The 288358-nt window shown below is 40.0% G+C and overlaps 1 protein-coding gene across 2 annotated transcripts; it reads left to right on the top strand.

The window, feature by feature from the left end:
* The first annotated feature begins 53139 nt into the window (after positions 1-53139).
* Positions 53140-207915, top strand: mta3 (metastasis associated 1 family, member 3). Of its 2 annotated transcripts, XM_060831404.1 has the most exons (14): positions 53140-53405; positions 55234-55301; positions 61849-61942; positions 95014-95140; positions 116351-116414; positions 136743-136860; positions 156595-156697; positions 172607-172706; positions 193618-193806; positions 195817-195891; positions 197330-197388; positions 203408-203535; positions 206537-206688; positions 207605-207915. In XM_060831404.1, exons 1-14 carry the CDS (start codon positions 53378-53380, stop codon positions 207848-207850), a joined length of 1551 nt encoding a protein of 516 aa, XP_060687387.1. In that variant the 5' UTR covers positions 53140-53377; the 3' UTR covers positions 207851-207915. The 2 variants fall into 2 exon arrangements, with proteins under 2 accessions (XP_060687387.1, XP_060687388.1); XM_060831405.1 differs by lacking the exon at positions 53140-53405 and having other exon boundaries at positions 55249-55333.
* The last annotated feature ends 80443 nt before the right edge of the window (positions 207916-288358 follow it).

Raw genomic sequence — 288358 nt, 5'->3', positions numbered from 1 at the left:
GATCAGAGCTGAAAATGTGTTGCTGGTTAAAGCGCAGCAGGTTAGGCAGCATCCAAGGAATAGGAAATTCGACGTTTCGGGCATAAGCCCGCACACCACTTGGAATTTGTCTTTAGCTCTCAATATTATCCCCAGTCCTACATTTCAGTCCTGACCACCATCAGGTTGCATAGTGTTCCCCCCTCACCCCCGCCAACTTTGAGGCCAAGTGATGGTCAATAGCTACCCCCTTTCTGCAGTCTCTATGTCCTTGAGTGCAATACTCATTCCCCCAATTATGTGTCCAATTCTCCCCATTCACAACTATTGTATTCTTTGCATCCTAGCTTGCTGCATCCAATCCCCAGAATTGAATTCCTCTACTTGCCTAGCACAGCAGTGACTCCTGGTGACAGCCTTTGACTTTCATTGAGCTGATGCCCATGACTAACAATCACCCATCCCCCTGAGTGACTTTGATGGATAGCCTCAACTGATGGTTGACCAGAGCCCTATCTGACCTCTGTGCAGCTCCCTGACTGACGATTTGAAACGTATTGCCTGACAACTGTCCTGGGATCAGCATTACGATGAAAGATGGATGCATTCCAAAGTGCAACATTGAAATGCTGTTAATGGACCGGAGATGTGCTACAATGATGCAATGAGGTGACATATGTCAGATGCCAATGTCTGTGTCCTTGAGATGTTGTTGCTCATTGACCAAGGTGGAAGTCCAGAGGAGCAAATGACCAACTGAGTTCCCAGTAACTGTACTGACTTTCATGTCAGCAACTATTGTTGTCTGGTTTCTATACAGTGAGTTGTAGACAGGCTTCAATGAGGAAAGTTTAGAGAATGATGAAATGTTAATCCATGCAAATAGGCCTCTCACTGCTGACTAGCCAGAATCTTATCTAACTCTGCAACTTTTGGAAAGTGAGGCCTTTTGCTCTGAATGTGGAGAAGCAACTCGCTGGCCATCTCATGTAGTTTCCTTACCATGGTCTATATCATTTTAGGAACTGGGAAGATTCCAACCCACATTTTCTTCAAAATTTTGCACTAAGAACTGAAAATGAGCAAAAGTGGATAGTACTTTTAAAAGAAGGGAATATTTTGGGAGTTTGCAACTTGGAAAAGCAAGTCAAACTAAACGATGCACGAGTCAATGTTACTTTTGGAGGCATATAAGACAAGTTGGCACTGCATTTTGTCTGTTTCAGGAGAGCTCAGGATCGTAACAGCCCTATGGCTGGTCAAGCTGCATCTTAACACAGATCCTGTGAGGGAAATGCAAAAAGGAGAAACCGCCGAAAGTGAGGAGCATCAAAATCTCTCCCTCTTACCCTTTTTCTGCTCTCTCTTCCCAGTTATCAGATGAAAGGGCAAGAAAACTAGATATGTTTAGATATGCTGAAATAAACAATTCTAAATCACAAAGTGAAAAGAAAGAATCCAGTACAATCAACCAACCAGTGAACTAAAGATTGTTCATCGCTGTTCAGATAACATTGTAGCATCATTGAAGAATTGAAAAGATTGTGAAACCAACTGATTCAGTTTCGTTATTTGGGTTGGTGATTCACATCTGCATTTCCCTGAAAGTTTTGTTCTCCATTTGAAATACTTGTGCCTTGTTTGTTTCCATTTCCATAGTATCCTTATAGTGTGGAAACAGGCCATTTGGTCCAATGGTCCACACTAATCCTTCAATGAGCATTCAGCCAGACCCATCACCCTATCATATCCCTGTAACCCTGCATTTCCCAAACCTAACCTACACATCCATGAACACTATAGGTAATGTAGCATAGCCAATCCCCCCAGCTTGCAGATCTTTGGACTGTAGGAGGAAACCAAAGCACCGGCAGAAACCCACACAGATACAGGGAGAATGCACAAATTCCACACAGGCAGTTTCCCAAGGACGGAATCGAACCCAGTTCCTTGGCGCTGTGTGGCCCATTGTGTCTCTGTTTGTGTTTGTGTGATTGTGAACTTAAGAGGTAATGTTTAAGTTGTATAATCATAACAAATCATTTTTAGAAATTTTTTCTCATTGTTAAGAAAATCAATTTGGTTCCAATAAATAGTTATTTTCTCATGAGCAAAAAAGACTGAGAATCCGACAGTCAAGAAAATTAGATAGTTTAGTGAAACTTTCATATTTGAGCCAAATCCGGGAACAGTGGGGCTCAATATCAGCACACTCTCCTAATCGAGTCATGACACAAGTAACAAGCAGGTCACACAAGTGCCAAGCAATGACCATCTCCAACAAGACAGTGGACCATCACCTTTTGATATTCAATGGCATCATCATCATTGAATTCCCCACTTTCTGAGAGTTAATATTGACCAGAAACTGAACTGGACTGGCTACAACAGCAGATCATAGGCTATAAAGGAAGTGACTTAGCTGTGACTCCACAAATCCTGGCCACAGGGCAGAGGTCAGATATGTGAAGGAATGTTCATCACTTGCCTGGATGAGTACAATTCTAATGACAATCAAGAAACTTTAAGAAACCAGGACAAAGCAACCTGCTTGATTAGTATCAAATATGTAAATAATTGCTCCCTCCATTAGTGATGCACAACAGCAATGTTGTGAACCATCTACAAAAGGCATTGCAGAAATTCACTAAGGCTCCTAAGACAGTACGTTTCAAATGCACAACCACTACTGTCTGAAAGGTCAAAGACAGCAGATGAATAGGAACACACCACCTGCAAGTTTCACTCCAAGACGCTCACCGTCATGACTTGGAAATATGTCAATGTTATTTCAGTATCATTGGATCAAATTCCTGGAATGCTCTCCCGAATGAGATTGTGTAACTACCTGCAGCAAATGGTCTGCAGAAGTTTAAGAAGGCAACTCACCTCCACCTTCTCAAGGGCAGCTAGTGGTGGGTTACAAATGCTGGCCCAACCAGTGAAGCCATTGTTCCATGTATAAATTTTTAAAAATTGTTGTGTAGACAATTATAAAAGGGTAGGACAAAAATGTTGATAATAAAAAGATTCTGAATTTGTCATGGAGTTCTTGAGTAGGCCTTTGATCTATTGTTCAATTGCACAACATTTTGAGCATGTCAACAGCATGGTCAAAGAAACCTTTGATACATGATTAAATGCACAGAGTGCACTATACGATATGATTCTAGTTAGGGGATATGTAACATTTGCATCACACAAGTGCCTGACAATGACCATCTCAAACCTAGTCCCTCTCCTGTTGAGAATCTCTCTTGAAACTCAATGATATGACCATCACTGGATCATGCACCATCAACATTCTTAAATTACTATTGACCATGACCTGAACTGGACCTGCCATTGTAGCTATTGGAGCAGGGCAGAGGCTAAAATTTTGCATCTGGTTACCCACTTCCTGTCTCCCGCCTCTGTTACCTCTATATCACCTATAAGGCACAAATCAGGAGTGTAATGAAATACCACCATCAAAGATTAAGCAGCCCATTTCATTGGTATCTATCCACCACCTTCAAAATTCCCTCCTTTCACATTGATACAGCATTGATACTGTGTGCCATCTACAATATTCATTGCAGCACATCACCCAGGCTCCTTCAACAGTACTTTTCAAATCTGTAACCTCTACCACCCAGAAGGAAAAATGCACCAGGTTCATGGGAACACTACCAACCCTTCAAGCCACACAACATCCTAACTTGGAATGAAATGACTATTCCTTCATTGCCGCTGGAAAATTCCTGGAACTCTCTCCCTCATAGCATTGTGGTTATACCTACACCCAAAGACCTGCTCTGGTTTAACAAGGCTGCTCACCGCCACCTTCAAGGGCAATGAGAGATGCATAGTAAATGATGTAATGATTACATCCATGACCACATTATATATTAACAAAACATTTCCCCCGTTTTCAAACACTACACCCTGCCAGATAGTGAGTCTGTGCTAGGAAAATGGCTGCTCTTTACAAATTGCCCACAGTCCAAATTTAGAGCTACTGATTCCTGAACAGTCATAGTGAGTTATACAGCACAGAAACAAATCCTTCGGTCCAACTCGACCAGACATCCCAATCTGACCTTGTCAGCATTTGGCCCATGTCCCTCTTTTCCCATCCCCAAATGCCTTTTAAATGTTGTAATTGTACCCAATTCTACCACTTCCTCGAGCAGCTTGTTCCATACAAGTGTGAAAAGGTTATCCTCTTCGAGGAGAAAGTGAGGACTGCAGATGCTGGAGATCAGACTGAAAATGTGTTGCTGGAAAAGCGCAGCAGGTCAGGCAGCATCCAAAGATCAGGAGAATCGACGTTTCGGGCATGAGCCCTTCTTCAGGAATGAGAAGAAGGGCTCATGCCCGAAACGTCGATTCTCCTGCTCTTTGGATGCTGCCTGAACTGCTGCGCTTTTCCAGCAACACATTTTCAGCTCTGAAAAGGTTATCCCTCAGGTTCTTTTAAAGTCTTTTCCCACTCACCTGAAACCTATGTCCTCGACTTATGGACTCCCCTACTGTGGGAAAAAGACCTTGGCTATTCACTCTATCTATGCCACCTCATGATTTTATCGACCTCTATAAGGTCACTCTTCAGTGTCTGATGCTGCGGGGAAAATACCCCTAGCCTATTCAGCCTCTCCCTATAGCTCAAAACCTCCAGTGCTGGCATCATCCTTGTAAATCTTTAATGCACCCTTTCAGGTCTAACAACATTCATCCTCTGGAATGACGACCAAAATTGTACACAATATTCCAAAAGTGGCATCACAGTGCATTTCCAGCATACTGCAGCACAAAGTGACCAGGAAAATTTCCAGTGTAAATATTGATGTTAAACAGATTTCTTGTTCACCCGCAAAACAGGTGAGGACAGGTTGAGATTCTCGGCCTTTTCTCGTTGGAACGGCGAAGGATGAGGGGTGACTTGATAGAGGTTTATAAGATGATCAGAGGAATAGATAGAGTAGACAGTCAGAAACTTTTTCCCCGGGTACAACAGAGTATTACAAGGGGACATAAATTTAAGGTGAAGGGTGGAAGGTATAGGGGAGATGTCAGGGGTGGGCTCTTTACCCAGAGAGTGGTGGGGGCATGGAATGCGCTGCCCGTGGCAGTGGTAGAGTCAGAATCATTGACGACCTTTACGCGGCAATTGGATAGGTACATGGATGGGTGCTTAATCTAGGATAGATGTTCGGCACAACATCGTGGGCCGAAGGGCCTGTTCTGTGCTGTATTGTTCTATGTTCTATGTTCTATGTTCAAAACACTCTATATTTTACAAGGTCATCTTTGTGTTGCTTGCAGGATGGAAACATTGTTTTTAGAGAAACAATCTTGTTGAGCACCTGAATTATAACAAACACATCAAAATTAGAACTTTTTTTAAATTTTGAGAGGAAATGTTGGTATTATTCTATAAGAAACTAAGTTTTCAGTTAGAATTTAGCAAGCAATTGCCTTATTATTAATCAATCAGGACAATGATTAGTCATGCTTTAAGAAACTTTTTATTTTTGTTGTTAATCACAAAAGATCCATAGCACACAAGCACGCACATATGCTAAAGACATTTTCACAACAGGAATTTAGCAGGAACAGTATCCCTTGCTGAATTGGTTCTGGTAATTGACCAGAATAGTTAAAGCTAAAGTAACTGATCAGCTAGCTTAATTGCCAGGAGAAACACTTTCAAGCAGAACCAAGCATTAATAGATGCAATGATTGCTTTGAAACTCAAAGGTGGAAGCAATGGCGAGTTCCAGGATATTGATCCAAAGGCAACAAAAGAATGGGAATATATGCCTAACTGGAGATAATAGGGGCTTCAGAGGTAACAATGTTCCTGGCAGTATGCCATTCTTTTTACTTACAACTTAATGATTTATATCTGGTCTCACTTAGCTGAAATATTTTGATATGTCTTAGATTGAAAGTTGCACACAATAAACATGTAAAGGAATGAAACGAATGAAGATAACTTGTGTGACGAAACTATGGCTATAAAAGGCATCTTTTGTCCTGGGTTTTTTTTTGTGAAGAAAGGTTGAAAGAGGGGGCTTCAGAGAGAGTTGCAGAGCAATCTACTCAGGGCAACTAGAGTAAATAGTTTGTGAGTATTTTTCTAAATAGTAGAAACAGCCTGAATGGGTGGGGTCAAGCTCCCACAGAACCATGAATTTTGGTTTTTCAGTCATAGTTGTACTGAAGTCTTGAAGTTGGGTTGGGAAGCTGCAATACATCACTCCCTGGTTCTCTCTCTCTCTCTTTCTCTTCTCTCTCTCTCTCTCTCTCTCTCTCTCTCTCTCAGAATTGTCTCTTGTTACTTTTTACCTCCTGGTTGGAGAATTGCCTGTGAGACAGTTTATTTTTCTGAATTTGCTTTTGGGATGTTGCTATGTTGGAGCAGTTACTGTTTCATAGTTAAATAACCTGTTATTCTGTTTGGTTTTCCAGTTGAGTCAAGTTATTCCAATTTCTTCTTTCTTTTGTTGTATTTTAACTATAGTGCATGAATCAAGTGTGTTTTGCTTCAAATCTGGTGGTTTGACCAATCAAATCGCATCTGAAATTCAATACCTGCCACTTATCTTTAAAATAAGAAAATGTTAGAGTCCATAAGACCATAAGACATAAGAGTGGAAGTAAGGCCATTCGGCCCATCGAGTCCACGCCGCCATTTAATCAGGGCTGATGGGCATTTCAACTCCACTTACCCGCATTCTCCCCATAGCCCTTAATTCCTTGTGACGTCAAGAATTTATCAATCTCTGCCTTGAAGACATGTAGCGTCCCAGCCTCCACTGCACTCCACGGCAATGAATTCCACAGGCTGAAGAAATGTCTCCGCATTTCTGTTCTGAATTGTCCCCCTCAAATTCTAAGGCTGTGCCCACGGGTCCTAGTCTCCTCGCCTAACGGAAACAATTTCTTAGCATTCATCCTTTCCAAGCCATGTATTATCTTGTAAGTTTCTATTAGATCTCCCCTTAACCTTCTAAACTCCAATGAGTACAATCCCAGGATCCTCAGCCGTTCCTCGTATGTTAGACCTACCATTCCAGGGATCATCCGTGTGAATCTCCGCTGGACATGCTCAAGTGCCAGTATGTCTCTCCTGAAGTGTGGGGCCCAAAACTGGACACAGTACTCCAAATGGGGCCTAATCAGAGCTTTATAAAGTCTCAGTAGCACATCGCTGCTTTTATATTCCAACCCCCTTGAGATAAATGACAACATTGCATTCGCTTTCTTAATCACGGATTCAACCTGCATGTTTACCTTTAGAGAATCCTCGACTAGCACTCCCAGATCCCTTTGTACTTTGGCTTTATGAATTTTCTCACCGTTTAGAAAGTAGTCCATGCTTGTATTCTTTTTTCCAAAGTGCAAGACCTCGCATTTGCTCAAATTGAACTTCATCAGCCATTTCCTGGACCACTCTCCCAAACTGTTTAGATCCTTCTGCAGCCTCCCCATCTCCTCCGTACTACCTGCTTGTCCACCTGTCTTCGTATCATCAGCAAACTTCGCTAGAATGCCCCAGTTCCCTTCATCCAGATCATTAATATATAACGCGAACAGCTGTGGCCCCAACACTGAACCCTGTGGGACACCGCTTGTCACCAACTGCCATTCCGAAAAGGAACCTTTTATCCTAACTCTCTGCCTTCTGTCTTCTGTCAGACAGCCAATCCTCAATCCATACCAGTAGCTCACCTCAAACACCATGGGCCCTCACCTTACTCAGCAGCCTCCCATGTGGCACCTTATCAAAGGCCATTTGGAAGTCTAGATAGACCACATCTACTGGGTTTCCCTGGTCTAACCTACTTTTCACCTCTTCAAAGAATTCTAACAGGTTTATCAGGCATGACCTCCCCTTACTAAACCCATGTTGACTTTTCTAATCCGACCCTGCTCTTCCAAGAATTTAGAAACCTCATCCTTAATGATGGATTCTAGAATTTTACCAACAACCGAGGTTAGGCTAATTGGCCTATAATTTTCCATCTTTTGTCTTGATCCTTTCTTGAACAATGGGGTTACAACAGCCGACTTCCAATCATCCGGGACTTTCCCTGACTCCAGTGACTTTTGAAAGATCTCAGCCTCCGCTATTTCCTCAGCCACCTCCCTCAGAACTCTAGGATGTAGCCCATCGGGGCCAGGAGATTTGTCAATTTTAAGACCTTTTTAGCTTTTCTAGCACTATCTCTTTTGTAATGGCAACCATACTCAACTCAGCCCCCTGACTCCCTTTAATTGTTGGGATATTACTCATGTCTTCCACTGTGAAGACTGGCGCAAAGTATTAATTAAGTTCTCCAGCTATTTCCTTATCTCCCATCACTAGCCTTCCAGCATCAGTTTGATGTGGCCCAATGTCTACTTTTGCCTGTCATTTGTTTCTTATGTATTGAAAGAAACTTTTACTATCATTTCTAATATTACTGAATATACTTTCACGGAGTTTGGTCTGGTCCATAACACTAGTAGCTCCTATCGTTGCAACTCTGGATTACATTATTATGTAATTAGAGTTGGGCACAGTGAGCACATGCATGATGCAAGGCACACGACTGCTGGCGAAAGCACCACTATACACTCGAGAGCATACCTATCATAGATTCTAAACATAAAACTGTTCAAGTTCATGGTATGTTCTTATAATTCATGTGTTGTAATGAAACTATGAATAGCATTGGATTCTTTAAAGTTTGTATCAATTAAATTAATTAAACTATTTTTGGCTGAGTTGCGAAATAAAAAAATGATCTGTGTCCTCACTTACTGCACTCGCTGCTGATATAGGTCTGTCACTTTAAGAAATTGCTAATGCAGTTCCTCCTCATCAACCTCTAATTTATGTCATGCCCCTTTTCTCTTCTTCACACCTCGAAAATTCTTTTTATTTCAAGCCTCGCATTTTTCCATCACTGATTCGAGTTTTAGAATTTGAATTGAACTCCCCCCACCCCACCCCCACACCCTTTATTATCAGCAGTTAAATAAGCTAACTCTTTCCTATGTTTGCTGTTAAATGTTACTGCAAATTTAGAAATAAATTATTGCAGATGGTGGAATCTGTACTGAAAACAAAAAATACTGGCAATTACAGTGAGTCATGCAGTATCCGTGGAGAGAGAGCAAGTTCACGTTTCAAGTCCAGAGCTATTGTGAAGTATAGAGGGGGAGCATTTATGCAACAAATGGGGGGTTGGGGGGAGAAAGGGCATTGATAGTTCAGATTAAATGACCAGAATCTGTGAATGGCAGAACAACGGTGTGTCTAACTGCCAGACTGGAAAGAAGAGACAGTCACCCTGGAGTGGGGAGGGAGAGGCAAAAGGACATGGTGACAGAAAATGTAACAAGCAAAACCAAAAGAAGGGGAAAGAATGGGTTCACAATCTGAGGGTCTTGAGCTCAATATTGAGATGAGCGCCCAGTCAGAAGATGAGATGTTTCTCCTCCAGTTTGTCCTGTGATCTGCTGGTAGATTGCAGCATGTTGAGGACAGGCAAGTGGGCATGAGAGCAGGACAGGGTGTTAAAACGACTGGCTACAGGAACATCGGAACCATACTTGTGCACAGACCAGAAGTGTTCTGCAAAATGGTCATCCAGTCTGCGTTTAGTTTCTCTAATGTAGAGTAGGCCACATTGGGTGCAGCAAATACAATCCACAAGATTGAGGGTGGTCAGGTAAAACAGTGCTTCACCTGTTTCAGTCCTTGGATGGTGACCCTGGTCCATGTGTCCAAAGATCTGAGAGTCAAAAATAAATTTGTTCAGACAAACCTGCAGCTCATGATCCTGCTAGATATCATGCTTAAATCAAGAATCTGCGATGATGAATGGCCTGAGAGAGACCCACTTGTTAGGTGTGTTCTTACAGTTCTAATATCAGTGGCCTCCCCCAGTGTAAGACTCCATAGGGAAACCAAGATGATTTGACTATAACAAGGTAGACACAGTACTGGAAATCCAAACCTAGGAAAATGAGATAACATGCATCAATGTTCAATTCAAGGAAAATGAAGAAATTTAAATAACTAATCTTAGAGACTGGTCAGTCCATTAAAAGAGTTCATGACATTGACCATGCATAAACATTATTGTGAAGCAACTACTACCTAGCAAGTGGGTTGTTCCACATTCACAATCCATTTGGGCCAGTTTATGTAGTGTTGGATATAGTATAATGATACAGGATTGAAAGACGTAGAGCTGTGGTTTTTAAGATTCTGTTCGGGCAGGCAATGCAATATATAAACACAATTGTTAAAAAGGGGTTTGCTTAATTCATTGCCTTGAGCAAGACAAAGGGGGTGAAGTAAAATTGGACCAAATTATCAAAGACAAAAGATCACAGCAGTAAGCTCAGTCAATAATTAACTTAAGCTAACAACCAGGTCCAAGATAAGTAGGTTCCTGCTGGTCCATGATCTTTAGATATCCTAATAAAATTGAGAGAGTAAAAGGTTCACTGTTCATTCTCTGGGAACAAACAAATCTGCTTAAACATTGAGACAAATGAAATATTCTGTGTGGCATAGGCACCTCAGGTTTATCCTTGAGCATAGCCTAGAGTGAAGATGGAAAACATAGCTAGAGCAATGAAGAAGGAAATGAATTATCAATCAACATATGTCAGAGATTAAAGGAAGCTAGAATTTAAGCTAGAGAGAGTTCAGAAAACATTTTCCAGGATATTCCCAGGAATGGAGGGTTTGAGTTACAAAGAGAGACTGGATAGGATGGGACTTTTTTCACTGGAATGTGGGAAGTTGAGAGGTGATCTTATAGATATTTGTACAATCATGATGAGTATAGGTAAGGTGACTGGCAGATGCCTTTTCCATAAGATTGGGGATTTCAAGAATCAGGGGGCATATTTTTAAGGTGAGGGGAAAAAGATTTTAAAAAGGCATGTGGGACAACTTGTTTTACACAGAGTGGTTTGTATGTGGAATGAATTTCCAGAGGAAGTGGGTACATTTACAACGTTTAAAAGACATTGGACAGTAAGAAATGTTTGGAGGGATATGGACCAGGAGCAGGCAGGTGGGACTAGTTTAGTTTGAGATTATCGTTGGCATGGATTGGTTGGACCAAAGGGTCAGTTTCCAGGTTGTAAGACTCTGACTCTATAACTTTATAACAAAGCTGCAATGCTAGAATGGAATAGCAAAATAATTCAAAGAACATTAAAAGAATCCATGCCAGGTGTCATGCTGACAGATCAGACCAATAAAGTCCTTATGGATGTCTTGACTTGTAATTCCAACATACGTTTTGAAAAGTATGCTTCTATGGACTGCGGATGTAGTGACTGACAGGTGGAGTTCTGTGAATGTCACAATCTACATGGCCAGAGAAATTTCAAAAAGAATGACCTCTTCCTTCAAACAGGAAGAGGTAATGAGAGGCTGACCACCCAACCCCCTCACAGCATGCCTGAAGACATATTTATGTTTTACCCTTTCAGAGATATACAAAAAATGGGATTAAAAACCAACTGTAACCCCTATTCTGTGCTTGGTAGTGGCCTAATGTACTGGTTAAAAATTACACAACACCAGGTTATAGTCCAACAGGCTTACTTGGAAATATACGTTTTGGGGGCGCTGCTGCTTCATCAAGTAGCTAGTGGAGTAGGATCATAGGACACAGAATTTATAGCAAAAGATCATAGTGTCATAAACTGATGTGATATATTGAACAAACCCAGATTGTTGTTAAGTCTCTCATCTTTTAGAGTGGGTTGCAGGTCTCGCTTCATTCATATGTAAATCCCAGAATTTCTTCTAAGTCACATTCCTGAACTAACTTAAGGTTTTATTTTAAAAAAGGTGACATCTCAGCTCAGACAATGCATTAAAGGTGAGAGGTTAGAGTCTGTCTGTATCCCAATCTTGAGTCAGACTGGTTCTATTTCCAAAGTAGGAATTTATAAAATGTCAAATAGATTATATACAATATTGACTGTGTACAGATTGTGTGCTTTTAAAACAACATAGAATGTATCTGCAAATCAATTATGTGTGTGTGTGTGTGCATATGAGGGAGTGTGAGAGAGAAAGAGAGAGAGTCTGTGTGTGTGTGTGTGTGTGTGCGTGCACGCACGCGCGTTTGATACAATGTGTGCATGAATGTAATGGAATATATGCCTGTGAGAGGGTGTGCGCACAGGTGTGAGTTTGGAGTGGGGTGTGTGTGTGCCTGAAAGAGATCATGTGTATGAAAGGGTCTCTGTGAGTGTGCGAGTATGTACGAGTGTGTGTGTATGTGTATTTTTGTGTGAGTGTATAGTGTAGTGGCCACCTGTAGTGTGACATGAACCCAAGGCCCCAGTTGAGCCATCCTCATGGGTACCGAACTTGGTTATCAACCTCTGCTCGGTCACTCTACACTGTTGCATTTCCCAAAGTCTGCCGTGGAGGATGGTCACCCGAAGATCCAAGGTCGAATGTCCCTGGCCGCTGAAGGATTCCCAACAGGGAGGGAACATCCCTGTCTGGCGATTGTTGCGTGGTGTCCATTCATCCATTGTTGTAGCATCTGCTCGGTCTCACCAATGTACCATGCTTTGGGGTATCCTTGCCTGCAGCATAACAGATAGACAAAGCTGGCCAAGTCACCTGAGTACTTGCTGCATACACGGTGGATGGTGTCCCCACATGTAATGATGGTATTCAAGTCGACATTCTGACATGTCTTGCAGTGGTTGCTGTGACAAAGTTATACAGTGTTGTGGTCAAAGTTCTGCTGAAGGCTGGGCAGTTTGTTGTGAACAATGGTGTATTTAAGGTTTGGCTGTTGTCAGAAGTGGGATGTATTGGTGTGTGGACTTTGGAGCTGTGAAAGTCACAATTTGAAAAATTTTGCACTGTAGTTAAACAGAAGGAAAAGGTGATTTATTGTTCTGTATGCGAACAGCAAGCCACCGGCGCAAGGAACCAAAGGAAAAGAATTTCAGTCAACCCCACATAGCCAAGAATCTCAAAACTGAACATTTAACCACCAATATCAATGCCACCAGTGTCACCCAAAATTTTGGTTACAACATTCTACTATCTACTCTGCATGAGTGGCTCAGAGACTGATAAGCACATTTGGACAAGTTCATGAATAAGAGATGTTTGGAGGGCCATGGGTCAAATATAGGCAGGTTGGCGGGTCTGGCTATAGTCGGCATGGACTGGTTGGACAAAAAAGTCAGTCTCTGTACTGTAAGACTCTACTTTATGACTCTATATCAGTGTTTTGAATACATGAGTTTATTTAGCCTAGGATAAATGTATCCACAAGGGAGTGAATCCTTTTCTAATTAACTTTGTAGCAGCCAACAAAGTCGGGGCAGGTGAATTAAGAAGGGAGTTAGTTCATTTCTCCCCACCTGGGAGCTTCACAATTTGGAGTAGTTAGTTCTTCTATAGTGCAATGGTTACGTTCTTGTGCAACCCTGTGTTATAGAAAAATTTAGAAACAGCGGTTAAAATGTTGGTGCTGTAATTGAGTTACAGCCAACACATGCTTTAAAAGTTTGTGCTGTAGAAACAACGTCCCCAATTCGTCAATCGCATTACAGCGAATTTGTGTTGATGAAATGCACGTTATAATAGAACAACCTATAACCTGCTTGGAAAATTAATAAAATGGGGAACCTCACCCAGGGACTGGTGGTAGCCCGCTATACTTGCATTGTTTTTCAAACAACAGTGATAATTTACATTTATGTTAAAATAAAACATTCCAAACTGGTCACAGGAGCACAATTAGTAAAACTAAACAGCAAATGAAGGAAAGAGATACAGAGAGGGATAACCAAAAGCCTGGAGGAAAAGCTGTTTCTTAAGGAAGACTTGAAGGGGAGATGAAGAGGCAGTGGCTGTGTGCCATGTGGAGAGCAAGTCCGAGGTGTAGGATGTAGATTGATGAAGCCATAGCCAACAATGCTAGGACAGAGGCATCCAAGAGCCCCAAATCAAAGCAATGAAGAGTTCTGAGGCTGGTCAGAGGAAATTAAAGTCTTAGGGAAATGATTCACACACGGGATAAACTTTTAAATTGGACATCAAAAGGGGATCCAAAACAATACAGGTGAGCAAAGATAATGGTAATGTGTGAAACGGAATCAGTACTATAAGCTGTCAGCATTTTGTCTACAACTTGACTTCATTCTCCCACTAGGCTTCAGAACTGAACTTTGGATTATTTTATTGTTATCAAGCTTGGATCCTTTTAACAAGATCCCAGCCAAACATTGCATCTCACTGAACATTCTGTGATATCTCATCAAGGCATTATAAGGCTGCAAGTTAAACTTCATCTTCTTTAAAGTTCTATATCTCATAAAGTTTTGATCAATAATATGTACTGAAGAAGAACAAGGTGCGGTTTTCAAATTTTGTCACACAAAATGAAAGGGGATTTGCAAAATATAAGTTAAACTGTAAATGCATGCAAAATGCATGTCTGAAGAGAGATTGTGAAGGTATTACTGTGAAATGAATTTCACGTAACGTAAGAAAATTAATTTGGTGATAGACTGTTAAGACTCTGTTATTAATAATGGATCAATGTGAGTGCAGTTTAAAGAGGCAGCAACTCAAACAGTTTTAGAAATGACATAGTCTGAGCAATTATAAAGTACAAAATATGAGGGGAATCTTCCCAGGACCTGAATGATATGGCCTATGGCAAGGAATTAGGGGGAACCACATGAAAAGCTGAGTGAGATCTTTCTTGCTATTCGGAGTAATAAGACACAGTTTCCAACTAAGTTCTGGATATTGACACAAGATACTCATTAATGAGAATCAAGAGGCCAATTTATGGATGTTATTGGTCATTCTCACTCTTACTATTACTTAATCTCCCTCATTAATGGATAGAAACTAGATGTCAAGAATTCTTGACATGAAAGTCAGAGTGGGTACCTGACAACACTGTTTGCTCCATGGACAGTGACCACACACACCTTAAGGACATTGCAGGAGACATATGAGAGCCTCTTCACACCATCATGGCACATCTTGGATTCCAACAGTACACTTATGCATTGTCATGCTGTATTTTGGGCTGCACTAACACCTATAATTGCAATGTTGCTACAAGGACACTATGCATGCAGGCAGAGAAACCTAGTTCACAGATTGGACTAGGCTGCATCTCAGGGTTGCTCATTTGCTGTCTTGAAGCTCACTCATTTACTGTCTACCTGGATGCTCACAGAATCCTTCCCTTTTCTTTCAGCACTTTATCCCTTCACCTCTATTTTGAAGGGTTGTGCTACTTCTGTCTCACCTTTCATTTAGTGCAGACACAGATCCATGCAGCTTGTCAGGCTTGTCAGGAGTCATCAGTAATGGCAGTAATGGATATGTTGCTGCATTGCACAGTGCTATGTCAGTCTCAGACTTACAACTTATGGCAACACACTGCATGTCATTCAACCAAATGCCCATGACTCAAAATCAAAGGGCAGTAATGCACAATCAAGTCAACGGGGACTGCTATCATTCGTGGGATGGGTATACCATGCAGTGAGTCAAAGGGAACATCTGTGATCAGTCTGGGGGTTTGGGCATGGTCAGATATTCCATTGGGCTAGTCTGGAGTCAGAGGTCAGTTTCATTAGAGTCCAGGGAAAAGGCCACAGTCAGTCCTGCAGGTCAGGGGATTGGAGGATCATCGGTTGGGGAGATGCACAAAGATTGCCCAGAGGCCTGGTCATTTGGGCTGTCTATCCAGTGGTCAGTGGGGTGAAGCACTTTCAGTCCTGTGGTCAACAGAATAAGCATTGCGTGGCTATTTAGGGACATTGTTAAGATAGGGAGGTGAGTGGATTCAACACTGGAGGCAGAAATTTGGGAAGCAGAGAACATAGTGAGAATAGGAAATTTGATAAATAAAGGATGAGATGAGCCAGTACTGCATTGGAGGATGTGCATGATAGGACAGGACCACCACTAGGACCTCAATAGAGTGGCAAAGCAGTGTGATAGTGGGCGTGATAGGGCTCAGGGGGTAAAGTGCTTGTGGTCTTGAAGTAGTGGATGGGAACATGTAGAGGTGAGGTAGAAATGGGCTGTGCAAGCAGAGCTAGGTAGAAAAGGACATGGAGGTTTTGGGGTGAGTACCTGGTGACCAGGCTGAAGCTGGCACTCAGTGTTGAGTGTGACCTGCATTGGCTTCAGGTGCTGAATGCATGTATGAAAGGAAATTGTCTAGAGTAACACACTGAGTAGAGTAAGTGAATATTTGGTCACCAAAAGTGTAAGTTGAACTTTTGAGTGATGAGAGATCCTTCAAGAGACAATTGGATCAATCATGCATTTGCAGAATGCAGGATGAGATCATTTGCAATCATATTATTGGGAAATGCATGTAATGCACAAGAGTATAGAGGCATATGCCAGTTACAAGCAATGCAGTTCATAGCATTGATCCTCACAAGTTGCAGATAGGTATCTCTGTGAGGCAGAAGTTTGAGAGGCAACCCTAAAAGAGGCACATGTGGACTACAACACATACGGCTAATGCAAGAGCTCCTGGGCTGCACACAGGCACAGATACGATTCCTTGTCCACAGAACAATAAGCATAATGCAATATTCTCTTATAAGCAATAATGCCATCTGAGTGGAGAAGGTTTCATTGCTCATATGGCACTAACAATCTCCTGTCTCTTTCTCACATGACTGATGATACAGTCATTGGAATAAGGTCCAGTGTCAAAGTACCAAGTCATTCATTCCATGGTCATCCTGTCTGAATAGTCAATGTCATGGAGATGTGCATAAAACCATTGAACCTCACATTAATAAGGACTGCTCTGTTTCTTCTGCTCTCACACAGATTCATTGTAAGTGTGACTGATAGATCCAGTCACAGCAGGGGCTATCATCGCAAGGAAGAGATGCCCCAACAAGCCCAGGATCAGGAGCAATGTCCAGTGGATGCCCAACCCTCCACACAAAGATGTCGCAGCTGAAGGACCCCTCAGGCTAAGCAAGATGCACAGGAGGGTCAGAATCTATCTTGAATCTGAGTTGAAGGGAATTATGCACTTGCTCTGAAGTCAAAGAAATAGTGAGTATAGTATGCACTTTGTTTTAGGTGTCTCAGGGATAGATATCTTACAGCTGAAAGAAATAACTTCTGGTGCATGTGCAGAAATTCACTGGAAGGAAACTGTGTGCAGCTGTGCCAGCCTGTGTGAGAAATCCTGGTGTGGAGATACTGGTGACTCTTCTCTGGAGTTTTGGTGAGTAAAATGATATTGCTGGAGTGAAAGGAATGGTGTGAATTTGACCCCTTTTCTGAAGACTGAAATTAAATCTTTCCAATCTTTTAGTCTCGTGAATATTGTTACTGTTTTTTCCTTGTTTACAACATATTTAATTATTCGCTTTAAAAGTGCACTGGCACACTCTTCTGAATGTGTTTTGTAACTGACTTCCACATTTGAAAAAGATACAAAGTGAGAGTCTACCAGGCTAGGTTTTGTATTTGGATATTTGAAATAAATACCCAACAGCAGGTCAATACACCAAAGCAGTCTCTATTTTCATGAGTGATAAGATAACCTTAAACCATTAGTTTTCTCCAAAAATAGAGTTTCTCGCAGTTAAGACTCTATTCTAAATGTGTTGCAGTCACAGTGGAATTTAGCACATCAGAGTGATCCAGGAGAATCATATCATTGAGGGTGAGATATCCTCCACATAACGCCATGGAGTTGGTGATAGCTTAAGCTTAGCAACTGATAATCATTTTAACTCCATAGTTGCTGTATGGCTTGAAAACCATTTCAGTTTGATTCTGAGGTCTGACTTATTCAATATTAATGTCAGCTGGGAACTTACCAGCCTGGATCCTGCTACCTTTCTTTATGTGCAGATTATTACTTTGGATGTCAACGATCAAGTGACCTCTGCAATTTTAGCAAAGATTCAGAAGTATCTCAGGCCTCTGGATGTTCCTAATTAAATGACCAGGAGTGGAGGCCTTTCTTGAATGAGCATCCCAAGTCTAAGTGGAATTCACACCCCATAAAATTTGTGAACTTAGCCAATATTCAAAATCTATTAACCCCTGGACTCACTGTCTCTGAGTTCAAAACCAAATAAAGAAGGAAACCAACCAAATCTTAAGTGAGTATGAATGGCTACAATCTCTCCCCACCTCTGCAGCAATGACTTAAGAGAAAAGTATATAAGTGTGCAAAGATGCCTCATAGATTAAATGGCTGGATACAGTTCAAAGAACAACAGAGGATGGCTAAAAAAAAAATCAGGAGAATGAGGTTAAAGTATGAGAGGAAGATAGAAATCAGGGTACTATAGGTCAGCTGGCTTAATGTCTGTCATGTGAAAAGTATTGGGATTGATCATTAAGGAGCTTATAGAAAGGTACAATGAAAAATTCAAGGTAATCGGAAAGAGCTGGCCCAGTTTTGCAAAAGAGAGATTATATTTAGCCAATTTATTGGAGTTCTTTGAATGAGTAATGAACACTGTAGATAAACGGACACCTACAGATGTATTGTGCTTGGCTTTCCACAAGGCATTTAGCAAGTGCTGCATAAATGTTATTTCATGGAATGAATAGAAGCTCATGAGATAGACAGTAATATACTAACATAGTTAGAAGTCTAGCTGGCTGGCAAAAAACAGACGAAATGCACAAATGATCTTTTACTGATTGGATGTGATACGTGGAGTCTTGAAGAGACTTATGGTTGGAGCCTCAGGTTTTTATAATTTATACCAATAACTTACATGAGTCACCTAGAGGCATGGTAACTAAATTGGCAGATGATATAAACGTAAGCAGCAACGTGTGTTGTGAAGAGGACAGAAGGAGAATGTAGATGGATTTCATTAGATTGAATGAGTGAACAAAAATCTAGCAGATAGAATATAATGTGAGAATATGTGAAGTTGTTCACTTTGGCTGGATGATTCAACAATCAGTGTGTTACTTAAATGGAGAATGACTGCAAGATCTTGAGGTGCAGAGAGATTTAGGTCTTCTAGCGCCTGAGTCACTAGTATTCATCTTCAGTAAGTAACTAAGAAGGTTCATGGATTATTATTCTTTATCAAGAGAGAAAGTGAACATAAAAGTGAAGATGTATCGGGCATTGGTGTGATAACATCTCAACTACTCTGGTCTCCTTGTTTATGAAAAAATGTAAATGATTTTGAGGCAGCTCAGAACTTGCATATTAGATTAATTCATAGAGTCATAGAGTCACAGAGATGTACAGCATGGAAACAGACCCTTCGGTCCAACCTGTCCATGCCGACCAGATATCCCAACCCAATCTAGTCCCACCTGTCAGCACCAGGCCCATATCCCTCCAAACCTTTTCTATTCATATACCCATCCAAATGCCTCTTAAAGGTTGCAATTGTACCAGCTTCCACCACTTCCTCTGGCAGCTCATTCCATACACGTACCACCCTCTGCATGAAAAAGTTGCCCCTTAGGTCTCTTTTATAGGCTTCACTTGGAGGTCGCCATTGATGATGTTACCTAGCCAGGTAATGAAACGTCTGGATATCAAACCTACAGCTCAGCGAGCAAACCTACACCCTAAACCTCCCTCTCTTTTATATCTTTCCCGTCTCAGTCTAATTGTTGAGTTCTACCATAAAAGATGCTGAAAGATGATTATATAAATAATTTTAAACTTTAAAAGAAATTGGGCAGTTACTGGACAAATGCTGGCATATGCGACTAAGTACAAGTGCTTTTTCAAAGAGGCAGCACAAGTCCAGCTCTGATATCCAACATTCAATTGTGGACTTTTTCGCAACTGCATCTATAAAAGAGGCATAAGGAACTTTGGCCAACTTGACCTGTATTTCTCTTATGCAAAGATTGGGAAAATTGTAAAGGGAATAGATTTTTATTTATGCGATACCTCATGACATCCCTCAAACAATTCAAAGTGCATCACATATAATTAATTTTACCCTGAAGTGCAATGCATCTGTTAAGTCTATAAATTTTAAAAGCGACAATGGTCACTTAGGTACACAACTATAAAATGGCCGCTTAGGGAAGATATGGAACAATCTCCGGTGCTCAGTGAGTAACTCAGACCGAAACATTGATTAAGGTGGGAGGTGGAAGAGTTTCCAAATTAAATTTCATTACATAAGATCATGATGGCATGATTAACAAAACAGTTAGCTACACCAAAAATAGTGGAACTAAGTTTCTATTTTGTTTCTCCCTACTTTGAAATTGTTATTTTTTGGCATGGAATAGCATATGCATTTAACTTATAGAAATTTAAATTTAGGTTTATTCACAATTTGAATTTCAGACTTATGAACTAGTCTGTCAGAAAATGTTTTACTACAAGCCATCAGCTAAGTATAGTCATACCAAGACCACAAACCTTGTGGATTTTGCTGGAAGAGGTTACAATGTCAGTTTTATGAGCTGCAAAAAAAGCTAACAGTAGCCCATTAACTCTCCTTCAAACATCATTTGAGAAAATGTGATATTAACTCAGGCTATCAAAAAGGCAACGTCAAGGACAAAAGAGGCGCCACACAGAATATTTATAGCGTCACAGACATGTACAGCACAGAAACAAACCCTTCGGTCTAACTCATCCATGCTGACCAGATATCCCAACCCAATCTAGTCCCATTTGCCAGCACTTAGCCCATATCCTTCTAAACCCTCCCTATTAATATACCCATCCAGTTGCCTCTTAAATGTTGTAATTGTACCAGCCTCTACTGCTTTCTCTGGCAGCTCATTCCATACACTACCCTCTGGGTGAAAAGAATGCCCCTCAGGTCCCTTTTATATCTTTCCCCTCTCACCCTAAACCTATGCCCTCTAGTTCTGGACTCCCCCACTCCGTGGGAAATTAAATGAGGGGATTTCCTTGTAAGGGAATTTGGAAAGGCTGAATTTGTTTGCACTGGAATTTTGAAGAGGAACGATTTAATTTTATTGAAGTATATATGGATCCTGAATAATCTTGATAAGATGGATGTGGAAATAATGTTTCCTTAGGGTGTAGGTTTGCTCGCTGACCTGTAGATTTGATATCCAGAAGTTTCATTACCTGGCTAGGTAACATCATCAGTGGCAACCTCCAAGTGAAGCGAAGCTGTTGTCTCCTGCTTTCTATTTATATGTTTGTCCTGCATGGGGTTCCTGGGGTTTGTGGTGATGTCATTTCCTGTTCGTTTTTTGAGGGGTTGATAGATCCTAGTAGCACACAAACCCACCAATACTCTCAAACAAAAACTAACAAACTTAAAATACCCAGTACAATCCATGGACAAAACCAACATCATCTACAAAATTTCATGCAAGGACTGCTACAAACACTATGTAGGACAAACAGGAAGAAAGTTAGCCACCAGGATACACAAACACCAGCTAGCCCCAAAAAGACACGACCCTCTCTCCCTCGTAGCCCTACACACGGATGAAAGAAACCACCAATTCAACTGGGAAAACACATCTATCCTGGGACAGGCTAAGCAAAGACATGCCAGAGAATTCCTAGAGGCCTGGCACTCCAACCACAACGCCATAATCAAACACATAGATCTAGATACCAACGATCAACCCCTCAGAAAACGAACAGGAAATTACATCACCACAAACCCCAGGAACCCCATCCAGGACAAACATATAAATAGAAAGTAGGAGACAACAGCTTCGCTTCACTTGGAGGTCGCCACTGATGATGTTACCTAGCCAGGTAATGAAACGTCTGGATATCAAACCTACAGCTCAGCGAGCAAACCTACACCCTAAACCTCAACCTGAGCTACAAACCTTCACAACCCTTGCAATAATGTTTCCTCTTGTGAGTGAGTCCAGATTAGGGGACACTTTTAAAATTAATGATCATCCTTTGAGGTTAGAGAAGAGGAAAATGTTTTTGACTTTGGAATACTCTGCTTCAGAAGGTAATGGAGATAAAATCATAGAGTCATAGAGTTATACAACACAGAAACAACCTCTTTGGTCCAACTTGTCCACACTGATCTGATGTTCAAAATTACTCTTGTCCCATTTGCCAAGATTTGGCCTCATAACCCTCTAAACCCTTCCTATTCATATACTCATCCAGATATATTTCAATTATGTTATTGTACCACCTCCTCTGGCAGCTCATTCCATACACACACCACTCCCTACATGACAAAGTTACCCCTCAGATCCTTTTTAAATCTTTCCCCTCTCACCTTAAACCTATGCACTCCAGTTTTGGACTCCCCCATCCTAGGAAAATGACCTAGGTTATTCACTCTATTCATGCCCTTCACGATTTTATAAACCTCTATTAGGTCATCCCTTAGCCTGCAACGCTCCAGGGAAAAATGTCCCAATCTATTCAGCCTCTCCCTATAACTCAAACTTTCCAGTTCCAAAAGCATTCTTGTAAATCATTTCTGCACCCTCTCAAGTTTAATAACATTTTTCCTATTGACCAGTGACCAGAATTATACATAGTATTCCAAGCATGGCCTCAGCAAAGTCATGGCCAGCTGCAACATGACATCCCAATTTCTGTAGTCAGTGTTCTGTCCAATGAAGGTAATCATGCCAAATGCCTTTTTCACAAACCTTGACACCTGCGACTCCACTTTCAAGTAACAATACAACTGCAACCCTCGGTCTCTTTGTTCGAAAACCCTTTCTAGGGCTTTACCATTAAGCATATAAGTCCTGCCCCGGATGCTGCCTGACCTGCTGCGCTTTTCCAGCAACACATTTTCAGCTCTGATCTCCAGCATCTGCATTTGCATCACTTTCTCCTCCTATATTCACATCCAAGTCATTGAATAGTTTTAAAATGAAGAAGATAGATTCTTCTTAGGCAGAAGAATCAAAGGTTACTGGGTGTGTGTAAGATGTGGAATGCAAAACAAAAACAGTTCAGCCGTGACCTAATTGAGTGGCAGATCAGGCTCAAGGGATTGAATGGCTTGCTTCTAGTCCTAACTTGTATGCATGTAGATATACAGGGTGATGGTGCAAATAAATAGCTTTCTTTATTGATACCCATGCAAGCTTGCTGCTAGTTGATTAATTTAACCATATTCTTATCAGGTAGACACGCACAAACCTTCCTTTTCAGAAAACACACATTTTACAAAAGTCAGGGAAGGTAACAAGTGTTTCAATTCTACCTCATCTCTGTCCATAACAATTCCAATGAATTCCAAGCCTTCGAATTAAGAAATTTCTCCTTATCTCAGTCCTCAATGTTGGCCCCTGATCCAGAAACCGCACCTCTTGTACTAGATTTTCAGTCAAGGACAACAAAGTCTCAATATCTATCCCGTCAAGCCCTTTATAATACTGATTGTTTCAATGAGATCACTTCTCATCCTTATAAACTCCAAAGAATACAGATCCAATTTATTCTGCCTTCATAGGACTACCATGTCATCCCAGACCAAACTAATGAATCTCTACAGTATTGTCTTCAATATAGATATATCCTTCCTTAAATACAGCGATCACAATTTCATACAGTTTTGCAGGTGTGGTCTCATTAAAACCCAGAATAATTATAACAAAGCTTTATTTATTCAACTACTATAACCCCATGCAATAATTGCCAACATGCAATTTGGTTTCTTTTTTTTAATAAATATTTTTATTTAAAATTTCTTTTCAAATCTTTTACAAAACAACTATATATATATTTTTAAAAATACAAAAAGATAGAGGTAGTACAACAATGTCATATTACAATACTATTAACCACCTACTATTCTACCAGAACAAATGTATCTATTTAACTTAAACTAAACTACAATCAAATTAAATTAAGCTGAATTCAACTTAATTTTAATTAAAGTATATCATATTACTTTATTCTATTTCACTCACCACACCTCCACTGAAACTCCTACCCTTGGGATCACAAATCATTGTATCAGTAATTTTTTTCTTTTTTCGTTCCCCAGCTTCCCCCTCCCCAGGGGCTCCCAAACTGATTCCCACGGCTATATCACAGCCCTTATTAATATTGCCAATAAGTCTGCATCAATATAATTTAAAAAGGGCTGCCATGTCTTACAAAACTGCGCCGTTTTGTGGTGCACCATATTTGTGAGGTAGTTTTGTGGGAGATGCTCCATCACCAGCCTACGCCACCCCATAAAACCATGGGGGTTTTTCCAATGTCCAATTCATTAGAATGTTCTTCCTCCCACAGTGGGTAAGAATGTTATACAGTCACTTCCTGTGCTCCCCCCAGATGGAGCAAATTTGGCAACACCGGAAGAAGTAATACCGGGTCTACTTTGGCTTCAATTCCGAGGATTTCCTTCAGCTTCCTTACTATGGCACTACACTATCTCTGGATCTTGTAACATGACCAGTAGCAGTGTGTAACAGTGCCTAAACTAATTTTACATTTGGGACATGCTTGAGATGCTCCTCTCTTAAACTTAGCTAGTCTCTCTGGTGCCATATGAGCCCTGGGTAAAATCTTCATTTGCATAGCTTATACTTTGTTACATATTGAGATTTTCTTTACATTTTCCCATATATATTGCCATATTTCCAATGAAATATTCTGTCCTAGTGCCCGATTCCAAGTCCTACAGAGTCTTTCCACATCTCCTAAGGCACGTTCTTTCTGTAAATGATACAAAGTACCAACTGAAAGAACGCCCGTGCACCGGAGCACTCTTTTCTCCACATCTGACTTGTAAGCCTAAGCCAGGAGTGTGATCTTCTTCTGTATAAAGTCCCTTACCTGAAAGTACTGGAAAAGGTCCCTATTAGACAATCCATATTTCTGACTTAGTTGGCTAAATGACATTAGGACTTCCTCCTCGAATAAATCTCCCAAACAAGAGATTCCCTTATTCTTCCACACCTTAAAGCCAGAGTCCATTGCCCCAAGTTGAAATCCTGGGGTTCCTGCCAACAGGGTAAATGGCAAGGTCTTAAGCCTCAATATCCTCCAAGCTTTCATCGTATTCAAAATGATTGGGCTCTTAAACTGCTCGGTCACGGATTTCATCTAATCCATGAATAACAGATGAATTCGGGGATATCTCGACTGCAAGGCTTCAACGTCAAGCCAATTGACCCTGAATCCCCCCCCCCCCCCCCCCCCCCCCCCCCACCGTACCCAATCACCCACATATGCTAACAGAGCATTTATTTGATATCTCTTCAAATCCAGAAGGTCCAGCCCCCCCTCCCCCTTATACTGTGGGAGCTGCAATTTAGTAAATTTAATTAGAGGTGTGTGCAACACCAAATAAAGGACCCTAGCCAACCATTGAGACCCCATAACACTCATCTGGGTGGCAACAATGGGAGCATTCTCATAGAGTCATAGAGATGTACAGCATGGAAACAGACCCTTTGGTCCAATCCGTCCATGCCGACCAGATATCCCAACCCAATCTAGTCTCACCTGCCAGCACCTGGCCCATATCCCTCCAGACCCTTCCTATTTGTATACCCATCCAAATGCCTCTTAAATGTTGCAATTGTACCAGCCTCCACCACATCCTCTGGCAGCTCATTCCATACAACTGGTGAGGAAAAACATTTATTTTAATCAGGGCTATTCGATCTAACCATGGTAACAGTAACCCCTCCCATTGCTGCAAATCCTGTTTATCCTCTCCAGTAATTGTGCATAATTAGCTCTATACAGCTGGTGGACAGCAGGGGTAATAAAAATTCCCAAATATAAAAAACCTTTTGACGACCATCTAAATGGGAACTGCATTCCAACCTTCAAATCAGGCACCTCCAGTAATCCCCCACCAGAAGACCTGGAGCACTGAGAACAATCTAGCTGTCAATGCCGGCAAAACTCAAGGAACTCATTATTGACTTTCGGCAGCATGTTACTCATGCCACAACCCTACACATTAACAGCACAGAGGTGGAATGAGTGGAGAGGGTCAAGCTTCTGGAAGTGGTCATCCACAACAAGCTTTCTTGGACTCTTCATGTGAACGCACTGGTCACAAAGGCCTAACAACATCTCTTCTTCCTCAGGCAGCCGAGGAAATGTGGCATGATGGCAAATACCCTTGCCAACTTTTATAGGTATGCCAGCAAGAGCATTCTGTTTGAATGCATCACTACCTGGTATGGCAATTGTACCATTCAAGATTGGAGACGGTTACAGAGAGTGGTGAACTTGGCCCAGACAATCATAAAGGCCAACCTCCCATCTATAGAATCCATCTACCAGACCCGCGGTCAAGGAAATATTACCAGCATTCTCAAAGATCCATCCCACCTTAGCAATGTTTTTCTATAACCTCTACCATCGGGGAAAAGGTACAGAAGCCTGAACACAAGCACCAGCCAGTTTTGAAACAGTTTCTACCCTATTGTTGTTAGAATACTGAATGGACTCACAAACTCTTTACATTTGCCTGCACCTGTGTTTTTGTTTTTGCCGCTGTTTACCTATTATTTACTTATCTATGCTACTTACCTCTGTGATCTGCCTGTATTTCTCTCAAGACAAAGCTTTTCACTGTGCCTTGGCACACGTGACAGTAAATTCAACTCAATTCAATGTGGAAGCTCAACAAAAGGCATTGAAGTGGATATTCATCTATTAAAGCATTGAGTGGTAGTGCAGGCTTAATGAACTAAATGGCTTGGTCCTGCTTTATATTCCTCCATGTCTAGGAAGTTGAGAGAGGAGAGGGGAGCTACAGTTCAGGTAGTTTAATAACAACAACCATCTGGAAAATGTTGGCATCTAATGTAAGCAAGTCCTAACAATGTTTTTAGAAAAATATAATACATATAGAACAAGTCAACATGACTTTACCAATGGGAAATTCTGTTTGAAATTTCTATTCAAGGTTTTTATACTGTAATTAGTGTGGTAGATAAAGGCAACTGAGAGCTGCCATCTCCTTAGATTTCCTGAAGACATTTGAAAATGAGCCAGGCAAACAGTTAATACACAACAAAAGTTCATGGAGTTGGGAGTAGGGGTACATTAGTATGAATAGAGAATTGGTGAAAACAAGGGCTGCAGATGCTGGAAACCAGAGTCATGATTATAGTGGTGCTGGAAAAGCACAGCAGGTCAGGCAGCATTCAAGGAGCAGAAAAATTGACGTTTCAGGCAAAAGCTCTTCATCAGGAATAGAGAGTTGGTCAACAGGCAGATAGCATTTTCATATTGACTGGATGGGACTAATTAAGTAACTAGGATCAGTGCTGGCTCCTGGGCTATTGAAATTTATCATCATTTTATTCTTTCCCAACTTCTCCCTCCATGACTTTATTTTAGATGAATTATTATGATTAAGTATTCTATACCTTCTTATCCAATACATCTTTTTACTTACACTGATATAGTGTTCTATTGCCATAACTTTATACTTTGGATTTCTAAATTTCACCTCACCTGAAACTGAGTTTCTCTCTCTTCGGTTAAAGCCATTTATCATTACTGTAAGGCCATGAGGTGTAGAGCAGAAGCAGGCCATTCAGCCCATTGAGTCTGCTCCAATGAGATCATGGCTGATCTGATAATCCAAAACTCCACTTTCCTGCCACATCCCCACAGCCCTTGATTCCCTTACTGACTAAAAATCTGTCTATCTCAGCCTTGAGTATACTCAATGATCTCACCTTTAGAGCTCCGTGATAAAGGATTCCACAGATTTGCTGCTCTTTGCGAGAAGAAATGCCACTGCTGATTTTTGCTGGTGTACTCATCTTTGTCTGCTCTGTCCTTTCCTGCCACAGCCTAATTGCATTAGTCATATCATGACCTTGAAATGTTGCTTTGTGCTTTCTCTTTAACTTTTTTAAAGCTCACTCCACAACCCTCGCTGTACAACTTGCCAGAACACCGGTCCTGGCTCAGTTCACTTAGACTAGATTCCCTTCAGTATGGAAACAAGCCCTTCAGTCCAGCAGGTCCACACCAACCCTCCAAAGACCAACCCACCCAGACCCTTTCTCCTACCCTATATTTACCCCCGACAAATACACCTAACATTATGGGCAATTTAGCATGGCCAATTCACCTGACCTGCACATCTTTGGATTGTGGAAGGAACAGGAGCACCCGGAGGAAACTCACGTAGACACAGGGAGAATGTGCAAACTTCACACAGACAATCGCCTGAGGCAGAAATCAAATCCAGGTCCCTGGCACTGTGAGGCAACAGTGCTAACCCACAAAAGCATCCTGAAACATGGAAATGGACTGGCAACACAGTTTGGAATCTATACTCTCTGCTGCTGAGAGTAGAGTGTACCCCCCTAATAATAGTCTGCTACTGCAATTGTATTCCTTCTTATTCCCCTCACTTGAATGGCTCCCTGCTCCACAGCGTTGTAGTTAGTTTGACCATCTGCATTCTGCAGTTTCTACTCTAACCCACACGAGCTGCTAGAACCTTAAACTTGTGAACAATTGCAGTGTCTTCTCTTCCATTGCTATCCTCGAGCTTCCCATATCTAACTTACTTACCATTACACCATCCTGTCAGGTCATGGATCAAGTCAGTTGTACCCAGTCTTGTGATTTTCGTTGCCTCCTGGAACAAAGTGTTCAGATAACTTTTCTCCTCCCTGATGCGTTGCAGTATCCAAAGATTGGACACCAATTCATCAACTCCGAGCCAACATTCCTTGAGCATCCGGCAGTTACTAGTGATACGGTATAGTGTATCATACTCATGTTCATCCAAGGCTAAAGACAGGTGGGTACATCAGGCCCCAGTGACCAGGGCCCATAGCTTTAAGGGACTTGCTGTACTTGAGTCAGGACCAGAGCCTAGTTTAGGACTAAGAGTTGCTCTGGACCTCATAATTTCTGTTTCTCCCCGTGTCCACCAGATCCCACATGTCACAGCTGTGACAACTCATCTTCTCTACCATCTTTCCTGTGTTTTTTTTAAATTGTAGTAATGATAAGTGGTCAATTGCATTTCTTCTGTCAGGATACCAATGTCTTTTTCAACATTCATCCATGAGACAAATCTAGTACACAGGACTTCACTGCAACCAGTTTATATTCCTTAATAGGAAAGAAATAAAAACATGAGTACATCATTCAAGGTACTAATGCAAGACAAGAGTAAATAACGCATTGCTTCCAAGCTTTCACGAGTGTTTTAATGTATGTGTGGTGGTGTGTGTTGCCTTCTGAAAGTATTAAAAAGGTGTCCTTCCTATCTCTTCTGTAGCATATTTGACTGATTATGTAAATTATGAAATAAACGCTAATCCTTTTTCTGTTCATTACTATTCACTAACAATGCCTATTCACTTGCAACAAGATGTTTGCCATACGAACATTTAGATTAGGAACAGAAGGAGGTCACACAGTCCATCAAGTCAGCTCTGTTTTTCTGATTACTCCAAATTCCTACCCATCCCAATAACAGTTCATCACTGTGCTTGTGAAGAATTTACCTACCTCTGCCTTCAAAATATTCAACAATTCTACTTTTATTGCCTTTCGATAAAGAAAGTTTCAAAGACTCATGACTTTCTACGAAGAAAGTATCCTCATCTCTGTCCCATATCGCCAACTGTTTAGTTTAAAATAGTCACAATAAGCAAGCAGTGGCAGGCATGTAAGGAGGAAATTCATGACTCTTACCAAAAATATATCATCAGGAAAGAGGAAGAGAGGGATAAACCAACCATGGCTAACCAAGGGTGTTAAGGTGAATATTAAGATGAAAGAAAAAGCGTATATGGAGGCCAAAGCCAGAGATAGCACTGAAGACTGGGATAAATTCAGAATCCAGCAAAGGAGGGCAAAAAAGATAATAAAGTCTGAGAAAATAATCTACAAAAACAAACTGACAACAAGAGCTTAGTTAAGTTCACAAAATGGAAGAGAGAGGTCAAATCAAACATAGACCCCTTAAAAATATGTATCTGGGGAGAAGGTTTTGGGAACAATGAAATGGCAGAGGAGTTAAAATATTTTTTCATTAGTTTTTAACAGTGCAAGATACTTCAACATCCTAATAATGCTAAAGAATATAGGGAAGGAATTGAATACCGTCATAATCACTAGACAAACTAATGGGGCGAAAGGCAGGTAAGCCCTCTGGATCTGCTGGTTTGTCTCCTAGAATCCTGATATTGTAATTTTCCAAAAGTTGTTGGATTCTGGAGAAATACCTGAGGATTGGAAAACTGTTAATGACTATTAACTACCTATTCAAAAGTGAAGGGAGGCAAAAAGAGGGTAACAATAGGCTGAGTGGCCTGACATGTACTGTTGGAAAAGTATTGAAATCAATTATTAAAGAAGTAATTGCAGAACATTCGGGAATATCATAATATAATCAAGCAGAATCAGAATGGGTTCATGAAAGGGAAATCATGTCTGAATAATTTATCAGAGTTTTTCAAGGAAATCTCAACCAGAGTGGATAGAGGGAAACCAGTAGATGTATTGTTATTGGAGTTCCAGAAGGTGTTCAACAAGGTACCTCACAAAAGATAAGACCCATCTTGTTGGAAGTAGTATATTGGCATGGATAGAAGGTTGGCTCATGGGCAGGAAACAGTGAGTGCAAATAAAATCTGTTTCAGGTTGGTGACCAGTGAGGGTTCACAGGGATCAGTGTTGGGCCAGCAATTGTTTATAATATATATGAATGACTTTGAGGAAAGAAATAAATGTACTGTGGCCAAATTTGCAGACACCACAAAAGTAGGTGAAAAGGCAGGTTGTGAGGGGGATATAAACTGTGCACATATAACTGAAAGACTTGGATGGAGTGGTTGTGGAGAAGATGTTTCCAAGAGTAAGAGAGACTAGGACCCAACCGCAGAGTGCAGGAATGACCCTTTAGAACTGAGCTGAGGAGGAATGTCTTCAGCCAAACGGTAGTGAATCTGTGGAACCCATTGCCACAGAAGACTGTGGAGGCCAAGTCTTTGTGTGTATGTAAGAAAGAGATACATGGGTTCTTGATTGTAAGGGGATCAAAAAAGGAAGGTCGGAGAATGGAGTTGAGAAACATGTCAGCCATGGGCTGATGGGCTAATTCTGCTTCAGTATCTTATGGTCTTATACTCTTATGGCTGATGCAAAACATCTAATTAATTCATCTGTCATCTGCTTATCTTCCATTCTTAATTCCCCAGGCTTACTTTCTGAAGGACCCGTGCGTAATTTGTTCATTTTTTTAAAGTCTCTGCAGACCGCTCTTACAAACTGTTTTTTTTAATATTTCTGGTTAGGTTTTCCGGATACTCTATTTCTTTTTCATTCTTGTTATTCTTTTAGTCGTTCTTTGTGTTTTATTTAAATCTTCTTTCCAATCTTCTGACTATCCAGTGAATGACCGCTTTGACACCAGGGATCTGACTGAAATTTGCTTCCTCCTGAGTGCTCTGGCCTGCCGTTACCTCACAGCACTTGCAGTTTGCGCCAAACTGTAATGAGGGCCTGTTACATTTTGGGATCCCCTCATTGCCTTAATGGGGATGTAGATCGTTTCCTTTCATGGTTAGAAAATGTCTTTTTTTGTTGCAACTGGATTGAAGCTGTAGTGAGGAATGTCAACATTTCTGCAAAGTCTGTGTAGGCTTGGTTTGTACCTGTTGCATTTACTTACAGATAATTTATGGATAAAGTCTTTGAATTAAAGAAAACTTGCAGTATCAGAAAACGTATTTTGATTACTCCCTCTTTCGCTTTCAAACTTATTCCTGCTCACACATGTGTTCCCACTTTACGCCGTCCTTTACAATTCTCTTTGTCTGGGTTCCTGTAAGCTTACATTCATACTTCAAGCCATTGGTGTTGAGTTCCAATTAATAAAGTTGGTCGGCTGTACACATCACCATACTGTAGTTATTAAACCAGGCAGAAGCATGTGAAATCATAATACAGAAGATATACAATGCATTTTACGACCCCAGTACTGTCCGAAGGAACCAACTAAGCGTTTTGAAATGTAGTGAGTGTACCAATATTTTAATATACATAATTTCACAAATGTAAATACACTTTGACAAGAAATCTAAGCAATATCGGACAAGATGAAATTCATGGTCGAAAATAGAATCTAGAACCTCGTTCAACTGCAAAGCGTTTTGAGATTAACAAAAATTACTTTCTGTTAAAGTCAGTACAGTAGTCAATTGCATTTTTCTTGGAGTGCAAGGTATTGGCTAAAATCCAAAAACGTTATTACTAGTCATGTTGTTGAATGGCAGCAAGTGACAGAACAATGTGCTGAACAGATTGTGAGATTACGAGGTGATGTTTCAATCATAGAGTCATTCAGCACGGAAACAGACTCTTTGGTTCAACCAGTCCATGTCAAACATAATCCCAAACTAAACTAGTCCCACCTGCCTGCGCGTGTGTGTCAGATATCCAGCGTTCGTTCATTTAACGAAGATGTAAAATCATCTGGACATCACCCCGGATTATAGTCCCTAAACGGAGTTTGATTGTAGGGTGTTTGATTGTAGTTCCAGAACAGCAGAGGTCGGTGACTTCCTGCGTGGCGCTTCCTTCAAGCCAAGTGAATGTCCTGATTCTTAAAAAGTTTATCATCAAAACCAACAGAACAAATCCCAATGTGTGTGAAGGAACAGGTCGCGTTCAACACAGTTACTATCACAGTTTTACCTGTGCTCCGTACTTACTGATAACAATTCACAAGGCTATAGTTAAAAATCACACAACACCAGGTTATAGTCCAACAGGTTTATTTGGGAAGCACTAGCTTTCGGAGCGCTGCTCCTTCATCAGGCGGTTGTGGAGCAATTCACAGGGAAAATGTGATTCACTTCATGGAAGTGTAGCAACTGGACAAATAGATCCAAACAGAATAACTGGCATGAAACCTCTACCTTGCCAAATAAAATCAAGAGATGAAAGAACAACTGTTCCATTTTAATGGAAGGATCGCAGGTCATACTTAGAGGTGGCCCAATGAGATTTCGAAATACTGACGAATTGTAACTGTTTTGAATCGACTGAACCATGAAGTTAGTTCATTCCCAAAGGACGAAAATTACACCAAAACAATCTCACCCCCAGTATTTGAAAAGATGAACACCATAGCAGTCAGACACTTCTCGTGACAGTGAAATTCACTTATGCCTGACGTTTTTTTTAAATTGTAACAGATTAATAGATAACGCAATGTAAATATATTAGAAATTTGACGGCACAGCGTTTCCCAAAATCGAAGGAGCAGTTTTTTTTTGTACAAGGGGATTTTGCCGAAGGTTTGGTTTATTCTACATTGTACAACGAATATAGAATATATTGGTCACTCCTTACATTCGCACAAGCGGTGTCAGCGGTGTCCAACCCCCGCCTCTGTCGTTACATATTCAGTTAAGACTGACAGCTTGATCATAAAAACAATACATTTCTTACCATCTGTACACCACAACATTTCTCCCACACTCGGGACTTCCTGAAAGCTGCTCTTTTTTTGTTTCTTTGAATTGATTTGGATTAAAAAATACATCAAAACATGAAATTAAAGTGTAAGGAAAGGACTGCGAGCAGAGAGAAGTCTTTCCTTATTTATTATTTAATGCGAAAATAATATTTGCAACACAAGATCTAGACTTCTTGGTGGTTATAATTTCACAGCTGCTTCAGTGTTAAAGGGGCCTATGCAGACTTTATCTGTGGTACAGTTTAAGACATTGAAAATGTAGCAATTGTATTTAAATGGGAGGATTGAAGCAAGGAATGAACCAAAATGCCTTTCACATGTTGAAAATGCCGTATTGTTGCTACATGCTGTTAAAGCATGTATTCACACACTAGCCAACGTTCAAGGTTCAAAATCGATATTCATTAGTGCAAGGTTTTTAAAAACTAAAATAGTGCATCAGCATAGACGGTCATTTACATGCTCATTCATTGCCAACAGAATGGGGATATTTTAAAATACTCGTGTATCCGTGATAGTCATCATTTCAGTCCTATTCCATAATGTGTGAACAACCATCAGGATAATTTACAATATTGTGTAGGGTGGTTGAGCAGCAGGGGGGACGTCTAGAAGTATCAGATAGTCTGAGATCAACCTCTTCATTCCCATCCCCAGAAGCATTATCTGTTGCTATCACAAGTCAAACTTCAACACACATTCTTTCCTAGACTTGTTCAATTCGTAATTTTACAGTAATCCATCCTCTAGTCAAGTGTGGAAAATATTTTTTAAATTATAAGATCGATATAGTGATTCAGTAATTAGCTGACTCACAGTGCCAGGGACCTTGGTTCAATTCCATCCTTGGGCGACTGTCTGTGTGGAGTTTGCACATTCTCACCGTGTCAGTGTGGGTTTCCTCCGAGTGCTCCCGTTTCCTCCCACAGTCCAAAGATGGGCAGGTTAGGTGGATTGGCCATGCTAAATTACCCATAGTATCCAGGAATGTGTAGGTTAGGTGGATTAGCCATTGGGAATACAGAGTTATAGAGTCTGTCTGTGTGTGTGTGTGTGGGGGGGGGGGGGGTGCCGGGGCGGAGTATGGGTGGGATTCTCTTCCGAGAATCGGTGTGGACTTGTTGGGCCCATTGGCCTGTTTACTACACTGTAGGGAGTCTAAGATCGCATTTATCTCCAGATCGACCCTTTTGTTTTGGTGATTGAATTGACATATGAGGGAGTTAAATGATTTTTCCCCTCTTTCATGGTCTACCATTTAATAGTATATAAGAGGGGGCTCTCATTAAAACTCCGATTTCTCTTCACAGATGCTGCCAGACCTTCTGAGCTTTTTCAGCAACTTCTGTTTTTGTTTTTCTCATTAAAACCTCGGTGTTGGGTAACATAGACCAGAAGGTAATCCCCGCAGAGACATCCGATCCGCGCTTCGGGTAAACGTAATTGAGAGATGAAGTAGTCACTGCCCCTTTTCCGTTTGTACTGAGTGTGTGCTGCGTCATGAGTAAATAACCTGCTCAGAGGAACACCCTGCCCGAGTGAACAGAGCCCGCTGCACATCATGATTTCTGGGTCAAAGTTCGCCGATCCTTTGGGTATTTCCTGCTACATCCGACGTCAAATTAACCCTTTGATTTTCCCCCCCCCCCCCCCCCCTGCAACATATATTCGTGCCCGTACAGCGACATCCTGTTTATAAGGAAGGGCCAATGCGCTGTTTAATGGAACTGCTGTTCCAATTTGATCCTGCCAAGATTTTTGTTTTGAACGTGGTGCCAGCCAATTGTTAGGATGTGTGGTTAGATCACACTGGAAAATGTGTGTCTGAGTAATTTGTGTAAACTAAAATTTATCTTTAGAATGTCCACGTATTACTTCTCAATCTCTCAATGGACATGTGGGACTTTTTAAACTTTAAATGGAACGCGGAAGTTTTACAATATTAAAAGAAGTGCCTCACAAGAAAGAAAGTTATTAATGATTCTCACCGTCAGCCCTTCAAAACCCCGGTGTTTGTGATTGTGTCTGCACGGGCTTTTATTCCAACAAATGACACGATACAGTTCACGTGGAGCTGAATGCAGTTAAAAATCACACAACACCAGGTTATAGTCCAACAGGGTTATTTGGAAATACTAGCTTTCGGAGCACTGCTCCTTCTGCACAGTCAGCCACCTGATGAAGGAGCAACGCTCTGAAAGCTAGTGCTTCCAAATAAACCTGTTGGACTATAACCTGGTGTTGTGTGATTTTTAACTTTGTACATCCCAGTCCAACACCGGCATCTCCAAATCATGGAGCAGAATACAATGTCAAGGTCATCCTATCCTACTCCAAGTAGCGTATTTTTTTAAGCCTATTTTTCTAACCAACTTGTTTAGCGATGTTATTAGACAGCTCTGGAGCAGGTGATTGTCTCTGTCCAGTGGTAGGGCACTACTTCTGCGAGACAAGAGGTTCCCAAAGAAGCCCTTTAAGTGTACAAAGTACTGGGGCTAATTAGAACGTGACAACTGGGAAGGTAATATGACACCTATTCCAAACCTGGTTAAGTACCACTGACAGCAGTGTTTGCAGTTCTGCATTACATATCACAATAAATATAAATCAAACCACCAAGAAGTGGCAGAGTATGTTCCAAGGTTGTTAGCAGAATTGGGATGCTGTAACGAGAAGGAAATATTAACAGGTCTTTGGGCCTTTCATCTGTAAAAGATAAAACTGGTAGTTAATATGTTCGGGACCTTTAACATTTGAGAGAGATAATAGGGTACATGTGGAGAAATACTTAGACCTGTAGGTGACCACAGAACAGGATAGCATAAATATAAGCTAACTTTTAGTGGGCGGCATGGTGGCACAGTGATTAGCACTGCTGCCTCACAGTGCTGGAGACCCGGGTTCAATTCCCGACTTAGGCGACTGACTGTGTGGAGTTCGCACGTTCTCCCCGTGTCTGCGTGGGTTTCCTCCGGGTGCTCCGGTTTCCTCCCACAGTCCAAAGATGTGCAGGTCAGGTGAATTGGCCATGCTAAATTGCCCGTAGTGTTAGGTAAGGGGTAAATGTAGGGGTATGGGTGGGTTGCGCTTCGGCGGGTCGGTGTGGACTGGTTGGGCCGAAGGGCCTGTTTCCACACTGTAAGTAATCTAATCTAATCAATCAAATGAAGACTTTGAGGAGATTCTTAACCCATTGTGAAGGTGAAGGTAGAACTACCTGTCAATGAGATACTTCTGTATTTAAAGGCAAACTTGATGGATAAAGGAGGGAGAGGGAATAGAAGGATATCCCAAGATGGGAAGAATGAATGAAGACAAAAATGAATTAAAAATAGCGGCTCTGGTCATTTGAACCAAATGGCATGTTCCTGTGCTACAACATTTATGTTCTTCTTTGTAGATCCATTTTTGCAATCCATCATGGAAACTTTGGCAACGAAGGGTGACATATCCTTCACTGATGTTTTTTCAAGTGTGGGACATAGTATGATAGGATATGGCATGATATTTGATACCACAGTAAGGTCACTTGGCAATATTCTGCTACACAAAGCCAAGTCCAGTTTTGTGGCCCACACTACATTAGGTCTTCAGACTTGGAATGGTACACAGACTGTATGTAAATACTTCCAATATATTGTTCTCAGCATCACAATGAACCATTCTGTTTGACAAAACACTTACATTAACATTTGGAATGCATAGTAAATAACTAACTCTCTAACCAAATCAATGTTGTGAATTTTGGCTAAGGTTATTGCCAAATTATAAGGTAAATTGCAACTAAAAAATATCTTTCAAGATAAGGAAAATTGGTTAGCAGACAGGAGACAAAGAGTTGCAATAAATGAGTCTTGTTCTGAATGGCTAGTGGGGTACTGCAGCGACTGATACTAGGACTCCAGCTGTTCACAATATATGTTAATGATTTAGATGAGGGAACTAAATATACCTCACAATTTGCAGATAGCACTAAGCTGCAAAAGATGAGCTGTGAGGAAGGTTAAAAGATGTTGCAGTGTGATTTGGACCAGCTAAGTGGACAAATGTGCAATGGATGCAGTAAATGTGGATAAATATGAGGTTATCCATTTTGGTAGCAAAAATGGGAAGGCAGGTTGTTATTAGAACAGTTGTAAATTGTGAAGGGCAATATTTATTAAGACCTGGGTGTCCTCGTGCATCAGTCGCTGAACCTAAGTATGCAGGCGCAAGAGTCAGTAAAGAAGGCAAACTGTATGTTGGCCTTCACAGCGAGAGGAGTCAAGTACAGCAATAGGAATATTTTGGTACAAAAATACAGGGCACTGGTGAGGCTACACCTAGAATATTGTGTGCAGTTTTGGTCTACTTATCTGAGGAAAAATGTTCTTGCTATAGAGGGAGTGCAACAAAGATTTACCAAATTGATTCCTGGGATGGCAGGACTGATATGTAAAGAGAATTTGAACCAGTTAGGATTACATTCACTGGAAAATAATGGGGAAGGTGGGATCTCATAGAAACCTATAAGATTGTAACAGGACTGGATATGAGTAAATGCAAGAAGGACATTCCCGATGATGGGGGGAGGGGGGTGGTTGGGGGTCCTGAACCAGGGGTCATAGCTTAAGGTTGAATGATAAATCTTTTAGGATTCAGATACGGAGAAATTTCTTCACCAAAACAGTGGTGAACCTATAGAGTTCACGATCACAGAAAGTGGTTGAGGCCAGTACATTATGTATTTTCAAGAAGGAGGGAGATATAGCTCTTGAGGCGAAAGGGATCAAGGGATATTGGGGTGAGGTTTGGTGTTTGGATGCTCAACAATGAACATACAGAATGGCAGAGAAGTTTCGAGGGGTTGAATGGCCTATTCCTGCTCCAATCTTCTATGTTTTTTCTATATGTCCATGTGTTAATTCAGGAGATCCAGCAGCATCTATGGAGAGACAAATAGAACTAATGTTTTAAATTGAAGGGTCACTGGACTTTTTAACTCTGTGTTTTTCTCTCCACAGATGCTGCCAGACCTACTGGCTTTCTTCAGCAGTCTCTGTGTTGGTTTGCAACGTTTTGTGGACATGATTTGAATACCACCACAGCAGATGGTGAAATTTGAATGTACTGTAATACAAATCTGCAATTAAAAAAAGATAATGGCTTAATGGCAATCGTGGTGTCACTGCAATTATTGCAAAACTCATCTGGTTCTAATATTGTTTAGGCAAGGAAACCTGCCACCCTTAGCAGGTCGGGTCTACATGTGATTCTAGATCTGCAGCAATGTGATTGAATCTTAACTGTGCTCTGGGCAATAGAGATGGGCAATAAATGCTTGGCTTAGCTGGTGAGGCCTATTTTCCCAATAATATGTTAATTATTGTCTTCCTTTATAAAACAGTTCAGAGTATATTTAGCAGTCCTGGAGTTGAAAGAAAATACCTGCTTACGTAAATGGATAGTTATATTATTTCTATGTGTATTCTGGAATTCTCCTGAGACTCATAAACTATACATTTCTGTTGAAACCTGTAACAACACCCTACTCACTACAAACAAGTAGCTTAGCTATTTTAGTCGAAAACTGTTTATTTGGAAATAATTAATTTGACGTTTTTAATACAGACTAAGATTGTTGAAAAGTTTCAGAAAGCAGACTGAAAATCGAGACCATAAAATCGTCATTTCAACCCGGGATTTCAATACATTTGTGTATTGACGTGAATACCTTCGACTAAAAACGCAGGCATTACATTTAAATTGACTAAATGCCGTAGCAATGCATAAATCCCTACACTTCAATAGGGTGCACACAGTAGGAACTCAGCACTCCACACCCAAGTCCCTTCAAAACGTAGATCAACCCTGCAGAGCAACAGGCCCTTCGGCCCACCATCTCTGCGAGAGTAAGGAATAAACTGCCAAAAAATGTGCAGAGTCCTATCTTTAGTCGTTTTTATTATTACTACAAAAAAGTCATTACATTTTGCTCGGTAATATTTAGCTGGGATAATTTATTGTTCTTCTCAAGGATTGCGAAACGATTTTAAGCCGAGCAACGTTAGCGTTTGCGTCCCTGCTCGTTACAGAAAGACCATTCTGCCATGTACCATTCCGTGTGTTGTTAAAATAGCACAGGAAATGCCCACTGAAACTCTCCAAAATATCGCCCTGCGAGAAATCGAAGTGTTTCTACGTGTTTCAGTTTCTTTTCCCTCTGTACTAATACCTTAATTCTATAACGGGCCTACTGTTTCGAATTTTATTGATAACATGTGTAAGATTTTCTAGATATTAATCGTGTGTACTATTCTACACTTTCTGTCCAAAATTCATCGATTTCCCTGCTGGCAGCCGGATCTCGCAAAAACCTGTTCAAATGCAATGTGCAATTGTTGCACAGTGACTCACGGTAAAGATTAAAGGACCAAAAACGATATATTTTATAATCACTATATCAAATGTGGCATTTTCTGTACAACTTCAACCTTTTGAGATCAAGAGAAAAGACTTCTGTAAGTTTAAAAACGCTCGGTTGAGTAAATGATGCAAATCTTTTTCACATGACTCTGTCAGTGGAGGTATCAAAGGTTATAGGGAAAGGGCAAGAAAGTGAGCTGACTAATGTCAAATCAGCCGTAATCCGATTGAATGATGGAGCAGGCTGGAGGGGCTGAACAGCTTTCTTCTGTTCCCATTTCTTATGGTTTTATGTGATATCAGGTTCTATGTATAAAATCATTTTGTACCAACACGGACATCAAGTGGGAAACAAAGAAACTGCTTTCTGTGGGATTATAATTGTTCAGAATATTTGATATTTAATTTGTAAGATATCGGGTCATTTACAACTGACAGATATTTCCACAAACTACTGAACTATTGAGACATTCAGTCATTGCTAAGTTTCAGACTTCCATCAGTCCCTGTGCCGGAAAATGTGAACCCAACACCGCACTTTCCAGGATAAATTTAATCTCATGACATGTAATCCAAATGTAAAACTGGGTGTGCACTATAAAATAGTAAATGACCTTTGAAACTCCAAAAGATTGCTCTACTTTTAAGGCAAACTGACTTGGTGCTGCAGAATCTATGATCTTTTTGAATGGTGGAGCCGCCTGGAAGAGCTGAATGGCCTATTCCAGCTCTTAATTCATATGTTGGTATGCTTACTGTTCAATCAACCTTCCGTTAATTCAAAGGGAGCACCATTCTGTCTACTGTTTTCATAAATACTAGGATCAGAACATAGCATAGAATGGTGCACTCAGAACAAAGTCAGATTTCATTTACACAAAACAGCCATTATTGCCAATATACAGTATAATCAATGTTGATAACTCTTCTCACTGTTTAAAGGTCTTACAACTTATTCTTCTAGGCAGAATTAAACATTGGCCTCCATCTTGTTTATTTCAAGGCCAAATCTGCACTATAAACCTAAATGTCTACTAACTATGTAGCCATCATATTTTGTCCTTGAGCAGATCAATAACCATCACAGATAATTGAATATGATGATATCAGGTCCACTATTGCTGTAAGATGAACACACTTTCTAGAAGATACTAGCCAGTTTACATTTAGTTAAACTTGCATTTAGGCACAGTCCCACAACACAATAATGATTTTGTTTGATCTTTTGAACTCCCAGTTGCTACATTTTTCCACTCCATTCTATTGTGACAGATTGTTAACATTCTAATAATGTGATGAACATTATACGTTATTTTACATATATATTTAAACTCTATGCTTTGTAAATTCTGACTTTGAAACTTTAGGGTAATATTTTTGAGTGTGGCAATGAGTGTCATTTTCAGCTCCTTGTAGTTCTTGTCATTCAGAGGGTTTGAATTCACCTCATCTTAAATCAAGAATGAAAGAAGGAAATGCAAAACTTAACTATATATAGTTACCTAAATATGTAGCTTTTATGTTGGTGCTGTGTGTGGAAACTGGAGCTACGGATCTGAGGATGGAGTAGGTAATGAACAGCCAGATACAGCTTGCAGAGAGTCTGTGAGGAGGGATATACAGTTGATAATACAAAGTTGCAGTTAGTGTGATGGGTTGAAGTGTGTCTATTTTAACACAAAAAGTATCTGGAATAAGGGTGATGAACTTTGAGCATGGATCACTACTTGGAACTGTGATGTTGTGGCCATTACAGAGACTTGAATATCACAGACGGAAATGGTTGTCGGATGTTCCAGGGTTCAGATGTTTCAAAGGAATGGGGGGTGGGGGCAGTAAAAAAGTGGGAGTGGCATTGCTAATCAGGGGTACTATTACAGGTGCAGAAGGAGAGTTCATTGAGGAGGGTTCGTCTATAGTGTCAGTATGGGTGGAAGTCAGAAACAGGAAAGGAGCAGTCACTTTATTGGGAATTTTCTCCAGGGCCCCCAATGGCAACAGAGACACAGAGGAGCAGATTGGGAGGCAAATTTTGGAAAGATGCAGAAGTAACAGGGTTGTTGTCATGGGAGACTAACTTCCCTCATATTGACTGCAAACTCCTTAGTTCAAATACTTTGGATATAGCAGTTTTTGTTAGGCATGTCCTGTAAGGATTTGGTGCTTGGCAACAAAACAAGCCAAGTGTCAGATCTCTCGGTGGGAGAGCATTTCATTGATAGTGATCGCGGCTCCTTGATCTTTACTATGGCCATGGAGAGGGATAGGAGCAAATGGTATGAGAAAGTATTTAGTTAGGGGAGGTGGAATTCCAGTGCTATTAGGTAAGAATTGTGGCACCTAAATTGGGAACAGATGCTCTCAGGGAGCATCTGAGAATGCTCACAACAGAAATGTAGAGGTTGTTTAGGGAGCACTTGTTGATGGTGCTGGATAGGTTTGTCCCACTGAGGCAAGGAAGGGCTGGAAGGGTGAAGGAACCTTGGGTGACGAGGGATGTGGACTATCTACTCAAGAGGAAGAATGAAGCTTACTTAAGGTTGAGGAGGTAAGGATCAGACAGGGTTAAAAGGTAGCCATAAAGGAACTAAAGAATGGACTGAGGAGAGCTAGAAGGGGGCATGAAAAAGCTTTAGTGGGTAGGATTAAGTAAACCCTAAGGCACTCTACACCAATGTGAGGAACAAGAGGATGGCCAGAGTGAGGGGAGGGCCAATCAGGTACAATGGAGGGAACTTGTGCCTGGAGTTGGAGGAGATAGGGAGGTCCTTAATGAATACATTGCTTAAGTATTCACTACTGAGAGAGACCTTGATGCTTGTGAAGACAAAGTGAAACAGGCTGATTTGCTTGAACAGGTTAATGTTAAGAAGAAGGATGTGCTGAAAATTTTGAAAATCATAAGGATATAAAGTGCCCTGGGCCAGATGGGATATACCCAAGTTACTACAGGAAGAGAGAGAAGAAATTGCTGCGCTTCTGGTGATGATCTTTGTGTTTCCCCCATCACTGGAGTAGTGCCTGATGATTGGAGGGTGGCAAACATTGTTTCCTTGTTCTAGAAGGGGAATAGGAATTATCCTGGGAATTATAGACCAGTCAGTTTTATGTCAGTGGTGGGAAAATTATTGGAGAGGATTCTGAGATACAGAATTTATGATTATTTGGAAAACCATAGTTTGATAGTCAGCATGGCTTTGTGAGGGACAGACCATTCCTCACAAGCCTTATTGAATTCTTTGAGGTTCGAGTATTTTGGAGAAGTAACAAAGAGGATTGATGACTGCAGAGTGATAGATATGATCTATATGGACTTCAGTAAGGTCTTCAACAAGGTTCCCCATGGGAGACTGGTTAACAAGATTAGACTCATGAAATACAGGGAGAACTAGCCATTTGGATACAGAACTTGCTCAAAGGTACAAGACAGAGTGTGGTGCTGGAGGGTTGTTTTTCAGACTGGAGGCCTGTGACCAGTGGAGGGCCAAAAGGATCGGTGTTGGGTCCATCACTTTTCATCATTTATATAAATGATTTGGATGTGAGCATAAGAGGTATAGTTAATAAGTTTGCAGATAACACCAAAATTGAAGGCGTAGTGGACAGAGAAGAAGGTTACCTCAGATTACAATGAGATCTTGTTCAGATAGGCAAATGGGTTGAGGAGAGGCAGTCGGAGTTTAATTTAGATAAATGGGAGGTGCTTCATTTTGGCAAAGCAAATCTTGGCAGGACTTAAACACTTAATGGTAAAGTCCTAGGGAGTGTTGCTGAACAAAGAGACCTTGGAGTGCAAGTTCATAGCTCCTTGAAAGTAGAGTTGCAGCTAGATAGGCTAGTGAAGAGGCGCTTGGTATGCTTTCCTTTATTGGTCAGAGTATTGAGTACAGGAGTTGGGAGGTCATGTTGCAGCTATTGGAAGGATGTTGTGAAACTTGAAAGAGTTCAGAAAAGATTTACAGGGATGTTGCCAGGGTTGGAGGATTTGAGCTATAGGAGAGGCTGAATAGGCTAGTGCAGTTTTCCCTTGAGCGTTGGAACCTGAGATATTCACAATATTATGACGGGCATGGATAGGGTAAATAGACAAGGTCTTTTCCTGGGGTGGGGGTGTCCAGAACTTGTGGGCATAAGTTTAAGGTGAGAGGGGAAAGATATAAAAGAGATCTAAGGGGCAAAGTTTTCACGTAGAGGGTGCTGCATGTGTGGAATGAGCTGCCAGAGGTAGTGGTGGAGTATTTTGAAGAAGTAACAAAGAGGATTGATGACTGCAGAGTGGTAGATATGATCTATATGGACTTCAGTAAGGTCTTCAACAAGGTTCCCCATGGGAGACTGGTTAACAAGATTAGATTCATGGAATACAGGGAGAACTAGCCATTTGGATACAGAACTGGCTCAAAGGTATTAGTACAATTGCAACATTTAAAAGGCATCTGGATGGGTATATGAATATGAAGGGTTTGGAGGGAAATGGGCCAGGTGCTGGCAGGTGGGACTAGATTGGGTTGGGATACCTGCTCGGCATGGATGGGTTGGACCAAAGGGTCTGTTTCCATGCTGTACACAGAAATCGTGAATAAGTGTGGTGGGCTTCACAGAGACGTGGTTCAGGACTGGCAGTTAAACATCCAAGGATTTATAACTTATCGAAAAGACAGGATGGGAGGCAGTGGGGCAGGGTTGCCTTGTTAATTAAGAATGAAATGAAATCTATGGAATTGAATGACATAGGTTCAGATGATGTGGAGTCTGTGCGGGTGGAGGTGAGGAACTACAAAGGCAAAAAAATCATAATGTTATGTACGGACCTCCCAACAGTGGCCAGGACCAGGGGTGCAAGATGTACCAGGAAATAGATAGGGCATGTCAGAAAGGCAAGGTCATGGTGATCATGGGGGACTTCAATATGCAAATAGACTGGGTGAATAATGTTACCAGTAGATCCAAAAATAATGGAATTCTTGGAATACTTACAGGATGACTTTTTGGAAAAGCTTGTGATGGAGCCCACAAGGGAGCAGGCTATTCTGGACTTTATGCTATGTAATGAGCCAGACTTTATAAAAGATCTTAAAGTAAGGGAACACTTAGGAGGCAGCAATCATAATATGGTAGAATTCAGTGTGCAGTTTGAAAGAGAGAAGGCAAAATTGGATGTAATGGTGTTACAGTTAAATAATGGTAATTACAGGGGCATGAGAGAGGAACTGATGAAAATCGACTGAAAGCAGAGCCCAGTGGGGAAAACAGTAGAGGAACAATGCAGGAGTTTCTGGGTGTAATTGAGGACACAGTACAGAGATTCACCCCAAAGAAAAGAAAGATTGTCAGGGGGGAGGGGGTAGCTGGATTAGACAGCCATGGCTGACAAAGGAAGTCAGGAAATGTATCATAGACAAAGAGGGAGAGCCTATGAAGTGGCCAAGAGCACTGGGAAATCAGAAGATTGCGAAGACTACAAAAACAAACAGAGGATAACAAAGAGAAAAATAAGGAAGGAGAGGATCAAATGTGAAGCTAAGCTAGCCAGTAATATTAGAAATGACAGTAAAAGTTTCTTTCAATACATAAGAAACAAACGAGAGGCAAAATTAGAAATTGATGTAGGAAGGCTAGTGATGGGAGATAAGGAAATAGCTGAAGAACTTAATAAATACTTTGTGTCAGTCTTCACAGTGGAAGACATGAGCAATATCCTAACACTTAAGGAGAGTCAAGGGGCAGAGTTGAGTATAGTAGCCATTACAAAGGGGAAAGTGCTAGAAATGCTAAAAGGTCTAAAAATTGAAAAATCTCCTGACCCCGATGGGCTACATCCTAGAGTTCTGAGGGAGGTGGCTGAAGAAATAGCGGAGGCATTGGTTGTAATCTTTCAAAAATTACTGGAGTCAGGGAAAGTCCCAGATGATTGGAAAATCACTGTAGTAACCCTCTTGTTCAAGAAAGGATCAAGACAAAAGATGGAAAATTATCGGCCGATTACCCTAACCTCGGTTGTGGGTAAAATTCTAGAATCCATTGTTAAGGATGAGATATTTAAATTCTTGGAAATGCAGGGTCGGATTAGAACAAGTCAGCATGGATTTAGTAAGGGGAGATCATGCCTGACAAACCTGTCAGAATTCTTTGAAGCGGTAACAAGTAGGAAACCTGGTAGATGTTATCTACCTATGCTTCCAAAAGGCCTTTGATAAGCTGCCTCATAGGAGGCTGCTGAATAAGGTGAGGGCCCATGGTGGTTGAGGTGAGCTACTGGCATGGATTGAGAATTGGCTGTCTGACAGAAGGCAGAGTTGGGATAAAAGGTTCTTTTTCGTAATGGTAGCAAGTGACAAGTGGTGTCCCGCAGGGTTCAATGTTGGGGCTGCAGCTGTTCATTTTATATATTGATGATCTGGATGAAGTGACTGAGGGCATTCTGGTGAAGTTCGCCGATGATACAAAGTTAGGTGGACAGGCAGGTAGTTCTGAGGAGATGGGGAGGCGGCAGAAAGATTTAGACAGTTTAGGAGAGTGGTCCAAGAAATGACTGATGAAATTCAATATGAGCAAATGCAAGATCTTGCACTTCGGAAAAAAGAGTACAGGGACAGACTGTTTTCTAAACAGTGAGAAAATTCATACAGCCAAAGTACAAAGGGATCTGGGGGCGCTAGTCTAGGATTCTCTAAATGTTGACTTGCAGGTAGAGTCCATGGTTAAGGAAGCAAATGTAATGTTGACATTTATTTCAAGAGGGTTAGAATGTAAAAGCAGCGATTTGCTACTGAGACTTTACGGTTAGGCCCCATTTGGAATACTGTGTCCAGTTTTAGGCCCCAAACTTCAGGAAGGACTTATTAGCACTGGAGCATATCCAACGGAGATTCACACAGATGATCCATGGAATAGTAGTCCTAACATATGATGAACGGCAGAGGATCCTGGGATTGTACTCATTGGAATTTTGGAAGGTTGAGGGCAGATCTAATAGAGATTTATAAGAAATTTATGTGGCTTAGAAAGGATGGACTCTGGGAATTTGTTTCCAACAGGCACAGCCTCAGAATTAGAGGGGGTCAATTTAAAATGGAAATGAGGAGACATTTCTTCAGGCAGAGAGTGGTGGGCCTGTGGAATTCATTGCCATGGAGCGCTGTGGAAGCCAGGATGTTAAATGTCTTCAGAGTAGAGATTGATAAATTCTTAATCTCGCAAGGAATTAAGGGATATGGGGAGAGTGCAGATAAATGGTGTTGAAATTGCCATCAGCCATGACTGATTGACAGAGTGGACTCAGCGGGCCAAATGACCTTACTTCCACTCCTATTTCTTATGGTCTTGTGGTCCTACATCTCTATGACTGTATGACTATATGACAAAACACATTGATAAAGGTGAAGCAGTGAATGTGGTGTACATGGATTGCAGCAAAGCGTTGATCAAGTTCCCCATGGTAGACTCATTCAGAAAGTAAGGAGGCATGGGATACAGGGAAGTGCGGCTGTCTGGACACGGAATTGGCTGGCCCATAGAAGATAGAAGGTGGTAGAAATGGAAAGTATTCAGCCTGGAGCTTGGTGAACAGTGATGTTCCACAGGGATCTGTTATGCGACCTCTGCTCTTTGTAATTTTTATAAATGACCTGGATGAGGAAGTGGAATGATGGAATAGTAAGTTTGCAGATAACACAAAGGTTGGTGGAGTGGTGGACAGTGTGGACGGCTGTTGTAGGTTGCAATGGGACATTGACAGGATGCAAAACTGGACTGATGAGTGGCAGATGGAGTTCAACCTGGAAAAATGTGAAGTGATTTTGGAAGGTCGAATTTGAATGCAGAATACAGGGTTAAAAGCAGGATTCTTGGCAGTTTGGAGGAACAGAGAGATTTGGGGTCCATGTCCATAGCTCCCTCAAAGTTGTCACTCACTTTGATAGGGTTGTTAAGAAGACGTATGGTGTGTTCGGTTTCATTAACAGGAAGATTGAGTTTCAGAGCTGCAAGATTATGCTGCAGCCCTGTAGAGCCCTGGTTAGGCCACACACATAATATTGTATTCAGTTCTAGTCCCCTCATTATAGGAAGGATGTGGAAGCGTTAGAGAGGGTGCAGAGAAGATTTACCAGCATGCTGCCTGGACTGGGGACATGTCGTATGAAGAAAGGTTGAGGGAGCTAAGGCTCTTCTCATTAGAGCAAAGAAAGGTGAGAGGCGACTTGATAGAAGTGTACAAGATGATGAGAGGCATAAATAGAGTGAATAGTCAGAGACATTTTCCCAGGGCAGAAGTGGCAGGAGGGTGGGGAGGGGAGGAGAGTGGACATCAATGGAGGGAAGGAGCAGGTGATGGGGAGGAAGAAGAGAAGAGAAGGAGGAGATGATACCATAAGATGTGGGAATATAATCAGGCCATTGGGCTCATGGAGTCTGCCATTCAATGAGGTAATGCTTGATCTGGTCATCCTCAATTCCAATGTTCCTATCTTATGCTCATAACCCTTGGTTCTCTTAGTAATTAGAAATATCTCTCTCACAGGCTTGAATATGCTTAACAAACCAACAATTAAAACACTCTTTGGTGTAGAATTCCACAGGGTCATGATCTATGAGAGAAATAATTTCTCCTCATCTCTGTTTTAAATGGCTGACCTTTTGCTCTTAGATGATGCCCTCTGGTCTTCAACTCTACCACGTGGAAACAACTTATCAGCATCTCCCTGTGAACCTCCCTAATAATCTTAAATGTTTCAGTAAGGTTTCTCATCTTTTTACAGTCTGATTAGTGTCTTGAATACTTTTCATATTCCACTCACTTTGATATTTGAACTTTGCATTTGCCTTTCTTATCTGCTGGACTTAATTGTTAGGCTTCTGTGATTCATGTACAGAAGACATCCCCGCCCCCCACTCCTGCAAAATCCCGCAGATCTGCAGTTTTCTGCAGCCTTTTCCATTCTTCAGACCACGATGAGGATTTTTAAAAATTCAAATTGTGAATGTATGGAATTCTGTCCCACAAATGGCTCTGAGAGACAAGAAACTAATTACATTAAATAAAAAGTAAGATTTTTTTTTTGTTATATTAATGTTATGTTAAAGGGGAGTAAGTGGGAATATAGCAACGACATAGAACTTAAACTATATCCTTATTGAATGGCAGAGCAGACTCAAAAGTCCAAATAGCCTATTCCTGCTCCGACTTTAGATTTAAATAATATTTAGTTATTCTACTTTTTCTTCCAAAGTGCATAACCCCACATTTCCCATATTATATTCCATCTGCCAAGATTTTGCTCAGTCCTTTAATCTATCTATATTCCCCTGGACTGTCATTGTGTCATTCTCACTATTTGTCTTCCTGTTTATTTTGGTCATACATACACATTAAGATAATACATTGTCTCCTGTCATTCAAGTCAATATACGATCAATATTTGTGGCCTCAGCACTGATCCCTTTGTGACTCCATAACTTATAGGTTGCCATCCTGGAAGTGCCCCCTTTAGCACAACTCTGTCTTCTATTAGTTAGCCAACCCTCTCGCTCTGCTAATACCCCTCATTACCTAATGGGTTCTTACTAAGTCATCCAATTTGTAGTATCTTAGAGGAAGGTGGAATAAGAAGGGGAAGAGGGGAGAGGAGAAGAGGGAAAGGAGGAAAGAGGGATGGATGGAGGGGAGGTGGTAAGAAATTGATGGGGGAAAAGGGCAGATGAGTTGGGGGAGTAGTTGAGGGAGACAGAAATAGCTGAGAAGATGAGAGATGAGGGGAGGAATGTAGAGTAAGAAAGGGAGGGGAAGAGGGAGAGGAATTTGAAAGATGAAAAGTGGGAAAGAGGCAGGTGACAAGACACTGAGGAAGAGTTAGTTAAAAGACGATGGGGACAAGGGGGATAGGGAGAGGTATTGGATGCTGGGCTTAGGACAATGGTGCAAGACATGGAAAGGTGAGGAGGAGGATTAAGGGTGAACTGGATACTAGGCAAGAAGAGGAAGAATAACGATGGGGGAAGAGGATGAGTAGAGAGTAGTGGAAGGGGTTGAGGAGAGAAGGAGGAAGGTGGTGGGGCAAAGGGATAAAAGAAGACCAGAAAGCCAAGGGTGAGGAGGGATGGGGGGGGAGGGGTAGGCAAGTTATTTTTTAAATGAGGGAAAGGGGGAAGTAGGGGAGGGGGTAAGGAGAACAAATTTGTAGAAGGTATAGTGAATTAGAGGGGAAGGGAAGAATTGAGAGAGAAGAAAGAAGGGTGTGTTTGGAAGAGTAAGGGCAAGATTGGAGGAAAAGGGAGTGGAAGCAGGATAGACAGTAGAGGGAGAAGGGAGAAAAAAGAAGAAGGGAGAGGTTGAAGGAAGGGAGTGGAAGATGTTAATGGAAAGTTGAGGAAGGGGACATGGGATGGAAAACGGGTGTTCAAATAGAATTGGGAGGAAATGGGGTAGAAAAGTGATGGGGAAGTGTGCAGTGGAGTGGGAAGATGTTAGAGTGGAGCAATTGTGATAGGGCAGAGGTGATGCAATGGAGAGTGAGGTGGTGGTGGGAGTGGTAATGGGGTAGGAATGAGGGAGGGGATGTGGGATGGTGGGATTGAAATGGTTTAAGAGTGGTAGGGGCAGTGGATTGCAGGAGGTGGTGTTTAGGTAAGGGGCAGGTGGGGAAAAGGCAGCAGAGGGGTTGGAATTGGGGTTGCAGAGAAAAAGTGAGGGAAAAGATGTGAGGGAGGAACAATGTGTGAGGGGATGGCATGGGGTATTCTGGGTTAATGACTTGGGTTTGGGGACAATGCAGGGTGAATCAGGATGGGGTATACTCGGAGTGGATCAATGGGGAGGGATGAAGTGGGGATATGCTAGAGGGGAGGATGGTATGGGACATTGGCAGATGAATGGAAAGGTGAGGGACAGGCATTGGGGAGGGGTGTGAGTCAGGGTGGGGGAGGAACAAAGGATTGTGATGGGGCAATGGAGGGTCAAAAGTATGCGATGTGGGCGGTGGGGAGTGGGGTCAAAATTGGGAAATGGGGATAAGGTAATAGAGGAGAGTCATCTTGGGATTGGAGTGTCCAGCTAGGTCAACAGGGCAGGCACTGGTGGGGGAGGGGTAAAGGGCAGTGCAGAAAGGGATGGGGATAGGTTGAGATGGGAGCAATGGTGGATAGGGAGGTAGGGATGGTGTTGTGAGGATAGTGTGGAGTCAGGCTGGGTATAGGGCAGTGGAGACATGTCGGGGGGGGGGGGAATTGGGACAATAGTTGGGAGTCAATGGTGAGAACTGGTGAGACAGCAAAGAAAAACCTGAGGTGTCAAGATGGGGCAGTGGCATTGGAGGAGGGTGAGGTATGGTGGGGTAGTCAGGTGATTTGGAGAGAGACAGAGTGGTGAAAGAGTGTGAGTCAGTGGGTTTTGTTGGGAGGGGTGAGGTTTGGGTTTTGGGACAGGGCAGTGATGGAGTATTAGATTGGATCAATAGTGCAGGGTGAAGTGAAAGAGATGCAGTGGGAGGTCAGGGTTGGGCAGTTAGAGGAGGATCTATGTGGGAAGGATTGAAATGGAGTTGTGGATGGGGCAGACTTCAGACTTGGCGTGAGGACAGACAGAACGTTGGAGGAGCGAGAGTCATCAGGGTGGAACTGTGGGGAAGGTGGTGTGGTGACCAGCTGGACAAGGAAGGGGCTCATAGAACCAGGGACCCAGGTTCGATTCCAGCCTTGGGCAACTGTCTGTTTGGAGCTTGCACACTCTTTTCCTGTGTCTGCGTGGGTTTCCTCCAGGTGCTCTAGTTTCCTCCCACAATCCAAACATGTGCAGGTCAGGTGGATTGGTGATGCTGGGTGAATTGGTCAGAGGGAAATGGGTCTGGGTGACTTACTTTTCGGAGGGTCGGTGTGGACTGGTTGAGCCGAAGGGCTTCTTTCCACACTGTAGGGAATCTAATCTAATTTGAGAGGGACTGGGCAGAGGAGAGAAACTGTGTGGTCAAGGCAAGTGAGGAAGGGATGGACAAAAAAAAAGGGGCTGACGGGAGGTGCTGGGAAGAGGGGCTGAGTAGAGCAGGAGGCACAGTGGGGAAGAAGGGGTGGGGCAGGATGAAGAGGCGGGGCAGTGGCAGAATTGGACAAGAGGGTGGGGAAAAGTGCAGGGATGGGGAGCAAGTGTAGTGGTGCAGGGAAAGGGTATTAGGGGAGGGGGATAAGGGAGGTCATTGATGGAGGGGGCTTGCTTTTAAGTGAAGGAAGTATTGGTGGCACTAAGGGAGTGGCAGTGGAGGAGGGTCAGTGGGGGGAGGTCCACTCAGGGTGGGGCATTGGGGAGGGGCATCAGGGAGGAGCTGTGGAGGGATGGGGTGGTGCAGTGAGAATGGTCCTTGAGGAGGTGATGGGGCATTAGGGGTGTGGCATTGAGGAGAGGGTGGGGCACACTGGGTAGGGCAGTAGGGAAGTGGCAGCATTGGTGAGGGGGCAGTGATGTAGTGATGGGAGTCAGTGAAGGATGGTCATTGGGGAGGGGGCAGTGGTAGGGGATAGGGCATTAGAGGTGGAGCCACTGTGAAGGTGGGGCATTAAGGTTAGGGACTGTGGTGAGGTGGGGCATTAGGGGAGGTTCTATTGAGAAGTTCGGGCATTGGGTGAGGGGCTGTGGACAGGTGGGACATTGGGGAGGGTCTGTGGACGGGTGGAGCATTGGGGATGGACTGTGGAGGGGAGGAACATGGAAGTGGGGCATTGGTGATGGGCTGTAGAGGGAAGAGGCATAGGGAGGGGCTGTTGAGAGGTGGGGCATTGGGGAGGGGCTGTAGATGAGCGGCATGGGTGTGGGGGATGGGGAAGGGGCTGTAGGGGAGGTGTATGGGGTGGGGCATGGGGACGGGCTGTAGGGGACGGGCATGCATGTGGAACATTCAGGTGGGCTGTTGGGGAGGGGCTGTGGAGGAGTGGGGCATGGGGCGGGACTGTAGGGGAGGCCCATGGGGAGGGACTGTAAGGGAGGGGCATGAGGGAGGGGCTTTGGAGGTGGGGTATGTGGAGGAGTGGGGCATGGGGTGGGGCTGTGAAGGAGTGGGACTGTGAAGGGGTGGGGCATGGGGGACTTTAGGGGAAGGACATGGGATGGGGCTGCAGAGGTGGGGCATGGGGTGGGACTGTGAAGGGGTGGGGCATGAGGACTTTAGGGTAAGGACATGGGTGGGGCTGTGAGGGGTGGGGCATTGGGAGGGGCTTTAGGGGAAGGACATGGGGTGGGGCTGTGAAGGGTGGGGCATTGGGAGGGGCTTTAGGGGAAGGGCATGGGGTGGGGCTGTGGTATGGGGGCGGGGCTTTAGGGGAAGGGCATGGGGGAGGGGCGTCGGGAGACCGCTTTGGCCTCGGCGCTGCCACAACAGCAGGAGGCGGCGAATGGAGCTGGAAGCTCCCGGGCGGCGGTAGCTACTGTCTGATAAACCCCCCCCCCACCGAAAGGCGGCGGGAGGCAGTGAAGCACCTCCCCCCCCCTCCCCAATCCCGGGTCCATCATCAGCTTCTCACCAACCCGGGGGAGGGGTGAAGAAAACCCCCCATAATATTTAAAAAAGGGGGCGGAATGGCGGCAAATATGTACAGGGTCGGAGGTAGGTGCCTGCGGCTGTTTGTTTATTGATTCAGTTCCATGGCCGGGATGGGGGGGGAGATGATCAGTTTAAGAATCCCGGCTTCATTTATTAATTCCAGTTACTCTGTGAGCTATAGATTTAAATAATCATACCTTTCCATCGGAAATAATATCAGTGGGAAAGTTCATCTTCAGGACTCACTTGGTCGAAGATTTCTTCCTCCTCTTCCCCCCCCTCCCATTTAAAAAAAACTACTCTTTAATATTTTTCAAAGTTGTTTGAAGTGGGTTGCGTGACTTTTTATTTGCATCAGCTTTGTGTAAGGCGGTGGGCGGAGGAAGTCAGTCACTCTGATCAAACACATTTCTTATCAGAGAGAGAGAGAGAGGAAAATGGCGAAGTGACATTCACCCTCAGTGCTAGGCCTGTACCTTAGAAACCCGGGGGGTGCACTGACACCGCTCCTCCTCTCACACACACACACACCCCCTTCACTGGCAGCACAACAGGCATTCCTCCCTTAATAATCAACCCAGATCTACCACCAATGCAACTAATAAACTCAAAAGCGGAATGCACATTTCATTTAAGGTGAAAAATGTCATCTTTTGATGTGCAGTTCTTTTCGCCTAAATAGCATGGCTGCAGCATCACCGGGCAGATAATCTCTGTTAGCTGGCACCAGTTTCTGTTAACCTTTAAGATGCCAGCCTTCTTTCCCTCCTACGTGGAGGCTTTGGGGCAACCATTTATTAACAGCTCTTGTGATGTGAAGAGTAATGTAACTTGGGACAGAAACTACTGGTGTTCCGAGTACATGGGGTGATGGCTAAAAACAACTTCTGGTGTAGAAAATATTTGTTTTTCCGATGCTTTTGTTGCATTAATAGTGAACGGATTTACAAGGTAGTGTTCAGCTTCTAATAGAATGCTTGTAAATGTTTTGCCACTTTTATCTCTCATAAAGCCATTGATGTTGGGAATACCATCAGGGCAGTTTAGATATTTTTAATCATCCTGTTCAGAGTTGTTATTACACTCCTGGAGCATGTGGGATTTGTACCCAGGCCTCCTTGCTCATTAGAGCTGTTTACCTTATCCTAGTTAATGCTGTTTGTGTCTGAGTTTAGATATAATCATTAAAACAGCAGTAGGCCATTTGTCCCCTCAAGTTTGATGTTTGTTCCATTAGAGTGTGAATGCTTCCTAAGTCAAATCCATTAATCTGCCTTTTCCTAGAAACTCATTCTTGAAAATTTCATTTGACAGATTTATCTGTTGCCTTTTGGATTACAGAATCTCATATTTTTACTGTTTTTTTTAAAAACAAGCTCTCCTTATATTTTAAAACTATTTTCACTACCAGAGTCAGTTGTTTTTCTCTCTCCCTTTTACATTTTGAACATCTTGATCAAATTACAGCTCGGTACCCGAGAGGATGCAAGTCAACTTGTCCTCAGTTTTACACTCAAAACACTAATATCATTCCTGCTGGTGCACAGACTTAAAATATGGCTCCTTGTATGAGTTGTAGCTTATGATTAGTTAAGATGTCATAGTTGACGGACTTTATAAATGTGCTCAGGACTGAGATGAGTTTGATTTACTGTGGACGCTGTTGAATCAAGTAGATCCTCAAGTGTATCCTTGCTTGAGGTCACTGGGTCAGGAATAGGAACTCTGGGTATGTTAACTCTTGGCTTGGGACAACTGGGGTTATTTGTGGCATGGGTTCTGACTACCAGAGCTGATATCAGTAAGTGGTCCTTTTGAACTTTTAAGGAAATTCATGGCAATACTGTTCTTGGAAATGTAACTTCATTATATTTCACTTTTTATGTTTCAGACTACGTTTACTTTGAAAATTCTTCCAGTAATCCATACTTAATAAGAAGAATAGAAGAGCTCAATAAGGTATTTTAAATGTGTGCGTAAGTTTTTTTAAGGTAATTCAAACTAACTTTTCCCCTTTTCCATATTTTTCTCATTCCTGTTTATTTTGTGGGGCATGGGATAGTATTAACAGAAGGTGTGAGTCCTGTTATTAGGTTTTTGCTTATTCTGATAACTTCAGAAGTCACAGCGTGCATGAGAACATTCTTTTGTTTTGTGAGATAGATAAACTTCTATCTATCAGTTTTGGCTTAGTTGAAGCACTCTTGCCTTTAAATCAGGACGTCATGACTTCTGACGGCATTTCAGAAACATGAGCATGTAATCTAGAATGAGGTTTCTAGTGCAGTGAATGCTATCTTTTCCGTGAAATGTCAAATGTCTGTTCTCTCAGGTTTGATAAAAAGGTGGGAAGTTCTCTCGTTGATTTTTCTTTTAAAATAAAACAATTGCTTTCTATTTCTGTTAGAGGATTCTTGTGTGAAAATTATTTCGAACATCACTATTCACAGGTAGAGATTTGCCATATTGTTGGTTTTTAACTTTTTTTTCTTTCAATTTGCTATTATCCTTAACTTCCTTGGTTAGCCATCGTTGTTTTATCCTTTTGCTAGAGTTTTCTTTCCTCACTGGGATATGACTTTGCCGAGAGTCATGGATATTTTAAAATCTTTGTCATTGTTTAGCAACCATCTTTCCTTTCCCAGCCCATATCAGCCAAATTGGCCCTCACCCCAATATAATTGCCTTTAAGTTTAAGACAGTTGTTTTTGACCCAAATTTCTCATGCTCAAAGTTATTGCAAAATTATGTTATGGTCACTGTTCCCTAGGAGATAAATTATTGCAAAGTTATTAAACTTGCCTCATTGCACTTGATGGATCTTTTAAGATAGGACATAATTGCATTAGAAACGATTCAAAGAAGATTCACTGGACGACTTCCTAGAATGAGTAAGTTATCAAATGAGAAAAGATTGTGCAGGTTTCTGTATTCTTTTGAATTTAGAAGGATCTTGCTAACCAGTTTCCCTGGGGAACCTTATCGAATGCCTAGATCACGTCAGCTGCTCTGCCATCACGAATCCTCTTTGTTACTTCTTCAAAAATCTCAATCGGGTTTGTGAAACATGATTTCCCACGCACAAAGCCATGTTGACAATTCCTAATCGGTCCTTGCCTTTCCAAACACACATACATCCTGTCTCTCAGGATTCCCTACACAACTTGCCCACCACCGACGTCAGGCTCACTGGTCTGTAATTCCCTGGCTTGTCCTTATCACCTTTCTTAAACAGTGGAACCACATTAGCCAACCTCCAGTCTTCTGGCAACCACATCTGTGACTATCGATGATACAAATATTTCAGTAAGAGGCCTAGCCTGTGCATTACTGTTCTTCATCTCCACTGAGGCAGCCATGTATGCTCAGTGTCCTGGCAATCACTTCCTAAATTCATATCCTTTTTTTAGTACAGTGTTTCTATACACTACTTCTTTTAACAAATCTTTTGCCACCTCCACACCCCTCCTAATGTTACCTTCTCTGCCTCTTTCCATTTTCCCATGTACTTGCTTAGGACATTTTTCTCTGTTAAAGATGTTGTGTAAGTACAGGCTATTTCAAGTTTTTAGTGATCTGGGAATAAATGTTCACATATCTCTGTGGGACTTGATGATACTGCTACCTTGTTTTGCATTTCATTGAATCATAGAGATGTACAGCATGGAAACAGACCCTTTGGTCCAACTCATCCATGCTGACCAGATATCCCAACCCAATCTAGTCCCATTTGCCCGCACCTGGCCCAGATCCCTCTAAACCTTTCCTATTCATATACCCATCCAGATGTCTTTTAAATGTAATTGTACCAGCCTCCATCTCTGGCAGTTCATTTCATATACACCCCACCCTCTGTGTGAAAATGTTGCCCCTTAGGTCCCTTTTAAACTTTTTACCCCCTCACCCTAAATCTATACCTTCTAGCTCTGGACTCCCCCACCCCAGGGAAAAGGCCTTGTTTATTTAGCTTATCCATGTCCCTCATGATTGTATAGACCTTTATAAGGTCACCTCTTGGCCTCTGACGCTTAGATTTTACTTGATACTTAATTTACCAACCAGCACAAAATACAAGATATAGTATAATGCTTCCAGTGGATGTTTTGCTATTTGGTGGGTAAAAGTTGTTTGTAAAATGGAGATTGTTCAACAATTACAAAGTATGGGCTAATCAGAGGCATGCTGAATGAATTTGTAAAAGGTAGATTTTAAGCATAACTTATGAATTAGGAGTTGAATATTAAATTAGGATTGAGGGCAAGATGAAAGGGAGCCAAGAGTTGAGGACTCCTTAAATTTCTCAAAAGGCATTCATAAAGGTGTGCCTGTTCTTGAGCTTGGGCTTCAACTTTACTTTCCTGCCTGCTCCCTTATCCCTTGATTCTTTGGAACACCAAAATCTATCTTTCTTCATCCTTAAATGTTATTCTCAAAGAACAATCTTATAAGATATCCACAACCGTCTGTGGTTCAGCATTCCAGAGATTCACAACTCTGAATAAAGAAATTTCTTATCTCTGCCCCACATCATCAGCCCCATGATTCTAAATCGCTCTGTCATTGGAAATAGAATCTTAATATCTACCCTATCAAGCACTTCCTAGTCTTGAATGTTTCAATGAATTTAACTCTCCTCCCAAACTCAGTTTACTTAACTCCTCATCATAAGACAGCCATTTCCTCCCAGAACTAATCTAATGAACCTTCAGTTACATTAAAGACAATACCATGTATATCCTTCCTTTAAATATGGTGCCTAAAAATTGCACACTATTATCCAGGTGTGGTCTGTCCAAAACCGGTCCAAATCTTCAGGCCTGTATATTCATGTACTCCAACCACTTGTAATAAACTCTCTACGCTTTCTTAATTTTTTGGTATCACCACATGCTAACTTGGTTTCTTGTATTTTGAGTCTCTGTATGTTAACATTTACAAATCTATCACCTTTTTTTTTAAAAGAGTTCTGCTTTTCTTTCCTGAAGTGAATAACCTTCATGTTGTACTCGGTCTGCCACCTTATTACCCACTCATTTAACTTTATTTCTTTGCAGCCTCTTTATGTCTGCCTTACAAATTGTATTTTCACCAAACTGTGTTGTTTTCAAACTGAGACAGTGAATAATGTATCCTCATCTAAGTCATGAATATAGGTTGTAAATAGCTCAGGGCCCAGCAGTGACCCTTGTGTTACTCTACTAGTTACATTTCAGCAATATGAAAATACTCAATGTATTCCAACTTTATGCATCCTTTCCATGAACTAATCTTCTATCCATGCTTTTATTTGAGTACCATTTGAGAAATCTGGGGAGACTTCAGTTATTAGTTTCCCTTGCTTATTCCAATTTTTGACAAACAAGGTGTCCCTTTCATAAAATCCCATTCACTTGTTCTAATCATTCTATGCTTTCCTAAGTATATTTTGACGACTTTTTGTTCACAATAGATTTCAGCATTTTCTAGATGATTGATATCAGGCTGACTGACCTATATTATATTTGTTTATTTCTAATTTGTTTGGATCCTTTCAAAATCTTAAGACATTTTAGAAAATCATAACTATTGCACCCGCAATTTCTGTAGCTGTTTCTTTAGAACCTCAGAATGTAGACCATAAGATCCTTGAGGTTTTGTTTTAGTTCATTGAGTTTCTACAATATCTTTTGATATTAACTTAATTTCCGTTCTATTAACCTCATCTTGTCTTCTCCTGTAAAGACAGATGAAATATTTGTTCAATGCCTCTGCCATTTCCTCATTCTCCATAATAATTTTGCCTGTCTTTGCTAATAGATGAAAGTTTACTTTAGCTGTTCTATTTCTTTTTATATATTTCTTAAAAACTCTTCTGATGTATTTTTATATTCCTGACTAGTATACTTCATTTTCTTTTTTATCAACTCTTAGCGGCTCTCCATTGCTTTTTAAAATATACCAAATTTTCAAATTTACTGTTCTTCTCTGTAACATAGAATCATAGAGATGTACAGCATGGAAACAGACCCTTCTGTCCAACCCGTCCATGCCGACCAGATATCCAAACCCAATCTCGACCCACCGCCCAGTACTTGGCCCATATCTCTCCAAACCTTTCCTATTCATATACCCATACAAATGCCTCTAAAAATTTGCAATTGTACCAGCCTCCACCACTTCCTCTGGCAGCTCATTCCATATCCGTACCACCCTCTGTGTGGAAAAAGTTGCCCTTAGGTGTCTTTTTATATCTTTCCCCTCTCACCCTAAGCCTATGCTGTCTAGCTCTGGACTCCCCGACCCCAGAGAAAAGACTTTGCCTATTCACCCTATTCGTGCCCCTCATAATTTTGTAAACCTCTATAAGGTCACCCCTAGGCCTCCGACGCTCCAGGGAAAACAGCTCCAGCCTGTTCAGCCTCTCCATATAGCTCATAATCTGATATTTTCTTTATTCTCAGGAAGCCACAAATAGATTGGTCTTGCTGAGGTTTTGTCTTTCAGTGCAATGTATTTTAGTTGAACACTTTCAGTTGCTTCTTTAAGTGCCTTTAAGTGTTTGTGTACTGCCTCACCTTTTGGTCTGTTCACCTTGCCCATATACCTTAGCCAGCTTGCCCTCATACCTATGTAATTAGCTTTGTTTCCTATTAAGATTTTTGCTTAGGATGGTGTATAACATTTTCAGACCTAATATTGAATCCAGTTGTATTCCCCAGTGGATCATTTGCTGTGACATCACCAAGTAACTTCTGCAATTTCACACAGTATCAGAGTTAAAATAGCTTTTGGTTCCTCAAAGTATTACTGCTGGAAACTGTAACTAAAACATTCAACAAACGTATCTTCTAGACCACCTTTTCCAATTTGATTGTCCCAGTCTGTTTATAAACTTTAAGTCGACCCATTCCATTACCTTTATTACAAGTTTCAATATTGTTTTAATGTTCTATGCAACAGTATTATGACTGGCAATGAACCTGTACCTGGCTCACCAGTTTTTTTGACACTTCTAATCCTAATGTCCATCCATACCGATTCTACTCGTGAATGTTTTTGAGCCAAGATCATCTCAGTCATGACTTGTGTCATTCTTTAATATCAAAGGTATCCGTGCACCTTTTTTTTGAGGAACTGAGTGAATATAGCTGAAGGTGATGAAACCAATGTTGTATATGTAGACTTTATTGATGTGTTTGTAAAGGTTTGTTGCCTGAATGCAAACTTGTATTATTTAAATAGTTTTTCCCCTTCTGTGTATGGGTGGGGTGAAGTTCCTGGGTGCTGACTTAATTTGTGGTAGATATTTATTAATCTTATGGTAAGTAATCAGTAGATAGCATTGCATGGGAACAAGTTGGGGTTGGCATGCTGGAGCAACCTCAGAGTTAAGGGCTCAGAAGGATAGGAAAGAATGAATTGACATCGAATTATCAGTGAAGTATCATTCAAAGGCTGCAACTTTACCCTGAGAACACACGTACACTCGTTTCTCCAACCTCTGCTCCAGGCCCATTGTGTACTTTTTAGAAGATTGGCTTAAGAAGACTGAGCAATAACGGAAGGTATTGCACACAAACATGCATCAAAAGCGGAATCTATCTGGAATATTGTGCACAGTTCTGGTCACCTTATTTAAGGAAGGATGAAATGCATTGGAAGCAGTTCAGAGCAGGTTAATCACACTAACATCTAGAGCAGAAGGTAATGGGCTAAAAATGTCAGAACTTTGCCTCGTATTTGGGAAGGAAGGTGGAGATGGCGAAGGGGATGGTCTCCACATATGCTGTTCATTCTGAGGAGCTTATGTGCCACAAGAGCTTTTAAAAAAGCTTAAGTAAGTAGGTCTTTAATTCCTGCTTCCCAGCTCAGCTAATAAAAATTGCAGTCTGAAACTTATGCTGTGATGGGCACATCTGTGCATCAGTGCCAAGCCTGCATCGGTCAGTTGATGTCCTTGTAGCCTGTTATTTAGAGCAGGATAAATTTTGTCATTTGATTTTTTTTTGGTGACTTTGAGTGCATTTTAATTGCCTATTCACTCAAGTTAAAGCCATCTCCCCAAAAGAAATGAGAGAGTACCATAATACTGAGGAGGAAAATTGGAAAGCATGTCAGCTCAAGCATCACTTGCACATTATTTACAAGTTGGTTTAACCAGTCTGTTTTGCTTGAGTGTTTTTAAAGGTGGAATGATTTTAAAGATATAATTGAAATGACAGCAAGAAGAGCAATGAACCCAGTTTTCTATTTGGCAGAGATGGTTACATTCCAAGAGACATAATAAATTATATGCTAAATATGTACACCACCTAATTTCAGGTCTTTGATTCACACCCATCTTCCTCAATCCTTTGTGTTATTTTTGTTAATGCAGGATGTTATAAAACATGTGCATGCTTACATGCACGCACTGTTGGCAACGTCACTTAATCATCCATGCACTTCTATTTTTCTTATTAATTATGATGTAGAAGTCTGTGCCCTAAAAAGCATGAATTGATATTTTGACTTCTGTTCTTTCCAGACTCCAAGTGGCAATGTGGAAGCAAAGGTTGTCTGTTTTTACCGACGCAGGGATATTTCAAACAGTCTGATAGTACTTGCTGATAAACATGCAAGTAAGTTTGATTTAAATTGTCCTAAGACTTTTAAATGCCAAGTTTGAAATTGTCGATTAACTTGGTAATTAATGGCCACGGATGTGTATGAGAATTAGGTTATATGACTTGAAAATGTCTTTATTATATCGGGCAAGTAGGTGTTTCTGTGCAGCAGTAGGATATTGCAGAACATTATATTTGTTTTGTATATCAGAATTTTGTCTGTATTAAACCTTTTATTTGTTTTTCAAGATTTCATTATTATGGGAGAAAGTTAAATATATGTTAAGAGTACATTGTGGTATGCAAAAGTGAAATAAAAGATATAGTTGGTGTGACCAATTGCCCTATTACTCAGTGTTACAGCATATTGCAATGCGCACTGTATTCTTTGGAGCATTGTAGAAGAACTCTAATACTCTAGAGCAACTGCATAAATATTATTTTGAATCTATTAGCATAACTTAGAGTCATAGAGATGTACAGCACGGAAACAGACCTTTCGGTCTAACTCATCCATGCTGACCAGATATCCTAACCTAATCTAGTCCCATTTGCCAGCACTTGACCCATGTCCCTCTAAACCCTTCCTATTTGTATATTCAGCAAGATATCTTTTAAATGCTGTAACTGTACCAGCCTCCACCACTTCCGATGGCAGCTCGTTCTATACACCCACCACCCTCTGTGTGAAAGAGTTGCTCTTTATGTCCCTTTTATAACTTTCCCTTCTCACCCTAAACCTATGCCTTCTAGTTCTGGACTCCCTCACCCTAGGGAAAAACCTTGTCGATTTATCCTATCCATGCCCTCATGATTTTATAAACCTCTAAAAGGTCACTCTACACTCTCTGACGCTCCTGGAAAAACAGCCCCAGCCTATTCAGCCTCTCCCTAAAACTCATCTTTCAACCTGGCAACATCCTTGTAATTTTTTCTGAACCCTTTCAAGTTTCACAACATCCTTCTGATAGGAAGGAGACCAGAATTACATGCAGTATTTCAAACGTGGCCTAACCCATGTCCCAGACAACCGCAGCATGACCTCCCAACTCCTATATTCAGCGATCTGACCAGTAAAGGAAAGCATACCAAACGCTGCCTTCACTATCCTATCTACCTGTGATTCTACTTTCAAGAAGCTATGAACCTGCACTCCAAAGTCTCTTTGTTCAGCAACACTTCCAGGACCTTACCATTAACTGGAAAAGTCCTGCTCTGATTTGCTTTTCCAAATCTTACATTTATCTAAATTAAACTTCAGCTGCCACTTCCCAGCCCATTGGCCATCTGATCAAGATCCTGTTGTACTAACTATACCTCCTATGTTCACATCCAAATCATCTATATAAATGACAAAAACCAGTGGACCCAGCACCGATCCTTGTAACACACCATGGTCCCAGGCCTCCAGTCTTGCTAATCAGTCTTCCATGAGGAGCCTTGTCGAATGCCTTACTGAGGTCTATGTAGATCATACCCATCACTCTGTTCTCATTAATCGTCGTTGTTACTTCTTCAAAAAACTTAATCAAGTTTGTTAGACATGATTTTCAACGCACAAAGCCATGTTGACTATCCCTAATCACTCCTTGCCTTTCCAAATACATGTACATTCTGTCCCTCAGGATTCCCTCCAACAACTTGCCCACAATTGATGTTTGGCTCACCGGTCTATAGTTCCCTGGCTTTTCCTTACCACCTTTCTTAGATAGTGGCACCACATTAGCCAAAGTTACTTGAAGTTGTTTTGACAAGATCTTATTTGAACACTTTCTTTCTTCCTTCTGTCTCCCAAAACTTGAATTTGTTGAAGAATGAATGCACGTCAGCCTGATAATATAAAGATATTATAATGTAAAATTTTTGGACCTAACAAATAATTAGCTTGTGATTGGAACTTTACTATGCTTCTTTGGAGAACAGAAAATTACTGATTTCATTGAAGAAGGACCTGAAGCATTAACTCTGCTTTCTTTCCACAGATGCTGCTGGACCTGCTGAGTTTTTCCAGCATTTTCTGTTTTTCTTTCTAATTTCCAGCATCTACAGTTACATGGACCATAAAGTACAGCATAGAACAGACCCTTTGGCCCACTATGTTGTGCCGAGGTTTAATCCTAATGTAAAATATAATAACTTAACCTATGCACCCCTCAACTCACTGCTATCCATGTGCATGTCCAGCAGTCGCTTAAATGTCCCCAATGACTCTGCTTCCACCACCACAGCTGGCAGCGCATTCCATGCATTCACAACTCTCTGCGTAAAGAACCTACTTCTAGTGTCTTCTTTATTCCTTCCTCCTCCTATCTTCAAACTATGACCCCTCGTACCAGAGAATCCTGCCCTGGGGAAAAGTCTCTGGCTATTGAGTCTATCTATTCCACTCATTATCTTGTATACTTCGATCAGGTCTCCACTCTTCCTCCTCCTCTCTGGAGAGAAAGTCCGAGTTTATTAAACCTTTCTTTGTAAGGCAAGCCCTCCTTTGCACCCTCTCCAAAGCCTCTATCTTTCCTAAAATAGGGCGACCAGAACTGGACACAGTATTCCAAGTCTGTTCTCACCAGGGACTTGTAGAGCTGCAGCAATACCTTGTGGCTCTTAAACTCGATTGCCCTGTTAATGAAAACCAAAACACCATATGCTTTCTGAACAACCCTATTCACTTGGGTGGCAACTTTGAGGGATCTATGTCCTTGCACACCCAGATCCCTCTTCTTCCATACTGCCAAGAATCCTGTCTATAATCCTAAATTCAGCATTTGAGTTCAACCTTACAAAATGCATCACTTCGCATTTATCTAGGTTGAACTCCATCTGGGCCATTTCTCAGCCCAGCTCTGCATCCTGTCTATATCGTGCTGCAGCCTGCAGTAGCCCTTGATACTATTGATGGCAACTCGAACCTTTGTGTCATCTGCAAATTTACTAACCCACCCCTCAACCTCCTCATCCAGGTCATTTATAAAACTCCAAAGAACAGAGGCCCAAGAACAGAGCCCTGTGGGACCCCACTCAACACTGACCTCCAGGCAGAATACTTTCCATCTACAACCACTCTGCCTTCTATCAGCCAACCAATTCTGAATCCAGATAGCCAAATCTCCCTGTATCCCATACTTCCTGACTTTATGAATGAGCCTACCATAAAAACCTTATCAAATGCCTTGCTGAAGTCCATATACACCACATCCACTGCTCGACCTTCGTCGACCTGTCTTATCACGTCAAAGAACTCAGTAAGATTTGTGAGGCATGACCTACCCCACACAAAGCCGTGCTGACTGCCTTTAATTACACTATGCTTTACCAAATAGTCATAAATCCTATCCCTCAGAATTCTTTCCAAAACTTTGCTGACCACAGACGTAAGACTGACTGGTCTGTAATTGCCAGAGATTTACCTATTACCCTTGAAAAGAGGAACAACATTCGTCTCCTTCCAATTCTCAGATATGACCCCTCGTGGAGAGTGAGGCGGCAAATATCCTCGCCAGCGGCTTAGCAACCTCCTTTCTCATTCCTGGAGCAACCTAGGATAAATCTGGTCTGGCCCTGGGGACTTATCAATCTTAATGTTTTCCAAAATGTCCAGCATGTCAACTTCATCAATCTTGATCTGGTCAAGACAGTATCCCAGCTCCTCAAAGTTTTTGTTCACAGCAAGTTCCATTTCGTTGGTGAAGACTGAAGCAAAACACTCATTTAGGGCTTCCCCTATCTGCTCAGACTCCACGCACAAGTTCCCTGTGCTATCCCTGATTGGCCCTACCATCTCCCTAATTATTGTCTTATTCCTCACGTACGAGTAAAATGCCTTGGCGTTCTCCCTAATCCTTCTTGCCAAGCCTTTTTTGTGCCCCCTCCTGGCTCTCCTCAGTCCATTTCTGAGCTCCTTTCTAGCAAGCCTGTAATCCTGTAAAGCTGTGCTAGATCCTTGCTTCCTCCACCTTACGTAGTCTGCCTTCTTCCATTTGACAAGAAGCTCCTCTGTTCTCATCATCCAAGGTTCCCTAATCTTACCCCTTCTCACCTGTCTCAGAGGAACAAATTCATGTATCACTTGCAACAACTGCTCCTTAAATAGTCTCCACAAGTTTGTTGTGCCCTTTCTGTGGAACAATTGCTCCCAGTCTGTACTTCCCAACTCCTGTCTGATAGCGTCCTAATTTCCATTTACTCAATTAAATATCTTGCCTCAGTAACTGCTCCTTTCCCTCTCCAAGGCTATGGTAAATGTGAGGCTGTTGTGATCACTGTCACCAAAGTACTCTCCCACCGTGAGATCAGACACCCGTCCTGGCTCATTGCCGAGCACCAAATCCAAAATGGCCTCTCCCTTCTTCGGTCTGTGGGTTCTTTGTTTTTTTTTCAAGCAAATTACTGATGCTCTATTTGGTCACTTGTTGGTGCAAAGATCCCATTGTAGATTGCTTGTTTGATATTAATATTAAATCTTCATATCCTTACTCCCTTAGAATTTTTCTTTTTTCCATCTTACTCGGTGTTCAATTAGATATGAATATAGCAAAATTAGAAGGAGGAACTTAATTTGTACTTTTAAAATTGCACTCATAATTTTAGCTTGTGACAGTAAAGTTGATCTTTGCTTTTGAAAATTTTAGTTTGATATGCTTCATGGTTGGGGCTGCACTAGCCATAAATCATTGTAATTAACCAACTTGAGTGTTGTAGAGTCTAGTTTTAAAGTATGAACTATTTGAATAGCTCTCACCCTTTTTAAATAAGCTTAAATTTCTTGTGACTTTTATTGACCCTAAATCTTACTCTTGCCGATTAGTCATAGAGATGTACAGCACGGAAACAGTACAATTTGTCCATGCCGACCAGATATCCTAAATTAATCTAGTCTCATTTGCTAGCCATATCCCTCTAAACCCTTCCTATTCATGTACCATCCAGATGCCTTTTAAATGTTGTTGTAACAGTCTCCACCATTTTCTCTGGCAGCCCATTCCACACATACCACCCTCTGCGTGAAAAAGTTGCCCCTTAGGTCTCTTTTAAATTTTACCTCTTTCATCCTAAACCAATGCCTTTTGGTTCTGGACTCCCCCACCCCGGGGAAAAGGCCGTGTCTATTTACCTGATCCTCTACAATGTCACCTCAGTCTCCGACACTGCCGGAAAAACAGCCTCAGGCTATTCAGCCTCTGCTTATAGCTCAAATCCTGGCAACATCCTTCTAAATCTTTTCTGAACCCTTTCAGGTTTTGCAACATCTTTCCAATAGGAAGGAGACTAGAATTGCATGCAATATTCCAACAGTGGTCTAACCAATGTCCTGTCCAGCTGCAACATGACCTCCCAACTCCTGTACTCAGTACTCTGACCAGTAAAGGAAAGCACACCAAATGCCTTCTTCACTATCCTACCTACCCGCAACTCTACTTTCAAGGAGCTATGAATCTGCACTCCAAGGTCTCTTTGTTCAGCAACATTCCTGCTAATTTCTGCTAACATTTGTTTTCCCAAAATGCAGCACCTTGCATTTATCTAAAACAAACTCCATCTGCCACTCTACAGCCCATTGTCCCATCTGCTCAAGATCCTGTTGTAATCTGAGGTAACCTCCTTCGCTGTTCACTACATCTGCAATTCTGGTGTCATCTCCAAACTTACTAACCGTACCTCTTATGCTCGCATCCAAACTATTTGTGTAAATGACAAAAAGTAGAGGACCCAGCACCAATCCTTGTGGCACTCCACTGGTCACAGGCCTCTAGTCTGAAAGACAACCCTCCTCCACCACCCTCTATCTTGTACCTTTGAGCCAGTTCTGTATCCAACTGGCTAGTTCTCCCTGTATTCCGTGAGATCTAACCTTGCTAACCAGGTTCCCATGGGGAACCTTGTCGAATGCCTTACTGAAGTGCCTATAGATCACATCCACTGCTATACACCCATCAGTTTTCTTTGTTTTATGAACAGAAGAATTAAATGCCAAAGGTGAGCTGAGAGTGACAGCCTGTGACATCGAGGCTGCATTTGATACACTGTGGCATCAAGGAGCTCCTGCATAATTGGAGCCAATGGGTATTGGTGGCAAACTCCAGTTAAAGTCGTACCTGGCACATAGGAAGATGGTTGTATTGTTGAAGGTCAATCATTTCAGCTGTGCACATCTCTACACAAATTCCTAAGGATAATATCCTAGGTCCAAACATCTTCAGCTGCTTCATCAATGACCTTTTCTCCAGCATCAGGTCAGAAACAGGGATGTTTGTTGATTGCATGGTGTTCACCATTTGAAAACTCCTCAGATACTGCAACAAAAACAAATTTTGGAAAAGCTGGCAGCATATGTAGAGAGAGAGAGATGTTCTTTCAGATCCGGTGATCAATCCTTAAATTTTCCTCAGATACTGAAGCAGTGCACGTTCAAATGCAACAAGATCTGGACAGTATCCAGGCTTTTGCTGACAAGTGGCAAGTAACATTTATGCCATATAATGCCAGGCAATGACCATTTCGAATAAGAGACAAGCTACCACTGCCCCTTCACATTTAGTGGTGTTATCATTGAATCCTCCACTTTCAACATTCTTGGGTTGCCACTGACCAGAAGTACAACTGGACTCGCCACATAAACACAGTGGCTACAAGACTCAGTCAGAGGCTAGGAATACTGCATCGAGTAACTCCCATCCTGACTCCCCAAAGGCTTTCCACCATCTTTGTCATTCCTTCACTGTTGCTGGGTGGAAATCCTGGAATTCTCTCCCAGAGTTATTGTGGGTCTGCTTGTGTACTACATCAGTTCAAGAAGACCGCTGAGCGCTCCCTTCATAACCATGTTTAGGGACAGGCAAAATATACTGGCTAGCCAGCCCGAGAGGCTGAACACATACTCCTGTGTTCCTAGCTAGTGTTAGTAAACCAGAATGAACATGTTTGTGTGTTTTCATTGTTTCAATGGATCTTTTACACGTCAGCCTCTTCTAATTTAATTCCTTTCCACTGGGTGCAGTTGTACATTGGTTTGCAATCTTTGTGTGATTCACTGAAGTACTTGGACATTCGGCTGTGAAGAACGTAAACATGGGGTCCAATCTATTTCATATGACCACTTTCCAGCTGAACTAACTGATAACAATCGCAAAAGGAAAATCAAGATGAAGTTTGCTACCCTGGAACATCAAAACTATATGTAATGCTCTAAACAGTGAATAAAATAATTTAACTTGACAAACAGAATCAAATCTGAAACCTGCTGTGCTAGCTCAGTGCTGTCTTTTGATGACTTCACAGAAACTAACCTGAATGGCGAAATAATAACTATAGTAACTGTGGATTCGAGTCCTAGAGTCATACAGTATGGAAACAGAGCCTTCGGCCTAAGCAGTCCAAGCCGACCATAATCCTAAACTAAACCAGTCCCACCTGCCTGTGCTTGGCCCATGTCCCTCCAAACATTTCTTATTGATCTACTTATTCAAATGTCTTTTAAACATTGTAACTGTATGTGCATCCACCACTCCCTCCAGAAGCTTATGTTTACTTTGAAAAAAAGCCTCTTATGTCTTTCTCCTCTAACCTTAAAAGTAATCCCCCCTAGTTTTGAAATCCCCAGCCTTTGTGAAAAGACACCAGCCATTCATTTTACCTATACTCATCATGATTTTATAAACTTTAATAAGGACATCCCTCAACCTCCCATGCTCCAGTGAAAAAGTCCAAGCCTATCCAGATTCCGCTTGTAACTCAAATCCTCCATTCCTAGCAACCTCCTGATTAATCTTTTCTGAACCTTGTCCAGTTTAATAATATCCTTCCTACGATGGAGCGTCAGAAACTGGATACTCCAGAAGAGACATCACTGATGTCCCAACTCCTGTACTCAAAAGGTCTCAGCAGTGAAGGCAAGTGTGCTAAACATCTTAACTACACTGTTTGAATGTGATGCAAACTTCCAAAGAATTAGCTATCTAAACCCCTAGGTCTCCTTGTTACAACACTACACAAGGCCCTACTTTTAATTGTATAAGTCCAGCTCTTGTTTGTTTTTCCAAAATGCAATGTCTCTCTCTTATCAAAATTAAGCTCCATCTGCCACTTCGCAATTCATTGACCCAATTGATCGAAATCTCTTGGTAATTTCAAATAACCTTCCTCACTACCTACCGTACCACCAATTTTGGTATCATACGCAAACTTATTAACTGTGCCTTCTATTGTCTCACCTTAAATCATTTATATAAATTAATAACAGAAGTGAACCTGGCATTGTTCCCTGTGGAATGCTACTGGTCACATGCCTAATGTCCAAAAAAAATCCTCCACCACCAGTCAATCAATTATGTATTCAATTGGCAAGCTCACCCTGAATTCCGTGTAATCTAACTTTGCTAATTTGTTAACCGTATGGAACCTTGTCAAGGGTTTTGCTGAAGTTCAAGTAACCAATGTCTGCTGCTTTACCCTCATCAATCATCTTAGTTACTTGCTCAAAAAACTCAGTCAAGTTTTTGCAGGATGATTTCCCTGATACAAAATCTGTTGACTATACCTAATCATTCCTTGCCTCTCCAAATGCATATTAATTGTATCTTTCAGCATCACCTCCAACAACCTATCCACCACCGAGGTCAAGCTCTCAAGTTTACAGTTCCCAGGCTTCTCCTCGCATGCCTTCTTAAAGGCACAGCATTAGCCTGTCACTCATTATCTGGCACTCCACCTGTAGTTATAGATAATCCAGGTATTTCTGCAAGGGCCCCTGCAATTTCCATTGTAACTTCCCAAAGCATCCTAGGATAGACTTTGACAAAGTGTCAGTTAGACTCGAAACGTCAGTTCTTTTCTCTCCTTACAAATGCTGCCAGACTTGCTGAGATTTTCCAGCATTTTCTCTTTTTTTGGTTCTCAGATCGACTAGATTAGGTCCCTGAGATTTATCCAATTTTATATTTACCAAGACCTCCAGCACTTACTTTTTTGTAATGTGCACTGTTTTTGAAACATCAGTATTTATTTCCCCGAGTTCTCTCGCCTCCATTTCATTCTCCACAGTAAAAACTGTTGCAAAATATTAAATTAATATCTCTCCCATTTGAGGTTAAACACAAAGACGACCTCTTTGATCTTTAAGAGCCCCTACTCACTTACTCTCTGTAGTTGCTGTCTTGCTCTTAATGTACTTGAGTCTCTTTGTATTATCCTTAGTCTTATCTGCCAAGGCTATCTCATATTCCCTGCTTTGCCTTCCTGATCTCCCAAAAATGAGACACATGAAATGGCCAGAGAAAACAGCAAACCTGAGAACTGGGAAAAATCTAAAATTCAGCAGAGGATTACAAAGGGTTTAATTTGGAAGGAGAAAGTAAAACACAGAAGTAAAACACAAAAGTAAGATTGTGGAAAATGTGAAAACTGACTGCAAAAGCTTTTATGTGTAAAGAGAAGACATATGGAGGTCCCTTGGATTAGAACCTGGTGAATTCATAATGGTAGACCAGTTGAACACATACTTTGGATCTGTCTTCACTAAGGAGAACATAAATAGCCTTCAGGAAATGCTAGTGAACAGAGGGTCAAGCATGAAGGAGGAACTGAAGGAAATTCATATTAGTTGGGAAATGATATTGGGGAAATTGGGATTAAAACCTGATAAATTCCCAGGGCCTCATGCTCTGCACCCAGAGCACTTAAGGAAGTGGCCTTAGAAATAGTGGACACATTGATCATTTTCCAGCTTTCTGTAGACTCTGGAAAAGTTTCAGTGCATTGGAGAATGTTTAATGTCACACTACTCTTTTTTAAAATGGAGTACGAGAGAAAATGGGGAATTATGGATCGATTAGCCTGACATCAATGGTGGGGAGGATGCTGGAGTCAATTATTAAAGATATAATAACTGAGAATTTGGAAAACAAAGACAGAATCAGTACTAGTTAGCATATTCACTAAAGGGGAATCATGCTTGACAAATATTCTGGAATTATTTGAGGATATGACCACTAGAGTGGACAAGGGTGAATCAGTAGATGTGTTTTTGGACTTTGGAGAGGCTTTTGACGAGGTACTACATGAGAGATTAGTAAGAAAAATTGGAGGTAATGTCTTGACATGGGTAGGAGTTGATTTGGCAGACAGGAAGCAGTGTGTTGGAATAGATGGGTCTTTTTCAGAGTAGCAGGCAGTGATAAGTGGGTGCCAGGCTGGGACCCCAGGTATTCACAGTTTACATTAATGGTTTGGATGATGGAATTACATGCAATATCTCCAAATTTGCAGATGACACTAAGCTGGGACACTAAGCTGTGCTGTGAGGGAGATGCTCAGAGGCTGCAGGGTGACTTGGACAGACTGGCTGAGTGGGCAAATACTTGGTAAATACAATCTAACCTGAATAAATATGAGGTTATCCATTTTGGTCGCAAAAACAGGAAAGCAGATTATTATTTGAATAGTAGAAGAATAAGAAAAGCTGAGGTAAAACGAGACATGGATACAAAGATTGTACCTGGGTACAGGTGCAGCGGGTGGTGAGGAAAGTTAATAGCATGCTGCCCTTCATAGCGAGAGGATTTGAGTATTGGAGTAAGGATGTTTTGCTGACTTCTCTACATATCATATACTGATGGGACTGGACAGGCTAGATGTGAGGAGAATATTCCTAATGTTGGAAAGTCCAGAACTAGAGGTGTTGGTCCAAAAATAAGGGGTAAGCCATTCAGGACTGAGGTGAGGAAGAATTTATTAAAATGGCCACTGCAAATCATGTGAGCTTTGACATTTGAACAAGTCTCGGTGGAATACCTAATTAAACTTGTAAATTCACTGCTATCTGGAGATGTCAGACATCCCTTTAAGGATAGATTGACACAAAAGATTGATAGAATTCCAGCTGCCATCCTATCCTCTGATTCCCACTTTGTAACTGGATTCTCAATTTCCTGACCAACAGATCGCAGTAGGCAACAAAACCACTTCTACGATAATCTTCTTCACTGGTGTACTGCAAGGCTGCATACTCAGTCCCCTACTATGCTCTTTACATACACACGACTGTGTGGCCAAATTCTGCACCAACTCCATTTACAGGTTTATTGTAAGTCAGATCTCAGACAATGACCAGGCAATACAGGAAAGAGATTGAGTGCTTCGTAGCATGACATAAAAATGACATCAGTGTTAACAAAATGAAGGAACTGGTCATTGACTTCAGAAAGTGGGGTGGAAGGCACGCCCTTGTCTGCATCAATGGTGCCGAGGTGGAGATGGTCGAAGGCATCAATTTCTTTGGAGTGCTAATCACAAACAATCTGACCTGGTCCACCCATGTTGACATAATGATCAAGAAAGCACACTGATATCTCTACTACCCCAGGAGGCTAAGGAAGTTTTGCATGTCCATAAAGACTCTTATCAGTTTTTATACAAAGCATCCTATCTGGATGCATCACTGCATAGTATGGTAACTGTTCTTTCCAAGACTGCAAGGAACTACATATCATAAACACAGCCCAGTCCATCATGCAAACCAGTCTCCCATCCATTGACTTCATCCATACTTACCGCTGCATTAAGAAAACAACCAACATAATCAAATGTCCCTCTCATCCTGGTTATACTCTCTTCCACCCTGTTGCGTTGGCAACAGATATCAAAGTTTGAATACACCTGCAGACAGATTCAAGAACAGCTTCTTCCCTGCTGTTATCAGGCTTTTAAATGGATCTCTTGGATGTTAATGTTGATCCCTGTCTGTACCTTCTTGGCAGCTTTAACACTACCTTGTACTCTGTTCTGTTACCCTGGTGCACTTGTATAGTACAATCTGCTTGTAAAGCACATAAAACAATCCTGTAGCTTGGTACACGTGACAGTAATAAATTAAGTCAGTTGAAATCAAATATATGGTTCAGTCTAGACAAAAATAAACATAAATGCATGTAAGATTTAAATGAATAGATGCCATTAGTTTTCCATTATATTCTGATGGCTTTGCGAACTAGACTAGACTAAGTGGATCTCAAAGTTAAAACAAAAACATTGGATGTGGAATCTATCTACATATTATTGCTTTATTTTGAGAAAGTATTTTTAACTTGCCCATGAGGAAGTCATGTTACTGACTGCTTTAAAATGAACGAGAAGCTGTTTGGAAAGTTCCACCAGACAGCCATTGAACCACCTACAGGTCATCCAAGCAGCCAAAGTCATGACTGCACTACTTTGAAAATGGGAGGTCCTAACAAAGAGAAGAGCTTCCCCAAACTTGTTCCAGCTTCAAGTCCACTTGAGGGCCGAATTCCTAGAAATCTGACTGCATGAAATTTGACAGTTTGCTCAGAGTCCTTTAATTTACAAGCTCCTTATTTTAACTTTTAAGCATCAAAACTATTTAAGAAATTGTTTGGTATGAAAGAAACTGAAAATTCCAAGCAGTCACAGTATATTACCTTTATCTGTACATAATGTTTGTGCATGTGAGATGAGTGAATTATTTTGTAGATATTATTGCAGTCATTTGGGTTAAATGTGAGAGCATAAATAATCATATTTTACAATTCACAAAAGCTTGTTGCAGGAATTATTTCATTGTGATGCAGAAGGCGTAAGAAAACTCATTTCTATACAAAGTATAATTGAGTGCAAGTATTAGAAGTAACACATGCAGTCTGTGACATTGTACTCAAGAATTGGGTCAATTCCTTTTGAGCTTTGTACCATTACAAAAGACAGAAGCAAAGATTGTCCAGGAGCAGCTATTCCAATGGTGTAATGTACTGCTTGAATTCTCTTGGCTAGCTTTGCAGAAATGCTTTGGGAAATTCCTCTCTTACCCTTAAAAGACATAAAGGAAACCCCAAGAGAACACGATGAGCTGTGATACTTAACATACACACAGAACTCCACCCTGACCCCAGTTTCCCACTAGCATTCTCTGTGTAGATGTTTGCCAGTTCTAATATTCATCTAGCTTTCTTTTGAATGCTTGTGGGGGAGAAAAAGACCTGACTGCATGTGCTATCACTTTATTCCAGTGGCCAACCACTTTCTCCAAAAAAAGCATGAAAGTTACATTTTGCTCTTTTTAAAATTTTCTATAAGTGGCTCTGGTCCTCCATAACATATCTATCTTAAAATGTATAGCTATGTGGTTCGAGTCTAATTATTTCACTCCTCAGTAGATTGTAACTCTTCGAGAAACATGACATTTTATGAAATTAAAAACCTTGGATCTCAAAACTTGTTAGGATAAGTAAAAGTGTCAATCTAGAAGTTGCCCTCTGAATCATTTCAAGGACCTGTATGTTGTTCACTTTTGTAAAGACTCTAATTGTATACGGTATTGGTCAAGCCAGTTCAAGAATGTGGCTGTAAAAATATTATTTTGAGTCTGATTGTAGAGGCTGTGTGCTGACACTGTTGTTTGCAAAATAGTTTACCAGAATTAGTCATAAACCTTAAAGGAGTTGTGTTTAACTCTCTAGTTGTTCCCATTTTCAGCAGCATCCAGCTCATCTTGCATTGTGTCGACATGCTTGAAGAACTCCCCTACTCAAGTTCATAAAGGCTTTAATTTATTTATTAAAATACATCTTACACCATCTGTCTCTCCTCTCCCTCCCTATCTGTGTTGCCAAATATCAATCTGTCTCTCTTGCGCATGCATCACACACACACACACACACACACACACACACACACACACACACACACACACACACACACACACACACACACACACCTTTTGTTTCAACATATAACTTTGTTAGCCACAAGTTTGCAAATCATTTCTATACTCTGTCATCCCAATTGCTAAAATAGGTGCTACAGAACTATTGCCCTGATTCTGATGTCTGTGGCACTCTACTTGTGACTGATGCCATTGTGGACTCGTCTGCCACTTCCTCCTTGTGTAGGTTAATCAAACCATTTCTGATCCAGTTCAGAATTTACTCATTAGTTGCACGTGGTTCAGCCTTGTTTAGTTGCATTTTGTGCAGTATTTAGTTACTGCTTTCACAGGAATTCTGACAAAAATACCAAACATTCCCAAATGATCTCATTGAACAAAGGGAGAGGGTGAAGTAGTGATAATGTCATTGGAATAGTAATTTAGGAGAGCAGGATAAGCATGAACAGTTTCTAGTAGGTCGCTGAGGGGATAATGGTAGTGGGAAATAGATGATCATGGATGCTGGACACCAACCAGTATGGATAGTTGCATTTAAATGTAAAATTATTGGAAGGAAGTTCATTCTGAATGTACCCATAACAAGTATTGTAAATAGCTTATTATTTATTATATTTAAAACTATTGATCCCTTTCAGTTATGTGGATATTATAATTTTCAGACTAGCATAGACCAGTCAAATTCATTATAAAGTGTGAAATTTTGCTTTTGTTTTGATAAGCATTATAGGACACCCAGAATTATAATACAGTGCTCATTGTATCTCTTCCACATTCCATGCTGATTTGACCTGTATTATGAAAGTGTGAGCACAAATATCTGAATTCCTCCTGGCTGGATTGAAGGCAGATGGACAAGCGTAAAAATTAGACAGAGATTGTAAAATCCAGACTTTGATGTCAGTTACCTTTTTGAACATGTGACGTCCATAACTGAGATATGGCTACCCTTATGTGATGCTGCAGCATTTATCATTTAGGGCTTCGTAGATAGTTAGGAGCAGAGGGTCTTTGGGTTCTGATACATAATCTTTTCAATCTGAAAGGTTAAATTGTTAAAATTGTAAAATAAATCTATATTTTCAAGTAACATTTGGAGAACAACTCCCTGATTAGACTTCAATTCAAATCTTGAATTTAGTTTGTTTTATACAGTAGGAGTGAATTCAAGATGATGTGAAAGGTGTGGAGGAGTTTCACTTTCATACCAGAAATGGAGGTAGAGATATCAGAGTTCATGTTTATTAGAATGGAAATTGAAAGGAAAACTTATAACTCTGTTCAAAATGGAAGAGTTATTTTTGGAGTAGGTAATAATACAAATGTCTCAATACTGGTGGTGAACATTGAGACAAAATAGGCAATTTAGCCCCTGCATACAAGTCCAGTATATGAGAAGAAAGACTAAACTATGATTATATTGATCATTCTCCATTTGAATATATTATGTTAGTTCACTTTAATGTCAATTTATGCTGATATACTCCTGATTTTTGTTTTGTTTAACAGAAACAGGTCAAGATAAAAGGTAGGGAGGAGGGACTTGGGGGAGGGGTGTTGGAAACGTGATAGGTGGAAGAAGGTTAAAGTGAGGGTGATAGGCCGGAGTGGGGATGGGGGCGGAGAGGTCAGGAAGAAGATTGCAGGTTAGGAAGGTGGTGCTGAGTTCGAGGGTTCGGACTGAGACAAGGTGGGGCAAGGGGAAATGAGGAAACTGGAGAAATGTGAGTTCATCCCTTGTGGTTGGAGGGTTCCTAGGTGGAAGAAGAGGCGCTCTTCCTCCAGCCGTCATGTTGCTATGGTCTGGCGATGGAGGAGTCCAAGGACCTGCATGTCCTTGGTGGAGTGGGAGGGGGAGTTGAAGTGTTGAGCCACGGGGTGATTGGGTCAGTTGGTCCGGGTCTTCCAGAGGTGTTCTCTGAAACGTTCCGCAAGTAGGCGGCCTGAGACCCAATATAGAGGAGGCCACATTGGGTGCAGCAGATGCAGTAAATGATGTATTGGAGGTGCAGGTGAATTTGTGGCGGATATGGAAGGATCCCTTGCACCTATCACATAACCCTCACCTTAACCTCCTTCCACCTATCGCATAACCCTCATCTTAACCTCCTTCCATCTATCGCATTTCCAATGACCCTCCCCCAAGTCCCTCCTCCCTACCTTTTATCTTAGCCTGCTTGGCACACTCTCCTCATTCCTGAAGAAGGGCTCATGCCCGAAACATCGATTCTCCTCCTCCTTGGATGCTGCCTGACCTGCTGCGCTTTTCTAGCAACAAATTTTCAGCTCTGATCTCAAGCATCTGCAGTCCTCACTTTCTCCCAGAAACAGGTTAAGTCCACTAGGCGAACTTGCAAGTGATCAGGGAGGTGATTAATTAGGCAGTCCTGTATGAATTGTATGTAGTAGTTTTGATTAACTTAAGTAAAAGTCAGGTTAAAATTTGTCTTTTGAAAGAACTGTATAGAGACTGGTATCTCGTTACCAAGTCACTCTTTATTTGCATATGTGCAGTGCGTGGGCTCTGACCAATCAGCTCAAATCCAGTCCCTAACTGAGGAGACCTTTTGAGTCTCTTGTTTATATCTGTCAGTTGGGACTCCCAGATTGAGATTGTTAATCTGGACCAATCAAGGATTCATAGTCAATGAGATCCACCTGGTGATGGTTTCAATCACTGCACTTTAGGACTTTAAAACAGTAGTTTATCAGCATTAGTCATAACTCTTGAAAGAGTTGTGTTTAACTCTCTAATTGTTCCCATTCTCAGCAGCATCCAGCTCATCACCCTGCATTGTGCCAACATGCTTGAAGAACTCCCCTACACAAATTCATAAAGGCTTTAATTTGTTTAATAAAATGCATCTTACTCCATCTGTCTCTCCTCCCTCTCTCTTTATTTCTGTGTTGCCAAATATCTATCTGTCTCCATTGCGCATGCATGAGCACACACGCCACATCCACACCAACATATACAGAACATTTTAACCTGAACTGAAAATTAAGCTGAATTATGACTTGAGTTTGGTCACTTAATTCTCTTAAACTTTTCTGTTTTCAACCCTGAAGTAATGGTATAGAATAGCCTTGTAAAATTCTGAAATTAATATGTCAGTATTTGCCAAATATTTTAACATGAATGTCTAATTAAATCAAACATGTTATGAAGGTGTAGAAGTCCTGTACCTTCAAGTGAGTTGAAAAGCTAGCAAGGCTGCCTGACTAAGCACAAAGTGTTCTGAACAAGGTAGCAATGTAACATTGGTTGAAACAGCTAGCAGTAGCTGGGTTGCCATGAGACAAATACAATTCAAATTCGGCCAATCAGTTTAAATTAGGCCCCAAGATACCAAACTCCAATCAAGTTTGAATTTAGCATTTTGATAATATTAAAACCAATGAAACGACCCGATGTTTTGGGTTATAAAACTGGACATTTTTGAATAGTCGAGAGACATCTGCCAAAAGACCAACACTTGTCGGCTGCTAGCTCAAGAGCTCTCTGAGAGGTACCTGTCTGTGGGGAGTCTGTGCAGAACATTGAAACCGAGCTGGAGAGATTCTACAGTGGAAACTCTGCAAAGCTGACTAGTTTTGAAGTGTAATTTTTTTTGTAAATCTTAATTGAGATTCTTTTTATCGGACTGGTCTTGTAGAATGGGGCATAAAAGATATGTTTAAGAAAATGAAATTGTAAATAGTTGCTAGTTTTAATATTTTTAGATGGACTTAAAGAATAAAGATGTTAATTTTTTAGTTTAAATATTAACCTCTGGGATAGTTCTTTGCCTTTCAAATTTTAACAAGTTACAGTACGGGGTGAATCTTTTCTGTGTTGCTGGTTTAGATTAATGGAGGAGTTTACCGTGTGTCGTAACAAAAGTTACCTTCTGCTATAGACAGGTCATTAAGAAAGTGCTTTGGATTTAATATTGCTTGAAGGTCATAAATTCTTCTTTCAACAATCCTTAAAAACTTCAAGTTTTCTGTGGATAACTGAAATTGTTTACTTAAAGGAAGGAATTAAAAATTCACTGGGCATTGGATTTAATTTTTAATCAAGATTTCTTAGTCATGTGACTGGTGACCTCCTTGCTTTGTTTAGACCCTGTTGGGGTTTTTTGGAGCTATGACTGACTTGGGAAGGATCTTAGTTTATCTGGCTCAGTTGGAGAGAAGCCTGCTTAGAACCAGCTGTACTAATGGGATTCCTGCTCAGAACCAACTGAAAAGAACTATTACTGAACAGGAAACCAGCTATATCATTTCAGACATTAACAAATTTATTCTTAGAAAAGTGATTGGAAGAATATCTCAAGATTGTATTTCCTAAGCAAGCCATGTTTAAAAGGCTTCAGAGTCAACTGTGTGTGATTAATGACTTGACCACGTGGGCCAAACCATCAAATAGCAAGACTTTGGAACATCCTACATTATATCCATGTGCCTTCAAGTATAACCCCTTGACCAAATTGTTTTTTTTATATCAGAAAACAAATCTCTACGAAAAAAATCTGTTTTTATTTCTTTATATCTGAAACGTCTGTTTGAGAGTTGAGATATTTACAGGGAGAAACACTAAAACGTCTGTATATCTGACTGCTGATAATGAATTATTGCATCATTATTGAATACGCTTTATTTTGATAAACTCTGAGTAGTTAATTTAGAAATATTCAAAAATCTAGTGGCATTAGACTATAGGATGTAGAACCAAAGTAACCATTCAGCTATTCAGGGTTATCTTTGCCATTCAGTGACATTACAGCTGGTTTGACAATTGTCAACTGTACTGGATGTAGGTTTGCTTGCTGAGCTGAAAGGTCCATTTTCAGATGTTTCGTTACCATACTAGGTAACATCTTCAGTGAGCCTCCGAATGAAGCACTGGTGGTGTAGCCTGCTTTTTGTTTATATGTTTGAGTTTCCTATGGTTAGTGATGTCATTTCCTGTGGTTACATCATTTCCTGCAGTGGTGTCATTTCCTGTTCTTTTTCTCAGGAGATGGTAAATGGGATCCAAGTCAATGTGTTTGTTGCTAGCATTCTGGTTGGAATGCCATGCTTCTAGGAATTCTCGTGCATGTCTCTGTTTGGCTTGTCCTAGGATGGATGTGTTGTCCCAGTCGAAGTGGTGTCCTTCCTCATCTGTATGTAAGGATACTCGTGAGAGTGGGTCATGCCGTTTTGTGGCTAGTTGATGTTCATGTATCCTGGTAGTTAGTTTTCTGCTGGTTTGTCCAATGTAGTATTTGCTACAGTTCTTGCAAGGTAGTTTGTAAATTAGTTTTACTTGTTGTCTGTATAGGGTCTTTCAAGTTCATTAGCTGCTGTTTTAGTGTGTTGGTGGGTTTGTGGGCTACCATGATGCTAAGGGGTCTGAGTAGTCTGTCAGTCATTTCCGAGATGCCTTTGATGTAGGGGAGAGTGGCTAGGGTTTCTGGAATTGTTTTGTCTGCTTGTTTGGGTTTGTTGCTCAGAAATTAGTGAATGTGTTAATGGATAGCCATTCTTTTTGAATACACTGTATAGGTGATTTTCCTCTGCTCTTCGTAGTTCCTCTGTGCTGCAGTGTGTGGTGGCTTGTTGAAATAATGTTCTAATGCAGCTTTGTTTGTGGATGATGGGATGATTGCTTCTGTTGTTCAATATTTAGTCCGTATGTGTTGTTTTCCTGTAGACGCTGCTTTGAAGTTCCCCATTGGCTGTACGCTCTACTGCGACATCTGAAAACTGTATTTTCCTGTCTTTTCCCTATGCTTGGTGATTCACTGATTAAAAATCAGTCCATCTGAGCCTTGAATATACAAATGATTCAGCCTCTCCTATCCTCTGTGGTAAAGAATTCCAGAGATTTACTGCCTCAGAGGAATAAATTTGCTGCTGACACCACACTCCCTGGATGTTGTGTGGTACTTCAGGTCAGGTCACATAATAACTTATGGATCTACTTATCTGGAGTTGTTTATGTAATGCCGTAACTTCCTGTTAGTTCCTTCTCTGAACAAATATAGCTTCTGATTTCAGAACTGTTTTCTTGTAACAAACCATAATTAGGAAGAAAGGGATATAATTTCATGATGCTATGTTCAATTTAAATTTGGTTGACACAAAGAGAGCTTTGTGGGACATGATTGGAGTGGAGACAGTGGTTAATGCAAGATGCCCATATGGTCTCAATCTAGTAGAGATGGAGAAAAAAAGTGGGAACTTATTTAATTATAATGCGAGTATATCACATGATTTGAATTTCAGTCATGTTTTTTGATTTCAAATTACGTATGGAATCTAATCTAATCTATGGATCAGCTGTTTCCTTGCTTTTTCTTTGCATTTTGAACGCTGTGAGTAATTGAACATAGTTTTGTCTTGTTCTCAGCTGCTTATTATCATTTCTAGCCCCAGTGATTTCATTAACTTAGAAAATAGGAGCAGGGGTAGGCCATTCAACCCTGAGTCTGCTCCACGATTCAATAAAATTGTGGATTATCATCCAACTCCGTAGCCATTTTCTCCACATCCTCATTGCTTCATTTAGCTCTGAGAACTATATCTAACTCTGTCTTGAAAATATTTAATGCTTTGGTCGTAGCCACTTCCTGTGACAGAGAATTCTACAGTCTCATGTCTTTGGGTGAAGAAATTTCTCCTTCTCTCAATTTTAAATGGCCTATCTCATATCCTTAGTCTGTGACCCCACTTCTGAACTCTTTGGTCATTAGGACCATCCAGCAATTATTCTGTCTAAATTTACCCTTTCTGAATTTTCTGAAGTGAAACTTTTTCCAGAGTTAATCACCAGAGTGTGTTACCTTTCAGAATTAGATCTAGGCCGTTCTGAGGTGCAGTCAAAAGAAAATAAAAGCTTCAATTCATATAGTGCTTTTTACAGCAGCCAGACAACTCAAGTGCTCTACAAATAATGAAGGTTAATAACTGTTGTAAAGTAGAAAGTACATTTTCTTGCAAAGGGTAGCATAAATCTCCCTGAGAAAACTGAGATGAGTTTAACTGAAAATTTACAATTGAGATTGATGAATGTTGGTTAGGCTGGGGCATTTTACTTACCAAAGAAAATGAAGTAGATGAAGTAGTAGTTGAGATACTGATCAGCTATGGTCTAACTGAATGGCCTTAGAATCTAAGAGATAAGAAATGGACAGGTCATTTGGTGCTTCAGACTTACTCCGAAATTCAATAGAATTGCTTATCAACTCAATTCCACCTTCCTGCGTTATCCTCTTAATTTCTTTAGTTTGTTAAAATCATCTTGTCTCAATGACCACATGTTAGCAGCTCTAGGGCGTAGTGAATTCCAAAGCTCTTCACCTTCAGAAAGATTTCTGTTAATTCCAATCCATTGAAACTTGACCTAGTGTTCTAAATTCTATAACCAAGAGAATCATTAGATCATGATCTAACATGTCCATCCTCTTAGGTTATATGTTTCAATTCTATTATTTCTCATTCTTATTAACACTAGAGGATATATTTCTGAAAGAAAGCATGCATTTGTATCGCACTTTTTATTACCACAAGATATCATGAAAAGCTCAAAATTCCACGTCTGACGCATTTCCTATGCCTTTTTTTCTTTTCCCGATCTCCCAGGACACCAATAAGGTTCTCCTTATCTGTAATCATAGAATTGGCACAGTGTGGAAAAAGATCATTCAGCCCATCAAGTTTGCACCGACCCTACCAACCAGACCCAGACCTGTACTTACCATGGCTAATCCATATAGCCTGCGCGTCCCTGGACACAGTGGGGCAATTTAACATGGCTATTCCACTTAACCTGCACATTTTTGGACGGTGGGAGGAATTCGGAGCACCTGGCAGAAACCTAAGCAGAAGGAGGGAGAACATGCAGACTCCAAATAGGCAGTCACCAAAGGCTGGAATCGAACCCAGATCCCTGGCGCTGTGAGGCACCAGTGCTAACCACTGAACCACCATGAATTGAAGGATCATCTGCCACCATTTCTTCCATCTCTAGCAGGATGCCACCACCAAACATGTTTTTCTTCCCCTCCATTTTAAGCATTCATTGTTCAGAGTATGGACTCCTTTACTTTGGTGAAATTAATTGCATATGGATGAATGCTTTACCTATGAATGACCCAAACTTCTAGTTGCCATTTCAATAAAGCATTTGCTGTTGTGCTAACGTTTCAGTCCTAGGCCTATTACAGAATTTCAATGCAGCTCAATGTAAGCTGAAGAACAGCACCACAGATGCTGCTAAACTGTTGTTTCTTCAGCATTTTGTTTTTTAAATCCAGTGGGAGTATATTTTGAAGTATATTTGCTGTTGTAATGCAGGAAACAATTTGCACACGCCCAACTCCCTAACAGCAAGGTGGTAATGATCAGATTTGTTTGTAATGTTGGTGGGAGATAAGCATTTGCCTGCTCTTCTCATCCTCCTTAGTATGGACTCTTACATCCTCCTGAGCATGCAGAAAGAGCATTGGTTTAGCATGTTAACTGAAAAATGGTACATTCAACGGTGGTATATTGCTTTTTTACGCTCAAGCCTCAGGACAGACCGTGAAACCTGGCACCTTGTGATTCAGAAATGAGTTTGCTAGCAATTGAACTGCTGTTAATATTGACTTGTCTGCTTAATCTGGTCTTGCAAAACAATGCCCTGATCTCAGCACCTAGTGATGCCAGAACAAGCTTGAGGGACAAACTCCTTCACTCGTATTGCATCCATTTTTGTCCCAGTGACTGTTTCTGTACCCTTGCGCCTCATTTCCATAGCTGTAGATATCCTCAGTCGCACCCTCATTTCCATTTTGTTCTCGTACTCCATATAACCATTACTCCCTCTCCCTCTGATTGCGCTCCCTGTATGATTCATCTCTATTCCCTTAAGACCAAGGGATGAAAACTTGAAAGGAAATGATGGGCACCTCATCCCTGAGGAGTAAATGTGGAAATGCGGACTTGAGAACCTAGAGGTTGCTTGTCTCTGGTTGGCAGCATATAATGACCCAAGTTGTCATTATCAAGACCTGTGATAGAACAAGATACTAACTCTTGCTCACCTCTCAGCTCTTAATGAGTTGATTGGTGGGTGCGATATCTTACTGTTGCAGATGGGGTGTTAGTCAATACCTAAATGACAACAACATTTCAGAAAGTTAAAAATTACACAACACCAGGACATAGTCCAACAGGTTTAATTGGAAGCACTAGCTTTCGGAGCGCTGCTCCTTCATCAGGTGATTGTGGAGTATAAGATTGTAAGACACAGAATTCTTATACTCCACAAACATCTGATAAAGGAACAGCACTCCGAAAGCTAGTGCTTCCTATTAAACCTGGTGGACTATAACCTGGTGTTGTGTGAATTTTAACTTTGTACATCCCAGTCCAACACCAGCATCTCTCAATCATGACATTTCAGAAAGATTCAGAAAATTGTGCCCCTTTATTTCCTCCTTTGAAATTCCACTACAGTTCAGTACGAATTCCTGAATCTTTCATCTTCCAATATGTGAATTTATTATGTGTGAATTAAAATGTGAATTATGAATTTCTGGACCTTGATTCAGTTTCCTAGTTTTTATACCTTTAGATAAAAGTGGTAAGTTTAGTGCAATGAGTTCTTATTTGTGTCACGTGGGTATCATGAAGCTTACCTCAATCTGATCAAATGGTCATATTAAGTATTGGTATAACAGTCGCACGTTAAAAGTTAAAATTCTGTTTGTACCGTTATTGTAACACAGTTCATGTTTCTTTGGAAAACATGGGCACAGATTTGTATAGTGCCAGTTTGTTAAAGGAAGAAAGGTAGGTTGGAGATGTGATAGTTGTTTAAAAGGACATAGAGTCAAGGGCTGCTTTGTTTGAAGGGGAGTATGACAGTACTTGAAGAAAGAGAACCAGAAGCAACATAAGCTAACATTGGAGCCAGGAAGATGGGTTTAGTGGGAATGCATTCAGGGGAGGAAGATATCATCTTGTGCATAAAATGACTTTGGAGAGAAACTGGAGAACAAAGCAAGTTCAGAATATAGTGGTGGAAGAAACATATCAAAATTACGATGTGGGTTTGCTCGTTGAGCTGGAAAGTTCATTTCCAGATGTTTCGTTACCCTATTAGATAACATCTTCCCTGGACCTCATGCTGAGTAATGCTAAAAATTCCTGCTTTCTATTTATATATTTGGGTTTCTTTGGGTTAGTGATGTCATTTCCTGTGGTGATGTTATTTCTTGTGGTGAAGTCACTTCCTGTTCCTTTTCTCGGGGGGTGGTAGGTGGGGTCTAACTCGACATATTTGTTGATAGAGTTCCAATTGGAATGCCATCTTCTAGGAATTCTTGTGCGTGTCTTTGTTTGACTTGTCCCAGGATGGGTGTGTTGTCCCAGTCGAAGTGGTGTCCTTCCTCATCCCTATGTGAGGATACTAGTGAGAGAGGGTCATGTCTTTTTGTGGCTAGATGGTGTTCAGGTATCCTGGTGGCTAGTTTTCTGCCTGTTTGTCCAATGTAGTGTTTGTTACAGTCCTTGCATGGTATTTTGTAAATGACATTAGTTTTGCTCATTGTTTGTTTAGGGTCTTTCAAGTTCATTAGCTGCTGTTTTAGTGTGTTGGAAGGGTTTGTGGGCTACCAACCTACATCCAAAACATCAACCTGAGCTACAAATCTTCTCAAAACTCGCTAATATCAAATTTAGACCAACTAAGCAGCGGAATGGTAATCTCTATCTCAATCATGAAGTTGATGAGTTTCTTCGCTTTTATTTGGAAGTGTGAGTGGAGGAGCAGGGAGTGAGGTTTAAGAAATACTACAGTAGACAAAGAAACAGGAGTTTTCTTTCTATTCCTTGATGATTCTGGATTAACAGACTGTCTTGGTAGAGGAGAGCAGGATCTTACTTGTTCTTTGTACATTTGTTTGTCCCCTTACTTGTGTAAGGATGCAGTTGCATTGGAGGCAGTTTAGAGAAGGTTCATATAATTAATTCCAGCAAAGAAAGTCTTATCTTTATGAGGAGAGATTGAGCGGCTTAGGCCTATGCATGCCAAGGTTAGAAGAAGGAGAGGGGATCTGTTTGAGGTCCACAAGATGCTAGAGTCTTCAAAATAGATGGAGAGTGGATGTTTCCCCCTTTCTGAGGGAACCCGGAATGAGAGGTCGTAGTTTCAGGCTAAAGGGTTGCACATTTAAAACACAGGTAAGGAGGAGTTATTCTCTCAAAGGGTTATGAATCTATGGGCGTGCTAGGACAGTGATTAAATTTAAGGAGGAAACAGACCGGTTTTTAACTAGTAATCAGCTATGGGCAGGAATGTGGAATTGAGGCCAAGATGAGATCAGCCATGGATCACATTAAATGGCAGAGCAGACTCAATGGTATGAATTGACTACTCCTTCTCCTAATTGTTATGTTCTGATAAGTGTGGTCCAGTCAGATTTGATGATGTAAGGTAACAGTACTTTTCTCCTGTATCTATTCAAATCTCTACTCTTTGGATTCTACAAAACACAGATGAGTTGTGTTCTGGGGTCACACCCAGAGTGAAAGAGAATAGAGGTTTAAATGAGTACACATAAGTTAAACGTGGATATAAATATTGAACACGTTGGTAGTCACAGAATAGTATGAAATGCAGAAATTTAGAAAATAGGAGCCGGAGTAGGCATTCAGCGCTTTGAGTCTGCTTCACCATTCGTTATGACCATAGCTGACCATCCAACTCCGTAACCTGCTCATACGTTTTCCCCCATACCCTTTGATCACCTTAGCCCCAAGGGCCAACTCCTTGAAATCATAAAATGTTTTATCCTTGACTTCTTTCTGTAGCAGAGAGTATTACATGCTCACCACTCTCTAGATGAAGATATTTTTCAGTCTTAGTGTTTTACCCCATATCCGTAGACTGGTTAAAGACTCTCTCTACCATCGGGAACATCCTTCCTCTATCTATCCTGTCTAGTCCCTGCGTTAAAGTACCTTTTCAAGACAATTCAGGAAATCCCTGATGGACTTTACCTGTAACCTGACTTGGTTTGTCCCAGAGATTGTACTCTGTGGCAATCTGGAATATGAAACTCAGTCAGTTTAGTTTAAATTATTACCTTTATTTACCAAAGGCATCAATGTTACACTATAACATAGACACCTACAAGTCAGGCTTGAACTCCTACCCCTAGGAGCTCTCTCAGGCTACTCTCCTTATTGTTGGAAACAAGCTATATTCATACAGAAATTGGTATTAAAATTACAAAAACGCCACATGTAATTAATCAGCAATACAATGGCAAAAGTTTGCAGAGGAAGAGAAACTCATTGCCATGTCTGAGTAGGCATGACTATTAAGCTACATGCACATCAAAGTGGGACACCCTTGATCCAGCCATGCCAGATGGTCAATTACTTTGGCTAGTACATTATAATGAGAGACTGGTCTAAATTACGTGGAAAAGATCATGAGGTAATTTTGCTCAGCTAACATGTCCAATATCATTGTCTTACAAAATGACTCTTTCTTTTAAAACCATCTTCGCTTTCCAAAATGCAAATTAAATTCATAATATTCCTGGATCTTGGAGTCCAGGGAACAACACACAAACATTAAATCCATGATAAGGTAGTGTTCACTCAAATCAGACCATAAATAGTAAAAGTTTCCACCAGCTTTTGTCAGGTCTCTGTCTCTCTCTGTGTCCCTTGAAACCTTCAGTCAGGGAATGTAATTTACAGAAGAAAGTTTTCTCTCTCTCACTCTCACAAGTTCCTTACTATGCCACTTTCAACCTTTGTGTTTTTCTAGCCTGTAAAGGTAATGAGACATTCCCAGTCCAGGACAGTCAAGATGAGGGAACTGAGCTTCATAAATTCAAATCTGCTCAGTGTGGTATACATGAAAATGTATCAGGATTTTTCTATTGCGTGATTATTCTTCTCAGCTTATTAAATTACAAGTTATTTTCATATTCAGTATGAGTTTTGTTAAGAGTCTTTGGTATAATCTAGTAATTTAATTATTCTACATCCTATTGTGAAATATGCACCTCTGGCATGAAAAGGAAGTACTGCCACACATTCCACAAGTGAACAAATGTTATCAACTTATTTACACCGATCCATTGATGCTAAGAACAGATGTCTCCACTTCCTTTGAACAAGCACTTTCCTGCATTCTCTGCAACAAATGTGTCACATTTAAAACTATACGCTTTCTCACCTGCCAAATTCTTCTCAACTCCAATGAATGTATTCCTAACCAATTCAACTTCTCGTCATATGTCAGTCTCACTATCCAGGAATCAGTCTGATAAAATTTCGCTGTACTCCTTGGCAAGAACATCTCTCCTTAAATAAGGAGACCAAAACTGCACACAGATTCCAGATGTGGTTTCACCAATGCCCTATATAATTTCAGCAAAACATCCCTTTCTCTGTACTCAAATCCTCTTGCTATGAAGGACAACATATTATTTGCCTTCTTTACTGCCTGCTGTACCTGTATGCTTACCTTCGACTTGTGTATGTGGACACAGAGGTCTCATTACACATTCTCCTGTTGCGATTTATAGACATTCGAATAACAATCTGCCTTCCTGTTTTTGGGCCCAAAATGGATAACCTTACATTTTTCCACATTGTACTGCATCTGCCATGTGTTGCACCGACCTGTCATACCAATCTGAAGCCCATCTAGCCTACACTATTCCATGTACGTCCATATGCTTGTCCAATGATGACTTAAATGTACTTAAAGTTGCAGGCAAAGCATTCCATACCCTTACTACTCTCTGACTAAAGAAACTACTTCTGACATATGTCATACATCTATCACCCCTCAATTTAAAGCTATGTCCCCATATGCTCGCCATCACCAGTCTTGGAGAAAGGCTCTCACCCTCTGATTATCTTATATGTCCCTATTAAGTCACCTCTCAACTTTTTTCTCTCCAACAAAAACAGCCTCAAGTCCTTCAACCTTGTAAGACCTTCCCTCCATACCAGGTAACACCCTAGTAAATCTGCTCTGCACCCTTTCCAAAGCTTCCACATCCTTCTTATAAATGTGGTGACCAGAACTGTACACAATACTCCAAGTTTTGTACAGCTGTAGCATAACCTCAGGGTTCTGGAACTCACTCTCTCTATTAATAAAAGCTAAAACACTGTATGCCTTCTTAACAACCCTGTCAACCTGGGTGGCAACTTTCAAGGATCTGTGTACCTGGACACTGAGATCTCTCTGCTCATCTACACTACCAAGAATCTTACCATCAGCTCAGTACTTTTCATTCCGGTTACTCCGACCAAAGTGAATCACCTCACACTTGTCTGCATTAAACTCCATTTGCCACCTTTCAGCTCAGCTCTGCAGCTTATCTATGTCTCTTTGTAACCTACAATATTCTTTGTCACTATTCACAACTCCACCGACCTTAGTGTCATCTGCAAATTTACTAACCCACCCTTCTACACCCTCATCCAAGTCGTTTATAAAAATGATGAACAGCAGTGGACCCAATACCGACCCTTGCGGTACACCACTGGTAACTGGACTCCAGGCTGAATATTTCCCATCAACCACCACCCTCTGTCTTCTTTCAGCAAGCCAATTACTGATCCAAACTGCGATATCTTCCACAATGCCATTCCTCCGTATTTTGTACAATAGCCTCCTGTGGGGAACCTTATCGAACGCCTTGCTGAAATCCATATACACCACATCAACCGGTTTACTCTCATCTACCTGTTTGGTCATCTTCTCAAAGAACTCAATAAGGTTTGTGAGGCATGACCTACCCTTCACAAAATCGTGCTGACTGTGCCTAATCAAATTATTCTTTTCTAGACGATTATAAATTCTATCTCTTAATAACCTTTTCAAACACTTTACCAACAACTGAAATAAGGCTCACTGGTCTATAATTACCAGGATTGTCTCGACTCCCCTTCTTGAACAGGGGAATCACATTTACTATCCTCCAGTCTCCTGGCACTATTTCTGTAGACAATGACAATTTAAAGATCAATGCTGAAGGCTCGGCAATCTCCTCCCTGGCTACCCAGAGGAACCTAGGATAAATCCCATCTGGCCCAGGGGACTTATCTATTTTTACACTCTGCAGGATTTCTAATACTTCTTCCTTGTGAACCTCAATCATACCTAGTCTAGTAGCCTGTATCTCAGTATTCTCCTCAACAACATTGTCGTTTTCTAGAGTGAATACTGTTGAAAACTATTCATTTAGTGCTTCCCCTGTCTCCTCTGACTCCACTCCCCACTACTATCCTTGATTGGCCCTAATCTTACTCCCACCCAGTTTTGTGTCATCTATACATTTGGAGATATTATGTTTAGTTCCCTCATCTAAATCATTAATCTATATGTTGTGAATTGTTGGGGTCTGAATACTGATCCCTGTGGTTTCTCAAAATTCATTGCTTGTCGTCGGGAAAAGACCCATTTATTCGTACTTTGTTTCCTATCTGCCAGCCTCTTTTCTATCCATCTTAATACACTATCTATAATCCCAGGTGCTTTAACCTTACATGATAATCTCTTATGTGAGGCTTGTTGAATGCCTTCTGAAAGTCCACCTCAGTTGCTCTCTCAGTTACACCCTTGAAGAATTGCAGTAAATTTGTTAAACTTGATTCACTTTTCATAAATCCATACTGACTATTCAATCCTGCCACTGTTTTCAAAGTTCTCTGCTAATGGATCATTGACTCTAGCATTTTACTCACTACTAATGTCAGGCAGACTGGTCTGTAAGTCCCAGTTTTCTCTCTGCCTGCCTTTTTAAATAGAGGGGTTTCACTAGCTATCTTACAATCTGTATAAACTATACCAGAATCTCTAGAATCTTGGAAGATGACTACCGATGCATCCACTATTTATGGAGCCACATTCTTAAGTACTCTGGGATGTAGAGTTTTACTTTGGGGATTCATCGGCCTTTGGTCCCATCAATGTCCCCAACACTATTTCCCTATTAATATTTTTTTCCTTAAATTCCTCCCTGTCACTAAACTCTGTGTTACCTAACATTTCTGGTATGTTATTGCTGCTCTTCTTTTGTGACCACAACCAAAGTATGTATTTATTTGGTCAACCATTTCTTGTCCCCCTTTATAAATTCCCCTCTTTTTGACTGTAAGGAATCTAAATTTGCCTTCAATTTTTTTTTCTTTTAAGATATTGTCAGAAAGCTTTAGAGTTGGTGTTTACGTTCCCCACAAGCCTATTCTCATACTCTATTTTCCCTTACTTAATGAATAATTTTCTTTTGTCTTAGTTGCTGAATTCTAAACTGGTCCCTCTTCTCAAGATTGGTTTCTTTTTTCTGGCTAATTTATGTACTTCTTCCTGGATCTAATATCTATCTCTAATTCTATTGTAATTCATTGTTTGGTCACCTGTCCATCTTTAGATTTGTGCCAGCCAAAAGTGAACAGTTGTTGCAGTTCACTCAAACACTTGTTGATCTTTTTTGCCATTGCTTTTCCACTGTGATCCCTTTTAAATAATAATCCTAATTTGTCATTGTGAACTCATGTATCATACCATCGGAGTTGTCTCTATTTAGATTCAGGACCCTGATCTGAGCATCAACTATATCACTGTGCATCTTGATGAAGAATTCTATCATATGATGCTCGCTCATCCCGCAGAGGCCTTCCACAGCTAGAATGACAATTATTCCTTTCTCCATTACATAATACTCAGTCTATAAAGGCCTTTTCTCCAGTTGGTTCCTAAAAGTATTGGTCCAGAAAACCCATATACACTCCAGGAATTCCTTCTCAACAGTATTGTTACTAATTTGATTTCTCCAATCCATATGCAGACTGACATCCCCTGTAATTATTGATGTTCCTTTTTGCATGCGTCTTTAATTTCCTCTTTAATGCCATTCTGAACGTCACATGAGTGTTTGGCGTTCTACGTACAATACTATTTTATTTTGCCGCCTGATGTTTCTCAGCTCTACATTCTACATTATTGGAGCTAATATCCTTCCTAATATTGAGTTAGTTTCCTCCTTAACCAGAAATGCAACTATCCATCTTTTCCTTTTTGTCTATCCTTCTTAAATACTAAACACTCGTGGATATTTAGCTCCTACTTCTGGTCATCTTTCAGCCAAGTCTCCAGAATCCTGATTATCTCAAACCTCTTTTCATCTATTTGTGTGATTAATTCAAACTCTTTGTTAGGCGTTAAGGCACAGAGCCTTAGGGCTTGTCTTTTTAACATTACTTGTCCCATTCCCATTATTTTTCACAGTGCCTCAGTTTGATCCTAATCCTTGGTTTCTCTGCTTCTCACTTTTCTTATTATCCTTTTTTTGCCTTGTTGGTCCTGTCCATGATTCCAATTTCTCTGACATCTTGTGTAGATTTCTAATCCCCACCATTTTAGTTTAAAGCCTTCTCAATGACTCCAGCAATTCTTCCCTTTGGACATCCTCTTGTTCAATTTGTACTTGTTCCATCTCCTCCAGAAGTGACCCAATGCCTCAGTAATCTGAAACCATTCCCTTCACCCCATCTTTTCAGTCAAATATTCATTTAATATAACCTGCTGTTTATACTCTGACAAGTATATGGCACTGATAATATTCCTGACATCAGTACCTTCGAGGTCCTACTTGTCAACCTACTTCCTAACTGCCTGTTTTCTGCTTGTAGGAGTTCACACTTTTTTTAAAACTATGTCACATGTGCCACTGTACACCACTGTTACTGGCTGTTCACCCTCCCCCTCCAGAATGCCCAGTAGCTGCTCTGAGATATCTTCACCCTAGCAATAGGGAGGCAACTTATAATCCTGGAATCTTGGTCTGAGCACAGAAATAAGACCATAAGGCCCATTCAGGATCCTCCATAGTGTATGTAGCCACAAGCACACCTCCAAAACCTAGCCTTCCAGGTGCTACAGCTGGTGTCACTACTTGCACATTTACTAATCACAGGCACTGGAAATGTACCCAATTTCCTACTTAGAGCAGGAAACCAGTACAGCTTTGAACTCTTATGCCATGACAGACTCCTTTTGAAATATACCTTTTGGAAGATTCTTAATATCAAACTATCACTTAATCTAGGGCTCGAATTTCCTCTCGCTCCTTACTGTAGAATATTGGCCTTACAAACTCTAAAGCACAAAGCACCTCTTCCACTTTGCACCAAGTTCCCACTATGCTCCAGGTTTCCAGATACAGCTATTCACTCTGGCTGTGCCTCACTCAAAATGTGCTCTTTCCCAACTGCTCATGCACCAAGCTTACTAATATGATATTGATTTTCTCATGGAAATTGAAGGATCCAATTGAAGAAGCTGATATGTTACAATGTTGAAAGTGCAGTCTTAAGTGAATTTGCTGAATGTTTTTCTGGGGGAGGTTATAGAATAAAGTTGGGATGGAGGATGTTTGTGGAGAATGATATAGGGCAGTGATAAAAAATGCTGTCATCTCTGACTACCTTGGTGGAAGTAACAAGACCGTATGAAATGGCAGGATCACATGAAGTGACAAGGTCATGGGAGAATTTCTATGGAGAGGTATTCATGGAGTTTTTTGGAGCACATTATGCTTGTAATCTTGATGTACAATTCATTTGATGTTTCAATCCCAAATGTGCACTGTCACAAATGTTGTTTATCTCACTGGTAAAGCTTTGATTCAGCTCATTTCTTGCCTGTGTGATTTCCACACTAAGCTATTGTAATGGTCCCCTGATGGCCCCAACCATCTTCAAGAAGGGCAAATGCCATATCATTTTTAAGTTTCATTTAGCTCTCAGATAGTTTTGTATTTGTGCAAGACATTATATTGCAGAAAAAGTACAAAATCCGTGCAGTGAAAAGAAACAAATGTTTCAGTGATAAATTTCAGAAGACCCTACAGAAGGTCTTAGGTTTTGATTTATATCAGCTGTTGCCAGCTGGCCATTTTGATAAAATGTGGAACCAGTTATTGTTTCCTTAAAATAGTGTAGTTTAAAACCAGAGTGAATGATTATTTACTGAAATCAGAATTGCTGTGGTGTACAATAGGTTCAGGCAAGTGTATTGTACTTTTGCCACATTTTCCCAATCCCTTGGGTCGTTTTGTGCCCCCAGTATTCTCAAGGATCCATTTCACGATCTATCTGTACTTGTGATAATTGCCTATTGTGTTACATGCCTCACTGAGTGATGTTCAGTTTATGAATATGCTTTAGAAACACCAAGGATATATTTCAGCTCAGTGGGGACAAATGCAGAAACAGATTTTGTGTGCTTGCACTGCAAATTTTTGTGGTGTATTGTTTGAAGACATAACTTTCCTTGTGGGGGTAAAAAAGAAAACCTTTTTAACAGCTCTAAGCCTCCCCAAGAAAGTTAATATATTTTGTATTTTATCCTGTGCAGAAGAAATGGAGGAAGAACTGGAAACGCCAAGTATTTTAGATTTGACAGAAAAACAAAGACATCAGCTTAAACACCGAGAGATATTTCTATCTCGTCAGTATGAATCCCTTCCGGCCACACACATAAGGTATGAAATTGCATTTCAGTTGAAGAAATTAATTTCTGCTAAATCCTATCTTGTGGATTATGCATAGAGATGAACATCTTTGGGTATAAATCATTCAGTTCCTTTTATTCTAAAATGTTGTAGTTGAGTGTTCAGTTATTTTATTTGTCCAGTTAAATTTGCCATTAGAAACTGATTATGTTATGTAATCACTGATGCTTGTTGTCTTGACTGTCTTTCGTGAGCACTTCTCATCCGTGTTTCATTTCAAAGGAGTTGCACTGCTTTATATTTGGTTGTGGCAGTTGCAGTAGTCATAGACTAGCTTCTCCCAGGACTTGAAGTTGATGTGAAAGGTTCTAAGTGAGTTCTTAAGAGTGCTCTTGTAATCCTTCCTTTGACCACGATGAGAGCACCCAGAGCAGGATCTCCACTGAAGATATTCTTCGGTAAAAGAGTGTGTCAGGCATCTAGGGAGTATGACAGGCCCCACCATCATTGTCTCGATATAGTATAGATGTTTGGCAAGTCATCGCATGTGAGAAGTCACATGACACCAAGTTATAGTCTAGTAGGTTTATTTAAAATCAAGCGCTTTGAGCACTGCTCCTTCATCAGGTCAAATGACTTCACCTGATGAGGGACCAACACTCCAAAGACTTGTGATTTTAGATAAACCTGTTGGACAATAACAGTTTTGGGTGACTTCTGATTTTGTCCACCCCAGTCCAACACTGCCAGTATCACATCATGATCACATGTGAGCACTTCAGTGTCATCAACTAATCATCAGAAGCTACAGAAGGCAACTCAAGTGAAAGTGGTTGAGCTGCTTTGTATGAGTTTGGTACACAGTTCAAGTGTCCTATTCATAGACTAATGTGGGTAGAGCCCTTTGCTGTATAGATTTTCAACATGATAGGTATATGTACTGTTCTATCCCAAACTGGTGTTTGAAATCTGGCCTTGTTTTGACAATTTTTGCTTTTTTTTTGTTGTAAGTTTGGATATGTTGAGGAGAGTGTGCTGTTGAGGAAAATTAACTTATCCACTACTGATAGCATCTGGTCATGGTATATAGGCTTGTGTTCTGGGTGGAGCTTCCCTGGAACAAGCTAGTGCATTACTTCACTCTCCTTTGCGCTGATTGTGAAATTGAAATTGATGCATTCAATCAAGAATAAATTCATGCGTCGTTGTGCATTCAACTCTGAACTAGCAACCAGTGTGGGCTTTGGCAAATAGGTCATCACTGTGATTACATTGAGTCATCACTGATGTAATCTGAATTCCTGAAGACGATTGTTTTATTGAAATAGATATTTTTAAAATTAAGGTGTTGTTTAACCTAGAGCCAGGAAGCCTTAATTAATTGAATGGAATTTTACTTACAATGGGTTGCAGAGTTCTTTTTTGTGACCTTAAGTTTGCAGAGGATTGACCATGGCTTAATTATTCCAATGCTTACCGAGAGTTATCAAATGGTTTTGATAACAGATGAGCTGATATTGGGAAATCTTAGAGACAGAAGTAATCAGTCTTAATTGTATGACATGTATTTGGCAGTTCATTGCTGCATCAAATAAAATCAAGGTTGTGATCATATGGTTTAGCCACAGGCATTTCCAGAGAGAGAAATTAAGTCAGTGGCTAGGTTATAGTGCTTGTGGCAGGAAACAAAGAGAGTACTTTCAGTCTTCCTAATATTTAATTGAATGCAAGTTCTACTGATCAGGGGCTAGACGCCAGGTAAGTAATGTGACAACTTGGACATAGTGGTTCAGAGAGATTGTGATGACATAGAGCTGTGTTGTCAGCATGCATGCTGTCAATTTAAGCGGTTTCATACTACGTTATTCTTGGTAAAGTTAAAAATCTCATAACACCGGGTTATAGTCCAACAGGTTTATTTGGAAGCACTAGCTTTCGAAGTACTGCCTCTTCACCATCTATTGCTTCCAAATCGAAATCTAGTGCCTCCAACTAAACCTGTTGGACTATAGCCTAGTGTTGTGTGATTTTTAGCTTTGTCCACGCCAGTCTAACACCAGCACCTCCAAATTATGTTATTGTGGGATACTGTAAGTACTGAAGTTTCCCAAAGGACATTTGTTTTGATAAATGGGTGGTCAGGTATTTTGGCTACATGATGCTCAACTTATGTGAGACCTAAGAAAGACCCATGTGAGATACCAGAGATAATGTGTAGGCTGTCTGTGGTTGGGACTGAATAGATAAAAATAGAACAAAGCATGTGAAATCCGACCCAGCCGCGTGACATTTAACAAGGATTGGAACAGAATGGAGTGATTAACTGTATTAAAGTTTGCAGACAGGTCGAGAAGTAATGAAGACATAGTTTATCTTTACCATTGAGTAAGAGATTATTTATGACTTTGTCAGGACCTTGTTGGTACTGTGGCAGAAGAAATATGGCTAGGGGAAATTCAGACGTGAAATTCTAGGATAGATACGAGTGATTCAGAAGTTGACAGCATGTTCAAGGATTTTGTAATGTAAAAGGATATTGGAAATGGGATTCCTTATTTGCAACATGAGGGAGGGAATTGAGATTTTTTTTTCCCCCCTGAAAAGGCGATGACAGCAGATTTCAAGGCAAGGAGGACCACATCTAATCAAACTCTAAACAATATCAGCAGAGAAACAAATCATTTAATCCATACTGGTGTTTATGTTCTACATGAAGTGTATTTAGCTCTTATTTCCTCTTCCCTCCCTAATCTTCAATCCCATCACCATGCATGCAGCAGTCCTTCAGTTTGCTGCTTCAATATTATCTGTTTAATCACTCTATGTAGCAGCGAATTCTACATTCTTACTAATCTGTTTGAACCCCTCCAGTTTGTGCCAGTGACAAAGGAAAGCTATCCCTCCTTGACCCTTTCACTGTCTCTTGCACTCCTTGATGTAATTGACTATCCTGTTCACTTCTGAATAGCTTCTGTTTGTTATTGTCCAACTGGATGTAAATGTATTAATTTAGTTTCATTTTAATTTAGCTAACAGAATAATTTGCAATAGTTTCTCACACCACTCCACCATTACCTTTCAGTTATACTTGTTGCTTGTCAGCCATCATTCAGAAAGACAATGTCAGTTTGTCCATACATGCTGACAGCAATGATCTCCATCACCTCATGACCTTGCTTGACTCCTATCTCCTTATTCTGGACTTCTACTAAAATGGAAATTGTTTCTCAACATCCCAGCTGATTAATGCTCTTCATACTTTTGAAGGCTGTTACCATATCTCCTCCTAGTGTTGCATTTTCTAGTAAAAGTAGGTCAGTCTGATGAACATTTTCTGTTACTTGCACTACCTTAATTTTGGTAAAAGTTTCTTAAATCCTTTTGCACTTCCTCTAATACTTCAGATTCTTTTTGTATTGTGGAAGGCAGAACTGCATGTAGTCATTCAAGTTTGATCCAAGTGAAGTATAAATTTTATATTGCTTGCTTACTTTGTCTTTATACTTCTAGAAATCAGCACTTTGCTCGCACTCTTTATGACTGCAACAAATTGTGTTGCCATGGGAGCAGTGCATTTCTTTCTGCAAGTCCATATTTAATTTCTTCCTTTCAAGGATTGTGGCTGAGGTATTTCTCCTCCAGATTAGAGCGTCTCACAATCTTAAATTATATTTGTTATTTATTTGTTCATTTTCAAACTTATGTGTTTACCTTTTACTTTGATCGAATTCTTGTCTTCTCATTATTAGCTACAGCAATTATAATCCTGCAGTTCTGAAATGAATGTTGTATGTGAACAGCAGTGCTTTCAGAATAATTCTTACTGGCTTTGCTGTCCGTTTTCTAGAATGAGTGAGGTCCGTTAATTTCTACTGCATTATCCATTTACCATCATATTTCAACTCATTCTCAAACTAGTCTCTGGCTCCACATTTCCATATGTATTGTGTTTTTTAAATATCCCACCTTATTGAAGGCCTTCTGAAATATGTGTGTGTTGGTTTATACTTGAACAAAAACAGTGGGAGTACGAACCAGTTCTTCAGCCCTGTTAAGCGTTATCTGCCATTTTGTGAAACCATGGATGATCTACTACTTCAACACTGATTTCCTTCACCAACCTTGAATCCGTTGATGTTCTTAATATGTAAAAATCTATTAATCTCATTTTTTGGACATACTCAACAAGTGAGCTTCCTTGGCATTGCTTCTGCCTATTATTTGTTAGGTCTTTCACTAATTCACTAAGTCAGCAGTCTTGCTTTTTGAAATCTGTTGAATCTGTTGCATACTTGTCTTTAGAATGTTTCCTTACTGCAGCTATTAAGTAATTAGTTCAAGGTTTATAGGATTGCTTTATTTTTAAAGATATGAATTGCATTTGATGATGATGTCTCTGTTAGCTCCTCTTTTTTTAAACTATCTGATGGCATAATCCATCTGAATCTAGATGGGACTTAACTGACCTCTCAACTTGTCTTTTAACTGTAACTTTTTCAAGTTGCTTTCTCACTGCATATCTTAACCCCATTTCCGAGTAGACATGATCCTGTGGAGTGAAACTCCTTTTGCGGATGTAAACAGAAAATTTAGCTTGGCAATTTCCATATTATAGTCGCACATATCTTTGTTAATAATGCATATGAGAACTTCACTAGACATTTTTCTTGCCAATTTGTTACTTGTTTCAATCCCCTTTCCTCAAATCCATGTTGATTACCATTTCTTAATAAATATTTTATCCATCAATTCTTTAATTGAGAATTGTCAGTATAATTAGTATACCTATGTGTCTACTGTGATGTTTCTTGACCTTCTTTACATAGGAATCATGTCAACTCTGAAGCAATACTCAAACAATAGTTATTCCTTGGAAGGGTTCATCATTGTTTTAAACTTATTATATAGCTAATTTTCTGAGTTCTGTTGAAAGGTCATTGACCTGAGAAGGTTAACTGCTGCTTTTCTCTCTAGATGTTGACATGCCAATTGAGTAGTTTCTTTTTTATTATTAATTGTCCTTTTGTCTTTGACAGTTGTTAGAGCTGGTAATTCTGTGAATTATCGACATCGAACAAGTCCACACTGTTTTGTGTAATGCAGTTCTAAATACTGCCATATGCATTCAAATTGTGCAGATGTTGAACCTGCTATTTCTGATGAGATAGAGTCATAGAGATGTACAGCATGGAAACAGACCCTTCGTTCCAACCCGTGCATACCGATCAGATATCCCAACCCAATCTAGTCCCACCTGCCAGCATCCAGCCCATATACCTCCAAACCCTTCCTATTCATATACCCATCCAAATGCCTTTTAAATATTGCAGTTGTACCAGCTTACATCACTTCCTCTGGCAGCTCATTCCATACCCATACCACCCTCTGTGTGAAAAGGTTGCCCGTTATATCTTTCCCCTCTCACCCTAAACCTATGCCCTCTAGTTCTGGACTCCTCAATCCCAGGGAAAAGACTTTATCTATTTATCCTAACCATGCCCCGAATAATTTTGTAAACCTCTATAAGGTCACCCCTCAGCCTCTGATGCTCCAGGGAAAACAGGCCAGCCTGTTCAGCCTTTCCCTGTAGCTCAAATCCTCCACCCCTGGCAACATCCTTGTAAATCTTTTCTGAACTCTTTCATGCTTCACAACATCTTTCTGATAGGAAGGAGACCAGAATTCCACGTCTTATTCCAATAGTGGCCTAATCGATGTCCTATACAGCCGCAACAGGACCTCCCAACTCCTGTACTCAATGCACTGACCAATAAAAGAAAGCATACCAAACACCTTCTTCACTATCCTATCTACCTGCGACTCCACTTTCAAGGAGCTATGAACCTGCACTCCGAGGTCTCTTTGTTCAGCAACACTCCCTAGGACCTTACCATTAAGTGTATGTGTCCTGCTAAGATTTGCTTTCTCAAAATGCAGCACCTCGCATTTATCTGAATTAAACTCCATCTGCCACTTCTCAGCCCATTGGCCCATCTGATCAAGATCCTGTTGCAATTTGAGGTAACCCTCTTCGCTGTCCACTACGCCTCCAATTTTGGTGTCATGTCATCTACAAACTTACTAACTGTACCTCTTATGCTCGCATCCAAATAATTTATGTAAATGACAAAAAGTAGAGAACCACCACCGATTCTTGTGGCACTCCACTGGCCACAGGCCTCCAGTTTGAAAAAATACCTTCCACCACCACCCTCTTGCTTCTACCTTTGAGCCAGTTCTGTACCCAAATGGCGAGTTCTCCCTATATTCCGTGAGATCTAACCTTGCTAATCAGTCTCCCATGGAGGAAACCTTGTTGAACGCCTTACTGAAATCCATATAGATCACATCTACCGCTCTGCCCTCATCAATCCTCTTTGTTACTTCCTCAAAAAACTCAATCAAGTTTGTGAGACATGATTTCCCACCCACAAAGCCATGTTGACTATCCCTAATCAGTCCATGCCTTTCCAAATACATGTACATCCTGTTCCTCAGGATTCCCTCCAACAGCTTGCCCAACATCACTGGTCTATAGTTCCCTGGCTTGTCCTTACCCCCTTTTTAAACAGTGGCACCATGTTAGCCAACCTCCAGTCTTCTGGCAGCTCATCTGTGACTATCGATGATACAAATATCTCAAGAGGCCATTTCACTTCTCTAGCTTCCCACAGAGTTCTAGTGTAAACCTGATCAGGTCCTGGGGATCTTTCGACCTTTATGCGTTTCAAGATATCAAACACTTCCTCCTCTGTAATTTGGACATTTTGCAAGGTGTCACCATCTATTTCCCTACAGCCTATATCTTCCATATCCTTTTCCACAGTAAATATTGATGCAAAATGCTCGGTTAGTATCTCCCCCATTTTCTGCGGCTCCACACAAAGCCCGCCTTGCTGATCTTTGAGGGGCCCTATTTACCCTTTTGTCCTTAACGTATTTGATAAAACCCTTTGGATTCTCCTTAATTCTGTTTGCCAAAGCTATCTCATGTCCCTTTTTGCCCTCCTGATTTCCCTCTTAAGTATATTCCTACTTTCTTTATAATCTTCTAAGAATTCATTTTAAGGATAAATTGCCATTGAATGTTTCTTCTGAACTTACATTGCAGTTAAAGATACAATATGTGAAACTTCTTCATTAAATTGACAGGATAAAGTAAAGATCAAATGAGAATTTAAGCTGTGGAAGTCTGTAATCAAAGTAGTGTGACTGCCTTCCAACTTTTTTATCCTGCATACACTGTCCATTTGACAACAGAAAGGTTCCACATTCATAAGTATGTAGTCAGGCTTGTGGGAATATTGGGGACTTCCCTTTCCAATTTGACTCGCTGTACAGATTCCATTTGTCTAAAAGTGCAAGATCAGTAGAGCTGCTTAAGTATGTTAGAAGGGGAAAAGTTGGGGATGTTTGCTCGCACAAGTCTTTTGGTTTCTTGAAAATTTTTGAAAAATTTGTTATCGGCTTGTAGGATGATGATTTGAGTTTTTTTTATGAAAACCAATAAATATTAAGCCAGGAATGAAAACAGAAATTGTTGGAAAAGCTCAGCAAGTTTGGCAACATCTGTGAAGGGAAATCAGAGTTAATGTTTTGGGTTTGATGACCATTCCTCAGAACCAGTTTTAATTTAAATCTGATTTCTCTTTATAGGTGCTAGCAGACCTGCCGAGCTTCTCCAGTACTTTCTGTTTTTGTTTGTGACTGTGACAGCATCCACACTTCGGTTTTTATTAAATTTTAAGACGGTTCTCAATTATTATGCAGGAACTTGTGGCTTTGCTACTATACTGAACATGTTAGCAGTGCTGAAAATCTGTCTGGATTTTTTGCATACTGTTTCTCCTATTTAGTTTGCAACTCTGAGTATTACGTGGAGACACAAAATTAAGCATTTATTGCCAAAGAAATACTAGGCCAAAGAAAACAAAATGGTAAAGCTTTAATGCCACCTTTGGCATGTCTGTGTATTTGCATTTATTAAACAGCATGATCAGATTTGCCTGACCCAGTGTCCTTGTTGATTTCTGCTGTATCTTTTAATTGTCAGTGAATGTATAAAACTGGTCACAATTTCACTTCCTTCTCCTGCCTAAAGCTTTTCATCAAATTACTCTGCAGTGCTCTGAGTGATAGAATTCCTCAGAGTAGTGTCCTCGCCTCAACCACCTTCAGTTACTGCTTCAACCTTGCTACCATTGTGAGCTCAGAAGTGGGTGTAAAGGTAAATTTGCCATTGTCCTACCAGACCTTAGAGCTTCTCTGTCATTAGAGAGAGATGACTGATGGTGACTTAATATGAAGGTCACAACGCCACAGGGGTTGCAGGGAAAAGGTTGAGAGGGAGGGTCCTTCATTGTTATCTCAGCCAGTGTGCAAATTGAACTCATGCTGTTGGCATCATTCTGTGTTGCAAATGAGCCAGTCAAGCCAGCTGAGCACAATGTTCAGCACCATTTGCGACTTCTCAGATACTGAAGCAGTCCATGTTCAAATGCAGCAAGCCTGCACAATATTCAGGCTTTTGCTGAAAAGTGGCAGTTAACATTCTTGCCAACAAATGCCAAGCACTGATCATCTCCAATAAGAGGGAATTTAACCGTTATCTAATGTCTTTCAAAGGCATTACCCTCACTGAAGACCAACTATCAATATTCTGAAGGTTGCCAGAAACTGAACTGATATGAATGCAGTGGCTATAACAGCAGGTCACAGGCTGGGAGACCTGAAGGAATCTGCCTTCTTGAACCACTGTCATCTGCATGCTGTAGGTTGACCCCCCAATTCCCTTAGAGAGGGAATTGCAGGATTTTTACCAAGTGACAGTGAAGGAACAGCGATACATTTCCAAGTCAGGATGGTGGGTATCTTGGAGGAGCATTTGCAGATTATGGCATGCCCATGTATCTGCTGCTATAGGTGGAAGCAGTCATGGCTTTTGAAGATGCTGTCTTAGGATCTCTGGTGAAATTCTGCAATGCATCTTGTAGATAATACCTTAGTAGCAGTAGTGTGTGGGTGGATGTGGTATCAATCAAGTGGTTAGCTTTGACCTGGATGAAGTCAAGCTTAAGTGTTGTTGGAGCTGGACCTATGCAAGCAAGTGGTGAATATTCCTACACACTCTTGACTTGTGCCTTTGAATATGGTGGACAGGCTATGGGGTGTCAGGAGGTGAGATTTTTCTGCAGTATTCTTAACTTCTGACCTGCTCTTGCAGCTGTTGTATTTATATGGTGAGTCCAGTTGAATGTCTGATCAATGAAAACCCCCATGATGTTGATTGTGGGGGTTCAGTGATGATAATAAGACCATAAGACCATAAGACATAGGAGTGGAAGTAAGGCCATTCCGCCTATCGAGTCCATTCCGCCATTCAATCATGGCTGATGGGCATTTCAACTCCACTTACCAGCGTTCTCCCCATAGCCCTTAATTCCTCGAGACAACAAGAATCTATCAATCTCTGCTTTGAAGACATTTAGCGTCCCGGCCTCCACTGCACTCCGTGGCAATGAATTCCACAGGCCCACCACCCTCTGTCTGAAGAAATGTCTCCGCATTTCTGTTTTGAATTAACCCTCTCTAATCCTAAGGCTGTATCCACGGGTCCTAGTCTCCTCGCCTAATGGAAACACTTTCCTAGCGTCCACCCTTTCCGAGCCATGAATTATTTTGTACGTCTCTATTAAGTCTCCCCTTAATCTTCTAAATTCCAGTGAATACAAACCCAGGATCCTCAGCCGTTCCTCATATGTTAGACCTACCATTCCAGGGATCATCCGTGTGAATCTCCGCTGGACACGTTCTTCCTGAGGTGTGGGGACCAAAACTGGACACAGTACTCCAAGTACTGTTGAATGTCAAAGAGTGGTGGTTAAATAGTCTCTTATTGGAGGTGATCATTACCTGCCATTTGTGTGGTGCAAATGTTACTTGCCATTTTTCAACTCAAGCCTGGATACTGTCCAGATTCTATTGTATTTGAATATTGGCTGCTTCAGTGTCTTAAGGAGTCATGAATGTGCTGAATATTGTGCAGTCTATGGTGAACATACACACTTCTGATCTTATGTTGGAAGGCAGGTCATTGATGAATTAACTAACGATGGTGGGGCCTAGTACAATACTCTAAGGAACTCCGAAAGAGATATCATGGAGCTTCAATGACTAACCTCCAACAACCACAACTATCTTCCTATGTGCCAGGTATGACTCCAACCAGTGGAGAGTTTGTCCCCGATACCCATTAATTCAAGTTTATCCAGGGCTCCTTGAAGCCATACTGTTGGTGGAATGTGATATTGATGTCAACAGGTGCTGGTGCATAAAAAATATTTTATGTAATTGCAGAAATGCAATTTCTGCTGCATTTAGATTAACACATGATTTTCTTGAACAGTGACGTCTTTACAATTCAAATGACCTCAAATTGTAACTCAGATAATGGATAACACAGCTCTGTGCTATTTGACAGACTGGTTCTGATAGCATCTTTTCAGTGAAGTCTTGTGCTGCTGGCATAAGAAGATAAATTTAGGAACATGTAAACGTTACTTGCTTTAGAAGTGTCTCAGAATTTGCTTTTCTTGAATGTAGATACGGTGCATGAAATATTTTTCATCTGAAAGGCAAATGTACAAAGTTGGACAATTATGTCTGACCCTCGCAGTTAACCTAGTTTATTTCAATATTTCATTTGTCCCGTTCATGCTTATTGTCCAGCTCATTCTGTGGCATGTTTCTGTCCAAATAAAATTGAAGGGTATAATGGTTAGAGAAATTTTGCAGATTTGAAAATGTCAAGACTTGTATATAATTTTAGGATTCTTTTTAAGTTTCACTGTCATGGACAAACTAAATCAACTTTCCAGATAACTTAATTTCCAGTATGTAATGAATGATGTCTCCTGCACAACTTTTGCACTGGTTCCTTTCCTGGGGAGTATTGAAATTACTTTAGAACTGATATGAAGCCTGAGGTTAGGACTGATGTTTGGGATTATAATAGTCTTGTTTGGTATTATTCATAATTTTCATTTGTGTCCTCTGGTTCAAGCTTCATTTCCTTTTGAAGTAATAATCTGGATTTACCCCATCTATATTTAGTCTCCCTGCCCCTACATCCAAATTAATTTATTTCTGAGCTGTAAAATTTAAGCTTCTCATCTTTCCTCAGCAGTTATAAGGATAATCTGAGATTTCATCCAAGTTAATTTTAGGGTTATCTGCCTGTGGCATAGTAACTCAAACTAAATTCCGAACTAAATGTGATTTGAAGAGGTTTTGTAAGGCCTTAGGTTTGATTGCTGTAGAATTGTTTTCTATGATGTTGGTTCATGTAAAACCTTGATTCTACTTTGTAATCTTCCTGAAACTTGTTTTTTAACCATGCTTTTGATCACCTATCCTAATGTTCACAACAGTTTAATGTCTGATCATTTTTAATTTCCTGAGATCATGGGATAATTTTCTATACTAAATTGTAAGACAAAGGGGCAGCATGGTGGCTCAGTGGGTAGTGCTGCTGCCTCACAGCACCAGGGTCCGAGGTTTGATTCCAGCTTTGGGCGACTGTGTGGATTTCTCTGGGTACTCCGGTTTCCTCCCACAGTCACAAAGACGTGCGGGTCAGGTGAATTAGCCATGCTAAATTACACATAGTGTTAGGTGCTTTCGTCAGAGGGAAATGGGTCTGGGTGAGTTACTCTTCGGAGGGTCAGTGTGGACTGGTTGGGCCACACTGTACAGAATCTAATCTAATCTTAATAAAACACTTTTATTCCTGTAGCGCCTTCAGTGTTGTTTCAGTTGTTAACACCGATGTCTCACAGCGCCGGGACTCAGGTGGTTATCTTTGTGGAGTTTGCATATTCTTTCCTTGTCTGCGTGGGCTTCCTCTGGGTGCTCCGATTTCCTCCCACTGTCGAAAGATGTGCACGTTAGGTGGATTGGCCATGGGATATGCTGGCTATAAGGATAGGGTTGGAGGGGTGGATCAGAGTGGGATGTTCTTTAGTGTGGACTTGATGGGCCAAATGGCCTTCGGTATGATAGGATTCTGTGATTCTATGATTCTGTCCTATTAACTCAACAATAAAGTCATCAAATTCTATGCATTCTCATCCAATAGAGAAGAAATGTATTGATTAGTCTGCAGTGAAATATGGATAAAACATCCAGGAACTTTGACATTCCAATAAACAAGACCCCAATCAAAATTGGTGAAAGAAAGCATCCTTGTAAAGCAACAAGAACGCACAATTGATGTTTTTTTTCATCTTGTGTGACCCATGGCATAAAATTAAACCAACAGTCATATGCAAATCTTCACTAAAGAGTAAATTCAGACTGGCATTGTCGTCCATGCTTATGAGAGATGGTGGATTGATGATGGCTTGAACAAGAAATTGATAAAAAATGTGGATTTTGAGACTAAAGGGACTTAAGGAAGTGAGAGGTTTGCTCATCCAGTTCATGTTCAGATCACGCTATGTTAACAATATAGTCTATGATGTGAGAACAACCAACACCAACACGGCAGTTATACCCAGTGGTCTTGAGAAAGTTGTTTAGCTTTTAGCTGTGTTTATTATTCGCCCTCTCGAGGACAGTTTCTCAAAGATATGAAACAATTGGATGTTTGAAAGTGTTCGATAAATGTAGAAATAGGCAAGCACCCTCACTAGCAGAATTGTGCTACTGGATTATAGATGTACGAAATGAACTTGATCCTGATATTAGGGAAATATGGCATATAGAATATGGCATGCACTTGACAGTACCTAGGACAATTGCAGAATAAATAAAACTGAGGAAGATCTGTGAGATGATTGGGAAACATGGTGACTCAGTGGTTAGCACTGCTGCCTCACAGCAACAGGGGCCCAGGTTCGATTTCTGCCTCGGGCAACTATCTGTGTGGAGTTTGCACATTCTCCCTGTGTTTGCATGGGTGTCCTCCGGGTGCTCCAGGTTCCTTTCACAGCCAAAGATGTGCAGGTCAGATGAATTGGCCATGCTAAATTGCCCATAGTGATAGGTGCATTAATCACGGGTAAGTGTAGGAAAATGGGTCTGGGTGGGTTACTCTTTGGAGGGTCGGTGTAGACTTGCTGCGCCAAATGGCCGATTTCCACACTGTAGGGAATCTAATCATTCTATTGGCTGTATTATTTGATGATTCAGACAGTGATTTAGAATAGTTTTGAAGGGTTTCAATGTTAAGTTTAGTAGATAATTTGTTGTGGCATGTATTTGCATTCCATGAAATGTATGTGCTTTGTAATATTATGTATGTAAACTTATACATGTAAACTGCTCAGAATCATTACTGTAAAAGTCAACATCATTTTGTTGATAAAAGTCATGATGTTGACTTTTACAGTAATGATCTTGAGGAGTTTACATGTATGCTTGGTTCATTTTTATCTGCCAAAAGTGGTTGATAAAATTCAACTGTTTCACAGTACATGTACTCCCAAAGTTTTTTTCAGAATTCTTCTCTGATCTTTCAATTTTGTTGTTTGCATGTGAATAATCTTTTTAAATTTTTTTTAAACTGTTGATTACTCAACTTCCTTACATACTTCCTTACATATTATTTAATGGTCATCTTCCCTCAAATCATCTCCTGCTGTTCCCTTCAAGTCTGCTTTCATAGTGTTTCATACAATATCTCATGGATTAGAGTGGTCCTGATGAAGGGCTTTTGCCCGAAACATTGATTTTCCTGCTCCTCGGATGCTGCCTGAACTGCTGTGCTTTTCCAGCACCAGTCTAATCCAGAATCTGGTTTCCAGCATCTGCAGTCATTGTTTTTACCATAGAATATCTCATGGCGTGTTTAGAGAACAGAAGAGGCCACTTGGCCCATTGAACCAATACTAACACTTTGCAAGAGCAATTAGGTTTCACTCAATACTCTTTTTAAGTTTTGTGAATGTGCAAATAAAAAATGAGGATTGAACATTGAAACAGATCAACTGCATGTTTGAAAGCCAGATTAGTGGTCTTGATGTTCCTTCATCAGAAATCATTGCATTTTTGAAGTAAATAATGATGGCAGCATTTAGACCAAATTGAAGCTTGATGGATTTCAGTGATATATTCAGAATTGTTCAGAATTCTTTGCTCTGAATTGGCAAGGTTCGACATCTTGCGTACCAATCCTTTTTGTTGTCTTTGCTTGAGATTTCATACAGTGTAAAGGAATGTCACATTGCTGAAGATGACAGTTTCCCAGCAGAAAGTTCAGTTTCCTGGGCAGACCCTTCGGAATGTGCTATTTTGGGGATCCCACGAGGTACCCATGTGTAACTTACTTTTACACTGAAAATAACGACGGCATGGCTAACAAAAAGAACAGGCCTTTGTGTTGCAGCTTATTTTAATTGTGGACTTAGTTAATTCACATTCCTCTAGAATGAAGATTCTACGTCAAAAATGCTAATGAATCTTTTTCATATATACAAAACTATGCATGTACACGTACATCAAACATTCAGTTATTACAGGTTTTGTCTTGATGTTACAGACATTGATAGTGTACTTGTTTAAATGGTAGCTCAGTAGTGCCTCACAAAGTTAGGGACTCTGATTCAATTCCAGTCTTGGGTGACTTAAACAAACAGCTCTGCCAACCATCCAGCCCAAACTTCGGGTCTGCTACGTGGATGACACCTTTGCCATCACTAATTGCAAGAAAATTAGAGGAAACCTTCAAGACCATCAACAATACCCTTACTGGCATAAAATTCACTAAAGTAGAGATAAATAGCACCAAACTGCCATTCTAGATGTTGCAGTAGAGTGAACAGCCAATGGGGATCTTCAAACCAGCGTCTACAGGAAAACAACACATACAGAGCAAATACTGAACTACAGGGAGAATCATCCCAACATCCACAAACCGAGCTGCATTAGAATATAATTTCAATGAGCCACTGCACACTGCAGCCCAGAGGAACTACGAAGAGCAGAGGAAAATCACATATACAGTGTATTTAAAAAGAATGGTTACCCATGAACACAGTCCACTGATTTCTGAGCAACAAACCCAAACAAGTAGACAAAACACGTCCAGAAACCCTAGCCACTCGCCTCTATATCAAAGACACTTCGGAAGTGACTGGCAGACTACTCAGACCCCTTGGCGTCATGGTAGCCCACAAACCTACCAACGCACTAAAACAGCAGCTAATGAACTTGAAAGACCCTATACAGACAACAGCAAAACTAATGTCATTTACAAAATACCTTGCAAGAATTGTAACAAACACTACATTGGACAAACTGGCAGAAAACTAGCCACAAAAAGACATGACCCACTCTCACTATATCTTTACGTACAGATGAGGAGGGACAAGACTTCGACTGGGACAACACATCTATCCTAGGACAAGCCAAACCAAGACACATGCGAGAATTCCTAGAAGCATGGCATTCCAACTGGAACTCTATCAACAAACACATTGACTTGGATCCCATTCACCACCCCTTGAGGGAAGAAAACAGGAAATGACATCAGTACCAGAATGACATCACCAACCCAAGGAAACCTAAGCACACAATACGGGCCATAAGACCAGTGCTTCACCGGAGGCCCGCTGATGATGATACCTAGTATAGTGACGAAACGTCTGAAAATAAACCTTCCAGCTCAGCGAGCAAACATACATCCAGCTTTGTATCCTTCTGCATAAAAGACATGCCTACTTTCACAATTAAATAGAATTTGATTAATTTACCCATAGAATAGTTAATCCACTGTTTGTCTAAAATTACTTTCTTCTTTTCTCGTGCGTTCCAAGGACTGCTTGTTTGTTGGTCTTAGATCACCTACTTTTGTAAGTTCAAACCTTGAAATGCTGAAAACTAATGCAGGAATAAAGCGGTTCAATATTTAGAGTTGCTTTCTCCCCCCAGTATGTAGAACTACAATAAACATTATTTGTCTTTTATTTTCCTGGGCTTTGTAGCACATACTTATGTCAGTTTACAAACTAGTTTTTCTGTAATGGGTTACAAGTCTGTCACTAGAGGCTATAAATTGTGGGAAGTCAGTCCATGCGAATCATGGCTGACCAAAAAGCTCTGGCTGTTATTCCTGCCAGGGGTGTATTAAAAGGATTTGCAAGTTGATATCAACCTGTTAGACTAAGTTATTGGCTGCATCATCTGTTGCCTGAAATGGAATTCATACTGGCCCTACAGGTTCAGAGGCAGTAGCGAAGGCATCTCTGAAACAAACGTCTAAGGGAAAATAAAATATGAAAATGTCAAATCTTTCTGCTTGTCTTATTACTTTACCACCTATTTACTAATTTAGTCACTTACTGCTTCAGTCATAACGTGAACACCAAGACTATCTTAGTCAAAATATTCAGGGATATCATATTCTGTGACTAGAACTGTGGCACATCATTTCTTGTTTGTAATGATAATCCATGACATTTGATGTAGGCAATCACTTCAGTGTGTTCCCTTATGCATCCCCTCATCTGCTTTTAATTCATTTCCATTGTTCAGTCCTAGTCTTCTCTGTCCCATGTAGTCAGTCTGTCTCCAGCAACTCCTCCACTCCATTAATTCCATCATACAGTTTTTTTAATATTGCCCCTTGGTACTCACAACACTTGCAATTCCATGTCTACCTCTGTTGTGGACAGTTTATCAGACATGATATTTAATGTGGAATATTCTTTCCAGTAAATGTCCTTCGAAACACTCCCTTCACTCTATCTGTTCAGTTTGATCCAGAAGTTGCAAATCTCAGTTAATTGTTTGACCTTAAATGAAGTTTTAAATCTTATTTTCTATGATTCATTAAGTTTAATGTTAGTTCTGTTTCCATCTCCTGTTCCCCAACCTGACTCTCTTCTGTTTCACATCCACCTTGTCTTTGTTACTTCAGTTCCATCCCCACTCCCTTATTCACTGTTGTCATCCCACTCTATGCAAACTCCACCTTGTTCAAAATTGTCCACATCCAGTCCGCCACAGATTCTGTTCACTTGACATGAAGCTGTCCTCACGCAACCTTTGTACCTCAGTGTACTGATTTTTGAAGTTCTTGTTGCTTTCTCCCCCCATCTCTTAGCTCTGCACCATCTTACTGTACTGTGGTCCTCTCATCCTGCTTTTTTTGCACATTATCCTCATGCGACAAGTCTTTTAATATTTTTGTCCCACCATCTAGTTCTCACTCTAAACATCTTCACTTGCTACTTTATTCTCTGGCTTTGACATTTTCCTCACAATATAAGTTTTGACTGTGTGCAATCATCTTTCCTATTTGCTCTGCATTTAATGTCTGAGGACATTTTACTAAATTAAACCTATATGATGAATAAACACAAGAGCCTTGGTGAGAATGTGACCTTTTGAACTCGCTGCTGCTGTAATGGGAAACCAAAATGAAATAAAAATGCCTAATTAAGCATTCAGCTATTTATGAATTTTGTAGTGCAGTTTCTGTTATTTCTGCAATAGAATGACTTTGGTTTGTTGCAGTTGGTCCTGTCTTCTGAGTTTATGGACAATACAGAGTTAGGTGAGAAAGTAAGTGGTGAGGAGATCATAGAGAGAAATAGTTTGACTGAATGGGTCAAAATATGACACATGAAAAATGAAGTGGCAAAGTGTGAAGTTATTCACTTTGACAGGAAAATGTTTGAGTGGTGAGCCACTGGGAATTTTGAGAAGGACGTGTGTATCCTTACACATAAATGACAGAAAGTTAACATGCAGGTATAGCAAGAAGTTAAGAAGATTAATAACATTAGCTTGTTATTACAAACAGATTAGAGAGAAGTAATGAATTCTTACTGGAGTTATGAAGGGCATTAGTGCAGCCACACCCAGAATGGTGATGGCAGTTTGTTTCCTTACCAAAGAAAAGATGTATATGCCATACAGAGAGTGCAACAAAAGTTCAGAGCAGACTAAGTCTGTATTTCCTGGAGTTTAGAAGAATGAACATACAAAAGCCTTAGTGAGCTTGACTAGGAAGGTAATGAAAAAAATGCTTCCTAAGCTACAGAAGTTATACGTCCGTTCACAGCCTCTGTTTGCTACTTAGGATTGAGACAAGAGGTTTGTTCATTCAAAAGACTGTGAATGTATAATAATTCTGATATAGAGAGCTCTGTGGTTTAGTTGTTGAGTATATTTAAGATGTTGATAGACTTTTCTGTACTAATTGAATTAAGGTTATAGGGATATTGCGTGAATGTGGAGTTGGAGTAAAAGTTCTGGCATGATTTTACTGAAGGTGCAGGCTCAACATAGTCCCTTCTGTCTCCTATTCATTATATCCTAATATGGTGAACATTTTATATGCAGTAAGCACCTACAACAAGAAATGAAATGAATGAACAATGAAAGCTGATGTAGTGTTGGTTGAAGGAAGGATGTTGTCCAGAACCCAGAGAGGCTTTTTTAAATTTAAGGAAAGCCTCCGTGGATTCATTTGTACTCACGTGAACAGGCAGACCAGATATTATTTGTCCATCTGATTTTTAAAATAATTCATATGATACGAATGTTGCTATCAAGCCCAGAATATATTGCCCATTCCTAATTGTCTTTGAAACAGTAGTGATGAACTGGCATCTCAAACCACTACAGTCCATGTGGTGTAGGTGCACCCAAATTTGTGCGGTAAGCACACAGGCTTTTGATTGGGATATCCAAGTAAGTTGGAATTGTGAGAAAGCTAGAGGGAATCATGCAATGTTTTTGTGTTTCCATTCATGAGCTATTTGTAGCTGGTGGAGACCATTTCGAGCTGGTAGAGACCACTAGTTTGGAAACTGCTATTGAGAAATACTGGTGAGTTGCTGCAGTGTATTTTGTAGATGGTATTAAAAAAGAAACATACTTCATTACTGTCCTTAAATAGTAATTCATTGTATTTCAGATCTATGATGGCTTAGTAACCTAATGGGTTATGTGGCTCTGGTAACTTTTACCTGACCCATATTAGCTAACCTAATCTGACTTAATAATAAGCACTATGCAATTGGCATTAGTGTTTCTACTCTACAAAAAGGGAAAAATTCAACTGTGATTCAGCATTAGTCCCCGAGATAAAGATCTCTTTGTAGAACTGTATGGGTATGGGTGACCATTGTTATATTGTTTAAGGCATGACTGTTGGTCAAGATACTGGGAGAATTCCCTTGTTTTTTTCAAACAATATCGTCATTTATATTCACAAGAGTTAATGATACTTAAGTTTAATGTTTTGTTTTAAAGATTGCACTGCACACACTGCGCAAATATATTAGTAATGCATTGAAATGCCTATCCAGATTATGTGCTTGAATTGTGGGGTAGGATTGAATTTGGATCCTTCTGGTTTAGAGGAGTGGATAAGCTAAGGCTGAGTGGATCATAGCCACCTAGTTTCAATCTCAGGTCGAGGTAGTTGATTCCAATCACTGCCTCAATAGTACACCATAACTGGGTTCAGAATTCCTAGGTTAGAGATAGGAAACTACTGGCAAAGTTCCTGTTCTGTTATCCAGTGACTATTTCTGGAAAGTGTATGTTTGTGGCTGAAAAGGAATTAGGCTCAATTGTGTTGACGTCTGCCATGATAGTGGTAAAATATGCAGTGTAAATTTTCAACTTTTATCATCTGAGCTTCAATATCTAAGAATGCCTAAAATGGCTGCTGTGATTATCTGACTACAGATTGAAGGGAGTCTAGGACACCATTTATTTTATCTAAAACATTTGAAATCAGGCAACTGAGTCAGTGTTAAGAATTTTGCATCTCCTGTTCAAATTCAGCTTGTTCAGCATGTGTATAGATGTACATCAAAGATTGTGTACAGCTATTCAGCTTGGAAAGAGAATGGAGCCAGGCTTGCAAATTAACAGCAGAGAGAGAGAAAGAAAATCCATTGATAAGAGGAAGGACTGAAAGTTTCTACCTCCTTGTTCATTCTCATCTAAGTAGATAGTACAATGAAAAAGCAAATTGGGCAAGCGACCTTGACACTCAAGGTTATCTGCAAACTTCATCAGCAGATGATGCAAGTCAACAATTATACAACTGTGATCTCACGATAAAAATGTAAATCTGAAGGATTCTGAGGACTTCAGGACTGTATAGTCTTTATTCTTTGTCAATGCCAGACATAGTTCCTTTATAGTTTATTGTCTGTGTTTGTTGTGCATGTGTGTGTTATGTATGTTCACGAAAACATTAAACTAATCAAAAGTAAAGAGTCAGCTGCAATGTTGTGTTAAGAAGAGTGATAAGCTGTAAGCTTAATAAAAATATTTGTTGCGACCAATGGAGTGAGGGGACTTGACTGACCCCATTTCATATGGTTGTAACATTTCATAGTTCCTTGTTCATGCACAATAAAAGTAGTTAATGTAGTTCCTGAACATATGTACATACACGCGTACGCTCACACGCACACACAGGCAATAAATTTTAAAGGAACTGTGTGTCTGGCATTCTCAGAAAGAATAAAGACTATACAGTCCTAAGGTCCTTAGAATCCTTCACATGATAGATTTTTAGCTTGAGACCACTGTTGTGGAATTCATGCTGTGCCAGCAGTTAGGATAAAAGAGAATATGGAAGGCTACTTCAGAGCTTGAAGTGGAAATAAAATCATTTCACAAAATACTGTGGAAGCTGGCAGTCTGAAATTAAAACTGCTCAGCAAGCCTGGTTAGATCTATGGAGTCAAGTTTTGTATTGGTGGTTTTTCATCAGAACAAAAGAGGCCATACCTCTGATGAACGAGTGAAGAGAACTAATAAAAAAAAAGACTGATGATAAACAGTTGATATTTTGCAGCCATCAAAAACTTAAATGGTGAGACTTGGGTAACGTTGCAACAGCCATGTGAGAGATTATGAAGCTTCTGTTATTTCCCTGATTTCAAAACTTGGTATTTTGCCTTGTAAGAATAATTTGACATATTTCTTGTCAGGTGTGAGTGCAGGAAAGCATTAATTTGCTTCCTATCACTCTAGGAGGTATTTTTAAATGTAATGTTAACTAATTTCAGTAAGGACAAACATCGAGGAAAGAGGTAGAGTCCTGGTAAAGAATCAAGATTTTTTTTCTAAAAGCTGCCAATTAAAGAGACAGTGGTGAAGCAGAAACCTGCTGACAAGAATGCTTTAAATGCTTTCTATTGTAACGGGAAACATTTAGTGACTTTATTTGGAATTTTGCTTAAATAAATGTATTTTTTCCTTCAGGGGCAAGTGTGGTGTTTCACTTTTCAACGAAACCGAGTCAGTAGCCTGCTATTTGGAAAAAGAGGTAAAATATTGATCATTGTTTTTGATATTATGATGTACTTATTCAAACATTTCTTCCACAAAGTTTTTCTGGGTGCTAAAATTTGAACTCCCAGCAGTTATCTTTACACAGTTTACTTGGTAAAATGTAATATTGCTGCATCTGAAATATTGTACCTTTGACGTATTTGTGATTTAGATGACACACTCATACGTTCATGTGTTTGCTTTGTTATAATTAGCAATACTATGATTAGACATTTTCAAATGTTTACAAATGGCATACTTAATACAATATTGGGGCTTATCAATGAAGAGCTTAATGAGTTGATACAGAACACAGGACAGTACAGCAGGAACAAGCTCTTCGACCCATCAAGACTGCCGACACATGATGCCTTTCTAAACTAAAAATCTTTTACTTCTGTGCGATCCATATTCTTCGGGCAATGCATTCAAGGCACTTACCGCCTCTAACATCGCCTTTAAACTTTCCCCTTTTTACCTTGAATCTACAATGTCTAGTAATTGATATTTCTGCCCTGAGAGAAAGGCTCTTCACGATCCATGCCTCTTAATTTTGTCAGCTTCTGTCAGCCCTTAATCCTTTTGATATTCAGGTGAAAAGTCAAATCTATCCAATCGCTCCTCATAGCTAATTCCCTCCAAACCAGCCAACATCCTAGTAAACAATTACTGTACCCTCTCCAAAGCCTCTGCATCCTTCTGGTAGTGTGGCGACCTGAGCAGTACTCAATATTCCAAAAGTGCAAACAGTAAAGTTCGAATCAATGAAGGCAAGAAAACCATATGATTTATGACACCAGATCCATTGGTGTTTCCACTTGAAGGGAACTCTGTACACAAGGATCCCTCTATGTTAATGCTTCTAAGGGTTCAAACATTTATTGTATACTTGCCTTCTGTATATCTCCTAAAATGCATCATTTTGCATTTGTCTGGATTAAAGTCTCCAGCCTATCTATATCCTGCTGTATCCTCTGGCAATCCTCCTCACTATCTGCAGCTCTCCCAATCTTGGTGTTGTCTGCAAATCATCTAATCCAGTCACCTACATTCTCCTGCAAATCATTTATTTATTTGTGTATGTGTATTATTATGAGCAACAGAGGTCCCAGCACTGATCCCTGTGGAATCAGAGATCTCCAGTCTGAAAAACATCCTTCCTTTGCTACTCTGCCTTCTATGACTAAGCCAGTTCTGTGTCCACCTTGTCCCTCACCAAAGATCCCATATAACTTCACCTTTTGTATCAGACTGCCATGAGGGATCTTGCCAAAAACCTTGCTAAAATCCGTACAGGCAACACCTTACCCACAAAAAGGTAATCTCTTATGTCTATATTTTTCCATGTGTGTAAGACTAATCCCAAAGAATATTCTTTGATAATTTCCCTACTGCTGACACAAGGCTCAGATTATCCGTTACCTTTCTTAAACAAAGGAACAATGTTGGCTATTTTCCAGTCCTCTGAGACTTCTTCTGTGACCGAAGAGAATACAAAGATTTTGTCCAAGCCCCAGCAATTACCACGCCTGCCTCTCTCAGCATTCTGGAATAGATCTCATCAGGTCCTAGCAACCTGTTTACTAAAATGCTTTGCATTTTGGAAAGGCACATCAGAGCAGGACTTTTACACTTAGTCGCAAGGTCCTTGGGAGTGTTACTGAACAAAGAGACCTTGGAGTGCAGTTGGATAGTTCCTTGAAAGTGGAGTCGCAGGTAGATAGGATAGTGAAGAAGGCATTTGATATGTTTGCCTTTATTGATCAGTGCATTGAGTATAGGAGTTGGAAGGTCATGTCATGGCTATGCAGGACATTGGCTTGGTCACTTTTGGAATATTGCATGCAATCCTGGTCTCCCTCCTATAAGAAGGATGTTATGAAACTTGAAAGAGTTCAGAAAAGATTTGCAAGGATGTTGCCAGGGTTGGTGGGTTTGAACTTTAGGGCAAGGCTGAATAGGCTGGGGCTATTTTCCCTGGAGTGTCAGAGGCTGAGGGGTCACCTTCTAGAGGTTTATAAAATCATGAGGGGCATGGATAGGGTCAATGACTTGCACTTGTTTTGGGTCCCTCAACATCAGGATTTTAAAATTCCTGTTCTTATTTTCATATTCTCTCACTGAGATTGAGGAATGTAAATGTTGACACATTATGGAAAAATGTAAAAACAAAGGATTGTAGGTGATTTTAAACTTCCCCTGTATTGACTGGGAGCCACCTCGTGTTGGGACGGGGGAGTCCGAAACTAGAGGGCAGAGGTTTAAGATTAGAGGAGAAAAATTTAAGAGACCAAAGGTGCAGTTTTTCATGTAGAGGGTGGTACGTGTATGGAATGAGCTGCCAGAGGAAGTGGTGGAGGCTGGTAAAATTACAACAAATGAAAGGCATCTTGATGTGTATATGAATAAGAAGGGTTTAGAGAGATATGGGCCAAATGCTTGCAAATGGGACTAGATTTACATAAGAGAACTGGTCAACATGGACGAGTTGGACCGAAGGGCCTATTTCCATGCTGTTCATTTCTATGACCTCTTCCTTTTTTATATGCCCTAGAATTTCAACATATCCTCTTTTGTGAATACAAGTGTTCACTAAGGATCTCACCCACTTTCTCCGGATCCATGTATAAATTCCCTCTTTTGTCCTTAAGTGGATCTGCTCTTTCCCTAACGCCCTACTTGTTCCATATATATGTATAAAATGCCTTGAGATTTTCCTTAATCCTGTTTGCCAAAGACATTTTGTGGCCCCTTTTTACCTTCTTAATTCTTAGTTTGAATTTTTTTTCCTTTGCATTCTTCAAGGGCCTTTAGTTTTCTGAACCTTACGTATGCCTCCTTTTTCTTTTTGACTAAGCTCTTAATTTCTTTTGTCATCCAAATCTTGCTATCCTTCTCCTTCATTTTGACAGACACAATGTGGTCCTGAACTCTAACCAACTGGCCTTAAAAAGATTCCCACATGCCAGATCTGGGTTTACAGACAGCTGCCCTCAGTTCCTGCCTAATATTGTGGTAGCTAACCATCTCCCAATTTAATACTTTCTCCCGAAGGCTACTCTTGTTTTTATCGATAAGTAGCTTAAAACTTACAGAATTATGGTCACTGTTCCAGAAATACTCCCCCACTGCAACTTCAATTACCTGGCCGGGCTCATTCCCCAATGCCAGGTCTAGTATGGACCCTTACCTAACTGGACTATTCACACATCGTTTCAATGAAATGGCCCTGGACACACTCAACAAATTCACCCTTATCCAAGCCCCTGGCACGAGGCGATTGCCAGTCAATATAAGGGAAGTTTAAAATCACGCACAACCGTTTGTTTTTACATTTTTCCATAATCTGTCAACATAACTGTTCCTCTGTCTTTGTGGAGGGATATGAAAACATGAACAGGAACTTTAAAGTCCTAATAATGCTGCACCTGAAACAAGTGCAAGTCATTGAGCACAGAGGTGATAAGGAAATGGAACTTGTGATGAATTAAGACACAGTCAGCAGAGTTTTGGATGACCCAAAGTTTACAGATGACTGGTTAGCAAGGTTAGATCTCACGTAATACAGGGAGAACTATTCATTTGGATACAGAACTGGGTCAAAGGTAGAAGACAGAGGGTGGTGGTAGAGGGTTGTTTTTCAGACTGGAGGCCTGTGACCAGTGGAGTGCCGCAAGGATTGGTGCTGGGTCCACTATTTTTTTGTCCTTTATATAAATGATTTGGATGTGAGCATAAGAGTATAGTTAGTAAGTTTGCAGATGACACCAAAATTGGAGATGTAATGGACAACGAAGAAGGTTACCTCAGATTACAATGGGGATCTTGATCAGCTGGGCCAGTGGGCTGAGAAGTGGCAGATGGAGTTTAATTCAGATAAATGTGAGGTGCTGCATTTTGGGAAAGCAAATCTTAGTAGGACTTATACACTTAATGGTAAGGTCATAGTGAGTATTGCTGAAAAAGAGACCTTGGAGGGCAGGTTCATAGCTCCTTGAAAGTAGAGTCGCAGGTAGATAGGATAGTGAAGAAGGCGTTTGGTATGCTTTCGTTTGTTGGTCAGAGTATTGAGTACAGGAGTTGGGAGGTCATGTTGCGGCTGTACAGGACATTGGTTAGGCCACTGTTAGAATATTGCATGCAGTTCTGGTCTCTTTGTGAAACTTGAAGGGGTTCAGAAAAGATTTACATGGATGTTCCTGGGATTGGAGAATTTGAGCAAAGGGGAGAGGCTGAACAGACTGGGGCTGTTTTCCCTGGGGCATCAGAGGCTGAGGGGTTACCTTATAGAGGGTTACAAAATCCTGAAGGACATAGATAGGATAAATAGACAAAGTCTTTTCCCTGGGGTTGAGGAGTCCAGAACTTGAGGGCATAGATTTAGGGTGAGAGGGGAAAGACATAAAAGAGACCTACGGGACAACTTTTTCATGCAGAGGGTGGTACGTATGTGGAATGTGTTGCTTGGGGAAGTGGTGGAGGCTGGTACAATTGCAACATTTAAAAGGCATTTGGCTGGGAATATGAATAGGAAGAGTTTGAAGGGATATGTGCCGAGCGCTGGCAGATGGGACTAGATTGGGTTGGGAAATCTGGTCATCCTGGACAGGTTGGACCGAAGGGTCTGTTTCCATGCTGTACATCTCTATGACTCTATCATAGAATGTGGGTGGCTTGCCAGGCTGATAAGCAAGGTACAAATAAAGGTTTTAGCAGTGAAGGTTTTGAGCTGAGATGGGTAGTCAGGTGATTTAATGGACAAATAGGCTCTCTTAACGATGCTCGAGCATGAGATCTGATGTTCATCTCAGAATCTAATGTGACAAATCTGGATTATCTCTAGACTGTTTCTAGGGAGAAGAGTGGAGTTGGTAGTTAAGGTACAGAGGAAAAGGAGCCATTATAATTAATTCTTCGACCATGTCAGAGGAGTGTTGGAGGATGACTGCAGAAAGAAGAGAAATTTCACCTTTGCTGCAGTCACATTGGATCTTGTTTGTGACCTTGATAAAATCTGTCAGTACAGTGAATTGATCTGAAACTTATTGTCATGATTCAAACACAGCGTCTGTAAATTATCCTCTGCATCATTTTGGTGAATTTATGCTTATATGGTCACTATAGTTTTAACGTGCTGTCTATTGTGAAATGTCCAAACTGAGGCCAGTATTCTTAATTGTGTCATAACTGAGGTGTGTACAAATATACTTCTCCACACTTTTCTTACGACTTCATTCATGGTTGCCTCTATTTTAAAATAATACATTCACTTGTACTCTCAGTTTGAAAAAATGATGCGTTATAAACTGTATATTCTTGATCAATGGGCAAATCAAGGGCTATGGGGAAAGCGCATGAAAATGGATGTGAAGAATGTCAGATCAGCCATGATACTATTAAGTGGAAGAGCAGACATGAGGGACCAAATAGCATACACCCCTATTTCTTATGGTCTTGTATCCATTGAGCCTTTACTCCTAATTCATGTGTTTTTTTCCCATGCTGTGTTAGTGCACCCACATCTCAACATGAAATTTCATTTACCACCAGTCTGTTTATTTCACTATGTTCTTCTGAAGTCTTTGACTGCTGCGTAGATGGTTTCTAAATTACCTTTGTGGAATCAGAAAATTCTGAGGTATGTTTTGAATACCTACATCAAAATAACCTAAATATGCAGAGATTAAATTGAATCTTGCACTCTCCTGCCATTTGCTGCTCGTCTTCAACTTGAGCAATGCTTACTCTCAATATGTCTGGCAGCATCTGCGGAGAGAAAGCAGAGTTAATGTTTTGAGTTATTGACCTTCCTTAAGAAGTGGACTTGAAAAGGTAACTCTGCTTTTTCTCCACAGATGCTGCCAGACCTGTTTGATTTCTCCAGCTGTTTCTGATTTTGTTTTAGATTTCCAGCATCCACAATTCTTTTGTTTTATTTTACTTATTTACTCTCTCTTTGTTTCCTTTTTGAATATTTATTAATAACCTTTTAAAACAGTTTTCTATTATCTTTAATGCTATTCTCATGTTTTGTCCATTCAATAAGTAGATTAATTTAACTTGTATAGAATTTACATTTAAAAGGCTGCAACTGTTTGGCAATTCAATTTTTATTTTGATAAAATTGGCTAAAGTTGAGATTTTTTGTTTTACTGATGTAAAATTGGTAACTCTACTATGGGAGAACTGCTTCTCTGACAAATTTAGAACAATGCAGTAATTTGCTTCCAATGTTTCCTTCATAAGCAATAGTCCATAATTCATAAGAGATTTATATTGAGGTGGTTTTATTACATTTGAATAGTAATTTATTATTAAAATAACGAGTTATTTAACTGATTTTAATTACATTTGCGAACAGACTTGTATACAGACGTAACCAGTACAGCTTTTACACTACAATTTATTATGCCATTCAGTTAATCATAATTAACATGTGCGGTAAATGCAATCTTTTTTCATCATTAGTGTTTTTAACATATTAATCAGAAAAGTCAAGGGGCTACTCTGGATTTTAAAAAGACATTTTGAGGCTCCAAACTTTGTTTTTAAACACCATTTAACTTTATTGTTGCATTTTAAAAAAGAACGAAATGAATTAAGTTTACTTGAAATAAATCTTTATTGCAGCCTTTTCTTAATACTGCTTCTCTGCCATACGGGTGGGCAGTCTGGGTGTGTAGGAGTAGATGATTAAGAAAATAATGAATCAGTGAGAAATGGAGGTTGCTACTTGATGTTGGAGAGATCAATTTGTCCGTACATTCCTGTAACATAAGTTCTGCCTCCTTACCGTCAGCCACCCGGTCAATCTTTGTTGTCTACAAACTTATTTTTCATTTCCCCCCATATTTTCTATATAGTTCATGACGTATTTAAACATAAGGGATCCAACACTGATTCCTGTGGTACATCAGTGATACAAACAAAGTTGTATCAATATCCTTGATAATCCTCAACTCCATTTCCTTGCCTTTCCCCAAAAACTTTGATTCCCAGTAATCTTTTTGTGATTTATGCCTGAGGATACTTAAATCCGTCTGTGCTGTAGCTTTCTGCAGTCTTTCTTTATTTAAACAACATTCATCTCCTCTAATCTTCCTGCCAAAGTGCATAACCTCACACGTAATATTCCATTCTACCTGCGAAGTATTGCCCACTCACTTAACCAGTTTCTTTCCCTTTTTGGACCCTGAGACATGCTCACCACTTGTCTTCATATTACTTTTGTGTTATCCATTAACTTGGCCATATACATTCACTTCCCTCATCAAATCGTTTATACATAGTAAATATGCCATAGTGTTAAGGGTTTAGATGGAGAGGAATTTGTTAAGTGTTAACAAGACAATTTTCTGATTCAGTATTGTGGATGTACCTACGAGAGAAGGTATAGAACTTGACTTTCTCTTGGGAAATAAGGCAGGGCAGGTGACTGAGGTGTCAGTGGGGGAGCACTTTGGGGCCAGTGACCATAACTCTATTAGATTTAAAATAATGTTGGAAAAGTTGAAGTTCTAAATTGGAGAAAGGCCAATTTTGATGGTATTAGGCAGGATGTTTCGAAAGCTGACTGGGGGCAGATGTTCGCAGGTAAAGGAACAGCTGGAAAATGGGAAGCCTTCAGAAATGAGATAACGAGAATCCAGGGAAAGTATATTCCTGTTAGGGTGAAAGGAAAGGCTGTTGGATAAAGGGAATGCTGGATGACTAAAGAAATTGAGGGTTTGGTTAAGAAAAAGAAGGAAGCATATGTAAGGTATAGACAGGATAGACCGAGTGAATCCTGAGAAGAGTATAAAGGCTGTAGGAGTATACTCAAAGAGGGAAATCAGGAGGGCAAAAAGTGGACATGAAATAGCTTTGGCAAACAGGGTTAAGGAGAATCCAAAGAGTTTTTACAATACATTAAGGACAAAAGGGTAACTAGGGAGAGAATAGGGCCCTATAAAAATCAGCAAGGCAGCCTTTGTGTGGAGCCGCAGAAAATGGGGGAGATATTAAATGAGTATTTTGCATCATTATTTACTGTGGAAAAGGATATGGAAGATTATAGACTGTAGGGAAATAGATGGTGATGTCTTGCAAAATGTCCATAGTACAGAGGAAGAAGTGCTGGATGTCTTGAAATGGGTAAAGGTGGATAAATTCCAGGACCTGATCAGGTGTACCCTAGAACTCTGTTGGAAGCTAGAGAAGTGATTGCTGGGCCTCTTGCTGAGATATTTGTATCATCGATAGTCACAGGTGAGGTGCCAGAAGACTGAAGGTTGGCTAGTGTGGTGCCACTGTTTAAGAAGGGTGGTAAGAACTAGCCAGGGAACCATAGACCAGTGAGCCTGACATTGGTGGTGGGCAAGTTGTTGGAGAGAACCCTGAGGGACAGGGTGTACATATATTTGGAAACGCAAGGGCTGATTAGGCATAGTCAACATGGCTTTGTGCGTGAGAAATCATGTCACACAAATTTGATTGAGTTTTTTGAAGAAGTAACAAAGAGGATTGATGAGGTAGATGTGATCTATATGGACTTCAGTAAGGCGTTTGACAAGTTTCCCCATGGGAGACTGATTAGCAAGGTTAGATCTCACGGAATACAGGGAGAACTAGCTATTTGGATACAGAAGTGGCTCAAAGGTAGAAGTCAGAGAGCGGTGGTAGAGGGTTGCTTTTCAGACTGGAGGCCTGTGACCAGTGGAGTGCCATAAGGATCGGTGCTGGGTCCTCTACTTTTTGTCATTTACATAAATGATTTGGATGCAAGCGTAAGAGGTACAGTTAGTAAGTTTGCAGATGACACCACAATTGGAGGTGTAGTGGACAGCGAAGAGGGTTACCTCAGATTACAACAGGATCTTGACCAGATGGGCCAATGGGCTGAGAAGTGGCAGATGGAGTTTAATTCAGATAAATGTGAGGTGCTGCATTTTGGGAAAGCAAATCTTAGCAGGACTTATATGCTTAATGATAATGTCCTAGGGAGTGTTGCTGATCAAAGAGACCTTGGAGTGCAGGTTCATAGCTCCTTGAAAGTGGAGTCGCAGGTGGATAAGATAGTGAAGAAGGTGTTTGGTATGCTTTCCTTTATTGGTCAGAGTATTGAGTACAGGAGTTGGGAGGTCATGTTGCGGCTGTACAGGACATTGGTTAGGCCACTGTTGAAATATTGTGTGCAAATCTGGTCTCCTTCCTATCGGAAAAATGTTGTGAAACTTGAAAGTGTTCAGAAAAGATTTACAAAGATGTTGCCAGGGTTGGAGGATTTGAGATATGGGGAGAGGTTAAACAGGCTGATGCTGTTTTCCCTGGAGCGTCGGAGGCTGAGGGGTGACCTTATAGAGGTTTACAAAATTATGTGGGACATGGATAGGGTAAATAGGCAAAGTCTTTTTCCTGGGGTTGGGGAGTCCAGAGCTAGAGGGCATAGGCTTAGGGTGAGAAAGGAAAGATAGAAAAGAGGTGCAACTTTTTCACACACAGAGGGTGGTACATGTATGGAATGAGCTGCAGAGGAAGTGGTGGAGCCTGGTACAATTGCAACATTTAAGAGGCATTTGGATGGGCATATGAATAGAAAGGGTTTGGAGGGATATGGGCCGGGTGCTGGCAGGTGGGACTAGATTGGGTTGGGATATCTGATCGGCATAGACGAGTTGGACCGAAGGGTCTGTTTCCATGCTGCATGTCTCTATGACTCTAATTGTGGCCTCAGCACTGATCTCTGTGGCACTCAAGTAGTTGCAGGTCATCCTGAAGTGACCCCGACCACAATTCTCTTCCCTGTATCTGTACTAATACACTGCTTCAACATCATGGACTGCTATCCAGTTTAATAGTCTTATGTGTGTCACCAAATTGAAAGCTTTGGAAATTCAGAAATATTAAAATTGTTGTCATGCTTTTTGGGTTGATTTGGGGATTTTTTTCCTTTTGCGGATTGTGCAATTTGCATCAGAAGGCAGTGGAGGTACAGTTATTGGCTATTTTTAAGATTGTAATCAATACATCATTGTTAGGCTAGGGAAGCAAAGGTCACCCAGGGTCAATGAAAATGTAGAATTCAAAATGAGGACAGATCAGCCAATATCTTATTGAATGGTGGAGCAGGTTTGAAGGCCCAATTTCTTTCTGTTTGTATTCTTGTATGTAAGTTAACTCCAGCCAACATCCTGTCAACTACAGTATAGAGGAATCCACAATTATTGGAAAATGAAATCATATTGGATACATTGGTGTAAAGCTGGCAATGTGGGAGCAGATGCTATGGAGATTGGAAAAACTATGAAAATCAAATAGAATATGTGTGTGTGTGTGTGTGTGTGTGTGTGTTAAATGTTGCTTCACCATCATTTGTATTCTTTATTCTCTGTTTTTACACTTTCATCGATCAGTGATAGCTAAGAAGCAGTAGTAACAAAGGCAACATGTGGTAAAAATGTTATTATGCAGTTACTGGTTAGGAATGCACTGCTGAAAATGTGGTGGAGGGGAATTTGAATTATTCTCATGAGGAGAATTGATATTTATCTCAAAATCATTTGCCGAGTGATGAAAAAGGATTGCAATAGTAGGACCAGCTGATACTTGCAGTGAACTAGCAGAGGTGTTGACTTTTTGGGGTGGGGGAGCGCAAAAAAGAGAAATTGCTGGCAAAGCTGAGCAGGCCTGGCAGCATCTGTGGAGAAAAATCAGAGATAATATTTTACTTTGCTTGACCATTCCCCAGAACTGAGAATTGCCAGACCTGCTGAGCTTTTCCAGCAATTTCTGTTTTTGTTTCTGATTTACAGCATCCGCAGTTCTTTTGGTTTTTATTTTGATCTTGGACAGTGTAGTTCATGACCACAGTTTCCTAATGTAGGCAGTAGACGACTTGTAGCAAATTTCTCATAGTTTATTAAGTTGAAGTGGTAACTGTTTAAATATGATACACAAATGAATTTGCAAAAAAAAGTATATGGCTGACAGATGTGAATGTTTCATCCATCTCAAAGTTGTGCAGTAGAATGGAGTGGTGCACTTTGTCTTTGTTCTTCTCTTGTAATGATGTAGGAGAACTTTAAGTCTGCTTCATTTCCTTGGATCCTCTCGCTCCTCACAGTTTCTCCCCACCTATCGCCTTATTGATATTGAGGCTGGACATAGGAGCAGAAATTAGGCAATTTGGCCCTTTGAGTCTGCTTACCATTCAATCATGGTTAATAAGTTTCTCAACCCCATTCTCCCAGTTTCTCCCCATAACCTTTGATCCCCTAGATAATTGAGAATCTGTCTATCTCTGTCTTAAGTAATCTCAATGACCTTGCCTCCCCAGCTTTCTGTGGCAATAAATTTATGCTGTTTCAGCTCCTCAAGATGCTGGAATGACTGTTGTCGACTTTCCCACCTCAATTTGAAGGTTAATTTCCATCCTTTGTCACATCAAAAACTTCTTGTTTCACAAAACATTGTACTGATAATAAGGTAGTATTGTGCCTGGTAAATGTTAGGACATTGATGGTCCTTATAACCATTCCTCTGTTTTCATATACAAGACACTTGTTTATGTTTGCAGCAGGCTACTTAAATTGCTGTAACATTCAGACACCCAGAAAATCCATTGCAATTCGCCTATCGGCGCAACAGGTCCACAGCAAACGCCATCTCCATGGCCCTACACTCATCCCTGGACCATTTGGATAACAAGGATACTAAATCAGGTATGATATGCCTGCATAGCATGCAAAGCAACACTTTTCACTCTGTATCAATACATGTGACAATAATAAATCAAATCAAAATGCTAAATGTGAAGTCATGCAACAAAAAATGAAGGGAAAAATTATCTTTGTCTGGGTCTGTAAATATTCTATGGTGTAAATATATGGAAGAGAAGAATCAACTAGGTGGACTATATGAAGGCACAGGAGAAGTGGAAATTAGAATAAAATTTGATGTAATTTATAGTTTGTAGCGAGGAGAGAATATAGCATTGATATAATTAATGTACTAGAAAGAGAGCTGAGTGAGACATCCTAAGTGGTATTGGAACATAGCTTATTCTAAATGTTTCTGAGATGACAGGCATATGGATTCCCAGAGTGACTCTTGTTAGTCAGAAGAAGGAATGGCATCAAAGGAGCAGATGTTGAGTCACCCTTTCGGGCAATATGCTCTACATTATTATAAATGGCTGCATAATATTTCCTTTATCACTTCTGAACCTTTTGCCAGCTGCCTTAAATCTGAATGAATGAATGAATGATTTGGCTTTATTGTCACATGTACTCAAATGACTACAGTGAAATGTTTACAGGTCATCACTTACAGGACCATCTTAAGTACAAAGGTCCCTGGGAACAACTTCTTCAGTTACAAGATCTTAGAAAATCGAGAAATAAAATGTCCAGTATTACTGAAAAAGAAGTTCAGCACAGTGGCCTGACACCCAGACCACACTGGCATCTAGCCTGTAATCTCCACCAGGCCTTGGTTCCAGGCCATGCCAGACTTCACCTTGACGACCATGAGGCTGAGAGATCATTTTGATATTGCCTCAAGACCAGGACACCATGCTGAGGCTATGTCAGGCTGAAAGACTGCCATGTTAAACTGGGAGGCTGCCAATCCATCAGGCTGCCATGCCAACATGACGTGCTGGGGGTTACCATGGGAGACTGCTCTGCCATGCTAGGAGGCGCCTTTGCAAAGTTGAGAGGCAGCTACACGAGATCGGGACGATTCATGTGTGTGCTGAGGTCTGGAGTTGACCAGAGGCCAGGATTTGACTGGAGGCCTGAAGTTGTCAAGTCATTAGAGGCTGGGAGAGAAATAGAAAAGAAACAAAGGTGGGTACAAGAAAGAGAAGCAAAATAAGAATGGGCGAAGCAGACAAGCTCTGGCTGAAGTGTCCTGGTCTGACGCCATCTTGGAGATCTGTGTCCTCTTCTATAACTGGAATCCTTATTCTGGCAATACTTAATGTATTGACCGCTTCTGTATAATCACTCCTTAGTCTTGGATTTAAGGAATGCATTCCCAACTTCTCCAGTTTCCCTTCTCAACTGCAATCATTCATCTTCAATACATTGCTTCTCTCTTGTGTATTCTGCTGGAAAGGCTTCTTAAATTGTCATGATTTGGATTGGGATGTACAATGTTAAAAAGCACACAACACTAGGTTATAGTGCAACAGGTTTATTTGGAAGCACCAGCTTCCAGAGTGCTGCTCCTTCATCAGGTGGTTGTGGAGTATAGGATCATAGGACGCAGAATTTATAGCAAAAGTTGACAGTGTGTTGTAACTGAAATTACATATTGAAAAACACCTGTATTGTTTGTTAAGTCTCTCATCTGTTAGAATGACCATGTTGGTTTCAATTTTTTGATCTGGAAATCCCAGAACTTTTTTAAAGTTACATTCTTGAGTGAACTTTAACAATAGGTACCATGTCGGCCTAGATAATGCATTGAAGGTGTGCGATACCCTGTGTGAGGCTTTCTGTGGCCCAGTAGAATCAGTCTAAACGCTGAGCATGGTAGACTAATTAGTAAAGTTAGATCACATGGGATTCACGGATAGCTTGCCAACTGGATGCAAAACTGGCTCGATGATAGCTGACAGGGGGCGGTGGTGGTGGAGGATTGCTTTTCAAACTGGAGGCCATTGACCAGGGGTGTTCCACAGGAATCAGCGCTGGGTCCACTTTTGTTTGTCATTTATATAAACGATTTAGGAAGCATGGTGAATAAGTTTGTGGATTGCATCAAAATTGGTGGCATAGTCAACAGTGAAGAAGGTTACCTAAAATTACGAAGGGATCTTGATCAATTGGGCCAATGGGCTGAGGAATGGCAGCTGGACTTTAATTTGGGTAAATGTAAGGTGTTACATTTTGGGTAAGACAAACAAAAAGTTGGACTTTTACTGTTAATGGTAGGGCCCTGCGTAGTGTTTTTGAACAGAGAGACTTAGGGGTTCAGATATATCTTTGAAAGTTGTGTATCATGTAGACAGCGCGGTTAAGAAGGCAATTAACCTGCTTACCTTCATGCTTAGGCCTTTGAGTATAGGAATTGAGAAGTCATGTTGAGGTTGTACAAGACGTTGATGTGGCCATTTTTGGAGTACTGTATACAATTCTAGTTTTAATTTAATAGGAAATTGGAGAGAGTTCAGAAAAGATTTAGCAGGATCTTCTATGGCTGGGGCTGTAAGGGTTGAGTAATAAATAGAGGCCAGATAGGCTAGGACGTTTTTCACTGGAGTGTAAGAGTTTGAGAGGTGACCTTATAGGAGTTTATAAAGTCATGAGGGGCACAGGTAAGGTGAACAGTAAATCTGTTTTCCCTCTGGGGATTTCAAAACTAAGGGGCATATTTTTAAGGTGAGAGGAGAAAGATTTAACAGAGACCTGAGAGGCAACTCTTCCACACAGTGTGGTTCATGTGTAGGATGAACTGCTAGAGAAAGTGATGGGTGCAGGTACTGGTACACCATTTGTAAGATACTTGGATAGGTACATGAATAAGAAAGCATTAGAGGGATATTGACCAAACACAGGCAAGTGGAGCCAGTTTAGTTTGGGAAACTTGATTGGCATGGAGAGTTGGACCGAAGGGTTTATTTCTATGCTGCATTTGTTGCCAGTTGTATTTGTGTATAGGCTGCTCTATGTGAATGTTGACCGAGTTACTTGCCAACTTTATTGAAGAAGAAAAGAACATGCTGCATCCTGCATGTAAAATGAGCTCAATGTTCTCCATCCAAATTGTTTACTCTTTCTTGTGGGTGGCTTTTCTTTTCCTTCTTTCAGTGAGTTTATCTTTCCAGGATGGTAAAAAAGAAGAAAGTTTTTCTTTTTATATAGCAACTTTCTCAACCTTTATTGTTTAATGAAGTTCATTTTAAAATTTGCTTACTGTTGTGGAGAGATGTGCAACAAACTTAATGGGGAACAAAAAATTGTTGGAGGAACTGAATAGGTACTTTACATCTATTATCATGATGGAAAACACCAGCAGCATACCAAGAGTGTGAGGGAATAGAGGTGATTGTAGGGCAGTCACTAAAGAGAAAATGCTGGGGAAGATGAAAGGTGTGAAGGTGATAAATCACCTAGGCTAGATGAACTATATCCCAGAATTATGAAGGATATGGCTGAGGATATTGTAGAGGCTTTGGTGGTGATCAACACTAGCTGACAGAGGGTTGTGGTGATGGGGGAGGATTGTTTCTCTGACCGGAGGCCAATGACCAGCAGTGTTCCACAAGAATCAGGGGAGCTGCCAGAGGACTGGAAAATGGCTTATATATCACCCTGTTTAAGAAGGGAGAGAGGCAGAAGACAAGAAACTATAGGCCAGTTAGCCTGACCTCGGTTATTGGTAAGATTTTAAGAGTCCATTGTCAGGGATGAGATTGAGAAGTCCTTAGAAGTTCATGGTAAAATAGGGCAAATGACCACGGTTTTTCAAGGGTAGGTCATTCATGACAAGTCTGTTGGAAGTCTTTGAGGGGGTAATGAGAAACTTAGACAAACGAGAACCATTTGTTTGGATTTCCAGAAGGCCTTTGACAAAGTGCCACCCAGGAGACTGCTCAATGAGATGTTTGGGGCAAGATCATGACATGAATAAAGGATTGGCAGACTGGCAAATGGCAGAGAGTTGGCATAAAGTGTCTTTTTCAAGATGGCAACTGGTGACTAGTGGAATTTCGCAGGGGTCACTGCTGGGCCAACAACTATTCATTAACGATCTGGATGAAGGAATCGTGAGAATTATCTGGAGGGAACTTAGCTCTGTGGTATGAAGGTCACCCAAGCTTCTAGACAGTACCATCTACGGACCCCTGAAGCTCCTGAGCCCCTTTTTCCATGTTTTTTGTGGGAAAGGGCGAGTTCACTGGTTCATTTTGGACACTAACTTCTTTTGAGTCCCAATATCAGTAGTGCCACAAACTAAGTGATCTCGGAAGTGTTGAATATTTTGCGAATTTCCAGTCTCAAGAGTTCAGTAACTGGTGCCCCAGGAAGATTGAAACAGAAAGAGAAAGTGCTGGTGAAACTCAGTATGTCTGGGAGCATCTGTGGCATCTACTTGCTGTGTTACCTCTGTAACATTGCAGTATAACAGATGGTTTGGGGTCGTAGTGGTCCACTACTCAGTTCTTAAAATGTTTTGACGCTGGGACTGCGATGTAGATTAAACTCTTTTATGATGCTGCAAGTCGGGGCCCCACAAGTACTCAGGGGAATGATGTTTGTCAGTATCACCTATCCCATTTGCCTGAAAGAAGTAGGTCATTTTTTCAGTGGACTAGGGCCTGTCCTCTATGCCCATATCATAAATTCCAGTTTCCCAAATGGCAATATTTTAAATACTTCCCTGTCATGGTCCTATTGTGTTCAATGAAAGTCCAGGTCGTCTGAAACGTTCATTAACTATTAACGGCAGTATAATAATTCAGGAGGCCCAACTGGAGAGAAACATCATTTATTGTGGATTTGCCAGTGTTACCTGGGAGGCTTTGAACCACTGAGGGAGGGGTGAGAATCAAAGCGATTGTGCGAAAAGAGAAAAGGCAGTAGATAAGGGGAGCAAGTCAAATAGTCAAGGCAGGCAAGAGCTTGGCATCAAATGAGGTAAGATTGATAAATTAAACTCCATTTACTTCAACGCAACAGGTAAGGTAGATGAACTTAGAGCATGGTTGAGAACATTGGACTGGGAAATCATAGCAATTACAGAAACATAGCTCAGGGATGGACAAGAATTGTCAGTTTAATGTTACGGGGTATAGATGCTACAGGAAAGATAGAAAAGGGAGACGAGGGGAGGGGAAGTGGCCTTTTGGTTTAGAAGTAACATTACGGTTGTCCTTAAAGAGGATATTCATGGGTGAAACTGAGAAATAAGAAAGGAATGATCACCTTGTTGGCATTGTATTATAGATTCCACCCCCCCCCCCCCCCCCCCCCCCCAAACAAATAAACTGACAGCAGGAAATTGAGAAGCAAATATGTAAAGAGATCTTAGGTATCTGCAAGAATGATAGTTTGTAATGGTAGGGGATATTAACTTTCCAAACACAGATTGGGACTGTCATGGTGTTAAGGGCTTGGAAGGGGAGGAATTTCTTAACTGCGTACAAGAAAACTTTCTTATTCAATATGTGGATGCACCTACTAGAGGAGGAGTAATACTTGGCCTTCTTTTGGGGAAAAAGGCAGGGCAGGTATCAGTTGAAGAGCACTTTGGAGCAGGTGATCATAACTATTTCAAAACTGATAGAATTATGAAAAAGGACATACCTGATCCAAACGTTAAAGTTCTAAATTGGAGTAAGGCCATTTTTGACAGGAAAAAATTATTTGGGGGAAGCTATTCACAAGTAATAGGTTGGTCGGTAAGTAGGACGCCTTGAAAAATTAAATACCAAGGGTTCAGAGAAAGTATGTTCCTTTTTAGTCTGAAGGGCAAGGCTGATAGAACTTTATGGGAAGCTAGGGAAGAGATTGCTGGGCCCGTTGCTGAGATATCATCGACAGCCATAGGTGAGGTGTGGAAGATTGGAGGTCAGCTAATGTGGTGCTGTAAGGAAAAATCAGGGAACTACAGACTAGTGAGCCTTACATCAGTAGTGGGCATGTTGTTTGAGGGGGATTCTGAGGGATAGGATATACATTCATTTGGACATGCAAGGACTGATTGGAGTCAACATGGTTTTGTGCATGGGAAATCATGTCTCACTAACTTCATTGATCTTTTGAAGAGATGACAGACAGGATTGATGAAGGAAGAGTGTTAGATGTCCATATGGCCTTCAGCAAAGCATTTGAAAAGGTTCTGCATGGTAGACTGGTTAGTAAGGTTAGATCATGAGGGATCTGAGGGAGCTAGCCAATTGGATACTCAACTGGCTTGAAGGGAGGAGACAGGGTGGTGGCGGAGGGTTGCTTTTCAGACTGAAAGCCTGTGACCAGTAGTGTGCCACAAGGATTGGTGCTGACTCCACTGCTTTTCATCATTAATGTGAATGATTTGGAAGTGAATATCAGAGATAGTAAGTTTAGGCCCGAAAGAGACCTAGGGTTGCAGGTGCACAGTTCAAAGAACAAAGAAAATTTACCGCCCAGGAACAGGCCCTTCGGCCCTCCAAGCCTGAGCCAATCCAAATGTACTGTCTCAACCTGTCGGTCAATTCCTAAACATTTGTATCCCTCTGCTCCCCACCTACTCATGCATCCGTCCAGACACATCTTAAATGAATCTACCATATCTGCCTCTACCACCTCTGCTGGCAACGCATTCCAAACGCCCACCACCCTCTGTGTGAAGTTCCTTGAAAGTGGAGTCACAGACAGACAGGGTGGTGAAGAAGAAGTTTGGCACACTTGCCTTCATTGGTCGGTCATTAAGTTTAGGAGTTGGGATGTCATGTTGCGGCTGTACAGGACATTGGTGAGGCCACTGCGTACAATTCTGATTGCCATACCCTATCCCTACCTATAATCCCGCATTTTCCATAGCTAATCCACCTAACCTACACATCTCTGGACATTGTGGGAAATTTGGCATAGCCAATCCACCAAACCTGCTCATCTCTGGACTGTGAGAGAAAACCAGAGCACCTGGAGGAACCCCACAAATACATGGGGAGAAAGTGTAAACTTCACATCGACAATCACCCGAGACTGAAATTGAACCTGTGTTCCCAGCGCTGTGAGGCAGCAGTGTTAACCACTGAGCCACAGTGCTAGTCTTATTTACCCTCTGCCATTTGCACATGGCTTTGGCAGTCATACAAAATGGTTACTTTTGTGGTTCTGCTTTCTAATTTAGCCCTGAGTTGTTAATAATACCTTAATGGACCTTTTTTCCCAGTCCTACCTATGTCACTGGTACGTACGTGGGCCACAATAATTGGATCTTTCCCTCCAAGTTCCTCTAAAGCCCAGACGAGTGTCTCGAGCCTGGTAGGCAATATTGTCTTCAAGACAGTTGAAAATGTGTTGCTGGTTAAAGCACAGCAGGTCAGGCAGCATCCAAGGAATAGGAAATTCGACATTTCGGGCATAAGCCCTTCATCAGGAATGTTGAAAATGTGTTGCTGGTTAAAGCACAGCAGGTCAGGCAGCATCCAAGAAATAGGAAATTCGACGTTTCGGGCATAAGCCCTTCATCAGGAAGACACTCTGGTTTTGTTGAAGAGAACAATATCTACTCCACTAACTATACTACCGTTTCCTCTTGAATGGCTGTCTCTCCCATGCAGCTGTGGTCAGTTTGCTCATTCTTCTTGTAGTCTGTGCCCTCCTGCACGCTAGAAGCAAGAACTTTGTGTCTCAGCATTGGCTGAGGCTTTTCCAAAGCTAAGTTCTAGATTCCCCATATCTCCCTCACTTGCAGTTACACCCTCTTGTCTTTGACCACAAAGCACATTTAGTTAAAGGGGTCTGGCAGCTTCTTGAAATATTGTACCTTTCTCCCCACCCTGATATGTCATGATATCCATGTCATCAACTCGGAGCTGAAGTTCACCAGGTAGCCATCACTTGCTGCAGATACCGTCATAATTAACTTAGATATTATGAATTTTTCAACTGTAATCTTCTATTTTAAACTAATTGGCGAATTGAAAACCACAGAAGAAATGCACACTGATTACTCTCCTGTCTCCCTGTAATGTCGCATTTCCGTTCTTTTAGGAAGAGGTAAGTTGAAGGGTCTCTCTGCTTCTGATTTTCATCTCCCGCTTTCGATGCCCTTCCCACTTTTCTGCTGTTCTCTTTATGAAGCTTCTGATCTGCTGTCTCATGTTGTTTGAAAAGCCGCTGCCTCTAGTTTCTGTCCTTTTCTTTTTAATCTGCTGTCCATGCTTTCCGTCATGCTATTTCAGAAACACTGGCTCCTGTTTCTTGCTCAGTCTGCTTCACAATGATGCTGACTTGTTGCACACTCTTCCCAGCCAGAGTTGACTTGTCCAATAGTCCTTTTCTAGTTTAGTATAAATTATTGTGCTTATTTGAAATTTGGTGTTCTGACATTTTCATGGATTATGGATGACAAAAAAAAATGTTGTAAGATGATGTTTGTTTCATTAGTATCCAAGGAAAGTGTAAATTCCAAGGCTGAACATGGCTTTAGAATTAAGTTTCAGTTTTTCATTACTTAAGTGCAGACTCTGTGAATGATTAAAATTAGGACAATAGTACATCTTTCTTGTGTGCATCCTTTTCTATTCTGCGGAGTGAAATTTAATTTTGATTGCTTTTTGATGATTCTTTCTGTTTGGCAGTTGTCATATAGACATTTCAAATGCTTATTTTCTGTTTTACAGGATGGATTTTTCTATTCTTTAGTCTATGATCCCTCACAGAAAACGCTTCTGGCAGACAAAGGAGAAATACGAGTAGGCTCACGATACCAAGCAGATATTACAGACATGCTGAATGAAGGTAAGAATGATATTTTGTTGAGATACTTGAACTGCTGCCTTCAAGAAGGAATGGTATTTTATATATACAACTTGCCTAAAGATCATTATAATTATATCACGAACTTAATTTTGAGAACTGTAGATTCTTTGATATAATAGTCTGGCAATAATACCATGAGGCAATCCCTTCCCTAATGTTTTATCTTTTAAAATAACACTTTTTTCGGTGCTGATGTAATTTAGAAGCCATATTCAATCTTGTAAATGTCACAAAAAAGCAACTTATTACATCTCTAAAACAGTTTAAAATGCCGTATTGGTTAGATGTGGCCTTGGACCTGCAAATTCCCAATATATTAAATACTTAGCTCGTAGAATGTGACTAAACAGGATGACATTCCTCCATAGCGAGGGGGAAATGGAAAAATTCTATTTCATAATCTAAAGCTACAGAACAACATTGTAAGAAGAATGGAACAAGTATGCTATCTTCTTACTTTCTTGACAGAGCAAACTTGCATAGAGTCACGGCATTTGAATTCAATAAATGTGTAGAATTAAGAATCTAATGATAACCATGAATCCATTTCGATTGTTGGAAAAAACCCATTTGGTTCACTCATGTCCTTCAGGGATGGAAACTGCCATCCTTACCTGGCCTACGTGTGACTCCACACCCACAGCAATGTGGTTGATTCTTAACTGCCCTCTTGGCAATTAGGGATGGGCAGTAAATACTGCCTAACTGGCGACACCCTCATCCTGTGAACGTATAAAGAAAATAAATTGTATGTTCTCAGTTCTTCTTTCTAATCTAAAGTTGTGATGTAGCACTTTTAACATCTGTTGACCAAAGTGTGACTAATTAGTGGGCGGCATGGTGGCACAGTGGTTAGCACTGCTGCCTCACAGCGCCAGAGACCCGGGTTCAATTCCCGCCTCAGGCGACTGACTGTGTGGAGTTTGCACATTCTCCCCGTGTCTGCGTGGGTTTCCTCCCACAGTCCAAAGATGTGCGGGTCAGGTGAATTGGCTATGCTAAATTGCCCGTAGTGTTAGGTAAGGGGTAAATGTAGGGGTATGGGTGGGTTGCGCTTTGACGGGTCGGTGTGGACTTGTTGGGCCGAAGAGCCTTTTACTGTAAGTAATCTAATCTAATCTAATTTAAAAGTTATTGTCCTTCATTGTGGAAATGCACCTGAACTCACTTTGTGTTTACAGAAGCTCTCTGCTGGAAAGTGTACTTTTGTTTTAAAGCTTTATAATGGCTCTATATTCAAAACATTAATTGTGCAAAGATTTTGTAATGAAAGCAATGTAAAATTCTGTGGAATCTTCTGGAAAAATGAAGAAAAAGAAGCTCGATGGTGTAGTCTTCACATATCTTGAATACCTGGAAAATTAAATAGAGAATCGTAGCGAACCAAACTGATGTAATGCTGAAAAAGACACATTTTGTTGAAGTTTTTCATTTTGCACTCATCAGCACATTCACAAGGACTAGTGTAAATGGTTAACAATTGTTATTTAAGTTTAAACGAAGCTTAGCACTTAACTGTCATTGTCATCGTAACTGGTGCATTCTCCATAGCAATGCCTCTACCAATCAGTCCAATTGTCAACCAATCAGCATTCTTTTGTCATGCTATATACAGTGGCCCTTTACATTAGTGTTATTACAAATGTCCTGATGAATATAAAACAAAAAGCTTTGACAAGATGTATCTTTTTTTCTGCAGTTATCAAGTTAAGCAGATTGATGTTTGAGAATGAAAGCATTTGACAAACTTTTTCATTTCATTTTTCACTTGGAAAAGAATGACTACCATGCCACGATACAAGTTTCATTTCAAAATTCATGCAGAAGATTTTGCCCTTGAAGTAACTAGATATGAATTGGAGTTGATAAAATAGTTAATTTTTATGTAAAAAAAATTCTACCATAGGATGAGAGTATTACTGACAAGGCGAAAGTGAGTACTGCAGATGCTGGAGGTGAGAGCCAAGGTGTGGCGCTGGAAAAACTCAGGCCAGGCAGCATTCGAGGAGCAGGAAATCACTGACAAGACCAGTATTTTATGCCTTTCTCTAATTGCAGTGAGAATATGGCAATGAGGCAACTTTTTGAACTGCCATGTCATCTAATCTAGTATAGGTGCAGCTGCAATGCTTTTATGAAGGAAGTTCTAGGTTATTGACCCAACAGTGTAAAGGGACCACTAATTACAGTTCCAGGTCAGGTTGGTTTGTGTTTTGTAGACCAACTTGTAGATGGTGATATTCCTGTGTGCTAGTTTGTGATATTTCTAAAACAGAACAAGGAAGATGAGCAATCACATAAAATTGTATTATGCTGGTGAGGCAATACCTTGAGTTCTTAATCACATTTTTGATTTCGTAGAGTTGTACAAGATAGTACTGTAATAGCAAAATAGCACAAGTTCAGTCAACTCTGATGCATATTAGGAAGATTATTACATGTGGGGTTTTCATTAATAGTTTGTGTTCAAACTGAAGTGACAAAGAAAGAATCCTGAGAAGTCATCACTGATGATTTGGATGTTGTTTCTGGATGGATGAATGTAAATGGTCTAATTACCTTGCCTCCTACTTTGTGACCTTGATAGTTTTGAATAACAGTCTTTAAAAGTCTAACTTGTAGAATGATGAGACCTGGTAGCAATCATAGAAGGAAGTGTCTGCTGACACAGCTGTGCAATGTTAAATTGTAACTGTACGTGCTCACCATCTGTATTTTGAATGCACATATGAATGTGCAATATAAAACTGATTGTAATTTTTTTAAAAAATTCTACTTTATTGAAATTTTTTCATTTCACCTATTTGTTCTTTTATTTTCCATTTTTAAGGATTTGTTAGGTTTTCTTCGGTCTTTATTTTAATTTATTTCACAGACTTTGCTGCCACCATGCATCATCACAGATGTCAGCAGAATGAAGAAAGAGGGCAGTTTACCCATTACCAACTCTTTGAAAGAGAAACTGTTCCACTCCCCTACTTTTTTCCTTCCATCACTGCACTTATTTCTCCTTCAACTTTATTTTTAATTTTATTCCAAAGGCTGATATCAAATCTGCATCCACACCTATCAGACTATGAATTTAAAATCCAAACAGTTAATGAACGAATGAAATAGTTTTTCTTCATGTCACCTCTAGTTATTTTACTAGTCACCTTAAAGTTGTACGAACTGAAATTCCTTTGTTTACTGTTTTCTTTAACAAGCTGTCTCAAATCTCATAGTTGCTGCTCTAAGTAATTCCGGTCTAACCACAATATTATAATGTCTCATCCCTGATCCATTTTATTAAATCTATTTATTGTCTCCAAAGTTTACACCACAGATGGAACTACTCTCAAAGACATTTGTTTTCTTTTTAGTTTGCTGAATTAAAGGCAGCTAACTAAAGGCAGTTAAATAGTAAAGGAATTGTGTGTGCAAACATTGAGCGATTCTTGTTGGTTCCTTGTGAAAACAGAATTTAGCAGTGAATTGTCTGTCACTAATGGATTAATTTGTTTTTATTTCTATTGTAGGGAATAATTAGGAAATTCATTTGATCCTTCTTTTACACAAAGCCTTTTCCTTCTCATCATTTGATGAAATGCCTTGGAATATTTCTTGCTTAAAAGCTACGTTATTGATTTAAAAATTGTTATGAAAGTGTGTTGACATTTACAAGAAAATCCAATAACAGTCACATGAGAATATGCAAGAATATTCTATTGTGCTTCACAGAGCAATTAGGTAAAAGTAAATTTCAACAGTTGGAACTTGCTGTCATGTAATTAAACAAAGGCTTTGAAAATGCAGGATCCTGATGACTATGTGTTGATCAAGCCTTTGAAAACAAGAGTCCAGAGAAAGTATATTCCTGTTAGGGTGAAAGGAAAGGTTGGTAGGTATAGGGAATGCTGGATGACTAAAGAAATTGAGGTTTTGTTTAAGAAAAAGAAGGAAGCATGTGTCAGGTATAGACAGGATAGATGGAGTGATTCCTGAGAAGAGTATAAACTTAAGAGTATATACTTAAGAGGGACATCAGGAAGGTAAAAAGGGGACATGACATACCTTTGGCAAATAGAGTTAAGCAGAATCCAGAGGATTTTTACAAATGCATTAAGGACAAAAAGGTAACTAGGGAGAGAATAGGACCCCTCAAAGATCAGCAAGGCGGCTTTTGTATGGAGCTGCAGAAAATGGGGGAGATACTCAACGAGTATTTTGCATCAGTATTTCCTGTGGAAGAGGACATGGCACATATAAAATGTAGAGAAATTGAGGGTGACATATTGGAAAATGTCCATATTACAGAGGAGGTAAGTGCTGGATGTCTTGAAATGTGTAAACATGGATAAATCCCCAGCACCTGATCAGGTGTTCCCTAGTATTCTGTGTGAAGCTAGGGAAGTGATTGCTGGGCCTCTTACTGAGATATTTATATCATCAATAGGCATAGGCATAGGTGAGGTGCCAGAAGACTGGAGAGTGGCTAATGTGGTGACACTGTTTAAGAAAGATGGGAAGGACAAGCCAGGGAACTATAGACCAGTGAGCCTGATGTCTGTGGTGTGCAAGTTGTTAGAGGGAATCCTGAGGGATAGGATGTACATGTATTTGGAAAGGCAAGGACTGATTAGGGCTAGTTGACATGGCTTTATGCGTGGGAAATCATGTCTCACAAACTTGATTGAATTTTTTGAAGAAGCAGCAAAGAGGATAGATGGAGACAGAAAGGTGGACGTGATTTATATGGACTTCAGTAAGGCGCTCAACAAGGTTCCCTATGGGAGACTGGTTAGCAAGGTTAGACCTCATGAAATACAGGGAAAACTAGCCATTTGGATGCAGAACTGGCTCAAAGGTAGAAGCAAGAGGGTAGTGGTGGAAGGTTGTTTTTCAGACTGGAGGCCTGTGACCAGTGGAATGCCACAAGGATCGGTGCTGGGTCCACTACTTCTCGTCATTTATATAAATGATTTGGTTGAGAGCATAAGAGGAATAGTTAATAAGTTTGTAGATGACACCAAAATTGGAGGTGTAGTGGACAGCGAAGAAGGTTATCTCTGATTACAACAGGATCTTGATCAGATAGGCTAATGGGCTGAGAAGTGGCAGATGGAGTTTAATTTAGATAAATGTGAGGTGCTGCATTTTGAGAAAGCAAATCTTAGCAGGACTTATACATTTAATGGTAAGGTCCTAGGGAGGGTTGCTGAACAAAGAGACCTTGGAGTGCAGGTTCATAGCTCCTTGAAAGTGGAGTCACAGGTAGATAGGATAGTGAAGAAGGCATTTGGTATGCTTTCCTTTATTGGTCAGAGTACTGAGTACAGGAGTTGGGAGGTTATGTTGCGGCTGTACAGGACATTGGTTAGGCCACTGTTGGAATATTGTATGCAATTCTGGTCTCATTCCTACCAGAAAGATATTGTGAAATATAGTCCATTAGCCTATCTGATCAAGAGTTCAGAAAAGATTTACAAGGATGTTGCCACGGTTGGAGGATTTGAGCTATAGGGAGAGGCTGAACAGGCTGGGGCTGTTTTCCCTGGAGCGTTGGAGGCTGAGGGGTGACCTTATAGAGGTTTACAAAATCATGAGGGGCATTGATAGGGTAAATAGACAAAGTCTTTTCCCTGGGGTGGGGGAGTCCAGAACCGGAGAGCATAGGTCTAGGGTGAGGGGGAAAGATATAAAAGAGACCTAAGGGACAACGTTTTCACGCAGAGGGTGGTATGTGTATGGAATGAGCTGCCAGAGGGAATGGTGGAGGCTGGTACAAGTGCAACATTTATGAGGCATTTGGATGGGTATATGAATAGGAAGGGTTTGGAGGGATATGGGCCAGGTACTGACAGGTGGAACTAGATTGGATTGGGATATCTGGTTGGCATGGACGGGTTGGATCGAAGGGTCTATTTCTGTGCTGTATATCTTTATGACTCTACTAAACTAAAACCATTTTGAAAAGAGAATTGACATGTGGGTATAAGAATTCCTCTGCATTTCTGTCCTGAGCTTTCAACTCTGGTCTCTGTAGAGCTTGATGCTAGAAGCCAAAACACACCCCTTTTACTGCAGTAACTGCTGTATTTCAGAATTTAAATGTCCAAGGGCACCGCAACAAGCTACAGAGAGAAGGTATGTTAGCCAAGTGCTTGAGAGGATGAAGTAGCAGTGGGTGGATGAGGGAATAAAGTGACGTGCTTGTGTGAGGGGATAGAATGGTGTGGTTTTAAATGAAGGGACAGGGTGTGTGAGGAGCTGGATGACTCGACTTTGTAGGGGAGAAGTTACAGCAGGTTTCAATCCCTTTCGGTAACTATCCAGGTGGAGAACCCTTTGAAATCCCTGACTCTAACTCATTTGGTGATTTTTTTTCAGAGAGTTACAGACACTGAGTAATTACACATCAGAAGCTTCAATTCACCATCCAATTATCGTGTAGTCAGTGTGCCAAGGTTTCTAAGAGCTCTCCTGCATCTGTCAATTCATCTAGTTTCTAACTATCTACAGACAGGAAGATCTGGGCCCATGCTTTGGATCCTATCTTCTGAGCTGAAAAGGCCATCTGTTTTTGTGATTTTGGATATGTCCATAAAACAATATGTGAACGAAATAGCGTTTTTAGTTTCCAACACAAGTCATGAATAAGTGAAAGTTTGGGTTATAATTTTATTTCATGTGGACAACATCTCTTAAGTTTTCTTCATTTGTTTTCCTTGTATTTTATCAGAAAATTCAATTAGATTCACAAAGCATCATCTCTGTTTTACAATTTGTGCTGGCTATCCTCAATGAACTTGAACCTGCTCAAAGTTGATTTGTTTTCTCCATAGATTTTGTGCCTACACTGTACCATCACTGCTGTTAGACTGACTGGCATGTGGCTTTTACAGATGCCTTTACAACCTTTCTTATAAAGGGATGTCTCATTTGTCACTGTCCAATCCTCTCACAGCTGCTTATGTCCAGGCAAGATTGGAAGATTACACTAAATCCTTCCACTAGTTTCTCTCCCATTCTCCTTAGAAATTGGGGATGCAGCCACCCAGAACAGGCTTATGTACTCTAAGCATAATCGGCCTTTCCTATTCATTGTATGATGTTTCATGCTAGTAATTCTGCTTCTGTTTATAGATTGTCAGCAACCTCTTCCTTAATATTTAGAAATGTACTTAATGAAAGGCTATTTAACAACATTGAAGCTTCTGGAATAGGAAGGCAGGTGCCACTTTGGATTTTAATTAAAAGCATAATGCTAGTAATTGTTCATTTTTTTTCAGTTGAATGGAAATGTTTCCCAATGTTCACTGCTCAGGCCATTGTTTTCTTTTGATGTTTATATATAACTTAGCATTAGAATTGAATAACATATTTGCCAATGGTATCAAACTTGGAGGTAAAAAAATAAGGATGCAATTTGACTTATGCTAGTAGAATATACAGAGAAATTACAGATGGAATTTAGTACAGAGAACTGAGGTGATGCACTTAGAATAGGGAGGGGCAATATAGACTAAATGGCACTATGGAGAAACTGGGAACGTTTTTCTTGGAGCAGTGGAGGTTGATAAATTGATAGGGATATACAAGATTTTGTGCTTGCCAATGAATGAGAGCATGTGAACAAAGATTTAGCATTTTAGGCAAGAGATGCAAGGAGGGTGCAAGATGGAAAGAAGAGTCAGACTTTTTATTTGTCAATGCGAAATGGATATTGCTGGCTGGACCAGCATTTATTGCCCATCCCTAGTTACTCTTGAGAGAGTGTGGTAAGCGGCAACTAGGGATGGGCAATATAGGCAATCCCTGATTTATGAACATCTGACCCCACAGAGGGGTGTGTCAGTATTAATTATAAAGATCTGACATGCAGATATTTCCTCATACTTACAAATGGCTATTTTATGTTCTCCTGTACTGGGTTCCAACTTGCATACAAATTGGCTTGTGAACATGCTCAAGAATGGAACCTGTTCGCAAACTAGGGTTTGTCTGTACGTACTGGCCCAGCCAGTGATACCCACAGCACTTGAATAATTTGAAAAAAAGAGTTTGATGTAACTTCTCTTTTTTCAAAACATCAACTTTTTTTTATTTCTCCACAAATGCTGCGCAGTCTGTAGGGATTCTGCAGCATTTTCTGATTTTATTTCAGATTTCCACCATCTGCAATATTTTACTTCCATACAGTAATGACCTGAAGCGTGTTGCTTATGAGTTACTGGAAGTGGAGACAATAAACAATTCCAAAAATAAATTGAATGAGAACTTGTAATGATGTGGGTTTGATGGGTCAAATGGTAGCCTCCTTTGCTCTCGTGGTACCATTACTATTCCGTTCATGATGGAATTAAAGCAAGCTGAATTTTATTAAATGTATATGTTCCAGTATATTTTACTATAGCCTTATGTATATTAGATCAGCCTTTACAACTAATCAATGCTTAATAGAGCTATAAAGTATACTTCAAATCATATTCATGGAGAAATAACTAAGCTTCAAAGACCATTTGAAAGCCATCACAACACACTAGCTCAATTCATTAGCATTTTGTCAATGCTTGAACTATGAAAGCACAGAGAAGTTTTTTAAATGTTCCAGCTTGTATTATGCAATTACGTTTTACTTTTTTCTGTTACAAAATAACGTTGTTTCGTGAAAATACAGCTACTGTTCATTATTTCTGGATTAGGTTTGGCTTTAGCTTGGTTTGTATATTCCCTTGTTTACCAATGGGACTTCAACGAACAATGAAGGGCAATTTCACTCATGTATTATCAAAAACACACCACTTAGAATATTTGGGACATGCAAAAAATAATTAAAAATGCTGCTATTCTAAAATTGCAGTTTCCACAATATAATCTGTCATCCAATCCTATATTGCTTTAGACAATGATAGCTGTGATATTTGGTTTGTATTATAAAGTAAGCATATGGTTTTAAAAATTTAATGGACCTAAATACACAAATATTTATTCAAATTTGAAAGTTTGCAGGTGACTTTTTTAATCCACTGATTCAATAAGCTTTAATAAATTCCAATAAACAATGAAACATTGAATACTTGAACATTAAAAAAATTAATATTTAGAATGATTTACTTTATTCTTAATAGAAAGTTCAGTGCAGCATAACAATATGTTAATATGTAAATAATATGGCAGTGATCTAAAATATTTCAGAAGTTGAAAGCAGTTTGATTATTTTCATGATATTTTCATCATTATGTGAATCGATCTTAATATGAGGTATTTTAAAAAATCTTTACATTGATTGAAGTAGAAAACATCTGATATTTGTCAAAGTTTATTGATTTTTTTTAAAGAAGCCAATTATTTCACCTCGTAAATATCAATTTGCTGTTAGTGGCTAAGCAAGGCATATACTGTTGAAAAATTCAAATTTTGTTAGTTTATCCTTTGTAAAAGCTGAAAATGTGTTGCTGGAAAAGTGCAGCAGGTCAGGCAGCATCCAAGGAACAGGAGAGTCGACGTTTCGGGCATAAGTCCTTCTTCAGGAGCACATTTTCAGCTCTGATCTCCAGCACCTGCAGACCTCACTTTCTCCTATCCTTTGTAAAAACTTGCCCCAATATCTGTGGAATAAAGGACGTTTACTGTCATCTTTTTTCAATCGAAGTACAGAAAATTAGTTAGTTGTCACCATCCCTAAATGTTAACTTATGACCTACCTTAAAAACTTAATTGATTGAATTATATGTTTCAATAGACAGTAGGTGCAGGAGTAGGCCATTTGGCCCTTCGAGCCAGCACCACCATTCATTATGATCGTGGCTGATCATCTACAATCAGTATCCTGTTCCTGCCTTATCCCCATAACCCTTGATTCTACTATCTTTAAGAGCTCTATTCATCTCTTTCTTGAAAGCATCCAGAGACTTGGCCTCCACTGCCTTTTGGGGCAGAGCATTTCATATATCCACCACTCTCTGGGTGAAGAAGTTTCTCCTCAACTCTGTTCTAAATGGCCTACCCCTTATTTTTAAACTGTGATGACTGTTTCAGCTGGATAAATAATGGAATTGAGTGAAACTTGGTGAGATGGTTCAGAAACTGGCTTAGTAATAGGACACAAAGAGCAGTAGTAGAGGGCAGTTTGAGTGACTGGAGGCTGGTGTCCAATGCTGGACCACAGGATCTGTACGTGGACCTTTTATGGTTTGTTATACACACAAATAATATAGATGAAAATATAGGGAATATTACGCAAATTTGCAGACATCATCAAGATTGGTAGAGTGGTTAATAATGAAGAAGATGGTTGTAGGTTACAGGAAGATATAGATGGGTTGATCAGATTGGCAGACTGGTGGCAAATAGTATTTAACCCTGATAAGTGAAGAACTTTGGAAGAAGAAACAAGATGAGGTAGTATTTAATGAATGGTAGGACACTGGGTAGCTGAGAGGAACAGAGATCATGAGGTAATTATTCACAGATCCCTGAAGTCAGCAGAGCACATGAATATGATAGTTAAGAAGGCATGTGAACATTTGTTTTCATCAGTCGTGGCATAAAGTATAAGAGCAAAGAGGTAGTGTTGGAGTTGTATAGAGTGTTGGCTAGGCTATAACTGGAGTACTGTGTGCAGTTCTGATCACCTCACTACGATCCTTCTCCATAGCTAAAATCCACCATACCAGGCAACATCCTGGTAAACCTGTTTTGTACCCTCTTCAAAACATCCATATCCTTCTGGCAGTGTGGTCACCATATCTGTACACAATATTCCAAATGTGGCCTAACTAAAGTTCTATAAAGCTGCAGCATAACTTGCCTATCCTTATACTTAATTGCCCTTCCAATGATGGCAAGCATGCCATTAATCTTCTTTTACAACCTTATCTACCTGTGCTGCCACCTTCGGTGATCTGTGGACCTGCACACCGAGATCACTTTGCATATCAGTACTCCTAAGGGTTCTGCCATTCACTGAATAATTTCCACCTGTACTTGACCTTCGAAAACGCATCATCTCACATTTGTCCAAATTGAACTCCATCTGCTATTTTTCTGCCCCTGCCTCCAACTGATCTATGTCCTGCTGTATCCTTTAACAGTCCTCCTCATTGTCAGCAACACCTTCAATCTTGTATCACCACAAACTTACTAATTCGACTAACTACATTTTCCTGCTGAAAATGTGTTGCTGGTTAAAGCACAGCAGGTTAGGCAGCATCCAAGGAATAGGAAATTCGACGTTTCAGGCATAAGCCCTTCATCAGGAATGACTGATGAAGGGCTTATGCCCGAAATGTCGAATTTCCTATTCCTTGGATGCTGCCTAACCTGCTGTGCTTTAACCAGCAACACATTTTCAGCTGTGATCTCCAGCATCTGCAGACCTTATTTTTTAACTACATTTTCCTCCAAATCATTTATATAGACCACAAACAGCAGAGGACCCAGCATTGATCCCTGTGGAACACCACTAATCACAGCACTCCATTCTGAAAAGTATCCTTTCACTGCTACCGTCAGTCTCTTATGACTAAGCCAGTTTTGTATCCATCTGTTTTGCAGTTCTGTATAAGGTCATCCCTCAGCCTACAACGCTCCAGAGAAAAAAAAGCCCCGGCCTGTTCAGCTTCCCTTTATAATTCAAACTCTTGCCCCGGCAATATCCTTGTCGTTTTTTTCTGCACCATCTCAAGTTTAACATTCTATAGAAGATATCCAGTTTCTTCGGTTGTTGAAGCTGGACTCATCCAAGTAAGTGGACAGTTCCACTTCACTCCTGACTTGTGTGCTTTATTGGTGGGCAGGCATTGGACAAACTGATGGTGAGTTAAACGCTTTAGCATTCCTAGCTCTTGACCTGCTCTTGTGACCACAGTATTTATATGGCTGGTCCAGTTTAGTTTCTGGTCACTGGCAACATCCAAAATGTTGACAATGGGGGATTCAGCAATGGTAATGCCATTGAAAACTAAGGACTGGTTGTTAGATTCTGTGTTGTTATAGATGGTCATTATGTGGCATTTGTGTGGTATGAATGGTATTTCCCACTTGTTAGTCCAAGCCTGGATGTCCAGATTTTGCAATAAATGTATGTTGTAAAGTTGTATATTTAAATTTGCATTCATAACAAAATATGTTACATTCAAAACAGTGTACAGTTCCTCTTATGACACACACTACCTATGGCCCAATAACAAGAAGCTCACCCACCTCTTTGACTGTTTTGAAGCTCTCACAAATGACTGAGCTTCTGGCTGTATCCTATTCTGGCTCAACATTGTTATCAAAGCTGCTAGGCTAACAGTTTGTGAATTTATAAGAGGATAATGATTTTCAAAATAGCTCTTCAATAGCTCATGGGGAGGCAATGGCTTAGTGGTATTATCTCTGAACTGTTAATCCAGAGACCCAGTTAATGTTCTGGCAGATGGTGGAATTTGAATTCATTTTTTTAAAAAATCTGGAATTAAGAGTCTAATGATGACAATGAATCCTTTGTCAATTGTTGGAAAATCCATCTTGCTCACTAATATTCTTCAGGGAACGATACTGTCATCCACATCTGGTCTGGTTTACATGTGACTCCAGACCCACAGCACTGTGGTTGATTCTTAAAGTGACCATAATTCAGTTACGTTTAGTTTAGCGGTGGAAAGGGATAGGTACATATCACAGCTCAAGAGTTATCGATGGGGTAAGGGCAATTATAATGCGATAAGGCAAGAATTAGGATGCATAGAATGGGGTAGCGAAATGCAGACAATGGAAATGTAGGGCTGGTTTAAGGAATAGATGTTGCGTGTCCTTGATCGGTATGTCCCTGTCAGGCAGGGAGGAAGTGATAAGGTAAGGGAACCGTGGTTTACTACAGAAATTGCACCTCTTGTTAAACAGAAGAATGAGGCTTGTGTGTTGATGAGGCAAGATGGTTCAGATGAGGCGATGGAAAGTTACAGATCAGCTAGGAAGGATTCAAAGTGAGAGTTCAGAAGAGCAAAGAGAGGACATGAGCGGCCTTTAGCAAATAGATTAAACGAGAACCCTAAAGCTTTCTATAGGTATGTGAGGAATAAAAGAATGACTAGGGTAGCAATAGGGCCAAAGACAGAAGTGGGAAGTTGAGTGTGGACCCTTAGAGATCGGAGAGGTGCTAAACGAACATTTCTCATCAGTTTTCGCTCAGGAAGAGGAAAGTATTGTAGAGGGGGGCACGCACGGTGGCTCAGTGGTTAGCACTGCTGCCTCACAGCACCAGGGTCCCAGGTTCAATTCCAGCCTTGGGCGACTGTCTGTGTGGAGTTTCAACATTCTCCCCATGTCTGCATGGGTTTCTTCTGGGTGCTCCGGTTTCCTCCCACAGTCCAAAGTTGTGCAGGTCAGGTGAATTGACTGCGCTAAAGGTACATCAGACAGGGGGAAGTGGGATTGGGTTGGTTACTCTTTGGAGGGTCGGTGTGGGCTTGTTGGGCTAAAGGGCCAGTTTCCACACTGTAGGGAATCTAATCTAATCTAATCTAAGAGGAGAAGAATGAGGTATAAGATATTAGACTGGAAAGGATTGAGGTTAGTTCCGAACAGGTGTTATCCTTTCTAGAAGGAGTGAAAGTAGACAAGTCCCCTGGGCCTGATGGGATTTATCTGAGGATTCTCTGGGAAGCTAGGGAGGAGATAGCAGAGCCTTTGACTTTGATATTTGAGTGGTCATTTTTTACAGGTTTAGTCCCAGAGAACTGGAGGATTGCAAATGTTGTGCATTGCTCAAGAAGGGCAGTAGAGATGACCCAGGTAATTATAGATCAGTGAGCCTTACTTCTGTTGTAGGAAAGGCATTGGAAAGGATTATAAGAGATAAGATTTATAATCATCTAGCAAGCAACAATTTGATTTCAGATAGTCAACATGGTTTCGTCAAGGGCAGGTCGTGTCTCACAAACCTCATTGAGTTTTTTGAGAAGGTGACCAAGCATGTAGGTGAGGGTAGGGCAGTTGACGTGGAATACTTGGCCTTCAGTTAAGCCTTTGATAAGGTTCCATATGGTAGGCTGTTGGAGAAAATGCAGAGGCATGGAATTGATGGTGATTTAGTAGTTTGGATTAGAAACTGGTTTTCTGAAAGAAGGCAGCGTGTAGTGGTTGATGGAAAATATTCAGCCTGGAGTCCGTTTACTAGTGGTGTGCCACAAGGATCTGTTTTGGGACCGCTACTGTTTGTCATTTTCATAAATGACTCAGACGCAGGCATAGGTGGATGGATGACACTAAAGTCGGTGGAGTAGTGGACAGTTTGGAAGAATGTTACAGGTTGTAGCGGGACTTAGATAAACTGCAGAATTGGGCTGAGACGTGGCAAATGGAGTTCAATGCAGCTAAAGGTGAGGTGATGCACTTTGGGAAGAATAACAGGATGGCAGAGTACTGGGTCAATGGAAAGATTCTTGGTAGTGTGGATGTGCAGAGGGATCTTGGAGTCCATGTTCATAGATCCTTGAAAGTTGCCACCCAGGTGGATAGTGCTGTTAAGAAGGCATACGGTGTGTTAGGTTTCATTCGTAGAGGGATTGAGTTCCGAAGCCGCAATAACATGCTGCAACTATACAAAATGCTGGTGCGGCCACACTTGGAATATTGTGTACAGTTCTGCTTGCCATATTTCGGGAAGGATGTGGAAGCATTGGAAAAGGTGCAGAGGAGATTTACCAGGATGTTGCCTGGTCTGGAGGGAATGTCTTATGAGGAAAGGCTGAGAGACTTGGGTCTGTTCTCATTGGAAAAAAGAAGGCTAAGAGGGGACTTGATAGAGACATACAAGATAATCAGAGATTAGGTAGGGTAGATAATGAAAATCTTTTTCGGAGGATGATGACGTCAGCTTGTATGAGGGGACATAACTATAAATTGAAGGGTGATAGATTTATATCAGACACCAGAGGCAGGTTCTTTACGCAGAGAGTGGTAAGGGCGTGGAATGCCCTACCTGCTAATGTAGTCAACTCAGCCACATTAGGGAGATTTAAACAATCCTTGGTTAAGCACATAGATGATGATGAGATAGTGTAGGGGGACGAGCTGAGAATAGTTCACAGGTTGGCACAACATCGAGGGCCGAAGGGCCTGGTCTGCGCTGTGTTGTTCTATGTTCTAAAACCGAAAAGGGAAAATGTTGAAGGAACTCTGATATCTGGCAGTATCTGAGGAGAGAGAAATAAAGTTAATGTTTGATATGCTTTCTCTCTCTATCTCATTTAATGCCTGGATTATTGTCCTGGGTTTATTAATTGGAAATTGGTTCCTGTGCTTTTGTCTAATGTCTGTCAAATTATGTTAGTTTCCCATGAAGCAACTATCATTGGGAAGTGCATTTGAATGGAGGACTTACCTCGATACTTCAGGTGTCTGCTTTGACAGTAATTCACAAGCATTCACTTATTGTCGTAATACCAGCTCAACGGTACTTCAAATATGCTTGAAGATTCATCCCGAACAGCCTCATAACATTTCAAATGAGGATCAGTATTGACCAAGTCATACTGTACGTTTCCAGCATGGTGCAGTATGAGTTTTTAAGGTTATCTTTTAAATTGCAGGCATAATACCTACTATACCACCAGTGAGGTGAAAAATAACCTCATTAAAGAGGGCAGAACTAACTAGAATAATTTAATTGAAAGCTTTGCCTCAGTGGCAGCCTCTTGTTTTTATATCAGAAGGACTTTTTTCACATAAGCTTGGCTCAAATTTCAAAGCAGTACTGAAGGAATTCTGGATTATGTGAAGTGTCATTTTTGGGTGAGACACTCAGTGAGGTTCTAAACTGGGTGAATGCAAAAGATGCCATGGGACTACTTAAATAATCATGGGAGAGTCATCCTAGCACCATGGCTAGCATTTATCATACAAGTCCACAAGTAATAGATTGTCAGATAACTCATGTACTATTTATTGGATCTTGCATGCATATTGACTCCTGAACTACATATTACGCTTCATCTCAAGGACGTGAGAGGTGCTATATAAATGCAGTTAATTCATTTTTCTCAAGAGTAAGGCTTAGGAGATGGAGAATTTGCTGCAAACAGGTTTCTACCCCGAACAGAAGCTTCTGAGGTTTTATTTTTGCTTAAGAATTTATATGTGCTTAATATTACTACTTAGTTTAATATAACTTTAGTAATGAAGGAATAAAAGTAATGGGGGCTAAAATGAGAGTTCAAATTAAATCATAAATAATCTAACAAATTTTGGAAGAATTAGAACCAGCATGGATGAAAAATAATTGGTGATAATGCAAATTTAATTTTTCCATATTCTTCCTTTTGTCACTGGATAAATTTGCACTGCTATCATTATTCAATGCCAAGTGAAGTATATACCTTAATAAGTGAAGTGGACTTATTCAGCCAGTGAACAGGACTGACACTTCTTTAACCGAGAATGCTTGATGGTATTGTGATGATACTGTGGCTTAAAGAGGTATATATTGTCTGAGGCAGAGGTGTGAAGCAGTCAGCTGAAAGTCAATAAAGTAAACAGCTTGTGAGACCTTGGAGTTTTTTTAAATTTGGAACAATAGAAGCTGCCTGAATGGGTGGTGTCAAGCTCCCACAGAAACAGGATTTTTAGTTCCGGCTTTCTGTAGTTGCTGGGCGTGGAAGCTCTTGTTTCTCTCTCTGTTACAGCTAAAAGCTGGGGTTTTCCTCCTGCTGCTAGAATTGCATTTGAGACAAATTATTTACTGAATTATCCTTTGCCAAGGGTGTATTTATAGGATGTTACTATAATGGAACAGTTAATTAGTAATTATGCATGTCATTTTGTTAAACGTTTTGATAGAGTCGCAGTTAAGCCGATTATTTTCTCTTTCTTGTCTGTAATTTAACTGTATTGTAAAATTCAAATGTAATTTGTGTAGAGTCAAGTAGTTTGACCAATCGTGTTGCATCTGATATGCAACACCTTACACTTAGCCTCCACCTTTTTTCTTACTTTAAAGGTATTATTTTAATATATTTTATGGGGATTTGGTCTGCTGCATTACTGTAGGAGTGTGTGGAATGCTGTAGAACCAGTAGAAAGATAGATCTGGACTTCATTTTTTAAAAGAAACATTAGACTGTTTTAATTTAGTGTAAAATGTACCATGATCTGAATCTGACTTCTGTTGAAGGAAGTTTTTCATGTTGTTTTCACATGAAGGCTACCTTTTGATACTCTGTTCTCAAACTAAAGTAGCCCCACATGCCTGTGCTTAGTCCATATTCCTCCAAACCCGTCCTATTCATGGACTTATTTGAATGTATTTTAAATGTTTTAACAGTATCTGCATCCATCACTTTCTCTGACAGTTCATTCCTCAAACGAACCATTCTCTGTGTTTTAAAAGAAGTCCTTTTTAAATCTTTTTCTTATCTCCTTAAAAATATGTCCCCTAAGTTTTGAGTTTCCCCACCCTATGGAAAAGACCTTTGTCATTTACCTTAAATGTGCCTCTCAAGATTTTGTAAACCTCAATAAAGTCACCTTTCAACATTCTATGCTCCAGTGAAAAAAGTTACAGCCTTTTCAGTCTGCTTTTATGCCTAAAACCCACCATTCCTGGCAGCTTCTTGTAAATCTTTTCCGAACCCTCTCCAGTTTAATAACATCCTTCCTACAACAGGTTGACCAGAACTGCAAACAGTATTCCAGATGAGGCATCACCAACATCCTGTACAACCTCAACATGACATCCCAACTCTTATAGTCAAAGGTCTGAGCAATGAAGGCAAGCGTGCTAAATGTTGTCTTAACAACTCTGTCTACCTGTGATGCAAATTCAAAAATTATGGACCTGAACCCCTCAGTCTCTGTGTTCTTCAACAGAGCCCTACAATTAATTATCAATGTTCTGTCCTTGTTTTTAATTACCAAATTGCAATACCTCACATTTATTCAAATTAAACTCTCATCTGCCACTCCTCAGCCTAGAAATCCCTTATGATCTATAAAACCTGTTTCAGATTATCCCTCAATGTTTATATTTTTCATGCAGAAAAGAAGTCTAGCTGGTCAAGTCTGCCTGCATAATAAAAACAATTCATTTGTAAGAGTGTGCGGATGAATAATGGACTTTTTGATCCTTGTTCTCCACTTACAATTTAAAACTATAGTTTTATTTCTAAATTTCAAAATAGTTTCTTTTATTAGCTTATAATTGGTTTAATTTCAAATTCCTAGTTAGGTGTGACATTTTGCACAACTCCTTGAGTTATTTCCTAAGTCCGTTTCAGAAGAGGAGTGATTTCCTTACCCTTATACCTTGCAAGGTTTTTTTTGTCAGTGATCTCTCTCCCTTAACTGGTTTACATGTACTTAAAACAGCTACAAATCTATTCTGTTGATTATTGTTGTCATTTATGGTTCCTCTTAGCCATTCCAATCCACTTTAGGTCTTCCTTCTGTACTTCCCATATCTTCTAATCTCTAAATTTATGAATTTCATCTTTTTCAAAAACTGTTTCCATTATTTCAATTGTTAACATTTCAATGAGACCCAATTGTTAAACACAGCAAAGAATTTTAAATGCTCAAATTAATACCTACTCTGATATATATCTATAAACTCTATATAATTAATTTCAAATCTAGAATTTTACTTAGTTTAACACTTTCCTTTTCTTCGTTATTTAGCAACTACACAGATCCTCCTTTCGTAGGTTGGTTAGCTCAGTTGGCTGGACGCCTGATTTGTGATGTAGAGTGATTCTCATGGCACAAGTTCAGTTCCCATGCTGGCTGAACTTGCCATGAAGGTTTGTCCTTGTCATCCTCTCCCCTTACTTTAGGTGTGGTGACCTCAGGTTAAAGTAGCACCAGTCAACTATCAAATGAGAGAGCAGCCCTGTGGTCCTTTGGGTGTATCGTGGCCTCATCAACCTACGGTTGTATGAAAGTATAAATGCTACCAGAGATGGTGAGCATCTGTGACTTGGCTTGAAAGCAAGTAGCGAAGCTTGAGTTGGAATGATTATGACATTAAGGCCTGAATGACTTAACAGGATCTAAAAACCAGTCTAATTCAACTGCAAAAGCTGAAGATAGAAAATACTTTAGATGGATCAATTTTCTGCCTTGATTTTGGACAATGTTTTGTTTACTTCTTCCACAAGAATCTTATTGTAATTTTGTGCTAACAAAATATTCTTAGTAATTTAAATATAAACTCGGCCACATGTATCTGCTTCATTTCTTTGCCAAATGCACAACATATAACTTTAGTTATGATAAAGTTGATAATTAATAACCGTATCAGACTAAAGTTAATATATACCCGTGTTTATTTATTTATTGTTATTTTATGAACCAGTGATGTAGGCAGTGGTTATTTAATATGGCAGATAGGGTGCCGGCCAAGCAGATTTCTTTGTTCTGGATGGTGCAAGGTTTCTTGAGTGTTGTTGGAGTGTCAATCATCTTGGTAAATGGAGAATAGTCAATCAAACTCCAAATTTGTACCCTTTGGATAGTGGTTGGACTTGATCAAAAATTTAACTGGGCCAGTGCTCAGGATATTGATGCTAGATGTAGGTGGTGATGGTAGATTGAACATCTAACTAAGATAGTTAGATTCTCACTTGTGGGAGATGGGAATTGCTTGTAAACTGTGTAATTATCCTTGAAGTACTACATATTACTATTCATTACATAATGCTCCCTGAGTGAAGTAGCATGCGGTAATTGTATTATTTTTATCCTTGCTAGGTGAATCAGATGCCAGAGATCAATCGAAGATGGAGGTTAAGGTTTGGGATCCTGACAACCCTTTGAATGATCGACAGATAGATCAGTTCCTGGTAGTTGCACGGTGAGTTCAGGAATAAAGACAGCATACTTATATTCTTAACTGCAATTACATAAATAAAGTATTTCAGTCGCATAACGGGTAAGTGGAAGTATCAATGGGAATTTGGTTTAAAAATAGATACACTTAAGTGTTATGTGTTGGAAGAAAGATTGTTGAACCTATTTGTGTGTTATGATCCTAGTAGATACTAAGAAACTTTTAGAAAAAAAAATGAACTTCCAACAAATAGCTGAAAGGATCACATGGCAAAGTTTTAAGTTTTAATTTTTTTTGTGTAACACACAAGCTAATAATTACATTGCATGCTATTTCAGTAGGTAGCTTTCACAAAAAATTTCCTATTTAAAATTTGGCCCAACCATCTTCAGCTGCTTCATTGATGACATTCCCCCCAACATAAAGTCATAAGTGGGATGTTTGCTGATCATTGCACAATGTGAATCACCACTTGTGATTCTTCAGATAGTGACACAGTCCATGTCCAAATGCAGTAAGACCTGGACAATATCCTGGCTTGGGCTGAAAAGTGGTAAATAACTTTTGCACCACACAATCCTAGGTAATTATCAATCCCAGCATGAAGGTACCTAACCATTGTCCCTTTGCATTCAGTGGCATTACAGAATCCCCCACTAATAACATTTGTGTGTTATCATTGACCAGAAAATGCAATGCACTAGCCATATAAATACAGTGGCGATAAGAACAGGTCAGAGGTTAGGAATTTTGCAGCAAGTGACTCTCTTTTTGACTCATCAAAATCTGTCCATCGTCTACAAGGCGTACTTCAGGAGTATGATGGAATACTTCCCACTTGGCTGGATTAGTGCAGCTTCAACAACACTCGAGGTTTGCCACCATCTAGGACAAATCAGCCTGATTGATTGAAACCAAATCACAAAGATATACTCCTTCCAACAACTTTGCTCAATAGCAACAGTGTGTACAATCTACAAGATGCACTTCAGAAATTTACCAAGGCAGTTTAGACAGCATCTTCCAAACCCATGACCACTTCCAGCTAGAGATACAAGAGCAGCAGCAGAGAACACCACCATCTGCAAGTTCCTTTCCAAGCCATTCACCATCCTGACTTGACAAAATATTTCTGTTCCTTCAGTGTCACTTGGTCAAATTCCTGGAACTTCCTGTTTATGTCATTGTGGGTCTACCTAGAACAAATGGACTACAATCGTTCAAAAAGGCAGCCAACCATCCATTAGTATTTCCCATTGCTAATCCATCTGCATATCCCTGGATACCATGGGCAATTTAACATGGTCAGTGTACCTGACCTTCGCACCTTTGGATTGTGGGAGGAAACCAAAGCACCTGGAGTAAAGACACGCAGACATGGGAAGAATGTGTATACTCCATACAGACAGTCGCCCGATTATCTGTACAATTTATCTCAAAAACTTCCTATGGTAGGGAGTTTCAATTTGTCACTACTTTCGCAGTCACTGCTTCTGATTACCCTATATGATTTTGTGCTGATGATTTTTGAGTGATTTGTAATCAGCTAGCTATCTATTTTGCTACTTGTCCCCTGACTCTGAATGCTCTAACTTTATTTTTTAGGTTTATCCAAGGACCATCTATTATCTGCTGCTTTCTAAATTCTCTCAAACAATTATTTTACACTACCATTTTTACATACAGTTCAAAATTTGTCCAGCCCAGTATTTTGGGGATCATATGCATGCCACAACTGAGAGGCCCCCGAGGTCAGCCTGAAACTGGGTCTTTGTCCTCTGGAGTATTTTATGCATGAACTGTTGCCATCTATACTATTTAGAGAGGGATCTCCAGTATAACAAATGTCAAGTGTTAGTTGCTGTCTTGCTAGTATTGACCCAAACGTAAGCCTGCAAAAGAGGTTTGGAATATAAAATGGTGAGATGGGGGAAAGTAGCAGTCATAAAATATCTGTGGTGAGAGCAACACAGGAGGTTGTCTTAACTTTTGTGAAAAATAATACACTATCCTTCATACACAGTTTTCATAAGATCCAAGAGTGACAGACAAATGTTTGGAGTTAGGTATTTCGTTTTTAGTTCTGTTGCATTTTATTTCCGAAAGATATGAGTGTATTTGCTTGCTTGGGTTTTTACTTATTCTGAACCCTTCGCGAAGGGCTCACAGTTTGAGGTCTAACTTGTTCTAGTTTTTCAATGACAGTAATAACCAGATTATACAACACATATAAAAATAATCTTCTACATCATTTGTAGTAACAAGAAGAATGCTTGGACGCATCATAAATGGTCATGTTAAATGTTTTCCTTAAAAAAACAGTTTGACTCTGCAGTAATTTATGTACTTTCATCCAGTTTTATTGTCTTGATTACAATGCTATCCAGATGGCATAGTACTTATATTTATTAAAATTTTCCATTCTGCATAGTTCCTGCCAACCTTTACTCATTATAAATTTCTATGGCCTCATTTATAATTGATGCTTATGCAAGTTATATATGTGAACACATAGTTGTTATGGAAATACAGTAAGAAGTTCGGAATGCATAACTGTCAAATAGGAACTGAGATTACTTTTTTTGGATCAAACAAGGGCTTGCTTTTAAATTATTGAAATGTGCCAAGGGTTCAAAATCAATACACTTCTCGTACTAACTGGAGTTGAATTTTTTAGAAAGAAATATGCTTTTGCAACAGATGTCAGAAGCCTGAAAAGAATTTGTAGAGAAACATTCTTTTCCTGCAGCCATCGTGATATAAATGGGACATTCACTGCTAACACACAGTGTGAAGGCTTCAGTGGTAGCAGGAGTGCAAACCTGAGCAAATACAAGCCAAAGATTTCACTATGGAATGAGATTCATAACATAAAGATGTGAGGATAGTGTGAGATATTGCTATAAGTATCTTCACCAACTCACTCACCAGCTCGCTATACTCAATCAATACCCCATTTCCATTCATTCATTTCATAACCTTTTACTAAACTTTTGTTTACTATAATGTGTTTTCATTCATTCATTCATAATTTGGAGGAGCCGGTGTTGGACTGGAGTGGGCAAAGTTAAAAATCAAAGTTTAGATCAGAGTGGTGCTGGAAAAACACAGCCAGTCAGGCAGCATCCGAGGAGCAGGAAAATCGAAGTTTCGGGTAAAAGCCCTTCATCCTGATTGTTCCTGTTCCTCGGATACTGCCTGACCTGCTGTGCTTTTCCAGCACCACTCTGGTTTCCAGCATCTGCAGTCCTCACTTTTGCCAAGTTAAAAATCACACACACTAGGGTTATAGTCCATCAGGTTTATTTGGAAGTACTAGCTTTTGAAGCAGCAGAGCTCTGAAAGCTAGTTGGACTATAAGCTGGTGTTGTGTGATTCATTCACAAAATTGTATTCTGTAGTACATTTCGCTGTTGCAAGATAAGCTAAATTAAAACTTTACTTCTAAACCCATTACTGCTTCTTCACACTTTGAAGCATTATCAGACCTATTTACATCAAAGTATCAAAGACGACTAACCTATTCAAAAACAACTCCTACCACCACCGTGTCTCCCGAAACTATGGAAAGATTGTACTATTAATCAGCCCTTACAATTGTCTCTCAGGACCTGACTAGATTACAGAATATCAGTTTACCCAACTAGTATGTACTCATTAAATACATTAAACAGGGCCGCTATACCCTTTACTGTCAAAACAATGCTTCCGTGAAACCATGTTAATGAATGAAACTCACACAGGCAAATAACAAACAAATCTCATGACCCAGCTGTGGTAATCAATTTCATATCCTTTATTCTTTTATTAAGTAGGTGTATAATTTCTAACTTATTTAGAGCATATAGGCCTAGTACTTTTGCTAATATTTACGAACTTAAAAGATAAAAGAACTAACACTCATAATGATGTAAGCAGACCGTCAGACACTTAGTCTTATCAGGAGTAGCAGCCAGCACTTAGCAAATGTTCAAACAACCTACTGCTTACAAATCTTTGTACACAATAGATAAAACAATGTAACACCATTTTAATATATGTAAGAATGGTATTTACAGAAGTTACTGTAAGAACTGTGTTTTGGGGTTCCATCGCAGCCTCGAACTGTGCGACCACAGTTGCTATTTTCGCCACTGACCAATTTTGGTCATTATTTGAATACAATCCCACAGTAGTTATATTGTTGGCAGTTATAATAATGTAGCAGTTGGGGAATCTCATCAGGAGAATGAATCTGAGGAATGCCTGGGCATGATCAACCTTGTTTTTGATGCGATTTGAAATCCGTTGCCTAAAGAAGGTAATGAGGTTTTCAAAATTACATATGACATAGAAGCTTCATAAAGAAAAGATAGTAATACTAATCAGGTTGGGGGAATTATACTACTTTAAAGAAGTTTCAATCCAGCATTGAATATTTTACTTGCACACATTCAGTTGCACTGTGTTGAATAATGGATGCAAGTCTGCATTCTGTGGAGTGGATTGGTTAAAATGTTATCTAGATTCCAAATAATAAGGACTGACCTTTATGTTTTAAAATTACAACATATTGAAATTATGAAAAAGTGTGGTGATTAACTTAGCTGGAGTAAACCACTTCATCACCATGGACTTAATGTCAAATGAAATACCATTATTGTCAAGTGGTCCATCATTTCAAAAATACACAGATGAAATTGGCATGGAAATAACAAGACTGATCTTTTGGGAAACCAGTAGATTTATGGTTTACACAATCTGGGCATAATTGTTTTCCATTAACAAGATCTAAATTCTGTAATCAAAATATTAAAGAAGTGTTATTATTGGCTTCAGAGATAGGGGTTTAAAGGGAAGAAGGACAAAAAACTACATTGCCCATCCATCTTCTCACAGGTTAATGATCCTACAAAATGAGGCAGGAGTAAGAGATGATGAATACACTAACCTTATTGGAAAGATCAGTGATAAATGCAATACATGTCAAAACAAAATACAGGAGATTATCATCACAATCCATTGTGAGTCTCACATTAACAAGAGACTGTAATAAACTTGAGGCAAGGGACTTGAATGTATGTGGGAAAAGAAACTTTCATCTTTCACTTTGTAAACATGGCATTGGATTCAGTCAGCCTGTAATAATATATAGTAAACAGAAAAGAGTAAGAGTGAATAAGATAGTGGAGCAATGGATAGGGACCAGACTAAGAGCACTAGTTAAATTTCCAGCAGACAGTGGGAGGGTTTTCTGAATGAAAAATTTATGGAGATATGGTGGGAAATAATAATAAATGTTGTCCATTTGCCTAGGAAGCTAAGCAAAAATGTAATTAAAAATATCAGTGCTGACACACTGGCACCAGGAGGAGCAGTAAATATTGATGTTTAGCTGTCAGACATACTGAAGGAAACCTCATTCAAAAACAATCAAATATATTTGTCCATAGAATGTAAAGTGGATGATTGTTCTCTTTGGGACAATTTTTATTTGACAAAGGGTGTCACAGATAAAGGTTTGAGAATTAATCTTACTAGTATGAAATAAAATTGGGAAAAAAAGTTCTGAAACATGATATTGGATGGCACAAATGATGGATTCTCAGACTGTTTTACAAAGGGAAATATTTGTCCTAAATACTTATCGGATATCTTCAAACTGGGAGGGGACCTGTCAATTGGGAGGCATGGACAGGATGGATAAGAAGCAATTGTTTCCATTCCTTGAAGTGTCCATAATGAGGAGGCATAGTTTTAAGGTGAAAGGTTTGGAAGGGATTTGGGGAAAATCTTTTTCATCTCGATGGTGGTGGGAATCTAGAATGCACTGCCTGGGAAGGCAGGAGAGTAGGATAATCCGACAACCTTTAAAAAATATGTGACTGAGCACTCAAAGTGTCATAGCGTTCAAACATAAAAAGGCAGTGGGCCCAGTGCTGGAAAGTAGGATTAGTGTAGATAGGTCAGCACAGACTTGAACTGACTCTTCTGTGCAATGTGATTCTATGGACATTTTGTGTTAAAATGAAATATTTTTGTTAAATAAGTCCAGATAATACATTATTCCATTAAATGTTTACAATTATTTTCTACATGTGAAAATTAAATTTAAAAGAACAGGAATTTTGGGAACCAGTCCAGTCACATTACTACTGTCTCCCTAAAGATTATAAGAATGAAGTAAAGAAAGGACAGATATTATCTCCAGTGTTTGAACAAGAAGGCAGTCTAGATGGTGGAAGGATGGAGCTGAATGTGTAGAGAGAGCTTTTGTGAGGGGAGGTGAAGATGGGGTGAATTGTGATATTGTCGTGGAAAGAAGTTACATATATTTTGTTGAATGTGGAGGCTGCTGGGATGGGGTGTGCGGACATAAGGCCCTATAGCTTGTGACTGGGAAAGAGAGTTAAGTGCAGGAGTCCCTCAAGTGGGATACATATGATTGAGGGCCCTGTCAACGACAAACTGAGTTTTGTTTTATGTTGCTTAATATTGTTTCACCTTGGGGAAAATGTAGATTTGTAGGCTTTAAGGTTAAAGGTTAAATTATGCTTTAAGTTCACTAGAAGTAAGAGGCAGACTTCAGCTTTGTCTGCAGTGAATCTTATGCAGATTCTTGTCCATAGATTTGTGTAAATAGGAGATACTGTTAATGAAACAACGTAACAATGGCTTGGAAAGAGACTGCGAGGGACAAACATCAATAAGGAGTAAGCCACATTCAGGACAAGATTGATTGTTTATGCCCTTGCTGGGTTAAGGAGATCTTAACATGTTAACCTATAACTCAAGGACATCTGCTTTATTTGTTGAGTATAAAAAGAGATTCAAATAAGGCAATGCTAATAATGTAAAATATTCAACTTCTTTCTGTACTTTAGAGTTTTACTTCGGTTAATAACTGAAGTGAATGTCTACTTGTGTTGCTCAAATAAAATGCTCATAAAAACCTGTGCTTAGTGTCCAGTGGTTGATTACTAAAAAAAAATCAAGATAGCAACTTAACACTGAACTATATTTACAGTATTTAACTGCCCAGAAATTTTGAGGACCAGGATCTCTCAGATAGGAGGTGAAGATTATGAGTTACTGGACAGTCATGATCCCCACACCCTAATATGCTTCGAAGACCCAGATAATCTGCAGCAGGACCATAAAATCTTGCAGAGGTACGACTACTAGTGACTTCACAAGATTTTTTAAATGCAGTGGTAAGAACTACAAGCCAACAACAGCACCTCTCCCAAGCTAGTGTGTCCAGAATCAAGGTGCTAATCATACAAAACCAGCTCTGCTGGGTAGGACATGTTCTTATGCCTAATATTAGTTTCCTGAAACAACTGCTGTTCTTGAGACTCAGTTGTGTCAGAAGACTCAATGGAAATGAGTTTGGATTGACTTGAAAACATCCCTGGAAAAAGCTGAATATGCTAGCCAACTTGTGGGAGTCCTTGGGCTGTGACCGACTAAAAATGGAGACAATTAATTCAGGAAAGAAGCAAACACATTGAGATACTTCAACAGGAACATGTAGAGGTGAAATCAAGGCACAGAAAAGAGTGTGCATATCTCCAAACAAATAATTTACCCCACTCTGCAGGCACCACTTGCCCCACTTGTAGCAAAGTGAGCAGATTTTGCTTTGACTTAACAGGCATCTCAAAATCTGTTAAATTGGAGTTAAAGCAAGTCATCCTTCATTCTGAAGGACTGTCTGAGAAGATCCTGGACTTAGTTTACGCTAAGTTTCCTGGGCCTAGCTGGACCCTGGAAGGAGGTCCTAGGTGACCTCATTGTGCATTGGAGAAGAAAAGTCAGATGGAGCATTAGCTCTGGAATTGCTGTCAGGTGATATGTAGTGGGAAATGCATGTGGTATTGGTCTGTTTTAGTGGATACATATGTTTGTGTATGAGTATTGACTGAAGAATGATAGTACTTTCTTATGCTTTTCAGAGTTTCACTTCAGTTAATAACTGGAGTAAATATTTGCTTGTGTCACTTGAATAAAATGATCAAAAATGTGCCTAAAATTGGATAAGAAGGTATGAAAAGGAAATTGGATAAAGATGTTTAAGGAAATTACTTATAGTGCTATGGAAAGGACTACAAAGTGCAAGTAATGTAATAATTCTACCACAGAGTCAGTACAGGCCATCCTACAATGGTGACAGGAGCAATTCTTCTTTAACATATGCTGTGATAAGAAAGAATTTAAAACAAAAATTATGAAGCATTTTCATGTAGTCCTTCTGCTAAAAACAAAATGCTGACTTGTTAGGGATTGAATAAGGCACTAACGTTGAAAGACAAATGTCAATCTACATTGAGTTTGGAACAAAAATGAACTAATATTTTTATTATAAAGATTGACTCTTAAGTTATACAACAGTGAGGCTGGCATTATACATGTTGAGAGTTTAGTTATGGTAAATGCATTACAATTCACACGATTATCTTTTTCAAAAGAGAGAGAGGGAAACAGACACTTGAAAACAAACATAAATTAAAGCAACACAGCTGCTACAGAAATTGTTGTGGAGGAGTAACTAACTGAAATTTTAAAAGGGAGTTTGGCACAAATGTTAACTTGATGCTTGGACTATTAACGTTATAAAAAATATTTATTTTACTTGTTAGTTTTTACCAACTTGGACATTATACTGGTTTAATTATGTATTGCTGCATCTGTAAGTACTGTGAGAAAGGTTTGTCCCCACCCCAGGCTTTTCCGAATAGTTTTTATATTTCTTTCAGATTTATAGAAATATCTTTTTTAGTAAACTCTGATTCTGTTCCCGTGCCAATTGTAAGTGAATAATACTTGTCAATCAAATCATTTTTTGTTTAATTTTTCCTCATATTTCTTTGCAAAATGAAAAGGTTGCCATTTATTTCTGAAACATATTCTTTGAAACCCTAGTTTGTAGTGTGGATGCACCAAGTGCTGAAGGTGGCAAGAGCAACGTTAATGTGTACTTGATTTGTGGCAAAAAATATCTTCTCAAAATGGTACGAGCATCCAACAGGACAGTTGGTAATTAGAAGTAATTGATTTTAGACATGTAGCAAAAGATCCAGAGAGTAGGTGCTAACTTTTATACACCATGAGCTGTTTTGATCTGGGATGTACTTTCTCAAAGACCAATGAAGGGCATGTAGTAGTAACTTTTGAAAGAGAATTGTGGAAGATTTTGGATGCCCTTTAATTGTAAGACCTGAGTCAATTAAATTATAGACTGAGAATGAGCGAGCCAAATTTTAATGGTTCTGATTAGTTAAAAAAATCCATGCAGATATGTTTTCACATGTTTTACATAATTTAGGTTTATCTTGACATCCACCGGTCCAAGATTATGGCCAAGTTGGGCTCCTGTTCCAGAGGTCATACGCTCCAAGTGCTTTTCGTTGTCTTTTTTGTTCCACCTTCCCCCTCCCTTTTTTTTCACTTACTTACTTTATGCTGAGCTTGGACAGCATCGACATCAGCGAGAGCCCAACACGCAGACTTCGAGCAGACCAAGGGCACAGACCTCAAGTGGTGTCGTGCAGGGCCAGGGTGCAGGTCTTGGGCAGGTCTGCGTGGAGCTCGAGCGGGCCCAGTGTGGGGAAGACTGAACCCTTACTTTTCTGGAGCAAGCACTGTACTGGGAATTAGTGGCTGCAACATAAGCAGAGGTGACGCCAACAAGTAGACATGTGGCAAAAAATGGCGCCTGAGGATTGGTGACTTTATTATCAGTTGGGTCTGTTGCTGGCAGTGGTAGAAGGGCATCATGGCAGCATCAATGAGTGGGCCCAGCTTCGAGAGATGCGAGTCTGCTGTTGGCTGGTCCAGCACAGGCAGCAGCAAGGCAGTGGTGGTGGAATATCGGCCCAGCAGCAAAGATAGCACCTGAGAATTGGCGACTTTGATGTTGGTTTGGTCCAGTGTTGACAGTGATGGAGGAATGGTGACGCAGGGTGACAGTGATGAGCTGGCTCAGGACTGATGGACTCTCTTCGAGCTTTATCTTTGTATATTTTCCTTTTTCCTAAACTATACAAAATGGTACCACTTTGTGGTGACAAATGAAAAGATTTTTGCTGTAATTTGTTTTATCTTACTATAAACTACACGTGACAACACAAAAAAAAATACTGAGCAAAAGTTATGATTCACTTTGGAATGCTAGTTCACTGGGGAGAGATCTCTTCTCTTATTGACTGATGTTTACATGTTTTCTTTAAAAGTAATGGTCATTTTAGTATCATCATTTCATGTCTCCTGATTCATTCTTTGAGGTGCACATCACATAAGACCTTCACTTTTGTAACAGCTATCTCTTTTAGTTTATCATCTTCATAGATCTTTACAAAGATGAGGCAGCAGCAATGAGGCCATAAATATGTCTGCCTGCTATATATATATATTGTAACACTTCCCACTGATTAACTGTAAACCTGGATGTCCCAACTGATGCATCTAAAATGGTTAAAACAACTGCAAGACGACAAGAGTCTATATATACACACACCTATACCCATAGGCCTGTTACAGTCTTTATGTAGCAAAACTAAATCAGACACCAGCGTTGAATGGAAATTCTTTTATCTCAAAGCATTGCCATGTGCTAGCTTAAGTTTGTGCTAACCAGATTCATAAAAACAGGCAAAATCCTTAAACTTCCTTTTTACCATGACCATGTGGCTTTCTTCTTGCAGAAATTGTTTGGCTACTAATCCCAATTAAACAAAATATAATTTAGTTTGAAACCTGCTTGACAAGTCAGAATTATTAATCATTGAAAAATAACTCAGTTCTACAATTGGATAATTATTTAAATAAAAGAATTCAGGTCTATGATAAAGAAGTGTGCAGGAGATTAATTGAACAGAGCTTTCAAAGAGCTAGAAGAGAGATGACAGAATGACTGGCTTCTTTCTGCTGTGGAATGTTTTATATTGCCCAATCAGTTGTAGAAATTTCACTTTTGTAATTATTTGACAGCTTAGAGGTTTTTTTAATGTCTGTGAGAAGATTTGTAGCTCGGGTGCTCGTTGTTGTGATTCTGTTCACTGAGCAGGGAATTTGTGTTGCAGACGTTTCGTCCCTTGTCTAGGTGACATCCTCAGTGCTTGGGAGCCTGCTGTGAAGCACTTCTGTGTTGTTTCCTCCGGCATTTATAGTGGTTTGTCTCTGCCACTTCCGGTTGTCAGTTCCAGCTCTAGTGGCCAGTATATTGGGTCCAGGTCGATATGTTTGTTGATAGAATCTGTGGATGAATGCCATGCCACTAGTAATTCCATGGCTGTTCTCTGTTTGGCTTGCCCTATAATAGTAGTTTTGTCCCAGTCAAACTCATGTTGCTTGTCATCTGAGTGTGTGGCTACTAAGGATGGCTGGTCCTGTCGTTTCGTGGCTAGTTGGTGTTCGCGGATGCGGGTTGTTAGCTGTCTTCCTGTTTATCCTGTGTAGTGTTTTGTGCAGTCCTTGCATGGGATTTTGTACACTATGTTGGTTTTGCTCATATTGGGTCCTTTGTCCTGGTGAATTGTTGTCTGAGAGTGGCTGTTGGTTTGGACCCAATATACTGGCCACTGCAGTGGACAGCTGGAACTGACAACCAGAAGCGGCAGAGACAAACCACTATAAATGCTGGAGGAAACAACACAGAAGCGCTTCACAGGAGGCTCCCAAGCACTGAGAATGTCACCTAGACAGGGGACAAAACGTCTGCAACACAAATTCTCAGCTCAGCGAACAGAACCACAACAAGTTTTTTAATGTCAAAGATTATGCCCTTCATTTACATTTTAAAAAATTAGTTTAGCTATTTGGAGGATCATTATTGTAATCCCAAAAATATTTAATAAGTAGTTTACTCTTAACACTGAGAAGTAGAAGACATTCTGTTAGCTTGTGCTGATGTTATTTCATGAACAATTCAAATCGCAAAGGAGTTCAAATTGTTAAATCTCATGGGGCAACATAGGCACACTTCTAAAATGCTCCAATCTCTTAATGTAAGTGACTAATTCATCTGTACTTAAGGAAGTGAAATTTTGAGTTTTGGCTAAAGAGAAACTTATACATGTATTATCTATTGCAGCACTTGTATTATTTCTTTAGACAAGGGTCAGCATTAATTATCTTCGAGAAGATAATTCCTGAAGAAGGGCACATGCCCGAAACATCAAATCTCCTGCTTCTTGGATGCTGCCTGAGCTGCTGCGCTTTTCCAGGAACACATTTTCAGCATTAATTATAGTTATCACACTTGCTATTCTTCATTCCAGAAAAAAAACACTTTTTAAAAATTTCTGTCTCGGGTACTGTGAAACCAAGACGTTTTACTAATTTCAATTGCATAGTTAATACTTCAGTAATATTTCTGTAACAGACTTAAAATGTACTTTTTAAACAAAAAGATAATTTTGTGAATGACAAATTTAAGAACTATGATCCTATATGTATCTTTATTGTGTTTGAAGTGTTCTACAAAAGGTTTTGCAATTAACTTTTATGAATAAAGATCTAGTCTCCTTGAAATTCAAATTACATAAACACCTTGCGTTATCATTTTTCAACTGTATTTCTTCCTCCTGCAGTTGATGTCTCTTTGGAATATGGTTTTGCAGGCATAATAAGCCTGTAGTATTTGTCCAAGTGGCCATTTTTCACGTAGATCTTTGGAGGAAAATAGCCTAAGTTTCTATGGAAGGTTAAGCTACAAGGGCCAACTAGCCTCACCACTTTGTGCACAAACATTTGAAAGAGAGTGTTGGAATGATTTCTGACTGTGGAGAAAGAAGCTTTCAAAGCCAAGATTGATACTCTTGTATTATTGCACAGATTTTAGGAAGGCGCTATACCTTTAAGACAGCTAGATGGCATTGCAATATTGTTTAAGAAGGGCGGTAAAGACAAGCTGGGAAACTATAGACCGATGAGCCTGACCTCGGTGGTGGGCAAGTCGTTGGAGGGAATCCTGAGGGACAGGATGTACCTGTATTTGGAAAGGGAAGGACTGATTTGGGATAGTCAACTTGGCTTTGTGCGTGGGAAATCATGTCTCACAAGCTTGATTGAGTTTTTTGAAGATGTAACAAAGAAGATCGATGAGGGCAGAGCAGTAGATATGATCTATATGGACTTCAGTAAGGCGTTCGACAAGGTTCCCCATGGGAGACTGATTAGCAAGGTGAGATCTCATGGAATACAGGGACACGTAGTCATTTGGATACAGAACTGGCTCAAAGGTAGAAGACAGAGGGTGGTGGTGGAGGTTGTTTTTCAGACTGGAGGCCTGTGACCAGTGAAGTGCCACAAGGATCAGTGCTGGGCCCTCTACTTTTTGTCATTTACATAAATGATTTGGATGTGAGCACAAGAGGTACAGTTAGTTAATTTGCAGATGACACCAAATTGGAGGTGTAGTGGACAACGAAGAGGGTTACCTCAGATTACAACAGGATCTTGACCAGATGGGCCAATGGGCTGAGAAGTGGCAGATAATTCAGATAAATTCAGATTTAATTCAGATAAATGCAAGGTTCTGCATTTTGGGAAAGAAAATCTTAGCAGGATTTATACACTTAATGGTAAGGTCCTAGGGAGTGTTGCTGAACAAAGAGACCTTGGAGTGCAGGTTCATAGTTCCTTGAAAGTGGAATCACAGGTAGATAGGATAGTGAAGGCGGCGTTTGGTATGCTTTCCTTTATTGGTCAGAGTATTGAGTACAGGAGTTGGGAGGGTCATGTTGCGGCTGTACAGGATATTGGTTAGGCCACTGTTGGAATATTGCGTGCAATTCTGGTCCCCTTCCTATTGGAAAGATGTTGTGAAACTTGAAAGGGTTCATAAAAGATTTACAAGGATGTTCCCAGGTTATGGAGGATCTGGGCTACAGGAAGAGGCTTAATAAGCTGGGGCTGTTTTTCCTGTAGCGTCGGAGGCTGAGGGGTGACCTTATAGAGGTTTACAAAATTATGTGGGACATGGATAGGATAAATAGACAAAGTCTTTTCCCTGGAGTGGGCAAGTCCAGAATTAGAGGGCATAGGTTTAGGGTGAGAGGGGAAAGATATAAAAGAGACCTAAGGGACAACTTTTTCACGCAAAGGGTGGTACGTGTATGGAATGAGCTGCCAGAGGATGTGGTGGAGGCTGGTACAATTGCAACATTTAAGAGACATTTGGATGGGTATATGAATAGGAAGGGTTTGGAGGGATATCTGGCCGGGCGCTGGCAGGTGGGACTAGATTGGATTGGGATATCTGGTCGGCATGAACGGGTTGGACCGAAGGGTCTGTTTCTATGCTGTACATCTCTGACTATATGTGGCATTCTGGTATAAGCTGTTTTACTTATTCTCTATACAGTGCTTGTGAGTTGTTTAACAAGCTATTCAGTCGGTTAATCAACCACTCATCTATTTATGTACTATATTATCTAAGCATATAACCCAGACTATGTAAATGTGAGACATCATATGAGTGTATGTACTTAATAAAGTTCTAGTTATGAGTCAGTTAGAACACTGTGATATATGCCACATGTGCTATCGTGTACAAAAATAAAAGCACATCAGATATTATGCTTACTATTACCTGCACGAACACATTTTGGCAGGAATCACCAGGAGTAAGAATTTTAATGAAACCTATAGGTATTGACATTAATTGTGATACTCCAAGTTCAACCTCCAGTTAAACCCAATAGCTGTAGTTAAGAACTTATGTTCTGAATTATTACATCATACTGGGTGGTGTTTTGACATTTAACAGTTTTGATCAGCTCCTTTTAAATCAACCAACGTCGCTGACAATTTTAAAACTTGGAGTGGTCGTGCAAATTGTTGAAAATGCTACACATATAGGTTTACATAGTTTAAGAACCGGGAGTGTGTTCCTGGAAAAGCAAAGCACGTCAGGCAGCATCCGAGGAGCCAGAGAATCGACGTTTCAGGCCAGAACCCTTCATCTGCTGTGCTTTCCAGCAACACATTTTTGACTCTGATCTCCAGCTTCTGCAGACCTCACTTTCTCCATTGTTTAAATACCTCCTATCTGGTGTGCTTAATGGACATAGGAAATGATCTTCTGGCATAGCAAAGTTTTTGAACTGTTTATACAGTGTGCAATTTTTCGATTGGTTCAAATCATCTCACTTTCCAATTAGCACTTTGTTCTATAAATTATTTGCATAGTTATTAAAATATAAACAATTGACAACTGTCAACACCAAATTATCAAATTGGTGACAGTATTTTGTTCAGTTCTTCACTGTTCATTTGTTTGTTTGTTCATTCTCTATGCAAAATAATGTTCTACAAAAACAAATTTATAATATAAAGACAGCATATCTTAACAGTTGTGAGGAAAATCACCTCAAATCAGTGGCTTCACTGGTACATAAACACAGACATTGACTGGTTGGTAGAGTAGCTGCTTCTGTGCCATATGTCCTGCATCATCAAATACTTACAAAGTGACCCATCTTGTCCTTCAGTAGAGTGGAAAAAAATGCATTTATTTCACCTGTACATTATGTTTCAGTTGAACTTTGATGTGAAGTTATTGCAATAGGTTCCAAACTCCAATCTAAAGTATTTTTATTTTAACATTCAAATTGAAATGTAAAAATAGCTAAATTTATATTTTGGCTTCTGCAGAAACATTTTCTATCTCTGCCCCAGCTCCAAACTAAATAACCAGGAACATGAATGCTATCTATGTGGCCTGGAAATTGTTTGGCGTGGAATAAGTTGCATGTGTTTGTGCAGCAAATCCACTCAAAAAAGCAAAGTAAAATATCAGTATGAAAAGCACAATACTGTAGACTCTAGAAATCAAAAGGAAAAGCATATCTCATATTTGATTGTCTACCAACAAGGGTTTGCCTAAGCCCTCCAGGGTAATCAAACCGAAAACTCTTTGATCATTCCCTTATCTCTTTTCTCTGTCAGTGCTGTGGGTACATTTGCTCGAGCTCTGGATTGTAGCAGTTCAGTCAGACAACCGAGTTTACACATGAGTGCTGCAGCTGCTTCAAGGGACATTACTCTGGTAAGTTCAATGCAGTTTTACTAGAGACTGGCAAAGGATTTTCAGATAACTGTACATCGAAAAATAACAGTTCAAATTATTTAATAATCCAGTTTAAGTGTCAACGTCATTACTTCCCATTCCATGTCTATACATACCTTTGACATACAGCATTGTGCATATCACTGTGGGAAGCAACTTGGAATGCCTCAATAATGCTGTCACCATTTCAAGTATTGAAATAATTAAATGAGTTCACAAGTATTTATCTTTAGCTGACATTCAAAAAAGAAATCCAGACCAAGGCGTTGTAAATTTATGTTCGGAATGAAGTTAATTGGCGTAAAGTGGAGAAATAGTTTTCACAAGAAGTAGGTATGGGACTATCTTCCTCAAATTTATGTGAATGCTAGGACCTGTTGAAATTTTCAAAATGGAATTGAGATATGAAGCAACCACAATAGGCTTTGGCAGGGTGGGTGTTTGAATAACCTACTCTTGTTATGTTCAATCAGTTGCCATATTTAAATTGTGTTACTCAGTACCTGCTGGGTGAGCTTGTAGAGGTGATGATTCAGAGGTTCATTGCAGTTTGTCACTGCTTTTAGGTGTTGTGTTTTTTCCCCCTGATCTGTGTAAACATTAATTGATAGCTCACTGGGCGACATGGTGGCTCAGTGGTTAGCACTGCAGCCTCAGAGTGCCTCGGACCCGGGTTCAATTCCAGCCTTGGGCAACAGTACAAAACTGTATCGAGTTTGCACATCCTCCCCATGTCTGGGAGGGTTTCCTCCGGGTGCTCCGGTTTCCTCTTGCAATCCAAAAGATGTGCAGGTCAGGTGAATTGACCATGTTCAATGTTGCTATTGCTATAGTGTTAGGTGCATTAGTCAGGGGTAAATATAGGATAGGGGATTGGGTCTGGGTGGGTTACTCTTTGAAGGGTTGGTATGGACTTGTTAGGCCGAAAGGCCTGTTTCCACACTGTAGGGAATCTAATCTAGCTTGCATACTGGTCAGTCCTTTACAGAATAGCACAGGAACAGGCCGTTTGGTTCTTCATGTCTGTGCCGATCATAATCCTGTCTAAACTAATACTTGAACATGAGACATATCCCTCTATTCTCTGCTGGTTCTCATCTACCCCTGTGATGCAACTCTGCTGGTTAAAGGGTTGGATGCTAACTTTGGCTCATGTTTGACGGAGATAGGCTTCATATTTGCACTCAGTTGGGCTTGGTAGGAGAATCGATAATTCTTCCATCAGCTGATATGTTGCCTTTGTTATAGAAGGTACATTTGTTATTTCAACGAACCTTATGATTATTTAAACCTCAGGAAGTATTAATCTGCAAATGTTAAGAGGCGCTGGTTTAATGTATTGTCTTCTCTTTGATCTAGTTGTTAAGTGCCTAGGGAATTTAGCCTTGTGGGATTGGGATGGAGACAGAGATAGGCAGTTGCTGTAGTTCTTTGTTCTTTCTGTGGACACATGCTCACATTCAGTTCATCCTTCTATCTGGCATAATGAAGATTGCTGGTTCTTCTAATGCAAAGAAATTGGTCTGTTCTTTTAGAGTCATAGAGTAATACAGCTTGGAAACAGGCCCTTCAACTCAGACTAATCCATGCTGACCATGGTGTCCACAGCTAGTTCCAATTGCCTGCATTTAGCCCATATCCCTCCAAACCCTTCCCATCCATGTACCTATCCAATTTTTAAAAAAAATATTGCTATTGTACCTGCCTCAACTACTTTCTGTGGCAGCTCATTCCATATACACACCACATTGCGTGAAGGCATTGCCCCTCAGGTCTTTTTTGAATCTTTCCCCTCCACCTTAAACCTGTGACCTCCAGTTTTAATTCCCATCCCTAGGATAAAGACTATATGTATTCACTCTATTTATGCCCCTCATGATTTTATACACCTCAATAAGGTCACCCTCATTCTCCTATGCTCCAAGGAATAAAGTCCTATCCTGGCCAACCTCTCCCTAAAACTCAGACCCATTAGTCCTGGCAATATCCTCGTAAATCTTTTTTTCCTGGCTTTTGAGAATGTGAACAATTGTAATTTAATGAGATCTTCATTACCTAGGTCATGGATTTTTTAAAAAGTATTCATCCTCCATACTGCCTAACTAGATTGAAGATTTGGCTTAATATTCTATCCTGCCTACAATCTGTGTTCCGCTGTCTTGATTATTTTCCTGACAGTTCTTACACTCCATGGCCTTGAGTCGAGATTTCTTTTTGGGGCCATTTTCTGTGGCAGAGACTCAAATTGTTATCTTATTATTTGTCACCACTGAGAATGGTAGGGCCAAATTCTGTATAGATGGTTGATAGTCAAACAGTCGAGAACATTTATCTATCTTGATTGAAAATTGGTGAAGCAGCCTATGCAAATAAATGGCATAGCTTTGGATATATTAGGAATGAATATTGGGCTGAACATTGGCTTTTTGCCCTTTGGGGGAAATCACTTGTTCCTGTTAGTTAGTAGAATTTATGAACCAATCAACTGTTAATGCAGGGTTTCCTCCTGTCTTTCTTGCTCACCCAACACATTTATATGATTCTTAATTTCTGCCTCAGCGTGCCTCCTAACCTAGTTAAAGTGCTCCCATCATCCTTATTTTTCTGAAAGCGCCTTCACATATTTATGAGTACCACCTCATTGGTTTTGGACTGTATTGTTTACATTTCATTTTGAGCCAACTTTACTCTTTCCAAAATATAGAAACTTCCCAGAATTTATTACTTTGCTTTCCCTCTTGATTTTTGTAAGTTTTTCCATTTGTTACTTGCAAGATACTTTTTCTTGATGTCACGTGACGCGACTCTGTGTGCTCACTGGTATTTTGCCCTCTACTCTTTCATATCTCTATGTACTCCTTTTTGATATGTTCTGCATTCTTCTTTTTAAAATCATCCCTTTTTGGAACTCTTGGTTCTGCTTAGATATCATCAACACATGGCAATTTGGACACAGTCCCATTGAGAAACATAGAATAATAGGAGCAGGAATAGGCCATTTGGTTCTTTGTATCTGCTGTACCATTCATTATGATCACAGCTGATCACCCAACTCAGTTGCCTGTTCCTGTGTTTCCCACATTTCCTGTGATCCCTTTAGCCCCAAGCACTATATCCAAGTCCTCCTTGAAATCATAGTGTTTTGACCTCGACTGAATTCCACAGGCTTACTATGCTCTAGGTGAAGAAATTTCTTCTCATTTCAGTCATAAATAGTTTAGCCCATATCCTTGGTTCCTGGTTCTGGACATCCCTCACCTTCAGGAACATCCTTCCTATTCTATCCTGTCTAATCCTGATAGAATCTTATAGGTTTGTGAGATTCCCCATCATTCTTCTGAACTCCAATTAATGAGTCATACAGCATAGAAACAGACAATTTGGTTCAACCAGTCCATGCTGAACATGATCCCAAACTAAATCAGACCTACCTGCCTGCTCCTAGCCCATATCCTCCAAACCTTTCCTAATCGTGAACTAATCAAAGTGTCTTTTAAAAGTTGTAACTGTTCCCACATCCACCACTACCTTGGGAAGTTTACTCCACACGCGAACCACCTTCCGTCTAGAAGAAATCAGTTTGGTAAACCTTTACTGCAGTTTCTGTACAGCAAGAACCTGCACATAATATTTCAGGTGTGGTCTCACCAAGGCCCTGTATAATTGCATTAAGACATCCTTGTATCTGCATTTGAATTTTCCCACTGTGAAGGTCAGTATACCAAAACCATTTCCCTACAAATACTGGTTTCCTTTAGTTCCACCCTTTACTAAACCCTCTGTTCCCCAACATTTCCTGAATAGTATTTGTCACCTCATTTGTAAGCTCAGAACCAAACTATATAAATTCCCCTGTTTCTGACTGTAAGGGACTCATATTTGTCTTCAATCATTTTCTCTTCATATATCTATAGAAATGTTTACAGTCAGTTTTTACAATCTCCACTAGCCTACTCTCATACTCTTATTTTGTCTTTCTTAATCAATCACTTTATCCTACTTTGCTGAATTCTAAACTGCTCCCACTCCTCAAGTCTGTTATTTTTTCTGGCCAATTGTATATCCCTTTCTTGGATCTTAAATTTCCCTTGTAAGTCATGATTTGACTGCTTTTCCCTTTTTTTAACTTTTGTGCCAGACGGAATTGTTGCAGTTCACCCATATGCTGCTTGAATGACTGCCATTGCCTTTCCACAGTCACCTTTTCAGGTAGTATTCCCTAATCTATCATAGTGAAGTTGTACCTCATACCGTCATAGTTTCTTCTATGTAGATTCACCATCCTCGTCTCCAAATCCACTACATCAGTCTCCATTTTGATGAGGAATGCTTTCATTGTAGATGCCCATCCCGTGGAGTCTCAGTGGCTTCTCAGTGTGTTGGCCCAGAAGATTAACCTGTATATGCTCCAGGAATTCTTGCTCCGCGGTATTGTTACTAATTTGATTTGCTCAATATACATGAATATTGAAGTCACTCTTAATAAAAATGATCCTTTATTGAATGCATCTCTAATTTCCATTGAATGTCATTCCAAACATGACCTCTACAGTTTGGATGTCTGTTTACAACCTTCTACACTAATGTTTTATTCTCGTTAGCGTTTCTCAGCTCTACCCATATACATTTCACTTCATTGGAGTAAATATTCTTCCTCACTGTTGATTGATTTCCTCTTTGAACAGCAATGCAACTCTATCACCACCTTTTCATTTTTCTCTGTCTTTCCTAAATACTGAATATTCTTGGACATTCAATTCTCATCCCTCGTCACCCTGCAGACATGTCTCACCAATCCCAGCCATATCAAACTTGTTTTCATCCAGTTACACGATTAATTAATCAATGTTTTTGCAAATTCCCTGTGCATTAAGGCACAAAGCCTTAGGGTTTGTGCTTTTAACATTACTTGCCTTATTCTCATTATTTGCTTCAGGGAGCAGTCACTTTATTGAGAGTTTTCTACAGACCCTTCAGTAACTACAGAGACACTGAGGAGCAGATTTTGGAAAGGCACAGAAGTAATACGATTGTTGTCATGGGTGACTTTAACTTCCCTAACATTGATTGGAACTTCCTTAATTCAAATAGTTTGGATGGAGCAGTTTTTGTCAGGTGTGTCTAGGAACAGCTCCTGACTCAATATGTAAATAGGCTGACTAGTGGGAAGGCCATATTGGATTTGGTGCTTGACAACGAACCAGGCCAGGTGTCCGATCTCTTGGTGGGAGAGCATTTTGGTCACAGTGATTACAATTTCCTAACCTTTGATATAGTCATGGAGAGGGATGGGATGTATGAGAAATTATTTAATTGGGGGAGGGGGAACTAAAATGCTATTAGGCAGGAATTTGGGTGCCTAAATTGGGAACAAATGCTCTCAGAAATGCACGGCAAAAATGTGGAGGTTGTTTGGGGAGCACTTGGTGATAGTGCTGGATAGGTTTGTCCCACTGAGGCAAGGAAGGGATGGTAGGGTGAAGGAATTTTGGGTGACAATGGATGTGAACTCTCTAGTCAAGAGTTAGGAAGAAGCTTACTTAAGGTTGAAGAGATATGGATCAGACAGGGTTAGAAGGTAGCCAGGAAGGAACTGAAGAATGGACTGAGGAAAGCTCGAAGGTGGCATGAAAAAACTTTAGCATAAAGGATTAAGGAAAACCCAAATGCATTCTACACCTTATGTGAAGAACAAGAAGATGGCCAGAGGCCGATCAGGCATAGTGGAGGGAACGTGTGCCTAGAGTCAGAGGAGATAGGCGAGGTCCTGATGAACACTTTGCTTCAGTATTCATTACTGAGAGAGACCTTTATGTTTGTGAGGACAACATGAAACAGGCTGATATGCTTGAATAGGTTGATTTTAAGAATGAGGATGTACTGCAACTTTTGAAAATCATGAGAATAAATAAGTCACCTGGGCCAGACAGGATATACCCAAGGTTACTACAGGAAGTGAGGGAAGATTGATAAGCCATTAGTGATGATCTTTGAGACCTCCCTGTCCACTGGAGTGGTGCCAGATGATTAAAGGGTGGCACATATTATTCCTATGTTCAACAAAGGGAATAGGGATAATCCTGGGAATTATAAACCAGTCAGTCTTAAATCAGTGGTGGGCAAATTATTGGAGAGAATTTTGAGAGACAGGATTTATGATCACTTGGAAAACCATGGCTTGATTAGAGATAATCAGCATGGCTTTGTGAGGGACAGGTCATGCTTCTCAAACCTTATTGAATTCTTTGAAGATGTGACAAAAAACATTGATGCAGTGGATGTAGTGTACATGGATTTTAGCAAGGTGTTTGATATGGTTCCACACAGTAGGCTCAGTCAGAAGGTAAGGAGGCATGGGATACAGGGAAATCTGGCTATCTGGATACAGAATTGACTGTCCCATAGAGGACAGAGGGTGGTAGTGGATAGAAAGTATTCAGCCTGGATCTCAGTGAACAGTGGTGTTCCGCAGGGATCTCTTCTAGGACCTCTGCTGCTTGTGATTTTTATAAATGACCTAGATTAGCAATTGGAAGACTGGGTTAGTAAGTTTGCAGATGACACGAAAGTTGGTGGAGTAGTGAATAGTGTGGAGGGCTATTGTAGGTTGCAACGGGACATTAACAAGATACAGAACTGGGCCCATAAGTGGTAGATTGAGTTCAATCTGGAAAAGTGTGAAATGATTCATTTTGGAAAGTCGAATTTGAATGCAGAATACAGGGTTAAAGGCAGGAAAAATGGCAGAGTGGAGGAACAGAGGGATCTTGGGGTCCATGTCCACAGATCCCTCAAACTTGAGACCCAAGTTGATAGGGTTGTTAAGAAGGCATATGGTGTGTTGGTTTTCATTAGCAGAGGATTGAGTTTAAGAGCCGCAAGGTTATGCTGCAGCGTTGTAGAGACCTGGTTAGACCACACTTAGAATATTGTATTCATTTCTGGTTGCCTCACTGTAGGAAACTTCAGAGAGGGTGCAGAGGATATTTATCAGCATGCCGCCTGGACTGAAGGGCATGTCTTATGAAGTTCAGTTGAGAGAGATCGGGCTTTTCTCATTGGAGCGAGTAATGATGAGAGGTGACTTGATAGAGGTGTACAAGATGATGAGAGGCATAGATAGAGTGGATAGCCAAAGATTTTTTCCCAGGATGGAAATGGCTATAATTTTAAAGTAATTGGAGGAAGGTTTAAGGGAGATGTCAGAGGTCAGTTTGATTAGATTAGATTAGACTTACAGTGTGGAAACAAGCCCTTCGGCCCAACAAGTCCACACCGACCCGCCGAAGCGCAAACCACCCATACCCCTACATTTACCCCTTACCTAACACTACGGGCAATTTAGCATGGCCAATTCACCTGACCTGCACATCTTTGGACAGTGGGAGGAAACCGGAGCACCCGGAGGAAACCCACGCAGACACGGGGAGAACGTGCAAACTCCACACAGTCAGTCGCCTGAGTCGGGAATTGAACCCGGGTCTCAGGTGCTGTGAGGCAGCAGTGCTAACCACTGTGCCACCGTGCCGCCCAGTTCTTTAGACAGAGAGAGGTTGGTGCATGGAATGCACTGCCAGTGGACAGTGGGGGCATTTAATTGGCTCTTGGATAAGCACATGGAAGATAATACAATGAAGTGTATGTAGGTTAGTTTGATCTGAAAAGTTCGGCACATTGAGGGCCAAACAGCCTGTACTGTGATGAACTGTTCTATGTTCTATTTGTCACTGAGGCCCTGTTTGATCCCGGTCCTTGATTTCTCTGCCCACTACTTGTCTTTTTCCCATTTCTGGTATTGAGTTCTTGTCATTGAAGCTCTTTCTCTGACTCCTTGCATAGGTCCCAATCCCGTTACTTTAAAACCTTCCAACTACTCTAGTAAATGCTTCCACTCGGACAGCAGTCTCTGTCCTGCTAGGGATGACTAGTCGAGTTTTAACTGATCCTGTCTTTCCAAAAACCAGTTCCAATGCTCCAGGAATCTGAAGCCCTTGCATCAAATCTATTCATCCACATGTTCATTTGATATATCATGTTATTTCTTCTCTGATTGGCACATGGCATTGGTAATACTCCCACTGAGATCACCATTCTTGAGGTTCTACTTTTCAATCTATTTCTTAATTGCCTATATTCTGTTTTTAAGTTTAAACGAAAGAGTGTGTTCCTATATCGTATATACCAATGTGTACCAAACCCTCCCCCTGCAAAATGCATGGTAGTTGCTCTGAGACATTCTTGGCCCAAACATCAGAGAGGCAGCATACCATCCTGGAGTCTTGTTTGTGACTACGGAAACAATTGAATCTCTGATAACTGTTGCATTTGGGTGCTTATTACTACTTCATGCAGCAAAGCCAATTGTGGTAGAATGAATTTGCTTATTGCTATTTTCCCTTGAGATGTCTTTTCTTTCAATAGTATTTAAAGTCACAGAAAATTCCTGCTCTGCTTGGTGGTCAACCATTCCCTTCCTGCCTGTGGAGTCTTAGTTTGTATTGTGACCACCTCCTTATACATTCTACCCACGGAACAGTTTGCCTCACAGATATTCCATAATGACCCCAGCCACCCCTTTAGCTCAGAAATCAGGCTTCTCGGAGCTTTGAGCTCTTCTGCCAGGGCTTACACTTTAGATCAAATCTTTTAGAAGAGACTTAATTCTATCGAAGAAATCTCCTGGTGCAATTTCAGGGCAGCTGCTCTATCCAAGCTGCAGTGGCAGATTATTTACAATATACTTTTTTATATCTCTTTGCAGTAGATATGCAATATATGATAAGCTGGTTTTGGCCCATTTAATACGTTTTCAATTTTATCGCTGTCTAGTTCGAAGCCAGTTTGTAGCTTTATGTACTCTGGTTCTCTCCTCAAGGTTACGCTATCAGCTGTGTAGGGTGTTAATTTGGAACTCTGTTACCTTTATGGTCACAGAAACAATGGGTCAGTTTTGTTCTTTTGGGAAAAATCTGCAGCTCTTCCCATCATGTCTTTCTGTTGTTAGTCAGGGTACTGTTACGATATAGAAGTGAACCCCTCTGGTAATTGAACGAAACGTCCAGAAAAGCTTGCCTCGCCTCATAATCTGTTAAAATATGGGTGACAGAGAACTCCCAAATTCCACTATTTAAGGAAAGTAACATTAAACAACAACTATTCACAATGCTAAGCCCCCCTTTCTCTAAGCTACTTACAATTTGTCTCCAACTCTATAACAATATGCTGTTCCAATAAAATGCTAAAATTACATCAACTTAATTTCAAAACCTCATAGTCGCCGTCTTTTTCTCTGTCTTCACTCCTGGCTGAGGATCTCCCTGGGTCACCATCTTTCTTTTCCCTCGAGTATGTTTCACATGAAAATGGACCTTTGATAGAGAGTGTTTCCTAATTTCTTGGAGAGCAAGATTTTAGAGGAGCAGTTAACTCTCTCTCTGTTCTGCTCTCTGACCAGTTTTCAAAACATTTACCTTTTTATATCCTCAACATCGGATTGTCTCATTGGTTCGATGTTGGCAAAACAATAAATTTAAAGTCGATTGGATTTTAGTGTCGGGCATAATTTAAACTGGTTAAATTCAAATTGTTGTCCAAACAGCAACCAAACTCGGGTATTCATTTCACAACCAAATGTTACATATTTTCAACTTTCCAGTACACACTGGTGCTGCCATGCAGTCATATACACAGGTGCTTTCAAGCTCGCAGTTCAGAACATCATTCTCTCTCTCTCAAAGGTACAGCACACGCCTTCAACTTCAATATCCCACCCTCCTTAAGAAAAAAATGATCCATCATAATGAAGAGATGGCTTCATTTTTTTTTCTAATTCTTAATCCCATCATGGAGAAATACATATATGCACTCATATATAACATTAGAATCAGTCAAATCTTCTCCACTTTTTTTCTTTAAATCCACGATAACTCATCGACTGTCACATATTTACAACCCACAACATGTGCAATTTGTAAATTAAAAGTCTGTAACATAAGTCTCATACTTTCTAATAGTCACATATTTTTGTCTTTAAATCTTTTTAACGTAATTTGAGGCACATCGAAATCCACTACATCTGGATTTGATTCCTCACTCTGCGGGGCATTAATTAACATCTGTTTTTCCAGTTTCCAGTCTTTATTATAATAAGGTTTCAACATATTCACATGATAAACCTGAGACAGTTATTTTTTCTATCCAGCGTCTTTACCAGATAGTTTACTCAAAAGTTGACTCAACTTTTTCTAAATTTGATAAGGACCACTAAACCTGGCTTTGAAGGGATCCCATCCCCATGGGAAAACATCCGAATTTTAGAGTTTTAATCTGCCACCTGCTGCATTCTATGCTGTACCCTCTTCAGGTGCTGTTGAGCTAACTCAGCTACCCGATTTAACCTCTCCCTCACCTCAGGTACACAATCCAAGTGTGAGATCTCTGACTTCAGTCCTATCAATTTTTCTATAATTAATTTCAAAAGTCCTCTCACTTCATGTTTGAATATTAACTCAAAGGGAGTAAACTGAGTAGATTTGTATCAGGCATCTCTAGTGGCAAACAGGATGAATGAAATACCATTATCCCAGTCATTCGGGTAATCCTGACAGTACACTCTTCACATAGTCTTCAGGGTTTGATGCCACCTTTCCAAGGCTCCCTGGGATTCAGGGTAGTACACATTTGATTTAAAGTGCTAAATGTTTAAGCTGTCCATGACTGTCTTAAACAGTCTAGCAGTAAAATTAGACCCTTGGTCTGACTGAATCTCTCTGGGTAGCCCATCTACTAAGTGCTCTACCATCCTTTTTGCCTTAATACTCCATAATGGAATTGCCTTTCGGAATCTAGTAGACACATCCATTAATAGCTAGTAAGTGCTGGTTCCCAATTTTTCCCTACACAATCAATCATAACTCATGTGAAAGGTTCTTCCAATGTGGGAATTGGCAACAAAAGTGCTGGTTTCTTTAATGCCTATAGGTTTCCTCCCATTCGGCACATATAAAATGTACGGCAAAATTTAACCACAGCCTTATGCAGTCCAGGCCAATAGAAGTGCTTTCGTATCTTAGCATAAGGCTTCTTCACCTTGATGACCTCCTACTGGTAATCCATGTACTACCCATAATACCTCCTTCTGTATGTGACCGGCAACACAACCTGATGCACTGCTGCCCATCTATCCTCTGTACTAATCTGCTGTGGCCTCCGTTTTTATCTTAGGATTCTATCTTTAAGGTAATAACCCTCGGGAATTCATTCTATTTCTTTTCTAGGTATGCATCTATATATATCTTTTATTGTCTTGTCTTTCTGTCGTAAGTCCTTTAGCCTTTCAGGACTAAACATCTGCCTAACTCTCTGCCTGTTCAGGCTTTTCCTGCACCATTACGTCAAACAGGGTGTCCGCTAACCGAACCTCAAACATTTTGTGTTTCTCTTTAATTTTTGCTTTTTTCTGTGACTTAAGATCTTCTTATGACACAGTCTGGAGAAAGTCCAGGGTATTTTTCTTTTAACTCCTCAATTTCCTGGTCTTCCTTTCGCTTCTCCATAATGAGGGGTATTGCTCCCATTTTGGATCCTGCTAAATTGTTCCAAGAACAAACTATTCCTGGAACTGACACTCTGTCAATCACTCCCACTGATACTTCCCAGTCTTGATTTGGCTCTCTAACCTGATCTTACACAGGGGAACGCTAAATTTCTGTCCATCTATTTCACAAATTAGCAGTCTGTCATGTAATATGTCAGAATGAGTGCAAATATTTGCATCTCTTACTATTAGAGACTGATTAGCTCTCATATATCTTAAAATTGTAACTGTCTTTTCTCCCCCTGTTGTTCCTGAATAAACTTTATCCACACAGGTGATGACTTTATAGAGATTGGGCACTAACTCACTACCTAGCCCCTGCCTAGGCTGCGCACTTTCCTGTAGCTCCTTGACTTTTCCTGGGATTTCTGTTACTACTTTCACTAATCCCACTGGCTTATCCTTTTTTACCACATCTTTTTTCCACAGTGCCTTTCTTCAATGACTAGTATTGTGATCTTATGTGTCCCACCTTCTGGCAGTGAAAACACCTTTTCCAAGTGCTCTTAAACCATTGGCTCTATAATTTTGTGTGTCCACTCCATTACAGTAAAAACATCTGAGGCCTTTCACCTCCTTTCCACCCCCTTGGGCTTCTTTTTCCAGCTGTGGTAAACTAATCACAGTGTGATCTATTCTTTGTTTTGTAGTGAATGATCTCCCCTTCTCCCAATTTCTGGCCCTCACAGGATGAAATAGTTAGAAGCTAAATTTTGCCTTATGTACCAATGCATATTCATCTGCCATCTCCAACGCTCTTCTCACTTCTTGAACTTTCTGATCATCGACATAAGTTCTTATTATCTCTGGAAGTAAGTTTTCAAACTCCTCCAGCAGAATAATCTCTCTTAATGCCTCACATATCTATTTTTAAGGCCTACACCCCTCTTATTCAAAATGACTATGTTTAATTCTTTTAAACCCAACACAAGTCTGACCTGGTTCCTCCTTTATGTTTCTGAATCGCTTCTGGTACCAGTTCATAAGCACTCAAGATAGCCTTTTAGATGTCTGCATAATCTGTTGACCTGTCATCTGACAGCACTGCAAATACCTCACTAGCCCTGCCTCCCAGCTTAGTCTGAACTATCATTACTCACAAGCTGTCTGGCCAGTTTTTCAAATGAAATAAATAAGTCTTTGACATCTTTCTCATCAAAATGTGGCAATGCTTTAATATTTGTATACATCCCTACCTTCTCTCTTCTTCTCCATCTGAGTAAATTGACTTTCCTGACTAACTCGCAACTTCTGTAGTTCAAATTCTCTCTTTCTTTTTTGCTCAGCTAAGAACCTCCTCTCCCTTTTTCTTTGAAAATGGCTCTTCTTTCCCTTTCTTTATCTGCTAACTCTATTTGCCTCAATTGCAATTTTAAGTTTTTCTAACTCTACTGTACTTGCCTGTTTCTCTGTATTGTAGACCAGGCCAGACCCCTCAAACCATTTCAAGAAAGTAGCCTGGACCCTAACTTTGCTATCTTTTTTTGGCAGGTGTACTGTGGATATTCCAGGAGTGATGCAACTGGTCAAATCACTTAGTCTTAAACAAATCAGAATTTATTGACAAGATTTGAATAAAACACAAAACAAAAGAAAACAGAATACCAAATAAAGTAACCTATCAAAAAACCAACAGATCATCCCAAGTTAATGATGCTGTTCCAAATACTTGCAACAATCCCTACAAACGTCCCTTGGCATGAAAAGGTAAAATCAAACATCAAGAGAGAAGTCAGGGAGAGAGGACCATCATGGACCTGCTTCTTTGAGTCAGCAGCTTCACAACTGCCTGACTGCTTTCAGTGAATAACCAGACCAAACCAAAGGAAAGCTGAGCTGGGAGCAGGTCTCTCCATTTTCATTGTACAAGTGTTTTTTTTAAAACTTAAGTGTTTTGCCTGAGGCAACATCTATTAGCTACAATCAAATTGGCCGTAAAACCCTTCAAACTTAGACTTTTTGGAGCCTGTGTTTTTATGACCTCTTTGGTAAAAATGAAGCCAAGGACTACATAACCTTGTTAAAGGAGCAGCATCATCACTCTCTGATATACCTAAGTGCTTGACCAACTCCATTATAATTTCAGCTTTCCTGTTGTCCCTGGTTAAACACAATTCAAATCTATTTGCTAATTTTAAAAGTATGTCCTTCCTGTATCTTTCTAAATTTTATTGGCAAATTTGGGAAGCATCTTCAAACCCCAGAATGTCTTTAGCAATGTTAAGAGCCGTTTCCCTCACTTAATTTAACTGAAGTTAAACAAATTTTCTCACCTAAGTGTATTTAAAGATCTAGGACACTAATCGCCAAGTTTTAAAATCTGCTGGAATCTTTCATACCTTTTTGGTAGCTTTACAGGCATTCTTACTTTACACAATTGCGAGATCTCATAATTTTCAATGAGAGCCTGAGCCTGGTTGTTGTTATAGCTTCGGATCTTCAGAACAACAAGGCACATCAAAAGTTTCCAAAGAGCTTATTTTGTACAGCTCAAGCTCAAAGCGCACAGAATCCCCACCCCCCACCTCCACGTTTACTATTGGTCAGCAGCGCTGAGTTGTCTCGCTGTAACTGGACCATTTGGTTCTTAACCCGAACAAAGTACTGCCATGCTCAGCAATTTCAATGTATACACTGTATTCAAGTACATTCCTTCCAAACCATTTTCCAGCTGCACCGTGTTAATTATCAGTTAGATACTTGCCTATCATTTAAAGACCTTTTAAAATTCTTATTAATCTCACTATAGGAAATACTAAAAAATATTGATTTTTATCAAATGTTATAGTGTCAGCTCCAGCAAAATTATGCGGTTGCACATAATGTTAGAATTCTTTAACTAACAAGTTGTGAATAGATTGATTAAATAATTTGAGAGATCAGTGTGAAATGTTCTTATCTATGTCTTATGCGTCAACAACTGCAGCTGACCTTGAGTCTACAAAGCTACTATTGTTCTATTTGTGAAGCCTACATTAAGCAAATATTTTCCCAAGCTCTCTGACCACGGTCAGCCATAGGCAGCTGTTGGCCATATTGTGCTGCTCAGTCATAGGCAGCCCTAACAACAATAGTGCTGTCAGCAAAGTCCATCCAAATTCCTATTTTTTTTATTTCACTTCCCAGTTTTCCCTATGCCATGGTAATTCTTAATTTCGTTGTATGGCTCTCTGACACGGATTTCTGATGATTTGCTAATATTGGCTCAGCAAACAATTTGTCTGCACCATCTAATGCATGCCCTTCAATTTACATATTGTCAAACATTTGGTATTGACGCATACTTGTGCATAAACTTTAGATCATGTTATTATTTTCATTGTTTTTTATCTCACTACTTACCAGCATAAATTGTTAGCTCAGCATTTTCTGTTGAATTTTATTGTTAGCTGCAATAATGTTGGAACATCTCAACATAAAGTACTTTCCCAATTCCATCACCAGCATGGGTATATGTATTCTGTTAATGAATTTAAGTTGTTTTCTGTTGTACAACAAAACCAGCATTTATTTGTCACCTAACTTCATTTATATCACCTTAAATATTTTTCCCAAGAGAAAAGTAGCTTAATGTCCTTTATATCTACATTTCTGGTATCTTGAAATAAATTGAGTGATTAATCACTATCCTTTACAAGGTGGTGATTTTGGCCAGAGTTTGGTAAAGGAGGCATCAAATAGCCAATACATTTTTCAGCTCCAAACACTTTTGTCCTCCATGGTGTTGAAATTGCTGGCTGATAATGACCTACTGAGGCAAGGAGGCCATTTGGAACCTGAGTGAAACAGGGTAAGCAACTGTACGCCCCCTTAAACAAACAGATTGTAGGAATGTGAAATAGAGTTCAAGAACAAAGAAAACTATAAGTTAAAGTGGATGTCTTCAAAGCCAACTCAAATGCAGAAAGAAATAAAAAGAGGGAGGGAAAATGCTTGCATTAAAGGAGAGAGACATAATCGAAATGCTACAAAGTTTTGATGGAAATTTTATATTTTTTATAATCTCCAATAATTAATACCTAAATAAATGGAACTCCACTCTTGTTTAAATGATTCATGATTTGAGAGGTGTTCAAGAATTATCTTATTATTAAAAGGTTACTTATAATTGAAGTAATGACTCAACTTTCTGCGTGCAGTTTGCGTTTGCACTGTAAATGCGGCAACTACACAATATTCAGTGTTTGTCATGGAGGGCAGACAGTAAAATCTGCAAAGCTAGTTAAGAAATATACCAACCTGCACAGCTACTTTTGGATATTTGTGTCCAAACATGCATCAACACCATGCTTCATGTTACTGTATCAGTTACATGTCAAAGATGATGAACACCAATAGCCACCTTGCCGTTTTAACTTGCAATAATATCTCTTACTTCTTCCTGATCAATGTCAGTTTACGGCTTTGATGTTTGCTCAACGTTTGAATTCTGGCCACATGAATGTCATCATCATGGAGTTATTATTGGTCTTTATTTCTGTTCATTCATGGGATGTAGGTGTCACAGGCTAGGCCAGTAATTATTGCTCATCCCTGGTTGCACCGAGATGATGGTGAGCTACCTTCTTGAACCACTGCAGTCCATATGATGTAGGAAACCCTACATTGCCATTTGGGAAGAATTTCCACGATTTTTGACCCAGTGATATTGAAGGAACAGAAATATATTTCCAAGTCATGATGGTGTGCAGCTTGGAGTGGAATTTCAGGTGGTGATGTTCCTACGGACCTGCTGCTCTTGTCCTCCTTGGTAGAAGTGGTCGTAGGTTCGGACAATACTGTCTAATGATCTTTGCTGAAGATCTGTCATGCATCATACTTACTGTTGCTACTGAACAATGTTTATGGATGTGATGCCAATCAAATAGGCTGCTTTGTCCTGGATGGTGTAAAGTTCTTGAGTGTTGCTGGAGCTGTTTTCTGTGTAGTGCAGATGTTTATAAGTTATTTTCTATTTTCCAGTGTTTTGACTTTGGAAATGCTTGTTAAGCCTTGAGAAAACAGCTTTAATTTGTTTTGTATGTGTAGAGTTATATTTATCCTTATGTAAAGCATCAAGATGGGTGAGACTTGCGGCATCAGACTATGGAGTAAGCAGAAGAGATTGCTCTTTTTGTTAAATATTGATTCTTGACTGTACAGCCAGACCTAAAATACATGCAAGATAGAAAAGAACATTTTCTTTCAATAGGAGAAAGACTGTATCTGAGCAGAGTGTATTGGAAATGTTTTAATTCACTTGTTATCAGAAGCAATTATGTATCTCTTCCAGCTGTGCAAAAGATGAAACTAATCATAGTTATAGTTTTGCCTTTATGCTTGCCAGACCTCATGTTTTTCTACCTATTAAATTTATTGAAAAGAAGTTAACAATTGATGAGCACAGAAGCAGAAATATCTGCCTCTTTATTTTACAGCAACTAGTTATTTATTTGTCACAGAGTTTTTTGTTACACAGGAGTTTTGCCAGCTGGCGTCTTGCTACTGGGGGACTTCAGTGAACAAAAATCAGTGAATTTATTTTTTATGCTTAAACATGCTGTGAAAGGATATTGGGTTGTGATGCTCTGCGTTAGTTGATGTGAAGTTCAGGCAGATTAATGAAAATAAATAGCAAATAGAATTCCAAAAATAGCAGTGGTGTACTTAACTGGGTCTATCAGAATGGAGTGATTTGAAAAATTACTTTGAACAAACATCTGGGTTGGATGCATGAATCTCGTACCATTTACTTGGGGTAAGAGGGGGTTTGAAAATCTTCTTGAATAAAGGCAGACCTAACTTGCTGAATTCATTGTTGAAGTGAGGATAAACAAATGTTCCCTGCCAATTGATGAATATTTCAAAAAGTCTACTTATGTCCAGCACCTTCTGAAGCAACCAAGCTTTCTACTGCAACATGTCATTAACAGGGAACAATTTAAATTGTTCTAAATCTAAATCATTATATATATTACAAACAACAAAGGTCCCGGCACTGATTCTTAAGGAACACCACTGGTCATGTACCTTCAGTCAGAAAGTCGTCCATAACTACCCTTTGTTCTTTATGACCAAGCCAATTTTGTATCCAACTTGCCAACTTACCATGGATGCGATGTGACTTAAACCATCTGGACCAGCCTACAATGAGGCACCTTGTCACATGCTTTAGTAAAGTCCATGTAAACAACATCCATTGCCATACACCGATTTACAATCTTCGTTACTTACTCAAAAAAAACTCGATCAGGTTTGTGAGACAGGATCTCCTCCACATAAATCTGTGATAACTATCTCTAATAAGTCTTCCCCAAATGAGTAAATCTTGTCCCGAAGAAAGTTCCCTCAGAATTTCCCTACCATTTATGTAAGGTTCATTGGTGCATCATTTTCTGGATTATCCCTGTTAACCTTAAACAGCGAAACACTATTGGCTGCTCTCCAGTCTTCTGTGACTTTGCCAATGGCTAAAAAAGATTCAGAGATCTCTGTCACGGCACCAGCAATCACCTTCCTTGCCTCTTTCAGTGGCGTGCATTTAAAAACTTGCCACAGTCTTAATGATATGACTTATTCTATCATTTGATTTTATTGGACTTTTGCTATCAGGAAGAGGGAGTTCTGAATCAACGATATATGGTGAAGTTATGCGAGGCATAAGCATTTCTTACTTGTGGTCGATGCGATGCTAGTTCTTATCTAATCTCTTGCACGACTTGAACCTGGTTCGTGTGTAAAGAAGACTGGGTCTCCATTTAGCATAGCGTAGCACACTCACCCCTAAGTCTACACGTTGTTGGTTTAAGCCCCATTTCAGAAAATTGAATAGAAAATGCATGTGCCCACTGCAGTTCCATACTGCCAGAGATGCCATCTTTTGGATAGATACCAAACTACGACTTCATCTGCTCTTTCGATATTGAACATCAGACCCCTTTGGAAAGTGTTAATTGTCCTAATGTTATTGAACACATTAAAATAAATGTGATGACTATTTATAGTATTATCTATAAATTAGTTCCTAAAGGTGTTTTATTCACTTACCGTCACATTGAACAAAGCTAAAAATGTTTATTTTTGTTCATGATGAATTTAGTGTTAGTGGCACTTTGAAAGGGTGTGACACTTACTTCTCATGACTTTCTATAATTGATTAGGAAGAAGGGAAAATAACAAATTGGTTTCTTCAAATACTAACCAATTTCTGCTTTTATTTGTATCTTTTGTCAGAGGACTATTCATTTGAGATATCAAGTGACCCACTCCAATTTATGAAACATAAAATTTATCTCATTCTTTCATTCAAAAGAATGAACTTGGCTAAGATACTCTAAATATAATTTTCAAAGGTCAAGTTAATGTGTGCATATTTCATTATAGAATTGACTTTTGTATGTGCCTTTCAAATTAATATTCATTGAATTCACTTTTTTTCACCTGACATTGAACTTAAATAGCTTGTGCAAAACAGTGGTTCTAATATGCACTATGTACTTTTCACAAAAGTCAAAGTTAGACAGATTTTATTTTGGTTAGTGCTTTGATAATCAGTCAAGTTGTCAGAAAGCAAATATAGAGTTTTTAAAAACTGTAAATAATCATAGCAGGTCGAAGAGCTGCTTCAAGGGTAGATGTTACAAATTAGCAACCTTTAGGCAAAAAAAAAGCAAAAGGAATGAAAAGAACACCCATAGGAAAAGAAATAGATCAACCAGAGATGGTGAAATGATGAAGTGGTATTGTGAACTGGATCCAAGCTTTCAGGTAGACTAGGAATAAAGATACAAGGTTTCTCATAGATGCAGAACTGATTGACTGAAAAACAGTCGTACTTTTCTCTCCCCAGTTCTAGCTATTCTCCCATTATGTACCCAGATTGTTCATTAATCATTTAATAGCTGTTACCAGTCTTCTTTTAGCAGAAGACAAAAAGAGTTATGATGAGAAAAAGTAATGAAAGCTACCAAGTGCATGTATTTGACATTAGCAATATACGGCAGGGCTTTATAAAGTGGTGTTAAGACCTCAAATGTTGTCGCGAGCTGAAATTTTGGAATTGCATGCTTTAAGGCAGCAATACTTGCCATGAAACTATGATCTTTGACCATAACTGTTCTTGCTGAGGGGCCACACCAGGTTTCGAAAAGGAATCAAAGAGGGAAAATACTTAGGAAATGCTGGTGAATGAGTAACTGAAGGAGAGTAGATAGAAAAGGAAGTGTGGATAAATTGGAAAATGCAGCACACTCCAGTGACCTAGCAGTCTGGAAGAACCAGACACTATAGTGCAGATCAGTCTACCATCAGTGTTCTACCTTGTGTTTTCACCTTGAACATCAAACAATTTCCTTTCCTCATTTCTTGAAACAACATAATCATCCATCTCACCTACTGCCTCAAAGAGGAAACAGAAACTGTAATTTTGTTCGAAATTGACTTAGTCGGTGTCACAACCAGAGAGCTGCAAAGTATTAAATGGAATAGTGAGGTTCTGTTTCTCAAACGTAGGTTAAAATTCACTGTAACAGTTGAAAGGGTAAAGACAGAGCTGAAAATCAAATATTTCATAAATGATATAAGTAAACTGGTCAACATTGTTGTAAAATAAAGAATTGCAGACGCTAGAGATCTGAAACAAAAATAGAAATTGTTGGCAAAACTCAGCAGATTTTAAATTGATCAAAACTCATCAGTTCTGTTAAAGAATCACTGGAATCAAAATGTTAACTCTACTTTCTCCCCACAAATACTGCCAGGCCTGCTGAACTTTGCCAGCAATGCCTGGTGAATTTCGCCAGCAATTTCTGTTTTAGTTTCTGATCTGTGTTGTTGTCTTTCATGTCTTTGAGATATCTCTGTGAACTTCGCTTTGGAAGTCTGTCTCTGTCTCAAATGTTAGAAAATTTTTGAAAATTTTATTTGTTCTTGAACCTGGATGAATGACTTGAACCTAAACTTTGCTAAGTTCTTTGAGCACAGGGCAAAGAGCCTTAACCACATAACAGACTTTTAATCAGTTATGATTCATATAAATGCTACCTATGGTGATGCAAAGAGAAAGCCATGTTAAGAAATAGAAAGCAATAATCAGGTGCAGGACTTGCCCTGCTGCATCTGCAGGACACCTCCCTGCCTTGCTTCTGACAGGTACCAGCCTCCCTCAAGGGGCTGAATGGTCTGCTCCTGTCCCTATTTCTCATAGTCTTATGTTCTAATCTTAAATTTGACAAAATTATTTTACTATGAATTGTGAAGCTCCTCCTTTTGCACCAATTACAGCATATACTTAAACATTTTGTTTACTTCCATTAGTTTCATGCAATGGATACGTTGCACAAGCACAACTATGATTTGACAAATGCAATCAGCATCTTGGTACCTCAGGGTGGTCCGGTTCTCTGCAGAGATGAGATGGAAGAATGGTCAGCATCTGAAGCTAGCCTTTTTGAAGAGGCATTGGAAAAATATGGCAAGGATTTTAATGACATACGACAAGACTTTGTAAGCACATCAGATCTTTAATTCTACAGATTGTTAATACATTGAGAGAGTTTGGGCAGTATTATAGAATTGGGATTCTTAAGCAGATCAACTTTTAATTCAACTTATAATTACTTGAAGGATTCTACAGATAAGTTTGTCTGCTATTGAGAGATCACTGCATTCTTCTCGTTACCCCATATTCTTTAATAATTCAGGTAGAAGAAAAAACTGATTAATCTCAAATCTAAAATTCACAATTGAACTGGCATCAGTTGTCATTAATAGAAAGGTTACAAACTTCCACAATTTTTGTGTAGAAGTGTTTGCTAATTTTACTTCTGAAAGGTCTGGTCCTAAATTTTTGACTAGGTTATCCTAGTACTAGAGTTTCCAACCAGTGTAAATAGTCTCTGTGAATAAAGAGAAACTGTTTCCATTAATATATTTGAGACTTATACTCAGTTTACCTCACAACTTTCTAAAATCTTACGAGCATTAATGTATTTTATGTAATCTCGCCTTTTAATTCTGGGGGTCCTGTTAAATGTTACATTCCCTCCATGGCCAACATTTCCTTCCTAAAATATTTTACCCAAACGTCAGTTCCCCCCTTTTTTCTGGTCATAAATTGCTTTGAGATTTCTGTTATTGATTAGAATGTTGTATGACTTGTTTCTTGGATAGATGGTCTTGAAAGACCATGTCTTCATTTTTACATGAATTCATTCAGTGAATTACCGTCTAACTCTGTGAAGTTTAGAATGCTTTTTTTTCAATTTGTCGTATCTTCCATTTCATGGAAAGCTTTGCTGATCAGTTTGTCAGTTGTCTTTACCTTTTCAGGTTTTATTCTCAGTATTTCACAAAACAAAGTTTACTTGTCTATTTCCTCTATCCTTACAACAGCAACTTTGTCAATTCAAATGTAGTAAATGTCTAGCCAGCATAATTTTGAACTTCATCTCACCTGAATCCCAAGATTTAGGACCATTCTTTCTTAATGATAACATGCTGTCAACTATTCCAAAATTATCATTGAAGAATAGAAACAGCCCTAAGTTCCAATACACTTTTAAGAGCTATCTTTATGCCTACATTTGTTCCCTCCATCCTTTCTTTGTAGTCTAATTGTGAGCAGCCTGTGGATTCCACACGTACTCTCACTTTACCTATTTGATTCTATTCACATGCCCCTCCCTTTTTTCAAAGTTTCTGCCTATCTAATGTGGACTCCATTTTTTTTTAAGCTTCTGGCTTTATCAAGTTCATCTTGTAGCCACTACCTGATCTTTTGCCCTACCTTTCATCCAACTTCCTTCCTGGCTGATATTGTACTTATATCTGTTCTGTGACATTGCCTACAGCTGCTGCACAACACTGGTTGTTATCATCTTTCTCAAAGTACCCACTTTGGACCCTTTCATCCTTTCTCATCACACCTTCTCTAATACCTTCTATTACTCTGACAAGTCCTCAAATGTATTATTGTGTTTCAGTCATGTGCCTACCTCCCGTGTCTGTGAGCAAACAATTCAGTTTAGCGAAGAGGCTACTTGTTACATCATAACCAGCATCATCTGTTATGCCAGCTTCTATTTGCTTACCTTTTTCATCATTGGCTATTCTATCCCTTTATAATTATAGCTTTTTACATGATCTTTGTGCTATTATTCTCATGTTCATTCATTGTTGTACTAGTGACATCATTACATATTCTCCAGCGTTTTCTCCAAACAAGAACCTTTTTCATGAATTTACAGATGCTGGTGTGCTATATGTTTCAGGCCATTGCATTTTAGATTGAGTTTATTTTACACTGTGCATGTCAAATATTACTATTTCATTTCTCACATTTGATGACATGCATATTTTATTATGTAAATATGCAAAGAATTAATTACTATGTATTGATCTTGAAAAGTTTGTTTTAAACTACAAAACCAATATGTTTTAAAATGTTATGAAGCTATTTGACCAGACTGACTTTTACCAGGTTTATCATTTAATGTATTTATCAATTTTTAACAGCTACCATGGAAATCACTCACTAGCATCATAGAGTACTATTACATGTGGAAAACTACGGATAGATATGTACAACAGGTACAAAAGACATTACTTAGATTTGTGATTATTTTTTAAATTGTTTGTATATTTCTAAATTGCTAATTTGTTGAAATATGTGATAAGCTCACTGTCTTCGATAAGAAAAAGTATGTTATATTAAATGAAACTGGTGAATGCAAATTTAAAATGTCCAAGAGAAAATTATAATTATCCACTTTTTAAAAAATGGTATGAAAAGGTTATGCCACTGACCAAACAAGTGAATATTACAATTCCAGCAATTTCATCCTTGCAAAATAATACATCGGCATGATCCATATTTATGTAATAGATTGCTGAGGATAATATTGGTTGTGATGTCGCTATTCATTTTATTTTAGGCAGCTCAAGTTTTAAAAAGTCATTGCTTATTATTTCCAAATGTAAAATTACTAATTATTCTGACTCATAATGTTCAAGAGTTCTACACAGCATGGCGCAGAGTTGCCTTGTTGTTGTGTGTCAGGTTCGTTGGTGTAGGTTTCGGACCAGCATCATGCTCCCACTCATTTTAATGAAGAGAATCATTGGGGAAAACCAACTCATGATTTCATAATATGTACTTAGGGCAGGCATCCACATATTTATGAAATCGGTCATTTATAACCCTCTGCTAAATTCCACTTTGTGATGTAGAAAAATACATAAACAAAAATGTAAACTGGTCATAGTTCATTATTTTGTACCTGAAATGTCCCAAGACATTTCATTCAGAGGACTGCATTGGAAATAGACGGATGAGGCAGACAGTTAGTCAGCGTTCACTGAAATTGTTTTGCTTTTAAAATGTTCTGTGCAGTGAACAAGTACTATTGCAACCTGTCATAACAAATGACTACATTTTTAAAAGTTAATTTGTGGGCCTTGGGCTTTTTTGATAGGCCCAACATATATTGCCTGTGTGACTAATCATGACAAGGTGATGGTGAGCTCGCGTTTTGGACCTCTGCAATCTCTGTGGTGTAGGTCCACCTACAGTTGTTGTAAGGCTGATTGTTTCATAATTTTGATGCAATGCCAGGAAAGGGTTAGCTAGATATTTCCAAATCAGGATGGGATGTGACTTGTGGTGGAACCTTTAGTGCTGATGTTCCTATCACTGATGCACTTGTTTTTCTGAATGGTATTAATCACAGGTTTAGAGAGTGCTGTTGAAGCAGCCTTGGTGAGTTGCTCCTGTTGCGTAAGTTCTAAATGAACTTTTAAATAAATGTCAATGGGGTGCTATGGTATTAAAGTCTGATTTTGTCATTTAAACATGAAATCAAGAGCAAACAGTGGTTAATTTCACTGTGTTTCCAAATAAAGTAACACATCATTCAATTATTCATATGGTCATATCGTGAAAAATAAAGCAACTTAACAGAAAATTGGATGGCACAAGTAATGCTGTTAGGATGATTTTATCCGATAATTTTACTTTGTTTATTTTTAGAAACGTCTTAAGGCTGCTGAGGCAGAGAGCAAATTGAAACAGGTGTACATCCCAACATAGTAAGTGCCTTTAAACCATCTTTCAATTCTAACACTTAGCATTTCATAACAGAGAAGTATTTTCTAGGTCAGAAGATTATAACATGGATCACAATATTTATAGAAAGTCAAAATGGATTGTCTCACTTATATATTAAAAAAGATTTATCTTCGCACTTTGTCTGGGAAAGTAACTTGGGGATATTTTTCTTTTGAGTTGTATGTATTATGGATATAACCCTATAGCATGACATGGCCCTTGTCCCACACTTCCAAAATGTGGGGGTGAGCTCAGTTAGGAGAATATTGATTCCTCTGCAATTAATAATTGCCCATTAGCAGACTGGACACAGGTCTTTTGCTCTTCAGGAAACACAAGTTCCACCTGTAAGAGCTGCAGGCCAATCAGGAGCCAGAGCTCTCCAATATTGGCAGTGCTGCTGGGAATGGTGACCAATTTCAGTTTTGCACACAACTTGAAAATGTGAGATACACTGGACTGTGATTTTGTGAATGTTTGATGATCCCAGCAGAGGGGTTGGGGAGCGCTGAAGTTTGACAGACATGGGAAGAAGAAAACTTGTGAGTGTGATTACACCATGGGAGGGCCTTGTCCGTGTGTCCCCAGGGAGCCCCTTTGCTTGTCAGCAGCCAACGCAGACAAAACTGCGGGGCAGGAAGGCAGGCATAGGTCTCCCCAGCACCTATTAAATTCTGCCACTAGTGGGAAAAGGCTGTTAAATAGACATTAATTGAAAACCAAAAGGTCCCAATTTGCCGCTTGCACACAAACTGCTCATTACTACCCCTGCTGCTGATAAACATGCAATGACGATAAGGGTGGATAGGTAAGTAACACATAAAAAATGGGACACTTTTGTACAAGTCATGAAACGTGGTCTCGTCTGGGATTTGAACCCGGGATCTCTCGCACGTCTGCGTCGAAGAAGACCCAAAGCAAGAATCATACCCTTAGACCAACGAACCACACATAAGCCACTTTGTGGATTTGACATATCTCCCCATTCTCTTCACTTTCAAAGCTGCTGACAGCGGAATGTATAATCCTGTTGGATAATCATACCTGTTCCCCCTTCCATGTTCATTTATACAAAGAACCATGTTCAGTTTCTGATCAACATCTTGGTTATTCAGTGTATTTTATGTTTTATTAAGCATAATGATTTTAAAACCACATCCTCCTTTACCCTCAGGTCATTTTGGACCTTGTCTGTCCTTTCATGCTGACCTATGATTCACTAATTATAAAGATCCTCCTGGTTCATTAATGCTTTTATAGGAAAGGAAATTTGCCATTCATTTCTGGTCTGGTACACATTTGACTGGAGCCCAACAATGATGTGATTGACACATAACTGTCCCTTGAAGTATTCATTCAGTTCAAGGGCAAACATTGATGGGCAATAAATACTTGTCACCCACACTGACATCCCAAGAAAAATGAAAAAAAAGTCTCTGTATTCTCCTCCTATTTCACATCCTCCGAGATATTTTCACTGCTCCAATTCTGTCCTGTTCAACATTCCTGAATTTCAGGTCGACTGTGCTATCAGATGCAGAGGCTCGCAGCTGTGGAATTCAATCCATAAACCTTTCTGCTCTTTACCTCTTGCTTCTTTTTAAGGTGTCCTTACGTTCATTTCTGTAAAGCGCATTGTCACGTTTTACATTTTAGAAATGCTATGTTAACATTGTAACCTAAGTACATTACCAGTGAGCCGACTTTTAACCATTCACCCAAAGTTTGATAACACTTTTTCAACTTTCAGTCCTGTTATTAATGGATATAGAAGAACATTTGTTTTTAGGATATATAGTTTAATTCTGTTCAGAGTTTGAGCAACTCGACTTTGTGACGTTTGTTCTATTTCAATTACAGTTTTCAATTTAAGATTTCTTTTAAGGTATAAATCAAGTATTGGGAGTATTTCCTGGTAATAGATTTTCATACCACCTCCTTCTCTTGTACTTTGACTTATGGCTTGCTCAGTGATAAATCTGTCTTCATGTTTTGTGGGAAACCTTAACACAATCATTTTGCTCAGCAGAAGACTTTTTTAAACAGGGTTCTCTATTGGGAAAGTGTCTAGTGTTGGCTTTTCAAGCAAGTTAAAGTTAAGCTGTCGGTCATTTTTAGAATTGGTCACAGGAAGTCAACTCATAGTTCCAGAGGAAGGTGTTGGGTTTTTGGGAGTTCTCCATCCAGTACCAAGTTTAATGACTACTAAGTAAGACTGTGCTCTAGAACTCACATGAGCGTGCATTGATATCAACCATGTATCTAAAGCAAACTGTCTTTAATTGGCAGTACCCTTTATGGCAGGAATTGGTATTGTGACACCCAAGGCTAAGCACCAAGTCTTTGCATCAGGAATGTCCCCGCCCCCATCCCCATCACAAATGTACTGTCACTCATTAAACCACCCCCTGCTGCCATATCAACATCTTGTGATTAATTTGTTTTATTTTTTTTGTGCAGTTAGTGCCATAGTCAGCATTCTGTGAAAAGTCATAACATTTAACAGTGTTTTAACGGGGTTTTCTATGTTTGACTATTCCAAAATATTAGTTATATTAATTCTGCCCAGCAATAGGGGCTGTGCCTGTTGCAAGGGTTCAGTGGGTCACTCAGGACATAATGTACAAATCAGGACCATGAGTAGGCCATTCACCCCTCAAGCTTGCTCTGCCATTCAGTAGATCATCGCTGATCTGATTGTAATCTCAAATTCACATTTCTAGCTATCCCTGATAATTTGTCAACCTCTTGCTTAACAAGAATTTATCTACCTCGGCCTTAAAAATATTTAAGGACTCTGTGTCCACTACCTTTCAGAAAGACCGTTACAAGACACTCAACCCTCTGAGAGAAATTTTCTATCACTGGTTCAAATGAGCAAATGATTTTAGATAGTGAGCTCTAGTTCTAAATTCTACCATAAATGGAAACATCCCTCAGAATTTTATATCTTTCTTTCGAGTTGCCTTTTACTTTTTAACTCCAGGAATACAAACCTAGCCTTTCCAAATTCTTTTCCAGACCTCCAAATCATTGATAAATATTGGGAACAGCTGGGGCCCAAGTACTGATCCTTGCCGTATCCCACTGGTCACAGTCTGCCAAAGTGATCCATATATTCCTATTCTTTGTTTTCTTTCTGATGGATCAATCCTTAATCCATGATAGTACATTGCCTGCTGTACAAAATGCTTTAATTTTGGTAACCAGTCTCCTGTGGGAGAGCTTCTTTAAAATATTCCAAAAGTCTTAACTATTTGACATCAATTAACATCCATCCATCCAATTTTCCATTTGCAAGTCGATGTTATCAATGCCTGATTAGATTGTTTTTAACCAAACATCCATTTGTCACTTACTGCGTGATTGATTCCGACATTGTCCTTACTATTGATGTAAGGCAGATGTGTCTTTAGATCCCTCTGTTACCCTTGCTCTTTTAAATAGTGTAGTAATATTTACAAGCTTCTTCAGGAATCATTTTAGAATGTATGGAATTTTGGAAGTTGATTAGCAACGATGGCCTTCTCTATAGCCACCTCCTCCTCTCTTGGATATGGACTCGTACGTCCTGTGGTCCTGTCAACTTTCAGCACCACTGTTTTCTCCAGTGCAACCTTCTTTCTAATTCTTTCCCTACAATCCTGATTCACTCTCGTCACTTGGATCTGTAATTCTGGAAGCTTTCTTGTAACTTCTATAGTAAAAACAGATGCAAAAAAAATCATTTAGCTTTGCCGCCATTTCTCTGTTCCCCATTATAACCTCACCAGTTTCTTCTTTTAATGGATCCACATTCACCATAGCCAAACCTTTCCTTTAAACGTAGCTGTAAAAACTTTTACAGTCCATTTTAGACTTTTTTTGTTTGTTTGCATTCTTTCTTACTGGTTTCTTGGTTCTCTATTTTTGTATTCTTAAAAACTTCCCAGTATTCAGATTTTTAAATATTTCTGGCCACTTGATAAGACTTTACTTTTTATCATTAATAGCCCTAACTCCCTTTATCAGCCACAGTTGACTACTTTGTTTTGAATAATTGCACCTTGCAGAAATGTATAGTTACTGTTAGCCATGTATTAGTTCTTTAAAGATTGTCTATTGCTTATGTACAGTCATGCTTTTTAAAGTATTTTCCCAATACAGGTCTGCTCTTTGAAAACCTGGAGGACAGATCTTGTGGCATATTTTGAGCTTTTGAAAAGTATATCTTGGGATCACTTTATGCACATACAAGAGAATACTGCAATCTAACCGAGTGTTGTGACAAGAAGACAGGTGGCCATGTCATTTTGCCACAGCAAATGCAAATTCATGTTTCGAACTTGATGGTATTTTTAACTGTGGGAATCCCAGTTTTGATTAATCAGGATGAATCACCCCAAAATGGTTTATTTTCTTAAGTGATACCTCGAAGTAGATCTTGGATCACTATCTAGTATCGATTTTACTTGAATGTGCTACAGTTCTATAACTGCAAGGTGATTCACAGAGGCTTAAGGAGACAAAAATGGAAGGAAAAAGAAATTAGGAAGGATGAACCATAAGTTTTGTTCAAGAGATATATTGAAGAAGATCATGAAGGGAAAAAGGTGAGTGGAGAGATTTGGAGAAGTACTGTCAAAGTGTAGAACCGAAATGGCTGAAGTCATGGTTGTCAGAGTAGCCAGAGTTGTGGGAATATTTAGTTGTTTTTGTATAGTTCTGGTGAATGAGAGGATTGTAAGGATGGAGAGTCTAAGTGGAGATGGAGGGTGTAAACAGTTTCATACACAGTTAATAAAAGGATGATGTCACAATGGGATTTAAACATGAAGTTCAGATCTTAATTGGAAGCATTAGGAACCAGATGCTGCTGTAAGTTGGCAAAGTCTGGGCTGCATGATTGAGGATTAAGATTTGGTATGGAGTATGTTGCAGGTAAAGGAATTTTAGAGAGTAGAGGTTGAGCATTCAGACAGGATATGATAAATTTATTGATAAGGATTACAGCAGCAAATGTCCTCTCCGTTTTCCAACGCTGGCTCCCTCAGTCCAGCACAAAGTCAAAAGGGTTTGCTGATTAGTCTTTCAATGGTGGGAAAGCCATGTGGCCTCTGTTAAATCCCTAAGGCACCACTAAATTGCATTGACATTGGAATAATGGGTATTGTTTAACTCATTCATGATTCTTATTAACATCCTGCTGTTGGCTTCGGTCCTTCTAGCCTCTGATTTATTGAGGAAACCTCTCTCACTGCTGAAAGACTGACAAGGTTCCCTACATGAAGGGCTGCATTAGATCTAGCCCATTGTAGTCCACTTTTGCGTTCCGAGTATCGTTGTGTGTAATTTAGGATTTGCTCTGTTTAATTTTCCATCAACAATACTTTTGTCAAACTGAATCTTCCACTATAATGCAAAAGCAAAATACTGTGTGTGCTGGAGATCTGAAATAAAAGCAGGAAATGCTGGAAATAGCCAACCATTCGAGTAGCATCTGTACCAACGACAGTTGATACTTAAGTTTCATCAACCTGAAATATTATCATTGTCTTTCCCTCTACGGATGCTGCCAGACTTGTTGCATATTTTCTGCATTTTCTGTTCATACTTGTGCACTATTGCTTGGTAAAAATGTGAAGGCTTTTCCATAGCTTGCATTCAAACACATCTTCTGATGCAGCATGAGTGCCAAGTTGCTGCAGAAGATGACAAAAACATGTTTTATGTGTACCTATGAGAAATTCTTCTGAGAGTTAGGCTAAGCATATATGAGTCTCAAAACTGCAAAAATATTAAATTCCTTGAAGTTTAATGTTTACTATTTTGACATTACTTTTATAAAGATGTGACATTTTACAGGAAATTAATGCTGAGCATATTTCAAACAGTTGCTGCATGTGGCTCCAAAAATGTGTTTTATTGGCTTTTTTGTTCTTGTAATTTTTAAAGAACCAATTTTTGTCATACTGTTTGCCTACAATAATTATATGTGTTTTTTCTTTCTCTTCGATGTAGTAATAAACCTAATCCCAATCAGATATCAGGTGTTAATGGTAAACCTGCTATGGTGAATGGTCCAGTTGGAGGAGTACTTCATCAAACCCAGAACTCAAGCATAGGCCGGCCCTGTGAGAGTTGTTACAGTGAGTACTATTAAAAATAAACTATTTAAGTAGAAGACCAGAAGGAACATGGTGCAACAACAAGAAGTAAAATTTCTAAATTTAAAACATATCTGACTGCCTGGGGATTAATTGAAATCATTAATTCAGGTATTTAGTAAAATCCTACTGTGTTTTCCCTCCAAGCTTTTTCTTTTATTTAGCTTTTACAGTGTAAGCAAAATCATACTGTTATGATCATCATGGGGGAGCCTTAAATCAAAATGATCATATTTGCCAAATTATCCCAGATAAAGAAATTAGCAAGATTTCTATGTTTTATTTGAACCAAAGCAAATTAAACCTGAATCGAAAGGTCAATGATGTGTTTTAACCTAGTTTCACTTTAAATTAGTTGATACAATAAGCATGTCTTACAAAATCACAAAAATTGGGACATTGCCGATAGACCTGTGGCATCATGTGTTCTAAAGTTTTCTTCTTTGATAATTTGGATCTCTCTCTCCTACCGAATCTATTTGGCTCTCAAGCTGTAATCACTAGCAACCATGTTGTATTTGAAGTTCCCAAAGACTGGTGTTGCCTGAATGGCACACTCTCACAAAATCTTCCTAGCTAGATGTAAGACCATCTTGATGGCATAGTTGCCCCAGAAACCGTGATCCCTAGAGACTCCCTTTACTTGGTTTAATTGGCTCTGACAAAATTGAAGCATAGCAGTAAAATTGTACAACTCACAATTCCTGCTCTAACATTTGCAAACTGCTTTCTCTTCTATTTATCTGTATTATACACGTAACTCCTTGTAAATGCGTCTTCTCTGTTGTTACCTGTTGCATGTCTTTTTTCTGGTTTTTGAATATTAACTTCCAGGTGTTACTGCTTCCAGGTCGAAGATCACCGTTTTGAATCATCATTTTTGTTTAAGAAATTACAATTGCCCTCTTTACAATTGACACAAACAACTACAAGTCCTTTTCAAATGTTTCTACAACTAATTTCAAATTCCACAAATATTTTAAACAAGTTACAAATTTTCCAAATGGAGTTGCTTCTGGGTCAAAGGTTGTAAACTACTCCTATAAAGCTTTGGCTACACTCAATGCAACCTTTTTCATGCTGTTGTGGCTACAGTAATTCTGCTTTGTGACATTTTCTGGAGAAATAACAGCATGGCATTGTGACATCTGTTATGGATAGTAGTAGTTTGGGGACTAAAGAACTGAATTGTGTGGGAGGAACAAGAGTGGAAATATAAATGGATGTTGTATGATTAAGGACAGAAGAAAAGGGCCAACTTCTACATTGCATGGGAGATTTTGGAAGCTCAAGATGAAACATTATTTTGGGCTAGTGGATATAACTTGGTTAGAAAGAAAGAACAGCAGGTATGGCTACTAAATTAGATTAGATTAGATTAGATTACTTACAGTGTGGAAACAGGCCCTTCGGCTCAACAAGTCCACACCGACCCGCCGAAGCGCGACCCACCCATACCCCTTACATAACACTACAGGCAATTTAGCATGACCAATTCACCTGACCTGCACATCTTTGGACTGTGGGAGGAAACCGGAGCACCCGGAGGAAACCCACGCAGACACGGGGAGAACGTGCAAACTCCACACAGTCAGTTGCCTGAGTCGGGAATTGAACCCGGGTCTCAGGCGCTGTGAGACAGCAGTGCTAACCACTGTGCCACCATGCCGCCTACAACCACTGTGCCACCGTGCCGCCTACGATGATACCAGGATAGATAAGAAAGCAAGTCGTAACAAGGACACAAAGAGGCTTAATGACAAAGCAGAAAGTGGCCAAGAAAGGAAAATGAATCCCGAGTGCTGGATTCTATTACCTCATGGAAAAATCATGCCTTATGTGCTCATTCAAATTAGCTTTGTTAGTCAGTGACAGAAACTCTCAAACCTCAGTAAACATTATTTAATCAAGCGATAACCACCTTCATTGTTGAGGTGTACACACTCAAAAATTGAGCTTCAGATCGTAATTGACCCCTTCACCAAAGTACATGAGAAATTGGAACTTCAGTAAAACACTCTGAAGGCAAAGCTCTTCTCCAATCAGATCCCACAATAAAATATGCCTACCTTGATCCCCTCATTTAAGGTCAATGATGCAAAGTTCTGGTTCCTCTTGAACTTTGATTATTATGATACTTTGATGCGAGGTAAATGAACAAATTGACGATCTATCCAGCAAGCATGAGGCTTTAAATGAGTGAGTGCTGCAGTCTTCATTTAGTTATTTTATGCTTGAACAGTGACTCATTCCAGGAGCTGCCAGTGCTTTGATCTAGCGTGCCTTCATATGATTTTGTATTTCTCCTTTTGAGAAAAATTGGTGTTTGTTATAATGAATGCAAGTTAAGCATATATTTGACAACCATTAGCATACTGATACTCTGACTGAAGTTGGAATTGGTTTTGAATTGAAGCCGGTGTAGCTTGAACAGCTTGGTTGTGTGGGTTATCTTCAAACCTGAGGATAATTTGTTAGAGTTGACATGAAGTATTGCAGCAAGGAAAGTGGAGAATAATGTGGATGTAATGAGACAGAGCTGTGTTTGACCTCACTTTTCACTGAGGTTGGGTCTTGGTGGTTGCCTCGGTGATGGTAACTGTTTGAATGTCTTTGTGGAGAATGGTGACAGATTTCTCAGGGAAGCCAAATTAGAGAAGGATACTAAATTGCCTGTATCATAGTCAAATGGCATTCTGATTAAGTTTAATAAATTTGAATGATTAAGAACACATTGTATGTTACCTGCCTTCCATGGATTTTGTCCACAAATGGAACTTTATAAGTTTAAAATATAGCTCTGATTTCAGTGTTTTACATATTAGACGAATCTATCATACTGAAACCATATCATATTAGTCATATCATATCTGTTTTTGGTTTTAAGCTAATCATAGTAGAATGAAATTATGGCAAAATTGGAGAAATGTCAACTGATTTGAATTTTATTGTTGAGCAATAGTTCTGTTTTTATTTTTTTCAGCCACACAATCCCAACAGTGGTATTCCTGGGGACCTCCAAATATGCAGTGTAGACTCTGTGCTTCATGCTGGACCTACTGGAAGAAGTACGGTGGTTTGAAGATGCCTACTCGAGCAGAAGCAGAAAAAATGTCACCCGCAGATGATGTTTCGGTAACAAAAAAACAGAAAGATTTGGACTTGTGTTCACTTGTGATTAGCTGCTCATGTTTTAGAGTTCAAATATGATTAATGGACCAGTTTAGTTTGATTTTCTTTATACCGGTACTAGTTCCTATTTTTAGGTTCTGGCAGTGAGAATTATTCATTTCTATTCAGTAAATTCCTTTCTTTACTGTCCTTTCTGATAATAGTGTGACTTGTTCAAATACGATTTCCAATTAATGCTAATTGAGCTCTTCAACTTGGTTACCTGAAACTGTTTTAGCATTGTGATCTATTGGATCAGTCCATAACTATTTTTTGTTTCCTCCTAATTGTGAAAGTGTGTCTTTTTATCACAAGTACGTTTATGTGACTTACAGAAATCCATTATGGCATAATCTTGTCATAATTTTATTAAAAGTACAGGGAAACCAACTTCAAGGAAAGTTAAAGTCAAACTGAGTGCAAGCTCACATTGTTATAAATATTTTAGATAGATTTATGATATTGCAGAATGCATGGTGAAAGTTTAGGCGTCCCAGAAATTGCCATTATCAGTAGTTCGAATATAGTTGTGTCTTAGGTTTGTCCCATGTCCGTTGGAGTGTGTGTTAGTCACGTAATTAAGCTTGGATATGGAGCAAATTGAAATACAACCAACAATATAAAGGGAGGTTTGAGAGCAAGCTATTTTGCATGGTAATATAGCTGGTGTTCAGTGTCTCTACTGCCTCCTAAAGGATATTTGTTTGCCTTGTATTTTTGTCATCTTGTGTGCATTCAGAGGTTGAATTTGAGAGTTCAGAGGATTTGACTTCATGAGTGTTAGTTACAAATGCAGCACTGTTATTATTAGAAAAGTTATTTCGCACTATGCAATGCATTTAGTGACTAATTAAGTGTTCTCTTTCTCTATTCTAAAAAGGAGTCCCACATAAGAAGCGTGTTTCATCATGGTCAACTGGGGCATGGTGTACCAATACACATTGATAGTCCAAAATCTACTTTGAAGACTCGTCAGTCTTTCTTCCTGCAGACAACACGTCTTACAAAACTTGCCAGGCATGTCTGCAGAGATATTCTGCAACTGAAACAGGCGGCAAGGAAGCCATTTGTTCCGATTAACTGTGCTGCCATTAAGGCAGAATGTAAGAACTTTTTAAATTCCTAGCTTTGAGTTTCATGCTTTCACCATTCCCTGACCTAATGTTTGCAATAAATGATACTTATGACTTACTACATTATTTATTCGTGTGGAATTTTTTTTTAATTTGTTCAAAAGTCTTCTTTATCTGTATGTGTTATTCTCTGAACAACTTCAAGGAAGACTGTCTGCTTCAAAACTTAAGTACGAGTAAAATCTCAGAAAATTAGTTTTTGAATAACTGAAAGGTAATGGAATTAATTCAAGATTTAAAAATGCATTAATCTAAACAATCTGTAACAGAAAAACAGTTTTTGTTTTAGAACATTGAAATGAAATTGGTTCCAAGTCTTTGAAATTAATTGATTCTGCAATGCTTAGTTTAAAAGCCATAATAAATTCACAAAATTTCATACAATACCTAATACCTGTAATTTTGGTTTCTTCCAGAACCATATGTCTACAAGCAAAACATTAATTATTGAACTATATACAACATACTAATTCACAAAGACCCAGCCTTCTTAAAACCGTATAATGTAATGTTGCAGCGTACTTTCAAAAAACAACTTTTATACACTGCAAATAACTTAAGAACAAAATAAACTGAATAGGCTGCAAAATGGATATTTTTTGCAGACTTCTTTCTTTAGGTTGATTACATTGTGACTTCACGTCTGCTGCTTTAGCTGCAATCAAGCCATTCTAGATGTCATTTAACTGCACAAAACTAAGACAATATAAAAACATAAGAAATTTTATGAAATAAATGACTGGCAATTATCTATTTGTAAGTAGAAAAACTGTAAACATGGCAATAATTGTTTTTGTAATTTTTTTGCACAAATGTCAGTTGAGGATTCTGAATATTGTGCAATTGGTATTCAGTTTACTCCTCAGTATGAAAATTATAATGAAACTTTAAGTACAAGAATTCACCATGACAGTTTTCTAGAATATGTTTCCAACATCGATACTAAAAGGAATACCTATCCCTTTAATGTTGCAAAGATGGTGTAAATGTGTGGACTCCTTTTAGTAGAAAATGATTAGCATCTTTTGCAGCTACTCTTTGTTTTATTTCTTTCCATTTGCCCATGTTGTAAATTATGTAATTCCTTTTTAAATGCTGCATGCAGCTTCTAATTTTACATAATCACAAACCATCTTCATAAGTGTTCCATATTCTGTAAAAGCCTCTGATTGACAGCATACTGCTCTTGCAATGCAGAGATTGCTTGATTAGCACTTTATAAAATGTGGAAAGAACTGGAAGTGAGATTTGCAAGTAATTATTTTGAACAAGCTGACATTTTGTAATATCACAACTGAATGCCAATTAATTCAGTAGTACATGGCTGTTTGTGGGATGCTTTTCATACTATGGGAAAGTTCAGCATAAATTTCCTGAATTGCTTGAATTGTAGAAGAACTCTTGAGCTTTACTGAAACTGTTGTGCAGATGTGTGTGAATGAATGGTTTAATTAGGCATTGAAAGTACAAAATGTCAGCAGTTTATTCAGTGTATTTTTTCATAAAGGTAATAACGGTGTGACTTATCGGCATGCTGCTTTTTCAGTGTAATTAGGTGAGTAAAAGTGGCAGGCATTTAGAGAAATCTATCATGATCAGACTTTTTTTTTAATCTGCTTGTGTAGACAATATTTCAATATCCCAACAGCTGGGAGATGAGCAGAGACAGTAAATACAATGGAGGAATTGCGTTTCTCGATCTCTTCCTTCCAATTCACTATTTTAGTTTAACTGTGTTTTGAGATGAATAAGACGAGTACTGATCCACTCAAAATTTGCTGGGCCTCTAGTGAAGATTCCTGAATGGTGTGCCATCTGCTTTTGCCATTTTCTGCCTAAGGCTTATAAGTGCAATCAAAAGAAAATGCTAGAAACTTTCGGCAGGCCCATTAACATCTATGGAGAAAGAAATAGAGTTAACTTTACAGGGATGTAAACATTCATCAGAATTGAAAAAGGTTAGAAATGAATTTTGAGAAAACTTTGGGAAGGAGTCAGGTGGAAAGAAGAACAAAAGAAAAGGTCTCTGATAAGGTGGAGGACACAGGAAAATAAATTATATAAAGTTTTACTGGAGAAATGGAGTGGGAATGGGTTAGATGTAGAAGAAGGTACGTCTCAAGGCTTGTGAGTGACTGGAAAACTTAAAGCCATCAAGAAAGAAATGAGAAAAAAAAAACAAATAATAAACCAAAAAGGGGTTTGAGATCATGATTAAAATTGTTAGTCTCAACGAAGCGTTCAAAAAGTAGTAAAGTGCTCAGTGTAAAGACAAGATTCTGTTCCTTGAGGTTAGGTTGAACTTCATTGGAACACTATAGCAAATCAAGCCCATAAAGTTATGTGGTTATTATGTGCATAGCAAATTAAAATAGGAAGCCAGGGTTGTGCTGTGGACTGAGTGGAGTCTGAATGGGATAAATAAAGAAAAACAATATTTTGAGAGAAAATGTGATTGACAGAATACCTTAAGAAACAAATGAGAAAAGAAATACATTAAAACCAGTGGAGAAGTAAGGTCAGAGGGGGGGCTCTCACATACAAAATTGTAGAACTTGATGTTGAGAATGAAAGGTGCCTTGATCTTCCCAATTTAGAAGAAAGTATGAAGTGAGCGGTTAATACAGAAAGTGAAAGAAATACAAGAAGCTTTTGGGCCTTTGAATGATGATAAGTGAGGAATTAAAAGTGCAAATCTTGTAATAAGGGTGCCACAAGAAGGGAAGAATCTGTAGATGACTACACAATGGATCAGGATGTTGAGAAAATGGTTGCTTTCAGCTGCTGAATAGAAGAGAAAGATGTATTTGGTGATAGCATAACATTAAAGGTGACAGAAAAGGCAGAAGATGATTTTAATAGAGGTTGGTGGGCTAAAGGTGAGGACAAAGGCAACATGCCATGGTCTAGAAAGAGTAAGACTGGACTGCATAAAATGGACAGAAATGTTCAAAGACCCTATCCGTCATGTTTTAGCAATGTATTCAATTGAGGAACAGGGGGAGATGCATCAAAAATTCTTGTGCAGCAGAAATGAAAAAAACTGGGAGAATGGAGTAGAGTCCTTGAGGAAGCAGAGACAGTAAATGTTATCAAAGGTAGTTGTGGGAGTTACTGGGTTTATAGTGAATGTTTGTTGATAGCCTATCTGCAGAAATGGGGACAGAATTCGAGGAAGGAATGAGTTCGAGATGAGCTATGTGAAGTTGAACAAAGGGTAGAATGTTTAGTCAAAAGTCTATTGCATTTTCCAGTTTAGGTTAAGAACAGGAAACGGCACAAATTATACTGGCAGAAGAGGTGAGTGAGGAGCTAAGTAGGACTAAAACAAGGAATATTGCAGATAAGATAGGCAATGCTAGGATCTACGTGAGTACCCAACTCCATATTTGGAGGAAATGGAATTGAAGGAGAATGTTCTTGAAACTGCAGAGCGTGAGAACAAATTCAACCAGGTGGGGGAAGAATGCGATGATGAATAAGGACTGGTGAGATTCCTTTCAAGGAGGCTGTGGAGAGCTTTCAGATGATGCAGGAGTGGTGATGGAGGTGTAGACAGTTTTGCCGATCACGCTGAAAAGATTATGCCCAGAAAACTCGAAACTGTTATAACTTACAAAAGAGCATTGAAGGGAAGGATGTGGACAAGGAGAAAAAAACTGAGTCGAGATGGGAAGCAAACAGTTCAGTGAGCAAGAACACTTTGAAATAATGGGTCTGCCAGAATGATCTTGAGATTTGGCAAGGGAGGTAGAAGCAGGCTGTGTAGGATTGGAGCATCATGAGGTTTTAAAGTTTAAGAGGGAAGATCTCCGGAAGTGATTAAGTTAATGGCAGTACTCCAAGTAATGGCTTATTATTGGTGGTGGAGACATGGAGTAACGTGTTTAATGTTAAGATTGGACCTGAGAGAATGGAATATTGCAAGTTCAAAGAAAGATTGTTTAGAGTCTAAGGAGCAGAGAAATTGAGATGGCTGGGGTTCCATAAATGATGGGGTTCCATTTGAAGAGAGAAAATTTGAAATTGGTAAAAGGAATAACTGAGGAATCCTGACAAAAGAAAATGGTTTGCAGAAGAAGAAAGTAAAACTTCGCATTGTGATAAGTTCAACATTCATTGCACAAAGCCTAAATGATGAGGTTGAAGCCTTTGCTGAGGACTGATTATTCAGAAGCAGAGAGGGAAATGTATTGTGAAGCAAGAAGTGATATTTGAACTAAGAATGGACTAGACGAATCTAGAATGGCACTGGTATACATGAGAGTTAATCAGGTTTGTGATCCTTCACATCTAAAATGAAGGCAAGTTTTTACTGAACTAAGGACAAGGCAAATGAAACTAGGAACCAGGATAGCTTTGAGCTCGAGCCGATGCTGATTTGCATTTGGAAGGCATGCTGCCATTCATATCTCCTCTTGATTTTTTTTTCTCTTTCTTGTCCAAAAATAGCTTTCTACAAGTAAACCTTTGTTGTTTAATTTCTCCTGTCCTTATCTCAGAACCTTCTTTTTGTTGTTTTTCTCCTCACACTCCTTTTAACTTGCAGAAAACTTGAAAATTCCATCTCTTTTCTGATGAAAGGTTGCACACATGGAAGGGTTGGCTCAGTTTCTGTCCAAATGATGGCAAACCTGATTGTTACAGCATTTTCTGTCCTTTGTTTCAGATTTCCAACATTCACTTTTTTTTTGCTTTTTTTGTTAAAATTTACTATTTTGTAAGGCAGCATTTAAATCCACAAAAGACTGACAAATATTTTGTTATCTGATTATTTATTTTGCAAGGCTGCTGTCATTCTGTGCATATACTTGCTACTTACCTGCGGATTTGCTATCAGCGGATCCATGTATTTGAGGTCAGCCCCAGACTAGTCTTGTCTGAACATGCAGACCTTCATAGTACATGGGAGAGTTACACGGGGATGGTTTGCATTTTTTTGGTAGTTGGGAGGAAACCATACCCCCCTTCTCTGTGTATAACAAAAGATGAGATATATTTTAAAATATCTGGTGTAAAAAAAGTGCACTTGGTTCTTCGAAAGGAAAAGATGTGTACTTAACTTTCTTTATTCTTGGGGCCACATTTTTGTCAGGATTTGGAAATCATTTGGTGCATGATTGGCTGCATAAATTTCTTAAAGGCAATTCGATTTTACTCCGAATTCCTGATTCTCTGCCATTTTCCATTGGCCTTTTGTTTTGCGGATCAAGAATCCACAATATGTACACCTACCACATTTTCATCCAGCCATGCAGGGTTTTGGAAGTCCATTATAAGTATGTCAGGTTTGACAATTCATGAAGAAAGTAAAAAGCTTCTCAAGAAGTCGGAACATTCTGAAAGGTAAGTGTAAAATATTTCCATGCCTTTAAACATCATTAGGTGCTTTGTTGTAATGCAAGTGTGTTCTCAACGCAATAATTCATCCCAGTGATTTCACCTTTAAAGTTAGGTTAACCCATTCCTACCAGGGTTCCTGAACTGAATTGGTTCTATTTGCCTGTGTGTAGCGCATATCCCTCTAAACCTTTCCTATGCATATCTCTATCCAAATGTCTTTTAAATGTTGCAATTGTATCCACCTTTGTTGGGCCAAATGGCCTGCTTCCACACTAGGGATTCAATGATTCCTCTGGTTGAATGAAAAAATGTTCAAAATGTCCTGTTGGTTTGTGCTGACTCGTTTTCTATGTGATGTAATTGTCTCTGAGTGATTTTTATTGAAAAACCTTGTTTTAATTTTGAAATAATTCTGCTTTTCTACAGTGATTGATGGGCACTCTATTTTGAAATTATAATCATAGTCATTCAGCACAGAAACAGATCCTTTAGTCCAAGTCATCTGCACTGACTATCATCCCAATCTAAGCTGTCCTATTTGTCAGCATTTGGCCCATATCCCTCTCAACTCTTCCTAGTCATATACCCATCCAGATGCCTGATCAGAATTTTTTTTATTTTAAGAGAATGGTCTAAAGTTTGTAGCACAGTGGCTATTATTAGTGCTTCACTGAATTTCAGTGACCTTAAATAGGTTTTAGCACTTGTCCCTTTCAGGATCAGTGGTGCTGGAAGAGCACAGCAGTTCAGGCAGCATCCAAAGTGCAGCGAAATCGACGTTTCGGGCAAAAGCCCTTCATCAGGAATAAAGGCAGTGAGCCTGAAGCGATAGTTTCAGGAAGTTGGGTCTTTGGTGTGTTTTTCCGATTTGTTGACACATGCTAACAGGATTGTAACAATATTATTGGGATTTTTTTCTGGGAAAGGAGACAGAACTATGGCTCTGACTGGTGTTATAGGGGCACAGTTCATCAAGCTGGTTGGAAATAGGGGTTGCGGAAAGGCAGGTGACAGCTGTTGAACTCTCTCTCTCCATCCCTCTTCTCTCATCTTGCCACTCGTCTGTATAGCTGCCCCCACCCCCTCAGGGGACAACTCTGACTAGTTAAACATTCTGAGGAGTGAGGGACAGAACCTTGCTCAAAACGTGACTCTTAAAGGCACAAGCTATCACAGAACACTAAATGGAATGTCTTGAAGTGAAAATGATGATAAAGGTTTCAATTATGAAGAGAGAGACTAGATAGGCTGGGATCGTTGTTAGAACACAGCAGGCTGAGGGAGGGGGAGGGGACCTGATCGAACTTTACAAAATTGCAAGGGATTAGGATAGGAAGAAATGTTTCCTGTTTAGTAGAGAGATCAATAACCATGATCATAGATTTAAAGAAAAAAACGCAGGAAATTTGAGGATTTTATTTTACCCAGAGATTGATAGGTATCTGGAACTCGCTACCTGAAAGGTTTGTACTCACAGGTATCATCACAACGTTTAAATTGTATTTTAGCTGATCACTTGAATCTCCATATATTAAGGATTATGAGCCAAAGAAGACATACATGTTTCATGAGTGGCATGAACTAAAGAGCCTCTTTCTGTACTGTAAAACTTTGTACGTGGCAGAATGCATTTTTTCCTGCCTCAGCATCGATAATAAGAAGGCTTTTGTAAGATGGTCAGAGGTGTATTTTTTCACAGGAATGTATTTAACTTTGTTTGGAATCTGAATATTTAATGCAAACTGGCTAAGTGGCTGTGGAGATGAATACAAGGCATAGGGGTGGCATGGGCATTCTGAAATGGACAGGTATTAGGGTGGTTCCAAGTTGGAGAAAGTGAGGTTTAGACAACCACTAAGCACTGTTAGGAACCAGACTTCTGTATTGGAGAATCAAGATGGGCCTTTTAATTGGCCTCCCTCCTTACCCTACTACTCATGGTTTGTAGTTTGTAAATTGCACGTTGAAGCCAGTCCTGATTTGAAAAGACAAGAATTGCATATAAAATTGTACATGGGTCATGTATGTAGTTTGTAAGCTGTGAAGTTGCATAGTCTGAATTCTTAGCCCCTGATCTTTGCAAAATAAAATGTTGAGTTTACAAATTATCTTCAGTCTAAATAAAAGTTCAAGAATTCAGTATAAGTTGAAGTATACTTGATGGCGACACAGAAATTGAAAGTAACAAAACAGAAGCCTGGGTAATGTTAAGGAAAACTTGGTTCCTAGACGAACAAAAGGAGCTGCAATCCTCACTGTCAAAGTAAGCTGAACATTTGTTACTTGTGATAGTAAGATCTTCAGATCTTACTTGACCATGAATGTTATTTTAATTTCTCATTTACAGGTAATCTAAGGCAGTTCTTAAAGTAATGATGACTTGCCTTCATTCTGTTCCTCCTTGCATTCAAGTCAGAAAAGGTTTTCTTGCAGAGCAGTGTGTAAACTACATCTATATGTTCTGTTAGAGAGTGATACCCTGAAACTGTATGAAGCAATGTTTTTTTTTGCTTGAGATGCAAGGAAGACTTGATCACAGAAAGTACGTGTTATGGATAATATAATCTGAGGACTAATCTAATTAAGACTTACTTTTAGGATTGGTTAGGATTAATTAACCAGCTAATTCTCCTTTTAAGTATTTTTATTTAATACGAAGAAATACCTTGTTTTCTTTTTTGTTTAGGAGGCTCACACCTTGCTCACTCTGAATCCACCTCAATGTCACCTCTAAGATTGCCCGTGCTACCCTTATGCATGTATTCTCCATTGTCCCTCACACTGTGTGCACCATGCGTATAATTGTGCATTATCTAATATATTGTTAACCTTATTTTTTAGTATTGTGTTAGTTTTAACATTTCAAATGTTATTATTGGCCTTCCACAAACCTGTCTTACTACCTCACACTTTAAAGGAAGAGACAATAGTGATGTAAAAACATTTACAAAAGGCATTTCGGAATTTCAGGTTCAAGGTGTTGAAGATGCAGCCATCAACCGTAGAGTTACTTAAAGTTGAAAATTCTCAAGAAACAAGTACAGATTACAGACATAGACATGATCAATGAGTAAACATCAATTCTGACCTTAAATGCAACTGAAGATGATTGGGTCAAGAACACCATCCTGGCAAACTCCTGCAGAGAGGTTCTGGAGCTGCAGTGACTGAAACTCCACGAACTATAACCCAATCCACTGTCTCTTACACATAACGTAAAAATTGCAATCCAAGATGACGACAGCAGAGTAGAAGCATTCAAGCTCCTGCTCATCCACTTCTTTCTTCTGCCCATTTCCCTTCTTTTTCTACTTTTCCCTACAGTTCTCTTTTATGTTTTGCCATTGGAGAGTTCAGCTGTGGAAGAACTGGCTGCATCAGTGAGTGTAGGCCCGGTGGTGCTAAAGTGTGAAGACTTCATTGGTGGGCCTAGTGCAGGAATCTAGGTGGTGGCATTGACATCAGCATCAGTGATGGCTCTGATGTCAGCACTGGATCAAAGGGTTACACTCTTGCATTTGTTTAGGATCTTGTACTTGGGTTCATGTGACAATAACATCTATTCTAATGTTCCTTTGTTATAGGCATGACTCTAACCATGAGAGTTCTGCCCTGCTTCCCTTTGACTGTTGATTTGTTTGGGCTCTGTGATTATCACAGATCACATGTAACCTTGATGTCAAGGGCAGTTGCTCTCACTAAGTCAGGAAAACTTATGGAAGTAGATGGCTATGGTCATGGAAAAGTTAGGAACAATCCAATTCAGCTTCAGACAGTTTCTCAGAAGGAAATAATCTTTTTTTGGAAGTAGCAGCAGGACATATGGACAGTCAAAACGTAATCAATCAGAGCCACCATGGTTTTATGAAGGATGAATTATAGTTGACTAAATTCCAATTCTACAAAGATGTAACCAGTAAAGTAGATAAGAGGGCCTGCCAGAGGCATCTGATAAGGCGCAGAACAGAAAATTACGACATAAACTAAATCACATAGCGTTAGGGTAATATATTAACTCATAAAAGATTGGTTAACCAACAGAAAGCTGAGATAAATGAACATTTTCTGGTTGGCAAACTGTAACTAATGGGGTGTCACGGGACTCAATCTTCAAGCCTCAGCTATTTACAATCTATATTAATGACTTGGATGCAGAGATATAATGTGCTGTAGCCACCTTTGAAGCTGACACCAAAGTAGGCAGGAAAGTATGTTAAAATGATGAAATTAAAAATTTGTGAATGCAAATGGAAAGGTTAAGCAGATGGGACAAAATTTGGCACATAGAGTTTCACATGGATAATTATCAGATCATCCATTTTGATCAAAAGAATAAAAAGACAACTTATTATCATGGAGAGAAACTTCAAAATGCTTTGGTGGAAAGGGATCTTGCATGAATCACAGAAAGACATTATGCTGGTACAACAGGTAATAAGGAAGGCAAATGGAATTTTGGCTCCTACATTATTACTAAAATAATGGAGTATAAAAATAGGGAATTGATGTACAATTGTTCGTGGCATTGGTAAGACCACAGCTGGAGTACTGCTTACAGTTTGGTCTGTTTGAGGAATTCTGGGGATAAAAAGTTTGTTTTTTGAGGAGAGATCGAGCAGCAGAGTAGATTGAGTTTGGAAAAAATGAGAGAAGATCTATAAGATTCTAAGGTGGATTGAAAAATTAAATTGGATGTTTCCTTAAGTGGGACAAACTAGAACAAGAGATAATCATGTTAGACTCAGGGATGGCAGATTTAAAACGGATGAGGAATGACTTCTCTCAAAGTTTATGATTCTGTAGAATTCACTATCCCAGAGTACGGTGAATGCCAGGAGGCTGTAAAAGTTTAAGGAGCTAAATAGATAGAATATTAATTAGTATTGGGTTAAAGGTGTTGGGGATCAGGCAAGAAAGTGAATTTGAGGATTAGCCATGATCATATTTTGTAGTGGAGAAGGCTCGAGGATCTGAATTGTCTACTCCTACTCCTAGATCTTATGTTCTTATGAGGGAACAAAATTTTCAGTCAGGGCCAAAGTCAATGACTTTCATAATCCCAATGTTTAATGTTTTGTTCTTCTAGTACTAGATATTTATGACAATTCAAAAATACTGGTGAGATCGAGCATGGTGGCAAGGTGTCGTCAGTGTACCAATGGACGTTTATGTTCTTAGTAGGATGTTATTGAGGTGCAATGTGTAGGTGAGAAGTTGGCCAGATGAAAGGATGCATCCTGAGGAGACTTGAGTTTAATGTTGCCATTTTGTTTACAGAAGCCTGGCTATGATTAGATAATAAAAACTTGAACTAAGTGAGTGCAGTCCCAGCTGGTCAGTGTTGGAAAGGCATTGTTAGACACTGCAATGATCAACTGTGTCAAGAGTTGCAGACAGATCACAGTAGCACAGCATGTAATTTGCGAGTCTAATGTATGCCATTTTAGTACAGTAGAAGCTTTGGAAACAAAATTTAATTATAAATTATTTCAAAGCCACAATAACAATATCCAGAAGAAAACAAGGACTGCAGATGCTGGAGATCAGAGTCAAGAGTGTGCTGGTGGAAAAGCACAGCAGGTCAGGCAACATCCAAGGAGCAGGAGAATTGATGTTTCGGGCATAAGCCCTTCATTAGGAATGAGGCTTGTATGCCGGGGGGCTGAGAAATAAATCGAAGGGGTTTGGGGCTGGGGGCAAGGTAGTTGGCAATGTGATACGTAGATGAAGGTGAGGATAAAGGTGATAGGTCAGAGAGAAGGGTGGAGCGGATAGGTGGGATGGAAGATGGGCAGGTCATGAGGGTAGTGCCAAGTTGGAATCTTGGGACAGGTAGGAATGATTATTCCTTTTCTAGGTCAATTGTCGGTATTAGATACCAGCTTGTTTTAAAAAAGGCTTTTAATTTTACAAATGAGTAGATTTAGCTTTCTGTGGCGAAATAAATGAATGCAATGTTAACAAACTTATGAAACTTTGAGTAAAATACCATTTTTGTGAAGTTAACACAAAGCAGTGTTATTTGCACTTATGGTTATTCATTGTTTGAGAGTTTTCTTTTCCACCGTTTGCTGGACTACTTGCATGTTGATTTTTTTTTTCTCAACTGATTTTTTTTTATCATGTTTTATTGGGCATTTGCTGAAATGGAGCAATTTTACCAGAATTCAGATTTGAATCTGTGCATATTTTACTTTTGTTTTCTTCTCCAAAGATATTTATTTGATTAGTCATTTTTGGGATTTGGTTCCACAAATAATAGATATTCTCGGATAAACCAGACAATCAGCCTTTGTTTAATAGTGATAGCTGACAGTAAACTAACTGAATTTAGCCATAGCAAATTCTATTCTTGCCTGATATCCACAGATGCCTGCCACCAAAACCACTGAATAATCCTCTCTGAATATGATATTAGTGCCAATTATTATGTTCCCTCCAACATTTTTGATCAATTAATTTACAGCTGAGGATGAAGTGAAACAGGTCTCTTTCCAAAACTGTATGTATCTGCTATCCACCAGAACATTCTGCGATGTCAAAGGATGAGTCTCACTAATGGATGTAGGTTTGCTCACTGAGCTGGAAGGTTCATTTCCAGATGTTACGTCACCCTTCTAGGTTCTTGCATGGTATTTCTCAGCAACAAACCCAAACAAGCAGACGAAACACGTCCAGAAATCCTAGTCACTCTCCCTTACATCAAAGACATCTCGGAAATGACTGCCAGACTACTCGGACCCCTTGGCATCATGGTAGCCCACAAACCCACCAAACCATCAACACACTAAAGCAGCAGCTAATGAACTATATAGACAACAAGCAAAACTGATGTCATTTACAAGATATTGTGCCAGAACTGTAACAAACACTACATCGGACAAACAGGCAGAAAACTAGCCACCAGGCTACAGGAACATCAAATGGCCACAAAATGACATTACCCTCTCTCACTAGTATCATTACAAATACATAAGGAAGGACACCACTTCAACTGGGACAAGACATCTATCCTAGGACAAGCCAAACAGAGACACGCATGAGAATTCCTAGAGGCATGGCATTTCAACCAGAACTCTATCAACAAACACTTCGAGTTAGACCCCATCTTTCACCCCCTGAGAAAAAGAACAGGAAATGACATCACCACAGGAAATGACACGACCAACCCAAAGAAACCCAAACATATAAGTAGAAAGCAGGAATTATCAGCAATGCTTCGCCCAGAGGCCCACTGAAGATGTTATCTTGTAAGGTGACAAAATATCTGGAAATGAACCTTTCAGCTCAGTGAGCAAACCTACATCCAGAACCTCAACCTGAGCTACAAATCTTCTCAAAATCCGTTAAGTGTCACTATTCATAACCTTCTCAAATTTCTAATCAAATAATTGTGTATACGGAGCAAATAGTTTGGTTTGGCATTGCAAAACAGATCTCTCATTTTTACACTTTTCAATGTGATGAAATTTCTGACTCAGGTGCTGAATTTTGCATATAGATGTTGAGGAAGTGAAAATGCTGATATGAGTGCATTGAATTACTCGACATGTTTGACTTTATTCCATACAGCAATGTACAATACCTTTTATTGTATTTACTATTTCACTTTTTGATTGCATTATTCAAAAACAGGAAAGCAAATGGAAGTATTTAGAAATGTTTATTCTAGTATAATGAGACAATTAATAATAACGTGTTTTCAATGCCTTTAACTTGGTAAAATATTCCCAGCGTTCTTCTTTGGTGTATTTCATTGCAAAATGTAACTTATAGGTATTAAGGCAGATGACCAAAATCAGGGTATGGAATATATTGAAGGAGGCATAAAGGTTTAGTGAGAATACGAAGGCTTAAGGCCTTCGCAGCTAAAGTCACAGCTGCAGTTGGGTGAGTGGTTAAATTTGGGATACTTAAGGGGTTAAAATTGAAGGAGCACAGACATCTTTACACTATTTGATATGATTTATATCCAGTTTATGTTATGAAATAGATATTAAACTGAAAAATTCTCACACCAACATTATCTTTGTTAGCGTTGATGTTGAGAATGCCTTCAGTGCTGCTTTAGTTCATATTCTGAGTCTCGTAGCAGTCCGCTGCTGAAAACCTTCTTGAGACCCTCAATATTTTTTGTGAACAAAACAGAAATGATGAGGATTGTTTTCGTTCCTGCTTTCCTTTGAATAATGATGTAGAGTCCAGCAAGGGGAAGTGGTCCTCCTAAAGTATAAGCATTTTTTGGTTATTTGTGATTTCTAATGGATGGATTTTGTGATGTTGACCATTGTACAGAAAGAACTATCTGCTATTCTTAGAATAAGTCAAGGATTTTCTTATATTTTGAGCAAAATAAGATATACAGCTTTGGAGTATCTGCCTAATCGTGCAGTTTTTATTCTTTTCAAATCTTTTTAAATTAATCTACTCGGTAGTAAACAGTTGATATGATAGTAAAAATCATGATTATTAAGGTCAAATTTGAGAACTTAATGTACAGTCTTGCTTTACTGTGTGCGTGGTTTGGAAAATTAAGAAGATGAATTTTTGATGATAATACTGCCGTTGCAAACTAAACAATAAATGAACCTATCTTAGCCATAATCCAAAAATTTCAAAAATTTTCTGCTTTTATTTCTGATAATTTAGTTGAAAGTGAACAAATTATAGAGATAGCAAGAGTTGTAAAATTGCCATATTAGCCTACAATGTTTTAGTTTAAAGCTCAGTTGAATGGATAAGCAGGAGAAGGATGAATAATGCAAATATATTAACCTGTTTACAAAATATGCTTCTGAGAATTCATTATCACTCATAATTATTCTTAAGTTGTTTTATATTTGACATGATATTTTGCATTGGAATATATTATTTTGTGAATTTAAATATTATATAAACTTGAGAAGTGGAATGGAAGTTCTAAAGGTTTCCTTTGAAGGATACTGTCAAAATATCTAGGCTTCTTGTAGCCAATGCATGTACATTAGATGTCTCCCCTTTCATCTGCAGGTGCAATGCGATTTCCCAAGGCAGTGAAAAGACCACTGAGTATCAAAGTTACTTTGAGGAAGCCTCTAACAAGTATTATCAAGTATCTTGGTGAGTGCTGAATTTTTGGTAGTTGTTGCTTAATTTGAATTCTGTTTTTAGAAATTCAAACAAAAGTATCGGCAAGTGTTATCTACTTTGAAGTATAGTGTATATGTCATCTAAGAAACTAAAGGTTACTTAACTTAAAACTCGATGGATGGTTCTTAGGTATGTAATTATGAGCATTAGTGTAACATGTAAGACCGTTTGGGGTTTTAGAAGATTTTTTAAACATATTTTCATTTTCACAAGTTTCCGTAAGTTGTGGAATGGGATAGTTCTTTTTTACTTTTGTTGGAAAATTGTTAACTACAGCCCTCCCTTGAACCTCTGCCCCCAACTAGAGGCAAAATAATCATTTATAAAATTTTGATATATTGGTATACTTGGTAAATTAGTGAAATGGCTATTCCCTCTACATCAGTAGTCAGAATATTTCTGTTATAAATAAATGGATAAATAGACATCGATAATGATATGATTGGGCATAGCATGGACTTGGAATTGGGAAATAGTGTTTGATGAATTTATTAGCTTTTTTGAAGATGTGAGCAATGAAATTGATAAAGGAGAGTCAGTGGATGTGGTATGTTCAGATTTTCCAAAGGGTTTTGATAAAGTCTTCCGCAGGAGGCTGGTTAGACAGATTAAAGTGAGTAGATCAGCACATAATGTACTATCAAGGATGAATCATCGGCTAACAGACAGAAAATAGAGAGTAAAATGAATTGGTTCATTTTCTCATTGGCAGGCTGTGAATTGAAGGGTATTGAAAGGATCAGTGCTTGAGCCCCAGGTGTTCATATACACACACAGATAAAATAGTTTTAACTCTAGCTTTGCTGTAAATCTACAATAGTTAGTAGAGGGTTCTTTATTGATTATGTGTTTTATTGAGATATGTCTCTGAAGTCATAAGTATTAAGTTAACCTGGAGCGGTGTTTTGTAGGGGAATAAGACAGTGCTATTTTCTGGATCTGTAGATTGGAAGAAGCAAAAATGGCCTTGAGTAGAGTGCTATTCTCTTCTTGGATGTGGGAGTTTAGGGAGAGTTTACGTGTTGCTGAGGATTATATCTGCAACAAATGTGGAAAAAGACGTGGAAGATATAGAATGTAGGGAAATAGATGGCGACATCTTAAAAATGTCCATATTACAGCGGAGAAAGTGCTGAACGTATAAAGGTGGATAAATCCCCAGGACCTGATCAGGTGTACCCCAGAACACTGTGGGAAGCTAGGGAAGTGTTTGCTGGGCCCTTTGCTGAGATATTTGTATCATCGATAGTCACAGGACTATCATAGGTGAGATGCCGGAAGACTGGAGGTTGGCTAACGTGGTGCCACTGTTCAAGAAAGGTGGTAAGGACAAGCCAGGGAACTAAAGAGAGGTGAGCTTGACATTGGAGGTGGGCAAGTTGTTGGAGGGAATCCTGAGGGACAGGATTTACATGTATTTGGAAAGGCAAGGACTAATTAGGGATAGTCAACTTGGCTTTGTGCATGGGAGATCATGTCTCACAAACTTGATTGAGTTTTTTGAAGAAGTAACAAAGAGAATTGATGAGGGCAGAGAGGTGAATGTGATCTATATGGACTTCAGTAAGGCGTTCAACAAGGTTCCCCATTGGAGACTGGTTAACAAGGCTAGATCTCATGGAATACAGGGACACGTAGTCATTTGGATACAGAGCTGGCTCGAAAGAAGAAGGCAAAGGGTGGTGTTAGAGGGTTGTTTTTCAGACTGAGGCCTGTGATCAGTGGAGGGCCACAAGGATCGGTGCTGGGTCCACTACTTTTCGTCGTTTGTATAAATGCTTTGGATGTGACATCGGAGGTATAGTTAATAAGGTTGCAAAATTGGAGGTGTAGTGGACAGCGAAGGAGGTTACCTGAGATTACAACAGGATCTTGACCAGATGGGCCAATGGACTGAGAAGTGGCAGATGGAGTTTAAATTAGATAAATACGAGGTGTTGCAATTTGGGAAAGCAAATCTTACCAGGACTTATACACTTAATGGTAAGGTCCTTGTTGCTGAACAAAGAGACCTTGGAGTGCAGGTTCATAGCTCCTTAAAAGTAGAGTCACAGCTAGATAGGATAGCGAAGAAGGTGTTTGGTATGCTTTCCTTTATTGGTCAGACTATTGAGTATCGGAGTTGGGAGGTCATGTTGCGGCTTTACAGGACATTGGTTAGGCCACTTTTAGAACATTGCATGCAGTTCTGGTCTCTTTCCTATTGGAAGGATGTTGTGAAACTTGAGAGGGTTCAGAAAAGATTTACAAGGATGTTGCCAGGGTTGGAGGATTTGAGCTATCAAGAGAGGCTGAATAGACTTGGGCTTTTTCCCTGGAGCGTCGGAGGCTGAGGGGTGACCTTATAAGAGGTTCATAAAATCATGAAGGGCATGGATAGGGTAAATATACAAGGTCTTTTCCCTGGGTTGAGAGAGTCCACTGAAGCTTGGGGTAGCTGCCGCCAAGGCACATTGGGAAAAGACTACTGTGTAACATCTGCCTGCCTAAGAAGAACAGGGGGGCCAACCCTGTCATTTGGGCTCCGCTGACGCCTCAGCAGAAGAACTGGATAGTAAATGTACAGACTTGTATCTAGGAAAAATAAATTTTGTTGTCTGTATGTAAAGCAATGTAATGTGTGCACAAAAATGGCATGACCAATTGTAAAGAGATGCAAATACTTTTATGAATAAAGTTTATTTTTGAAATTAAAAAAAAAATCTCTTGTTGGTAGATTTCAGTGGTTAGCAATGCTGCCTCACAGTACTGGGGACCTGGGTTCACTTCCAGCCTATCTGACAGTTGTAATTTTGGGGCAGCACGGTGGCTCAGTGGTTAGCACTGCTGCCTCACAGTGCCTGGGACCTGGGTGAGATTCCTGCCTCAGGCAACTGTCTGGAGTTTGCACATTCTTCCCATGTCTGCATGGGTTTCCGTCTAGTGTTTCAGTTTCCTCTCACAATTCAGAGATGTGCAGGTCAAGTGAATTGGCCAAGCTAAATTGCCCATCGCATTAGGTGCATTAGTCAGTGGTAAATATAGGGGTAATTGGTAAATGTAGGGTAGGTGAATGGGTCTGAGCGGGTTACTCTTTGGAGGGTCGGTGTGAACTTGTTGGGCCGAAGTGCCTATTTCCATACTGTTAGAATCTAATCTAATCTAAACATTATAATTTGCAGGAAATTGACCTCAGCATAAATTGTAATAAAAGTGATGAGAACTCAAACTGTTACAAGAAACAAGATCCACGGTCCTGGATTATATTCTGGAATATTGTCCATTGATAATGAAGTATTACTTTTTAAATCAAAGAAATTGTCATCTGGTTCTGTTTATTTATTATCTGATCTTCATTCGTCAGAGATTTCATTACATACTCTACAAATGTTCAAAATGTATTCCCTTGAGAAGGTACAAAAACAGGAAATATAGGCATCGTAAATTTGAGAGATTATGAAGAAAATTAGCTGTATTCCTTAGAATTAGATATGACAAGTAGTCAAGTTGAAGTTTTCAAGTTATAAAAGAAGAAATTCACAAAACATCCTAACTGCCAGCAGTGAATTTCAGTTTATGGGGACCAGAGTGAGAGGCGCTGGCCAGGAATGAGATGGAATTGGCAAGTCTAGAGGAAACAATGGAATGGATCAGAGCTTTGGCAGCACATGAATTGAGGCAGGGACTGAAAAAATTGATGTTACAGAGGTCAAAAATTATTGATTGCACAGATATGTATGTGCTTAGAAGTTTGCCTTGGACCAGATGTGACACCAAGGTTGCAAATAATCTGGTTCAGCCTCAGATGGTTCCAAGAAGAGTGTCTCTTGCCAGAGCAAGGCTTTTGTAGTGAGTTCTGAGAAGAATGGTTCTGATCTGAACAACATTTAACTGAACATGGATCATCCAGTATTGGATAAAAACTCTGATCTGAGACAATGGAGGAGTTGAGAGAGGCAGTGATAATATAGAGCTTGGTTTCAACATACCTGTGAAAGCATACTATGATCTGAATTTTATAGTCTTCTGCTATCATATTTGATGTTTGAGGGTAAAGGGCTCATAAAATAACAGTGGTCCTTCCAATGCCTTCCCACCCTCATGTCTCCCATATTACAGTAGTTGGTGATGATATCAGGCAGACTGCCCACCTTGAGGCCATTAAGTGACTGTGTAAGGACCTTATTCTGTCTCTGCTCTTTTGTGTGGTATGGAAAGAAGGTAAGACAGATAGAGCCTGGCAACGTTCAGCTAGCTGTGCTAATCCTGCCTCCTCCACCTCACAAAACTCTGCCTCTCTCACCATTCCCCTGAACCCGCATTTCACTGGTTTCTGCCAGCTAAACCTGCCTAAAATCCCAGACTTACTGTTAAGTCTGATCTTTATCATTTTTCTTTTTTGTATTTTCTTTCCTTTATCCTGGCACTGCTGGGGTTACAAGTTTGTTGGGTAAAAGATTCATCTTCCTTGGTGTTGTGGATATCTAATCCCAAAAGAGTTCAGGTTGCTGTCTACATTATGCAGCCAATGTAGTGTGAAGAAACGATGTTTCAGCTGAGCTAACTGATCATCAGTGTTAAGTTGACGGGGTGGGGCACATACAACACCTGTAAATTCCAGCTGTAGGTTTTCAAAGGACGTCATCGAAGTGCGGTATATAGATAAGTGGAGGAAGTGAAAAGGGGGTGCATAAATTCTTTTTGGACACCAATATCAATGGTGTGGCTGCAGGAAGGGCAACCATTGCAGACGATCTTTTGAAGATCACCAGATAGGTAAGAATATAACCAAATTAACTATTGAAGTCTGTACTAAAAGTTGTGTATTCTAACTTGGGACAGTGGGGCTACCAACTGATTCAAGTTGACCCTAAAGTGAACGTTGGAACAAGAAACTGGATGTTAGTTTTGTTTCCCCAGGGTGATTGTAGAAAGATTGCAGGTGCAGATGTTAAGCAAAAGAATAAAATGGTCATAATTTGCTTTGCTCTGTCTAGGTGCTTCAGAACTAGTCAGGTTGATGTGGCTGACAGAGTTTGCGAAAGCTGATATCTAAATAGAACTGGATTTACAAAAATGTCAGGAGTTGGCATATATACTCCCCATAACTCCCAATGGATGAGAGAACATGTTCTAATACTACAGTATGCAAATTGCTAATTTTTGAAAATACTTTAGTGATGACTGAAGCAAACAAGAATTTACTTTGACCAAATGTGATATGAATTTAGATTAGGTAAATTCTAATAAATTATATGTCCTTGAAGCACTGTGACAAATAAATAACTGGATTTTGGTTTGTAGATGATTGTACAATAGAGTACAAGCCATGTCAACATGGAGCATATAATAATATGATGTAATGAAAACCAATTTTGTTGTATGCAATCTGTGCTGCAAGCCAGCCTTGTGTGAAATTGTACCATTTAAGGAACAGGGATTTCTAAAATTTTGATGTGTTTGATTATCCTAAAATATTGGTTACATTCGAGTTTGCTTAACAATAGCAAGGAACCAATGTTTTAAGTAGTTCAAGGGGTCATGGAAAAGAAGGTGACAAAGGTCACAAGCATTGAATCCAGAAAGGGGTATGTGAGAGAGAGAGGAAACCATGGGAGGCAGGACTGATGATAGCTGTGCTACTAAAGGCAACTGCACTGCATATGTTATGTGCAGTTGAGATTCAGGGAAGTCATAGAGCAGTTGAATAACTGTATAACGGGAGGTGCCTGGGGAAAACCGAGGGGCTGTGAAAGGCTGAATGAAGCCGGTGGGCACTAAACAGTTCAGTGTGGTAGAGAGTCATTTGTGAAAGGTGACGAACAGTATTTACTTTGCGTAACTGAGCCAGATTAGAGTTTGGGTAACAAAACCCAGGATACTGTTGGCTTTATGAATCACACTGTGTATGCTATGTGCAGTTTTGAAGAATGCAAGGGAGCATAGTCCCAGGGATGGAGCTTGCACTTTCGGAAAGTGAGCAGTGGTGAGGCAGCCTATGATTGTGCACTTTTTTTTTATTTGTTATGTTCTTATGGAAACTACACCAGACACTTATTTTGTGTCATTAAAACCTTGCAACACTAACCAATTAATTAATTAATACCATCAATGTTTTTTTTAACTGTCTGCTCTTCCTTCCACATGCCTTGATTGTCTAATTGCCTGTTAACCTTTTGTCAATATGCAGAAGCGCATCCTGCTGTAAAGCCAAAGGTATTGAGAGGAGTGTCAAGCTGCACTTCAGGGAACTTCAGTCAATCATCAAAACGACTATTTGCAATTCAAAACTGTGGCTCTCCAACAATTCTAGGGAACAAAGGTTACAGCCTTCACAACGGTGTAGATGGTTAGTTTAACAGCCAAGTTTAAGTATGTAATATTTGCTAATATGTTCAGGCAAGTGATACATTCAGTGCTTTTCTTATTTAATTTCTGTAGAGTACAGTTGTTGTCTATTGTTTATGTTTTTAGTCGGAGAATGTCATATTTTACGTTATATAGTTTTATGTTGTGTGCACCTGTGTCAGGAGGTGACTTATGGGGTTCAAAGCTGGTAGAGGATTAACTCTGAAGATTGGTAATTTGACTGTCAGTCAAACCTAAGATTTGTAGCTGCCGTTGTGAGTTGAGTGCTTTACTTATTAGGCATCTTTTTTTTCTGTAGCTTTGAATAATCGAAAATATTTTCTTGCTGTGGTTCAAGAGTTTCATGTAATATTGCAATTATGGAAATTAGTCTGCCTGATTACTTTTGAGCCTCAGTCTTTAACAAATAAGTTCAGCTACTGGCCTTTTATATTATAATTTTCATGAAAATTCTATTGAGTATTATGCTGAGTAGTAGACCATCTTTCCATTAAAGCATACAAGGTAATTTGAATGCTCTCAAAGTCACCTTGTGCAAACTGGTTTAAAAAAAATTAAAGTTGACTGCTTTGGTAAGTTATATAGTATAATATGCAGACAGCAAACCTTATTCCAATATGTTCATCTCTTAGGCAATTAGGGTGGATTATATTCAATCCAACAGTACAAAAGAAAGAAAAAAGTTCAATAAATATTGCAAAAATTAACTTCAGCTTTCCTTGAAAGGTCAACTCAGCAGCACAGTTCAAAAAAAAGGACTTCTCATTTAAGGTGGAGATGAAGAGGAATTTATTTTCTTAAGTATCTTTGGAATGGTCTTCCACAAAGAGTTGTGGAGAATGGATCATTTGAAAATATTCAAAACTGAGGACTGGAGAGAGGCAAATATAATTCCTCTCTTCAAGAAAGGAAATAGGGAAATCCCCGGCAATTACAGACCAGTAAGTCTCATGTCTGTCTGCAAGGTGTTAGAAAGGATTCTGAGGGATATGATTTATGACCATCTGGAAGAGCATGGCTTGATTAAATGCAGTCAACACAGCTTTGTGAGAGGCAGGTCATGCCTCACAAACCTTATCGAGTTCTTTGAGGCTATGACTAGAAAAGTTGATGAGGGTCGAGCTGTGGATGTGGTGTATATGGACTTCAGAAAGGCATTTGATAAGGTTCTCCATGGTAGGCTCATTCAGAAGGTCAGGAGGAATGGGATACAGGGGAACTTAGCTGTCTGGATACAAAATTGGCTGGCCAACAGAAAACAACGAGTGGTAGTAGAAGGAAAATATTCTGCCTGGACGTCAGTGGTGAGTGGTGTTCCACAGGGCTCTGTTCTTGGGCCTCTACTGTTTGTAATTTTTATTAATGACTTGGATGAGGGGAGTGAAGGATGGGTCAGCAAGTTTGCAGATGACACAAAGGTTGGAGGTGTCGTTGACAGTATAGAGGGCTGTTGTAGACTGCAGCGGTACATTGACAGGATGCAGAGATGGGCTGAGAGGTGGCAGATGGAGTTCCACCTGGATAAATGTGAGGTGATGTATTTTGGAAGGTTGAATTTGAAAGCTGAGTACAGGATTAAGGATAGGATTCTTGGCAGTGTGCAGGTACATAGATCCCTTAAAATGGCCACCCAAGTGAACAGGGTTGTTAAGAAAGCATATGGTGTTTTGGTTTTCATTAACAGGGGGATTGAATTTAAGAGTCGTGAGATCTTGTTGCAGCTGTATAAAACTTTGGTTAGACCGCACCTGGAATACTGCGTCCAGTTCTGGTCGCCCTATTATAGGAAAGATGTGGATGCTTTGGATGGGTTCAGAGGAGGTTTACCAGGATGCTGCCTGGACTGGAAGGCTTATCTTATGAAGAGAGGTTGACTGAGCTTGGACTTTTTTCATTGGAGAAAAGGAGGAGAGGGGACCTAATTGAGATATACAAGATAATGAGAGGCATAGATAGAGTCGATAGCCAGAGACTATTTCCCAGGGCAGAAATGACTTTCACAAGGGGTCATAGTTTTAAGCTGGTTGGAGGAAAGTACAGAGGGAATGTCAGAGGTGGGTTCTTTACACAGAGAGTTGTGAGAGCATGGAATGCGTTACCAGCAGCAGTTGTGGAAACAAGGTCATTGGGGACATTTAAGAGACTACTGGACATGCATATGGTCACAGAAATTTGAGGGTGCATACATGAGGATCAGTGGTCGGCACAACATCGTGGGCTGAAGGGCCTGTTCTGTGCTGTGCTGTTCTATGTTCTATGAATTAGATCAATTTTAACATCTACAAAGGAGTTGAGGATTTTCTGTGGGAAGGGAGGTGACAGGGGCCCAGGCAGGAAAGTGGAGTTGAGCGACAGTCATTTGGAGCAGGTTCAGTTGGCCAATTGTCCTATTACTTGCTCCAATTTGTTATGATTTTATACAGACCAATGTGGCTTGGCATGATAATATTTCAATGCTTAGAGCAAAGTGCATAGTGATTAATAGGATCCAATAAACCAACATGGCTGATTGGGTATAAAGTAATAGGTCAGCTGAAAAACTAGTGATAGAGACAGATAAATTAGCAAAAAGATGACTTGGTGGCATCTGTTTTCATTAGGTGTAAATAGATGATAAAGTCAACACTGACTAACAGTGCGATAAAGGCCAGATTTTAGCATGCTTAAGGGTACAAGCAATTTTAAAAGAAAAGGTGCATTTCTAGACTTGTTAAACCATTGTAGTTTGCAAGGGAAGTGATGGGCATATCTGCACACCTGTCTGATGGACTCTGACAGACTCCAAGCACATTTGTTCAAGACCATCCAAGGTTTCCATAAAGTAAGGGATTTGTCAGATTTATCACAGAGTAGTACATTGTAGAAATAGGCACATTGGCCCACAGGCAATGCTGACCAACAAACACCAAACTAGACTAATCCCGTTTACCTGCACCTGGTCCATAGCCTACTATACCCTGGCATTTTAAATGCTTCTTAAGTGTTGCAAGAGTACCTGTCTCCTTCACCTTGACAAACAGCACGTTCCATGTTGCCAACATACTCTGGGTGAAAACATTTTTCCACAAATCCCCTCAAGATCTACCTTTAACGTGCAAAGAACAAAACAAAAACCAACATTTGCAGCCCAGGAAAAGACCCATCGGCCCTCCAAGCCTGAGCCAATCCAAATCTATTGTCTAAGCCTGTCGCTGAATTCCTAAGCATCTGTACCCTCTGCTTCCAACTGCTCATGCATCTGTCCAGATGCATCTTAAATGAATCTACCATGCCTGCCTCTACTATCTCTGCTGGCAATGAGTTCCAGACACCCACCACCCTCTGTAAAGTACTTGCCGTGCGTATCCCCCTCAAACTTTTCACCTCTCACCTTGAAAACGTGACCTCTCGTTATTGAATCCTTCAACCTGGGAAAAAGCTTATCTCTATCTACCCTGTCTATATCCTTCATGATTTAGTAGACCTCAATCAGGTCCCTATTAATGTCTTTTTTTCTAATGAAAACAAACCTAACCTACTCAACCTCTCTTCATAACTAGCACCTTCCATACCAGGCAACATCCTCGTAAACTTTCTCTACACCCTCTCCAAAGCACCCACATCCTTTCGGTAATGTGGCAACAGAACTGTACACAGTATTCTAAATGCAGCCAAACCAACATCGTGTACAATTTTAACATGACCTGCCAGCTCTTATACTCAATACCCTGTCATTGAAGGCAAGCATACCATATGCCTTCTTGACCACTCTATCACCTGTGCAGCAACCTTCAGGGTTCAATGGACCTGCATTCCCAGATCTCTCTGCTAGTCAACTTTTCCCAAGTCTATTCCGTTCACTGTATAATTCACTCTAGAATTAGACTTTCCAAAATGCATCACCTCACATTTGCTTGGATTGAACTCCATCTGCCACTTCTCTGCGAAACTCTCCAGTCGATCTGTATTCCCCTGAAATCTTTGCCAGTCACTTATGCTTTCTGCTACTCCACCAATCTTCGTGTCATCTGCAAACTTACTCATCATACCAACAGTGCCCTCCTCCATATCATTTATATCTTTCACAAGCAACAGTGGCCCCAGCAGTGATCCCTTTGGAACACCACTGGTCACCTTTCTCCATTTTGAGAAACTCCCTTCAACTACTACTCTCTGTCTCCTGTTGCTCAACCAGTTCTTTATCCACCTTGCTAGAGCACCCTGCACACCATGTGACTTCACTTTATCTATTAGTTTACCATGGTTTGTGCCGACCACTGATCCTGATCAAACGTCTTACTAAAGTCAGTGTATATGACATCAACAGCCCTTCCTTCACCGATCAACTTGGTCACTTCCTCAAAGAACTCTATTAAGGCACGATCTCACCCGCACAAAACCATGTTGCCTATCACTGATAAGCCCATTCTTTTCTAATATGGCCCCTTCCCTTGTCGGACTATTGACATACTGTTCTAGAAAACTCTCCTGGACGCTTCTACAAATTCAACCCCATCCAGACCTCTGACGCTAAGTGTATCCCAGTCAATGTTGGGAAAATTAAAATCTCCCATCACCACTCCCCTATTGCCTCTACATTTTTCTATAATCTATTTACCTATTTGTTCTTCCACCTCAGCTCACTGTTGGGAGGCCAGTAATACAGCCCCAACAATGTAACTTCTAATTTCTCAGCTCCACCCATAATGCCTCATTACTCAAGCCCTCCACCATGTCTTGTTTAACACAGCAGTGATATCATCACTGACCAGCAATGTAACTCCACCTCCCACCCCCCCTTTTACTTCCCTCCCTGTCATGTCTGAAGCATCTATATTCTGGATCATTTAGTTGCCAATCATGCCCTTTCTTCAACCAAGTCTCTGTGAATGCAATAATGTAATACTCCCAGGCACCAATCCAAGCCCTAAGTTCATCTGCCTTACACACTATACTCTTTGCATTAAAGTAGATGCACTTCAGGCCACCAGTTCTTTTACATTCATCTGCTGTCGGCCTACTCTTGCCCTTATTAATGCTATCTTCTTGATTCTTACATGCCTGGTATAATTTTGTATACCTCAATCAAATAACCCTTCAGCTGCCTCTATTCCAAGGAAAACAAACCCAGCCTATCCAGTCTCTCCCCAAAACAGCAAATTTCCATCCCAGGCAACATTCTGGTGAATCTCCTCTGCACTCTCTCCACTGCACGTATGTCCTTCCAATAGTGTGTAGACCAGAACTGCACACAGTTTTCCATTTGTGGTCTAATCAATGCTCTAAAAAGTTGCTATGAGGTATCCCTGCTCCTGTATTCTGTGACATGGCTAATGAAGACAAGCATCCCTTATGCCTCTTCACTTTCACGGATCAATGAAATTGTATACCAAGGTTCCTTAGTTCCTCATTCTCCCTCGGCACCTTCTGTTCATTGTGTAAATCCTTCCCTTATTAGACCTCCAAAAATACTTCACCTCAGACTAATCAGGATTAAATTCCATCTGCCATTGCTCTGCCTAATTTACTGGCTGACCAATATCAGACTAGACTGAGACCATCCTCCTCATTATCAGTCCACACCCACCAATTTTGGTGTCATCTGCAAGCTTACTAATTATATCTTCTGCATTCACATCTGTAGCCATCTACGCATGATAGGGTGAATAAGCAAGATCTTTTTCCTGAACGTAGAGGAGCCCAAAACTAGAGGACATTGGCTTTAGGTGAAAGGGAAAGATTTTAAAGAGACCTGAGGGGTAACATTTTCACACAAGGTGCTACAAGTGTGGAGTGAGCTGCCAGAGGAAGTGGTAGACATGGGTACCCTTACAACATTTAAAATGCATCTTGATGGCGACACAAATAGGAAAGATTCAGAGGGATGTGGATCAAATGCTGGCAAATGGGCCTAGATCAGTTCTGGATATCTGGTTGGCATGGATGAGGTTAACCGAAGGGTTTGTTTTGATGCTGTATAACTCGATGACTGTATATTCTTAATGTACATGACAAATAGTAAGGGTCCCAGTATCAATCCCTGTGGTGCACCGCTAGTCACAGGATTCTAAGCACAAACATAACCCTCCATCATCATCATTTGCCTCCTGCTTGCCCACTTGCCTTGGTTTCCGTGAGCTCTTACCTTCTGCGTAAGGGGGATCTTGTGGGATCTTGTCAAAGGTTTTGCTGAGGTTCATGTAAACCACATCAACTGCACTATCCTCATCAATATATTATGTCAACTTTCCAAAGAAAACTCAAATTAGGACAGGATCTTCATGTCAATTCATGCTGACTATCCCTAATCAAATCCTGCCTTTCCGGGTATTGCACAATCCTGTCCCTCAGAATTTTTTCCAATAATATTTCTACCATTGATGTCAGAATAACTGCTCTGTGGTTATTTGGCCTATCCTTGCTACTCTGCTCGAGCAAAGGAACTGCATTAGCTATCCTCCAGTCATCCAGCACTTCACCTGTGGCCAGCAAAGTATTAAATATCTAAGTCAGGGCACCAGCAATCTCCTCCCTTGCTTTCCATAGCAGCCTGAGATACATCTCATCACACCCTGGAGATTTGTACAACTTTATGCCTGCTAAAACATCTAATATTTCCTCCTTATTAATCTTTACCTGCTTTAGAACCTTGCTGTCCCAACCAAAATCTCCAGTTACATTGTCTTTTCCTCTGTGAATACAGATGGAATAGTAATTTAAAACTTCACCCATGTCCTCTGGCTCCAGGCACAGACAATGCCCCTTTGCTCTCTAATAGGCCCCACTCTTTCCCTTGTAATCCTCTGACTGTTACGTACTTCTAAAATGCCTTGTGATTATTCTTAATCCTATGTGCCAAAGATATTTTTGTGGCCCCTTGTAATTTGTTTTATGTTTAAGTACACCCCCACACACGCTATGCTCCTGAAGGGTCTCCCCTGTTTTTAATACTGTGTACCTAAAATATGCTTCCTTTTTCTTTATCAAACTCTCAATATTCCTTGACATCCAAAGTTCCCTGGACGAGCTGACAATCCCTTTGCTCTGAAAGGAACATGTTGGCTGTGAACACTCACTTTTATGCTTTTGAAAGACTCCTACTTTCTGAATGTCGATTTACCTGCAAGTAGCTGTTCCCAGTCTATGCTTGCCAGATTCTGTCTAATGAGATTGAAATTGGCTTTTCCCTAATCAAGATACATAACATCTGCACTATTCCTTATCCCTTTCTATAATGACTTTGAACCTGAGAGTTCTGAGCACTATCCCTAAAATATTCGCCCATTGACATTTCAATCACTTGACTGACTTCCTGCCCTAATATTAAATCTCACACTGCCCTACCTCTAGTTAGACAATCTACATACTGGCGCAAAAAGCTCTCCTAGATGCACTTCAAAAATATCACTCCATTTAAACCTTTCACACTACTGAACCGCTTAATTTATTAATTTATTAGAAATCTCCAACTAAAGCCCTTTTTCTCTCACACCTTTGTGGCTTACCTATATATCTACTCCCCTATCTTTTATCTGATTGATAGGATGCCTGTAGTATAACCCCAGCAAAGTGATTGCTCCTTTTCTTATTTCTAAGCTGTATGCAGATGGTCTCATTGTGAGATCCTTCCAAGACTTCCTCCCACAATACTGCAGGTCTCCTTTATCAGTAATACAGTGCCCCCACCTTTCTTCCACCCACTCCCCATCATGCCTGAAACTTTTATACCCTGGAATATTGAGCTGCCTATCCCACCCTTTGTTCAACCATATCTGTGATTGATCAGCATGTGGGAAGATGGTATTGATGCAATGTTTGAAGTTCATCTGCTTTACCACTCAAGCCCTTTGAATTAAGATAGATTCATTTTAGCTTTCTGGGCATTCTATTTGCTTTACCGTGGCCCTGTCGTCTTTGTTTGCTGGACTGTCCTCATATTCATAGAGATGTACAGCATGGAGGCAGACCCTTCGGTCCAACCCATCCATACCGACCAGATATCTCAACCCAATCTAGTTCCATCTGCCAGCACCTGGCCCATATCCCTCTAAACCCTTCCTATTCATATACCCATTGAAAGGCCTTTTAAATGGTGCAATTGTACCAGCGTCCACCATACACGTACCACCCTGGTAGTTCATTCTATACACGTACCACCCTCTGCTTGAAAAAGTTGCCCCTTAGGTCTCTTTTATGTCTTTCCCCTCTCACCCTAAACTTATGCCCTCTAGTTCTGGACTCCCTCATCCAGGGAAAATACTTTGTCTATTTATCCTATCCATGCCCCTCATAATTTTGTAAACCTCTATAAGATCACCACTCAGCCTCCGACGCTCCAGGGAAAACAGCTCCAGCCTGTTCAGCCTCTCCCTATAGCTCAAATCCTCCAACCCTGGCAACATCCTTGTAAATCTTTTCTGAACCCTTTCTAATTTCACAACATCTTTCCAAGAGGAAGGAGACCAGAATTGCATGCAATATTCCAACTTACTCCCAACGTATAATCTGTGCCCTATTACTCCTGCCAAATTAGTTTAAAACCTTCACAACAGCATTTGCTATTACTTTTAAAAGGCTTACTTATAATTTCAAGGTATTGCATGCTGGAAAATCCTGGTGAAGTGCCTCAGTGGACCTCACGTCTATCATGGAGTTGATCAGGATCTATCTTCACCAGACGTGGAAGCCTCTCTCCTCATATAAGGATTCCATACTCCAAACCTTTTTTGTCAATGTTTGTGCTTCAGGTGGTTGGAGGCCTAATTTCCACCAAGACATCTGGAAACTAGAGTGTGAAAGTAGACCTTGGCTGAACTTACTGATGAATGGCTTATGCCCGAAACGTCGAATTTCCTGTCCCTTGGATGCTGCCTGACCTGCTGCGCTTTTCCAGCAACACATTTTCAGTTCTGATCTCCATCATCTGCAGACCTCACTTTCTCCTTACTGCAGGGCACTATTTTAAAAAGTTTTTGCTGGATCTGTGTTGTAGCCACATTCTACTGAAATTTCCAAAGTTCACACATGGCTACCGTTCACCCAAAAACCTGAATAAAATCACTAACTTTATTCATACAGTTTGTTTTAAGGTTCCAGGTTCAATTCTTGGCCTGTGCTAATCTAAATAATCTCAGCTACTAAGACTGGGGACCACTAGAATTAGTCCCTTTATCCCCAGTCATTGGCAAATTGAAATTGGGAGCTCAGCTTGAAGAATTTTGGGTAGTTGTGTATTGAAAAAAGTCCATGACTCCAAATGAATTTTATATGTACATTACCATAAGTGCAATGAACAACTTCTACATGGAATACTTTCTTGTTGGGAGTAACGTTTATGATTGTTTAGAGTTTGCAATATATAAAATGAGCAACTTTATGATGAAGTATGAGATGTTTGTAGATGAAATATATATGCTGCAACTAACACTAAGTACGTTCAATTACTTCATTTCCATTCAGGAAGTGTGAAGAAACGACCTTTGATGTCCAATAGGGGTAAGATGTAATAATATATACTTAAGGTCTGTGTTAATATTATACAGAAGCAAAATTGTTTTCAAAAAGGAAAATGTTATTTTAGATGTACTTTATTTGCTTTTTCAGAAATATTACCACCTCACCTATTTAGTGTTGCATATCCCATTCTGTAGGTGGTCCATGGGCCTTTGATGAGGTGCTTAAATTACTCTCCTTTTTTATACTCTTAAGGCCTAGTACCCTTGCTACATTGTCTTTTCAAATTTAATGCAATATTCTTACATGTGTTGAAAAGATGGAGTATTAATGCAAAATAAAAATATTTTTCTGCGATTGAACTACATGTTTTGCCTCAATCCCAAGCTTTAAGTCTGAGTATTGAGGATGCAGCTATTCCTATAATCTGCTTAACATTTAGCTTCTTCTCTAACTTTTGAGTTTGCGTCCAACATTATGCAATTGTGCACCCTGTTTAAAATTTCAACTTTTCTATAAAAATTGACATTTTGCAAAGCCAAAACCAAGGTTAACAATAAATACTGTCCCTAAAAATAAGTTTAAGGGAATCATCCCACAAAAATCTTAATCACAAGCATATACATCTTATAATATCAATTGTTTCCTTTTATTTTACTGAGTACCTCATTTAAATGTTATGTCAGTCAATTATTGACGATGAAGGAGATCTTTATAATTCACTTCATGCTGTGTTGTTCATGTGTTGTGTAAATCCTTTGGCATAAAGTTAAGTAAAACATAATCTCTGTTAGTATCCTTACATTGCCTACAGGAAGAGTCCTTAATCACTAGGGTAACAAAACTGGAGTCAATACAGTGACCACATTAAGGTGAGAAATGTAGGGCGACAGATAGGTAATTAAATTAAAATTAATACCATCATACATTTATCATATCAACCCCAAGACTGTATTCTTATCTGGGATCACTTGGGGGTTCATTAACTATTGAAGTTTCATCCAAGTAGTCTCAGTTATCTGAATTTCGTCATGAAAGAGCTGCCTTCTGATCACTTCAAACTTCTATTTGACATTCTTTGGTAATTGGGTATTGCACTTTGGTTTAAATATAATATTGATTGAATTCTAAAATAGTCTAAAAGTAATCCCAGTCCTTGGAATTAATCAACTTAAATGTAGATTGAATCCAGCAATTCAAGATTTATTTTCTTCGAATTTTGATAACATTAGAATTAAGAGGATTTAAATTCTCCAGTTGGCACATACATTATTGTTAATTACTTGTGCTCACAAATGGGTCTGAACTTCATTTCGTTTTGTAGATAATGGTAGCAGTTCACAGTTGATTGAAAGAAAATGACTTCTGTATGTTTGTTCCTATTTGTAACCTGCACATATTTATGCAAAAGAAATTAGAGTATGTTGATTTATTTTAAAATTAATTTAAAAGTAATACTTCAATATTTGATCATCCATACATTTAAATGCATTATTTTTCTATGTGGTATACCAGAGTCGATCAGCATTTTGCTTTCCATTTGCTTTTTGGTTTTCTTGATTTGTAATTATTCAATTAACCTTGAATAGATTTTTGCTATAATTATATTTTAGTCAATCTCATATGAGTGACAGACTATAGAGTATTGTCAAGTGACGAGATTAAAACTTCCTTTAACTGCTAATCAAATTTTTCAGATGTTACAAGTCACACACAAGGAATGGTAAGTGAATTTTGTTGAATATTTACCACAGACTGCACTTTTAAGTCCCTGGCTCTTTCGACTTATTTAATTTTGTTCAATGCATCAAAAATGTGTAGTTTACAAAATAAGCAACCAGAGTAGATCCTGACAGACACGTTTAGCTGAGAAGCATTTGTGGATTCGTAGGATAAACACCTTTCCAGTGGTATCCTGTTTCCTTCCTTTGATTTGGAGCAAGCATCAAATCCTAGCAAAGAGATGTGGGAGTTCAGGTCCATTGTACCCTGAAGGTTGCTGCATAGGTGGATAGAGTGGTCAAGAAGGCACATGGTACGCTTGCCTTCATTGGATGGGGTATTGAGTATAAGAGCTGACAGTTCATGTTAAAATTGCACACGATGTTGGTTTGGCCGCATTTAGAATACTGTGTACAGTTCTGTTGCCACATTACCAAAAGGATGTGGACGCTTTGGAGAGGATGCAGAGAAGGTTTGCGAGGATGTTGCCTGGTATGGAAGGTGCTAATTATGAAGAGAGGTTGAGTAGGTTAGGTTTGTTTACATTAGAAAAAAAAGAGATTAATGGGGGACCTGATTGAGGTCTACAAAATCATGAAGGGTATAGACAGGGTAGATAGAGATAAGCTTTTTCCCAGGGTGAAGGATTCAGTAACGAAAGGTCACGCTTTCAAGGTGAGAGGTGAAACGTTTAAGGGGGATACACCTGGCAAGTACTTTACACAGAGGGTAGTGGGTGTCTGGAAGGCGTTGCCAGCAGAGGTGGTAGAGGCAGGCATGGTAGACTCATTTAAGATGCATCTGGACAGATGCATGAGTAGGTAGGGAGCAGAGGGATACAGATGCTTGGGAATTGGGCAATTGGTTTAGACAGTAGATTTGGATTGTCTCAGGCTTGGAGGAACGAAGGGCCTGTTCCTGGGCTGTAAATTTTCTTTGTTCTCTTTGTTCTTTGTTCTAATATAGCTTCTGGTGTCTTTACTGTCATTAGATATATTTTGAGTAAATTAAGTTTATCTAATTTTAAGCATGGCCATTTTATATTTTGAAAGTGTTGAATTGGTTGAAATGTTATCAGTTAAATATCTAATTAAGTAAATGAACAAATCAGAAACAATAAGATACAGTCCATTAGTAACAACAGGAATTAACAAGCATCAGTAAGGTACCAGTAAATCAGTAAGTACTGAGCTTGTTCGTAGTCTCCAAATCCAGATAGCCAGGCAGTGAAGGTCAGGTGGAACCTTGAAAATATAGACTGACAAACATCACCCCAAAACCCAACACCTATAGTTTCTGTCTGCTCCAATATATAGAAGCACAAGTGAATCCCAAATTAATAATGTGCGATCTGAATGTAATTAAATTGTCAATCAATATACAATTAACACCTACAAGTATCTATCAAGTCATTCAAATGTCATGCATTGGTTTGATGCATGATCCTGTCTATTTCCGCTCTAAAAATAGCATGCGGAATTTACATGATTAAGAAAAACATCGAATAAAATTTATAGTTCTACAGTTACTGGTAAATTCACTCTTAAATCCAAGTGTGATGATCAGTTTCCTAATGCCCCTGTCCATCCCTCTTTTTCTGTTTGAACTTTTGCTGTTTTCCCAATTGCTTTTGTTTTTCCTCCATGTCATCATTTTCAAGCAGCAGCACACCGTGTTTAAGAATTATGATCATTCTGATCAACAACGTTTGGAGAACAATTGTCACACCTCACCCCCCCCCCCAACAAAGTCTCTCTCCCAATTTACTTATCAGCCGACCATATCCAAAGTGCCCCAAAATATTGAGCCAACTCACATAGCCCGGTGTGACTGTTGAAGATTTTTACTTTATCTGGGTGAGAATTCCTATAATGGTGGCTTCTAAAAGCTCCTCCCACATGTTTCTACCATGTGCTGGATGAATACAGGAAGTTACGTTTGAGGCACAAAGGGGCTGCAGTTTGAGGAAAGGGCTCTGATTCAGAAGCAGGGCCCTGATAATAAAAAAATTGCAACAGACGACCTTTGAGAGAGCCTAACAAATGCTTGGAACAGTTTGACAGAGCTTGCACATCAGTTACATATCCAGTGCATTACATTGCACTCATGATTTGGACGTTTTAGGTCTGTTCTAAGTTCCCATAAACTTAGCAGATGTATCACAATTCCTTTCATAGAATGTTTTTAATGTAACCTGTGGGATACTCTTAGATAGATGAAGTCTTTTCAAGTTCCACCTTAATAAGCTTAAGAATGCAACTGTTCTACAGCATGCTTTGTTCCTTGTTAAGTTTCAAAAGATATCAGAGAAAATTTAGAACTTACATTTCTCCCGTTGATTATCTCAAGGAAATGTAATCCACAGGATATTTTTTTGTCAACCTCCTTAGGTGTGTTTTTTTAATCTCCTTTTAGCACAAAGCTACATCTCATTTCTTGAACCTTGAGGAAAACAGCAAAGATGCAAGATCAAACACATAAGCATGGGTACAAAGTTTAAAAGGGAATAGTGTCCAATTAAAAAAAAGAAGCTAATAGAATATAATGTTTAAAGGCTTCAGTGTGTTCTTCTGGTATATGGTTTTAACTGGAGACCAGAATTGGTTCCTAGAACTACGGCAGTCTTGCATATTGTAAATATCTTCTGAGTTCTCCTTTTGAGTACTTTTATCTTTCTTGATAAAGCAGAGTATGTGAGAGAGAGATTTTTCTCCAACTCCAGTCACAAATGATGAATGTAAGAGGTCCATAGGATCCAAGGAAATTCCACTAATTGAATCTGTAATTGGCAGAGTGGCATGAAGTAGAGGCTGGTAGCTGTTGTCCAGTGGGGTTGTGCAGGATCAGTGTTGGGGCCTTTGCTGTTTGTTATATATATGAGTGGTTTAGACGTAAATGTGGGAGGGTTGATCAGTAAGTTCATGGATGGTATGAAAATTGATGGGGTGTTAAATAGTGGGAAGGATAGCCCTAGATTGCAGGAGGATATAGTTGGACGAATCAGGGGTAAATGGAATTCAATGCAGATAAGTGTGTGGTCATACACTTGGGCAGAATAAACAAGGCAAAGGAATATATGATGAATGGTGGGACCCTGAAAGACTCCAAGCATCAGAGGGACCTAGGTGTGCATGTCCACCAGTCCATCAAGGTGATAGGATGAGTAGATAAAGTGGTTAAGAAGACAAAATGGGATGCTTGTCTTTTTTAGCTGAAGTTTAGATTTTCAGTGCAGGGATGATAATCTGGAACTGTATTAAATATTAGTGAGGCCACATCTAGTGTATTGTGTGCCGTTCTGGAAATCACATTGTAGAAGGGATGTGATTGCATTAGATAGGGTGCAGAGGAGATTTACCAGGATTTTGCTTGGGCTGGATAGTTCTATTCCAAAGAGAGATTGGATAGAATGGGGTTGTTTTCCTTCCAGCAGATGATCCTGAATGAAGATTTAATTAAGATATATAAAATTGAGGAACATAGGTAAGATAGACCAGAAGGAACATTTCCTCTTGGTGAAGGAATCAATTATTGGGGACAATGATTTAAGGTACGGGGCAGGAGGTTTGGAGAGTATGTGAGGAATTTTTATTTGACCCTGAGGTGTTGGAAGTCTGGAAATTGCTGTTTATAAGGGTAGTAGAGGCAGAAGTCCTCACAGCATTTTAAAAGGTAGGTAGATGTACAGAGGTACCTCAATTATCCGAATTTCGGGTTATCCGAAGGGGATCTCAAAGTCCCGATAGAAACATTATGTCAAAGAGCTGTTTCACCCCGATTGCATCTTTTGTTTACAGGTATAATGATTAAAAACAAACTCGGCTCACTGAAATACTGGGGTGGGGCAGGAGCACGGACGGGGTTCAGATGGTGGGTGGGGTTGGACGGAGATGCGGGGTTGGCCGGGGTGCGCTGTTGGATGGGGTTAGGAGGTGGGGTGGGAGTGGATAGAGTAGGTGGGGGTGCGGGGTGTGGCTTGGCAAGCGTTAGGAAGGGAGTGGGGGGGCAGATAGGGGATGAGCGGGGTCTCACCACCGTATGCTGCTGCCTAGTCTCTTGAATGGGGAGCAGACTTCACAGAAAACTCCGAGCCCCAGAGGAAATCAATTAACCAATTAATCAATTATCTGAATGAAATAATGCCTGCCCATCTCCTTTGGATAATCGAGGTTCATGTGTACACTTATGTACCAAGGTGTTATGAACCAGACCAAACCCCCTCAAAAATATTTTTAGAAGATAGTCCAGATTTGAAAGGTAAGTGTAAGGTGTTGCATTCTGGATGCAATTTGATTGGTCAAAGTACCAGACTTGAAACAAAATGCACTTTATTTGTACACAATAATTAAAATACAGACAAAATAAAAATAAAAGAATTGTCTTCCCTGTAACTCTATCAAAATACTTAACAGAATATTAATTACTACTCATTAACTCTTCCAATATAGTAAAATCCCATAAACACACCTTTGGCAAAGACAAATTCAGTAAATAGATTGTCTCACATGCAATTCTAGCAGCAGGAAGTGAACCGCAGCTTTTCGCTGTAACAGGGAGAAGAGTAAGAGCTTCCACATCCAGTTTCAAGACCCCAGCAACTGCAGAAAGTTAAAACTAAAAATCCTGGTTTTATGGAGCTTAATTGCACTCATTCAGGCTGCTTCTGTTGTTCCAACTTGTTTAAAAAAAAACCCAAGATCTGACAAGCTGTTCACTCTGTTGGCTTTGAAGTAGACTGCTCCACACCTCTGTCTCAACCTTTCTTCCTGTTTTAAAAAAAGGACAAAATACACCTCTTAAAGCCATAGTAACATCACAAATGCAAACAGTGCCATTGGCCCAATTGCTATAAAAAGGGCTGAGAATACTTGTTTTGACCAGCTCAGGCTCGATGGCCCTTTTTCTGTGCTGTAGACTTCCAAGACTCTATAACTAATACATCTCATCTTCTGTCACAACAATTCCTTGCAAGACCATGCATTCCTATTGTCTATGTTGAGGTTCATTGTCCCCAAAGTTGGATAATTGTAGGCGTGTTGATTTCCAAATTTTGATCTTCTAATAAAAATATGAATTAAATGGCAGTTGCAACTTTATTCACGCCTGCCTGGTTTCAGTCTGTTCTGATTTTAAAAACAAATTAATTTCAGTTCACACTGGTTCTTGTTTATCAATGGTTTTGTGGAGTTTGATTCAACTTGTGGTCAGCTCTTTACTATGACCATCTTTAAGTTTTTTTTCATTTTTTGATATCATTCCAGTCCATGAAATGTTCAGATATCGAAATCAAATGATGGAAATCAAATATTCATTGTCCACGTTAATCAATCCTGAGGGGCATGGATAGGGTAAATAGACAAAGTGTTTTCCTGAGGGGAGCAGAGTCCAAAACTAGAGGGTGTAGGTTTAAGGTTAGAGGGGAAGGATTTAAAAGAGACTTAAGGGGCAACTTTATCGTGCAGAGGGTGATGAGTGTATAGAATGAGCTGCCAGAGGAAGTGGTCGAGCCTGGTACAATTACAAAATATATCCATCCAAATGCCTTTTATATGTATAGCAAGGGTTTAGCGGGATATAGGCCAAAAACTGACAAATGGAACTGGACTTCTTTAGGATATCTGGTTGGCATGGATGAATTGGGCCAAATGGTCTGTTTCCGTGCTGTATCTCAATGACTCTAAAAGTGAACAATAGCAAATTAACACATTTAGTTTGTTTATTCTCTGTTTCAGTGCATTGACTATTTCTCATACTTGCCTAATGGAAAAGGACTGTCGACAGGTATCAAAGCCATCCAGCCAGGGACCGTTCCCATAATCAAGAGACAACGGCCAAACTGGATCGTTGACCCTGATGATGAATTTTTTGTGGCAACCGAAGAAACAAGGTGGGATTTCTGATTAGCAAGTTGAACTTCAATTGTGTGAATGCAAAAATTCTATATCACATTTACTTGAAAATCAAGAAATTTCACATGTTCTCCTGATTAAGATATTTTTATGAGGCAAAAGATTTAATTATCACAATTTTGCAGGTTTGGTATGTATACTAGCTTTTCAATGGTGCTTTTATTCAAATATCTAATGTACTATGGAATACAGAATGCATCAGAACAATGCAGGTATGCAGTCTTAATGAACGCTGACAGTTCATAATTGTTTGCCTGTAACTGGAATATACTTACTTGTAATAAATAGTAATCCTTGTTAATTACCAAAACCTGTTCCAGGCTTTCTGTCAATGTAGGTCGAAAAGACAGGTAATTTAGGAAATATTGAGTACTTTTATAAATTTGTTAAATTTTTGTGATGATTTTGGGTAAAGCGGGGCTTGATCTTCAACATTCTACTCCAGTGTGGTGTAACAGCAGATGTGTTTCCAGTATATTGTGTTAGTGATTCTGTCACTCTGATAGTCAGAACCTTCCAAATCCCTGCCTGGTCTCTCTCTACACTCTGGAATATTAACAGTCTATTCTTAGAGATGTATCTATTCTTAGAGATTTATTAATTTGAGTTATTTAAGCTGCATCAGATTTCTATGTCAGTGTGATCAAATTCATTAATTTTACTTTTATTATCAATGAGCAGTGCTTCCAATTATCTAACTCACCACACATCACAAAGAACCATTGTCACAGTCAGAAGCTGCAGATTTTAAGTTTTTCTGCTTTTTTGCCTCTTTAGAGGCCTCTTTTGCATTTGGCAAACATGGCCAAAAAGTAATTTCTCTATTAAGCGTAGAAAGTTTTGAAATATGATTTTGTAACAAGTTATGATTCAAATTCAGAGTGAACAAATAGCTGGTCAATTTTGCCAATTACATTTTTGTGCTTGAAAAGCTGATTTATGTGTAATTTGCATGCTTAGTTGTTTTTCTGTCTGATAGCTAAACAATTGTAATTTTCCTTTTGAATGAGCATTAGTTGTGTATTATCTTTTGTATCCAGTACTCAAATAGCATGACTCACGTGGGAAATTATGAATTGTTTTATAATCTTGATATATATGTAAATACGTAGGATTAATTTTTCTCAAGAGGCTGGTGAACATCAATTAGATTGTTATAGTAAATTCAATTTGATGTAAGAAAGACAGAATTACTTTAAATGATGCAATTGCAATTAATCATCCTTAAATAATTGAAGAGTTTTTGATGAATGCAATTTTACTGTTTAACCTGGCATTACTATTGTTTAGATTAGATTCCCTACAGTGTGGAAACAGGCCCTCTGGCCCAACAAGTTCACACCGACCCTCCGAAGAGTAACCCACCCAGACCCATTTCCCTCTGACTAATGCACCTAACACTATGGGCAATTTAGCATGGCCAATTCAACTGATCTGCACCTCTTTGGACTGTGGGAGGAAACCAGAGCACCCAGAGGAAACCCACACAGACAGTCACCCGAAGCTGAAATCGAACCTGGGACCCCAGTGCTGTGAGGCAGCAGTGCTAACCACTGAGCCACCGTGATGCGCAATATGACACCTGGCTCCCTCTGTACCATGGATTTCTGCAGTCTCTCCATTTAAATAATTTAGCTTTTCCATTCTTCCTTCCTAAGTGTGCCATCTCATAGAAATATCTCAGGAAATGTAACTACCATATACTCAACTCCTTCATTGTTTTGATCACAATAACGCTCCACAAGTTAGTTTGTCAACCTGAAAATGTCTCATTTATCCTGATTTTGTTTCCTTTTTATTAGTATTTTTTATATTTCTTCATAACATTTTTTTCACAAAGAACTATAAAACAGATTTAGAAAATAATATTCCGAGAGATTAGGCCACATATTGAATTTTTTTTCAGTTGACAATGAAGCCGTCTCAATGTTGAGAAATATTTCCTGTGCAGATAATAAATAAAATTTGTTTTAGTTTGCTCAGTGAATGCATAGTGATGCATAGAAATGCTATGATGTGGAATGAAGAATATTACTAAATTTGTGTAGTCCTCATTTTTAGATTCAAGTAATTAAATTATGATTAGATTCTCTACAGTATGGAAACAGACCCTTTGGCCCAACACCGACCCTCCAAAGAGTAACCCACCTACACCCTCTTCCTTCCCCTGTATTTACCCCTGACTAATACACCTAACACTATGGGCAATTTAGCATGGCCAATTCACCTAACCTACACATCTTTGGATTGTGGGAGGAAACCGGAGCACCCAGAGGAAACACGTGCAGATACGGGGAGAATGTGCAAACTCCACACAGACAGTGGTCCAAGGGTCCCTGGCACTGTGAGGCAGCAGTGCTAACTACTGAGCCACCTTAAATTATTTTCAGGATCCAAAGATAAAACGAGTGATTAACCCCACAGCATTACAACATAAGCATCTGAGGAAGAATTTTCTTTTCTCAGTGACACCAGTGACTCAAATCAATAAAAATGAGCTGAGTTTCTGAACAGCTTTTGGCTCACCTCCGGTAAAAAATAATGTTTGACAAAAGGGAGTCAGCAGAATAATGATAAATAATGTTTCTTTAAAGGCACATGTTTTTAATAACGCAATGACAACTTCAAACCCTTTTATGCCTTTCTGTTCTCCTTGCAGTCTCAGAAATGGCAGTTCAATGCTCATCAAATGTATGAGCCAAACTTTTGTAGAGTTGAATTGACAGCAGAGACCTTTGAAACTGATGAACATGACAAAGATACAATCAGTGAAAATAGGCAACAACACCTTCCACAAAAATCCTCAACACTGACACTGCAAGGCTATATACTGTGCTCCTTACTATAATCTCTATACAATCATGACTGTGTGGCCAAATTCGTTGTCAACACCACCATTGCAGGCTGGATCTCAAACAATGACAAGACAATACAGGAAAGAGATCGGATGTAAAGATAAAAATCTCTCACTCAACGTCAGCAAAACAAAACAGCTGGCCATTGACTTCAGGAAGCAAGATGAAGCCCCTGTCTAGATTAGTGGTTCTGAGGTGGAGATGATCGACAACATCAAGTTTCTCAGGACGATGTTCACCCACAATTTGTCCTGGTCTACCCACATTGATGCAATGGTCAAGAAAGCACAACAATGCCTCCTTTTCCTGAGGAAGTTAAGGAAATCATCATGTCCAGAAAGAATCTTAACAATTTTATATGTGCACCATGGAAAGCATTCTATCTAGATGGATCACAGCTTAGCATGGCAACTGCTGTCCTCAGGACTGTAAGAAACTACAGAGAGTTGTGAACACAGCCCAGTCCATCATCCAAGCCAACCTACCACCAGTTGACTCCATCTACTTTTTGTTGCCTCGGCTGGACAGTCAACGTAATCAAAGATTCCTCCCACCCCAGTTATAATCTCTTCCAACCTCTTCTATCAGGCAGAAGTTATAAAAGCTTAAACACATGTACCAACAGATTCAAGAGCAGCCTCTTCCCCACTGCTATTCGACTTCTGAATAGACCTCTTAAATTTTAAATTTAATGTTGACCTTGCTTTTTCTGCATCTTCTTTGCAGCTGTAACATCACATTTCTCGCTCTATTATGTTATGCTTATGCATATCTTATGGTATGATCTGCTTGCACTGCAATCAAAACAAAACATTTCACTGTACCTAGGTACATGTGACAATAATAAATCAAATCAGATGCAGTGGTCTTATCACATCTGTGAAATATCAGATTTTTGGCACATTAGGCCTAAAGCAAACAGTCTTTTATAGAACAGATTCAAAGGAGCCAGATAGCCACCTACTCCTCCTAACTTGTATGATCTTATGTATTTTACCTGCTGAAGGAAATGGGAGGAGTGTGAACTAAGCGGTTAGCAAACCTGAATTTATTAGGGCAAATTGAAATCTATGCTGTATTTAAACAGGTCTAATTCTGGCTATTCCAAGGGCTTCAACTCATGATGTGGAAATCACAAATTTATGGAGTAGCTATAAATTCTGTTGAGTGTCCTGATATAATATTTTTAAATCCCCAGTTCTTTAAACATGAACAGATAAGTTAAAGCTGTCAGTTTGAGTCAAAAGGAAACAACCTCTGCCAGACGGATAGTTTACCTGGTGTAGCTCGGAAGAAAGCTATTACCATCTATTCCTATGGTTTTTATAAAAGCGTTCTTCATTGAATATTCCCAACTGCTCGTTTTTACAGCAGAGGTAATTGTGAATGCTGGCTGACTTCCAAAAACTACAAAGATGCTCTTCAGTGTTGATTCACATCTTGGTTGACAGTTTAAAAATACTTTAACTACTTCCCCGTATTTAATATGGTTACTTAATAGATTTTTTTTTAAAACAATTCCATGAATAGTTTTGTTTTCAGTAATATTAAATGTTAGTGATTGAAATCTCTATTAGACTTTAGAAATCTTTATTTTCATCTGTATGACTCCTGAGATCTGCTCATTGCGCATACTGCTGAGTGGCTATGGAGATAGCATGGGTGTGTGGTGTTGTTTTACTTGCTGTTGTGGATGCATGCATTTGGGTTGGGTACAGGTTGAGATGATGGGGCCTTTGTAGTTATGAAGTAATATTAGATATGGTTTGGGGGGGTGAGTGTTTGTGTGATGCTTATAAGCTGGGGAGCCTAAGAACTTCAAAACAATTGGGATGAATTTGTAGGGAACAGAAGCTTTGTAGCCACCTTCCCTCCAAACACAGCTCCCTCCAAGGCAGCTTATGATGTGTTTTTTTTTTGTCCCAGTGTACCTGAGTATGAATTGAGTGTGACAGGACCATTAAAACCAAAATAGGTCTGTGCTGCAGTGTCCATGTTCCAAACATACAGTTGTAATCTCAAAAAAATGTAATTCTGAAGTATTTTGTGATTTGATGTGGGCATTTTCAGTGTGTGATGAGTTCCATGTAGTACCTTGGTTATATTTGCATCTTACTTTTGATTTTTGCTTTCCATTTTAATTATTCCTTGTTTATTTAGATGTTTTAGACCACAAGCTTTAACACAAGGTTTTAAATCCTTCAGAGTGTAATTTTCTGAAAAATTGTGATAGTCTTATTTATGTAACAGTCATACTGCATATTAATTTTTCCAAATTAACAAATCTATTAAACAAAGGCTGTATTTCAGTAAGCAAAATTAATCTCTTTCTCTCTTTCTCCAGCCTTGCAACCCTCCAAAATCTACAGTCCTTCAATGTTAAGTCTTGCATAATCCAGATTTTAACTGGTGCTCCTTTGTCAACCATGTCTTCAGCTACCTACGCTCTGATCTCTGAAATTCCCTCCTCAACCACCTTCTCACTTGAAACATTATTTAAAACCTGTCTTGGTTTGTGGTCATCTTTCTTGATATCTTCTGGTGCTATTTTGTTCGATAATGCTCATGTGAAGTGCTTTGGAATGTTTTCCAATGTTAATGATGCAATGTAAAGGCAAATTATTGTTTTATGGTGAATTTTTTTCTAATGTTCTACATGACCAAGCTGGTCAGCCTGAGGAAAGCAGTAGTACTTTTGGGTTCCTACTTTGCGAAAAACGTTGCAGATATCTAGTTCAGGTAAAGCACAGGTTTTACACGGACTACAGTTCTCCCTGCACTACCCCAAATATAGAATGTAATTCTCAGATTGGAAAATTTTACTGCAATAATGATTTGATTTCCCACACCAGTTCTGTTAAGGCCTTTGTGGTTTTAATTGCCAGTTGTTAAAAACCTTTCTAAGATGCAATGAAGCATCGCTTGTAATAGTAGAATGATTTTGTGCTGGCAATGCATGCATGGGTATTAATGTCGGAAGCACCCACTCACATTTTGAATAAGATGCTTGTAGCCAATGTAGATGAAATATACAGCCTTTAGTTTGGCTGAAGTTAAACCTAGCTCAAAAAGTTAAAAGAATAGTTACATGTGCAAGCCATTTTTATTATTTACCCATTGACTTACTGTGCAGTTCTTGATGAAAATAGAAACTTTTTTTTCTATTCATTTGTGGGACATGGATGTTGCTGGCGTTTTTTGCCCAGCCCATAAATACCCTTATATTGGTGGTGATAAGCTACCTTGCTTTGTAATTGTACTGTTTTTTGTATTTATGTAGCATATTTAATTACATATTATGGTAAAAAATGAGGTCTGCAGATGCTGGAGATCACAGCTGCAAATGTGTTGCTGGTCAAAGCACAGCAGGCCAGGCAGCATCTCAGGAATAGAGAATTCGACGTTTCGAGCATAAGCCCTTCATCAGGAATAAGAGAGAGAGAGCCAAGCAGGCTAAGATAAAAGGTAGGGAGGAGGGACTAGTTTTAAGAGCATAAGCCCTTCATCAGGAATAAGAGAGAGAGAGCCAAGCAGGCTAAGATAAAAGGTAGGGAGGAGGGACTAGGGGGAGGGGCGATGGAGGTGGGATAGGTGGAAGGAGGTCAAGGTGAGGGTGATAGGCCGGAGTGGGGTGGGGGCGGAGAGGTCAGGAAGAGGATTGCAGGTTAGGAGGGCGGTGCTGAGTTGAGGGAACCGACTGAGACAAGGTGGGGGGAGGGGAAATGAGGAAACTGGAGAAATCTGAATTCATACCTTGTGGTTGGAGGGTTCCCAGGCGGAAGATGAGGCGCTCCTCCTCCAGCCGTCGTGTAGTTGTGTTCTGCCGGTGGAGGAGTCCAAGGACCTGCATGTCCTCGGTGGAGTGGGAGGGAGAGTTAAAGTGTTGAGCCACGGGGTGATTGGGTTGGTTGGTTCGGGCGGCCCGGAGGTGTTCTCTGAAGCGTTCCGCAAGTAAGCGGCCTGTCTCACCAATATAGAGGAGGCCACATCGGGTGCAGCGGATGCAATAGATGATGTGTGTGGAGGTACAGGTGAACTTGTGGCGGATATGGAAGGATCCCTTGGGGCCTTGGAGGGAAGTGAGTGTGGAGGTGTGGGCGCAAGTTTTACATTTCCTGCGGTTGCAGGGGAAGGTGCTGGGGGTGGAGGTTGGGTTGGTGGGGGGTGTGGATCTGACGAGGGAGTCACGAAGGGAGTGGTCCTTGCGGAACGCTGATAGGGGAGGGGAGGGAAATATATCCTTGGTGGTGGGGTCCGTTTGGAGGTGGCGGAAATGGCGGCGGATGATACGTTGTATGTGGAGGTTGGTGGGGTGGTAGGTGAGAACCAGTGGGGTTCTGTCTTGGTGGCGGTTGGAGGAGCGGGGCTCAAGGGCGGAGGAGCGGGAAGTGGAGGAGATGCGGTGGAGGGCATCGTCGATCACGTCTGGGGGGAATCTGCGGTCCTTGAAGAAGGAGGCCATCTGGGCTGTGCGGTGTTGGAATTGGTCCTCCTGGGAGCAGATGCGGCAGAGACGAAGGAATTGGGAATATGGGATGGCGTTTTTACAGGGGGCAGGGTGGGAGGAGGTGTAGTCCAGGTAGCTGTGGGAGTCAGTCGGTTTATAATAGATGTCTGTGTTGAGTCGGTCGCCCGAGATAGAAATGGAAAGGTCTAGGAAGGGGAGGGAGGAGTCTGAGACAGTCCAGGTGAATTTCAGGTCGGGGTGGAAGGTGTTAGTAAAGTTGATGAACTGTTCAACCTCCTCGTGGGAGCACGAGGCAGCGCCGATACAGTCATCGATGTAGCGGAGGAAAAGGTGGGGGGTGGTGCCAGTGTAGTTGCGGAAGATGGACTGTTCCACATATCCTACGAAGAGGCAGGCATAGCTGGGGCCCATGCGGGTGCCCATGGCAACTCCTTTAGTTTGGAGGAAGTGGGAGGATTGAAAAGAGAAGTTATTCAGGGTGAGGACCAGTTCAGTCAGTCGAAGGAGGGTGTCAGTGGAAGGGTACTGGTTGGTGCGGCGGGAAAGGAAGAAGCGGAGGGCTTTGAGTCCTTCGTGATGGGGGATGGAGGTGTACAGGGACTGGATGTCCATAGTGAAAATAAGGCGTTGGGGACCGGGGAAGCGAAAATCCTGGAGGAGGTGGAGGGCGTGGGTGGTGTCCCGAACGTAGGTGGGGAGTTCTTGGACTAAAGGGGACAGGACCGTGTCGAGGTATTGGGAGATGAGTTCGGTGGGGCAGGAGCAGGCTGAGACAATGGGTCGGCCGGGGCAGGCAGGTTTGTGGATTTTGTCCCTCCTCCCTACCTTTTATCTTAGCCTGCTTGGCTCTCTCTCTCTTATTCCTGATGAAGGGCTTATGCTCGAAACGTCGAATTCTCTATTCCTGAGATGCTGCCTGGCCTGCTGTGCTTTGACCAGCAACACATTTGCAGCTACATATTATGGTAACCAATTTTCAAGAAATTAAATATTTTTACATGCAGACTTGACTAACCTTTTCACATGAGCATTCTTACAGCAGCGAAGAATTACATGTACATTATTTTGGAGTCCTGGCGACCCATTATGTTGCATATAAATTCTTCATTGATACTACATCTAATAAATGAATGTATTTGTTAATTTTCAGTTGACTTAAGTTTGTGAAGAAATCATGAAAGAAGTCTCAATGCTTTAGTTTTACCATATCATCATTCCTCCACTAAAATGAAAGCTATGGTTAGAGCAAAGGACATGGTTGTAACCTTTGGATAAAGATAATGTAAGTTTGTGATTCCTTTTAAGACACAATAGATTTGAATCTTTCAAGGAATGGAAATCCCAGTTGGGGAACCGCTCCACTTGTTTTAATTTGACCTGCCCTGGAGTGGGTGGATGAGAGTGTCTAATGGCAGGTAAGGGTTGAGTCTGGTATATTCAGGGAAGAGAGCTGGGTGGGAGAGTAGTATCACGTGCTCTAGAGTAAATTCAGATGTCAGGGTGGGGTCAGTGTGAGTGAAAGGAGAGGGTGTGTCAGTGTGAATGATTGGACGGCCAATAATTTTACTAGCCAAACCTTTGAGCAGATTTTAATCTTTCTAACGCTTTCTGGCTGACTACTAGTTATGTCAGAACCCTCTTAAATCTCTGACTCAAACTCAGTTGCCTACTTTATCCAAGGGTTCTAAATACAGGGTATACACTATCAAAAATTGAAGTTTTCAGGGCAGTTACCACATAATCAGTGCATCAGGGCTTCTGAGTAGTTCTGCTGCAGGGTATGCCTGTTCTCTAGGAGAAAGTGAAGACTGCAGATGCTGGAGATCACAGTCAAAATGTGTGGTGCTGGGAAAGCACAGCCAGTCAGGCAGCATCCAAGGAGCAGGAGGGTCAATGTTTTGAGCATAAGCTCTTCATCAGGATTGAGGGGGGAAGGGGGGTGGGAGGATGCCCGAGGGGGCATAGAGATAAATAGGAGGGGGTGGGGCAGGACAGCAAGGTAACTAGGAATATGATAGATAGATGAAGGGGGAGTGATAGTGATAGATTAGAGCGAAGGGTGGAGCAGGTAGGTGGGAAGGAAGATGGACACTTAGGACAGTTCGAGAGGGTGGTGCGGAGTTGGAGGGCTGGATCTGGGATAAGGTTGGGGGAGGGGAGATGAGGCAACTGGTTGAAGGGTCCCAAGGAGGGAAGATGAGGTGTTCTTCCTTCAGTAGTTGGGTGGCTAGAATTTAGCAGTGGAGGAGGCCCAGGAGTTGCATGTCCTTGGTGGAGTGGGAGGAGGAGTTGAAGTAGTCAGCCGCAGGGCGGTGGGGTTGTTCAGTGCATATGTCCCAGCTGTCAGGAAGTAAGTTGTTTGACAATGGCATGTAAGCTGCCTTTGTATTTGTATGTGGTGCGAACAGGCAATTGTCAGAAAGGAGGTGCTAGCTTGCATGTGTACTGTCTTTCACAACCTCAAAATGTACCAAAGCACTTCACAGCTGATTAAGTACATTTTTGAATTGTAGTCACTATTGTTGACCAAATCAAACCCTCTTAAGATACGTATGTAAGTTAGCTCGCTGAGCTGGAAGGTTTGTTTTCAGATGTTTTGTCACCATGACTAGATAACACCAAGTAGTCACCAAAAGACTAGACTCACCATCACTAGTTTCCATACATACAGACAAAGAAGGGCATCACTTTGACTGGGACAACGCACACTTCCTAGGACAGGCGATCAAAGACACTCACGAGAATTCTTCGAGGCATGGCATTCTAACCAGAATACCATCAATAAATACATTGACTTAGATCCCATCTACTTTCTCTTGGAGAAAAAAACTGGAAATATCACCATCCACCTTAAGAAACCAAGATTTATAAATAGGCAGACATACCACCAGCTCTTCACCGGAGACTCTGATGATGTTACCTAGTATGGTGATGAAACATATGAAAACAAACCTTCCAGTTCAGCAAGCTAACTTACATACCTATCAACAATCTGATCTACAAATCTGCTCAAAAATCGCCTCTCAAAATACATTAAGAAGATAGTCTAGACCCTATTTTAGTAAGGGGTTGTGTTTCTGATACAATTCGATTAGTCAAACTACCAAGCTTGGAAAAAAATGCACATTATTCTTACACTCCTGTTAAAATACAGACAAAACAAGAATTAAAGCAAAAAGCTTACCTGTAACTCTATTGAAATACTTAACAAGATAATGTATATGTTAATTACCACTGATTAGCTGTTTGAAGGTAGTAACATCCCATTGAAACACCATTGGCAAAGGCAAATTTAATAAAATAGATTGTCTTGCATGCAATGTTTCTCCAGTCCAGAAGGAAAGAACATCAAGAGAAAACTTAAAGAGAGAGACCTCAAATGTTTTGCTGTAGCAGGGATAGATGTATAGTAGCTTCCAAATCCTAACCCCCCAAAGTTAAACAAAACCAATCATGCTGCTGCCATTGTTCCAATGTCTCTTTGAAAAAAAAACCACAAGGCCTTTACTGGCTTGGAACAGACCATTCGATACCTCTGTCTTAACTTATTTTCATTTAAAAAAAAGGCAAAATGTACCCCATAAAGCCATAGTATCATCACACAATTGTAAAGCAAGGAAATTTGCAAGTCGCTTTGCACACGTTTGCTCACAGTCATATACCACAAACTTCACTACAATAAATTGCCAGACAATCTGTTTATTTTTGGCAATGTATTGTCGACTGAAATAGCTCCACTGAGGCTAGTATCCTGTCACCAAGTCACCCCTTGTTTACACATGGGACAGTCCTTGACTTTAGTACTTCCTCTTCAGAGTCAGCTATCAGATTATCAGTATCTTTGACACTCTCCTTTTAATTTTTTTTGTCTTTTTGTAAAGAGCACTCCCCTTTTATATCTGTCCTCCAGGGCTCACTGATTGGACCAGATTGACAGTCCCAAACAGGGTAATCGTGTTCTGTGGTGTCCAGCTGGCTTACCTCATTACAATCGCTACAGTGTCACCAGGGAGAGAATGATGCTATTCCCACCTCTTCTTTCCAATTCTCTCTCCACCTGAAAAGGAAGTGTTTAAATATTTTCAAAAGCAAACACTTAAAAGAAAAATAAAGGAAAGAGCAAGAGAGTGGTAACTATTATGTTATGATTTTGAACTGTATCCATCTAGTTCTTAATGAGTACTGACTCAAAGCATAAATGGGTCCTAATTTGTTGCTAAATTGCTAGTTCACCAAGAAATATCAGTCTTGCTGGTGTGAGAGCTGGAATGTTGTCACACTGGATGGAGACTGGTACCTTTGGGGCCGAATAACATTTTTGGAGGTGTTTGAAAATTACATCTCTTACAGTTGACCTGATGTTTGTTTGTCCTTCATTACTGGGACGTTGATGTTGCTGGTAAGGTCAATATTTGTTTCCCATCCCTAATTTTCCTTGAGAAAGTGAGATTGTTGTGGGAGTCACCTTCTTGAGCAATTATTGTCCTTTTATTCACTCTCAGTGCTGTTAGTAAGAGAGTTCCAAAATTTTGATCTGTTGACGGTGAAGGAGTGATGATATGGTTCCAGCTCAGCATGCTGTGGGGATTGGAAGGAATCTTACAGTTGGTGGTGTTCCCACATGTCTGCTGCCCATGTAGTCTTGGATGGAAGAGGTTTTGTATTTGGAAGGGACAGTTGCATGATAAGTGACTGTTGTAATGTTGGTTGTACATTGTACACATCGTTGCCATTGTGTTGCCGGTGAAGGGACATATGTTCAATGTTGCCTTCATTCTAGTAATTCATTCCCTTCATACCAATAATCAATCCCACCAACATTTTTGCGTTCCTTTTATTGTGATAGTGCACCAGGGCACTTGACATGGGATACTATAAGAGGAGTTTTTAAAAGTATATTTATTAGCAAAAAAGACTTGGACTTTACAAAAATATAAAGTTATGAAAAATATAACAAATACCTGCACAATAAAAAATGCAAATTACAATACAACTACTGTCTACTAACTACTAACCTACCCTATAAAACAAAACAAAAAAACCAAACGCTGTGCAAAACAACACTAATAAATAAGTAAATGACTAAAAAAAAAAGAACGCACAAGAACACAAAATAACAATGTTCAGCGCAGAGCTCTCAAACGAAAAGGAGTGTTGTATACGTACTCAGGAGTATTAACTCAGGATTTCCCCCTTCCAAGGCCTAGGGCTCAGAAAACCTAACCATCCTAGTGAAATGAACGTCCTAGTTAAGATATCAGACAGATCTGTGTCCAAATAACTCAAAAATGGCCGCCATGTCTTATAAAAAAAGGTCTGTTGTGTGGTGCACCGTGTTTGTGAAAAAATCCAAGGGAATGTGCTCCATAATTAATTTTCGCCATCCCAGCAAGCCCGTTGGGTTCTCAGACACCCAATTTATCAGAATGTTCTTCCGTGCACAGTCAGTAAGAATATTAAATAGTTTCTTCCCATGCCCGTCTAAAGATAGATTCGGTCAACCGAGAAGGAGAGATGTCGGGTCTACTTTAACTTTGGTCCTCAATATCCTCCCTTTCTCTCCCGCCACAGTGCTCCAATAAACAGGTAGCCTGTGGCATGTCCAAAAGCAATGGGTAAGAGTACCTACACTTATTTTACATATGAGGCACATTGGAGATGCCCCTTTTTTAAACTTCACCAGACGGTCTGGTGCCAAATGAACCCTGTGCAGAACTTTTAACTGCATAGCATATGTCCTATTACAGATTGAGATCTTTTGTGTGGTTTCCCATGTGTCCTCTCATGTTTCAGAAGAGATCTCCATTCCTAGCTCTTGCTCCCAGACCCCTCATAACCGGTTAATATCCTACCAGGCCCTGCCACCCAGTAGGTGATAGAGGACACTAACCGAAAGGGTGCTTGTGGAGCGTAGCAACAACCTCTCTGTATCGGGCTTATAGGGCTTAGTGAGAAGCATAGTCTTCTTCTGGATGAAATCTCTAACCTGCAAAAAACAGAAAAGATCTCTGCTGGACAGCCTATATTTGTGGCTCAATTGCTCGGAAGACATCATCATCTCCCCTTCAAACAAGTCTCCCAAACTGAAACTCCTCTTGCTGCCCATATTTTGAACCCTGAGTCCATCATCCCTGGTCAGAACCCCGATATACCAACTATGGGGGGGTGAGTGGTGAAGTCTTGGATAAATAACCCTCACTCTGGCACATTGCCCTCCAGGCTTGAACATACTTATAACAATGGGGTTCCAGCAGTGGTCCATAACTGTCTTCATCTTATCCCTGAACCATCGGTTAGTAAGAGGGCACTTTTCCTGGGACGCCTCAATATCCGGCCATATTGAGCCTGGATCGTTACGTGCCCATTCGCACACAAAGTACAGCAGGGAACTCAATTGATACCTCCTAATTTCTGGGAAATCAACTCCTCCCCATCCTTGAGGCAACTGCAATTTAGTAAGTTTGATGAGGGGCCGCCCACAACGGCAAACTATAATTTTCCGCAACATTGACCTGGGAAACATTACAGGGAGCATACACATGGGATAAAGCAAACAAGGAAGGACATTCATCTTAATAAGGGCTATTCGTCCCAACCATAAAATTGGAAGAGCCTTCCATCTCTGGAGATCCTGCTTAATATTATCAAAGAGGTGAACAAAGTTGGTCTGAAATAACTGATCAAACATGGGGGTAATAAACATACCTAGGTACCGGAAACCAGCCCGTCCGTGACCACTTAAAGGAGAACCTAGGGCCACCTTTAACCTCTGGCACTTCCTTAAGGTCCCCCAAAGGTATAGCCTCCGACTTTGCAAAGTTGATCTTATATCCTGAAATAGCCCCAAATTGAATTAATACATTGTATTAGATGGGTTATGGAGGTCATCGGGTCCAATAAAATCAAAAGGACGTGATCGGCATCTGGTGTAATCTTGTGTGTCCTCGATTCCACTTCCAGAGTGGTTATGTGGATGTTCTGACGAATGGCCTCTGCCAGTGGCTCTATCATCAATGTAAACAACAACAGTGAGAAGGGGCAATCTTAACGCTCACCTTTGCCAATCCTAAAATTCCCAGACTTCAGCCCATTGTTGACGACCACTGCCAGGGGTTGGCGATATAAAACCTCCACCCACCTGCCAAACCCAGCCCAAACCACTCTAAGACATAAAAGAGATATGGCCATTCCACCTGGTCAAATACTTTCCCTGCATCGAAGGAAACTGCCAACCCCTGGATCAGTTGTTGCTGACATGCTTGGATCATATTCAGCAACCTTCTAATATTATTAGAGGACCTATGGCCCCTTATAAAACCTGCCTGTTCCTCTTTGACAATACAGGGCAGCACCTCCAATCACAGCGCCAAAATCTTCGACAGAATCTTAAAATCTGAATTTAATAGAGAGATGGACCTATATGAGGCACAATCTTCAGGAACCTTCTTAAGAATGAGGGAAATATTAGCTTCTCTCAAAGATGGTGTAAGCATTCTTGCATATAGGAGTGATTGTACATTTCCAGCATCGGCCCTGACAGAATCCCTATGAACTCCTCATAAAACTCATCTGGGAGACCATCAGGGCCAAGCGCTTTCCCACTTTGAAGTTGCTTAACTGCCTCCTGTATTTCCTGAACTGTCAGGGGAGATTGAGGAGAGAGGCCTTTTCCAAGGTTACCCCGAGGAGATCCAGACTCTCAACTGCAGTAATGAATTAGGGAGCACGCTTTTTCCTAGTCAGATACGCTAAATACTCTCCTGGCTTATCCCCATACTCGAACAACCTTTGTTAAGGAAAAGCAAGTTCTTTCTTTGCGGTTTGTGTAAGTACCGAATTCTAGGCAGCCCAGAGGCCCGTGATCTGCTGTAGCTCGGTCACTCAAGGCCTCACAAAATGTGCCACTTGAGTTGCTTTCAGCCACGTCTCAAGTAGGCGCTGCTGTTCCCCCTTCTGTTGTTTCTGGCTAGCCAAGTAGGAAATAGCTAATTCCCTAGCAAAGGCCTTATCAGTCTCCCATAGCACAGCCAGACTACTAGCTGTGCCTGAGTTGATAGTCAAAAACCCCTTATACTCCCTCAAAATGTATTCCACAAATTTGGAATCCTTGAGGAGAAAAGGACCCAGCTACCAGTGCCTCAACCTCCAAATATACCGCCGTGTGATCGGAAATAGCTATATTCCCATTTTTACAACCCATAATTGAATCCAGAAGGGTCCAGGGAGCCAGAAAAAGATCAATCTCGTGTGACGTTTATGCAGGTTTGAAAAAAATGTGAAGTCCCTGCTGGTAGGGTGAAGACATCTCCAAATGTCCACCGGTCCCAGCTCCTCGCATAAATGAGTCACCTGCGAAGAAATGGTTGGGAGTCCACTAGGCATCCTGTCCACTGTCGGACCCAAAAGACAATTGAAACATCCCCCTATAATAATGTACCATGTTCCAAAGGCACCCAGCTTAGGGAAGGCACTAATCAAAAATTTGAGGGGATGTACCAGGGTACAGTAGACATTTAAGATGTGATATTCCTCCCTATATATCAGGGCGTTAAGTATCACAAAGTGCCCTTGCTCATCTTTCACCTGCTCTAATAATGTGAATGGAAGATTTTTCTGCAATGGTATAGCCACTCCCCTACTTTTGGTAGTAAGGGATGAAAAGAATGCCTGGTCATAATACCCCTATTGTAACTTCAGGTGTTCCCCATCGTCAAGATGGGTTTCCTGCAATCGGGTGCTATCAACCCTTTCCCTCTTAAGATTGGAACGCACTTTTTGCCTTTTAACAGGCAAATTCCTTCACTTCATGTTCCAAGTGCACCACTTAACAAGACACTTAGCCATATCCCCTTTTGGAGACCTTGAACCCCTCCCCGGGATGGAGAACCCTGCATACAGTGCACCGAACACAAGTAAATAAGGACTCATAGAGTCGCAGAATTGTGTATATAAAAACTACTCTAACATAACTATAAATGACTATTGCTACCAAAAAAACTACAAAGCAAACTAACTGTAAAACCTTGAATGGGACACTCATCACCCCTGTCCATAGGGAGCAATCACCCTATCCATCCCCCCCTTCACAGCTCCTTCAAGCCTAGACTGTGTCCCATCCTTAGGCAAAAATAAATAAATAAACAAGGAGATGATCCTTAAATCGACAAGAGAAGACAAAGTCAGGATAAGCACTCCGCCCATCCCCGGCTAAACGTCAACCCCAATTATGACTAAAAGAGAAAAAGAACAAAGAAAAGAGGAAAACAACAAAGGGCATCCATAAAATTTCCCATGATAAAATCCAGTTATAAAAATATAATAGGAACAATATATTCCAAGTATTTTTTTAAAAAAGGAAAATTATTAGTGAGAAGGAAAAAAGGGAAAACATGGAAAGAAGGAAAACAGGACAAACATGCGCTGTATGTTTCAGACCAATCAGACTATTTTAAAGTGTCCACAAAGTTCTTGGCTTTATCTGCCAAGTCAGATGTATAAACTGCGTCCTCGTGACTGACACAGAATACCACAGAGTACCTCATGGAGTACTGGATACCCAGGTTCCTCAGCCTCTTCTTAAGTTCATCGAAGGACTTCCTCCTTTGAATTACAGCTACCGAGAAATCTTGAAAACCCATAGTTTTTGACCCCTTGTACAGCAGTGCCTGTGGATCTTTTCCCTGTGATCTGGAAGCTTCTTTCACTCTTTGCTTGTCCGTGTGTGTGTGGAAGTGCACTTGGACCGGCCGGGGGCACTGTACCGGCCCAGACCAGCGCACTGTCACTCAATAGACCCTTTCAATGTGCAGTTGGCTGGACTCTGTGAAGGCTCAGGAAGTGCGGCAGCCAGTGTTCAAAGACGCATACTGGCTGTCCACCTTTTTTCACCCTCCGGGAGCTCGACAATCCATAGATTCGTCCTCTGACTTTGATTTTCGAGGTTGTTGACCTGATCTCGCAAGACCTGTGCTTGGTGTTCCAGGGCCTGTATCTATCTGGATGAAGACACAGTCGCTGCTTCCGTGGCTGTAGTTCCACCCTCCACCTCCTCCATCCACACCCTCAGGCCCTGGAGCTCCAGTTCATGCTTTTGCAGCATCAATGTGATGGGTTGAATCTGGGCACAGATTTCCTTGAACGCAACCTCAACCTTCGTGGTTCGTCTCGCCAATTCCTGCGTGTCTGTCAAGTCCCTCGGGGGTTCAGGAGAGGCTGCAGGCATGCCCGGTGCTGCGGAGGAGTGTCCTCCCTGCTGCTGTTTGCTTGCTCCCTTTCCTTTTGGCATCCTTCCCATTCCCAAAAGTTAACAAAGATGTCTTCCCAAGGCTTTAAATGAATAAGTCCCTCAAAAGAGTTAGCCAGGGATGGCAAAAAACACCCATATGCCTTGGCTGTTAGGCAGAGCTGTCCATGGCACTACTACTGAATCGCTACCATCTTGCCAAGTCCAACATGGGAGATTTAAACTGATGAGAGTTGAATGTTTCCAGCTGATATCTGAAAATCTCAATCTAAAATTTGAACTTTAATGTGCTGTTTTGAAGAATTGTAATTACCATTTCCCAGTGTCCTTCACCTTTTCATGAAGAATATCGGTTATTCCCAAGTAGACAAATAGGAGGCTGGAAGAACACAGCAAGTCATACAGAATCAGGAGGTGGAGAAGTCAACGTTTTGGATATTAACCCTTCTTCAGGACTCAGTTATTCCCAAATTATTCCATTGAGGTACTATTAGTTGTCATAAGTAAACTATCTTAGTCCAGTGTTTTTGAAAAATTTTTTTTGAAAGAACCTTGATTATTTTCTCAACTTAAAGTAATGGGGTCAAAAATGGAAAGTTGTGTAAGATATTTGTCAGGATCACAGTGTTCCATTATCGCATGTTTGTTCATTGCAGTGCAAGCAACATGCTAACTTTGTGCCTCCTGTTGACTCAAAAGATTTCAATACAGAGCAGGTGCTGATAACTGTGCAGGAAATCATTCTGATCTGGGAAACTGTAGAATAGCCTCACACAAGTGACAGAAGGCTACAAAGTTTTCAGTTGCTGTGCTGGAGGCGTCAATGTTCGAAGTAAAAAGCAGTAAAGTTGTCTTGCCTTTGTAAGAAATTCTCCAAACAGACCCAAAAGGCAATGGAGACAGTGGACCGACATTAATTCTGCAAGAAACTCATTGACGTTATATGAATGATTAGCCACCTGCCCAACTCAGTGCAGCACATTTTTGTCAGTCAGTTTCCAACACTCTCCGTAAGATCTCATTTATTGGCTTTACATCAGTTGATCTTCAGCAAGCTTCCCAGCAGCTTACACACATTGACAACTATTTAACTATGACCATTATATCCCATTCACTGAAACATTTCCCTCTCTCGCAGAACAAGGTGGCACAAGGGGAGATGGTGGTATTGCCTAGATCAGTAATCCGGAGATCTGTGCTAATGCTCTGACGGCTTGGGTTTGAGTCCCACCATTGCAGATATTGAGATTTGAACTCTGTTAATAACAGTCTAGGATTAACAACTCATGTAATGGTGACTGTCAAATTATTGTTGATTGTTGGAAACAACCCCACCTGGTTTGGGAAAATTTTAAGGAAACATTAACTGGTCTAGCCTGCAATTGACTCCTGACAAGGTGATTCTTAACCTAATTGGATTAGGTTCCTAATTGGGATCATGCTAGACCTACCTTTAACTTACACAAGACTATTATATCATCAGATTAGGTGGCGCTCAATGAAATCTCCAACATCAATCCTTTCAAAACTGATTCTATTCCCTTGGTACAATGGGTAAACTCTTGAAACTAAGTCAGAAACTTATGGCTTAAGACCCTTTCCTAATATGAGTACAAAAGTCTAGGCAGTTACCCCAGTGCAGTCCTGAAGTCATTCTGGAAATGTAGATGTACTGTCTTTCAGGTTGATTATTACATTGAGGCCCTGCCTGTAGATATAAAAGGACTTTTTATCAAATTTTCAAAGAAGAGTAGCAGTGCTAACACTGATACCAAGCCAATACTCATCCTTCAATCGACATCCCGATGGTGACTGCCTAGTTGTTGTTCCCAGTTGATGATCGGAGATTAACTGCAATTCCATGAACCCCTAGCAGCTAGGACCTAGCTTATATCAAGACCTCTTGTATTGCACAATAGCATAACTCAGGAATGTAATAATATCCCCTTCAATCTGATCAGGATAATTATGTGGACTTCTTGATTCTCTTCAAATCCAGATGCAATTTCATGCTGTTTTTGAGAAGTTTTATTTAGCATCCTAAGGAGATTTATGTCATTTGACACATGAAGCAACATATGATTGAGCATTTTGCCTCATTGGTACAACCGATGCCGTTGCATCAGAGACAAAATAAAGATTGTATGAGGCACCCTAATATTTCTCTATTCTGTGCTATATGCAAGTGAAAAACTTTGCCCAGCTTCAGCCATTTTGAACATTCCTCCAACATTGCACTACACAACAGTCTGTGCAGTGTCCTGGTTTTAAAACCCCACTGCCTTACGTTCTTCAAAGTAATGCCAAATGGTTTGGTCATCTCACATATTAATGGTTACAGACCTGCCGCTGAGTGGTGTCTGAGTTCTGAAGAAGAGCCAGCTCAGACTTGAAATGTTAACTTTGCTTCTCTCACAACAGATGCTGCAGGCCTCTTGAGATACTCCAGAACTTCTTTTTCTGTCAGATTTTGTACAAGAGATAGGGGAAATCGAAACTCTCTCTCTTAAAATAACAGGCCCTGTGAAACAGCTTAACAAACCACCGTTGTACCTAGCTGCCACAAAGTCTGTTAGATCATCCAGGGTCAATCTCGGCACCTGAAACACCAACACAATCCTGGTGACCCTGCAAACTCCTCATTATTCACATCTGGGGGCTTACCACAAAATTAGGAGAGTTGTCCTATAAGGCTTGTGAAGCAACTGTCAACTCATGGAATGATACCTTATAGATAATGTCCTGGGCACCACTGTCACCATTCCTGGACATACTCTGACCCACAAGCAGAGGTGGCAGCACAATGTGCATACAGTCAGGAGAGAATTGCCTCAGTTGTCCACAACAGTGACTCGAACCTCTTGAAGTCTCAAGTGGTCAGCTCAAATGAGCATGGAAACCTCCGATTACCACCAATCCACACCCCTACAGCTGGTAAATCAGGTCTCCTCCATTGAACACCACATGGAGGATTCTCAGAGGATAACAAGGGAACAGGATGTACTCTGGATGGGAGCTTCAATGTCCATCAGCAAGAGTTGTTCGATAGTCCTACTACTGACTGAGCTGGTTGCGTTCTAAAAGAAATAGCTGCTGGAGTTGGCCAATGGCAGGCAATGAGGGAACCATCAAGAAGTAGAAATATACTTAACCTTGTTCTTACCAATCAACCCTTAGCACATGCAAGTACTCATTGCAGTACTAGTAAGAATGGCCACAGCACAGTTCTAGTCAAGAAGATCACTGTCAAATTGAAGGTATCCTGCATTATATTATGTGGCACTGCCACCAGGCTTAAAGAGATAGTATTCAAACCGATCTGGCAACTAAAGACTGGTCATGCATGAGGCACAATGGACCATCAATGGGAGCAGAATTGTATTCAACATAATTGATAATGTCATAGCTCAGCATATTACCCACACAACCTAACTAAAGGTCAACTTCATGAGGCTACAACACAGCACTTGTATGCCAAGCAGTATGCATTGGAACTGAGAAATCCCACAGCCAATGGAACAGATCTAAATTCAGCAGCTCTTTTACATCCAGTCATGTATGGTGGTAACAAGTGCTCATTGAAGGAGGATCCACAGAAATCATCATCAGTGATTTGGCAGCCCAGCGCCTAATGAAAAGATGAGAATGAAGCATCTGTAAGCATCTTCAACCTGAAGTGCCAGAAAAGATGAGGCTGAAGCATCTGTAAGCATCTTCAACCTGAAGTGCCAAGTGGATGATCCATCTCATCCTTCTCATGATGTCCCCAGCATCACAAATACTAGCCTTCAGTCAATTTCTTCCCTCATGTCATCGGGAAGTGGAGGGAGGTGCTGGATACTGCAATGGATATGGGCCCTAATGACATTTCCTATAGTTGTTCTGAAGACAAATGCTGTAGAGCTAGTTGTGCTCCAAGCCAACCTGTTTTAGTACAGTATAACATAAGTATCTACTTGGCAATGCTGAAAATTGTCCCATGTGCTTCCTGTCCAGAAAACGTAGGGCAAATTTAGCTTGGTCAGCCTACTCTCAATCATAAATACAGTGATAGAATATGTCATCAGTTGTTGTGTCACCATAGTCTTATTGGACCACAGGGCTGCTCTTTCAGTAGAGAGAGACAACGTTTGGTGGTTTAACCTGAGAGCCAACGTAACTCAAGTGAGGAGGGAGGTTGAGAAGAAGAGCGTTTTGTGGTAACCTCAGTCAGTAATGGGAATTGAACCCATTCTGTTGGCATCACATTGCTTCATAAATCAACCATCCAGCAAAATGAGCTAAATCTGAGTTAATTTGCCAAATGGGGGATGAGAACAGCAACAGCAGAGTGGTGACATCAAAGCTCACTCTGCTGTATAGCAGGGAGGGTCAAAGTGCAGGTGAACAATAGCAATAGAGGACTGTATAGTCAGGGCATATTTGTGGCCACAAAATGGTGCCAGAATGGTGTGTTGCCCTCTGGTGTCAGGATCAAGCAAGTCGCTAAATGGTTGTGGGACATTCTCAAAAAGGATGACAAGCAGCCAGAGGTCATGGTACATGTTGATATTAACAGCAAAGGCAAGAAGAGTGACAAGACCGTGCAAGGGGAGTTAAGTAGTAAATAGAAAAGCAAGACCTGTTGAGTTGTAATCTCAGGATTACCCCCTGTGCCATGCACTAGTGAGGCTCTGAATAGGAAGATAGTACAGTTAATAGAGCTAGTATAGGAGGGAGGGTTTCAGATATGTGGATCATTGGGATGTCTGCCAGGGCAGGTGGGACCTGAAGGAGAAGGATGGGTTGCACCTAACCTGGAAGGACGCCAGTATCTTGGCAAGGAGGCTTACTAGTGTCACTCGGGAGGGTTTACTCTTGTGTGTGAATGGGGCAGAACCAAAACAGTAGGTCAGCAAGTAAAATGATCAAGGTGGAGTTCAAGACTTAAGGCCAGTAAGGCTAAGAGGAAGAACAGACAGGGAGAGGATACTGAACATGGTGGGACTGGCAGTCTGGAGTATGTTTGATTTAACATGAAAATGACAGGTAAGACAAATGGATTAGTATATAAAACTATGATGTTTTAGCTATTGCAGGGTTTGGATGTTGCAGGTGAGATAGAGGGGAATGTAAAAGAGGTGGGGGAGTAGTGTTATTGATAAGGGAGAATATCACAGCTGGAGGATATCTTGGAGGGCTCATCCTGTGAGGTCATGGATAAAGCTCAGGAATAGGAAAGGTGCAGTCATTTTGGTAGGGTTGGACCACATGCCTTCCAACAGCCAGCAGGTGAGAGAGGAACAGATATGTGGACAGATGATGGAAAAAAGTTTTAAAAAATGGAAGTGTTGTGGTGGGTGATTTTAGCTTCCCTTATATTGACTGAAATTCCTTTAGTAACTACCTAACTACCTAACACCTTTGCAAGACCTCGTCACTCTTCCAGCCTGTGTTGTTGGTACCCATGTGTGCGCGGGGGTTTTGTTAAGTGTGTCCAGGAGAGTTTCTTGAAGCATTGTGTAAATAGTCCAGTGAAGGTGGGGGGCCAAAATAGACGTGGTATTGGGGAATGAGCCCAGCCAGGTGATCCAAGTCTCAGTGGGGAACATTTTGGGAACGGTGACCATAATTTCCTAAGTTTTAAGGTACTTATGAATAAGAATTGTCCTTGAATGAGAGTTCTAAATTGGGGGAAGGCTAACTGTGACAATATTAGGCAGGAACTGGAGAATGTAAATTGGAGGCAACTGTTTGAGGATAAATCCTCATCTGCATTGGGGGCTGCAGGGTGACTTGATCAAATTTACAAAGTTACCGAGAGACTCTTGACAATTGGAATGCAGATGCTGGAGATCAGAGTCAAAAAGTGTGGCGCTGGAAAAGCACAGCAGGGCAGGCAGCATTCTTCATCTCCCCTACTCCCACTTCATCCCAGATCTAACCCTCCAACTTGGAACTGCCCTCTTGAACTGTCCTACCTGTACATCTTACTTCCCACCTATCCGCTCCACCTTCCCCACTGACCTATCACAATCACCGCCCACCTGCATCTAACGATCACCTTCCCAGCTACCTCACACTCACCTCCACCCTCCCATTTATCTCTCAGCCCCACCGCCCACCACTTTCTGATGAAGGGCTTATGTCTGAAACATCGATTCCCCTGATCCTTGGAATCTATCTAACCTGCTATGTTTTTCCAGCTCCACACTTTTCGGAACAGGAATGAATGGTCGGAGTTTTCTTCGCAGGGCAGAAATTTCAATTATTGGGGGCATCCCTTTAAGGTAAAAGGGGGAAAATTTAAAGGAGATAAGAGAGGCAGTTTTTTTTAACACAGATGAAGATAAGTGCCTGGAATGCGCTACAGGAGAAGGTAATAGAAGCAGGTATGATAGCAATATTTAAGAGGCATTTGATAGATACATGAATGCGCAAGGAATAGAAAGATATCGACTGAATTGAGGCAGAAGAGTTTTAATTTAAAAAGGCAGCATGTGTCAGTGCAGACTTGGTGGGCTGAAGGGCCTGTTCCTGTGCTGTTTTGTTCTTTGTGCTATCACTGCACTACAAGAGCCCCCAGTTCCTCTCAGCAGTCTCCTAGACCTAACCATCTTCTCCTGCTTCATCAATGATCATACCCCATCATAAGGTCAAAATTGGAGGTGTTTGCTGCTGATTGCACAATGTTCAGCTTAAATGACAACTACTCAGATACTGGAGCAATCTGTGTCTAAATTAAACACAATTGGACAACATTCTGGCTTGGGCTGATTGGTGACAAGTACCTTTGGTGCCACATGAACACCACTGGCCTTCCCTCTCAACCTCCTGGAACTTAACATCAACCAGACACTGAACTGGCCCAACTACATAAATACTGTGGCTACAAGAGCAAGTCAGAGAATGGGAATTCTGTGCTGTCTAGCTTACTGCCTGACCCCACAAGGCTTTTATTGCTATCATCGACAAGAAAAAAGTGACTGCAGCAGTTCAAGAATGCATCTCATTGCCACCATCTCCAAGAAAAACGTGAGGACTGCAGATGCTGGAGATCAAAGTCAAAACAGGCTGGAAAAGCGCAGCAGGTCAGGTAGCATCCGAGGAGCAGGAGAGTCGACATTTTGAGCACAAGCTCTTCATCAGGAATGAAGATAAAGAGCTTATGCTCAAAACGTCAACTCTCCTGTTCCTCGGCTGCTGCCGGACTGGCTATGCTTTCCCAGCACCACATGTTTTGACTGACTACCATCTACAAGTCAGGAGTGAAATGGAATATTCTCTATTTACCTGGACGAGTGCAACCCCAATAGTACACAAACTTGATACTATCCAGAACAAAGCAGCCCATTTAATTGGCACCTCATCTAGCACCTTCAACATTCTGTACCTCCATCACTGACACACATTGACAACTACAAAATGCACTGCCAGCAACACAACAGACAGCACCTACCAAACCCAATGCTTCTACCACCTAGATAGGTAAAGACTGAGGATGCTACCCGTACGTTCCAAACTACACATGGACCTAATTTGGAACTATATTACTATTCCTTTTCTATTGCCAAGTCAAAACCTTGGAATCGCAGCCCTAACAACATTGTTGGCTTACCTCCTCCCAGTGAACTGCAGCAGTTCAAGAATGCAGCTCACCACCACGTTCTGAAGGACGATTAGGGATAGACAATAAATGCCAATAACACCCACATCCTATGAATAAATAAAAAGCTTTAGACATCAGGAACTTATAGGAGAGTGAGAAGTGTACCTGCATACCCTAACCTTTATTGAGATGGCTATTGTTGTGCCTGTGGCCAATGACAGGACTAAAGTCTTTGAAGATCATGGTAACCTCATACTTAATCCTGTTTCTCGCATCTCACTTTCCCCTTGTCCTCCACAGATTTCTAATTTACAAATTAGAGATGCTGTTTAGACAGGGGTTGCAGTTGTGCTTTCAGGTTTCCTTAATGGTGCGTTGTGTGGTGTTTTTAGTGAGCTTTTGTCTACTGAGTGAATTACCAACTGATTTTCCTTTCTGTTAGCTGCTGTGCTTGCAGCAGTTATATTACAAATTACTTTCAAAATATAGATATTTAGAAAATGATTGCTGTAATAAAACACAGGGTTCAGTTGATGATATAAAGAAAAGAAACCAAAAGACTTGCATTGACATAGCACAATCTGAGGATTGCCCATAGTGTTTTACAGCCAAATGAATAAATGTAATTATTTGTAATTGTCAGTCGTAATTATTATTTATCATGCAGTTTATAATTGGGGATGTTAACCCTAATTACATGGAAATTGGACAAGTTTCCCTGCTGATGGAAGAACAGTCCCCTACAAGGAGTTAAATGATGAGAAGGTGCGAATCAGAAGTTTCTTGTGGGACAGGAAGGAGAATGGTGTTGAGGGGCCTCCTCCTCAGCACCTGACCTCTGTTCTTGGTCATTACAACATCCACTCCGCATGCAAGGGTGAACTAATCATGCGTGTTTTCCATGTTCTTTGCTTGACCCAGTGCTTCCAAGTAAAGCCAGTTCTTCTGGTCTAGACCATCTCATAGTCTAGCTGGCTGATGAGAACAGCACTAGCACCATGATTGGAATGGGTTTGTGAACGCTATCTTTCTGAGAGAGGACATCAAGTCTGTACTCCCTGGAATCACTACCATTCAGATTACAACTCAGCAAATCTAGTAAAAATCTGAGAGAAGGCAAATTGCTGTGACATCCTGCAAGCCCCAGTGTACGTTCTGATTCACAGTCATGATGGCAACAGTTTGAATGTGCACGGTAGCAAGCTGAGGTGGCTGGCAATAACCTGATTTTCATTGCAGGGTGTTTGGTGCTTGTGCTGAAATGAATCATGTGATTTCGGACATCAGATCCTGCATAATTGGGACTATAATTGTGCTTGAAGCCCTATGCACTGTTGTTTTGGAGGGCCTTGTGCTTCTTGACAGTAAACGCAAGTCTTGCGGCAGGTCTACATGCTTGCAACATCCTACTATAAGCTGATCTATTTAATTTCTCATATCGGTCCTCTCCAACAGAACCTGTGTGCCTCCTTATTCTCCAGCAAGCTAGCACCTGATTGATTCCTGCTCTCTAACATGGCTATTACTCACTTGTAACTGGTGATTTCATTATTTCTAGATCCCAACTCTAATCTGTACGTTGCCATTATCTGTATTGGTGACTGAATGTGAAATCAAGATATGGTGCTGTATCTTCACTCGATCCTTAGTGTTCTGTCACAGAAAATGTAGGAACTACTTGGCAGATGAAGCAACCTGTCTGAACTCTTAGGTTGATTGACTTTAGTCAGCTTCAATTGACGATCATTGATTTTAAGCACTAATTCAGCTCCTCTCCCAATAGTGTCTGATTGGTTGAGTGTTTTCAACGTTTTCAAATGTTTGCAGCACAGTGGCTCAATCGTTAGCACTGCAGCCTCTCAGCGCCAGGGACCCAGGTTCGGTTCCAGCCTTGGGCGACTGTCTGTGTGGAGTTTGCACGTTCTCCCAGGGGCTGCATGGGTTTCCTCCGGGTGCTCCGGTTTCCTCCCACAGTCCAAAGGTGTGCAGGTCAAGTGGATTGGCCATGCTAAATTGCCCATTGTGTTAGGTACATTAGTCAGAGAGAAATAGGTCTGGGCGAGTTACTCTTCAGAGGGTTGGTGTGGACTTGTTGGGCCGAAGGACCTGTTTTCACACTGTACGAAATCTAATCATTTTAGATTTCCAGCATCATTGCACAGATTTTTATTTTAACATTTGTAATTAGCTATTCTACATACTTACTTAGTGTGGACTGGTTGATTTCTGAAGGTGATATAATTTTCCCATTGAAAACTGAAGCCTGTAAACTGAGATTTGTTTCAATGGGGAATTCACAGAGCACTGCTCATTTTTCTAATAGCTGCCCATTTAAAATTTCTATCTGAGTGCTAATCAATGTCTGTGCTATCATAATACAGAGAGAGAAGGCAAAGTAGTTTAGTGAGGGCAGGAATTGAATGGCAGACAGACTCAATGGACGAAGTGGCCTACTTCTACTTTGATGTCTTATGGTCATATAGTCTTATTTTTTATATAAGTCTATGATAAACCCCAATAACAATATGGAAATCAGATAACTTGAATTTATTTTTCTAAACTCCCTTCATTAACTTCCATCTTTCTAACCTTAATGATCCTCAAAATCTACTTCTTTAACCAAGCCTTTGGTCATCTGCCATGTATCTGTATGGTTTGGAATCTAATTTTGTTGGTAACACTGTTGTGAAGTAAGTTGTTGTATAAACATAAATTATTGGTTAATTCACGTTCAGAGATTCAAAGTTTGGTGACCCACTGCCTGGATGGTGCAGCTGCATTGTGATGTGTTTACAGTATTAATGTGAACATAGAGATATCCAGTCAAGAAAGTTAATAGGACATGGATGCTGATGTTTGTTTTGGGCCTGAGATCATTTTGGATGTGATGTAGGTACCATATAACATTTAATTTGGACATGTATAGTCTCTTAGATTGCTATCAATAATTTAAGGGGGCAGAGAATCTGCCAGATTTCTTTCCTAATGACCTTGGCTTTTTATCCAATTTTGCCATTTCAAGGTGTTAGAAGGTTTCTAGAAAAGAAACTTCTGTTACGAAGATATCACCATGATTACAAACTTTGATGTTGCTGGTTAAGGAGATGTATTTCCAAAATGTTTCATCTTGTACTCGTCAGGACAAAAGCAAGAATTCAAACAGGCACAACAGTTTTTTCTATAGGAGAAGGGGATACTAATGGTTAGCTGAGTCAATTTTGTTTAACAATTTAACACCTTTTAATGTGTAATGAGTCTAGGCTTAGACCCCAGATTTTCATAAAGGCTTGACTTTTATTTTTGTCACTAGCTCAAAATTTATTTACACAAGATGAAGTAATGTTAAGTGCTTACAGTTTCTGTTGTTGATACTATAGATGTCTAGTTGATTGACACTTATGGGATTGTTACAGAAGCCGATTGTTTTAAAAGTATTCTGGGTGTCTTTTAAAAATATTTTAATACATTTTATAAGATGGTGTCAGATACTGTTGAGGGTGGGCAGGAGCATGGGATGGCATGGAGATTGAGGGGACAAAGGGGTGGGATGGGGAGGGAAAGCAGATGTGGGAAGTGGATGACTGCCTAATATTCAATGGCAGACCTTGGACCAAGTGCAAAGAAATCAAGTGGTCCTTTTAAATCACTTGGCAGCCTCTGTGGTCATGTCCTGCCTGTGCATGAGGCAGCAGCCCTGACTTCACTCAGCCACCCCATGACCCAGGAATGAAAATTGCACCCTTTGGTGTACTATTCCCTGAAGCGGGCCTGTTGAATTTTTCAATTGGAGCTACCTGCCTTGATGGTGAAAATTCCTGGACCTCCTTATATTTTAAACCACCTGCAAAGTTTGGCTTTCTTATCCATGGGCTAACAAATTTTATTCTAAATAACATTGTCAGATATCTGTCCTTTTTTGTGTATTTTTGAGGTTAAACCAATTTTTCAACACTATTTATTTTAAAAGTATTCATTAAGGTATGCCATAGATTCATAAAAACTTAATAATCAGTTTCGTTTTGCTACTTTTTACAAACATGAGAAAAAGAAAATGAATAATTTAATATATGCAAATTAATGATAGCTAGTTAATTAGGTATTGTGTTTTAACATGAAATTGTTCCAACAAAATAAACTTAAAGAGAATTTTAAAATAAACACTTTTGAAATAAATATTTTTTCGCAAAATGTGAGAGTGAGAGTGTGAACTAGAAAAGATAAGTGTGAGGCTTAGTCATTTGAGAACAAAGTAGGCTGTGGAAGTGCGAGTTTACTGACAAAAGCTTTGTGCCAATTTTTAAGTCACTCAAGGTACAGTCATTTCATTTCAGATTTAATCATAAAACATGAATTTGAGATGCGAACAGTAAAACCTTCGATCATATTTGTTATTCCAGTGAGTTATGTCCTCATTGTCAATTTGCTGCTTGCTCTCCCTCCCTTGAGGCCCTGAACTTAGCTAATGATTCAATTTTTTACATAAAGTTCCTCCAGTATTGAAGCAGGCTATTCAGCCCATTGAGTCCACACTGACCTTCCGAAGAGCATCCCACCCAGACTCACCCTCTGATCCTATCCCTCTAACCCTGCATTTCCCATGGCTAAACCATTTAGCCTGCACATCTCTGCATGCTATGGCATTTTAGCATGGCCAATCCACCTAACCTGCATATCATCAAACTGTGGGAGGAAACTGAATCACCCGGAAAAATCCATGCAGACTCGGGAAGAATGTGCAAACTCCACACAAGTAGTCACCTAAGTGTGGAATCAAACCTGGGTCCCTGGCGCTGTGAGGCAGCAGTGTCAATCACTGAGCTACTGTGGACTGGGGAGGAAAATATAAAGCAATCCTCTAGCTTCACATGAATCAAGTATTCATTGTATGTGGGCAAAAATTATAAACAGCGGATTACTAGGTTGGAAAGCTATGAGGACAGTAGAAAAATGACAATGGAAGAGAAAACTTGTTATTGATTTTATCCTATGCTAAATACAAACTAAGAAAGCATAAAGCACCACAGTTGCAATTGCTAGCTAAGAAGCTTGAATGTCTTGGTGATGAGAGAATGCCAGATTGAAGGAATTTGAAAAACTTTTTGGATGAGTCATAGACAAATTGAGGTATAAATGTGCTGTAACTTTGTACTGCACCTAAAATTTATCCCAATGCTGTAGCTTATTTCTGTCTTCTGGTTTCAAATATTGTCTTTTTTTTGAATGATGCAATGGTTTTTGCTTTAGCAGCTCTTCACAAGTTGTGGGAAGAGATGTTCCCCTATCTGTCCCATTAATTTTAGTGAACGCTGTATGTAAATGATTCCACAATGCTGATTCCTCATTCTTATTTGAAAGGTCTTCCCCATCATCATTGTTTTGGTGGATAAAGTGTCTGTATTGCTTGCTTTGAAGTTGTTAGATGGTTCCATAGAAATGTATGTGTATGTGCTCAATTGGTGTTTTATTTGGTACCAGTTGTGCTGTAATTCTGTTGACGAATGATTTGGGGATTTGCCAATATTAATAACATCTTTGTTCCTGAATATTTCAAGATAATCATCAGCTTTCTGTGTTTTTGTCAAAATTTCATTTCAGAAAAAAATGCAAACGAAATGTTTATTTCTTGAATAAGTTTATTTGGGAACTATGGGAAAATTGGGAGCTATATTGAAAATTAATGGAGTCAATTTCCCAATCTGAAGGGGAAGAGTGCAGTAGTGACAGCAGCTCTAACTTAAAGTGCCAGTAACCAGACTCTTTATAAAATCTAAATATTTTAAAAGAACCTCACGAGTAGTTTGGATGTACAAACTGTCGAAAAAATTCTTGTGGACATTTTGGAGTATCATTGTGGATATAGAAATAGGCAGTTCGCTGAAAAATCTAGCAAATCATGTTGAAAGGTCTAAATGTTCAAAAGTGATTGGTGCACTGATAAGTGTAAATTCCAGGATTAGAGTATGTGTTCATATTTTCAGTAGCCCGTGACATGAATGTAAATCACTTTAGAATGTAGCACCTTGCCATCAAAGAGGAAGCAATACATGAATCAAAAAGTGTGAAAAAAATTTGAATGCAAGTCACATCTTTAAATATAATTGATTAGAGCTGTAAAGTCATTTAGTGGAGCTGAAAGCAGTGGCAGGAGTATTGATCATTTTCACTTAATTATATAGTAAAGAATGGGTTGCTTTTGTTTCAGTAGCTCCCAATATGGCACTAATTTGAATCATTAAATATTTTGATAAAAGTAGCCTATGGATTTGTCAGTAAGTGTCTGAATGATAACTTAGTTCCCTGCAGTGATGATTACTGTTTCCAAATTATTATTCTTGAGTTCAACTAAAAGCCATCAGTGCACCATAAACATTGTCTAATTGATTAATGATACATTAAAAGATGTAAACTGTTACAAAGGATATCAGAAACAATTAATGTATGTACATAAGCTTTCATGTAACATTAAGCAATGCATAATTATTAGAGTCCTCATGCTTTGCATGCATGGAATTGTGACTTATTTGTTAAAAGTGACTGTACCCTTTCTATCTATAATGTCCTCCAACTTTACAGTCTACTGAGATCTCTACACGCCTTCAATTCTGACCTCTTGCAACCCTCTTTTTCTTGAGCTGCACCATGCTGTCAGTTGCAGAGACACTAAATGCTGGAAATCCTTCACTATCTTTCATATCATGTCTTCAAATTTAAATTTTTGATCAAGCTTTTGATTATCTGTCCTAATCTAATTTTATGGAGCCTGATGTCAAATTTTGTCAAATAATCCTTCTGTGAAACTGTCCAATTAACAATGCCACATAAATACATATATGGCATATCCATATACTATACAAAAAGTGCACCTTGTTTAATTTTTGCAGTACCAGATGCTCAGAACTAATGTTGTAGTGTTGTCAGTGTTGTAGACTATTGACCCCAACTTAAACATCTACCTTTTTATTGGTTTGGTAGCATTGACTTTTTTTTGCACTTAGTATCTGGAAAAGATATATTTAAAACATGAAAAATAATAAATTTGTTAGGATTTACCTCTCCAGTGTAACTATAATTTTACAGCTTTGCTTTAGCTAATATCTTACTGCATTATTGAAGTGTTGGCCGGAAGGAGTGTCCAAGATACTGCTGCACTTCAACATTTTGCTCATGTGGTCATTGTTTGGCCTTGACACCGTGCTAAATCATTGTGAGCATTCAAAGTGAATTCAATCTTATTCTCACTAATATCAACGGGTAACACGAGAATATGAAGTTAGAATAACCTCCACTGACACACTCCCCACAACCCCTGTCCCACCATCATCACCTAGCCTGCTCCTTTCCTTGTCCAAGAAGACCAAGGTAAATAGCAGTTCCTGTTTAGATTTGACTTAAAATCAAACAAAAAAAAACCCTGGTCTGTACAGCTGATTTTTACCCGAGCTATGGTGGTGTTTGACTATTACAGCTGTTTATGTAAATTCCTTCTAGTCAACACTTCAGTAATGCAGTAAAATATTGGCTAAAGCAAAGCTGTAAAATAGTAGCAACACTGGAGAGGTACATGCAAACAAATTTATTATTTTTCATGTTTTAAACATACCTTTTCCAAGTACTAAGTAAAACCTTAGGAATTGTACAAAATTTATCAAAGCTTAGTGTCTTCCTAAATCAATCCTGCCACAGAGTAGTTTGATGTAGTATCTTTCATCGAAGTTGAGTATGGTCATGGAACCTTCATATAGCCTATGTCACGGAACTCCTAAGGAGTGGTAAAGATTGAAAACATCTCTTTGTCGCTCAAAACGCATCCATATGCTCTGGTTTGGGAGGACAACATTGGAAAGTACTTTATTTAGACAGGATTCTTCCCTTTTTCTAGATTTTTCTACTTCTTAAGGTTTGCAGTATATCATACAGCTTCCTTCTAAATTATCTGGAGTTTGCTTTTTGAACTGCATGCTCATCAGGATGTGAGATCCCCATGCTGGATCATAAAACATTCTCATTTCAAATACCAGTCTCCATTTCGAGATTAGGTTCTACACAGTCAACAGTGTAAATCTGCACATACTCCACTCAATTTCTAGTCTCAGATGAGCGCCTCTTGCTATGGTGAAATTCAAATGTGTGTCCTCAAAATATTGCTCTGTGCTCTGGATTAGTAGTCCAGTGGTACTGACCAATGTAGCCAGTAATTGTGACTGGATGTAAAGTCAGACCACAGAGGTGAAAGATGCATGTCTAACCCACACCTGTTTACCAATTAATTTTGCATTTGAACTTCTATAGTTCAGAGTTTCTTGCATTTAGTGTCAAAAAGCAAGGTTAGATGAAGCACTGCAGTATAATAGCAGGCGACGATGTTTGGAGTGTTGCTGTTTAACCAACCAGGAGTCTTTTGTTCTCTTCACATAGGAAGATTCGCAAACTTCTATTACCTTCTGAGATGAGGAGAGCTTCCAGGCGACCTTGCTGCCCAGTTGTCATGCCATCTCTTCAACGCACTTTTACTTCCTCTAATCAATGCTAGCAGTCTGGCACTGTAGAAGGCGGTGTCGGTACAGACTGAAAACATGAAATCAATGGATTGAGCCAGACTGAAGCTTCTCAAGAAATGAGCATTAAGTGAAGCAGAAGATCACGTGGATTTCTGCTCAAGCCTTTATAGCATTTTTGTCAGTTGTGTGATGTCAAGTCCATTAGCAAACCAATGTCTCCATTTTTATGGCAAAGTTGTTTTGCCACACTGTCAGCAGAAAAATGTGCAAGTTGTACCACATATTATTTTCCCGTGCAATCAGAACAGTGGTGACACCAAATATATTGCTATCTTGAATATTTAATTTTTATGCTAGACAGTTAAACAACTGTATCACAGTAATTTCATATCCTTGTTAACTTGTTTTTAGATGTAATTGTCAGTGTATACACAGATCAGGAATGCCCAAACTGTGATCTGTGGCTCAGGATGGCTATGCCCAGAGAACCCAGACCTAGTCATGCTCATACTTTTTGTTGGTCTAGCTTTTGTGAATTTTGTGGGCCTGAGCATTGAAAAGGGCTTTTCTTAATATTATTCCTTCACTGGTGGAAAAGTCAGTTAACCAGAACCTCATAATGTCAGCACATATAGGCTTCATACAAATAATGGGAGCATAGATTTAAACTTTAAATGTTGTCTGCGAAGTCCAACAGAAAAATTAATTCAATGCTTGAAAACTGAACATAGAAACAGTTCATACCACATCATTTGTTGCAAGTTATGAGATAAAATAAATTAAGTTTAGCAGTTGTGTGTACATGGTACTTCCAAATATGTTTAGTGTCAGGAAAGGAAACCCCCTGTTTTGCAGGCTCAGATTGAGTGGATTATCCAGCATCCTTCCATGTGTAAAATAGACTGATTACTAAAGGATGGAAGACAGCAATATCATGCCAGTATCTGAAATAATGTAAAGCAGTTTTTCATTGTCTGCTGCATTTTTTGGGCATTGAACATGCAAAATTTACAGCAGCAATGACCAGGCAGCACAACTGCAGAAGAATAAGCTTTGACTGACTTGCTCCCCTGCTATTGCCATATCCCTTCTGCCACATGACATCCTGGCCTAGAGTCACAATTGGACATAGAGCTTCCATTTTGACCTTTAATTGGATTGGCTGTCTTCTGGACAGAGAACTATTAAGTTGTCCAAGCGACATTTGATTGAACAAGTTGAGATAGTGGTAGTATTGCATTCCATTTCCTACAACAACCCAAGAAATATAAAATCCAGTCCATTGTTACACTAGCAAGACTTTCAGTTGCGCTCAGCCTGCTGGGTATTTGGGTGATCAGTACACAGAGGCAAGGAAGTACACCAATTTTTGCTTCATAGCATAAGTAGCAATTCATCTAATTAGACAAAATGTTGAAAAACTGTCAGCTAATAACTGGTACCTGGCCGATTCATAAACATGAGAGATTACTAAGAATACAGCTAGAGCTGTAGTCATGACAATGCTTATGTTAACATGCCTATGTCAAAAATCAATAGGCAAAATTCACAGATGGTGAAATGTTTATCTGTAGCACCTTACATTAATATGTGAAGCTACAGAAGGCGTTTCATTTTGATGAGTGAGGAATGTTTTCCTCACAAGTCGTGAGTTCATGGAATGTCCTGCCAGTAGCAGTGGTGGATTCTCCCTCTTTTTGGGCATTTAAACGGACATTGGATAGGCATATGGAGGATAGTGGGCTAGTATACGTTAGGTGGGCTTGGATCGGCGCCAAAGGGCCTGTACTGCGCTGTATTTTTCTATGTTCCATGTTTTCACCGAATTTGATAATCTATATTTTTAAGCTCTGTTACATTCATTTTCCTAATTTGTAAAGTAATCCAGATTTTTCACTTTTTTTTATGTATCCTGTGTCAAACACATAGCAATGTGACTGTGCTTCATTGGTGACCTAAATTGTATGATGCTAAACTAGTGCCTATTTGCATGTTTAATTTATTTGGTGGGAGAAAGCTACACCACCATTTTCATTTACAATACAAATGAGGTAAAATTTAGTCATACAGCATGCAAACAGATGCTTTGGTCTGACCAGTTGCTGATCATAATCCCAAACTAAACTTGTCCCACCTGCCTGAAACAAGGCTTTTGGGTTTTGTTTTTGTTTTTATATTTTTTTTCCAATCTGAATCAAGTGAGTTGGGGAAAGACTGGTAAAGTCCTTCCATCCTCTCACTAATGCATCATTGTAGTTTCTGGTACCGTGCTCAATTACCTTATTTAGTTGACTCTTTACAATTATCAGAAGTTTACTGCACAACTTCCAACAGCTGCAAAGAACCCCTAGTTGACATACTGAACAGGTTTACAGATAACCACCTCTGGGATCTCTTTCATACACCGCACCTCTCCTCATTTATATGAATAGAGGGTGGCCAAGTGAAATTTAAAATGCCCTCTTTGAAATGATCACATTTCATGAACTTCCATTGTTATGAGAAGAGGAACATTTTTTAAAACAAATGAAACATGGTCATGCCACTCAAATTAGGAAGCTTTCTGTAGCTTTATTCCATCCTAAAAAGCTTTCTTTAGGGTAAGAAAGTGATCCATTGTTTTTTGTCTAAGCATCATGTCTGTAGAAAGAAAACACCGTCTTTGGGAAGTAATTTGGTTGAATGTCTCAGCTTAAAATTTGATGAATTTTTTTTAACATCAAAGTCAATGATCTTGAACAAGCATCACAGTCCTACATGCAGTCACCATCTCTCCACCTAGTCTGTGAATGTGACTGTTAAGAAAACAATTCCTATGGATTCCATGTATTTTGATGGTGATTTCATATTAGGCTGGTCCCGGATAAGTAAGCTCTCGATTTGTAGATAGGTGCATTTTATTAGTGAAGTTATCAAATACCACTTCACCCATCATTTCCACATTTAGCTTCCAGCACAGGTTTCTGATGTTAGGGAAATTTTGTAAGCAGGATTGGGTCAAGCCTGAGCAACGTTTCATAGAGGTGGGGGCGGGGGTAAAGTTTTGACTGCCTTTTTTTCATTAATTCATGAGTTGTGGGTATCATTGGTGAGGCCAGTATTTATTGCCTATCCCTAATTGCCCTGGAAAAGGTGTTGATGAGCTGCCACCTTGTAGTCCATGGTGTATGAGTACATTGTAATGTTATTATTGAGGGAATTCATAGTATTTTACCACCCTGCAACAGTGAAGGAACAGTGATACAGTTCCAAGTCAGTGTGATATGTGGCTTGCAGGGAGTGATGCCCCCATATTTTAACTGCCCTTCTCATTCTAGGTTGTAGAGGGCCTCCAGTTTGTAAGGTACTGGCTGAGGACCTTCGATTAGTTGTTGCATTGCCTCTTCTAGATAGCATGAGTACTGCCATTGTGTGTCAGTGGTGGAGAGCGTAAACATTATATGAAGTGATTATGTTTACAGTTACCAAATTCCCTGTGGGGATTGTTTTGAAGAGTGTTCTTGTGGTTGTAGAAGTAGGTGGTTTCCAAATGGACATCAGGTAGAGGGCTAACCTTTGGATGGTTTCAAATGGACAAGGAAGACAACCATATCCAAGAAAGCATGCTTGTTCTGTGATGTGATCAGCACAAATCATGGCCCTGGAACACAAAGAAAGAAAAGTAATCAGTTCTAGAGAAACCACTCAAGTCAATTGAGAGGACCTACAGACACAGACTTGGCTTCCTTGATGTAACTGAAGAGTTGTGCTGGCTAGAAATGGTCAGCTACTGTGAAAATTTCACTGTCTTCAGTTCCTTTGTCTCTGGTTCATTATAGCTGCATATAGTTGAATATAGGTGGCAGTGAATGAGTTATGTAACTGGGTGCTGACCTGCACCAACATCCCCTGTACCAGCAATAGCCAATATTAGCAACCAGATTTGCATCTCTGTCTGGTCTGTCTTGGTACAGATTGCCAGTGATTGAACAAATATGTCAATCCAGGACAATAAATTTACCCAATCACTTTCATTCTATTGATTAATTTTATTTGCCCTATCAAGCTTGTCCTGTGAGTAGTCCCACCAGTGAGGTATCTAAGTGTTACAATGAGAGTCAATGAACAAGAGATAGAAACTAGAACTATGAAGTTGGGCGATCCTTTGCCACTCCAGTTGCATACATTTATGAGTTGAAGGTTCAACTTTTGACGTACATGAGGGAAAACAGTTACGTTCTTCTGCTCACTTTGATAAATGTAGCTTCTGCCCTTTGAATGATACAATCTGTCAACCAAGTATACTCCCATTGCACAGATAGATCCTGTGATGTATTGCCATTGATCGTGAAACAACTGAAAGGACAGTTTGGCACAGGGAATACATTCTGTGAAGATGATGCAAATCTTTCGATTGTGTCTACTGTTGTAGAAAAGGAAGCTTATTACTAAAGTTTTCTATTACAATTACTTTCACTACAATTTGGCATCAATTTGTAGCTTCTGCAGAGGTAGAAGCAGATTGCTCAGATCCCTGTCTGACAGCTGAGATGCCTTTGGTTTATGCTGTCTAGTCTTGGAACTACTTTGTATCACCTATACCTGTGCTGCGATAGCTTGACCTTTGGAAGGAACAGCATGTCACCTCCTGGCAGATGTGGGGACAGCAGGTGAGAAGTGGAAGAGCTTGGAATTGAGTTCCCACTTCTGTGTCCTTTATACCATCATCCCTATCCTGGGTTAGGATTGCATCACTTTTACCACTCAGTTAAAGAGTACTCTGTGACATTCTGTGCTGTGCTGCAAGACCAAGAGTAAGATATCTATGATTGTTTTAAGGGTGGCACATGTGTCTCATGGCCATTTTAGCTCATGTCTCTCATGGTCATTTATGAACTTTACTTGATGTTCCAGGAAGAATCACATACTCTGTGCCAGACATTCTGACAATAACCTACATTAGCATACTGTCATGTTCTTATTGCCATTCACAGAATTGCAGATAAGTTGCAGAAGGAGGCCATTCAGCCCTTATGTTTGCACCAGCTCTTTGAGCATTTTAACTTGGTGGCAATCATCTGCATTTTGCTACAACCCTGCACATTGGATGACTAGTTAAATAACAAAATGCCCTCTCAAATGCCTCAACTGAATCTGCCTGCACCACAATTCTGTGAAGTACGTTCCAGACATTAACTACTCACTCTTTGTAATGTTTTTTTCTCACCTTGCTTTTGCTTCTCTTGCAAAAATTTACAACTGTTTTTTAGTTCCCAGTCTGAGAGAGTGGGGACAATGTTTTCCCCATTCATTGTCCAGGCCACACATGATTGGAAAACTTCTATCAAATTTCCTTTTACCTTTCTCATCTCTGGGTCCATTCACCTCAACCCCTGATGCACTCTTTCCACTGTATTCATATCCTTCCTATGATAGGGCACCCAGCACTGTAAACAGTATTCCAACTGAGGTCTAACTAGTATCTTTTATAAGTGTACCATAACTTCCATGCTCTTGTACTCTGCGCCCCTATATTTATTGCCAAGTTACTGTTATATTTTTGTCTTTCTACTTATCAGTAATGACCCCAGAATTCAGACTCCAGCTGTATCGAACTTGGATCTTCGACAGATGTTCCTGTCAACAGTATCTGCTCATGAATTGGATTGAGAATCACCAGTTCATGATACACTGGAGCAACAACATTTAAACCGTGATGGTGCACCATTAGAACGGATGAAGATCCATGAAAAATTGCCATCAGACTTTTGCTGTTCTGCAAAAGCTTGGAAATCACTCAGGCTCCTCATAATTTAGCTACTGTTGGAGTAAAGTCACCATGTGAGTCAAAGGTAATATTTCTAGCACCTGACATCTGCAAGACAAAGATGCCAAGGTGCTTCAGTGAGCTGCATGTCCTGTGACAAACAACCTCTCATCCTCTCCTTCCTGTTTTATACTCTCTTTGAATGAAGGTCACATATTCAAATAATGATTGCAGTGCAGTTATTGTACAGACAGAATACATCACTGGCAGCTCTAGATAGATAAACGGGAAGCTGAACAAGTGCTTACAAAGTGAATGAGTGGTATGTAGATGGATGTAAGGGTATGTTGCTTAGCAAGGCATTCTTGCTGGATACTGGTGAGTTATGCACCATGGAGTACAAGTAATGCTGAAATTTACTTTATCTGATTTGATTAAATCAATAACCCACTTCATCCATGATTTGGACACAGTGTCTCACTCATCTCCTCAGACACTTCCATTTACTCTGTCTTGATGAAGCAGCCAGTTCCTTCTTCCTGTTCCTGGGGACAATTATCTCCTAACTTCTAGATCATGACTTTTTCATAACCTGTCTCTCACCACCACTTTTCAAAACTTGCTGTATCTGCAAGTTTTTTGTCTTTACCTAAAGTCACATCTTGTGATTGTGCATTCTAACTGTGCAGCTTGGAATTAGAAAACCAGGAAGGAGAAATCTAATTAGGTAACTGACAAAAACAAGTTGAGATCCTAAACTCACTTTGCTTCCAAATTTCACATGCCTGTCTTTGCATTAAAATTGTGCCCTATGTGGCAAGATTTCACAGTAGTTTTATCTTCTAATCATTTGAAAATGCTACTGTAGTTGAATGATTGCACTACTAAGAGCATTGCAGGGCTATGTTTGTTCGTACACAAAATATATTTTCAGTACAATTGGTTCTTCAACTGTATTTGGTGCCGGGCAGAAGAAGGGTCAGTATTCGAAAGTTATCTTCACATTCTTGTATTACAGATTCAGAGCAAAACATTTGATTCATAGCAAAGCATTGTGTATGCCTGCCATAATAGAGGAGGAGTGTGAGGATGCAGTTAAGCACAATGTTTGCTCAATAATTTGAGCTGGCCAAAAGGTACATGAACATTGTTAAGCACATTTAATGGAATGCTGACAAGCTTCAGATACTCTGATTCACATCATTTTGAAGGGAATATTTAAAGTGGTTGGGATTTTAAAATTGGCAGATTTCAGAACTCCTCGGTGCTCACCTTCCACCCTACCAACCTCTGCATAAACCAGATCATCCACCGACATTTCCGCCTCCTACAAATGGACCCCATCACCAGGGATATATTTCCCTCCCCACCCCTTTCCGCCTTCTGCAAAGACTGTCCCCTCCGTGACTGCCTGGTCAAGTCCACACCCTCCAACAACCCACCCTCCCATCCTGGCACCTTCCCCTGCCACCACAGGAATTGCAAAACCTGCGCCCACACCTCCTCCCCTCATCTCCATCCAAGGCCCCAAAGAAGCCTTCCATGTCCATCAAAGTTTCACCTGCACATCCACCAATATCATTTATTGTATCCGTTGCTCCCGATGCGGTCTCCTTTACGATGGGGAGACTGGACACCTTCTCACAGAGTGCTTTAGGGAACATCTCGGGACACCCGCACCAATCAACCCCATTGCTCCGTGGCTGAACATTTCAACTCCCCATCCCATTCTGCCAAGGACATGCAGGTCCTGGGCCTCCTCCACCGCCAACTCCTCACCACCCGACGCCTGGAGGAAGAGCACCTCATCTTCTCCCTCGGAACACTTCAACCTCAGGGCATCAATGTGGACTTCACCAGTTTCCTCATTTCCCCTGCCCCCATTTCCAACCTGCCAGCTCAGCACCATCCTCATGACCTGTCCTATCTGCCGATCTTCCCACCTATCTGCTCCATCCTTCTTTCTGACCTATCACCTTCGTCCCCATTTTCATACACCTATTGTACTCTTAGCTACCTTCTCCCCAGCCCCACCCCTCTCCCATTTATCTCTCCACCTCGGAGGCTCCCTGCCTCATTCCTGATGAAGGGCTTTTGCCCGAAATGTCGATTTTCCTGCTCCTCGGATGCTGCCTGACCTGCTGTGCTTTTCCAGCACCACTCTAATCTAGACTTAAAACATCAGTACCAACTCTTAATCTGAATTGAGTTTTGACAAAGGACTGACAGCAAAAAAGCTGAACTTTGATGTAGTTGGTTGGGAGTGTGGATGGATGCTGGTCCAATGAGCTAATACTTCAACTGGTACAGCCATCTGCTCCTAGAACAAGGATTCTGGGATCTGTAACCCACGATTGAGATCCTGTGCAATCTCACATGAACTGCTATACTCAGCAAGTAGCATGTCTGCCACTGTTGGTCTGCTGTCTAGAGCAGTGTTGGCATGGGAGATGGAGGTGTTAGGCACTTAGACCCTACAGACTGACTGACAGAGGGACAATGATAGTTATCTGATCCTTCAAAGGCATCACAAAGATGCTAAAATCCATACCGCCTTCCAATTTATCTCCCAAAACTGGAAGAGATAAACCTTGACCCTGAAAAGAGTTGAGAATTATGATTGTATCCTGCTGCAAATGATGCTGTCAGGTGTTGGGTGGCTCCTGGAGCTGTAGCATTGCCTGTGCAATCTTGCTATGACTGGTCATGACACAAACACTGAGACCGAACTGATAAGGTTACCTAGATTCTCAGAATGGAATCCAGGGTCCTCCATTCCTTTTGATGCTCCATCAGCTGACTCCTTGTAATTGTGTAGCCACTGATCCACCCAATCTGGTCTTTATATGCCAGTGTCTGACAATAAATGCATTCCTTACCTCCTCCAAGTTTTACCCATCTCCATTACTGAAGACAAATGTCGAGAAGCTAATTCACTACTGAATTGGACACTCGGCACAGTTGCACTGGTGGCAGGTTAATGAAAGTTGGGTGCTTGAGGGTTTCATGAGAGTGAGGTGATGCTGTACTCTCAGGAAGGAGTTTTGATGTGGAGCCCTGGATTTGTGACAGTCCTCAAGTGCAGGTTTTATCAGGATAAACTACCTGTTGAAGAGAGGGATTTCTTCTCCTCACACATCGCTTTCTACAGCTGCCCCACCTTACTGTCCCATACATCCATTCCCTCTGGCAACTCTGTCTTCTGAACTGCCTCACCTCA

Source organism: Hemiscyllium ocellatum, chromosome 10, assembly GCF_020745735.1.
Source record: "Hemiscyllium ocellatum isolate sHemOce1 chromosome 10, sHemOce1.pat.X.cur, whole genome shotgun sequence".
NCBI lineage: Eukaryota > Metazoa > Chordata > Chondrichthyes > Orectolobiformes > Hemiscylliidae > Hemiscyllium > Hemiscyllium ocellatum.
This window is presented reverse-complemented; position numbering and strand designations above follow the sequence as displayed.

What these genes read in the sequence shown, in the direction of transcription:
- mta3 (XM_060831404.1), top strand. Translation starts at nt 53,378, where the DNA reads ATGGCGGCAAATATGTACAGGGTCGGAG. An exon ending in AAATATGTACAGGGTCGGAG is followed by an intron (nt 53,406 to 55,233) that starts GTAGGTGCCTGC and finishes TTTATGTTTCAG; the next exon opens with ACTACGTTTACTTTGAAAAT. An exon ending in GAATAGAAGAGCTCAATAAG is followed by an intron (nt 55,302 to 61,848) that starts GTATTTTAAATG and finishes TGTTCTTTCCAG; the next exon opens with ACTCCAAGTGGCAATGTGGA.